Consider the following 243,793-nt stretch of genomic DNA (forward strand, 5'->3'; position numbering starts at 1 on the left):
TGACCAACATGGAGAAACCCCGTCTCTACTAAAAATACAAAATTAGCCAGCTGTGGTGGCGCATGCCTGTAATCCCAGCTATTCGGGAGACTGAGGCAGGAGAATCGCTTGAACCCGGGAGACGGAGGTTGTGGTGAGCCGAGATTGCACCAATGCACTGCAGCCTGGGCAACAAGAGCAAAACTCCGTCTCAAAAAAAAAAAAAAAATACAAAAATTAGCTGGGTGTGGTGGCACACACCTGTAATCCCAACTACTTGGGAGGCTGAGGCATGACAATCACTTGAACCCGGGAGGCTGAGGTTGCAGTGAGCCAAGATTACGCCACCGCACTCCAGCCTAGCCACAGAGCGAGGCTCCGTCTCAAAAAAAAAAAAAAAAAAAACAGAGAAATGTTAATTAAAACAACATGATATCATCGGGGCAAGTAGAATTATCAAGAATTTTTAAATATAGTAATATTTATTACTGGCAAGCTGTGGAAGAATCATTACTCTTTCTTATTGTTGAGCAGAAAATAAATTGGTGGGCCTTTGGAAGGGCAATTTGGCAAGTTATGTCCAGAATTGAAATGCATATACCTTGGGCCCATAACTTCTACTTCTCTAAATTGATCCTGAAGAAACACACATGTATACAGGGAAGTACATGCAATAATTTTGAATACAGAATAGACTGTAATTACAAAAGATTGGGAATGACCTCTATATTCATGAATAAGAAATTTAATCAAATTGTAATACATTCATGCTATAAAAGACTAAGCAGCAATTTAAAAGAATGAGCTATTGAATGTCAGGAAAATAGTGAAAAAAAGAATGAGGCCAGGTGCGGTGGCTCACACTTGTAATCCCTGCATGTTGGGAGGCCAAAGTGGGCAGACAGCTTGAGGCCACGAGTTCGAGAAAAGTCTGGCCAACATGGTGAAATCCCTTCTTAACTAAAAATACAAAAATTAGTCAGGTGTAATGGCCAGGCACAATGGCTCACACCTGTAATCCCAGCACTTTGGGAGGCCGAGGTGGGTGGATCACAAGGTCAGGAGTTCGAGCCCAGCCTGGCCAATATGGTGAAAGCTTATCTCTATTAAAAATACAAAAATTAGCTGGGTATGCTGGCGCTCACCTGTAGTCCCAGCTGCTCAGGAGGCTGAGGCAGGAGAATCGCTTGAACCCGGAGGCGGAGGTTGCACTGAGCCGAGATCATACCACTGCACTCTAGCCTGGGCGACAGAGCCAGCCTCTGTCTCAAAAACAACAACAACAAAATTGGCCAGATGTGGTGGCACAAACCTGTAATCCCAGCTACTTGGGAGGCTGAGGGGAGAGAATCACTTGAGTCCAGGAGGAGGAGGTTGCAGTGAGCTGAGATCACACCACTGCACTCCAGCATGGGCAACAGTATATGACTCTGTCTCAAAAAACAAAATAATGAGGCTGGGTGCAGTGGCTCACGCCTGTAATCCCAGCACTCTGGGAGGCCAAGGCAGGCGGATCACAAGGTCAAGACATCAAGACCACCCTGGCCAATATGGTAAAACCCCATGTCTACTGAAAATACAAAAACTGGCTGGGTGTGGTGGCTCACACCTGTAATCCCAGCACTTTGGGAGTCTGAGGCAGGCGGATCACAAGGACAGGAGATCAAGACCATCCTGGCTAACACAGCGAAACCCCGTTTCTACTAAAAATACAAAAAATTAGCCAGATGTGGTGGCGCGCACCTGTAGTCCCAGCTACTCGGGAGGCTGACGTAGAAGAATCTCTTGAACTTGGGAGGCGGAGGTTGCAGTGAGCCAAGATCGTGCCACTGCACTCCAGCCTGGGTGACAGAGCAAGACTCCAACTCAAAAATAAAATAAAATAAAATACAAATACAAAAATTAGCCGGGTATGGCGGCACGCGCCTGTAGTCCCAGCTACTCGGAAAGCTGAGGCAGGAGAATCAATTGAACCTGGGAGGCGGAGGTTGCGGTGAATCAAGATCCCACCATTGCACTCCAGCCTGGGCAATAGAGTGCAAGCCTGGGCAAGACTCTGTCTCAAAATATAATAATACTAATAAAATAAATTTTAAAAAGAATGAGATAGAGCTGACATTGATAGATCTTCAATACATAGTGCTAGGAGAAAAAAATTGATAATGTTTAAATATACTTAACCTTATTTAAATGTACACATGCATGTATACACACAATGAGTTTTTTGTTTTTTTTGAGACAGGATCTGGCTCTGTTGCCCAGGCTGGAGAGCTGACATTAATAGATGTTTAATACATAATGCTAGGAGGAAAAAAAATGATGTTTAAATATAATTATCCTTATTTAAATGTACACATGCATGTATACACACAATGAGTTTTTTGTTTTTTTGAGACAGGATCTGGCTCTGTTGCCCAGACTGGAGAGCAGTGGCACAATCTCGGCTCACTGCAATCTCTGCCTCTTGAGCTCAAGCTGCCCTTCCACCTCAGCCTCCTAAGTAGTTGGGACTACAGGTGCACACCACCACACCCAGCTAATTTTTGTAGAGACTGGGTTTTGCCACATTGCCCAGGCTGTTCTCCAATTCCTGAGAGCTCAAGTGATCTGCCTGAATCAGTTCTTATAAATCCTGGGATTAAGGGCATGTGCCACCTCACCCAGGCACAATAAATTTTTATCAGTGGTTATACCTTGGTATTGACTGGCATTGAATGGTATTGACTCTTGGGTGAAGTGACACTTTCACTTTCTTTCTTTCTTTTTTTTTTTTTTTTTTGAGATGGAGTCTCACTCTGTGGCCCAGGCTGGAGTGCAGTGGCACAATCTTGGCTCTCTGCAACCTCCACTTCCTGGGTTTAAGTGATTCACCTGCCTCAGCCTCCCGAGTAGCTGGGATTACAGGCATGTGCCACCATGCCTGGCTAATTTTTGTATTTTTAGTAGAGACAGGGTTTCACCATGTTGACCAGGCTGATCTCAAACTCCTGACCTCAAGTGATCCACCCAACTTGGCCTCCCAAAGTGCTGGGATTACAGGCGTGAGCCACCGCACCTAGCCTTACTTTCTATATGTATTTTTCTGTGTGATTTGAAAATTTTACAGTAAGCCTATATTATAATATTTTTGTAATTTGTAAAACAATTTCAAACAGGGAAAGGTAATAGAGAGTAGTAAGATAATACAAAGAATATAAAGACAAATCAATACAATAGAATATAATACAAAAGAATATAAAGACAAATCAGTTGTAATCTCATCATTAGGGAGAAAACCTCTGTCGAGATTTTTAAATGAAATATTTTCAGCTCCTTTTCTTTGTATAACTACTTTTTAACCTAGTTGAGATACAGACAGAGTAGTATTAAAATTGTGTTTATCCTTCTTTCTGCACTTTGGTTTTCTACCCAAATAAGTTATCTAGTCTGGAATTCTCCCTCCTCCATTGAAGTCACTATCTTTTTTTTTTTTTTTTGAGACACAGTCTCGCTCTGTCACCCAGGCTAGAGTGCAGTGGCGTGATCTTGGCTCACTGCAACCTCCGCCTCTCAGGTTCATGCCACTCTCCTGCCTCAGCCTCCCGAGTTGCTGGGACTACAGGCGCCCGCCACCACGCCCGGCTAATTTTTTGTATTTTTTAGTAGAGACGGAGTTTCACCGTGTTAGCCAGGATGGTCTCGATCTCCTGACCTCGTGATCCACCCGCCTCGGCCTCCCAGAGTGCTGGGATTACAGGCATGAGCCACCGCGCCCGGCCTGAAGTCACTATCTTCATTCAGGCTCTGCCTCTGGGTAAAAGTCAATGCCTTGTTGCTCTGGGACTCTCCTTTGCTGAGGGCAAGCTTGAAACTCAAGATCCTAACCAGTAAGGCAGGGGAATGGCCCAGCAGGAGCCACTACCACCTGGTGCTGTGAGCGTCAGACGCTTTTCAGCATGTGAGAAGTTCAATGCGGGCTACTGCTGACTTTAATTGTCGAAACAACTACTCAAAACACAATCACAAATTAGTTCAGTCACACAGACTGAACTTTGATCCCTCTGTCTGGGTGGCAAGGCAGTCTGAGCTGGAAAGGGGGAGTTCTCCTGTCACTGAAACCTAGTCAGGAATATCTTGAGCCTAGTCCAATAGGGAGGGTGTTGACTTAGACACCAAGGCGAAATCCACACTGCTGGTTTAGAAGGGAGTTTAAACAATGCTCCTTTAAACTTAAACAATGAGCAATAGGAGCAGGTCAAGCTTTAGCATGGGTCTCAACCTGAAATCTACTTGCAGCATCCTCCCAGGTCCCAGACACACCTGCACAGAACAGCACCAGCACAACTGATGAGCAGAGCCCTATGCATAGGAGACAGGGCTCTGGCATGTAGGGCAAGAGCCACCAGTTGGATTAGTATCTGAATTTAATCCAATCGGGATCCTGCATAGAATGGGATAAGAATCCATTGATAGGCCAGGTGCAGTGGCTCACACCTGTAATCTCAGCACTTTGAGAAGACAAGGCAGGAGGATAGCTTAGGGCCAGGAGTTTGAGACCAGCCTGCACAAATTAGTGTGATTCCATCTCTTCCTACAAAAAATAAAAATAAAAATCCATTGATAAATTATAGATATTGAGTGTAAACTAGGCACAATGGCATATGCCTATAATCCCAGCTACTTGGGAGGCCAAGGGAGGAGGATTGCTTGAGACCAGGAGTTTGAGATTAGCCTAGGCAACAAGCTAATAGCAAGACCACATCTCAAAACAAAACAAATAAACAAAATATTTGGTGTCTAAGAGTCAAGAAGGAGGCTGGGTGTGGTGGCTCACGCCTATAATCCTAGCACTTTGGAAGGCCAAGGTGAAAGTACTGCTTGACCCCAGGAATTTGAGACCAGGCTGGGCAACATAAGGAAACCCTGTCTCTACAAAAACATTTAAAAATAATAATAATAAAGCATGGTGGCCTGTACCTGTAGTCCCAGCTACTCAAGGGGCTGAGGCGGGAGGATTGCTAGAGCCCCAGAAAGCTCCTTTAGCAAACAAATGCTGACTTAGAAATAAAAAACTATGGCAATAAGATTCATCTTTGAGGCCGGGCATGGTGGCTCATGCCTGTAATCACAGCACTTTTGGAGGCCAAGGCAGGTGGATCACTTGAGGTCAGGAGTTCGAGACCAGCCTAGCCAACATGGTGAAACCCCGTTTCTACTAAAAATACAAAAATTAGCCGTGTGTGGTGGATTGTGCCTGTAATCCCAGATATTTGGGAGGCTGAGGCAGGAGAATCACTTGAACCCAGGAGACGGAGATTGCAGTGAGCCAAGATTATACCACTGCACTCCAGCCTGGCGGCAGAGCGAGACATAGTCTCAAAAAATAAAAAAAGATTCATCTTTGGAATGGCCAAGGTCTCTATGAGGCCAGGAACCTGCCACCTCTTTACACCTTCAGTTCTCCTACTATACTAAGGAGTGCCACCAATGTTTGTGGTTGGTGACAAAGGTATTGAGTTTCTGTAGTCAAATCTGATCATTCCCACCAAGGAAGTGGAGAAAAGGCACAAATAATCTAAAATAATGACTCCATTAATATATTTGATTTTGAAGTGCATTGTGTGATAATTTTATGGTAAATTACCTTTATATTCACCTTTTAGTGAAAAAAAAAGTTCCTGAGCATGAATTAATTAATTAATACAGGTATCTGTCCTCACATTAAAGAAACTGCAGATGTCCTTGGAGGATCCTTCCAACAGAAACACACTCTCCCTGGCCAGACACAGTGGCTCACGACTCTAATCCCAGCACTTTGGGAGGCTGAGGTGGGAGGATCACTTGAGGTCAGGAGTTTGAGACAAGCCTGGACAACGTGATGACAGCCCCATCTCCACAAAAAAATGAAATTAAAAAATTAGCCAGGTGTGGCCAGGCACAGTGGCTCATGCCTGTAATCCCAGCACTTTGGGAGGCCGAGACGGGTGGATCACGAGGTCAGAAGATCGAGACCATCCTGGCTAACACAGTGAAACCCCGTCTCTACTAAAAATACAAAAAGTTAGTGGCGGGCGCCTGTAGTCCCAGCTACTCGGGAGGCTGCGGCAGGAGAATGGCATGAACCCAGGAGGCGGAGCTTGCAGTGAGCCGAGATCGCGCCACTGCACTCCAGCCTGGGCGACAGAGCGAGACACTATCTCAAAAAAAAAAAAAAGAAAAGAAAAGAAAAAATTAGCCAGGTGTAGTGGCGTGCTCCTGTAGTCCCAACTACTGGGGAGGCTGAAGTGGGAGGATCACTTGATCCTAGGAGGATGAGGCTGCAGTGAGCAGCGATCACTCTACTACACTCCAGCCCAAGCAACAGAGTAAGACCTTGTCTCAAAAAAAAAAAAAAAGTGAGGTCAACTTAAAATGTAGAATTAACCTTATTACAGCCAAGTAAGTATTAAAACTTATAGTTTCCAAGAACACATTGCTGATAGGGAAGGAAACTGGCAAGGAGGGAGACTCCAAGAAAGAATGAGTAGAGACTCACACACCAACATCAACACACACAGAGTAGACAGATCAAGGGGGTGAGCCAGAAACAGCCCATAGAAGGCCAGTGGCTGCAAGTGAAAGAAATCCAACTCAACTAGCTTAGACAAACCACAGAAAGAGCCTCTAGATATCAACTCTGCTCTCCCGCAGACAAGTTCCTACAAGTGAATGGAAGAACAACTGTTGGCAGTTTTCAGACAACATCTCCCAGCTACCCCACCCAAGAAGAACTGCACTCTTTCCTTTAGTATCAGTTCAAACATCCTGGTGCAGAAGTGCGCGTTTAGGGAGGAACAGGAGGGAATGTCCACAAGAAATTAGAAGATATGAGGCTGCAATTAAAATATTAAATGTCTTCCACGTGCAATCATAATTCTAATTGGCTTCTGTTCTTTCTGGTTATAAATGCATCATTGTTTCCATAAATTCAGGAAAGATGTAGATAAAACAGGAGGTTAATGAGCACAACTGTATCCCTCATCTACATCAACAGCATCATTATTTTCATTTATGGGTATATTCTATTGATTAGCTTTTATGCTTATTAGCTTTTGATGGAAAATGACACATGAAAATTTGAACATGCTGATCATCTTTGATAACCATCCTACATTTTTTTCTGTAGTTCTGCGTTGACTCTTCCCTTTTACTTCTTTTTTTTTTTTTTTCGAGACGGAGTCTCGCTCTTGTTGCCCAGGCTGGAGTGCAATGGTGCTATCTTGGCTCACTGCAACCTTGGCCTCCCAAGTAGCTGGGATTACAGGCATGCGCCACCATGCCTGACTAATTTTGTATTTTTAGTAGAGACAGGGTTTCTCCATGTTGGTCAGGCTGGTCTCGAACTCCTGACCTCAGGTGATCTGCCCGCCTTGGCCTCCCAGAGTGCTGGGATTACAGGCGTGAGCCACTGCACCCGACCCCCTTCTATTTCTGTTATGTGGTCCATTAACAAGAATAATTCCAAAGACTTAAATATAATATTTCAGAATTGATCACACATTGTATACCCCAGTAGATAGATTCAAACCAATGTCTACTTGGAAAGGAATTCATTAAAGCTCTAGATTTGCACTCTGTGACCTTGGGCAGATCCTTTAGTAATTTAAACTTCAGTGTCATTCTTTGTGAAATGGATACTATTACCCATTTAGCGGGGGTACTGGGAGGACTAGAATAACAAATGTTTAGCACAGGGCATGAAAGGCCCAATATATGGCGCTAATTGATTTTAGTCAAAGCTATTCTCCTATAGATGCCCTGAGAGATCTGTATCTAGGTTGGGAGGACTCAGAAGTCCTCCACTATGCACTCACCTGCCCAAGGTACACACAAAGCAAACAATCATCAGTTTACAGGGGTCTTCCCTCTTTCAGCCCAAATTACCATGCACAGCTCACAGCCCATTTGATCTTCTTATTGCACCTCCTTGCAACATGACTTGCATTAACTCAAACTACCACTAACTCCTACATTGTTCAATGTTTCACTATCAGTTGCCAAACTGACCTCATTTCCTGCCAAGCCAAACTCATTTCCGTTTTTGATAGGGTTACTAAACTGGATGGTTTCCGAGAATACTGGAGACACAGTGTATCTGAAATTCTGCAAGAGGGTAGATAAGGTCCTGTGGTGTCTCTGTGGCCAGGAGGGAAAGTGGGAGACAGGGCAGTTAGCAGGAGTCATAACTGGCCAAACAACAGCTCCTGAATCCCTTTGATTGGACTCAGAAGAAGTCTGGTTGTGAGATATGCATAAGTGAAGATTCGTTATCTTGGAACATGAGAACTGAGGTCATAAAAAAATGTTCTGTAAGATCTAGAGTAGGGAGCCCATTCACTTATTCATTTAACAAATATTTATTGAGTGCCTACCTGTAATATGCAGGGAACTGTATAAAGGATCTGGGAATAGAAGAGAATGAAAAAAAAAAAAAAAGAAGAGAATGAAACAGGCTGGGCACAGTGGCTCACGCCTGTGATCCCAACACTTTGGGAGGCCAAGGTAGGCAGATCATTTGAGCCCAGGAGTTTGAGACCAGCCTGGACAACATAGTGAGAACTTGCCTCTACAAAAAAAAAAAAAAAAAAAAAAAAAAGTTGTTTAATTTAAAAATAAAAATAATTTTTTTAAAAAACAAGCTGGGCTGGGCGCAGTGACTCATTCCTGGAATCCCAGCACTTTTTGGGAGGCCAAAGCGGGAGGATCACTGGAAACTGGGAGTTCAAGAATAACCTGGGCAACAAAGTGAGACCTCGCCTCAACAAAAATTTAAAAAATTAGCTGGGTGTGGTGGCACATGCCTGTGGTCCCAGCTACATAGGAGGCTGAGGCAGGAGAATCACCTGAGCCCAGGAGGTCAAGGCTGCAGTGAGTTGTGATAGTGTCACTGCACTCCAGCCTGGAAAACAGAGCAAAATCCTGTAAAAAAAAAAAAAAAATTGGTAGAAGGAGGAAAATATGCATATTGGCTGAGAAGACTCAATATTATAAAGATGTCAATTCACAAGAAATTTATATATTTAATATAGTCAATATTAAGATATATTTTTTTTTAATTTTAAGTTTTGCTGTAGACTAGGCTGGAATCTCCTATAAGCCATTATCCTATAGATGTCCTGAGTGCAGTGGTGCAATCATAGCTCTCTGTGGCCTCAAATTCCTGGGCTCCAGCGACCCTCCTACCTCAGCCTCCCAAGTAGCTGAAACTACAGGCTCACACCACCATGCCCAGCTAACTTTATAAAATTTTTTTTTTTTTTTTTTTTTTTGAGACGGGAGTCTTGCTCTGTCCCCCAGGCTGGAGTGCAGTGGTGCAATCTCGGCTCACTGCAACCTCCACCTCCCGGGTTCACGCCATTCTCCTGCCTCAGCCTCCCGAGTAGCTGGGACTACAGGCGCCCGCCAACTCACCCAGCTACTTTTTTTTTTTTGTATTTTTAGTAGAGACGGGGTTTCACCGTGTTAGCCAGGATGGTCTCGATCTCCTGACCTTGTGATCCGCCCGCCTCGGCCTCCCAAAGTGCTGGGATTACAGGCTTGAGCCACCGCGCCCGGCTATAAAATTTTTTTGTAGAGACAGGGTCTCACTATGTTGCCCAGGCTTGTCTAGAACTACTGGCCTCAAGCAATTCTCCTGCCTATGAAAATACTAGGGTACAGGCTGGGCACAGTGGCTTATACCTATAATCCCAGCACTTTGGGAGGCCAAGGTGGGCAGATCACCTGAGGTCAGCAGTTGAAGCAAGACCAGCATGGCCAACATGGCAAAACCCAGTCTCTACTAAAAATATAATAAATAGCTGGGCATGGTGGCTCACGCCTGTAATCCCAGCTAGTCCAGAGGCTGAGGCAGGAGAATTGCTTGAACCCAGGAAGCGGAGGTTGCAGTGAGCCGAGATTGCACCACTGCACACCAGCCTGGGCAACAGAGCAAGACTCCAACTCAAAAATACATAAATTAATTAATTAATTAAATATATTATGAAGGTGATATTTTATTTCAGCAGAAAAACATGGATTATTCAATAAAAGGTGTTGGGGAATCTGGAGAGCCATCTAGAAAAAAAGTAAATTGGATCAACACTTCATGCTTTGTATCAAAATAAACTACTTACGGAGTGTTATATGTAAATGATTGTTCCCTGGTGCCACAAAGAAATAGCACTTGAACATAAATTTAATCCTCTTAGCAAGGCAGTCTTTACTTTCTGCAGAAAGGGTGCTCATTGCAGATGGAATAATGGCGAAAGCATACCTGAACAAAGAAGGGAAGCAATTTTTATTCCTTACGCAGTTTGTCCCTGCTACTATGTCCTGTCTCCGTTGGCTGGAGCCAGACCACACAATCTAAACTAAAACCTGATTGGCTAACAGTTTAAAACTTTTCTAAATAGGTGAAAGGAATGGAAAGACAAAGGAAAAGAGGAAATTGCTTATGCCAAATAAGGAAGGGGCATAGGCTGCGAGCTGGAACGTGCCTGTGAGCATGTCCAGCAAAAATATTTTGCTTAAGGTACAAGGACATAGCATGTACTACGTGCCTGTGAGCATGTTTAACAGCTACATAGGATAGAGCCTAACAAAAAGTTATTAGCATAAAATAAAGAGGCTTAAAGGAAGTTAGTCTTTAAAAAAAAAAAACACTATTATTTCTAACCCTTATGATTTATTCCTTAACAAGAAGGGAAAGTTTAAAGAGGAACTTTTTACTTTCTACATGGAGGAAAGATTGAAATATGAAAAGTGAAAGCACAAAAGTACTAGATGAAAACATGGGAGAATTTTATTTATTTATTTTTTTTGAGACAGAGTTTTGCTTTTGTTGCCCAGGATGGAGTGCAATGGCGCAATCTCGGCTCACTGCAACTTCTGCCTCCTGAGTTCAAGCAATTCTCCTGCCTTAGCCTCCCAGAGTAGCTGGGATTACAGGCATGCGCCATCACACCTGGCTAATTTTGTATTTTTAGTAGAGACGAGGTTTCTCCATGTTGGTCAGGCTGGTCTTGAACTCCTGACCGAGGCGGGTGATCCACCCATCTCGGCCTCCCAAAGTGCTGGGATTGCAGGCGTGAGCCACCACGCCCAGCCAAGAATGTTTATATATATACAATCTTGCTATGGACAAGCTTTCCTCAGGATGGTAAAGCAAACACACAAATAAATAAATAAAATAAGAAGCCGTAAAAGAAAATGTTAATAGGCCAGGCGCAGTGCCTCACACCTGTAATACTAGCACTTTGGGAGGACTGAGGCAGGCAGATTGCCTGAGCTCAGGAGTTCGAGACCAGCCTGGCCAACATGGTGAAACCCTGTCTCTACAAAAAATACAAAAACTTAGCCAGGCTTGGTGGCACGCCTGTAGTTGCAGCTACTCGGGAGGCTGAGGCACAAGATTGCTTGTACCTGGGAGGTGGAGGTTGCAGTGAGCTGAGATGGTGCCACTGCACTCCAGCCTAGGCAACAGAGCGAGAGTCTGTCAAAAAAAAAAAAAAAAAGAAAGAAATAAATAAAAGAAAGAAAGAGAAAGAGAGAAAGAAAAGAAAGAGAGAGAGAAAGAAAGGAAAGAAAGAGAGAAAGAAAAGAGAGAGAGAGAAAGAAAAAAGAAGAAAGAAGAAAGAAAGAAGAAAGAAAGAAAGAAAGAAAGAAAGAAAGAAAGAAAGAAAGAAAGAAAGAAGAAAGAAAAAGAAAGAAAGAAAGAAAGAGATTGATTCAAGTGGTGGCTCACGCCTATAATCCTAGCAAAGGGGGTGGATCACCTGATGTCAGGAGTTCGAGACCAGCATGGTGAAACCCCATCTGTACTAAAAATACAAAAATTAGGCCAGGCATGATGGCTCACGCCTGTAATCCCAACACTTTGGGAGGCTGAGGCAGGTGGATCACCCGAGGTCGGGAGTTCAAGATCAGCCTGACCAACATGGAGAAACCCCATCTCTACTAAAAATACAAAATTAGCTGGGTATAGTGGTGCAGGCCTGTAATCCCAGCTACTTGGGAGGATGAGGCAGGAGAATCCCTTGAACCCGGGATGCAGAGGTTGCAGTGAGCCGAGATCGAGCCATTGCACTCCAGCCTGGGCAATGAGAGTGAAACTCCGTCTCAAAAAAAAAAAATATATATATATATATATTTGGGCCGGGCGTGGTGGCTCATGCCTGTAATCCCAACACTTTGGGAGGCCGAGACAGGTGGATTACCTGAGGTCAGGAGTTTGAGATCAGCCTGGCCAACATGGTAAAACCCTGCCTCTACTAAAAATACAAAAAATCAGCCTGGCATGGTGGCAGGTACCTGTAATCCCAGCTACTATGGAGGCTGAAGCAGGAGAACTGCTTGAACATGGGAGGTGGAGGTTGCAATGAACTGAGATCGTGCCATTGCACTCCAGCCTGGGCGACAGAGCGAGACTGTCTCAAAAAATAAAAGAAAAATATTAATTCCAACGTGGAGAAAAATATTATAGACAAAGCCATAAGAAAAGTAACAAACTGGGGGAAATTTTTAAAATTTATTTATTTATTTAAGAAACAGTCTCTCTGTGTCACCCAGGCTGGAGTTGCACTGGCGTGATCTTGGCTCACTGCAACCTCCGTCTCCCATCCTGGGTTCAAGCTATTCTCCTGCCTCAGCCTCCCAAGTAGCTGGGATTACAGGCTTGCGCCAGCATGCCTCACTAATTTTTTTATTTTTAGTAGAGACGGGGTTTCACCATGTTGGCCAGGCTGGTCTCAAACACCTCATCTCAGGTGATCCAACTGCCTAGCCCTCCCAAAGTGCTGGGATTACAGGCACCCACCACCACATCCAGCTAATTTTTGTATTTTTAGTAGAGATGGGGTTTCACCATGTTGGCCAGGCTGGTCTCAAGTGACTACCGTGACTGACCTCAAATGATCCGGCAGCCTCAGCCTCCCAAAGTGCTGGGATTACAGGTGTGAGCCACTCCGCCTGGCCTTAAATTTAAATTAAGTGAAATACAACAAATATATTGAAATGAAAAATAGCAAATAGAAAAACAGGTAAAGGATATGAACAGATAATATACAGAAAAATTAACATGAGCAGGTCGGGCGTGGTGGCTCATGCCTGTAATCCCAGCACTTTGGGAGGCCGAAGTGGATGGATCACGAGGTCAGGAGATCAAGACCATCCTGGCTAACACAGTGAAACACTGTCTCTACTAAAAATACAAAAAATTAGCCGGGCGTGGTGGCGGGCGCCTGTAGTCGCAGCTACTCGGGAGGCTGAGGCAGGAGAATGGCATGAACCCGGGAGGCGGAGCTTGCAGTGAGCCAAGATAGTGCCACTGCACTCCAGCCTGGACGACAGAGCGAGACTCTGTCTCAAAAAAAAAAAAAAAAAAGAAAAGAAAAATTAAAATGAGCAATCCTTATGTCTATGAAAGAATATTCAGCTTCATTCAAAATAAAAGAAGTGCAGATTAAAACAGCTAGGTGTAACAATTTTTGCCTTACCAAACTGGCAAAGGCTAAAAACAAATGTAATTAATAATCTGATAGAAATAGGGGAAAAGTGGCCAGGCGCGGTGGCTCACGCTTGTAATCCCAGCACTTTGGGAGGCCGAGGCGGGCGGATCACGAGGTCAGGAGATTGAGACCACGGTGAAACCCCGTCTCTACTAAAAATACAAAAAATTATCCGGGCGTGGTGGCGGGCGCCTGTAGTCCCAGCTACTCGGAGAGGCTGAGGCAGGAGAATGGCGTGAACCCGGGAGGCGGAGCTTGCAGTGAGCCGAGATTGCGCCACTGCACTCCAGCCTGGGCGACAGAGCGAGACTCCGTTTCGAAAAAAAAAAAAAAAAAAAAGAAAGAAATAGGGGAAAAGTATCTCATCATTGAGGGAAGGAGTTTAAATTGGTACAACCTCTACTGAGTGCAAATGGCAATGTCTATCAAAATAACAAATGAATATGCCCCTTGATCCAGCAATTCTGCCTTTAGGTATTTATCCTGCAAGTTTGCATACACTCATGGAAAACAAAAGATGTACAGCCAGTTATTCATTGCAGCCTTGTTTGTAATAGCAAAAAATTGGAAACATCAATATTCATATACAGGATATTGATTTAATAAATTATGATATATCTATACAATGAAATACTATACACTTATTAAAATGAATAAAACAACTGTATATAATGGTTTGATGTCTAAGATATATTTTTTCTCTCTTTCTTTTCTTTCCTTTTCCTTTTTTTTTTTTTTGAGACAGAGTCTTGCTCTGTCACCCAGGCTGGAGTGCAGTGGCACAATCTTGGCTCACTGAAACTTCACCTCCCAGGTTCAAGGAATTTTCCTGCCTCAGCCTCAAGTAGCTGGGACTACAGGCTCAGGCCATCAGGCCTGACTAATTTTTGTATTTTTAGTAGAGACAGGGTTTTTCCATATTGGCCAGACTGATCTCAAACTCATGACCTCAAGTGATCCACCTTCCTCAGCCTTCCAAAATGCAGGATTACAGGCTTGAGCCACTGCACCCGGCCTTTTTTTTCTTATTTTATTTTATTTTATTTATTTATTTTTGAGACAGAATCTCACTCTGTCACCCAGGCTGGAGTGCAGTGGCCCGATCACAGCTCACCGAAGTCTCAACCTCACGGGCTCAGGTGATCCTCCCACGTCAGCCTCCTGAGTAACTAGGACTACAGGCATCAGCCACCACACCCAGCTAATTTTCAGTTCTGTAGAGATGGGGATTCGCCACGTTGCCCGGGCTGGTCTCAAATTCCTGGGCTCAACCGATCTTCCTGCCTTGGCCTCCCAAAGTGCTGGGATTACACGCATTGGCCACTGCACTGGGCCCTAAGATATATTATTATTTATTTATTTATTTATTTATTTATTTATTTATTTATTTGAGACAGAGTCTCGCTCTGTCGCCCAGGCTGGAGTGCAGTGGCCCAATCTCGGCTCACTGCAAGCTCCGCCTCCCGGGTTCACGCCATTCTCCTGCCTCAGCCTCTCCGAGTAGCTGGGACTACAGGCGCCCGCCACCACGCCCGGCTAATTTTTTTGTATTTTTAGTAGAGCTGGGGTTTCACCATGGTCTCGATCTCCTGATCTCGTGATCCGCCTGCTTCGGCCTCCCAAAGTGCTGGGATTACAAGCATGAGCCACAGCGCCCAGCCAGATATATTATTAAGGGAAAAATATTATATATTGTATGCTAATACTTGCATTTAAAAAATAGGCTCGGCGTGGGCTGGGCAGAGTGGCTCATGCCTATAATCCCAACACTTTGGGAGGCCAAGGCAGGCAGATCACGAGGTCAGGAGATCGAGACCATCCTGGCCAACACGGTGAAACCCTGTCTCTACTAAAAACACAAAAATTAGCCAGGCATGGTGGCACGAGGCCTATAATCCCAGCTACTAGGGAGCCTGAGGCAGGAGAATCGCTTGAACCCAGGAGGCGAAGGTTGCAGTGAGCCAAGAGTGCACCACTGCACTCCAGCCAGGGTGACAGAGTGACCGAGTGAGACTCTGTCTGGAAAAAAAAAAAATATATGTATATATATATATATATATATATAAACTTATAAGCATTGTAAATGCATAGACTATTTCCAGAAGGATACACATGGAAGTAGTAACAGGGATTGCTGCTGGGGAGGAGAACCAAGGCGCAGAAGGGAAAGGAAGGAGACGAAAGAGACTTTCTCTTCATTGTATATTCTCTATTTTTTTTTTTTTTTGAGAGGGGGGTCTCCCTTTTTTTGTGTGTGTGTGAGAGGGAGTCTCGGCCATATTCTCTTATTCTATTTGACTTTTATATTACACCACATGTTATTAAGTTTAAAAATAGATTACCACTGGGCCAGGCGCAGTGGCTCACGCCTGTAATCCCAGCACTTTGGGAGGCTGAGGCAGGCAGATCACGAGGTCAGGAGATCAAGACCATCCGTCTCAAAAAAAAAAAAAAGATTAAAATTTAAAGTATGGGGTGTCGGGAGACAGAGGTTGCAATGAGCCAAGATCGAGCCACTTCACTCCAGCTTGGGTGACAGACCGAGACTCTGTCTCAAAACATAAATAAATAAATAAAAAACAAAAATAAAGTGTGGGGTGTAAATGTTCATGTATGTGTTTGCACAGTATAGAAAATAGTCATCCTCACCAATCTGTGATTGTCCTTCACAGATAGTGGAGAAGCAGAAGTGAGCGTTCCAAGGTGAAGTTTGACTTTTATACTCATTCTGCCACATTGTTTAAATGTGTCACATTAAGTATATATTACTTTTCTAAATTAAAAACAAATTAAATTGATGGTGGCTTCTTCCCCAGAGAAACGTTGGTATAAAGTTGAAAAGACTATTTTCAGAGTACCTTGTAGGGGGAGTTCCACTGTGGTAGGGAATTTCAGACCAGGTTGGTCTCTAGGCAACCTTCAAAATAAAACATTCCTTAGTTCTAAGATCCATAACTCTAGTTGGACTGGCATTATTTCTCCAACTAGATTATAAACTCCTTAAGGACAGGAAGTCTGGATTTTGGTTTTTAAAAAAATCCCCTTCATCTTTTTACACAAAGATACATAAATTTGACAAATAAAACGTGTCACTTGAATGCAGGGACATCTGTTTTTTCATATCCAATATAGTGTAGTCTTAGTGCCCAGAGCTGTAAGGTCACATATTGTTATTCTAGCCTTTGTATCACAGAGAGAAACGTAATACAGTTTTCCTGGTATAGAAGGCTCAGTCAGCCGGGCGTGGTGGCTCACACCGGTAATCCCAATACTTTGGGAGGCCAAGACAGGTGGATTACCTGAGGTCAGGGGCTCGAGACCAACCTGGCCAACATGGTGAAACCCTGTCTCTACTAAAAATACAAAAATTAGCTGGGCGTGGTGGCGGGTGCCTTTAATCCCAGCTACTTGGGAGGCTGAGGCAGGAGAATCACTTGAACCTAGGAGGCGAAGGTTGCAGCGAGCTGAGATCACACCACTGTACTCCAGCCTGGGCACCAAGAGTGAGACTCCGTCTCAAGTGAAAAAGAAGGCTCAGTCAGCACATTCTGTCTTTGGTTGGTAAAACAAGAGTTTTTTTGTTCAATGTCAGTAGACCCAGAAGTTTGGCCAGCACACTGCCATGATCCCAATTTATACCACACCAACAACAAGGCTACAGGTCTGCAGCCTTGATTTTTCCCTGGTCATGCACTTGGCTTTCTAAATATCATTGATCCCTCTGCCAAAAGTAACAGCTACAACTACAGAAATAGAGAATGGTCTTGTGAGTTGGGTGCAATGGCTCATGCCTGTAATCCCCGTACTTTGGAAAGCCAAGGGAAGAGGACTGCTTCAAGCCAGGAGTTCGAGACCATCCTGGGCATAAAAGCAAGACCCTGTCTCTATTAAAGAAATTTTAGCCCGGGCGTGGTGGCTCATGCCTGTAATCCCAGCACTTTGGGAGGCCGAGGCGGGTGGATCACTTGAGGTCAGGAGTTCGAGACCAGTCTGGCCAACATGGTGAAACCCCGTCTCTACCCAAACTACAAAAATTAGCCAGACGTGGTGGCGGGCGCCTATAATCCCAGCTACTCAGGAGGCTGAGGCAGGAGAATTGCTTGAATCCGGGAGGCAGAGGTTGCAATGAGCCCACATTGCTCCACTGCACTCCAGCCTGAGTGACAAGAGTGACACTCCTTCTCAAAAAAAGAAAGAAATTTTAAAGATTAGCTGGGCATGGTGGCACACACCGGTAGTCGCAGCTACTCTGGGGGCTGAGGTGGGAGGATAGCTTGAGCCCAGGAGTTCAAGGCTACAGTGAGCTATGATGGTGGCACTGCACTCTAGCACACAAAGTGAGACCCCTGTCTAAAAAAAACAAAAAGAAACGAAAATGGTCCTGTGAGATTAAGCTGGTCAAAGAGACGTTTGCTTAATTAATTTATTTGTTTTTATTTTTTGTTTTTATTATTTTTTTTTTGAGACAGAGTCTCCCACTGTCACCTGGGCTGATGTGCAGTGGTGCGATCTCGGCTCACTGCAACCTCCACCTCCTGGGTTCAAGTGATTCTCCTGCCTCAGCCTCTTTTTTTTTTTTTTTGAGACGGAGTCTCACTCTGTGGCCCAGGCTGGAGTGCAGTGGCGCAATCTCGGCTCACTGCAAGCTCCGCCTCCCGGGTTCACGCCTTTCTCCTGCCTCAGCCTCTCCGAGTAGCTGGGACTACAGGCGCCCACCACCACGCCCAGCTAATTTTTTTTTTTTTGTATTTTTAGTAGAGACGGGGTTTCACCGTGGTCTCGATCTCCTGACCTCGTCATCCGCCCACCTCGGCCTCCCAAAGTGCTGGGATTACAAGCATGAGCCACCGCGCCTGGCTGCCTCAGCCTATTGAGTAGCTAGAATTACAGGCACCCGCCACCATGCCAGGCTAATTTTTTGTATTTTTAGTAGAGATGGAATTTCACTATGTTGGCCAGGCTGGTCTCAAACTCCTGACCTCGTGATCTGCCCGCCTCGGCCTCCCAAAGTGTTGGGATTACAGGCATGAGCCACCATGCCTGGCCGCTTTATTTTATTTTTATTTTATCATTATTATTTTTTAGACAGAGTCTTGCTCTGTCACCCAGGCTGGATTGTAGTGGCACTATCTCAGCTCACTGTAAGCTCCACCTCCGGGGTTCACACCATTCTCCTGCCTCAGCCTCCCGAGTAGCTGGGACTACTCGGCGCCCGCCACCACGCCTGGCTAGTTTTTGTATTTTTAGTAGAGATGGGGTTTCACTGTGTTATCCAGGATGGTCTCGATCTCCTGACCTCGTGATCTGCCTACCTCGGCCTCCTAAAGTGCTGGGATTACAGGCGTGAGCCACCACACCCGGCCCGCTTTATTTTATTTTTTAATTTTTCTTTTTTTTTGTTGTTTTTTTGAGACAGAGTCTTGTTCTGTCACCCAGGCTGGAGTGCAGTGGCATGATCTAGGCTCACTGCAACCTCTGCCTCCAGGGTTCAAGCAATTCTCGTGCCTCAGCCTCCCAGGTAGCTGGGATTATAGGCATGCACCACCATGCTCAGGTAATTATTTTGTATTTTTAGTAGAGACATGTTTCAACAAGTTTCACCATGTTGGCCAGGCTGGTCTCAAATTCCTGACCTCAAGTGACCTCCCACCTCGGCCTCCCAAAGTGCTGGGATTATACTTGTGAGCTACTCTACCTGGCCTATTTTTTAAATTTTTCGAGATAGGGTCTTGTTCTATTGCCCAGGCTGCAATGCAGTGGTAGGATCACAGCTCACTGCAGCCTCAAACTCCTGGCCTCAAGCAATCTTCCTGCCTCAGCTTCCTGAGTAGCGGGGACTACAGGCACATGCCACCATGCCCAGCTAATTTTTTTCATTTCATTTCTTTTCTCTTTTTTTTTGGTGGGAATGGGGTTTCACCATGTTGCCTAGGCTGGTCTCCAACTCCTGGGCTCAAGCAATCCTCCTGCTCAGCCTCCCAAAGTGCTTGGATTACAGGTCTAAGCCACTGTGCCCAGCCCTCTTCCTGTTTCTGGTACTCAGCTGCCCAGACAGTATGCTAAACACCACCTACCCCATATCCAGCACCAGAAGACAGCAGAATGACCTTAGTTTATAATGGCAAAAGAAATGCCCAGTTGAGCCCAGCCCAAATTGATGCCGACACAGAATGGCAAGTTAAATAGTTGTAGTTTACAGCACTGCATTTGGGGCTAGCTTGATGTTGCTTCTATTTTGTTAAAATAGGTGTGCACAATCCCAGCACTTTGGGAAGCCAAGGCAGGCGGATCACCTGATGTCAGGAGTTCAAGACCAGCCTGGCCAACATGGTGAAACTCTGTCTCTACTAAAATACAAAAATTAGCCAGGCATGGTGGTGGGCACCTGTAACCCAGCTACTCAGGAGGCTGAGGCAGCAGAATTGCTTGAACTCAGGAGGTGGAGGTTGCGGTGAGCCGAGATCACGCCACTGCACTCCAGTCTGGGTGACAGAGCCAGACTCTGTCTCAAAAAAAAAAATTGGTGTGCACATATAGAAGGAAAGTAGCATTGCTGTTTATACAGCAGAGAACTCACAGCCGTCTCTTTGCCTGTGATGAAATTCAGGCAAAGAGACCTCTTGGCTAGGCAAGACTTACCATGGTCCTATCTACCAGCACAGGAAAAAATATATTGCAGAGAAAGGCTGTGTTTAAACAGTAAGGAAAATAAAGCCAGGCACAGTGGCTCATTCCTGTAATTCCAGCACTTTGGGAGCCTGAAGTGGGAGGACTGCTTGAGCCCAGGAGTTGGGGACCAGCCTGGAGAACACAGGGAGATCCCATCTCTACAAAAACCTTTAAAAATTAGCCAGGCTGGGGCGCTGTGGCTATTGCTTGTAATCCCAGTACTTTGGGAGGCTGAGGAGAGCAGATCACTTGAGGTCAGGAGTTCAAGACCAGCCTGACCAACATGGTGAAAACCCATCTCTACTAAAAATATGCAAATTAGCCGAACTAGGCCAGGCGCAGTGGCTCATGCCTGTAATCTCAGCACTTTGGGAGGCCGAGGCGGGCAGATCACCTGAGGTCAGGAGTTTGAGATCAGCCTGACCAACATGGAGAAACCCCGTCTCTACTAAAAATACAAAAAATTAGCTGGGCATGGTGGCAGATGCCTGTAATCCCAGCTACTCGGGAGGCTGAGGCAGGAGAATTGCTTGAACCCCAGAAGCAGACTTGCGGTGAGCTGAGCTCGTGCCATTGCACTCCAGCCTGGGCAACAAGAGTGAAACTTCATCTCAGAAAAAAAAAAAGAAAGAAAATTAGCTGAGCCAGGGGTGGTGGCAGGGCCCTGTAATCCCAGCTGCTCAGGAGGCAGAGGTTGCAGTGAACCGAGATAGCGCCATTGCACTCCAGCCTGGGTGACAGAGCGAGACTCCATCTCAAAAAAAAAAAAAAAAAATTTAGCTGGGCTGGGTGATGCATGCCTGTAGTCCCATGCAGGAGGCTGAAGTGGGAGGATCGCTTGAGGCAGGAAGGTGGAGGTTGCAGTGAGCTAAGATGGTGCCACCACACTCCAGCCTGTGTGACAGTGAGGCCCTGTCTCAAACATCAAAACAAAACCAAAAAACACAAAATTATATGATCAAAATCACCTGACACAAATTTCATCCCAAAGATGGAGCTGTTTCCTCTAAGAAGTCCTAAACATGGCTGTTCAGCAACCATGAACTAATAAGGTTACACAGTGCTTGAGACCTGCTCTGGGTCATTTTCTTTGTTTCCAAGAAGAGTTAGGCTGGCTGATGCAACCCAATCCTGCCATCTCTTCACTAGCCATGAGTATCAGGTTGGCATGTGGAGTATACCTTCCTCAAAGGAATCAGTCCCCGGTTGATCAGATCCCCACACTGTTTCTCACTGTCTCCCATGAGTCACCAGGGCACACTCTGCATTTACAGCCCCGCCCATAACCAAGAAAGCTCTTCAGTTTCCTAGCTCCCTTCCTTGGCTTCTGCAGTAATGTGTGACATTGACAATTATAATCTGGTACTTAGCCCTGTGGCTTCTGCTCTGTGCCAACCCTGGCTTTAGACAACCCTATGAAATCCTACAAAGGATGGCATATCTGGCTGCAACCTCCCAGTGGGGGAAGGAAGGAGGGTGTAAAACAGCATTTTACTCAGTCTCCATGTAAATGAGCCCTTCTTGAAGGGGCCGGGGCCTCCTCACTTTTCTGGGTCGGCATTGGACTTTGGACATTGGAACTGTCGGCAAGCCCTCTCACAGGAAAGGTGTTTGCCTTCCCAGTGGCAAACACTCTTTTATTCTAAACTTGGACATGCTAGGACTGACTCATCCCTCCCTTGCGGCATCGATACTCGGTATCAGGCCACAGCCTAGCAGCAAAATCTCAGGCTGGCTGGTAGTTTTCCCTCCTTCTCTGCCCACCCTGCTTCAACACGGTCCTTGATGCCAATCTCAAATTTCCCCAGTGGCTCAGCGCCCCAATTCAGCACTGAAGTTTTTACTTTTTTGCTTTCCCACACAAGCAAATATTTGCTAGTAATTTCCCAGCTCTTCATACTTCCGTGATTTCTTTAACCCACCTTTTGTGACCCGCTTTCCCTCTGCTCCAGGGTCTTGGTCATTACCTCTTCTAACTCAATTACATGACCTTATTTTTTCCCACTTCCTCTTTCCTTCCATTGTTATGCAGACGGAGGGGAGGGTGCTAAATGCACAAAAAGGAGAATTGGATTAGGTAGCAGGATATCTCACTGCTCTCTTCCTGATTCTGCCTCTGCCCCTGAGTTCTCACTTTAATAAGCCCCACACCCACTCCACATGCTGTCTTCCCACCTGCAATGAGCCAGCAGTGTGGGAGAAATCAGTAAGAGTACCTTGGCAGTGGCTCTGACGGAGGGTGGGGTGGGTTCTGGGAGAACTCAAAGGTGGTGGCACCTTCTTACCATTTACTCAGGTGAGCTGAAGATTCTGACATTACAAAACAACAAACTCGACAGAAAGGAAGAAAACAGTAATGTTAGGAAGAAAAATAGTTTGGTTCAGGGATATCAATGCTGGGAAAATTTGTATAAAATACCTGTCTGGAACTAGTCTTTTAAATAATGACAATCATTCTTTTGAGCGGACAGACACCCCTTGGAAAATCTGATGAAGGATATAGACTCCAGAAAATCACCGGAAAAATGTATATAAATGAAGTCAGGCACAGTGGGGTGCCTCTGTAGTCCCAGCTGCTGGGGAGGCTGAGGTGGGAGCCTCCTTGAGTCCTAGAGGCACACGAAGGCCTTTAGGAAGCGGGTATAAGGAGCAGAGAACTGTAAGCAGGGCTTCCCTTCTTTGTAAATCTCATCTAGAGTTCAGGGCAGTTCAGAGAAAGCATTCATTTGTTCATTCATTCAAGTAACTCTTTGAGAAACTTCCAAGTGTCAAGCCCCATGCTGGGCCACATTGTGAGGCAGAAGGAGGTGAATCAGACACAGTGCCTGCTCCCGGGACACTCACGGTCTGGTGGGGGATACCAAGATAGAACAGACAATGAGTGTACAGTGATGGCAGAGGTAGCAGAGAGAACTGTGGGAGCCTGGGGGTGGGGGTAGCAGCAGAACTACTTCCCACAGTTCCCTCTTCCCACAGCAATCTGGTCCTATACCTCTCTGACTATAAAGCAAAACGGTTTAAAAAAAAAAAAGATCCAAGTATTCCCTGAGGTGCTACTCTGAGCTGTCCATGTCAGAGCTCTCACCCACACTGTGGCCCCATCCAGCTTTCACCTCTTAACTGGGATGGCGCCTGTGAACCCTCTTTCTCCCCACAGGCTCTCCAGGGTGCTGCCAAAGGCCTCACAGCCACCATACCCCCTACACCATCAGGGGCAGCTCCCCCTCCCCAGACCAGCTTTTGAATAAATTACCAACCCCCTTTGCACTTCCTTCTTTCTGTGCTTAAACCTTATTCATTTTATTTATTTATTATTATTATTTTAGACACACAGTCTCACTCTGCTACCAGGCTGGAGTGCAGTGGCGTGATCATAGCTCATCACAGCCTTGAACTCCTGGGCTCAAGCGATCCTCCCACCTCAGACTCTGGAGTAACTGAGATTACAGGTGTGAGCCACCATGTACAGCTCCTATTCCTTTTAATAGTTGAGCTGCAGGGAAATAAGGAGTAATGAAAATAGCTAACTTTAAGGAAGTTAGAGATTTGCAAGAAACCTGAAGGGTCCTGGTATGAGCTGGTCTTTTTATTCACAGCATCCAAAGGCTGGGGCTGGGCTGGGCTTCCTTATACCTCTTCCCTGACTTCTCCCTTCTTAGGGGTTTTAGGGGAAAGCATCCAGCTCCAAGTTTGGGCATCAGCAATCCTGCCTGTTGGCTGCTAGCAATGTTGGATGCTAGGCTGCATCTGCTTATCCTAGCTGCTTCCCTATCATTGGCTTCTGCCAATGGCCCCTAAGTATCCCTTTCATGGCTCCAGCTCTTCCTCTTACCTTCCTGGGTTCAGCTCTATCACTCTGGGAGGGAGAAAAGTTCCCTTCCTCTTTGTTCTTTGAAGAGTGCTACCCAGGGCTTCAGATCCTCTTCCCCTGGTTGACATTCACCAATCCCAAAAGTTTCTCTGGCCAGGAGTGGTGGCTCATACTTGTAATCTCAACATTTGGGGAGCCCAAAGCAGGAGGATGGCTTGAGCCCAGGAGTTCAAGGCTAGCCTCAGCAAAATAGAGAGACCTTGTCTCATTTTATTCACAGGGTTTAAAAAAATTTTTTTTTAATTTAAAAAGTAGCCAGGCATGGTGGTGCACACCTGTGGTCCAGCTACTCGGGAGTCTGAGATGAGAGGATCGCTTGAACCCAGGAGGCTGAGGCTGCAGTAAGCCATGATTGCACCACTGCACTCCAGCACATCAGCCTGGGTGACAGAATGACCGAGCAAGACCCTGTCTCAAAAAAAAAAAAAAACTGTCTCTGACATGGATACTTGGTAGCCCTACTGTAACATGCAGTTGCTTTTTAGAATATTTAATTCTATTTTAGAAAATGAATAAATTTACAGTTTGTAAGATAAAGGCAAAATCTTTTAAAATGTGTTAAGATAATAAGTACAAGATGTGTGTGACAAACATAGAAAAGATAGAGATACCTACTATTCTTGAGGTACTAAATATACATGAGGCACTAGAACTCTGTAACAACCTAAATATACAAGAAACCCTAAATATTCATTCATGAAGTCTCAATGTGGAGGATGACAACCATTCTGGCCCCATCTTCTGTCCAAAACATACAAATAAACCCATAACTGCTCAGCTGGCTAATTGGAAAGCTACAGTGGTGACAAGGTGTACCGTAGCTGTGCGTACCTTTGGAATTAGTGTGTCTGATCCAGGGAAGGGTCCATCTGTGGGCATGCCTTTGCTCAAACCTCAATTCTTTTTTTTTTTTTGTTTTGAGACAGAGTCTCACTATTTTGTCCAGGCTGGCGTGCAGTGGCATGATCCTGGCTCACCGCAACCTTTACCTTCTGGGTTCAAGTGATTCTTCTGCCTCAGCCTCCCAAGTAGCTAGGATTACAGGTGCCTGCCACCATGCCAGGCTAATTTTTGTATTTTTAGTAGAGATGGGGTTTCAAGATGTTGGCCAGGCTGGTCTTGAACTCTTGACCTCAAAAGTGATCCACCCGCCTCAGCCTCACAAAGTGCTGGGATTACAGACGTGAGCCATCGCACCCGGCCTCAAACCTCAATTCTATTCTTTTTTTTTTTTTTTTTTTTTTTTATTTTATTTATTTTATTTTTTTTTATTTTTATTTTTTTGAGACGGAGTCTCGCTCTGTCGCCCGGGGTGGAGTGCAGTGGCGCAATCTTGGCTCACTGCAAGCTCCGCCTGCCGGGTTCACGCCATTCTCCTGCCTCAGCCTCTCCGAGTAGCTGGGACTACAGGCGCCCGCCACCACGCCCGGCTAATTTTTTGTATTTTTTAGTAGAGACGGGGTTTCACCGTGGTCTCGATCTCCTGACCTTGTGATCCACCCGCCTCGGCCTCCCAAAGTGCTGGGATTACAAGCGTGAGCCACCGCGCCTGGCCTTCAATTCTATTCTTTATAGGTGCACTGTCAGCAGGGAAGGCTAATGCAGCCAAGAGACTGAACATATGAACAATTGTGACCCCCAGGATTCAGATACTGTGACACTTCCACCCTGCTGCATGCATCCTATCCCAAGTGTGTTAACCTACCGCATCTCTTACCTCTTGCTTTTCCCTATGTGTTTTTAGCTTCACTTAATAAAGCATGTGATTTGAGCATTTAACTTGGCTTTTTTGGTTTTTTTTTGACACAGGGTCTCTGTCACCCAGGCTGGAGTGCAGTGGCACAAACATGGCTCACAACCTTGACCTTTTGGGCTCCAGTGATCCTCCTGTCTCAGCCACCCAAGTAGCTAGAATTACGGGTGCACACCACCATGCCTAGCTAACTTTTAAAATTTTTGTAGACATGGGGTCTCCCCATGTTGCCCGGGCTCTTCCCAAACTCCTGGGCTCAGGTGATCCTCCAGCTTTGGCCTCCCAAAATGCTGGGATTACAGGCATGAGCCACCACTCCTCACCTGAAAGCCTTTTTGTTCTTTGATTTCTGGGATAGCTGGCCTGATAGCGCACTTGGGAGCTACTACTGCTTCACCATACACACTTACTTTCATAGCCTTTATTTCTTCAAATCCTATTTGGCTGGTTATGACAAACTAGCTCAGCATGGGTTCTCATCCAGCATACATTTTATGTCTATCTTTTTTTTTTTTTTGGTAGAGATAGGGTCTCACTATGTCACCCAGGCTAGAGTGCAGTGGCGCAATCTTGGCTCATTGCAACCTCCACCTCCTGGGCTCAAGCCACCATTCCATCTCAGCCTCCCAAGTAGCTGGGACTACAGGCATATGCCAGCACACCTGGCTAATTTTTTGGTATTTTTTGTAGAGACGCGGTTTGGCCATGTTGCCCAGGTAGGTCTCGAACTCCCGGGCTCAAGCGATCTGCCTGTTCAGCCTCCCAAAGTGCTGGGATTACAGGCATGAGCCACCGCGCCCGGTTGCCTCTATCTTTTTTCTTTACCCTTATTCCCCTGCCTTCTTGACCTGAGTCCTTCCCCTGATCCCCACCATAGGCAGAGGTCCTGGAGGCTAAGTAACCAAAGTTAACACAAGTCCTATCTTTTTTTTTTTTTTTTTGACACGGAGTTTTGCTCATGTTTCCCAGGCTGGAGTGCAATGGCGCGATCTCAGCTCACCGCATCCTCAGCCTCCCCGGTTCAAATGATTCTCCTGCCTCAGCCTTCCGAGTAGCTGAGATTACAGGCATGCACCACCACGCCCAGCTAATTTTTGTACTTTTAGTAGAGACGAAGTTTCACCATGTTGGTCAGGCTGGTCTCGAATTCCTGATCTCAGGTGATCCGCCTGCCTTGGCCTCCCAAAGTGCTGGGATTACAGGCATGAGCCACTGCGCCCGGCCCACAAGTCCTATTTTACAAAGGCATTTTGTGAGACATTTCTAGAGGAAGACAAAGTTCATCTCCCCACTCCAGGTGAACTTTTCACTATTCCTAGGTGCGGGGAGCTGGAGAGAGTTCTGGATTTTTTGGGTTTTGTTTTACTTTCCTAAATATTGGGGATCCTCTGCTGAAAGTTCATTGAAGGCAGGGACTGTTTATCATCTCTGCTCTCCTAGCTCCCACCACAGGGTGTAACACAAACAAATTGCTCTAGCACCATTGAACTGTCTGTTCTTGAATTCTTTCATCTTGGCAGTTTAGTCTCTCACATCTAATCCATGACAAGTTCTAGCAGCTCTAGTAAAGTTGTTCTTAAATTTTCTTCCTTCATCTCTATTGCCACCACCACTATCCTGGTCCAAGCCATTCTAGCTAGACAATTTTCTTTTTCTTTTTTTTTTGAGTCGGAGCCTCGCTCTGTCGCCCAGGCTGCAGTGCAATGGCGCGATCTCGGCTCACTGCAACCTCCACCTCCCGGGTTCAAGCAATTCTACTGCCTCAGCCTACCTAGTAGCTGGGATTACAGGCACCCGCCACCACGCCTGGCTAATTTTTGTATTTTCAGTAGAGAAGGGGTTTCACCATGTTGGCCAGGCTAGTCTCTTTGGCCAGGCTGGTTTCAAACTGCTGACCTCATGATCCGCCCGCCTCGGCCTCCCAAAGTGCTGGGATTACAGGCATGAGCACCCAGCATAGCTAGATATTTTTCTAGCTAGGAACATATCATAGCTTCCCTACTTTCCCTATAAACTTCCCTAACCTACTTTCACAAAGCTGATATATTGATCTGAGAGAGAAAGAGACAGAAAGAGAGACAGAGAGAGAGAGAGAGAGAGAAACTGAGAAATTGACTAACCTCAAAAATCTAGAATCCTTGAAATCTGGCATATTTCAGGCAAAATTCCCATTCATGGAAGAGGTGAGGCGGGTCTGTGAGCCCACGGTTATATATATATATTTTTTTTTTTTTTTGACTGCCACAAACATATTTCTGTTCTTCGTTTTTTAAAGAAATTGAGGCCAAGTGCAGTGGCTCACACCGGTAATCCCAACACTTTAGGATAACGAGGTGGGAGGATTTTGCTTGAGCCCAGGAGTTCCAGGCTGCAGTGAGCTACAGTCTGCACTTCAGCCTGGACCACAGCAAAACTCTGTCTCAAAATTAAATAAATAAATAAATAAATAAATTGGCTGTCTATCTTTCCTTTCATGCCTTTCACACTTACAGTCAGTTGCAGATAATGGAGAACCAACTAAAACCAGCAAAAGGGAAGAGTGGAGTTATTAGTTTGAATAGTTATAGTGTTGCATGTCTGGACCCAAACTTTCAAATGATATGCTCTTGGCCGGGCGCGGTGGCTCACGCTTGTAATCCCAGCACTTTGGGAGGCCGAGGCGGGCGGATCACGAGGTCAGGAGATCGGGACCACGGTGAAACCCCGTCTCTACTAAAAATACAAAAAATTAGCCGGGTGTGGTGGCGGGCGCCTGTAGTCCCAGCTACTCGGAGAGGCTGAGGCAGGAGAATGGCGTGAACCCGGGAGGCGGAGCTTGCAGTGAGCCGAGATTGCGCCACTGCACTCCAGCCTGGGCGACAGAGCAAGACTCCGTCTCAAGAAAAAAAACAAACAAACAAATGATATGCTCTTGCTCTCTTCCTCTCTTGGTCCTGCTCTTAGCTCTCCTTTTCCCTGTATTTTGGTTTCATTTTTTGACCTGCTCTCTCCACACAATGAAAGAAAGCTCTAGCTTTACTTGATCTTATATCTGCATTCCCAGTGACAGAGAAAAGACATCCCTTCCATGTATCACTTATAAAGATGACTTTGATAGGTCTGGTTGAGGTTACCTCCTCAATTCTTGAGCCAATTATTACTGTGGCCAGGGAGATGGAGGTCTCTGATTGACCAGTCTGTGTCTCCCTTCACCAACCCTATGTAAAGTAGGGAATGGGGGTTTCCAAAGAAAAAGTGGGGACAGAAACAATGGAAGTCCAGACCTTTTTTGCAAGGCAGTGGGGCATATAAGATTTGTTTGTTTATTTGTTTTTGTGACAGAGTCTCACTCTTGTCACCCAGGCTGGAGTGCAGTGGCATGATGTTGGCTCGCTGCAACCTCCACCTCCCAGGTGCAAGTGACTCTCCTGCCTCAGCCTCCCGAGTAGCTGGGATTACAGGCTCACACCACCACGTCTGGCTAATTTTTTTTTTTTAATGTATTTTTAGTAGAGATGGGGTTTTACCACATTGGCCAGGCTGGTCTCAAACTCCTGACCTCAGATGATTCACTTGCCTCAGCCTCCCAAAGTGTTAGAATTACAGGCGTAAGCCACCACACCTGGCCATAACGTGGTTTCTTATATGCACCCAACTCTTTCTTTTTTTTTTTCTTTATTTTTGAGGTAGGGGCTCATCAGTCATCAGGCTGGAGTGCAGTGGTGTGCTCACAGCTTACTGCAGCCTGGACCTCCCTAGGCTCAAATGATCCTCCCACCTCAGCCTCTGGAGTAGCTGGGACTACAGGTGTGCGCCACCACACCCAGCTATTTTATCTTTTTATTTTGTGTAAAGATGGGGTCCTGCTATGTTGCTCAGGCTGGTATCGAACTCCTGGGCTCAAGTGATCCTCCTACCTTGGCCTCCTAAAGTGTTGGGACTATAGGCGTTAGTCACCATGCTGGCCCCTGACTCTTTCTTTTTTTTTTTTTTTTTTGAGACAGGGTCTCACTCAGTTGCCCAGGCTGGAGTGCAGTTGTACTCACTGCAGCCTTGACCTCCTGGGTTCAAATGATCCTCCCACTTCAGCCTCCTGAGTAGCTGAGACTACAGGCATGAGCCACCACACCTGGCCACCCCCGACTCTTTCTTACCTCTGTTTATGGACAGTGTTCTTTCCTCTGCCTAGAATTCTCTCCCTACTCCCTCACCTCTCAAATCTTATGTGACTAACTCCTATTTGGCCTTTAGGTCTCAGCTTAAATGTTAGCTACTCCAAGATGCTTCCCCGACCCTGCATATTAAATTATACCTATCTGACTGACACTTGTATAGCAATTTTATAACATAAAAGATAAAATAGAAATGTCAGCCAGGTGCAGCGGCTCAAGACTGTAATCCCAGCACCTTAGGAGGCTGTGGAGGGCAAATTGCTTGAGCGTAGGAGTTGGAGACCAGTTTCTGCAACATGGCAAAAACCTGTTAGCCATGGAAATGAGCCAGGCGTGGCGGCATGCACCTGTAGTCCCAGCTACTGGGAAGGTTGAGATGGGAGGATCACTGGAACTCAGGAGGTCAAGGCTGCAGTGAGCTGTGATCTCATCACTGCACTCCAGCCTGGGCAGCAGAGCCAGACCCTGTCTCAAAAAATAAAAATAAAAAATTGTTGGCCAAGCATGGTGGCTCATGCCTGTAATTTCAACACTTTCAGAGGCCAAGGCTGGAGGATCGCTTGAGCCAAGGAGTTGAAGACCAGCCTGGGCGACATAGTGAGATCCTGAATCTACAAAACAAAACAAGAAAATAAGTTAGACAGGCATGATGGCAAGTGCCTGTGGTCCCAGCTACTGAGGAGGCTGAGGTGGGAGGATCTCTTGAGCCCAGGAGGTCAAAGCTGCAGTGAGCTATGATTGTGTCACTATACTCCAGCCTGGGTGACAGAGTGAGACCCTGTCTCAAAACAAAAACAAGGCAAAACAAAACAGAAATCTCACCATCAGAGGAAAAATAAAAAAAGAAAGAAAACAGAAATGGACTAGCTGATATCAGAGTGCACCACACAGAATAAAGGTCTTATTAAATTTTTATTTCAGCACATATTATCAATACACATACAGACACACACCCTTATGTATTGGGTTGCAATGCAAAATGCATTCTTACTGGGAATTGGATCAAAAAAAGTTTAAGAAAGCTTGCATTAAGTTTTGTCTGGCAAAAGTATGCTAAGATTGTATCTGTCCAGTTCAGAGCTCCCCAGAGATCCAGATATTGAGTCACGTCATCACTAGAAAATAACACCTGGGAAGCTCATTCAAAGAACCAGAGTGGAAGTGCAGACACAATATCAGGATGCTGTTGCAGGGTGAACTCTGGATTTCTGTACTTTGGTTGGCTTATATTACATCCTCAGGGCCATTTAATCATATGCACAGTCAGGTGTGTTTTCTCTATATATATTTTTTCCTTCAAATAACAGATGACTTAACGGTTTCCAAAGTTGAATACAAATTTTTTTTACTTTTTTTTTTTTTTTGCTGCCATGTACAATCAGGCCATGAATTGCATATTCCTAGAAAACACCAAATTAACTAAAATCTTAGAGGGAGGGTGGGAGACAGTATGATGTGAAAGCAACAGGGGCTATTGCCCTAATCCCTGTTTCAGCATTTGCTGGCTATGTGAATTCAGGTGAAGAGTCCTAACACACATTAGCTGAGGACTTACTTAGAGCAAGGCCCTGTGTCAACTGTGGGAGGTATAAAAATAAACACTCTGTCTACACCTTGTCCTGAAAGTGTAGACAAAGTTTACAACCCGGTAGGAGATATAAGTAAATAAATAAATAGCCAAAATATGGCTGGGCGCAGTGGCTCACATCTGTAACCCTAGCACTTTGGGAGGCCAAAGCGGGTGGATTGCCTGAGCTCAGGAGTTCGAGACCAGCCTGGGCAACACAGTGAGACCCTGTCTCTACTAAAATGCAAAAAATTAGCCAGGGGTGGCGGCATGCAACTGTAGTCCCAGCTACTCGGGAGACTGAAGCAGGAGAATTGCTTGAACCCTGGAGGTGGAGATTGCAGTGAGCCAAGATTGCACCACTGCCCTCTAGGCTGGGTGACAGAGCGAGACTCCGTTTCCAAAAAAAAAATTGCCAAAATATAATCCCTAGTGGCTAATGTAGCTTATCAGTCATAAATTCATACATACATATATATATATATATATTTTTTGAGATAGAGTCTTGCTCTTTCGCTCAGGTGGAAGTGAAGTAGCGCAATCTTGGCTCACTGCAACCTCTGCCTCCCAGGTTCAAGTGATTCTCCTGCCTCAGCCAACCAAGTAACTGGGATTACAGATGCCCACCATCACACGCGGCTAATTTTTGTATTTTCAGTAGAGACGGGGTTTCACCATCTTGGCCAGGCTAGTCATGAACATCTGATCTCAGGTGATCCGCCCGCCTCGGTCTCCCAAAGTGCTAGGATTACAGGCGTGAGCCACCGTGTCCCGCCCACTTATATATTTTTTAATCAGCTATTTATTACTTCCAAAAATATGCATTGAGGATTATCTAGGTGGCTGACCTTGTGCTGAGCATGCAGAGACAAATAAGACATCATTCTTGCCTTGAAGGCATTCAGTCTGATGGAGTTTTCAGTCTCAGAGATAAGAACAGAGTTCTGGTAAGAATTAGGCCCAGGCCGGGCGTGGTGGCTCTCGCCTGTAATCTCAGCCCTGTGGGACGCTGAAGCTGGTGGATCACCTGAGGTCAGGAGTTCAAGACCAGTCTGGCCAACATGCAAAACCCTGTCTTTACTAAAACTACAAAAATTAGCTGGGCATGGTGGCTCATGCCTGTAGTCCTGGCTACTCAGGAGGCTGAGCCAGAATAATCACTTGAACCCAGGAGGCGGAGGTTGCAGTGAGTCGAGAGTGCGCCATTGCACTCCAGCCTGGGCAACAGAGCAAGACTCCATCTCAAAAAAAAAAAAAAATACAAATACAAAAATTAGCCAGGCATAGTGGCGGGCACCTGTAACCCCAGCTACTCAGGAAGCTGAGGTAGGAGAATCTTTTTTTTTTTTTTTTGAGACGGAATCTTGATCTGTTGTCCAGGCTGGCGTGCAGTGGCACAACCTCTGCCTCCTGGATTCAAGCAATTCTCCTGCCTCAGCCTCCTGAGTAGCTGGGATTAAAGGCGCCTGCCACCACACCGGCTAATTTTTTTGTATTTTTAGTAGAGACGGGGTTTCACCATGTTGGTCAGGCTGGTTTTGAACTCTTGACCTCAAGTGATCCACCTGCCTCGGCCTCCCAAAGTGTTAAGATTATAGGCATGAGCCACCGTGCCAGGCCGAGAATCACTTGAACCTGAGAGGCGGAGGTTGTAGTGAGCCGAGATGGTGCCATTGCACTCTAGTCTGAGCAACAAGAGTGAAACGCCATCTCAAAAATAAATAAATAAATAAATAGGCCCATTTATGAAGGAATCAGACAATTTGATTTTAATTTCAGGTACACTCCTTCCCAGCTGTATGACCTTGGGCAAGTTGTTAACCACTCTAAGCCTCAGTTTCCCCATCTGGAAAATACATGTAATAATAATGCTATTAGGAGGATTAAATAAACAAATTCAGGTAATTACCCTTGTGCTAATAGATAGTAGAGAAGCACTCAATGGGCTGGGCACAGTGGCTCACACCTGTAATGCCAGCACTTTGGGAGCTAAGGCAGGCAGATTACCTGAGATCAGGAGTTCAAGACTAGCCTGGCCAACTTGGAGAAATCCTGTCTTTACTAAAAATACAAAAATCAGCTGGGCGTGGTGGCAGGTGCCTGTAGTCCCAGTTACTGGGGAGGCCTGAGGCAGGAGAATAGCTTGCACCTGGGAGGCGGAGGTTGTAGTGAGCTGAGATCGCGCCACTGCGCTCCAGCCTGGACGACAGAGTAAGACTCTGTCTCAAAAAAAAAAAAAAAAAAGAAGCACTCAATGGATGTTTTCTATTTAACTTAAAAAGAAATCCCTTCCCCCACCATATCTATTCAATTTTATAAGATGAAAAACATTTTTTTTCTTCAGTGTTGAAGATGTTCGGATAGAAAATCAGATGCTGTGGTGGCTTATGCTTGTAGTCTGAGGCAGCAGGATCACGTGAGGCTGGAGGATCACTTGAGGCCAGGAGTTCAAAAAAATCAGATGCTGCAAACTAGATGCAGTTTTAAAAAACTAGATGTTGAAATTTATATGAATAAATGTCAGTGAATGCAGTTAAGATGTAGATATAGATTAAAGAAATTCTGGCCAGATGTGGCATCTGACTCCTGTAATCTCAGCACTTTGGGAGGCCAAGGCTGGAGGATCACTTGAAGCCAGAATTTCGAGATCAGCCTGGGCAACAAAGCAAGATTCCATCTCTACAAAAGATAAAATAGTCTCGGCACGGTGGCTCATGCCTGTAATCCCAGCACTTTGGGAGTCTGAGGTGGGCAGATCACGAGGTCAGGAGATCAAGACCATCCTGGCTAACATGGTGAAATCCTCCCTCTACTAAAGATACAAAAAATTAGCTGGGTGTGGTGGCAGGCACCTGTAGTCCTAGCTACTCCAGAGACTGAAGCAGGAGAATGACGTGAACCTGGGAGGCGGAGCTTGCAGTGAGCCGAGATCATGCTACTGCACTCCAGCCTGGGCGACAAAACGAGTCTCCGTCTCCAAAAAAAAAAAAAAAGATGAAATAATTAACCAGGCATGGTGGAGTGAGCCTGTAGTCCCATCTATTCAGGAGGCTAAGGCAGGAGGATTGCTTGAGCCCAGGAGGTTGAGGTTGTGGTGAGCCATGATCACACCACTGCACTCCAGCCTGAGTGACAGAGTGAGACTCTGACTCTTAAAAAAAAATTTAGCCGGGCGCAGTGGCTCACGCCTGTAATCCCAGCACTTTGGGAAGCCGAGGCAGGTGAATCACCTGAGGTCAGGAGTTCGAGACCAGCCTGGGCAACATGGTGAAACCCCATCTCTCCTAAAAATACAAACCTTAGCCGGGCATGGTGGTGCACACCTGTAGCCCCAGCTACTTGTGAGGCTGAGGCAGGAGAATCACTTGAACCCGGGAGGCGGAGGTTGCAGTGAGCCAAGATCGAGCCTCTGCACTCCGGCCTAGGCAACAAGAGCAAAATTCCATCTCAAAACAACAACAACAAAAAAATTAAAAACAGAAATTCTATTTAAGTTCTGAAGTATTTTTGCTTTATCCCCCTTAATTTACATGTTTACTCAAACTTAGGGCTATATAAGTAGGGTAGGCTACCTTTGCGGCAGTTACAAACAGCTCCAGAATCTTAGTAGTTTAAGATGGCAATGTTTATTTCTAGTTCATGCAGTCAGCCACCCTCCTGGCAGCTCTCCAAGGTAGCTGTGCTTCTTGTATTGGCTCAGTTATTCTGACTCCCTCTTTCAGTGGCAAGATCTTGGCTCACTGCAACCTCTGCCTCCCAGGTTCAAGCAATTCTCCTCCCCAGCCTCCCAAGTAGCTAGTATTACAGGTAGGGGCCACAATGCCTGGCTAATTTTTGTATTTTTAGTAAAGATGGGGTTTTGCCATTTTGGCCAGGCTGGTCTCAAACTCCTGACCTCAGGTGATCCGCCTGCCTTGGCCTCCCACAGTGCTGGGATTACAGGCGTGAACCACGGCACCGGGGCCTGGAGCCCCTCTTTCTTGTGGCACCTTTGTATCAGCATAGGGGAAAGAGAGGACCTGGAGAAACACACTGCACCTCTTGAATGCTTCCACTGAGAGGTAGCAGCTGCCACTTGCGCTTACCAAAGCAAGTGATTTGCATTAGCCAAAGCAAGTCTCATGACTTCACCCAACTTCAAGGATTCCACCTAACCAAGGCAGCAGTCCTCTGGAGGGGAAATGAGCTGGAAATATTAGTTAATGGTGATTATGTCTACCCCAGGATTTCATACCATGCTTTCTACATGCCAGTCACACTGGCCTTTTTTGGTCTTTAAACTGGCACGTTCCTTACTGCCACAGGACAGTTATCTAGGCTGTTCTCTCTGATTGCAACATTTTTCATTCCACTCTTTGCTTGGTTAAAGTCTATTCTTCCCTCGGACTGAGCCTAGTGTCCCTTATTAAGGGAAACCTTTGCTTTCGCCTCTATGTCAATTTCTCATATTATTTTTTTCATTTAAAAATTATTTTAATCATTTCTTGTCCTGACATTACCTTCAGCCAACTCACACCAGAATTCCCCCTATTATTATTGCTGTCACAACATCAGGAACTCCCACTTTATAGCACTTAGCTGTAATTTGCAGTTCATCATGTGATGACTTCATTAATGACTATTTCTTCCTCTGCAGCATCAGCTGCCAGCATCATGTTGTTTTGTTCACGCCTATATCTCCACCACCTTTCCCAGTAAACAGGTTTTGTTTTTGTTTTTGTTTTTGTTTTGAGACGGAGTCTCGCTCTTTCACCCAGGCTGGAGTGCAGTGGCGCGACCTCGGCTCACTGCAAGCTCCGCCTCGCGGGTTCACGCCATTCTCCTGCCTCAGCCTCCCGAGTAGCTGGGACTACAGGCGCCCGCCACTGCGCCCGGCTAATTTTTTGTATTTTTAGGAGAGACGGGGTTTCACTGTGTTAGCCAGGATGGTCTCGATCTCCTGACCTCGTGATCCGCCCCTCTCAGCCTCCCATAGTGCTGGGATTACAGGCGTGAGCCACCGTGCCCGGCCTGTTATTGTTTTTCTTTCAGACAGAGTCTCACTCCATCACCCAGGCTGGAGTGCAGTGACGTGATCTTGGCTCACTGCAACCTCTGCTTCCTGGGCTCAAGTGATTCTCATGCCTCAGCCTCCCAAGTAGCTGGAATTACAAAATTATAAAATACAAAAATTAGCCAGACATACACCACCACGTCCAGGTAATTTTTCTATTTTTTAGTAGAGACAGGGTTTTGCCATGCTGGCCAGGCTGGTCTCAAACTCCTTACCTCAAGTGATCTGCCTGCCTCAGCCTCCCAAAGTGCTGGGATTACAGGTACGAGCCACTGCATTCAGCCCAGTTTTTTTTGTTTTTGTTTTCGTTTTTTTATTTATTTTTTATTTTTTAGAGACAGAGTCTCACTCTGTCACCCAGCCTGGAAGGCAGTGGCAAAATCATAGCTCACTGCAGACTGGAACTCCTGGGCGCAAGAGATCCTCTTGCCTTAGTCTCTCCAAGTAGCTGACACTACAAGCACGCATCACCACACTCAGCTAAATTTTGAAATTTTTTAATAGAAAGAGTGTCTATCTTGCCTGGGCTGGTCTGAAACTCCTGGGCTCAAGTGATACTCCCACCTTGGCCTCTCAAAGTGCTAGGATTATAGCTGTGAGCCATCGTGCCCAGCCTTTTCAATTTTTTAAATTAAGGCTGGGCGCGGTGGCTCACGCCTGTAATTTTTTTTTTTTTAATTAAAAAAAAACTTTTTTAACTAGGTGGCCCATGGTCAAGAAAAAAAATTTTTTTTTAAGAGTTAGTGTCTTGCTGGGCACAGTGGATCACACCTGTAATTCCAGAACTTTGAGACACCTAGACAGGCAGATCACTTGAGGTCAGGAGTTCGAGACCAGCCTGACCAACATGGTGAAACCCCATCTCCACTAAAAATACAAAAATTAGCCAGGTGTGGTGGCGTGCGCCTGTAATCCCAGCTACTCAGGAGGCTGAGGCAGGTGAATCACTAGAATCCGGGAGGCGGAGGTTGCAGTGAGCCGAGATCGCACCACTGCACTCCAGCCTGGGCAGCAGAGCAAGACTCCATGTCAAAAAAAAAAAAAAAAAAAAGAGTTAGTGTCTTGTTCTGTTGTCCAGGCTGGAGTGCAGTGGTGTATTCATAGCTTGCTGCAGCCTCCAAGTCCTGGGCTTGGGATCTTCAGGGAACATTTTTTTTTTTTTGGTGAGACAGTGATTTACTCTTGTTGCCCAAGCTGGAGTGTAATGGTGCGATCTCGACTCACCGCATCCTCCACCTCCCAGGTTCAAGCGATTCTCCTGCCTCAGCCTCCCGAGTAGCTGGGATTACAGGCATGTGCCACCACGCCCAGCTAATTTTGTATTTTTAGTAGAGACGGGGTTTCACCGTGTTGCCCAGGCTGATCTCAAACTCCTAACCTCAGGTGATGTGCCCGCCTGGCCTCCCAAAGTGCTGGGATTACAGGCGTGAGCCACTGCACCTGGCCCAGGAAACATTTTCTTACCCTTCAAAGAATCTGTATATATTGAAATTTGAGAAACACTGACTTGTATAAATTTCTCTTGGTAGCTTTGGAGGAAATAATTGGCTAATACTTTCTGATTTCATTCTGCAAGTTTAGTCTAGAAGGATAGATGGAACACTCTTGAATCCTTTGAATACGTCTTTTTTTTTTTTTTTTTTTGAGACGGAGTCTAGCTCTGTCGCCCAGGCTGGATTGCAGTGGTGCGATCTCGGCTCACTGCAAGCTCCTCCTCTCTGATTCATGCCATTCTCCTGCCTCAGCCTCCCGAGTAGCTGGGACCACAGGGGCCCACCACCACGCCCGGCTAATTTTTTTGTATTTTTAGTAGAGACGGGGTTTCACCGTGTTAGCCAGGATGGTCTTGATCTCCTGATCTCGTGATCTGCCCACCTCGGTCTCCCAAAGTGCTGGGATTACAGGCATGAGCCACCACGCCTGGTTCTTTTTTGTTTTTTTTGAGACAGAGTCTTCCTCTGTTGCCAAGGCTGGAGTGCAGTGCTGTTACCAGAAAGGGGTTGGATCCAGACCCCAAGAGAGGGTTCTTGGATTTCCTGCAAGAAAGAATTCGAGGCCGGGCACGGTGGCTCACACCTGTAATCCCAGCACTTTGGGAGGCCGAGGCGGGTGGATCACAAGGTCAGGAGATCGAGACCATCCTGGCTAGCACGGTGAAACCCCGTCTCTAATAAAAATACAAAAAATTAGCTGGGCGTGGTGGCACGCACCTGTAGTCCCAGCTACTCTGGAAGCTGAGGCAGGAGAATGGCGTGAACCCGGGAGGCAGAGCTTGCGGTAAGCCGAGATCGCACCACTGCACTCCAGCCTGGGCGATAGAGCGAGACTCAGTCTCAAGACCATCCTGGCTAACACAGTGAAACCCTGTCTCTACTAAAAATACAAAAAAAAAAAAAAAAAAAAAAAAAAAATTAGCGGGGCAGGTGGCGGGTGCCTGTAGTTCCAGCTACTCCAGACACTGAGCCAGGAGAATGGCGTGAACGCGGGAAGCAGAGCTTGCAGTGAGCGGAGATGGCGCCACTGCACTCCAGCCTGGGCAACAAAGCAAGACTCCGACTCAAAAGAAAAGAAAAAAAAAAAAGCCGCCGGGCGCGGTGGCTCACGCCTGTAATCCCGACACTTTGGGAGGCCGAGGCAGGTGGATATCGAGGTCAGGAGATCAAGACCATCCTGGCTAACACTGTGAAACCCTGTCTCTACTAAAAATACAAAAAAAAAAAAAAAAAAAAAAAATTAGCAGGGCAGGTGGCGGGTGCCTGTAGTTCCAGCTACTCCAGACACTGAGCCAGGAGAATGGCGTGAACGCGGGAAGCAGAGCTTGCAGTGAGCGGAGATGGCGCCACTGCACTCCAGCCTGGGCAACAAAGCGAGACTCCGACTCAAAAGAAAAGAAAAAAAAAAAAGCCGCCGGGGGCGGTGGCTCACGCCTGTAATCCCGACACTTTGGGAGGCCGAGGCGGGTGGATATCGAGGTCAGGAGATCAAGACCATCCTGGCTAACACTGTGAAACCCTGTCTCTACTAAAAATGCGAAAAATTAGCCGGGGTGGTGGCGGGCGCCTGTAGTCCCAGCTACTCTGGAGGCTGAGGCAGGAGAATGGCGTCAGCATCAACCAGGGAAGCGGAGCTTGCAGTGAGCCAAAATCGTGCTACTGCACTCCAGCCTAGGTGACAGAGCAAGACTCTGACTCGGAAAAAAAAAAATTCTAGGCGAGTGCGTAAAGTGAAGGTGTGTTCACTAACAGAGAAGGGAATAAAAGAATGCCTACTCCATAGGCAGAACAGCCCCACGGGCTGGTGGTTGCCCATTTTTATGGTTATTGCTTGATTATATGCTAAACGAGTGGTGGATTATTCATACCTCCCCTTTTTAGACCATACAGATTACCATAGGGTAACTTCCTGACGTTGCCATGGCATTTGTAAACTGTCATGGCACTGGTGGGAGTGTAGCAGTGAGGACTACCAGAGGTCACTCTCATCGCCATCTTGGTTTTGGTAGGATTTGGCTGGCTTCTTTACTGTAACCTGTTTTATCACCAAGGTCTTCATGACCTATATCTTGTGCTGACCTCCTATCTCATCCTGTCTGTGACTTAGAATGCCTAATTGTCTGGGAATGCAGCCCTGTAGGTCTCAGCCTTATTTTACCCAGCCACTATTCAAAATGGAGTTGCTGTGGTTCAAATGCCTCTGACTCTGGTGGGATCTCAGTTCACTGCAACCTCCACCTCCTAAGCCGCAAGTGATCCTCCTACCTCAGCTCCTCGAGTAACTGGGACTACAGGCGCACACGACCACACCCAAATTATTTTTGTATTTTTTGAGGAGATGATGTTTCACCATGTTGCCCAGGCTCACCTCCTGGGCTCAAGCGATCCACCCACCTTGGCCTCCTAAAGTGCTGGCATTACAGGCGTGAGCCATCTTACCCGGCCAACGTGTAAGTCTTGATTGCGTAAGAGGAAAAAAATTTATCCACCTCTTGATCAGTCTAGGGGACTGAAGTCTAAGGAAGTCATTTCACATTTTGCTCATGTCCCCACCCTTTCAGATTGCACAATCCAGGTTTTTGTTTTTGAGACCCATCCTGTACGTGCAAGCTCCCCCATTCATTTGCATAGGTATTTCAAGACTGCTGTAGACCTGTGAGCTCCGCTTGATTTAACTGTCACAACCTGGTGAAAAAAAACCACCAAACTCCCTTAAGTAAGTCAGCTCTTTGGTTTGCTGTTTTCTTAAAGGAAAAAGGCTGAGACAGAGCACTTTTTTCAAAGCTAAAGTCATCCCTTTGAACTTAGGGTTTGTTTTGCCAGTATAAGGCCTTGTGAGCTCCCTAAGGCGCTGTACATAGGCTCTCCACCAAAAATGCAGTTTTGAATGAATCAGGGTGAAAGTGCAGATGGGCCACTGGCATTTGAATTTAGGTATTTCTGCCTTTGACTCCTTAATTGGGCAGAAAATTCTTGATTCATGGTGTTCAAGGTAGCAGATTATGTAAATGTTAATTTAATTATATTATCTTCCTTAAACATAAAAACAGGTTAAATTGTAGCCTAGGGTGGCTTGTCCACAAAAACAAACAGGGCAGCACATTTGCTGATGAATAGCTCACATTCCACAAACCCCTTGGGAACCTGGGATACAATCTTTGATCTAGCTAACTTCACATACCAATGCTAATTGGTTTTCAAAGTGTCTGATTTATTATTTCTCAACACCAACTTATATTTCTTTAGTGAATGACATTATTCTAGAGTCACAAGTTAATAGGATTGAAGGCTAATTGCACTTAACATACAGTATGAAGGAGGCTGGGGTCAGTGGCTCACGCCTGTAATCCCAGCGCTTTGGGAGGCTGAGGCCAGCCAATCACTTGAGCTCAGGTGTTTGAGACCATTCTGGGCAACATGATGAAACCCCGTTTCTACAAAAACATACAAAAATTAGTGGAGATTGCGCCACTGCACTCCAGCCTGGGTGACAGAGTGAGACCCTGTCTCAAAGAAAAAAAAATAAAAATAAAAAATAAACAAGGCTGGCCGTGGTGGTTTATGCCTGTAATCCTAGCACTTCGGGAGGCCGAGACTGGTGGATCGCTTGAGCTCAGGAGTTCCAGACCAGCCTGTCAGCATGATGAAACCTCTGTCTCTACAAAGAAAATAACAAAAATTAGCCGGGCTTGGTGGCTTGCGCCTGTAGTCCCGGCTACTTCAGTGGCTGAGGCAGGAAGATTGCTTCAGCCCAGGAGGTAGAGGTTGCAGTGAGCCATGATCACACCACTGCACTCCAACCAGGGTGACAGAGTTTTGTTTTGTCTCAAAAAAACAAAAACAGAACGAAAAAACATACAATGTGATGGCATTCTTGATTTGTAAGGCTAGTCCCTGAGCCTACTTCCTGCCCTTCAAGTACCTTCACTGCCGTACTGACTCCCTCCTCACCAGGTTCCACCTCTTCCTCCCTTCCTCTCCTGCTCTTTGCCTTTTCTTTTCTTTTTTCTTTTTTCTTTTTTTTTTTTGAGACGGAGGCCTGTTGCCCAGGCTGGATTTTTTTTTTTTTTTTTTTTTTTTTGATACGGAGTCTCGCTCTGCCGCCCAGGCTGGAGTGCAATGGCACCATCTCGGCTCACTGCAACCTCCACATCCCAGGTTCAAGCTATTCTCCTTCCTCAGCCTCTCACATAGTTGGGATTACAGGCATGCGCCCCTATACCCAGCTAATTTTTGTATTTTTAGTGGAGACGGGGTTTCAATATGTTGGTCAGGCTGGTCTCAAACTCCTTACCTTGTGATTTGACTGCCTCAGCCGCCCAAAGTGCTGGGATTACAAGCATGAGCCACAGCGCCCAGCCTGCCTCTCCTTTTTCAATGATGATCATAGCTCGCTAAATTACAGCCCTTTTTTTTTGAGATGGAGTCTCATTCTGTTGCCAGGTTGCAGTGCAGTGGCTCGATCTCAGCTCACCACAACCTCCACCTCCCGGGTTCAAGCGATTCTCCTGCCTCAGCCTCTCGAGTAGCTGGGACTACAGACGTGCACTACCATGCCTGGCTAATTTTTGTATTTTTTGTAGAGATGGGGTTTCACTATGTTGTCCATGCTGGTCTCAAACTCCTGACCTCGTGATCCACCCACCTTGGCTTCCCAAAGTGCTGGGATTACAGGCATGCGCCACCGCGCCCGGCCTAATTACAGCCTTTTTATGTGTTTTCCTTACTGTGTGTATATATATGTACATATACATACTATATATATAATAAGTGGACATGATAAAATTTCAAATAGCATAAAAGAAAATAACCATAAAAATTAAATCTCCCTTCCACCTTTTTTTCCCAGCCTCTAGTTTTCCTTCTTCCAGACAACTGTTAGTTTCTTGTGTTTTTCTTTTTTTTTTCTTTAAGAATTAAATTTATTTTCCAAAATAAACATGTATTTCTCACCAATAAATCCACATAATCTCATAACCTTTCTGTATACTCAAGATTTCTATGACAATAGAATCTCATTAGTACAGACATCACCAATTTACAATTTGTAGTGGTTCAAACAATGGCTGAGTTGAAATGCTTGCTTCAATTTTTGTGAAATTAAAGGTAAAATGAGATCACAAAGCAACAGGAGTATCTACTGAAGAAAATAAACTTCAGAGACTCAAGAAACATTTGCTAAACAAAACTAATAACCTCTTAACTTCATCACTTAATTAGTGTCCTCTTCAACAAATTCCCTTTTGGAAATACTTTCATCAGTGGATGTGTGTGTTTATGTATGTGTTTCTGTATTTATAAAACATTGAATATATTTAACAACCTAAAGTATGTTCTACTGCTTTCTCTATTTGTAACCCTAGTAGTTTCTTTTTCAAAATTCGAATACATGTTTTTCCTTATGATCTCATTTGCAGAGTATATAACTTAGACCTACAAGTAGAGGCGTATTTCTGAGACAGGTGCTAGTCCTAGAAAATTTAGTTAAGAATAAAAAACTTACTTTTTCATAGGAGTTTTAAAAAACACAAAAATACTATGGAAAATATAAAATGCTTATATAAATATCTAGTAACTGAAAGATTAGTGACAACTGTTAACCATCTGACTTTCCTGAGTGGTACATCAATCATGACTACAAACTGCTGACAGATAAGGCTATAACAACTCTAGCTGTACTTCTCCATCACTGCATAGTAAGAAATAATTTAAGAATCACATTAGTTTTTATGGTATTATTGCTGCTGATGCTCTACTTGCCAATGCTTTTTTTTTTTTCTCTCCCCAAAGAAAAGTATTCTGATAAGATAGAGGAGACCTTGACATCAAACCATACCTTGTTCGCTAGGTTCTGACTGAGACTTTCTGACAGTAAGGTCCAGAGGTGGGTCTTGGTCAGCCATGAGAAGTTTGCTGAGCACAGGGTTCTGAGTAGTTGCAGCCGTGGGAGAGGTGGTGACTGGAGATGCTTTCGGCAGGCTTTGGTTCTTTGTGCTATTGGGCTGGCTGGGGTCCTGAGTAGAGCTATTTTTTGAGGTATATTCAGCAGCAAATTGTTGGATCATTCGCTGCATGATCTCACGGGCCACTAGGGGAATATTGGGGTCGGAGACCCAGGGACTGTCTTTTCTATAAAAGACTGCTTTGAGGAATTCTTCTGCTTGTCTCTCGAATCGAATGATTTTTGCTTGCTCTTGTTTAAGCAGAGCTTCTTGCCCAGCTCCCGAAGCTGGTTCATCCAGACCGACTAAGTGTCCCTTTACTTTATCTCTTCTGAAGCAACAGAATAAACAGTTTTCATCAAAAGTCCAGTCAGAAATGCTTTCAGGTTCACAGTCTTTAAATAAACTGAGATCTTTTAATAATGCAGGTCCAAACAGCCCTTCAAGAATACTTTCAAACCTTTTTGGAGGGGGGTTAAATATATGAGTTAAGCCCTTATGGTCCCGCCGGCCGCCGCGCAGAGAGAAACGGGACCTACACAGTCAATGAGCTTGTGGCGCCACGAATCCAGTTCTTGCCGAAAGCCGCGTCTCTCAACGGAGCATTGCTGCCGCCTACACACCCTCGCCATCTTCTGCCGCCCGCCCGGCCCCTTTCTTGTGTTTTTCTGATGATAATCTACGGCAGCTTTCTTTACTGTTCTGCATCTTACCGATTTCACTAAACAATATTTTAGAGATTGTTTCAGATCAGTGCCTTCTTTTTTTTTTTTTGAGACGGAGTCTTGCCCTGTTGCCCAGGCTGGAGTGCGGTGGCGCGGTCTCGGCTCACCGCAACCTTCCGCCTCCCGGGTTCAAGCTGTTCCCCTGCCTCAGCCTCTCAAGTAGTTGAGATTACAGGCATGCGCCACCACGCCCAGCTAATTTTTGAATTTGTAGTAGAGATGGGGTTTCACTATGTTGGTCAGGCTGGTCTTGAACTGCTGACCTCGTGATTCGCCCTCCTCAGCCACCCGAAGTACTGGGATTACAAGCGTGAGCCACCGTGCCCAGCCGCCTTATTCTTTTTAAAGTTGCATAATATCACATAATTCAGCTATAATCTCTCTCCTCTTTATGTGTGTGGTGTATATAAATGTAATACACATATATATATATTTGTGTGTGTGTGTATGTGTGTTTTATCAAATTTTCCTTCAAAACATTATATATCTCTTAGTTTGCATTCCAGGAGAATATGTCGAGTCCCCCTGAGTCCCAATGCCTGGCTTTTTCCTCCTTTTCTTTTTTTTATATTTTAAAATATTTTATAGAGACGAGGTCTTACTATGTTGCCTAGGCTGATATGGAACTCCTGAGCTCAAGTGATCCTCCTGCCTTGGCCTCCTCCTTTAGTTCTAGGATTACAGGCTTGAGCCACCACACCTGGGGTCTTCCCTGTTTTCAGAATGTCCTTCTTATTTCCTACAGCTTCTAGCCCTGCAAATTGTACACTGGTGTAGCTGAACACCGAACTCTTTCCTAAAAATCATGGATAAAAATGCACATAGAGGCCTGTAATCCCAGCACTTTGGGAGGCTGAGGTGGGTGGAGTGCTTGAGCTCAGGAGTTTGAGACCAGCCTGGCCAACATGGAGAAACCTCATCTCTACTGAAAATACAAAAATTAGCCAGGCATGGTGGCAGGTGCCTGTAATCCTAGCTACTCGTGAGGCTGAGACAGGAGAATCGCTTGAACCCGAAAGGCGGAGTTTGCACTGAGTTGAGATTGGGCCACTGCACTTCAACCTGGTGAAAAAGCAAGACTCTGTTTCATCCGTTTCAAAAAAAAAAAGAAAGAAAGAAAAAATTAGCTGGGGGCGTGTTGGCATGTGACTGTGGTCCTAGCTATTCAGGAGGCTAGGCTGGGAGGATCAGTTGAGCCTGGGAGGTTGAGGCTGCAGTGAGCCTGGATGACAGAGCAAGACCCTTTCTCTCTCTCTAAACAAACAAACAAAAAAAAGTACATAGAGGAGAGTAATTTGTTTTTCAAAAGAAAGCCTTACTGGGCACATTAGCATGCACCTGTAGTTCCAACTACTTTGGAAGCTAGGACAGGAGATTTGCTTGAGCCCAGGAGTTCAAATCCATCCAGCCAGGCGACATAGCAAGTGAGACCATTCGTGCTTGGACCTGGCCATATATAGGGGAGCATTCCAGCCCTCAAGTTGCTTGAAACCCACTGAGAGACAGGCAGGAAAACCAGTCATTTCTCAACAGTGAAGTGAGAGTCTCATAGTGGATTACTGGTCCCTAAAGAAGCATGGGGAGGCCAGCGATCAGGAGGAAGTGAAATTGAAGCTGAGGCCTTGAAGATGGGTTGGCTAAGATAATAAGGCAGATGTGGCTTGGATCATGGAGGGTTGGTAGGGAAGATTTCACAAGCTGAGCCCAAATCCTCCCAGGCCTTCAGCCACAGAGTCAATATTCCGGAGGGAAGAAGTCAGGAAGGATGTCACCAGGCAGGATAAATCTTCCCTCCAGCTCCTATAAAAGTGCTCTTTGATTCTTCTCACAAACCTACCAAGATTCTATCCATCCCAGCAGCCCAGGAATGGTTCCTCAGTATTCCTAGAGAATATTCCTCTTGTTTGAGAATGTTGATATAATCAGTACTTGGGAACCCAAGGTGCATGGCAAGGCTATTTTGGCCAGTCATGAGGAGCAACTGGCAGGCATTTCAGCAAAGTTAGGAGCCTGAAACATTTGTGTACCAGCTGGCTCTGTGACCTTGAGTGAGCCTGTTAACTCCTGTGGGCCTCAGTTTTCCTCAGCTATAAAAAATTCATTCAGGGGCATGGTGGCTTACACCTGTAATCCTAGCACTTTGGGAGGCCGAGGCGGGCGGATCACGAGGTCAGGAGATCGAGACCATGGTGAAACCTTGCCTCTACTAAGAATAGAAAAAAATTAGCCGGGTGTGGTGGCGGGTACCTGTAGTCCCAGCTACTCGGGAGGCTGAGGCAAGAGAATGGTGTGAATCCGGGAGGCGGAGCTTGCAGTGAGCCGAGATTGCACCACTGCACTCCAGCCTGGGCAACAGAGCGAGACTCTGTCTCAAAAAAAAAAAAAAAAAAATTTCATTCGGCCAGGTATGATGGCTAATGCCTGTAATCCCAGCCCTTTGGGAGGCCAAGGTGGGAGGATCACTTGAGCCCAGGAGTTTGAGACTAGCCTGGTCAACATGGTGAGACCCTGTCTCTACAAAAAATAAACATAATTAGACAGACGTTGTGGCATGTACCTGTGGTCCCAGCTACTCGAGAGGTTCAGGTGGGAGGATTGCTTGAGCCCCAGAAGTTGAAGCTCCAGTGAGCCATGATCACGCCACTGCACTCCAGCCTGGGCATCAGAGCAAGACTCTGTATCTAAAAATACTTATTCATTCAAGAATATTTGCTGCCACGCACGGTAGCTCACGCCTGTAATCCCAACACTTTGGGAAGCCAAGGTGGGAGGTTCACTTGAGCCCAGGAGCTCAAGACCATCCTGGGCAACATAGGGAGACTTTGTCTCTACAAAAAAAAAAAAAAATTTTTTTGCCAAGTGTGGTGGTGTGTGCCTGTGGTCCCAGCTACTTTGGAGGCTGAGGTGGAAGGCTTGAGCCCAAAAGGTTGAGGCTGCAGTGAGATGTGATCATTCCACTGGATTCCTGCCTGGGCGACAGAATGAAACACTATCTCAAAAAAAAAATATTAGCTGGGCGCGGTGGCTCACGCCTGTAATCCCAGCACTTTGGGAAGCTGAGGCAGGTGAATCACAATGTCAGGAGTTCGAGACCAGCCTGGCCAACATGGTGAAACCCCGTCTCTACTAAAAATACAAAAAATTAGCCAGGCATAGTGGCAGACGCCTGTAATCTCAGCCACTCGGGAGGCTGAGGCAGGAGAATAGCTAGAATCTGGGATGTGGAGGTTGCGGTGAGCCGAGGTCACTCCACTGCACTCCAGCCTAGGCAACAGAACAAGACTCTGTTTCAAAAAAAAAAAAAAAAAAAGGAATATTTACTAAGCATCTACTATTTGTCAGGCACTAATCTCGTTCCTGGGGAGGCAGTAGATAAAAGACAAATATGAGGAGACTGGATAGTTTGATCCCAGATAGCCCCCCCTTTTTTTTGACGCAAAGTCTCAATCTGTCACCCAGGCATGCAGTGGCAGGATCTTGGCTTACTCCAACCACTGCTCCTGGGTTCAATCAATTCTCGTGCCTCAGCCTCCCAAGTAGCTGGGACTACAGATACCCACAAACGCGCCCAGCTAATTTTTTGTATTTTTTTGATAGAAAAGGGGTTTCACCATGTTGGCCAGGCTGGTCTCAAACTCCTGGCCTCAAGTGATCCACCTGCCTTGGCCCTGCAAAGTTCTGGGATTACGGGCACGGGCCACCACACCCGGCCCAGATAGCCCTTTTTTTTGTTGTTGTTGTTTGTTTGTTTGTTTGTAACAGGTCTTGCTCTGTCATCCAGGCTAGAATGCAGTGGCGTGATCATAGCTCACTGCAGCGTCAAACTCCCGGGCTCAAGCTATCCATCCCTAGTAGCTGGGACTACAGGCATATGTCACTACACTCAGCTAATTAAAAACGTTTTTTTTTTTTTTGTAAACAGAGGGTCGGCCAGGCATAGTGGCTCATGCCTGTAATCCCAGCACTTTGGGAGGCTGGAGTGGACGGACCACTTGAAGTCAGGAGTTCGAGACCAACCTGGCCAACATAGTGAAACCCTGTCTCTACTAAAAATACAAAAATTAGCCAGGTGTGGTGGCACGTGGCTGTAATCCCAGCTACTCTACTCAGGAGGCTGAGGTAGGAGAATTGCTTGAACCTGGGAGGTGGAGGTTACAGTGAGCCAAGATGGCGCCACTGCACTGCAGCCTGGGTGACAGAGCAAGACTCCGTCTCAAAAAAAAAAAGGCTGGGGTTTGCAGCTTGTGTCTGTAATTTCAGCACTTTGGGAGGTTGATCACCTGAGGTCAGGAGTTCAAGACCAGCCTGGGCAACATGGTGAAACCCCGCCCCTACTAAAAATACAGAAAAAATTAGCCGGACGTGGTCTGTACTCCCAGCTACTCAGGTGGCTGAGGCAGGACAATGGCTTGAACCTGGGAGGCAGAGGTTGCAGTGAGCCCAGATCATGGCACTGCACTCCAGCCTGGGTGACACAGTGAGAGACTCTGTCTCCGAAAAAAAAAAAAAAAAAAGACAGGTTCTAGTTCTGTTTCAAGTTCAAGGTCAGGCTGGTCTTGAAATCCTGGCCTCGAAAGATCATCCTGCCTGTGGCTCCCAAAGTGTTGAGATTACAGGTGTGAGCCATTGTGCCCTGTCCCCAGATAGCCCTTTTAAAGCCGCATAAACATTCTATATTTATAAGTGATATTAGTAATCACGCATTTGTGAAATTACTTTGCCTGAAGAAAAGACAGAAATTCAAAAGTGGTTTTTGCTTCACCCTCCCCCTCCAATGTCACTGCCCTCTCATCTGGTCCTTAAGTTTAATTTTCTATTGCAGAATTTGTCTTTTAAGTGGCTACTGCTCACCCTTCCCTCTTCCCCTCTGTTCTCCATCTGCTTTTTACTTTCTGTCCTTTCCCTCCCAAGATTGATGGCCTTGGCACATGTGACTGGGTCATTTTTTTTTTTTTTTTAAAGATGGAGCCTCACTCTGTCATCCAGGCTGGAGTGCATCAGCCCGATCTCAGGTCACTTCAACCACTGCCTCCTGGGTTCAAACGATTCTCCTGCCTCAGCTTCCTGAGTAGCTGGGATTACAGGCGTGCGCCACCATGCCCGCCTAATTTTTGTATTTTTGGTAGAGATGGGGTTTCGCTATGTTGGCCAGGCTGGTGTCGAACTTCTGACCTCAGGTGATCTGCCCGCCTCAGCCTCACAAAGTGCTGGGATTACAGGCATGAGCCACTGCGCCCAGCCTTGTGCTAATTTTTTTTTTTTTTTTTAAAAAGAGTCTTGCTGTGTTGCTCAAGCTGGAGTGCAGTGGCGTGATCTCGGCTCACTACAACCTCCACCTCCCAGGGTCAAGCGATTCTCCCACCTCAGCCTCCCAAGTAGCTGGGATTACAGGCACCTGCCATCATGCCCGGCTAATTTTTGTATTCTTGTAGAGATGGGGTTTCTCCATGTTGACCAGGCTGATCTTGAACTCCTGACCTCAGGTGATCTGCCCACCTTGGCCTCCCAAAGTGCTGGGATTACAGGCATGAGCCACTGCGCCCAGCCCTTTGTGCTGATTTTTGAAGGCAGTTGAGGAAGCGGAGAAACAGAGGCAGCAATCTTTGGTGTTCTCCAACTTTTGCCTCGTTCTTCACATTACCCTCTTCTCTATGTTTCTCTGTGTCATATCTCTCTTTGCCCTTCTCTTATAAGGACACTTGCCATTGGGTTTGGACCCATCCTACATCCAGGATGATCTCATCTCTCAAGTTTCTTATTGTTGGCTGGGTGCGGTGGCTCACACCCGTAATCCCACTACTTTGGGAGGCCGAGGCAGGCAGATCACCTGAGGTCAGGAGTTTAAGACCAGCCTGGCCAACATGATGAAACCCCCGAATCTAAAAAAATATAAAAATTAGCCGGGCATGGTGTCAGGTGACTGTAATCTCAGCTACTCGGGGGGCTGAGGCGGGAGAATCGCTTGAACTCAGGAGGTGGAGGTTGCAGTGAGCAGCAGAGATTGCACCATTGCACTTCTGGGCAACAGAGCAAGACTGTCCCTCAGGAAAAAAAAAATAAGCAGCTGGGCACGGGGGCTCACACCTGTAATTGCAGCACTTTGGGAGGCTGAGGCAGGTGATCACGAGGTCAGGAGTTCCAGACCAGCCTGGCTAATATGGTGAAACCCCGTCTCTACTAAAAATACGAAAATTAGCCGGATGTGGTGGCGTGCGCCTGTAGTCCCAGCTACTCGGGAGGCTGAGTCAGGATATCACTTGAACCCAGGAGGCGGAGGTTGCAGTAATCTGAGATCACGCCACTGCACTCCAGCCTGGTGACAGAGCAAGACCCCGTATCAAAAAAAAAAAAAAAAGGAAAAAAAGAGATTCTTATTTCTGGCCATGGTGACTCATGCCTATAATCCCAGCATTTTGGGAAGCTGAGGTGGGTGGATTGCTTGAGCCCAGGCGTTCAAGATCAGCCTGGCCAACATAGTGAGACGCTATCTGTACAAAATATAAAAACAAAATTAGCTGGGTGTGGTGGTGTGGGCCTGTAGTCCCAGGTACTCTGGAGGCTGAGGCATGAGAATCGATTGAACTCAGGAGGAGGAGGTTGCAGTGAGCCAAGATCATGCCACTGCACTCCAGCCTGGTTGACAGAGTGAGACTCTATCTCAAAAGAAAAGAAAACAAAAGAAAAGAGAAAAAAGAAAAGAAAAGAAAAAGAAACATAAGGCCTGGTGCAGTGGCTCATGCCTGTAATCCCAGCACTTCGGGAGGCCGAGGCGGGCAGATCACGAGGTCAAGAGATTGAGACCATCCTGGCCAACATGGTGAAACCCTGTCTCTACTAAAAAAAAAAAAAAAAAAAAAAAAAAAAAAGTAGCTGGGCATGGTGGTGCGCCCCTTTAGTCCTAGCTACTCGGGAGGCTGAGGCAGGAGAATCGCTTGAACTCGGCAGGTGGAGGTTGCAGAGAGCCGAGATCACGCCACTGCACTCCAGCCTGGCAACAGAGTGAGACTCTAACTCAAAAAAAAAAAAAAAAAAAAAAAGAAAAAGAAAAAACACAATAGATGGAATAGAACTGCAGAAAAATATGGCAAACACATTATATCTTTTTTCAAAAATAAAAATAAAAAAAATTGCTCAAGGGATCCACCTGCTTTGGCCCCCAAAGTGCTAGGATTGCAGATGTGAGCCACCACACCTGACCAACACATTATATCTCTAACATAAAAGAGGTTCTATAAATGGATTTTAATTTAATTAGTTAATTAATTAATGTTTTCTGTTTTTGAGATGGAGTCTAGCTCTGTCACCCAGGCTGGAGTGCAGTGGCACTATCTCGGCTCACTGCAACCTTCGTCTCCCAGGTTCAAACAATTCTGTCTCAGCCTCCCGAGTAGTTGGCGCTACAAGTGCCTGCCACCATGGCCAGATAATTTTTGTATTTTTAGTAGTGACGGGGTTTCACCATATTGGTCAGGCTGGTCTCGAACTCCTGACCTCAGGTGATCTGCCCGCTTTGGCCTCCCAAAGTGCTGGGATTACAGGAGTGAGCCACAGCACCTGGCCATGCATTTCTGTTATTTATTTATTTATTTTTGGGACAGAGTCTTGCTCTGTTGTCCAGGCTGGAGTACAATGGCATAATCTCAGCTCACTGCAACCTCTGCCTCCTGGGTTCAAGTGATTCTCCCACCTCAGCCTCTAGAGTAGCTGGGATCACAGGCCTGCACCACCACGCCCGGCTAATTTTTGTATTTTTAGTAGAGATGAGGTTTCACCATATTGGCCAGGCTGGTCTCAAACTCTCGGCCTCAGATGATGCACCTGCCTCGGCCTCCCAAAGTGTTGGGATTACAGGCGTGAGCCATCATGCCCAACCTATTGTGTTTTTTCTTTTTCAAAACTTGTCACTGTGAGGTCATGCAAAACCTTCAAAATATTTATATAGGCAAATATTTTTCTTTTTTCTATAATGGTTCTGGGCTTCCTGTCTTGCTTAAAATTTCTGCCTCACTGGCCAGTAATCACAGCACTTTTGGGAGGCTGAGGCGAGCAGATCACGAAGTCAAGAGATGCAGACCATCCTGGCCAACACAGTGAAATCCTGTCTCTACTAAAAAACAAAAAATTAGCCGGGCGTGGTGGTGCGCACCTGTAGTCTCAGCTACTTGGGAGGCTGAGGCAGGGGAATCCCTTGAACTCAGGAGGCAGAGGTTGCAGTGAGCCGAGATCGTGCCACTGTACTACAGCCTGGCGACAGAGCAAGACTCCGTCTCAAAAAAAGAAAAAAAAAATTAGGCGTGTGTGGTGGCGGGTGCCTGTAATCTCAGCTACTCTGGAGGCTGAGGCAAGAGAATTGCTTGAACTAGGGAGGTGGAGGTTGCCATGAGCTGAGATGGTGCCACTGCACTCCAGCCTGGGCAACAGAATGAGACTCTGTCTCAAAAAAAATTTTTTTGTTTCCTCTTAAATTTCTGTTTCGTAAATTTTTATATTTTTTAATTCTTCTGGTTTTTTTTTTTTTTTTTTTCCTAGACAGGGTCTTGCTCTATTTCCTCGGCTGGAGTGCAGTGGTGCTACCGTGCTATCTCGAGTCACACCAGCCTCGACTTCCCGGGTTCATATGATCCTCCCACCTCAGTCTCCCAAGTAGCTGGGACAACAGATGCACATCACCACACTCACATCATTTTTGTCAGTCTCGCTATATTGCCCAGGCTGGGTTTGAACTCCTGGGCTCAAGTGATCTGCCCACCTCGGCCTCCCAAAGTGTTGATATTACAGCCTCTTCTGGAATTTATTTTTAAATGTTCTTGCTTTAAATCGAAAGTCAATTAAAACCAGGATCAGGCCGGGCGCGGTGGCTCACGCTTGTAATCCCAGCACTTTGGGAGGCCGAGGCGGGTGGATCACGAGGTCAGGAGATCGAGACCACAGTGAAACCCCGTCTCTACCAAAAATACAAAAAATTAGCCGGGCGTGGTGGCGGGCGCCTGTAGTCCCAGCTACTCAGAGAGGCTGAGGCAGGAGAATGGCGTGAACCCGGGAGGTGGAGCTTGCAGTGAGCCGAGATTGCGCCACTGCACTCCAGCCTGGGCGACAGAGCAAGACTCCGTCTCAAAAAAAAAAAAAAAATAAAAATAAATAAAACCAGGATCATTGGCCGGGCACGGTGGCTCATGTCTGTAATCCCAGCACTTTAGGAGACCGAGGCGGGCGGATCACCTGAGGTCAGGAGTTCGAGACCAGCCTGACCAACGTGGAGAAACCCCATCTCTACTAAAAATACAAAATTAGCCAGCCGTGGTGGCGCATGCCTGTAGTCCTCAGGAAGGCTGAGGCAGGAGAATCGCTTGACCCAGGGAGGCGGAGTTGCAGTGAGCCAAGATCGCGCCATTGCACACCAGCCTGGGCAACAGTAGCGTAACTCTGATTCAAAATAAATAAATAAATAAAAAATAAAAAAACTAGGATCATTTCACAAATAAACTATTGGTTTGTCACTTAACTGATTTGTCACGTTTGCTTTTTATTATGTTGTATTTCTAGATTTTATCCCTGACTACTCAACTATTTGTCCAGGGCAATATAGGAGCATTACGTTAGAATATACTAGCTTTGGAGTGAGTTAAAATGTTGGTTTTCAGTAAGTAAAATTCAAGTGTCCCACTAGAAAGAGGACTGTGATATTTCGTGGTTGGGGTCAAAGGTAACAGGAGACAAGGTAGGCAAAAAGGGGTAAAGTTTAAGTCTCTGCAGACAAATGTTAGGTGTTGTTATTGCAAAATTGAAGAACAAGAATCTTGGGCTTGAAAGGGTGGACGTTTCCCTTGAAACAACCATTCACAGTGTAGGGACTGAAGGGCCAGCTGTGAGGCAGCCGAGCTAGCGCCCTATCCTCACAAAGGGAGTGAAAGACGGAGACGGGTAGCGGGAAAAAAATAAGTGCTGCGTCCAAGAATTCAGGAGTCAGTCCATGTCGCAGAACAGGGAGAAGGGCTGGGAAGAAAAGGCCAGCAAGGCACCTAGGAACAGCGGAATCTCTCGGGAGGAGGTTATGGAGGCCGCAGCGGGTGATGGGTCTCTCTTGAAGGCGGCTTGCCAGGGATTCCCTATTCCGCAGTCCTCTGGGAGACGCAAAGAGAGTTAGGAAAGGCCGTGCAGCAGCGTCGCAGCCGGGCTGGCAACGGGAGAGGAATCCGCAGTGAGGCCTCTCCCCACGTCCTGCCAGCCCAGCTGCCGCCGCCGCCGCCGCCGCCACCGCGGGGCCCGGGATTGGCCCGAGGGCGGCGCAGGGCGGGGCGGGGGCTGCTGGGATGCCGGCCTGAGAGACTCGCGCGCGCGCACACGGGCGCGGGTACGGCGGCGGCGCGCGCGTGCTCTGTCGGCCTGTGCGGCTGCTGCGGTGGAGCGGGCCATGGCAGTGGGGAGCGGGCGAGTGTAGTGCTACGCGGGGCAGGCGGAAGGTGATCGAGAGAGGCAGGGATGGGGGCACCGGAACGGAGCGGTTGCGGCGGCCTGGGTTGCTGACTGCGCACTTGGAATAGTAGCAGGCGGCGGCGGCGGAGCGCCAGGCAGGTGAGTGCGGCGGCCTCGACCCGGATGCGGCGCGGCTGAGGGGCGGCTGGGTCGTGGCGCTGGCTGCGGTGCCCCCGGGCGGGCTGGCGGTGCGCTCTAGCTTGCCGCTACCTGCGGCGCTGGCGACCCTTGTGGTCGCACCGCGCTTCCTGCCAGCTTGGAGGATAACCGCCTACCGGCCGGTGGGGGCATCTGGCTTGGTTGCGGCCCGCCCGGGGCTCTCCAAGGTGAGTGGCGCCCCGGGGCCCCCGGGCGGCAGAGACGCTGCCGGGCGTCCCGGGCTACTGTCGCTTTGGGTCCCGTTCCTGAGGGGCGTCTCTGTGGAGAGACGGCGTCCTCGCGTCCCGCGTCTATGCGGACACCTGCGGAACTTCCCGACCCTCAGGTGCCTTTTTGCGCAGAAGTATATTTCAGAGGCGTGGACCCAGGGTTATTAGGTTACGGACATGTTTTCGAATCCCAGCGCCGCTGCTGACCAGTCCTGGGGCCTTGGGCCAAAATTTCCTGATGTGTTAAATGGAAATAATAATACATACACCATAGGGTTGTTGTGAGGTTAGGCATAACTGAACAAGTGCTAAGTAAATGATACCCCTGCTGCAGCATCTCGTGTTAGCTATTGCTAATTCCCGGCTGCTGGCGTGCGTTTGGGGGCACATTTATTTCCGATCTGCTCTGGTGTTGCAATAACCGATACTGGAGTTGCTTAATATTGGAGCCTGTTACCTCGCAGTGGCCAAAATAGAATCCTATAGTCTCTTAATAGAATCCTGCAGTCTCTTTTCCCGCGGGGGCTGAATTGGAAACCGGTCTCAGGTACTGAGTGGGAATTACTGCTGAAATGAAACCGAGCAAATTCGGGATTCGCTTAGGATGAAAGATGGTGGGACATAAACTTGAAGTGCTTTGCTGTTTCATCTCAAGTGACACTTGAACTCTGCCACTTGTTACAGAGTATAAACACACGAAGAGTATGGAAACAGACTCTTTTTTCTGCATTGCTACATCCAAAGGGAGTGACAAGTGCTTTTGTAAACATCATTGTGGGCAGTGTGACTGTCTGGTGAAGTCATGATAATTAAATAAGATGAGTACTTATTTTGAAGTACTGAATGGAAGTTTGGAGATATGATTCGTAATAAAATTATCTCCAACGAGTCAGAGGTCTCAGCAGTTCATTAATCATTTGGTGATTTTTATGCACATTGTAAGATTTTATGGTAAAAGCAGAACTGTTTAAGTCATAATAATGTAGCACAGGAAAGGGTGGTCAGATAAGGATCTTAACCCAGTTTCAGAATGCAGGTATGGGAGAAAGCAAAGTCTTTTTTCTGACCGGGTGCGTTGGCTCACGCCTATAATCCCAGCACTTTGGGAGGCTGAGGCGGGCGGATCACTTGATTCCAGGAGTTTGACACCAGCCCGAGCAACATGATGAAACCCCGCCTCTACCAAAAACACAAAAATTAGCAGGGCGTGGTGGCGGGCGCTTGTAATCCCAGCTACTTGGGAGGCTGAGGCAGGAGAATCCCTTGAACCCGGGAGGCAGAGGTTGCAGTGAGCCGAGATGGCACCACTGGACTCAAGCCTGGGCGACAGAGCGATACCCTGTCTCAAAAATAAAAATCTTTTTGAGACCGAATCTTGCTTCTTTTTTTTTTTTTTTTTTTTTAATTATTGTTGTTTTTTGAGACAGGGTCTGGGTCTGTCGCCCAGGCTGGAGTGCAATGTCGCCATCTTGGCTCACGGCAACCTCTGCCTCCTGGGTTCAAGCGATCCTCCTGCCTCAGCCTCCCTAGTAGCTGAGACTACAGGGGCGTGCCACCACGCCTGGCCAATCTTTCTTTCTTTTTTTTTTTTTTTTCTGAGACGGAGTTTCGCTTTTGTTGTCCAGGCTGCAGTGCAATGACGCGATCTCCGGCTCACCGCAACCTCCGCCTCCCGGGTTCAAGCGATTCTCCTGCCATAGCCTCCCGAGTAGTTGGGATTACAGGCATGTGCCACCACACGCGGCTAATTTTGTATTTTTTTTGGTAGAGACGGGGTTTCTCCATGTTGGTCAGGGTGGTCTCGAACTCCCAACCTCAGCCTGCCTCGGCCCCCCAAACTGCTGGGATTACAGGCGGAAGCCACCGCGCCCAGCCCAATCTTTGTATTTTTGGTAGAGAGGGGGTTTCGCCATGTTGGCCAGGCTGGTCTTGATCTCCTGGGCTCAAATGATCCACCAGCCTGAGCCTCCCAAAATGCTGGGATTACAGGCATGAACCACCACGACCGGCCGAAAGTAAAAATCTTAAAGGTTTAAACTGGAATCGTATTCACTAAAGCCAAAATGACTCAAGAAACAAAAATCTAATTTACACCCCTGATTCACACCTTGAGTCCACCACCTTCGGAGTGTTTTTTAGAAGTGTTGAAAATCAAGTTGGGTTTTGATTTGTCATTTTGCACCTCTTGCCTGTCTTTCTTGGTGTTCTTAGAGACTCATCCATAAAGGCTTTTGCTTCAACTTGCTTTGTGAATGTCAGCCAACTATATGGAAAAAAGTGAAAAATGAACACTGTAGTCTAAATTACATTCTTTCTTGAGGTTTTCCTGGTTGTCTAGCTTAGACTGTTGAACTCAACAGTAGAACTACTGCTAGCCACTGTGAAAAGGCTGGGAGTCAGAAGTCACCTCTTGGTTTTAGGCCTTAACCTGGGTAAAAACAGCTGGGGCTATGGGAATGTTACCCAGTCTTATGGGCCTCTGTTTTATGTGTTTGTTTGTTTTGAGGTGGAGTCTCACTCTGTCGCCAGGCTGGAGTGCAATGGCACGATCTCCGCTCACTGTGACCTCCAGGGTTCAAGCGATTCTCCTGCCTCAGCCTCCAAATTAGCTGGGACTACAGGTGCACACCACCATGCCCCACTAATTTTTGTATTTTTAGTAAACTGGGGTTTCACCATGTTAGCCAGGATGTTCTCAATCTTTTGACCTCGTGATCCTCCCGCCTTGCCTCCCAAAGTGCTGGGATTACAGGCGTCAGCCACCGTGCCTGGCCCCAATAAATAAATTATTTATTTATTTTTATTTTTTATTTTATTTTTATTTATTTATTTATAGACTGAGTTTTGCTCTTGTTGCCCAGGCTGGAGTGCAATGCGTGATCTCGGCTCACTGCAACCTCCGCCTCCCGGGTTCAAGCAATTCTCTTGCCGCAGCCTCCCAAGTAGCTGGGATTACAGGCGCCCACCACCACGCCCAGCTAGTTTTTTGTATTTTTAGGGGTTTCTCCATGTTGGCCAGCCTGGTCTTGAACCCCTGACCTCAGGTGATCCAGACGCCTCAGCCTCCCAAAGTGCTGGGATTACAGGCGTGAGCCACTGCGCCCAGCACTATTTTTTATGTTATGTTATGTTATGTTATGTTTTTTATTTGAGACGGAGTCTCGCTCTGTCGCCCAGGCTGGAGTGCAGTGGCGTGATCTCAGCTCACTGCAAGCTCCGCCTCCCGGGTTCACGCCATTCTCCTGCCTCAGCCTCCCCAGTAGCTGGGACCACAGGCGCCCGCCACCACGCCCGGCTAATTTTTTGTATTTTTTTTTTTTAGTAGAGACGGGGTTTCACCATGTTAATCAGGGTAGTCTTGATATCCTGACCTCGTGATCCGCCCGTCTCGGCCTCCTAAAGTGCTGGGATTACAGGCGTCATCCACCGTGCCCGACTCCTGCTTTATTATTTGTGTATTCTCTTGGACTTGTTCCTTTTGATTTTTTGTTTTGTTTTGTTTTTTTGAGATGGAGTCGTGCTCTGCCCTTCAGGCTGGAGTGCGGTGGCGCCATCTTGGCTGGCTGCAACCCCCACCTCCCGGGTTCAAGGAATTATCCTGCCTCAGCCTCCGAGTAGCTGGGATTACAAGGCGTGCGCCACCACGCCTGGCTAATTTTTTTGTATTTTTAGTAGAGACAGGGTTTCACCATATTGGCCATACTGGTCTAAAACTCCTAACCTCAGGTGATCCGCCCACCTTGTCCTCCCAAAGTGCTAGGATTACAGGGGCGAGCCACCGCGCCTGGGAGCCGTTTTTTTATTTATAGAATTTGGATGACTGTGGTGGGCAGGGGGTGGTTGTGGTGGTGTACTAGAAAATCACATTATGTAAAGGAACCTTCTAGGATACTCGAGTTTTATGGCTTTCCTCCTCTTCACTCTCTTTGACTTTTCCTTCTCTTGTTGAGTTCAAAACATTCTAATGCCCCAGGGCTTCCGGCCTGTCCCTATTCCTTTCTCTACCTGTATATACTCTTTCTGAATGATCTCATGTTGTCCTGTTCTGTGGTTTATTTATTTTTAGTAGAGAAACTAAAAATAAGTAAATTGTTGTCAACTGCTGTTGCCTCTCAGATTTTTATCTCCAGTCCTGAACTTCAGTCTTCTGCCTGCCTACATGACATCTTCATTTTGTCTGTTTTTAGGCGTCTTTCAATGTAATGGGTTCGCATGGAGCTCTTAATTCCCGTTCCTCTTCCTTCCCTAGCAGTTTTCTTTCTTTCTTTCTTTCTTTCTTTCTTTCTTTCTTTCTTTCTTTCTTTCTTTCTTTCTTTCTTTCTTTCCTTCTTTCTTTTTCTTTCTTTCTTTCTTTCTTTCTTTCTCTTTCTTTCTTTTTCTTTCTCTTTCTCTTTTTTCTTTCTTTTTTTCTTTCTCCTTTCTCTTTCTCTTTTCTTTCTTTCTTTTCCTTCCTTCCTTCTTTCCTTTCTTTCTCTTTCTTTTCTTTCTTTCTGTCTTTCTTTTTCTTTCTTTCTTCTTTCTTTTCTTTCTTTCGCTCTTGTTGCCCAGGCTGGAGTGCAGTGGCGCAATCTCGGCTCACTGCAACCTCTGCCTTCCGGTTTCAAGCGATTCTCCTGTTTCAGCCTCCCGAGTAGCTGTAATTACAGGCACCCACCACCATGTCCCTCTAATTTTTGTATTTTTAGTAGAGACGGGGTTTCACTATGTTGGCCAGGCTGGTGTCGAACTCCTGGGCTCAAGTGATCCGCCCGCTTTGGCCTCCCAAAGTGCTGGGGATTACAGGCGGGAGCCACCGAGCCTGGCCAGCAGTTTTCTTTTCTCCCCGCCCTCCCGCCGTGCCCCCCCCCACCCCCCGCTGCCGCGCCCCGCTCCCTGCTCCCCGCCCGGTCCCCCCAAGCCAGACGGAGTCTTGCTCAGTCATCCAGGCTGGAGTGCAGTGGTGCGATCTCGGCTCACTGCAACCTCTGCCTCCTGGGTTCAAGAGATTCTCCTGTCTTAGCCTCCCAAGTAGCTGGGATTATAGGCACATGCCACCACGCCCGGCTAACCCTAGCAGTTTTCATGTCGTAGCACCCCTCTGCCCCACTCCCCATCCTGTTTGAGTGTAAAATCTAGTGGTTATATATAATTTATCCCTTTCCCTCATCCTCCCTCACTGTACGCACAGCTAATCCTTGAGCACACTCTAAATTTTACCTCCAAAATATATCCCACATATGTTTATTTTCATTTTATTTTTATTCCCACTACCCCAGTTCTTCCTGGGTAGTACCTTCCTAACTGGTCTCCTTGCCTCTGTTCTTACTCTATTTTTCACACAGCAGTCAGAGTGATTTTTACTTATTCTCCTGTTCCAGTGGATTCTCATTACACTAAGAAGTAAATCCAAACTTTATCTGCATGTCAGCTAATTATTGTTTATTTTTATTTTATTTTATTTTTAAAATAGAGATGGGATCTTGCTATGTTGCTCAGGGGTCTTGAATTCCTAGGCTGAAGCAATCCACCCATCTCAGCCTTTATTTATTTTTATTAAATTTTCCTTTATCTGTCATAATCTGAGTGCTAAAAAAAAAATAAATAAAAAAATTTGGCTGGACACAGAGGCTCACACTTGTAATCCCAGAACTTTGGGAGGCCGAGGTGGGCGGATCACCTGAGGTCAGGAGTTTGAGACCAGCCTGGCCAACATGGCAAAACCCCATCTCTACTAAACATACAAAAAAAAAAAAAAAAAAAAATTAGCCTGGTGTGGTGGCATGCGCCTGTAATCCCAGCTATTCTGGAGGCTGAAGCAGGAGAATCACTTGAACCTGGGAGGTGGAGGTTGCAGTGAGCCAAGTTGCACCATTGCACTCCAGCTTGGGCAACAAGAGTGAAACTCCATCTCAGAAAAAAAAAAAATAAAAGATAAAAATTTTTTTAGAGGCGGGGTCTCCTTATGTTGCCCAAGCTGGAGTTCAGTGGCCATTCACAGGTAGTATCATAGGGCACTACAGCCTTGAACTCCTGGTCTCAAGTGATCCTCCTGCCTCAGCCTCCCCAGTAGCTTTAGGCACATTTCACCTCTCCCAGCTTGCTTATTTTATTGTTCATTTATTTATGGTCTTTTTCCTCCAATATAATGTAAGCTCCATGATGGCAGGGACCTTGTCTTCCCTGGAGTATTTTCAGGAACCAGAAAAATGCCTGGAAAATTTAATTAATGGGCCGGGCGCTGTGGCTCACGCCTGTAATCCCAGCATTTTGGGAGACAGAGACGGGCGGATCACAAGGTCAGGAGATCGAGACCATCCTGGCGAACACTGTGAAACCCCGTCTCTACTAAAAATACAAAAAATTAGCCGGGCGTGGTGGCGGGCACCTGTAATCCCAGCTACTCGGAAGGCTGAGGCAAGAGAATGGCGTGAACCCGGGAGGCGGAGCTTACAGTGAGCCGAGATCGTGCCACCGCACTCCAGCCTGGGCGATAGAGCGAGACTCCGTCTCAAAAAAAAAAAAAGAGAAAAGAAAATTTAATTAATGTTGAATGAATAAATGTAGGAATGAAATTAGTTCTAAAATCTTTTGATTGAATGTACAACGTATATCCTGAACACACTTCCCCTTTTTTTTGGTTCCAGTTTTGGGCAAATTAGACAGTAACCAGAGACCCTAGGGTTATTATTCTATCAGGTACCTTTTTTTGTTTTGTTTTGTTTTGTTTTGTTTTTGAGACGGAGTCTCGCTCTGTCGCCCAGGCTGAGTGCAGTGGCGCGATCTCAGCTTACTGCAAGCTCCGCCTCCCAGGTTCACGCCATGTTCCTGCTTCAGCCTCCTGAGTAGCTGGGATTACAGGCGCCCCCACCACGCCCGGCTAATTTTTTTTGGTATTTTTTTTAGTAGAGATGGGGTTTCACGGTGTTAGCCAGGATGGTCTCGATCTCCTGACCTTGTGATCCGCCTGCCTCGGCCGCCCAAAGTGCTGGGATTACAGGTGTGAGCCCCCGGGCCCGGCCTTTTTGTTTTGTTTTTGAAGAGACCAGGTCTGGCTCTGTCACCCAGGCTGGAGTGCAGGGGCACAATCGTAGCTCACCATAACCTTGAACTGCTGTGCTCAAGTGATCCTCCTGCACCGACACCGGCCTCCTAAGTGGTTATTAATAGTTCTATAGGCATATATCACCATGCCTGCCTGGCTAACTGAAAAAACAAAAAAAAATTTCTTAGGTAGACACAGGCTCTTCCTATGTTGCCCAGGCTGGGTCTCACGCTCTTGGCCTCAAGCCGTCCTCCTGCCTTGGCCTCCCAAAGTGCTCTGATTACAGGCTAGAGCCACTGAACCCAGCCTCCTATTAGGCATTCTTAACTCTCTCAATCTTCATTAAGGTGCTCTACCCCTGAAAAGACCAAGGCTTTAGACATTAAGCAATTAATGACAAAAACGAGTGTGAATTTTGTTCACTGTGTCCTGGATCATTAGTCTTTTTGAAAATAAGGAACCAAACAAAACCACCTTGTTTTGCCCTTTTGAGGCTTTGAATTTTGGTCTTGACTGAAGGGGATTGGTTTTAGGATGTGGTAGTTTGATCCTGTATTCAATCGTATTTAGTATTTTTAGAGATCAGGAATATTTATTTATTTATTTATTTATTTATTGCCCGAGTTTTGCTTTTGTTGTCCAGGCTGGAGTGCAATGGTGTAGTCTGGCTTCATTGCAACCTCTGCCTGTTGGGTTCAAGCGATTCTCCTGCCTCAGCCTCCCGAGTAGCTGGGATTACAGGTGCCCACCACCACGGCCAGCTAATTTTGTATTTTTAGTAGAGATGGGGTTTTACCGTGTCAGTCAGGCTGGTCCCGAACTCCTGACCTCAGGTGATCCGCCTGCGTTGGCCTCCCGAAGTGCTGGGATCACAGGCGTAAGCCACTGCACCTGCCCAGGAATTTTTAGTTTAATTAGATAACTTAGTTTTTGAATCTGAGACCCTCCCATTGCACATGTGTGTGAGAGAGTGTGTGTGTTGTAAGAATGTATGTGTATGTACGCTCTGAAATATTTGGTTTAGAGTTACTGTATCTTTTTTTTTTCTCATTAAACTTTGTTTTGATGGGTTTCAAAATTCTGTGACCGATTTTTGGTTCAGTTGTTTCCATTAAAAACTACTGATTTTAAAAGTTAATAATTTAAAACTGCCACATGCCAAAAAAAAAAAAAAAAAAAAGAAAACCCAAATGGTCCGTAACACATTCTCCTTTTCTTCTGAAGGGTTTACAGTGCATTGTTATCATTAACCAGTCATCTACTATTAAACCTAAATGGCTGATTGAAACAAACATTTCTGAGGCTGTTCTTCCACCACTGATTAAGACTCGGGTGGCAGGTATTAGGGATAACATTCATTTAGCCTTCTGAGTTTTCTGGGCAGACTTGGTGACCTTGCCAGCTCCAGCAGTCTTCTTGTCCACTGCTTTGATGACACCCACGGCACGGCAACTCTGTTTCATATCATAAGCAGCAAAATGACCCATAGGAGGATAGTTCTAGAAGCTCTCAACATACATTGGCTTGCCAGGAACCATATCAACTATGGCAGCATCACCAGACTTCAAGAATTTAGGGCCATCTTCCAGCTTCTTGTTAGAATGGTGATCAATCTTTTTCCTTCAGGTCAGCAAACTTTCAAGCAATGTGAGCTGTGTGACAATCCAGTACAGTGGCATAGCCAGCACTGATTTGGCCTGAATGGTTCAGGATAATCATTTGAGCAGTGAAGCCAGCTGCTTCCATTGGTGGGTCATTTTTGCTGTCACCAGCAACGTTGCCATGATGAACATCTTTGACAGACATATTCTTGACATTGAAGTCCACATTGTCTGCAGGAAGAGCTTCACCCAAAGCTTCATGGTGCATTTCAACAGACTGCTTCAGTTCTAACATTGACTGGAGCAAAGGTGACCGCCATTCCGGGTTTGAGAACACCAGTCTCCACTTGGCCTATAGGCACAGTACCAATATCACCAGTTTTGTAGACATACTGGAGAGACAGATGCAAGGGTTTGTCAGTTGGATGAGTTGGTGGTAGGATGCAGTCCAGAGCTTCGAGCAGCATGGTTCCCCTGGCATTACCATCTTTATGGGTGAGTTTCTATCCCATGAACCGAGGCATGTTATCAGTTGGCTTCAGCATGTTGTCACTGTTCCCACCAGAAGTTGGCACAAATGCTACTGTGTCGGGGTTGTAGCCAATTTTCTTAATGTAAGTGCTGACTTCCTTAATGATTTCGTCGTATCTCTATTGGCTGTAGGGTGGCTCAGTGGAATCCATTTTGTTAACACCAATTAGTTGCTTCACACTCAGCCTATAAGCCAGAAGGGCATGCTGACAGGTCTGCCCATTTTTGGAGATACCAGCTTTAAATTCTCCAACACCAGCAGCAACAATCAGAACAGCACAGTCAGCCTGAGATGTCCCTATAATCATGTTATTGATAAAGTCTCTGTCTTCTGGAACATCAATGATAGTCACGTAATACTTGCAATTCTCATATTTTCATAGGGAGATATCAATGGTGATACTATGTTCATGCTCAGCTTTCATTTTATCCAAGACCCAGGCATACTTGAAGAAGTCCTTTCCCATCTCTGCAGCTACCTTCTCAAATCTTTTTTTGACAGGGTCTCACTCTGTCACCCAGATTGGAGTGCAGTGGTGCAATTGTGGCCTACTGCAGCCTTGACCTCCCCAGGTTCAAGTGATCCTTCCAGCCCCCCAAGTAGCTGGGAGTACAGGCATGCACCGTTATGCCCAGCTAACTTTTTTTTTTTTTTGGTATTTTGTAGAGGCAGTGTTTCACCATGTTGCCCAGGCTGGTCTCAAACTCCTGAGCTCAAATGATTTGCCTGCCTTGGCCTCCCAAAGAGCTAGGATTACAGGTGTGGGTCATGCCACCCAGCCTAGGATCTTTCTTTTTGTGACCCCCCTTCTCCCCGAGAATGTATATCTCTTTCATTTCTTTTCTTTTTTTTTTTTTTTTTCGAGGTGGAGTTTCGCTCTTGTTGCCCAGGCTGGAGTGCAATGGCATGATCTTGGCTCACTGCAACCTCTGCCTCCCGGGTTCAAGTGATTCTCCTGGTCTCAAACTCCCAGCGTCAGGTGGGTCCTCCTGCCTGGGCCTCCCAAAGTGTTGGGATTATGGGGATGAGCCACCGCGCCTGGCCATATCTCCTTATTTTCTTTTAATAGCTCCTCAGATATTTAGCAGATCACCTGAGGTTGACCCTTTAACTGGGAGTAGCTAGCTTACTGCTGGAATCAAGAATGTGAATCTCAACAGTCATCTCCTATATTATAGTGTTGCTAGAGATAGGTCTGCAGCTCAGAATTCTGTCCAGTGCAAACCCAAGGACAACAGCATCCCTGGTCCTGTAGTTTGTCTTCTGGTGCTTCAGGCATTCAGGAGACCACCAGGCAAATGCTGATTTGCCCTCAAGGGAAATACGATCCTGATTATCCATGCCTGCAGGGGGAGGATTATATGGATTAAACTAAATCCATGGGTAATCCAAAGGCTTTATTTTAAACTACAGTTTAACCACATTCCTGACCACAGTTTTTTCTTGTATTTCTAATAACTAATTTATAATATTTACTGATTTCACATTTATCTTCTCCTGCCACTTAGAAGTAATGGCAGTTGTGACGCTGAGAAAAGATGGAAGAAGGAGTTAGATAATCAACCAGCAGATGATTTGGTATTAACTGGGTGGTTTAGCTACAATGCTTTCTAGACCATGAAGACCTGAATTCCATGAATTCCTTACCTGCTGAGTAACTGTCAACAAGAGGTCGAACTCCATTTTGATACATTTGTACTTTACTTGCTTTAATGATTGAGCTTTTGTGATTTAAGTAATCAGTATTTCAGATTATCAGAATTATAACCCAATTTGAAGTTTTCCTTTACTGTTTAATAAGTTAGCCTACTGATAGTTTTTTAATTTTTTAAAAATTTTTTCATTATTATTATTATTATTATTACTTATTTATTTTTTTTGAGACGGAGTCTCGCTCTGTCGCCCAGGCTGGAGTGCAGTGGCGCAATCTCGGCTCACTGCAAGCTCCGCCTCCGGGGTTCACGCCATTCTCCTGCCTCAGCCTCTCCGGGTAGCTGGGACTACAGGCGCCTGCCACCACGCCTGGCTAATTTTTTGTATTTTTAGTAGAGACAGGGTTTCATCGTGGTCTCGATCTCCTGACCTCGTGATCCGCCCGCGTCGGCCTCCCAAAGTGCTGGGATTACAAGCGTGAGCCACCGCGCCCGGCAAATTTTTTCATTATTATTTTTTGAGATGGAGCCTCGCACTGTTGCCAGGCTGGAGTGCAGTGACGCCATCTCGGCTCACTGCAACCTCTGACTCCCTGGTTCAAGTGATTCTTCTGCCTCAGCATCCCGAGTAGCTGGCATTACAGGCATGCGCCACCACGCCCAGCTAATTTTTGTATTTTTAGTAGAGACGGGGTTTCACCATGTTGCCCAGGATGGTCTCGATCTCCTGACCTCGTGATCTGCCCACCTCGGCCTCTCAAAGTGCTGGGATTTCAGGCGTGAGCCACCTTGCCCAGCCGTTGCTTTTTTTTTTTTCTGTAGCCAGTCCACTACTACATCTGACAAGTTACGTGTTCATAGTTACACAATAACTATTCATATTTCATTAAATAGTTGAAATATGATCACTTAAAATTGTTTATTCTTGATTTAGTATAGGCCTTGTATTTATTTTTATTTTTTTTTTTAGGCATGGGGACTTGCTGTGTTGCCCAGCTGGCCTGTAACTCCTGGGCTCAAGCGATCCTCCCACCTCAGCCTCCAGAGTAGCTGGGACCACGGGCAGGTTTTGTATTTAGATTCTATTAAAGTCAGTGTTTTCTTGTAGCTTCATAAACCATTACAAATTGCTGCCATTGTGTTATCTGAAAAAAAATGTAGTTTGTTAACTGAAATGTTTTTCTGCAGTGATATATGTCAGCTTGAACCCAGGAGGCTGAGGCTGCAGTGAGCCAAGATCACGCCACTGCAAAAAAAAAAATATATATATATATATATATTATATATATATATTTATATATATTATATATATATAAATTTTTTTTTTTTTTGCAGGCCGATTTTCCTGCCTCAGCCTCCCAAGTAGCTGGGATTACAGGCGTGTGCTACACACCTGGCTGATTTTTGTATTTGTAGTAGAGATGGGGTTTCACTGTGTTGGCCAGGCTGGTCTCGAACTGCTGACCTCAGGTGATCCACCCACCTCAGCCTCCCAAAGTGTTGAGGCACCGTAACTGGCTGCAGTTATATATTTTCTTTTTCTTTTATTTTTGAGACGGAGTCTCACTCTGTTGCCCAGGCTGGAGTACAGTGGCGTGAACTTGGCGCACTGCAACCTCTGCCTCCCGGGTTCCAGCTGTTCTCCTGCCTCAGCCTCCCGAGAAGCTGGAACTACAGGTGCGTGCCACCATGCCCGGCTAATTTTTGTATTTTTTAGTAGAGACAGGGTTTCACCATATTGGCCAGGCTGGTCCCGAACTCCTGACCTCATGATCTGCCCTTCTTGACCTTGTGATCTGCCTGCCTCGGCCTCCCAAAGTGCTGGGATTATAGGCGTGAGCCACCATACCCGGCCTAGTTATATATTTTCAAAAGTCAAGTTCCATATTTATGAGCTAATTATCATTCCTCTTAAATTTTGAGCGAGAGTTCCTGGGGATAGCCAACTGGAATTTTTTTTTTTTTTTCTGGAGACCTGTCTTGCTCTGTCACCCAGGCTGGAGTGCAGTGGAACCATCTTGGCTCTCTGCAGTGTGGACCTCCTGAGCTCAAGCAAGCCTCCCCAGTATCTGGGATTATAAGTGTGTGCTACCCATGTCTGACTACTTTTTGTATTTTTCATGGAGAAAGATTTTGCCGTGTTGCTCACGCTAGTCTCAAACTTCTGGGCTTGAGTGATCTGCCAGCCTCAGCCTCCCAAAGTGCTGGGATTACAGGTGTGAACCAAAGCACCCGGCCAAGCTGTCTTAACTCTTGATGTGCACCTTCACCCACCATTCCATTATTAATATTTTTCCTTTTTTAATTTTTATTTTATTTTTATTTTTTAAGACAGGGTCTCACTCTATTGCCCAAGCTGGAGTGCAGTGACACCATCTCGGCTCACTGCAACCTCTGCCTCCCAGGTTCAAGCGATTCTTCTGTGTCAGCCTCCCAAGTAGCTGGAATTACAGATGCCTGCCACCACTCCCAGCTAATTTTTGTGTTTTTAGTAGAGGTGGGATTTCACCATGTTGGTCTGGCTGGTCTTGACCTCCTGACCTCAGGTGATCCGCCCACCTCGGCCTCCCAGAGTGCTGGGATTACAGACATGAGCCGCCATGCCCAGGCTATTAATATTTTTCCTAACTGAGGAGCTTCTGGGTTTTAGGTCTTCATTTTGCTCACAAGTATTGTCTAATATCTCTGTAATTTGTACATGATGGTCCAGTGGCTCCTGACCTTAGGTGAGCCACCCACCGCAGCCTCCCAGAGTGCTGGGATTACAGGCGTGAGCCACCCTGCTCAGCCCTGAGCATTAATTTGTTTTTGTTGTTGTTATTGTTGTTGTTGTTGTTTTTTTGAGACGGAGTCTTGTTCTGTCGCCAAGCTCGAGTGCAGTGGCACAATCTCGGCTCACTGCAACCTCCGACTCCCGAGTTCAAAGGATCTCCTGCCTCAGCCTCCTGAGTAGCTGGGATTACAGGCACGTACCACCATGCCCAGCTAATTTTTGTATTTTTAGTAGAGACAGGGTTTCACCATGTTGGCCAAGATGGTCTCGATTTCCTGACCTCGTTGTCTGCCTGCGTCAGCCTCCCAAAGTGCTGGGATTACAGGCATGAGCCACCACGTCCGGCCACCATTAATTCTTTTTGTAGGCATTATCCTATTGGTATACTCACATGTGTCGAAAATGATGTATGGTGAAGGCTCTTTGTTGCATTATTGTTTATAATGGCAAAATTCCTGAAGTAACTTAAATGTTTTTCACTAGGGGAATTGTTTTTTAAAAAATTGGACATTCCTGTGATTGAATGCTCTGTAGCCATTTAACAGAGTGAAGAAAGTGGGCCAGGCACGGTGGCTCATGCCTATAATCGCAGCACTCTGAGAGGCCGAGCTGGGTGGATCATCTGAAGTCAGTAGTTCTAGACTAGCCTGGCCGACATGGTGAAACCCCGTCTCTAATAAAAGTACAAAAATTAGCCAGGTGTGGTGGTGCGCACCTGTAATCTGAACTACTTGGGAGGCTGAGGCAGGAGAATTGCTTAAGCTCCGGAGGCAGTGGTTGCAGTGAGCTGAAATTGCACTACTGCACTCCAGCCTGGGCAACAGAGCAAGACTCCGTCTCAAAATAAACAAACAAACAGAATGAAGAAAGTGTTTATGTACTGATGTGGAATCATTTTACCACATAAATGAGTTAGGTTAAAAAAACCACAAAGGTGTGGTTACAATATGTGGGGAATACTATCACTGTTACAGTTATTCCTATTAATGAGTAATGTAATAATATTGTAACAGGAAATTCTGAGGTGATGTTTGAATTGAGATGTGAAAGGTGAATTATGTAGGTCAGTGTTTCTCATCTGGGGTTGGGACTGATGTTTAGGGACTGTTTCAGGAATGAGAGCAGGGGACGATTTTAGCTTGTACAATTATTGGGGAATGTATTAGTATTTAGTGTGCAAAGGCCAGTCATGTTAGCCTTAGTAATGTAAAGTGTGCAACAGTCTTACAAAGCAAAGATTTGTTTTGTGTCTTGTAACATCATCAATTTTCACTTCACATAGGTGAAAACCTATTTGTTTTAGTCCGTAACAGTGGATCTCAACTCTGGCTGCACATCAAAATCACTTGAGAAGGCTTGATTGATTGATTGAGACAGTCTCGCTCTTGCTCAGGCTGGAGTGCAGTGGCGCAATCTCAGCTTACTGCAGCTTCTGCTTCAGGTTCAAGCGATTCTCCTGCCTCAGCCACCCAAGTAGCCCGAGACTACAGACACTTGTGACCATGCCCAGCTAATTTTTGTATTTTTAGTGAAAATGGGGTTTCGCCATGTTTTCCAGGTTGGTCTCAAACTCCTGGCCTCAAGTGATCTGCCCGCCTTGGCCTCCTAAAGTGTTGGGATTACAGGCGTGAGCCACACCATGCCTGGCCTACTAGGGAAGTTTTTAAAAGATGATGAGGCTGTACCTCATATGAATTACATAAAAATCTTTGAGATGATACCTCAGCATCAGTAGTGTTTAAAAATTTCCTTCTTATTCTAATGTATAGCCCAGGTTGAAACCATTGCCTAAATCCTAACTTCATTTTACACATAAAATATAAAAATGGCATAGTTTTAATATTCAGTTTTCCCAGAATTCACCTCCTTTGGAAATCTAGAGGAGATTTTGCTTTGGTTTGTTCAGAACTTTACCAAGAGTTATCTTTCTAAAATGTATGTCACCAGTGGCATATGTTGGTAGTGATTTTTTTTTTTTTTTTTGGAGACGGAATCTCATTCTGTCGCCCAGGCTGGAGGGCAATGGCGCAATCTCGGCTCACTGCCACCTCCGCCTCCAGGGTTTAAGTGATTCTTCTGCCTCAGCCTCCTGAGTAGCTGGGACTATAGGCACGTGCCACCACGCCTGGCTAATTTTTGTACTTTTAGTAGAGACGGGGTTTCACCATGTTAGCCAGGATGGTCTCGATCTCCAGACCTTGTGATCCACCCACCTTGGACTCCCAAAGTGCTGGGATTACAGGTGTGAGCCACCACGCCTGGCCTGGTAGTGATGTTTAATCACCAAGACAATATGTGCACATCAGTCTGCCTTTGTAGCTGTGATATTCAGTAATTTTAAGTTTAGGTTCAAGCTTTGACTACCTTTTTATGACTTATAATGTAGTCGTACCAGAGCATTTACCATTAGCATATATATAATTTTGTACTAAGTTATATTCATTTCTCTTTATATTACAGTTAAGACTCTATATAACATATACATATATGTAACTAAAGTTTTGTTTAGTTTGTATTATGTATACATCTTGTTTCCAATGGTAAAGGGATGTTATGAAATATTTATTATTTAAAAAAAGGAAGCATTGAGTCCAGCACATGGGAAGGCTCTTTAGCAGGAGGGAGCCTGGCATTTCGGAGGAACTAAAAGGAGGCCATTCTAGCCTGAGAGAGTGAGGTCGAGAGGTGTGTAGTATAAGGGTGTAAGATGAGCCAAAAAGAGAGGTAGAGTCCATGCAGCGCCTTGGAGGCTGTGGGGAGGATCTTGGAGAGTTGTTTGACTGGAACAAAAGCTGAGGCATCGTGAGCTGTGGAGTTGCTTGACCAAGTGGAATTTATAGCTGAAATGGACATTAAAGAGCATTTAGTTAAACCATCTTGTTTTACAAATAAGAAAAAGGAAGTTAAGGGAACTTTCCCAAGGTCACACAGTGAATAAATGAGCTAGAGCCAGAACTTGATGACACAGTTCTTTGTTTCTGCCTGACTGCCAGGCAGAGGAGTTAGATTTTAGACATTTAGGAGCATATTGGGTTTTGAACGAGAGAATTCCAGGATGGAGATGGCTGCATGGCTGTGTGCAGGCTGGAGGCAGTGAATAATAGAGAGTCATAAGGTCAGGACCTCCATGATTTTATTCTCTGTTCAAACTGAATCACTAAATATGAGTTTCCATCTTGACTATTATTTTAAATAGAGACAGGGTCTTACTATGTTACCCAGGCTGGACTTGAACTCCTAGGCTCAAGCTATCGATAGCTCCCACCTCAGCCTCCTGAGTAGCTGGGACTACAGGCATGTACTACCACGCCCAGCCCCATCTTGACTTAAGCTCAGTTATTTAATAGCTTTTGTTTTCCTTTTTAGAGATGGGATCTCATTCTGTTGCCAAGGCTGGAGTGCATTGGTGCAGTCATAGCTCACTGCAGCCTCAAACTCCAGGGCTCAAGTACTTGATCCTCCCACTTCAGCCTCTGGTGACTCAGGAGGCACAAGCCACTGTGCCTAGCTAATAGTTTTTTGTGTTAGTGTAACTGTCTCCCCTTCTAGATCGTACACCTTTTACTTCCTATACATTCTGGCCCAGTGCTTTATTTATATAAAGTATTGAGTTTTACTTGTGAGTTCCCCTAGCATCAAGGTTTGAATTGGGCCATCAGCCTACTAGCATCTACATTTTACGTTGCCGCATTGACTCTTTACCTGCTTGTGTATTTTGGCTCAGTAGTTTTAGGGGTGCCTGCAAGGATTAATTAATGCTCTTCTCTACCAGCATATTTTAATTATTCTACTTTTTTTTTGAGATGGAGTTTCACTTTTGTTGCCCAGGCCGGAGTGCAATGGCGTGATCTCAGCTCACCGCATCCTCTGCCTCCTGTGTTGCAGTGATTCTCCTGCCTCAGCCTCCCAAGTAGCTGGGATTACAGGCATGCGCCACCAGGCCCGGCTAATTTTTTTTGTATTTTTAGTAGAGACGAGGTTTCTCCATGTTGGTCAGGCTGGTCTTGAACTCCCGACCTCCAGTGATCCACCTGCCTCAGCCTCCCAAAGTGCTGGGATTACAGGCATGAGCCATGGCGCCCGGCCAATTATTATACTTTTAAGTTGTGCTGAAAATAGGGAAATAAATAGGACCTCTAAGGTCTAGATCTTTTTCAGAATGATTTTTTGTGTACTTAATTCTCTGTAATATTAGCCATGGATTGGTCCTATTGTGGTACATCACCCAAATGATGTGAATAAACTCTCAGAATTCTTGATACCATTTGGTGACTCACAGTGAGGGTAGCCTCATTGTTACTAGCAATTAACTGACAATCTCCAGTGAAACTGTCACCTTGTGGTTTTTATTTTTTATTTTTTAAATTTATATTTATTTATTTATTTATTTTGAGACAAAGCCTCACTCTTGTTCCCAGGCTAGAGTACAATGGCGTGATCTTAGCTCACTGCAACCTCTGGCCTCCTGGGTTCAAGCGATTCTCCTGCCTCAGCCTCCTGAGTAGCTGGGATTACAGGCGCTTGCCACCATGCCCAGTTAATTTTTGTATTTTTAGTAGAGATGGGGTTTCACCATGTTGGCCAGGCTGGTCTCGAACTCCTGACCTCAAGTGATCCGCCCACCTCGGTCTCCCAAAGTGCTGGAATTATAGGCGTGAGCCACCATGCCCGGCCAGTTTTTATTTTATTTTAATTTATTTGCTTTTTAGAGACAGGGTTTCACTCTGTTGCCCAGGCTCACTACAGCTTCAACCTCCTGGGCTCAAACAATCCTCCCACCTCAGCCTCCCATATAGCTGGTACCACAGGTATGCACCACTATGCCTGGCTAATATTTGTATTTTTTGTAGAGACAGAGGTTTCGCCACATTGCCCAGGCTGGTCTCAAGCTACTGAGCTCAAGTGATCCACCTGCCTCGGTCTCCCAAAGTGCTGGGATTACAGGCATGAGCCATTGCACCCAACCCGCCTTATGATTTTTAACTATCTTATTCAAATATATAAAAAGATTACCACTGAGTGTGTGTGTGTGAGTGAAAAATACCTAAAAAGAGGAGAAGTTACTGCCATGTATTGAGGATTTCTTTGTGCAGGCACCAGGCTAAGTGCATAATTATTTATTTGAATGCAGTTTATCCGTCGGTATCTGTGAAGGATTGGTTCCAGGATTCCTTGTGGATGTCAAAATCCATGGGTGCTCAAGTCTGTTAGATAAAATGGTGTAGTATTTGCATGTAACCTGCACACATCCTCCTGTATACTGTGTACTACTGTATGTTGTTCTAGAGATAACCTGTGCATTTATGAATAATTTATGAATATATACATGTAAACCCACACTCTCACAAATGGCAGCATAGCATGCTCATTATTCTGTGTCTTCTCTTATCTCTTAATATATTTGATGCCATGTATCTGTAGGTGTAGAACTGCTTTATTCTTTTTTCAGGACTGCTTTGTATTGTGTCAATGTAACATATTTTTTCTGTATTTATATATGGATGGATGTTTAAATTGTTTCTAATCTTTTTTTAATTCTTTTTCTTCTTTTTTCTTTCTTTTGTAACACCAGGCATTAAGAATTTGTAATCTTTTGTTATGGTTTTGACTAGTTTTTTTTTTTTTTTTTTGAGACAGGATGTGGCTCTGTCACCCAGGCTGGAGTGTAGTGGCACAATCTTGGCTCACTGCAACCTCTGCCTCCTGAGCTCAAGGCATCCTCCCACCTGAGCCTCCAGAGTAGCTAGGACTGCAGGAATACACCAACACACCAGACTAGTTTTTGTATTTTTTTTTTTTTGAGATGGAGTCTCGCTCTGTTGCTCCAGCCTCGTTGCCCAGGCTGGAGTACAGTGGCATGATCTCGGCTCACTGCAAGCTCCGCCTCCTGGGTTCATGCCATTCTCCTGCCTCAGCCTCCTGAGTAGCTGGGACTGTAGGCGCCTGCCACCACGCCCGGCTAATTTCTTTTTGTATTTTTAGTAGAGACGGGGTTTCACCGTGTTAGCCAGGATGGTCTCGATCTCCTGACCTCATGATCCACCTGCCTCGGCCTCTCAAAAGTGCTGGGATTACAGGTGTGAGCCACCGTGCCTGGCCAAATTTTTGTATTTTTTGTAGAGATGGGGTTTTGCCATGTTGCCCAGGCTGGTCTAGAATTCCTGAGTTCAAGTGATCTGCCCACCTTGGCCTCCCAAAGTGCTGGGATTACAGGTGTCAGCTATGCCTAGGTGGTTTTGACTAGTTTAATATGGCCAAATTTGAGATCAACCTTTGGAACATACGTGTGGAGACAGAGACAAAGGATAACGGTTGAGTGGAGGAAGGAAGGTGGAGGGTTGGGGAAATCTAGAGAGAGCTAGAAAAAGTAAAGGGAAGAGATATTTAAGGAGAGAGGAATAAAGGAGTGAAATAGCCCTGGTCTTCCCAAGGCTGATACTGAAACCCAAGACTCAATTTTTTTTTTTTTTTTTTTTTTTTTTTTGAGATAGTCTCACTCTGTCACCTAGGCTGGAGTGCAGTGGTGTGACCTCAGCTAACTGCAACCTCCACCTTCTGGCTTCAAGTGATTCTTCTGCCTCAACCTCCCTAGTAGCTGGGATTATAGGCGCCCACCACCACACCTGGCTAATTTTTGTATTTTCAGTAGAGTCGTGGTTTCACCATTTTGGTCAGGGTGGTCTCGAACTCCTGATTTCTTTTTTTTTTCTTTTTGCACACAAAACAATAAACATTTTCTAAAAATACATACAAACAAAAAGATGCATATCAAACATGTTAGGAAGGTTGCACATGGGAAGACAGGGAATAGAAATGGGGGGTGGGAATTAAAGAAAATAAATGAGAGAGGGACTTTGTATGGATCAATGATAATAACTCAATCCTCTATTTGACAAAGAAGAAGGAGAAGGAAGAGGAAGAAAAAGCAAGTGGGATAAAGGATCAGAAAGGGAGGAAAATAGAAAAAATTAGAGTATGACTCCAGGGTAGACCTGTTTTGTTGTCGCTAGGTTGGTTGGTTGGTTTGTCTGTTGTATTTTTCATATGTTTCACCATGTTGGCCAGGCTGGTCTCGAACTCCTAGCCTGAAGTGATCAACCCGCCTCGGCCTCCCAGAGTGCTGGGACTACAGGCGTGAGCCACCACGTCCAGCCCCCACATTGCGTCTGGCCTCCGTGGTAGACCTCCCAGACAAACTCCTGATTTCAAGTGATCCTCCCGCCTCGGCCTCCCAAAGCGCTGGGATTACAGACATGAGCCACTGCACCCACCCGACTCAATCTTTCTATGACTGTCTTGGAACCAGACTGTTTGAGTTTATAGTTATTAGTCATGTAATCTTGGGCAAGTTGTCGTTTCTTTCTGTCCCTCCATGTCCTCTTAAAAATGGGAGAAATGGGATTATACTTCATCATGTCATCATGTGTTGATTTATGTAGAACTGTTAGTATAGTATCCACACTGAGAAAGCTTTCTACTTCTTTCCCTATCCCCAACTTGGCTCTTAATTCAGCCTTTTTCAGCCCAGGTGTATTTCTCCTCCAAACCATTTAGGTTGTGGTAAGGGCCCCACTTGTGTATCTTACACCTTTGTTAGCTTTTACCCCATTTCTTTGGAATGCTCATATCTAATTGTTTACCCCACCTGAGGGTGAGGAATCATCTCTTGTAATGTCTTGTATAATTTAATTTCTGCCACCACCACCACTAAAATACTTGACATAATGCCTGGTATAGAGTAGGCCCTTAATCGGCCGGGTGTGGTGGCTCACGCCTGTAATCCCAGCACTTTGGGAGGCCAAGGCAGGCAGATCACAAGGTCAGGAGATCAGGACCGTCCTGGCTAACATGGTGAAAGCCCGTCTCTACTAAAAATACAAAAAATTTGCTGGGTGTGGTGGTGGGCGCCTGTAGTCCCAGCTACTCGGGAGGCTGAGGCAGGAGAATGGCGTGAACCCGGGAGGTGGAGAGATCGTGCCACTGCACTCCAGCCTGGGCGACAGAGCGAGACTCCGTCTCAAAAAAAAAAAAAAAAAAAAAAAATAGAGTAGGCCCTTAATCATGTGTGAATTAAACTGAAGAAAGACTTTGGCCTTAGAAACATTTAGCTTGCACAAGCTAACTTTTTTAGTGTTGACTCTGAGGTGGTTTAGATCTTCGGGAACTGTATCACTTAAGTGTGTCTTAACTCTCTGGGTGAACCATAGTCTGAGTACAAAATGCTGGGGTAGAGCAGAGGGATTCTCTTGACAGAAAAGCTGATGTGGTCCTAAATAGCATTGGTAGAATTGTAGCCAGTCCTAAAAAGGAATGATGTTCAGTTCTAGACACCACTAAAAAAATTTTCTTTTCTTATTTTGAGATAATTGCAGATTCACATGCAGTTGTAAAAAATAATACAGAGGAATCCATTATCCTTTACCCATAATACTCCAATGGTAACATCTTGCATAACTGTGGAAAGATACCACAGCCACGACATTGACTTGGCTATAGTTTATATATCTTACTCACATTTCACCAGTTTTACATTCACTTATTTCAGTGTGTATTTAGGTCATTCAGTTTTATTATATCTATAGATTTGAGTGACCACCACCACCGTAAAGTCACAATAGTTCCATTACAAGAGTCTCTCATTCTGGCTGGGCGTGGTGGCTCACACCTGTAATCCCAGCACTTTGGGAGGCTGAGGTGGGTGGATCACCTGATGTAAGGAGTTCGAGACCAGCCCAGCCAACATGGTGAAACCCCATCTCTTCTAAAAATACAAAAAATTAGCCGGGCATGGTGGCGCATGACTATAATCCCAGCTACTTGGGAGGCTGAGGCAAGAGAATCACTTGAACTCAGGAGTTGGGGGTTGCAGTCAGCCGAGATCACACCATTGCACTCCAGGCTGGGTGACAGAGTGAGACTTTGTCTCAAAAAAAAAAAAAAAAGCCAGGCACGGTGGCTCACACCTGTAATCCCAACACTTTGGAAGGCTGAGGTGGGCAGATCACGAGATCAGGAGCAAGACCAGCTTGACCAATATGGTGAAACCCCATCTCTACTGAAAATACAAAAATTAGCCAGGAGTGGTAGTGTGTGCCTGTAGTCCCAGCTACTTGGGAGGCTGAGGCAGGAGAATCGCTTGAACACAGGAGGTGGAGGTTGCAGTGAGCCAAGATCGCACCACTTGCACTCCAGCCTGGGTGACAGCGAGACTCTGTCTCAAAAAAAAAAAAAAAAAAAAAATCTCTCATTCTACCTTTTTATAGCCCCAGTCACCTCCCTCCCACCCTTTCTAACCTCTGGCAACCACTAATCTGTTTTTTTATGATTTTGTCGTTTCAAGAATGTTATATAAATGAAATCATCTAGGAGCTTGGCTTTTTTCTTTTTTAGAGATACGGTCTTGCCCTGTTGCCCAGGCTTTAGTGTAGTAGTACGATAATAACTCACTGCAGCCTCAAACTCTTGGGCTCAAGCAGTCCTCTGGCCTCAGCTTCCCAAGTAGCCAAGAATTACAGGCATGTGCCACTACACCCAGCTAATTTTTAAAAATTTTTGTAGAGACAAGGTTTTGCTACGGTGCCTGGGCTGGTCTTGAACTCCTGGGCTCCAGTGATCTTCCTGCCTTGGCCTCCCAAAGTGCTGGGATTACAGGCGTGAGCCACCATGCCTAGCCTGTTTTTTTTTTCAGTCAGCATAATTCTCTGAAGATCCATCTAAATTGTTATGTTTATCTGTAGAAATTTTCTTGCATATCAGGGCTGGGCCCAGTGGCTCACGCCTGTAATCCCAGCACTTTGGGAGGCCGAGGCGGGCGGATCACGAGGTCAGGAGATCAAGACCATCCTGGCTAACACGGTGAAACCCCGTCTCTACTAAAAATACGAAAATTAGCCAGGCGTGGTCGCAGGCGCCTGTAATCTCAGCTACTCGGGAGGCTGAGGCAGGAGAATTGCTTGAACCTGGGAGGCGGAGGTTGCAGTGAGCCGAGATTGCACCATTGCACTCCAGCCTGGGCATCAAAGTGAGACTCTGCCAAAAAAAAAAAAGGGAAATTTTCTTGCATATCAATAGTATAGTTACCACATTTAGAAAACTTAACATTGGTACCGTATTGTTACCTAATATATAGTTTATATTCCAATTTTACCAATTATGTATTTTTTTCCCCACAATGTTTTTTAGTTGTCCTTAGTGGTGCCATGACAGTTTCTTAGACTTTTTTTTTTTTTTGGCAGAATCTTGCTCTGTCACCCAGGCTGGAGTGTAGTGGCGCAATCTCGGCTCACTGCAATCTCTGCTCACTGCAACCCTCGCCTCCCGGGTTCAAGCGATTCTCCTGCCTCAGCCTCCTGAGTAACTGGGATTACAGGCACGCACCACCATGCCCATCTAATTTTTGTATTTTTAGTAGGAACAGAATTTCGCTACGTTGACCAGGCTGGTCTCAAACACCTGACCTTGTGATCTGCCCATCTCAGCCTCCCAGAGTACTGGGATTATAGGCGTGAGTCACGGCGCCCGGCCGACATTTATTTATTTATTTATTTATTTTTTGAGACGGAGTCTTGCTCTGTCGCCTAGGCTGGAGTGCAGTGGCGCGATCTGGGCTCACTGCAAGCTCCGCCTCCCGGGTTCACGCCATTCTCCTGCCTCAGCCTCCGGAGTAGCTGGGACTACAGGCGCCCGCCACCACGCCCGGCTAATTTTTTTCTGTGTTTTTAGTAGAGACGGGGTTTCACGGTGTTAGCCAGGATGGTCTCAATCTCCTGACCTCGTGATCCATCCACCTCGACCTCTCAAAGTGCTGGGATTACAGGTGTGAGCCACCATGCCGGCCCAACATTTCTTGTTTTTGATGACCTTGACAGTTCTGAGGAATACTAGTCAGTTATTTTGCATAATGTCTTTCAATTGAATTTTTCTGATTTGTTTTTTTAATGATTAGACTGGAATTACGGGTTTTTGCGGGGAAGACCACAGAAGTAAAGTGCCATTTTTCTGACATGATATCAAAAGTATATACTAAAAAATGAATTATCATTGTTGATGTTGTCCTTGATTGGCAGGCTGAGGTAGCTTGTTAGGTTTCCCTGCTATAAAGTTACTCTTTCCCTCTCCTTTTCATATTATACTTTTTGGAAGGAAGGCACTATGTGCAGCTCACACTTAAAGAGTGGGGCGTTATAGTTCCTTTCCTTGATGGGGGTGTATCTACACAAATTATTTGGAATTCTGTGTGGGAGATTTATTCTGCCCTCCCATTTATTTGTTTAATCATTTACTTATATCAGTGTAGACTTGTAGATATATTTATTTTGTACTTTGGTTTATAATCCAATACTTCATTACTTTATTGCTCAAAATATTCTAGCTTTGGCCATTGGGAGCTCTTTCAGTTTGCCCTAGTCCCTTTCATGATTTCCTATCATTGTGTGTGTGTGTGTTCGTGTGTGTGTGTGTGTTTGAGCACTTTTTTAGTTTACATTACTACAAGATATTCAAGGCTTACTTTGTGTATTTCTTACCTCATCCTAGGATCAGTCATTTCTCCAAGGAAACTGGTCCCTTTTATTGGAGAACAGTGTTAGAAACTAAGAGTTGAACATAATGTGCACTCTTTACTACTGGGGTATCTGCTTCTAAGCTCTCTCAGCTGATAGAACAAGGAAATATATGTGAATACTATATACATATGTCTATACATTTATCCATATTTAACTATGTCTGTGTTAAGCTAAACATTAGTTTATACTGATGTTTCTAACTCCAGTCCATTCTCGCTTCCTCTTCTTGTTTAACTGCTGTAAACTCCTACTCCAATAGTGAAAAATCTGGCTTTTAATTTTCTTTTTTTTTTTTTTTTGAGACGAAGTCTCACTCTTGTCCCCCAGGCTGGAGTGCAATGGTGCAATCTTGGCTCAGTGCAACCTCTGCCTCCCGGGTTCAAGCGATTCTCCTGCCTCAGCCTCCCGAGTAGCTGGGATTACAGGCGCCTGCCACCATGCCCGGCTAATTTTTTTATTTTTAGTAGTGACGGGGTTTCACCATGTTGGCCAGGCTGGTCTTGAACTCCTGACCTCAGGTCATCCACCCGCCTCAGCCTCCCAAAGTGCTGGGATTACAGGCATGAGCCACCGCACCCGGCTTAATTTTCTTAATCGTATCTTTCACAGAAGTTGTAAGTTTTTTTTTGAGACAGAATCTCACTCTGTCTCCCAGGCTGGAGTGCAGTGGCACAGTCTCGGCTCACTGCAGTCTCCGCCTCCCAGGTTCAAACGATTCTCTTGCCTCAGCTTCCTGAGTAGCTGGGATTACAGGTGCATGCCACCACGCCTGGCTAATTTTTTTTTGCATTTTTAGTAGAGATGGGGTTTCACCATGTTGGCCAGGATAATCTTGAACTCCTGACCCCAGATGATCCACTCACCTCGGCTGAGATTACAGGCATGAGCCACCGTGCCTGGCCAGAAGTTGTAAGTTTTAATAAAGACCAGCTTACCCATTTTTTTTTCATAGATCTTGTTTTTTGGTGTTATATAAAAACTCATAGCCAAACTCAAGATCAACTAGGTTTTCCCTTTAAACAGCAGAAATAAATACTTTTAAATATATAAAATGTATTAATATATATAATATAGTCTAATATATTCACATGTAAAACTTATATTTTATATTCATATATAAAACATTATATATAGTGTGTGTACATATATATATAGGGAGAGAGAGAGAGAGAGAGCGAGAGAGATGGAGAGAGAAGGAGAGAGAGAGAGAGGGCCTAGATTTTCTCCTAATTTTTTTTTGTTTTGAGACAGAGTCTTGCTTGTTGTCCAGGCTAGAGCGCAGTGGCATGATCTCATCTTACTGTTACCTCTGCCTCCCAGGCTCAAGCGACCCCCACCCCACCTCAGCCTCTTGAGTAGCTGGGACTACAGGTGTGCATTCCCACACCTGGCTCTGTATTTTTCTTTGTAGAGACAGGGTCTCGCCTTGTTGCCCAGGCTGGTCTTGAACTTCTGGGCTCAAATGATCTTCCTGCCTTGGCCTCCCAAAGTGCTGAGGTTACAGGTGTATGCCACTGCACCCGGCCTTCTAAATGTTTTATAGGTTTACACACTACATGAGAGGTTGTTTTTTGAACTTCTTTTAACTGAGATTTTGACTGTTGTCAATAAGTAATATATTTCCCCCTTTAATTTCTTGGATGGGACATGGGGTTCCGTCATAAGTTTTATAGTTAGGAAAAGAAATGGTAAAATGAAATTTTGGAACTTGCTGAGCAGTGGATAAAAAGCTCTGTTAATTTTGGAATTCAAATACCCTATGTCATAAGGAAATGTATCTTTTCCTAGCCCTCAATCTGATTGAGGGAACATGACATATATAGTAAAAATAATCAGCACTAAAGGCAGCATGTGGTGTAGTGCTTAATTGTGTTTTTTAAAAAAAAAACCCTCGAATTTATGAGGAGATCAAGGTCATTGTGAGCTGGACTAGTAAGAGAAGACATCTTGGAAGCCAGACCTTTTTTTTTTTTGAGACAGGATCTTGCTGTCTTCCCCAGGCTGGAGTGCAATGACATGATCATAGCTCACTGCAGCCTCAACCTCCTGAGCTCAAAAGCGATCCTTCCACCTTAGCATCTCAAGTAGCTGGGACTGTAAGTGCCACCACCATGCCTGGCTAATTTAAAAAATTTTTAGTGTAGATGAGATCTTGTCATGATGCCCAGGTTGGTCTTGAACTACTGGACTCAAGTGATCCTCCCACCTTGGCCTTCCGAAATGCTGGGATTATAGGTGTGAGCTACTGTTCCCCACCACACCTGGACTTTAATTTCTTTTTATAGCTGCATAATATTCCATTATGTGGATGTACCATAGTGCATCTAACCAGTCCTCTGTTGACAAACTTTAAGAAAGTTTATAGTGTGTTGGCATTACAAGCAGTGCTGTAATGGATAAATAAGGTTTATTTTATTATTATTTATTTTATTTTTTTGAGACAGAGTTTCACTCTGTTGCCCATGCTGGAGTGCAGTGGCGCAATCTCGGCTCACTGTAACCTCTACCTCCCATGTTCAAGTGATTCTTCTGCCTCAGCCTCCTGAGTAGCTGGGATTACAGGTGTGTGCCACTACACCAGGCTAATTTTCCTATGTTTTGTAGAGATAGGGTTTCACCACGTTGCCCAGGCTGGTCTCGAACTCCTGAGTTCAAGTAATTCTCCTGCCTGGGCCTCCCAAAGTGCTAGGGTTATAGGCATGAGCCACCACACCTAGCCTGGATAAATAAGATATAGATTTGACTTTGAAACATTTGGTTCATATCCTGTATTATCCCAAGATACAGATTGTGACCAGAAACAATGAAGGCAAATTGACATATTTTCTGTAATAAGTGGCTCATATTTATAACAGTAGTTAACACATCTGTATGTATGCATATAATTTATGTATTTGAGGGCACTACTGCAAAAAGCTATAGGAGCTGTGGAATGCTTGCACATATTATAAAGTTTAAAAATACAAGTTTATTATGGAGAGTAAGCCTCTTATCCCCTGCCTAGAATCTGCAATATTCCAGTTTCTTGTATTTTAAGAGTGGTATTCTTCAACGTCCAGCTGTATACAGTATCACCATTGGCAAGTTGACTTATTTCCCAGGGTGATTCCCATCCAAGAAATCTCTATTTTCTCACCATTCGCCTAATACAAGCTTATTTTGCTGCTGGCCATTCTAGCTGTTTACATTCCGTTGGTCTCTTTTCAAGTCTAATTTTTCTAGAGCAATCCTGAGTAAGCAGGCCTCAATTTCTTTGAGGTTCAGAGCTTCCTCTCTTCAGTTCTAGTGTTGTCCATACAACTGTGTCACTCTTGGAACTCTCTGTTCTGCTGAGCATGTTTAGTTATCATGTGGGTGAATAATATAACAGTGATCTTTTTTTTTTTTTTTGAGATGGAGTCTTACTGTGTCTCCCAGGCTGGAATGCGGTGGTAGGATCTCAGCTCACTACAACCTCTGCCTCCTGGGTTCGAGCAATTCTCCTGCCTCAGACTACAGAGTAGCTGGGACTACAGGCGTGCATCACCACACCTGGCTAATTTTTGTGTTTTTAGTTGAGACGAGGTTTTGCCATGTTGGCCAGGCTGGTCTCGAACTTTTGACCTCAAGTGATCTGCCTGCCTTGGCCTCCCAAAGTGCTGGGTTACAGGTGTGAGCTACCTCACCCGGCCTACTTCTCTTAGAGTCTGAGAAAATCACTGAAGATTTAATAAATAAACCACTGATATGTGTATAATTATATTAGCACAGCTTTCTCAATCTTGTAGAAACTATTGCTCTGCTGATCTAATTAAAAAAGTTCTGATTCTTTTTGTAAGGGGAAGAATCCTTTAAAAATGGGAAGATGGGGCCGGGCGCGGTGGCTCATGCCTGTAATCCTAGCACTTTGGGAGGCCAAGGTAGGAGGATCACGAAGTCAAGAGATTGAGACCATCCTGGCCAACGTGGTGAAACCCCATCTCTACTAAAAATACAAAAATTAGCCCGGCATGGTGGGGCATGCCTGTAATCCCAGCTACTCAGGAAGCTGAGGCAGTAGAATCGCTTGGACCGGGGATGCTGAGGTTGCAGTGAGCCAAGATTGTGCCACTGCACTCCAGCCTGGCGACAGAGGGACACTGTCTCAAAAAACAAAACAAAACAAAACAAAACAAAAACAACAACAACAACAAAAGAGAAGATGTACATCCTAAATCTGTTTTTTTTTTTTTTTGTTTGTTTGTTTTTTTTTTTTTGAGACAGCCTCTGTTGCCCAGGCTGGAGTGCAGTTGCGCGATCTTGGCTCACTGCAAGCTCCGCCTCCCGGGTTCATGCCATTCTCCCGCCTCATCCTCCCCAGTAGCTGGGACTACAGGCGCCCACCACCACGCCCAGCTAATTTTTTTTGTATTTTTAGTGGAGACGGTGGTTTCACCGTGTTAGCCAGGATGGTCTCAATCTCCTGACCTTGTGATCTGCCGACCTCGGCCTCCTGAAGTGCTTGGATTACAGGCATGAGCCACTGTGCCCGGCCCCTAATTCTGTTTTTAATAAATACTGATTTTGTTGTTGTTGTTTGTTTGTTTTTGAGATGGAGTCTCGCTCTGTCACCCAGGCTGGAGTGCAGTGTCACGATCTCGGCTCTCTGCAACCTCCGCCTCCCGGGTTCAAGGAATTCTCCTGCCTCAGCCTCCCAAGTAGCTGAGATTACGGGCATGCGCCACCATGCCCGGCTAATTTTTTATTTTAAGCAGAGATGGTTTTGTCATGTTGGCCAGGCGGTCTCTAACTCCTGACCTCAGGTGATCCGCCTGCCTCTGCCTCCCAAAGTGTTGGGTTTATAGGCATGAGCCACCACGCCCGGCCAAATACTGAGTTTTTTTTTCTTTTTTTTTTTCTTGAGACGGAGTCTCGCTCTGTCACCCAGGCTGGAGTGCAGTGGCACGATCTCAGCTCACTGCAAGCTCCGCCTCCTGGGTTCACGCCATTCTCCTGCCTCAGCCTTCCGAGTAGCTGGGACTAGAGGCACCTGCCACCACGTCCGGCTAATTTTTTTTGTATTTTTAGTAGAGACGGGGTTTCACGGTGTTAGCCAGGATGGTCTCAATCTCCTGACCTCGTGATCCGCCCACCTTGGCCTCCCAAAGTGCTGGGATTACAGGCATGAGCCACCGTTCCTGGCCATACTGAGTTTTCTAAAGGCTGCTTACAGTATACTTTGGAAAGAAATTGTAAAATTAAGAACTCTTAAGCAGTTGCGTCTTGCATTTAGTGATTCAGATTTACATTTTAGCTTATTTTACAGTGATTTTCTTCTTAAGAGTTGATAAGGATATCAAATCAGAATAAAAACGTCATTGTGTCCTCTTAATTTAAAAGTCATAGTTTCCAAGCTTTTTGTTCGTTTGTTTTTTTTGAGACAAGGTCTCTGTTATTCAGGCTGAGTGCAGTGGCATGATCATGGCTCACTGCAGCCTCAACCTTCTTGGGCACAAGCGATGCTTCCACCTCAGCCTCCTGAGTTGCTGGGACTACAGGCGTGTGCCACCTCGCCTGGCTGATTTGTAATTTTTTCAGAGAGAGGGGCTCTTGCTCTGTTGCCCAGGCTGGTCGTGAACTCCTGGGCTCAAGCCATTCTCTTGCCTTGGCCTCCCAAAATGCTAGGATTATAGATGTGAACTACCATGCCTGGCCTGTTTTTTTCTAAAATATTCATGTATTTTTTCTCTGTAAGAGGCCAAGTGATTTGTGAGGTTACTTCTCCTCCTCCTCCTCCTCCGCCTCCTCCTCCTTCTTCTTCTTCTTCTTTCTTCTTCTTTCTCCTTCTTCTTCTTCTTCTTCTTCTTCTTCTTCTTCTTCTTCTTCTTCTTCTTCTTCTTCTTCTTCTTCTTCTTCTTCTTCCTCTTCCTCTTCTTCTTCTTCTCCTTCTTCTTCTTCCTTTTTAAATTTTTTGTAGAGGTGGAGTCTTGCTATGTTGTCCTGGGCTCAAGCAATCCTTCTGCCTCAGCCTCCCAGAGTGTTGGGATTATAAGTGTGAGCCACTGCACCTGGCCTGTCAGGTTGCTTCTATACCTATTTTCTTATCTAGAATATGTGGTAACAGTATTAACCTGTTTGTAAATTATCTAACAATAATTGAATGCTTTGTGTATTGATGTGGGCCTCCAGTGAATTGATTCTGGTCAAAATTCACACCTTTGGAATGTCAAATTCATTCTGCTGAGAGGCTGGAGCTTTCCTAGATAGACAAGCCACAGAGACTTTCTGAAAATCAAGGTAGAGAGCCTAAGCATTTTAGAGCTTCATGTTGTGTTTGAGAATGGAGGCCCAGAGAAGGAGGCCATCAGCTCCAGTGACTTCCTTAGTGCCTTTGTGGTAAAACTCAGCATAGAATTTTCCCTCCACACCTGAACCTCTTCCAAGAGCTTCTTTCATGTCTTGGCTTGTGTGACACCTTGCCCCAGCCTCATCCCAGGACTTCTCTGCAAAAGGAATTCTTTTCCCTTGGCCCACGTGTTGCTACAGATATCCAATTAATGAACAATCTAGATATATTTGTTAAGCAACAAGGTACTGGCCACGTGTAATAATAAGCAAGAGAGGCAAATGTGTGTCCTGTGTTCAATAATGCTATTATGTTGGTGTTTACTTGGTTTGGGAGGATAGGGGTCATTCATAGAAATGGAAAGAGGCATTGATTTAAAAACTAATGCAAATAAAGACAGGAAAATATGTTTTCTTGTGTTCTTATTTGACAAAATTTAAAATATACGTAAGTTTCATAAGGTGAGGATACTTGTTTATGTTCTTTCTTAGCCATCCAATCTCTGGAACTCTCCCTGACCTTGACACCACCTCCCTTCCCAACCTTTTTAAAAACAGTGGTTTAATTGTCTGCTTGCAGAGGTGGATACTTTTTATTCTGGTGGAAGATTGGAGCAGTGGGTGTTTGTTTACAGTTTAAGATGCCCTTTAGGATCTGCTTTCCTTGTTCCCTCAGGGCTGAACTTTCTGAAAAGTTCTGATCTAATGTGGTCATACCAGGTTTGACTGTATCTTTTATTCCACTTCTGTCATTGCTGTCAATTTATCATAAGATTTTTCTTTTGTACATTTCTTTTAGCTAAAGAGTTGGCCATGGGAAACTCCACTTTATTCACATACACCTTTATATTAATATATTAGAGTGTGAATATTTTCCTATATCCATCATTTATTCATGGAACATTTATTGAGAGGATATGTATTGTGTGCTGTATGAGGCACTGGGGGTGCAAAGTTGAAGAAGGTTCATGGCTCATGGTTTTAGTTTTAAGAAACTTCAAGAGAGACTGACAAATGAACAGATAATTCTGATATGTTGGGGTAAATACAAATGATAGATATAGATCCTATCTAGGGTATTGTGGACCACAGAATAGAGCAGGATTGGTACTCAAAATACAGTATGGGGACCCTGAGAGGTCCCTGAGCTCTGGAAGGTCAAAACTTTTAAAAAAAATAACACTACTAACATTATTTGCCCTTTCTTCTCTCTTTTTTTTTTCTCACAAATTAACAATGGAGTTTTCCACAGGCAAGGGAACTTGTAATATCTCAATAGAGATGAGCATCCCTCCCTCTTGCCCTCTTTCCCTCCTTTCCCCCACTCTTTCCTTTCCCCTTTCTACTTTCCCCTTCCCTTTCCCCCTTCCCCTTCCCCCTTCCCCCCTTCGCCCCTTCCCTTTTCTTTCTTTACTTTCTTTCTCTCTCTCTCTCTCTTTCTTTCTCTTTTCTTTCTTTCCTTTCTTTTTTTTTTTTTTTTTTGAGACGGAGTCTCGCTCTGTCACCCAGGCTGGAGTGCAGTGTTGCGATCTTGACTCGCTGCAAGCTCCGCCTCCCAGGCTCACATCATTCTCCTGCCTCAGCCTCCGGAGTAGCTGGGACTACAGGCGCCCGCCACCACGCCTGGAGAATTTTTTGTATTTTTAGTAGAGACGGGGTTTCACCGTGTTAGCCAGGATGGTCTCGATCTCCTGACCTCGATATCTGCCCGCCTCGGCCTTCCAAAGTGCTGGGATTACAGGCGTGAGCCACCGCGCCCGGCCTCTTTTTTTTTGAGATGGAGTCTCTGTCACACAGGGTGGAGTGCAGTGGCGCGACCTCGGCCCACTGCAACCTCCACCTCCTGGGTTCAAGCAGTTCTTCTGCCTCAGCCTCCCGAGTAACTGGGATTATAGGCGCCCGCCACCATGCCTGGATTTTTTTTGTATTTTTAGTAGAGACGGGGTTTCACTATGTTGGTCAGGCTGGTCTTGAACTCCTGACCTCGAGTGATCCACCTGCCTCGACCTCCCAAAGTTCTGAGATTACAGGCGTGAGCCACTGTGCCTGGTTCCCCTTTTCTTTCCTTCTTTCTTTTTCTTCTTTTTTGATTTTGTTTTTAGAAACAGGATCTTGCTGCTTGGCCCAGGCTGGAGTTCAGTGGCACCATCATAGTTCACTGCAGCCTTGAACTATGCTCAGGTGATCCATCCGCCTCAGCCTCCCAAGTGGCTAGGATTACAGGTGTGCACCAACATGCTCAGCTAATTTTTTTCTTTTTCTTTTTCTTTTTTTTTTTTTGAGACAGAGTCTTGCTCTGCCGCCAGACTGGAGTGCAGTGGCCCAATCTCTGCTCACTGCAACCTCTGCCTCCCGGATTCAAGCAGTTCTCCTGCCTCAGCCTCCCTAGTAGCTGGGACTACAGGCACGCGCCACCATGCCCAGCTAATTTTTATATTTTTAGTAGAGACAGGATTTCACCGTGTTGGCCAGGATGATCTCTTGACCTCCTGATCCACCTGCCTTGGCCTCCCAAAGTGCTGGGATTACAGGTGTGAGCCACCGCGCCTGGCTAATTTTTTATTTTTATTTTTTTTAGAGATGAGATCTGCTACATTGTCCAGGCTGTCCTCCAACTCCTGCGCTCAAGCAGTCCTCCTTCCTTAGCCTCTCAAAGCTTTAGTATTACAGGCATGAGCGACTGCACCTGGCCTGTGACTGTTTTCAACTATAAATATACCTATTCTGTCATTCTTACAACTTTGAATATAGGTAATTTTATCCATTTAATGCATTGATAATGGCTGTGGCATGATCCAGAAGCACACAATGAACGTAAAATGGGGAGGCTCTGATATTTGGTACAAATTGCTATGGTACAACTGCTCATTCCTGTGTAGATTATTGTTATTTAAAAAATAATACTCTTGCTATATCACCTCATTTCATTATAATGGGTACCTGTTCTACTTGCTTTTTTGACTTCTCATCTCATTTTTACTGTGCCTAGAGAATTTTGTTAGAAGTCTTACCCCTAATTACCTGTTTGAGAATAGGTAAACTTTTATCGAACTTACTGTAATAAGTAGGCTACATCCTACATAATAAATTGAGTAAGAAGAAAGAGGACGTGGGGGATTTTTAAAAATGTTTCCTGAATCTATTCTATTTTAGTGTGAAATTTATATGTATGTGATTTTGAAATAATTCAGAATTAATAGAAAAGTTAAAAAATAGGCCGGGCACAGTGGCTCACGCCTATAATCCCAGCACTTTGGGATGCCTAGATGGGCAGATTACCTGAGGTCAGGAGGTCCGAGACCAGCCTGGCCAACATGTCGAATCCCCATCTCTACTAAAACTATAAAAATTAGCTGTGCGTGGTGGCGCACACCTGTAATCCCAGGTACTCAGGAGACTGAGGCAGTAGAATCACGTGAACCCGGAAGATAGAGGTTGCAGTGGGTGAGCCAAGATCGCACCACTGCACTCCAGCGTGGGTGACAGAGTGAGACTCCATCTCAAAAATAATAATAATAGAGTTGTAGCTGGGTGCAGTGGCTCAAGCCTGTAATCCCAGTACTTTCAGAGCCTGAGGTGGGAGGATTGCTTGAGCCCTGGAGTTTGAGACCAGCCTGGACCACATAGTAGACCCTATCCCTACAAAAAAAAAAAAAGCTGGGTGTGGTGGTACACGCCTGTAGTCGCAGCTACTCAAGAGGCTGAAGTGGGAGGATCCCTAGAGCCCAGGAGGTCAAGGCTGCAGTGAGCCATGATTGCACCACTGCAATCTTTGGGTGACAAAGACTCTGTTTAAAAAAAAAAAAAGTGTCGTGGGTTAAAAGTTATCTTCAAGACTTTTCTATTCTCCAGTAGAAGAAACATTTATATTAATAAATGAGAATTGTGAGTATTAATAAATATTATAAAGATGATAAAGTAATGTGGTAGATAATGACCTAGGTTGCTATCTTAACTGTGAGACTGTATAGAATGCCTCTTAGAAGAGGTAACTTTGAGTTAAAACATAAATGTTATGAAGTGGCAGACCTGGAGGCAGCACATTGCAAGCTGAAAGAACAGCATGTACAAGAGCCCTAATTAGGAAAAAAGTGTGAGGAAGAGAAAATATACCAGTAAGGCTAGAGAGTAGTTGAATGAAGAGGAAAGCAAATGAGGTCAGAGCCTGGTATGGTGGCTTATGCCTGTAATCCCAGCACTTCTAGAGGCCGAAGTGGGTGGATCGCTTGAGCACAGGAGTTTGAGAACAGCCTGGGCAACATGGCAAAACCCTGTCTCTGCAAAAAATAACAAATTAGGCAGGCGTGGTGGCACACACCTGTAGTCTCAGCTACTAGGGAGGCTGAGTTGGGAGGATCCCTAGAGCCTAGGAGGTTGAGGCTGCAGTGAACCGTGATCATGCCACTGCACAACAGGCTGGGTGACAGAGCAAGACCCTGTGTCAAAAACAGACAAACAAAAAAACAAGAAAAGAAAAAAGATGAGGTTAGTTGTAGACAGATACCAGATCATATAGGGTAGGTCATTTTTAATATCATGTAGGGTCTTAGTAGTTCATAGTTGTAATGCGGGTAGGGTTAACAGCAGGAAGCCTTTGGAAGGTTTTAAGCAGATCACTCCAGTGATATGATTTATGCTGTACAAGGTACATTCTGGTTGATCTGGTGTGGATTAATTGTAGAGAGGTAAGATTTGACTTTGGGAAGCTGAGGCGGGCAGATCACAAGGTCAGGAGTTCAAGAGCAGCCTGGCCAATATGGTGAAACCCCATCTCTACTAAATATACAAAAAAAATTAGCCAGATGTGGTAGCAGGCACCTGTAATCCCAGCCTCTTGGGAGGCTGAGGCAGGAGAATTGGTTGAACCCGGGAGGTGGAGGTTGTAGTGAGTCAAGATTGCGCCACTGCACTCCAGCCTGGGCGACAGAGTGAGACTCTGTCTCAAAAAAAAAAGAAGTAAGATTTGAAGCAGAGAGACAGATTTGGAGGGTGTTGGAACAGCATAGCCTCAGCCTCCCGAGTAGCTGGGATTATAGGCATATGCCACCACGCCCGGCTAATTTTTGTATTTTTAGTAGAGATTGGGTTTCGCCATGTTGTCCAGGCTGGTCTTGAACTTATGGGCTCAAGTGATCCTCTGGCCTCCCAAGTAACTGGATTACAGGCTTACATCTCTGTGCCTGGCTTGGTGAGGCTTTTGTTCAGAAGAGACATGAGGCTTTGTATAGCTAGGGGAGAAAAAGTTGACCCAGACGCTGAGAGAAGCAACATGGAATTATGGAGAAAATATCCTTTTCCAAGGGGACTAGTGTTAGAGATCTTGGGTTGATGACTTCAGTGAGGTGGGCAGTGCTAAGGTCTTAGTTCCAGAGATGGTAAAAGAATAGGTCCTGTTATTGGGTGTTTGTGTTGATAGTATTTAGGCCCTATTTTGGTGCATTCATTTACTAATCTATGTATTGTAGTAATGGATTATCCTGGAGTTAGAAATACTTTTAAATACAAAAACAAGTGGACAGTCTTTCCCGCCTATATCCCTCAACTACCTTGTTTCTATTCACACCATTCCTCCAACACTCCACCCCACCCAGGAAACTATTGTTCAGTTTCTCATGTAACCTTCTAGAGTTTCTTTATATAAACAAAGACAATAAAAATACAGATTCTGGGCCAGGCACAGTGGCTCACACCTGTAATCCTAGCACTTTGGGAGGCCGATGTGGGTAGATCACGAGGTCAGGAGTTTGAGACCAGCCTGACCAACATGGTGAAACCCCATCTCTACTAAAAATACAAAAATTAGCTGGGCCTGGTAGCGTATGCCTGTAATCCCAGCTACTCGGGAGGCTGAGACAGGAGAATTGCTTGAACCCGGGAGGTGGAGGTTGCAGGAGCCGAGATCATGCCATTGCACAGATTCTGGCCAGGTACAGTGGCTTGGGCATGTAATCTCAGAACTTTGGGAGGCCGAGGCAGGCGGATCACTTGATCCCAGGAGTTCAGGACCAGCCTGGGCAACGTGATGAAACCTGTCTCTACAAAAAATACAAAAATTAGCCGGGCGTGGTGGTGCATGTCTGTAGTCCCAGCCACCTGTGAGGCTGAGGTGGAGGATCACCTGAGGCCGGGGAGGTCTAGGGTGCAGTGAGCCGCTATTGTACCACCACACTCCAGCCTGGGCAACAGGGTAAGACTGTCTCAAAAACAAAAAGAAAAAAAGATAAATAAATAAATAACTGCAGATTCTTCTTTCTATCTTTACCCTAAAATCCACCAATCTCAAAGGTAGCATATTATAACTGTTATTTTGCAAATTGGTCTTCCCACCTTCCCCCTTGCACAATGTGTTTTTCACTTAAGAATAGAGATTTACACAGAAAATCTTTCCATAGAGTATATAGGATTTTTTTTCTTTTTCTTTTTTTTGAGACAGGGTCTATTTCTGTTGCCCAGGCTGGAGTGCAGTGGTGCGATCTTGGTTCACTGCAGCCTGAGCCTCCTGGATTCAAGTGATGTTTCCACCTCGGCCTCTGAGTAACTGGATCACAGGCACATGTCTCCACTCCTGGCCCTGGATTTTATTTTTAGGAGTAGTTTTAGGTTCACAGCAAAATTGAGCAGGGGTACAGAGAGTTTTCACATACACCCACTACCCTACACAGTCATAACCATACCCACACGTGCATAGCCTCCCCCACTATCAACATCCTGAATAAACAAGTTTGTTATTTTTGAGTTCACCAATTTTCTTACTTTTGGAAAAACAATCAGCTTTATGTACTTTGAAATTGTTCTGAAATTTGTTTTATAATGTTCCTCTCATTTAAAAAATTCATCTTCATCAAAAGACACCTTAAAGAAAGTGAAAACATGCCACATGTTTTGGGAAAAATAATTGTAATATACATAATAGGGAATTAGTGTCCTGACCAGGGCCGGCTTCATGGGTGCGCAATCTGTGCAGTCAACGCAGGACCCCTCGTTTAGATGGTCCCCGTGCTTAGTTTATTGGTAAGCTGTCACCGTCTTGAAATTCTTAATTTTTGAAAAAGTAGCCCAACATTTTTATTTACTTATTTTAAAATGTTTTTATGGTGAAAAATTTATATTTGGAATTTGCCAGCTGAACTCAGTTTAGGTTATTCCAGTTTTGTTGGCAACATTCAAAGCATCATAGTCAGGAATCTGTTGAACATATATGCCTTCTCTCTGTCAGACTCAATCCGGGTGTTGACCTTGGCCATGTCAGTGTCCTAGAGCTTCTTCACAGCTTGTTTGATCTGGCACTTGTTGGCTTTGACATACACAACTAATGCAAGTGTGGTGTGGTCTTCCGTCTTCTCATTGGTCAGGATTAAGCCTGTTTTTCTTGGGAGTGCTCTTCTTAGGATATTTTGGCTGCAGTGTCTTGGGGCAGTCTGAAGGTGGGTAGCATGCAGATATCTTTCAGCAGTGTGTTTTTGGCTTTTAAAGCCTTTGTTTTGGCTTCAGCTTTGGGAGAGGCAGGGGCTTCCTTTTTCTCTTTGGTGCCATCTTGGTGAAAAGGCCTCACATTTTTATTTTGCACTGTGCTCTGCAAATTATTTTGTCTGTCCTGGTCCTGAATATATAAAGCCTACTAATTAATTAGAAAAAGCCAATCCAATAAGAAAATGGCCAAAATCTGAGAGCAAAGATCTTCAGCCTCATTAGATCTTCAACCTACATATTTTAAAATGTGTAGCATTAACAAGTGATTACATATATAGGTAATAAAATTTACCTGACTTAATTTAGCTCGTTTAGATTAATACTTTTGTCTTCAACCTTTTTTGTAGTGTATGTTTTAACTGGAAAAAGGCTTCCATTAAAATGTCACTTTTAAAAAATAAGTAATGCCGGCCGGGCGCGGTGGCTCAAGCCTGTAATCCCAGCACTTTGGGAGGCCGAGGTGGGCGGATCACAAGGTCAGGAGATCGAGACCATCCTGGCTAACACGGTGAAACCCCATCTCTACTAAAAATTCAAAAAAAAAAAATTAGCCGGGCGTGTTGGCAGGCGCCTGTAGTCCCAGCTACTTGGGAGGCTGAGGCAGGAGAATGGCGTGAACCCGGGAGGTGGAGCTTGCAGTGAGCCGAGATCGCGCCACTGCACTCCAGCCAGGGGGACAGAGAAAGACTCCGTCTCAAAAAAAAAAAAAAAAAAAAAAAAAAAAAAAAATAAGTAATGCCATCTGTTTTCCTAAAAGACTGAAATGGGGGTGATCATTCTTAGGTAAGTATCCAATTTTGTATTTTTAATTACTTATATATTGGTTAGAGTATAAATTTTTTTTTTTTGAGGTAGAGTCTTGCTGTGTTGCCCAGGCTGGAGTGCAGTGGTGCAATCTCGGCTCACTGCAACCTCTGCCACCTGGGTTCAAGTAATTCTCCTGCCTCCTGAGTAGCTGGGATTACAGGCACATGCCACAATGCCCGGCTAATTTTTTTGTATTTTTAGTAGAGACGGGGTTTCACCATGTTGGCCAGGCTGGTCTTGAACTCCTGACCTCAAGTGATCTGCCCATCTCGGCCTCCCAAAGTGCTGGGATTACAGGCATGAGCCACCGCTCCCAGCAGATTATGAATCTTTTAGTTAACCTATGAGGTAGGGAGTGGGAGTGGGGGGGATGCTAGGTCTTGTTTGAAGATAGTCTGTTATTGAGGATTATGTTTCCTACAGAGTTAAGAACAGAACTTCATGAAGCAGAGAGGAGGGTCAGTAGTGTCGAAAGCTCTTTAGACAGGTTAGTTGAAAACTGAAGAAACTTTTTTGGATTTGACAGTTAGGAATTCATTGATGATCCCAGCAGGGGCCATTTTAGGAGGCTGTTTATGGCTGAAAATCAGCTTGCAATGGAGTGAAGAGTAAAGAGGAGGTGATAAAATCTAAATATTTCAGCTATTTCATTTATTAAACCCATATGTAATATAGCTGCAGCCATCACTTCCTTAAGCACTGGAGTTATAGTTAGGGTAACCATATATCCTGGTTCAAATCTCCTATAGATCAATTAATGCCCAATTATTTTTATTTTTATTTTTTTGAAACAGAGTCTCGCTCTGTCACACAGGCTGGACTGCAGTGGCGTCATCTTGGCTCACTGCAACCTCTGCCTTCCATGTTCAAGCGATTTGCCTGCCTCAGCCTCTCGAGTAGCTGGGACTACAGGCTTGTGCCACCTCGCCCAGCTAATTTTTTTATTTTTAATAGAGACGGGATTTCACCATGTTGACCAGGCTGGTCTTGAACTGCTGACCTCAGGTGATCTGCCTGCCTCAGCCTCCCAAAGTGCTGGGATTACAGGCATGGGTCACCATTCTGGGCCTTTTTTTTTTTTTTTTTTTTAAAGACAGAGTCTCATGCTCTGTCACCCAGGCTGGAGTGCTGTGGCGTTATCTCGGCTCACTGCAACCACCGCCTCCCGGTTTCAAGTGATTCTCCTGCCTCAGTCTCCCAAGTAGCTGGGATTACAGGCACCCACCACTATGTTCGGCTAATTTTTGTATTTTTAGTAAAGACGGGGTTTTACCATGTTGGCCAGGCTGGTCTCGAACTCCTGACAAGTGATCTGCCTGCCTCGGCCTCCCAAACTGCTGGGATTACAGGTGTGAGCCACTGTGCCCGGCTGAGATAATTTTTTTTTTTTTAAGAAAATGGGGTCTCAGTCTGTCACTCAGGCTGGAGTCCAGTGATGCAATCACTTCTGGGCTCAAGTGATCCTCCTGCCTCAGTTTCCTGATGGGATTACAGGTGTGAGCCACCATGCTCACCCAGCAAGAGGTGATTTAAAGTATACAAGAAGGTATGCATAGGTTGTATGCAAAGACCATACAGTTTTATATCAGGAACTTGAGCATTTCTGGATTTTGGTATCCGCAAGGGTTCTGGAAGCAGTTCCCCCCAGATACCACAGATGACTATATATTTATTGTTTATCTTCTCTGTCCTCATTAGAATATCAACTCCATGAGAAATGGACCTCTGTTTTTGTTCACTGTTGTAACCCTAGCAGCTAGCAGAGTTCTTGGTATATTAGTAGATGCTCGGTAAATATGTATTCAATATATAATGGCCTCCAGTGCCTTGATCCATCCCCTTTATCAATCCTGCATCTCATAGACAGTTATTTCAATTACCAGTGTCAAATTTCTCATGTTCACCTAAAAGGTTATGCTAGCTAAATTCATACTGCCTGCCATGTCATGCTACCTTATCTCAAACTAGGCCTTTACTATTGCTCAGCAATCATATTAAATTTCTCCACCATCGTCTCTGGTCTGGTTAGTTGCAACAGCCTCTTAATTGACCTTTGTGCTTCCACGCTCCACCTGTAATTTATCTTCAATAAAACAGAGGACTCTAAGGCATATATCATATCATACCACTTTTATGCTTAATAACTCACAAGATGCCAAGTGCCATGGCTCACGCCTGTAATCCCAGCACTTTGGGAGGCCAAGGCAGGTGGATCACCTGAGGTCTGGAGTTGGAGACCAGCTGGCCAACATGGTGAAACCTGATCTCTACTAATAATACAAAAAATTAGCTGGGCATGGTGGTGGGCACCTGTAATCCCAGCTACTTGAGAGGCTGAGGCAGAAGAATCACTTGAACCTGCGGGGTGGAAGTTGCAGTAAGCTGAGATCGTGGCATTGCATTCCAGCCTGGGCAACAAGAGCGAAACTCCATCTCAAAAAAAAAAAAAAAAAAACAAACAAATAAAAAAAAACTCACAAGACTTTGAGTCTAAACTCCTTACCACAGCTACAGAACACTACGTGGCCTGGCTCTGCCTACTTCTTCAATCTGAAATATTTTTAAGAGATGGTGCCTCACTATGTTGCTCAGGCTTTTCAAACTCCTAGCCTCAAGCGATCCTCCTGCCTTGGCCCCCCAAAGTGCTGGGATTACAGATGGGAGCCACTGTGCCCGGTCAACTTCTTTAATCTCATCTCATGACACCATGGTCGTCATCCACCTTATTGTAGAAACACTGGAATTCTTTCCATTCCTCAAACACAATCAGCTCATTTCCACCTTGAGGTTTAAACTTTTTTTTTTTTTTGGAGACAGAGTCTCGCGGCAACGCCCAGGCTGGAGTGCAATGGTGTGATCTCAGCTGATTGCAACCTCCGCCTCCCAGATTCAAGCGATTCTCCTGCCTCAGCTTCCCGAGTAGCTGGGATTATAGGCATGTGCCATCATGCTCGGCCGATTTTTGTATTTTTAGTAGAGATAGGGTTTCACCATGTTGGTGGGGCTGGTCTCAAACTCCTGACCTCGCGGGATCTGCCCGCCTCGGCCTCCCAAAGTGCTGGGATTACAGGCGTTAGGCACCATGCCCAGCGAGGTTTAAACTTACATAGCTTGATTTTCTTTTAGCTTGGCTAAATTCTTGTCTTTCAGATCTTAATGTCACCTCCTCAGAAGAAGATAACCAGTGACTATCAACTGCCATATTTTAATTCTTTTCATATCACATTACAATTTGGTATTGTTCTTGTTCACTCCAGTGATTAGCTCCACGAGAACACTAATCTTGTCTACAAGAGTGCCTGGCACAATGCAGGCGGTCAGTAAATATTTGGTGAATTTGGTAGCTGCCCTACAGTGTTTTTCCTAAATGCTTTCTTCTCCCAGGATCCCAGCCTCACCACTAATTAACTATATGCCGAATAGATAACCTCAATCCCTACATTATTAAAAAAAGTAAGATAAGAAATCCTACACTTAGCTGGGTGTGGTGGCACACACCTGTAATACTGGCTACTCAGGAAGCTGAGGCGGGAAGATTTCATGAGCCCAGGAGTTCAAGGTTGCAGTGAGCTATAATTGGACCACTGCACTTCAGTCTGGGCAACAGAGTATGACCCTGTTGGAGGGGAGGGGGAGAGAAAGAGAAGGAGAAAAGAAATCCTGCAGCTTCTTCCTCTTTGTCTAAAAATTCCTTGATATATCCTCTCTTCCAGTCCTCTAGTTTCTAAGCAGAAAGATTGCTACTCTTGTAAGAGCTAAACCCTTTACCTATGTCTTTGATCTCAATCAAACTTTTTACCTCTTCTGAGTAAAAACTTAATCACTCTTTTTAATATTTAAACTATATGCAAGCTGAGTACAGTGGCTCACACCTGTAATTAGCCAGGCATGGTGGCGAATGCCTGCAGTTCCACCTACTTGGGAGGCTGAAGTGGGAGGATTGCTTGAGCCCAGGAGGTCGAGGCTGCAGTGAGCCCAGATCCTACCACTGCACTTCAGCCTGGGCAACAGAGTGAGACTGTGTCTCAAAAAACAAAAATTATCTCAATGGTAACCTGGAAAATGAAAAAAAATTATAATACCTAATACAATGTAAATGCCTTGTGAATAGGTGTTATTGTATTATTTAGGGAATAATGACAATAGAAAAAAGTCTGTACATGTTTAGTACAGGCACAACAGAACCATTACCTAATCCAATATTTCTTTTTTTTCTTTAATTTTTTGAAATGGAGTGTCACTTTGTTGCCCAGGCTGGAGTGCAATGGCGCGATCTCAGCGCACTGCAACTTCCACTTCCCTGGTTCAAGCGATTTTCCTGCCTCAGCCTTCAGAGTAGCTGGAATTTCAGGCATGCACCACCACGCCTGGCCCTGCATCCAATATTTTCGATTCATAGTTGGTTGAATTCACGGGTGTGGAACCCACCGATATGGAACACACAGATATGGAGGGCCTACTATATAATATGTTGGGTGGTGATTAAGTGTTATTTTGAAGATTTATACCTTGTTTGCCGTTGTCATTAAGGTATGGAAATATATTAGGGAAAAGTAGACATTGATGAAGGAGGGGTATGTTTACTAAGGTATAAAGTTAGGGAAGACCTCTCTGATTAGGTGGCATTTGAGTTGGCACCTCTAAATGAAGTGAGGGAGCAGGCCCTCTGGGTATTTTGGATAGGGTGGGGAGGGCATTTTAGACTGAAGGAACTTAAATACAAAGTGTTTGAAGCTGGATGTGCTTGATGTGTTCTATGAGCTGCAAGAGGGCCAGCGTGGCTGCATTGAAGTAAGTGAGGGTGGAGGTAGTAGGAGCTGACACCATCATTGTGAATGTGGTAGAGGCTTGAGTCAAGTTGTAGACCAGAGTCAGGCCTTTTCTTCTGTGTGATGGTGGAGCTGCAGATCCAGGAGTGAGGATGTGGTGGGAAGTGAAAGGTCAAGCTATGGCTGAGAGGTGTAACTTCAGGCTGAAGAATTGTGAGGCCGCCAGGTGCAGTGGCTCTCGCCTGTAATCCCAACAGCTGGGGAGGCTGAAACCGGCAGATCGCTTGAGTTAGAGACCAGTCTGGGCAACATGGTAAAACCTCATCTCTACAAAAAATGTAAAAATTAGTCGGGCGTGGCGGCGCATGCCTGTAGTCCCAGCTACTCGAGAGACTGAGGCTAGAGGATTGCTTGAGCCTGAGAGGTGGAGGTTGCAGTGAGCCGAGATTGCACCACTGCACTCCAGCCTGGGTGACAGAGCAAGACGTCTCACAAAAAAAGAAAACCAACCATGAGGTCAGATGTTTGAAGTATTTGAAAGTGAAGATGAGAGAAGAGGGTGTACAATAAAACAGATTTTTGAACACCACAGGGAAGTAGGAAGCATAGAAAAAGATGAGTTGGAGGCACAGAGGGCCTGTAAGTTCATAATGGACAAGTTTATTTGGCTTCAGGTTTTTCGTTTTGTTTTGTTTTTGAGGTGGAGTCTCACGCTGTTGCCCAGGCTGGAGTGCAGTGGTGTGATCTCGGCTTGCTGCAACCTCCACCTCCCAGGTTCAAGTGATTCTCCTGCCTCAGCCTCCTGAGTAGCTGGGACTCAGGGTTTGTTTTGTTTTTTTTTTTTTTTTGAGACGGAGTCTCACTTCGTCACCCAGGCTGGAGTGCAGTGGCACAATCTTGGCTCACTGCAAGCTCTGCCTCCTGGGCTCACGCCATTCTCCTGCCTCAGCCTCCTGAGTAGCTGGGACTACAGGCACCAGCCACCACGCCTGGTTATTTTTTATTTTTTATTTTTTTGTATTTTTAGTAGAGATGGGGTTTCACTGTGTTAGCCAGAATGGTCTCAATCTCCTGACCTCATGATCCGCCCGCTTTGGCCTCCCAAAATGCTGGGCTTACAGGCATGAGCCACCGTGCCTGGCCTCAGGGTTTAAAAAAAAAAAAAATTGGTGAAATACACACAATATAAAATTTATCTTTTTGCTTTTTTTTTTTTTTTTTAAATGAGCACAGGCTAGCCTTGAACTCCTGAGCTCAAGTGATCTGCCCACCTTGGCCTCACAAAATGCTAGGATTATAGGTGTGAGCCACTGCACCTGGGGAAAATTTAACCACTTTTAAGTGTATAATTCAGTGGCATTAAGTACATTCATAAAAGTACATCATCACTGTCCATCTCCAGAACTTTTTCATCATCCCTAACCGAAACTCCATACCTATTAAATAATAACTTCTCATTGCCCCCTCTTCTTTAGTCCCTGAGAAACCACTGTTCTATTTTCTGTCTCTATGAATTTGACTGTTCTGCTTCAGGTGCCTTGTATAAGTGGAATCATACAATATTTGTCTTTTTGTTTCTGACTTATTACACTTGGCATTATATTTTTAAGGTTCATTCATATTGTAGCATGTAGTAGAATTTCATTCCTTTAAAGGCTGAATAGGCTGGGCCCAGTGGCTCATGCCTGTAATCCTAGCACTTTGGGAGGCCAAGATGGGCGGATCACGAGGTCAGGAGTTCGAGACCAGCCTGGCCAACATGGTGAAACCCTGTCTCTACTAAAAATATGAAAATTAGCTGGGTGTGGTGGCCCGCACCTGCAGTCCCACCTACCTGGGAGGCTAAGTCAGGATAATCACCCCTGACCCCAGGAGGTGGAGCTTGTGCCAAGATCACACCACTGAACTCCAGCCTGGCAACAGAGAGAGACTCCGTCTCCAAAAAAAAAAAAAAAAAAAAAAAAAGCTGAATAATATTCCATTGTATGTACACACCACATTTCCAAATTTTTTTTGTCTATGTATCTGTTGATGGTGACACTGGTGCTGTTTCTACCTTTTGGCTATTGTGACCAGTGCTGCTGTGAGTGAGCACTGGTGTACAAATCTGAGTAAATCCCTGCTTTCATTTCTTTTGCATACATCACCAGAAGTGGGATTATTAGATCATATTCGATCATATGCTTTAATTTTTTTGAGATAGGGTCTCACTCTGTCAACCAGGCTAGAGTATAGTAGTGTAGTAATGGCTCACTGCAACCTCCATCTCCTGTGCTCAAGTGATCCTCCCACCTCAGCCTCCTGAGTAGCTGGGACTACAGGTGCCCACCACCACACCTGGCTAATTTTTTGTATTTTTAGTAGAGACAGTGTTTTACCACATTGCCCAGGCTAGTCTTGAACACCTGGCTCAAGCTATCTGCCTGCCTTGGCCTCCAAGGACCAGAAACAGTAGGCACTCAACAATATCATGCTGGGATTACAGGCGTGAGCCATCACGCCCCGCCATACGCTTTAATTTTTTGAGGAACAATCCTACTGTCTTCCATACTGGCTATACCATTTTATATTTCCACCAGCAATACACAAGATTTCCAGTTTCTCCACAGCCTTGCCTGGGTTTGGTTTTATAAAAAAAAACCCTGTGGTGTTTTTTTTGTTTTTTTTTTTTGAGACGAAGTCTCACTCTTTTCCCCCAGTCTGGAGTGCCATGGCACGATCTGGGCTCTGCCCAGCCAGTAGTATAGTTGTGGTTTTTGAATAATGGAATGTTTTAAGTTTATTTCCTTAAAACAATGTTTATCATACACTGTTTTCTGGTAGTTTTAGAAGTAGCACAAATCCTTATGCTCTGCTACAAGGTCAGAACTGGTAAAGAAAGTTGTCTTCAGCCAGGTGTGGTGGCTCATGCCTGCAATCCCAGTACTTTGGGAGGCTGAGGCGGGCGGACCACCTGAAGTCAGGAGTTAGAGACTGGCCTGGCCAACATGGCAAAACCCCATCTCCACCAAAAATACAAAAATTATCCAGGTGTGGTGGTGCATGCCTGTAGATCCAGCTACTTGGGAGGCTGAGGCAGGAGAATCGTTTGAACCTGGGAGGCGGAAGTTGTACTGAGCCGAGGTCATACCACTGTACTCCAGCCTGGGTGACAGAGCAAGATCGTGTCTCAAAAAAAAAAAAAAGTTGTCTTCCAGTTAAATTTTAGTGAGAGATTTTTCAGAGGAATTAAAATTCTGGGGCCTTAAAAAATCTTAAGTGTGCTTTGCCATAAGCTTCAGGGACTGTGTCTATGTTACTTGGCTGTGTGTAGTCATGAATTTGATCTTTTAGGATAGGACAGTGATTAAACACACTAGATTTTTTTTTTCTTTTCTTTTTTTTTCTTTCTTTAAAAAAAAAAAGAATACATTTGTTAACCTCCTGTTTGGAAATTTTACAAGGAGCTGGAGAAATTTTCACTTTTGTGTTTACTGATTGATTGTGTACTACCTTAACTGTTGGAAAAATATATTCCCTATTCAGATGAATGATAAACCAGTAAAAGCTATTAAAGGGAAAAAATGTGATGGGATTACAGCTGCCACAGAGAGGTTTTTGAAGTTTTGCACCTTGTTTGCAATTGTCATTAAGATAATGGAAATTTTGAAAGATGATCTTAATGTCTTCAATATTGTTATAATTAGGCTTTTTTCTTGGTAAATGATGTGTCTTAATTTGAAAAGTTTTCCTTTAGGAGCTTCCTTTTTTTTTTTTTTTGAGCAGAGTCTTGCTCTGTCGCCCAGGCTGGAGTGCAGTGGTGCGATCTTGGCTGACTGCAGCATCCGCCTCCTAGGTTCAAGCAATTCTCTTGCCTCAGCTTCCTGAGTAGCTGGGATTACAGGCACCCGCCACCACGCCTGGCTATAGGAGCTTCTTATGTTATGTGAACACTATGAGTAAACAGAGTGGTATAGTTTAAACTTGCCTTCCAGTTTTTCCAAGTTCCTCTTTCTCCAATTCATTGTCTTTGCCTTGGGGTTCTTTTTCGTTAATATGTATAGATGTTTACGCAGTTAGAAAAAATGTTCATAAAGATGATATTGTTGAGTGCTTACTGTTTCTGGTCCTTTGATAATGTGGTGTGCTTTTTACTTTTACACAGAAAATAACTGTGGTCAGATTGTCGTGCAGTCTGCCATAGACAGTAAGGATATTGTGAAAGAAATTCTGGCTGTCTGCATAGCATGACCTTTCAAAACTGTTTTCTTTGCTACAAGCATTTCACTTAGCCTTTTGACTGCCACATGATAGAGGAAGTAGTACATAAAGGGCACTATAAATGGCTGCCTTGTTGATCTCAGTACTGTTTTTTAAACCATGTTAAATAGTCACATATGTTATTAAATACAGCTTTATGTGGAGGATTTCCAGTTTTATGCATAGTAGAGTACATTTTAAGTATAATTTTATAAAACTTACAATATTTAAAATTTAAATACAGGCCGGGCACGGTGGCTCACGCCTGTAATCCCAGCATTTTGGGAGGCCGAGGTGGGTGGATCACCTGAGGTGAGGAGTTCGAGACCAGCCTGGCCAACATGGTGAAACCCCATCTCTACTAAAAATCCAAAAAATTAGCTGAGCATGGTGGTGCGTGCCTGTAATCCCAGCTACTCAGGAGGCTGAGGCTTGAACCTGGGAGGCGGAGATTGCAGCGAGCCAAGATGGCGTCATTACACTCCAGCCTGGGTGACAAGAACAAGACTCCATCTTAAAAAAAAAAAAATTAAATAGAAAATCACATTATTTTCAAAAAGGAGCTAAATTTTTTCAAAGTTTTAAGGATTATTAGTGAATGGAGATTATTATATATAGCTGATGACTACAAATCTGTAATTTTTATGAGGAGAGATTTTTAAAGCAACCTTTGGAGCTCTCTTTCTGCTGCTTCTGAGCACCCGGGAGAGACTATTTTCTTTAACGCTGTGAAGAGACCTGGGGAAAATAAGGAAGCACCAGCCTGATTTTATTTTACTTTTATTTTATTTTATTTTATTTATTTTATTTTATTTGAGATGGAGTCTTGCTTCATATACTCCAGTAAATGTGGTCATGCTATATATATTCTTTTGTTTCTTTTAACATTGTTGGTGAGGTTCATTAATGGTGATGTGTGTAGCTATGTATTTTATTCATTTTTCCTATCGTAAACTATTTTTTTTTTTTTTTTTTTTTTTTGAGACGGAGTCTCGCTCTGTCGCCCAGGCTGGAGTGCAGTGGCGCGATCTCGGCTCACTGCAAGCTCCGCCTCCCGGGTTCACGCCATTCTCCTGCCTTAGCCTCTCCAAGTAGCTGGGACTACAGGCGCCCGCCACCACGCCCGGCTAATTTTTTGTATTTTTAGTAGAGACGGGGTTTCACTGTGGTCTCGATCTCCTGACCTCATGATCCACCCGCCTCGGCCTCCCAAAGTGCTGGGATTACAAGCGTGAGCCACCGCGCCCGGCCTATCGTAAACTATTTAATGTTATTTATTGATCTATTAATGTACATTAGGATTATGCCTAGTTTTTTGTTACTATGAAAACTTTCACCTTAAACATTCATGTGAGTGTCATATCCTCAGATAAGCATTTTCTTTTTTTGTTTCTTGATACAGAGTCTCTGTTGCCCAGGCTGGAGTGCAGTGGCGTGATCTTAGCTCATTGCAACCTCTGCTTCCCGAGTTCAAGTGATTCCACTCGGCTTCCCAAGTAGCTGGAATTAAAGGCTCATGCCATTGCACCCAGCTAATTTTTGCAGTTTTAGTAGAGATGGGGTTTCACCATGTTGGTCAGGCTGGTCTCAAACTCCTGACCTCAGGTGATCCACCTGCCTCCCAAAGTGTTGGGATTACAGGCGTGAGCCACTGTGCCTGGCCCGGATATGCATTTTCCTGGAATATTATACCTAGTAATGCAATTTTTGATGCTAAACTCTCTTTGGAAGAGGTTAAATCAGTTTATTCTCCCATTAGCAACGATCTATGAAATGGCATCTCAGTGTGGTTTTAATTTACATTTTCTTGGTGACCAATGAGGTTGAACATTTTCCCCCATATGTTTATGGGTTATTTGGGCTTTTGGGAAACTAATTATTGTCCCCATTTTTTTTGTTAGATTCATATTCTTTATATGTTCATTTTCACACTGTGGTAACTTTCAAAAATTGTTTATTTGATCATTTTTTATTCACCTGTTTAACATTCTTCATTGGATCTCTTGTTCTTTTGCACAAAGAACAACACCTTAATTTGACCTACCGGGATCTGCATATAGCCAGCCCTCCCAGTACCATTCTGCCCCTGTACTCTGCTTGTTGAATTCCATAAATGCTTAAGGTTTCTCAGGTCTTTGCATATAGTCTTTCTTTCCTTGCCTAGCTAATTTCCTGTCTTACATTGTCTCTGTTAAAATATCACCCTCATGGGCCATGGTGGCTCATGCCTCTATTCCCAGCACTTTGGGAGACCAAGGCCGGGGGGTGGGGATCACCTGAGCTCAGGAGTTTGAGACCAGCCTGGGCAACATAGTGAGATCTTGTCTCTACAAAAAATGAAAAAATTAGCTGGGTGCCATGCACCTGGAATCCCAGCTACTTGGGAGGCTGAGATAGGGGGATCATTTGAGCTCCAGAGGTCAACGATGCAGTGAACTATGATTACACTACTGCATTCCAGCCTGGGTGGCAGAGTGGGACCCTGTCTCAAAAAAATTTAAAAAAAAAATCACCCTCTTTATCTGCCTCAAATTAACATGTTTTAATCTTTACATTTGTTTATGAAAATAAAATAATTCTCATCAGAAGATTACAGAGGAAGAGGAGAGCTGTCGATATGTTCATTTCTGCCAGGGGATTTTAAAATGCATTGTGCAGAGTAATGAACAAGGATAAAAGTTGTTGAGCTTCAGCAGGAGTGAATGATTTACTGGTGTCATAATGGTAGCCTCATTAATGATATCCCCCACTGCTCTTCATATTTCTGTTTTCTGTTTGGATGAAGGGTGATAAGGAAAACAGAGACATTGGACTGACTGAGGGAGGATATGTGGGTTTTAATCATGGCCTTTCAGCTACCTAGACTGTGTGTTTGACTAAATTAGTGAAGGCCAGATTGCTGTAACAGACCAAAAATGAATAATGGTCCAAACTTAATAGACATTTATTTGTCACTCATGGAACAGTTAAGTTGGATGGCCCTCTTTGGTAGGTGGTTCTCTTTCAAATGGTTTCTTCCATCTTGTGACTCTGTCATCCTCTATGCCACTATGACCAGTGGAAGAGGAAAGAGAAGGTGTAAGTGTCACACCAACTTTCTTAAATTAAGCCCTGACCTGAAGTGACACAGGTCATTTCCACTCAACATTCCACTGGAAAGAACTTAGTACATGGCCACTTCTAATTGCACAGGAAGTTGGAATGTGTATCCAGCCACAATCCTGTAACTGTGGAGGAAAAAAATTAGTCTCTGCCATAGTGACCTTGGTATAGTTGTCATATTTCTGTAGGTCTCAATTTCTAAGGTATAAGAAAAGGGATCTATACTCAGGAGATGTATCACACACACACACCCTTCTTCCTTAGTGATTAAATTTAGAAGGCACAAGCAAAGTGTTTCCATCGTTTCTTCATTCACCTTGTTCCAATTCAATTTTGAAGGATTATGAGATGCTAAAGGTAGTATTAATCATTGTCTTCTCCATTTTATCACACCCAAGGTCTTCACAGCTCTGTGGCTTTATCCAGGCCTGAGTACAAACTGGATGATGGCCTTATAGCAAATGGAAGCTTATAATGTGAGATGAAATAATTCTGAAGTTTTAGTTGTAGGCAAATGTATTGGTATGGTACTGGTTGCTTTTGAAATATAACTTGTTTAAATATTCTACATTTTCTCTAGAAAATAAGAATTTTAAATATATTTTAAAACATCTAATTAACAAAGTTGGCTAGAGCTTGCATCAATTGATTCATAAATTTGGATTGTAAGTGTTAGCAGTTTAGTGCAAGGAAATTATCTTGATAGTTTTGTAACCAAAGTTGGGTAATAGGAATTGTTTTTTAAAACTTTAATTTTTTTGAGACAGTGTCTCGCGCTTTCACCCAGGCTAGAGTGCAGTGGCATTAACATGGCCCTCTGTAGCCTCGACTGCCTGGCGTCAAGTGATCCTCTTTTACTTCAGCCTCCCAAGTAGCTGGGACCCTAAGTGTGCACCTCCTCACCTGGCTAATTAAAAAATTTTGGGGGGCCGGGCACGGTGGCGCATGCCTGTAATCCCAGCACTTGCAAGGCCGAGGCGGGCAGATCACCTGAGGTCAGGAGTTTGAGACCAGCCTGGCCGATGTAGAAAAACCCAGTCTCTACTAAAAATACAAAAAAATTAGCCAGGCGTGGTGGCGGGCACCTGTGATCCCAGCTGCTCAGGAGGCTGAGGCAAGAGAATCACTTGAACCCGGGAGTCGGAGTTTGCAGTGAGCCGAGATTGCACAACTGCACTCCAGCCTGGGTGACAGAGTGGGACTCCATCTCAAAAGAAAAAAAAAAAAATTTCTGTAGGGATGGGGGTCTCGCTATGTTGCCCAGGCTGGCTTCAAACTCCTGGGCTCAAGCCGCCCTCCTACCTCCATCTCCCAAAGTGCTAATATTACAGCTGTGAGCCACCATGCCCAGCCAGAAGTTTCATTTTCATTTTTTGTTGTTTTTTTTTTTGAGATCTCAGTCTGTCACCCAGGCTGGAGTGCAGTGCCAAGATCTTGGCTTACTACGGCCTCGACCTACTGGGCTCGAGCAATTCTCTCACCTCAACATCCTGAGTAGCTGGGACTGCAGGTGAGCACCACCATGCCTGGCTAATTGTTTATTTTTTTGTAGAGATGAGGTCTCACTGTGTTGCCTAGGTTGGCCTTGAGCTCCTGGGCTGAAGCGATTCTCCTGCCCTGGCCTCCCAGAGTGCTGGGATTACAGGCATGAGCCCAGAAGTTTCATTTTTTTGTAAAGACATAATTTTTAGCTGGAGCATTGTGGGTCATGCTTGTAATAGAGCACTTTGGGAAGCTGAGGCGGGAGGACTGCTTGAGGCCAGGAGTTTTAGACCAGCCTGGGCAACATAGTGAGACACTGTCTCTACAAAAAAAAAAAAAAAAACCCACAAAATTAGTCGGGTGAAGTGGTGTATGCTTGTAGTCTCGGCTACTTAGGAGGCTGAGATGGGAGGATGGCTTGATCCCAGGAGGTAGAGGCTATAGTGAGCTATGATGGCGCCACTGTATTCCAGCCTGCACGACAGTGAGAGACACTCAAAAAAAAAAAGAAAAAAGTCTCAGAAAAAAAAAGAAAAAAGACATAATTTTAAAAACTTATTTAACCCACACTGTTTTCTTTTTGGAAACGATAGTAACATTCACAAATAAAGTAAGTTAATTTTAGTTTAAGGGCTGGGTGCAGGGCTCACACCTGTAATCCTAGCACTTTGGGAGGCCGAGGTGGGCAGATCACGAGGTCAAGAGATCGAAACCATCCTGGCCAAAATGGTGAAACCCCGTCTCTACTAAAAATACAAAAATTAGCTGGGCATGGTGGTGCGCACCTGTAATCCCAGCTACTTGGGAGGCTGAGGCAGGAGAATCACTTGAATCCTGGAGGCGGAGGTTGCGGTGAGCTGAGATTACACCACTGCACTCCAGCCTGGCAACAGAGCAAGACTCCGTCTCAAAAAAAAAAAAAAAACAAAAAACCAGAAAACAAAAGTTAGTTTTCTGCTGGGCTCACACATGTAATCCTAACACTTTGGAAGCCAAGGTGGGTGGATCACTTGAGGTCAGGAGTTTGAGACGAGTCTGGCCAACATTAGCAAAACCCTGTCTCTACTAAAAACACCAAAAATTAGCTGGGTGTGGTGATGTGTGCCTGTAATCTCAGCTACTTGGAAGGCTGAGGCAGGAGAATTGTTTGAACCCGGGAGGTAGAAGTTGCAGTGAGCTGAGATCTCGCCACTGCACTCCAGCCTGGGCAACAGAGCGAGACTCTGTCTCAAAAGAAAAAAAAAAAGTTCTCAGTGCCATTTAAATTTCAGTAGAACTTGGACCTGCATAATTCTAATTTTAGAGGTTAACTTGTTTGCTGATATACTAAAGTTATCTGTATATTAGAAGAAAATATTTCTTGTAAGAAATGCCCTTGGGCCAGGCATGGTGGCTCACACCTGTAATCCTAGCACTTTGGGAGGCCGAAGCAGGAGGATTGCTTGAGCTAGGGTTTCAAGACAGCCTGTGCAACAAAGCAAGATGCTGTCTCTATTTAAAAAAAAAAAAATTTGGCCAGGTGCAGCGATTTCATGCTTGTAATCCCAGCCCTTTGGGAGGCTGAGGCAGATGGATCATTTGAGTTCAGGAGTGTGAGACCAGCCTGGGCAACATGGCAAAACCCCACATCTACCAAAAATATAAAAAACTAGCCAGGCATGGTGGCATGCACCTGTGGTCCCAACTACTTGGGAGGCCTGATGCGGGAGGATTGCTTGAGCCCAGAAGGTAGATGTTGCAGTGAGCCAAAATCGTGCCACTGTACTCCATTCTGGGTGACAGTGACATCCTGTCTCAAAAAAAAAAAAAAAGGCCGGGCGTGGTGGCTCATGCCTGTAGTCCCAGCACTTTGGGAGGCCGAGGTGGGCAGATCACAAAGTCAGGAGATCAAGACCATCCTGGCTAACATGGTGAAACCCCATCTCTACTAAAAATACAAAAAAATTAGCCGGGCATGGTGGCAGGCACCTGTAGTCTCAGCTTCTCGGGAAGCTGAGGCAGGAGAATGGCATGCACCCAGGACGCAGAGCTTGCAGTGAGCCGAGATCATGCCACCGCACTTCAGCCTGGGCGACAGAGCGAGACTCCGTCTCAAAAAAAAAAAAAAAAAAAAAAAAAAAAAGAAATGACATAGAGTAAGATATATATTTAGGAAGATGTGTATGTTGGTATTTTTTTTTTTGGCAGTAGAGGGGTGCTGAGTACAGAGGACTTTATTGATGACGCACTACAAAGTGGAGCTTTCTAGGCCTATCCCATTTTTCAGGGGGTCTGGCATGGAAACCGTGTCTAGGAAGGGAGATTCTCAGTGTGATGGTGGGGGACTGAGTGGGGCAGGACTGCACAGCAGCTGAGGGCCTCTCTCTTACTCTCATGTTCTCACTGGGGCTGGTGGTCCAGGAGGCCATGTGTACCATAAGGTCTACCACCCTGTTGCTGTAGCCAAATTCATTGTCATACCAGGAAATGAGCTTGACAAAGTAGTCATTGAGAACAATAGCAGCTCCAACACTGAAGGTGGAAAAGTTGTTATCACTGTTAGTTGGCGGAGACAACCTGGTACTCAGTGTAGCCCAGGATGCCTTTGAGGGGGCCCTCCCACACCTGCTTCACCTCCTTCATGATATCATTGTATTTGGCAGGTCTCTCCAGATGGCAGGTCAGGTCCATGATGGACATATTGGCATTGGGGACATAGAAGGCTATGCAAGTGATTTCCCTGCTCAGCTTGGAGATGACTTTGCCCACAGCTTTGGCACCACCAGTAGGTACAGGAGTGATCTTCTGGAAAGCCCTGTGGCCACTGCGCCACAGTTTCTCAGATGGGCCATCAGTGGTCTTCTGGATGTCAGTGATAGTAGCATGGACGTGGTCATGATTCCTCCCACGATGCCAAAGTTGTCATGGGTGATCTTGGCCAGTGGTGCTAAGCAGTTAGTGGTATAGAAGGTTTGCTGGGAATTGCGAGGTGTTTTTGTACTTTTCATGGTTCATGCCCATCACAAACATGGGGGCATCAGCAGAGGGTGCAGAGATGATGACCCTTTCGGTTTCTCCTTTTAAATGAGCCCCCGCATTCTACGAGGTAGTGAAGATGCCAGTGGTCTCCACAGTGTAATCGTGGTGGCATCATCCAATTTGATTTTGGTGGGAATTTGCTCCTAGAAAATGGTTATGGTATTTTCGTTGATGACAAGCTTGCCATTCTCAGCCTTGACTGTGCCACGGAACTTGCTATGGGTAGAATCATCATGGAACATATAGACCATGTAGTTGATGGCAATGAGGGGGTCCTTGATGTAGACAATATCCACTTCGCCAGAGTTAAAAGCAGCCTTGGTGACCAGGTGTCTAATAAGACCAAATCAGTTTACCCGGCTTTCACTTTCATTGTGATGTCTCAGGGATGTGATGGGTGTTACATGAGAAGATGTGGCTGTTGAATGGGAGGAAAAGAAAGTGTAATTTTTTTTTAAAGAAAAAAATGAATTATTGAGTGTAGTAATTGCATGATTTCATTCTAATAGATCATGCTGCAATGATATATTGCTGTAACAAACCATCCCAAAACTTAGTGGTGTAAAAAATTCATTTTATTATGCTCTGGTTCTGCAGTCAGGAATTGGATGGGGCACACCAGAGTCAGGTTGTCTTTGGCCCATGTTGTCTGGGCATCAGGTGGAAAAACATGATGTCTGAGGGTTGGAGTCATTGAAGGCTTCTTCACTCAGAAGTTTGGCTATTGGTACTAGCAGTCAGCTGGAGTTTGTCAAAACACTTATCCTTGGCCTCTCCCATGTGTCTGTCCTGAGCTGTTCACTGCTTGGTGGCTACCTTCTAAGAGTGAGCATCTCACAAGCAGGTGTCTTAAGTGAGCAAATGGAAGCTGCAGCTTCTTAAACTTGGGAATTAGTAGAGCATTACCCCTGCTGTATTCTATTAGAGGTCAAGCCATCACTGAAGTCATATTCAAGGAGAGGGATCCTGCACCTCACCTCTCATCACATTTGGCAGGTCTCTCCAGATGGCAGGTCAGGTCCATGATGGACACATTGGCGGTGGGGACATAGAAGGCTATGCCAGTGAGCTTCCTGCTCAGCTTGGAGATGACTTTGCCCACAGACTTGGCAGCACCAGTAGGTGCAGGAGTGATGTAAAAGAATTTTGTGGCCATGTTTTAAAATCATCCCAGGTCATGACAGCAGTGCTGTTGATCATGTAATCACAATTTTTTTTTAGCTAGTTTTCAATACTCTGTTAGATTATTTAGATTTATTTATTTTTTTTTTTTTTGAGGTGGGGTCTCACTCTGTCACCAAGGTTGGAGTGCAGTAGCATGATCTCGGCTCACTGCAATGTCTGCTTGCCAGGCTCAAGTGATCCTCCTACCTCAGCCTCCCAAGTAGCTGGGACCACAAGTGCACACCACCATGCCTGGTGTGTTTTTGGTAAAGACAGGGTTTTACCATGTTGCCCAGGCTGGGTTTTTTTTTGTTTGTTTTTTGTTTGTTTGTTTGTTTTTTGAGGCAGGGTCTCACTCTGTCGCCCAGGCTGGAATGCAGTACCACAATCACAGCTCACAGCAATGTCTGCCTCCCAGGCTCAGGCAGTCCTCCCTCCTCAGCTTCCTGAGTAGCTGGGACTACAGGTGTGTGCTACCATGCCCAGCTAATTTTTGTATTTTTTGTATTTTTTCGTAGAGGCAGGGCTTTGCCAAGTTGCCCAGGCTGGTTTTGAACTTCTGGCCTCAAGGGATCCTCCGCCTCGCCCTCTCACAGTACTAGAATTACAGACATAAGCCACCACTCCCGGCCTTAGATTCTTAAAGCTTTCTTTCCTTGCTAATGTTTTCTCCAAAACATTTTTAATCCCTTGAGAGTATTCCCATAGTTTCCAGAAGAAAAAGATACGGGTTGGTTTTAATAGCTACATTCAGTCAGGAAACATTTTAAATTATTAACTGTTGTACTAGTGGTATGAAATGGATACTAATGTCATTTTTATTTCTTTCCTTTTTTTTTTGAGATGGAGTTTTGCTCTTGTCGCCCAGGCTGGAGTGCAATGGTGTAATCTCCGCTCAGTGCAACCTTTGCCTCCGGGGTTCAGGTGATCCTCCTGCCTCAGCCTCCCGAGTCGCTGGGATTATAGGCACACGCCACCACACCCGGCTAATTTTTGTATTTTTAGTAGAGACTGGGTTTCACCATGTTGGCCAGGCTGGTCTTGAACTCCTGACCTCAGGTGATCCACCCACCTCAGCCTCCCAAAATTCCGGTATTACAGGCGTGAGACACCGCGCCTGGCCAATGTATGCTTTTTAATTTAAAAGAATGCTATATTTGAGGGTTTTGAAATGAAATATAATTTATTAGCTGATAGGGTAATGTTATAAGTTAAATACAGGACAGTATCCAAAAGCTGTCCTGTTAATGCATAACAGATAAAGATTTCAGATCTTTTGGGATCTTAGACATAGTAACATGTGATTAATTATTATATTCCAAACCATGCAACTCCCAGTACTCATCCCATTATGCACAGGCCATAGGCTGGGGCAGTGAGGCAATGAGGGGGTTTCATGACAGCAACATTGTGGTGCTGCCTCAACTTTTTAGATGACATAGCCTGATCCCCACACACTGCAGTCCCACACCTTAAGAAGTTCAGGCGGGTACTCTGTATGTCCCTTTTCCAGTATTCCATCCTCATCCCTTCTGGTTGAGGCTCTGGGAGGTCGAGGTAAAAAACACTGCAACCATTCAGAGAACAGACATGCCTCCGCTAGTCTCTCACTAGACCTAACTGCCCTGGTACAGGCTGGATTGCAAATTGCTTCATTTTATTTTGTAATTACCTCATCTCCCAATCAAGTGTGTGATATGGTATCTTAAACAGAATAAATACTTATTAAATATTCATTTCCTTGAAATTCAATTGTTTTCCCACTTTGTCCCTCTGCAGTTTTCTTCTCTTCCTCTTTTTGATCAAGGCCTAGCACTGAGATGACATTATCAGCCTGCTTCTCTGGACTCTCTGTGTCCTTTAGGGAGAATAACCAGTGAAAGAAGACTTGGCACCAAGAACAGATACTTCTTCGATTTTTCTTAGTTTTTTTCCCCCTCAATTTACACTCAGTAGTGAGGGAGAAATGAAAGCTACACACAGAAGCATTTTGTCATTCATGGGCGGATAGCTTAGGAAGAAAATTGGTCTCCAAGGAAAAGGTTTAAAACAGACAAACAAATGATAAGTACTTGCCAGACCAAACTTAAACCATCATGCAAAGGAGTAATCCTGAAATGACTTGGGATAAATGCCAACCTTTATTGGATGCTCTTTTAATTTTTACATATTATGACTTATTTTCAAAATGACAGCAGACAGAAATAACTAAAAGAATTCAGAGCCTGGAATAGTGCATTTTCTACAGCTGTAAGCTATTTAAAATTCTTCTCATGTTACTGTTTGCTATCCAGATGGCTTTCTGGCACCGGTTCAGTTCCTAGATGTGAGAGCTGTTGGTTAGTTACTCACCAGCACCACCACACACTTGTACAATTTGGCTCATGACTCACTCTCATTGCAGTTACATGTGGGTACTTTGCTACACAAACAGTCATTCCTGATTGTCACGATGGTACTTGTAAACAAGAACCAGAATTGATTGGATACCATTTCTAGAAGGAAGATTTGTTGACATTCAAAAGCACCCACCCCAGTTAGTCTATTGGACCCATCGCCACTCATTGGAGTGAGAAACAGAAGCAGTCATCTAGACAATGAAACTTTTGTCTAAAATATATACTTGAATGATAGGTGCAAAAGTGTATCCAGTGAGCCACAATTATTTGGATATTTGCTTTACTCCCATACTGTTACCTAAAGTGATTGAAAAACAAAACAACCCCCACCTCTTACGAAAGAAGTCAGATGGTGGTAGGAGGTTTGGGAGAGGGTTGCTATCTGAAAGAGACAAACAAGGAGTCTCCTGAGATGCTGGCAGTGTTCTGTTTCTTAACCTGGATAGTGGTTTGCTTTGCAGTAGGTATTTGCTTTCCAAAAATTCATTGAACTGTACAATTACATGTTGGGTATTTTTGTTTATGCGTTATTAGCAAAAGTGTTTAAAAACAGAAATTGCTCTCCTATAATGTAGGACAATTCCCTTAGTTGTATCTTCAAAGGCTAGAGAAGGTCTCTATATTAATGTAGTAGATATTGGTCTTTGGTAGTCTTTGTCCTATTAATTTTATCTATTTAGGGAAAGAATCATTTTTACCTTAAAATGTGGTTATTGTCAAACAGTGATTGGAATAGCTTAACAATTAGTAATAGTCCCCGTGTCCCAAATACTGTTCACTTGAATGGGTTTCAGCAAGGGGTGGAGAGGGTGAGGAGAGAAGACTGTGGGGATGAAATATTTCATGGAAATATATATATCCATTTGGAATAACTTATCTTGTTGATGTTAGGGGTAAACATGGTCAAACATTTAGATTAGAAAAGAGGAAGGTAGACTAAAAACTAGAAATCTGAAGAGTTTTATTAGCATTGCTTAATAAAAAATTATGTGTTTGGAGGAAGACCGTTTAATTTTTTTATTTTTTTTCCATTTCGAGGACTGTATTAAGTAACTTAAAATGGCATATTTTAAAGAGGCTAGCTGTATATTTTGGAATAATAGAGTGATATGACTTTTATTAAATTTTTTTCATCGGCCCTTTTAGTTTGATGAAATAATACCAATAATGTCCTCCCTCTCCACTGAAGTACCAGTGTTATGGATTATATGTCTAAATTTATCTTTATACTTTTTTTTTTTTCTTGGACAGTATCTCACTCTGTTGCCCAGGCTGGAGTGTAGTGGCGTGATCTCAACTCACTGCAACCTCTGCCTCCCGGGTTGAAGTGATTCTCCTGCCTCAGCCTCCCAAGTAGGTGGGCGCCTGACAACACACCTAACTAATTTTTGTATTTTTAGTAGAGGGGTTTCACCATGTTGGCCAGGCTGGTCTTGAAGTCCTGACCTCAAGTGATTCACCCACTTCAGCCTCCCAAAGTGCTGGGATTATAGGCGTGAGCCACCGTGCCTGGGCTGTGGTTTAGAAATACTAATGAACACATACATATTAAGAATAAATAGCTGGGCCTGTAATCCTAGCACTTTGGGAGGCCGAGGCAGGTGGATCTCTTGAGGTTAGGAGTTCGAGACCAGCCTTACCAACATGGCAAAAACTCATCTCTACTAAAAATACAAAAAAAGTAGCCAGGCATGGTGGCAGGCATCTGTAGTCTCAGCTACTTGGGAGGTTGAGGCAGGAGAATCACTTGAACCTGGGAGGCTGAGGTTGCAGTAAGCCGAGATCACACCACTGCATTCTAGCCTGGGCAACAGAGCAAGACTCCATCTCAAAAAAAAAAAAAAAAGAGAGAGAATAAATAGCCGGGTGCTTTGGCTAATGCTTGTGATCGCAACACTTTGAGAGGCCGAGGTAGGAGGATTGCTTGAGCTCAGGAGTTCAAGCTCAGCCTGGGGAATATGTAGCGAAACCTCGTCTCTAGTAAAAAAAAAAAAAAAAAATCAAAAGAATGATCTGGGTGTGGTGGTGTGTGCTTGGAGTCCTAGCTACTCAGGAGGCTGAGGTGGGAGAATTGCTGGAGCCTGGGAGGTCAAGGCTGCAGGGAACCATGATTGTGCCACTGCATTCCAGCCTGGGCAACAGAGTAAGACCTTGTCTCAAAAAAATAAATAAAATAAAATAATTTTAAAAAATACAGAATAAATTGCCAAGTTCTAACCTAAGTCCTTCCTTTGGACCCACTCAAAGTGTCTGGAACAATAGAACTTTAAAAGAGTGTATAAACTGTATGCCATCATTAAAGGCACATTGAATAAAAGAAACATTTATTTTATAGTTACTTTTGAACTGTATGAGTGTCTTTCCTTCCACCCTTAATTGCTGTGCATTAGGTTGTACTTGCAGTTTTTTCTTTTAACTTTAAACACAATTCTAATTATAATGTGTATATTAGTTTATATTTGGATTTTTTTCATGTTATTTCTAAACATTGCCACATATTCTTGATAAACATTTTAAATGAGCGCACCAAGTGGATGCCATCAGGTGGGTCAGTTATTTTTTTAAATTTTTTCATATTTATATATTTTGCTTTATACATGAAACTTTTTCTGTATTCAGGTTTGTAAATAGGTGCATTCTAGAACTGGAATTACCAAGTTAGCAGGAATAAACTTTTTCAAGGCTCAGTGCCTATTTGCAATTTTTTTTTTTTTTTTTTTTTTTTTTTGAGACTGAGTCTTGCTCTGTTGCCTATGCTGGAGTGCAGTGCTGCACACAGGGTTTACTGTAGCCTCCACCTTCTGTGATCAAGAGAAAGCGATTCTCCTGCCTCAGCCTCTTGAGTAGCTGGGAACACAGGCATGTGCCACCACACCCAGCTAATTTTTAAATTTTTGTAGAGATGAGGTCTCACTATGTTGCCCAGGCTGGTGCAGATGTTTTGTAAAAGCCGTTTAGAGTGCCATCTTTGATTTGAGAGGATAAGTTTAAATGTCATTTTACTATGAATGGTATGATATATAATGTTATAGCAATTCTTTAATAATTTGTGGAATTACTTTAGAAATAGCTCTTACATATAATTATAGCAATTCAGATTAAATAATCACCTTTAGAAAATGAAGTTCTAGGGCCAGGCGCGGGTGGCTCACACCTGTAATCCCAGCACTTTGGGAGGCCGAGGCGGGCAGATCACGAGGTCAGGAGATTGACACCATCCTGGCTAACAGGTGAAATCCCGTATCTACTAAATACAAAAAATTAGCTGGCTGTGGTGGCGGGCGACTGTGGTCCCAGCTACACGGGAGGCTGAGGCAGGAGAATGGCATGAACCCGGGAGGCAGAGCTTGCAGTGAGCCAAGATCGCGCCACTGCACTCCAGCCTGGGTGACAGAGCGAGACTCCGTCTCAAAAAAAAAAAAAAAAAATAGAAAATGAAGTTCTATACTGTTCAGTTTTTAAGTGCCCAGTATAATGCATACTTCACCATAAACACATCAACAACTGGGGCTGATTTGTTGTCTTTGAGCAATGTGGGGGGTAGGGACCAAAGCCCAGATGAATCAAGATCCCATACCTTAAGTTGCCTCTGAGTGAAACCTAAAGGTGTGATAGCAAATGTAGTATTTAAAGAAGTAATGTGGACAGGTGCAGTGGCTCATGCCTGTAATCCCAGAACTTTGGGAGGCTGAGGCGGGTGGATCACGAGGTCAGGAGTTCAAGATTAGCCTGGCCAACATGGTGAAACCCCGTCTCTACTAAAAATACAAAAATTAGCCGGGCATGGTTTCAGGTGCCTGTAATGTCAGCTTCTCGGGAGACTGAGGCAGGAGAACTGCTTGAACCTGGGAGCCGGAGGTTGTAGTGAGCCGAGATTGCTCCACTGCATTCTAGACTGGGTGACCAGAGCAAGACTCAGTCTCAAAACAAAAACAAAAACAAAAAAGAAGTAATGTTTTTTCTTTTATATTAAAAAAAAAAATTCTTTTTTTTTTTGACTCACTGTAAGCTCCGCCTCCCGGGTTCACACCATTCTCCTGCCTCACCCTCCCAAGTAGCTGGGACTACAGGCACCTGCCACCACGCCTGGCTAGTTTTTTGTATTTTTTAGTAGAGATGGGGTTTCACTGTGTTAGCCAGGGTGGTCTTGATCTCCTGACCTCGTGATCTGCGCTCGGCCCCCCAGAGTGCTGGGATTACAGGCATGAGCCACCGTGCCTGGCCAAAAAAAATCTCTTTTTAAATATTTCCTATGATTTTGGTTGAATTTGTTCACCTATAGAACAAATTTATGTTGTTTTCTGCTTATCGTTAGATTTAAAGGAGTAAAGTACAGTGGGTTCTGCTGGCACATTGGTGGGGAAGCTGAGAACTTTTAAACTCTTTCCTCTTTCTTCCAGTGAACAATCGACAGGATACGGCTTATAGTTACAGTTAAAGGGTTTATTGAACTAATTGTCACTGCTGAAGTTCCTGTGCCCTCTGATAGCTTCCTTGAAAAGTTTTCATAGTTTAAAAACTCTGCTTGTCCTTAGCCTTTGATCTCTTGCTTTGATGCTCAAACAGAAGAATGATACAAGACTGAGGATCTTGCCAGGCGAGGTAGGCCTGTGAAAAGACATTTCCTTTAAACACAAAAAGAAAAAAGAAAAGGGGGAAAATTATGCTAATTGCTTTGGGAAAAAAAATCTGACTTTTGGGTCTGACTCTGTCTCTGTGTATTCCTGGATAATTTACTTAAGCTCTCTTAGCTTTAGTTTTCTTATCTTTCAAATGGGTAGGGTCTGTAACTCCTAAGATACCTCCAACTTGAAACTCTGAGTCATTTCTCTCAGGCTGAACTGTTTGTGTGGTCCTATAAAATAAGAGTGACTAAGGGAAATAGCAGAATATATTTTATTTTCAACTTAGTGGCAATAATTTAATTTCCTTCAAAATATACCTACAAAAGATTTATTGGTTACCAATTGGTTTGTTACCTCATTTTTTAAAAGTAGCATGTTACAGTTTTAACTCTGACTAAACACATGCTATTTTAATTGCAGAACAGCACATTTTGTGAGTATGTCCTCTCCCTCAACAATTTTCTTAAAGGGTTGTGCATGAAGCGCTGAAGAGTTACATGTCATCTTGTGGTTTTAGTTTGAATATCTCATTGGTAAATTTGTTACTAAAGGTCTTCAAAACTAAGAGCTAGTTATACTGGGTTTACATTCCTCTGATTAGTTAAGGGTCTAGTTTTCTTGACTTAGAGCTTCTTTACCCTTCAAGAATTAGCCAAAAACAACATAGCCAAATATAGGAAACATCATTCATTGGCAGATAGAAATGTATACTGTTATGTTCATTACTTTGAAAAATATAGGCTACAATTATATCTGGATAAATTATGGAGACTCTGTTGCTACTTTGAGAAATAGTAGTGATGGCAGCCGTGGACCATCTAGAACAGCTGCTGCCATCATGCCAGCTGCAGCAAGGAGGTGTGGCCGGGGCTGCATGCTCTGTGGAGCTGGCGGGAGCTGGGGAACAAATGGGGACCCCACCCCTTCCAGGTTGGTGGGTGGGAGCTTCCCAGGAGCAGCTGCAGCTACCCAAACTGTGGGTACAGACCCGGGCCTCCTGCTCCACGGAGCAGGCAGGAGCACACTCCTTGCCATTGCCCCCCCAGCCCCTTCTCTCTCATGCCAATGCAGCTGCCCAACCATGCATCCCCACACTCCTTAGGGGCCCAAGAAGGCCCACTCTGCCCTCTCAGGCTTAGAAATGCCTGCTCCCACTGTCTGGCTTTTCCCTATTGTCGGCACCCAGTCCGACCTTGGAGCAGAGTCAGGGCCAAGCCCAAGTGTTGTCACATCCCAGCCAGGTGTGCACGTGCTCGGGGTAGTGCTGACATGCCAGCCCCCAGCCACCTTGGCCCCCTCCAGATTTTGGGCACCAATGACCATAGGAGGGAATCTGAGGGGAGGCTGAGGGCAGCTTGGCGCTGACCTGTAGGCGGTACCTACAGCTTGGGTGCCATGATCAGCAGCAGGAGGCAGACAGGTTTCTGGGTGGAAGTGGGTTGGGTCCTCAGTGAAGCTCCATCTTCAGGCCAGGGAGGGTCTGAAGGCTAGGGACCAGGCTGCCAGTTCCATGGACTAGAGTGGGAACTTGTGGTGCCTTTTCTGGGCCTGCCCATTGCTGCCTGTGGACCAGTTGGCACACACTTCCTTCTCTCTGAGGCCCATAAAAGCCCCAGGCTCAGCAGAGCTGAGCAGACATTGGGATGACCAGCTGCAAAGAAGAGCTACCCATTCCAGGGCCTCCTCTTGGTTGAAAGCAGCAGACATCAGGACAACAGGCTGCAGACAGGAGCTACCCACCCCAGGGCCTCCTCTCTGCTGAGAGCAGCAGACATCAGCACAACAGGGTGCAGAGAGGAGCTAACCATTCCAGGGCCTCCTCTCTGCTGAGAGCAGCAGATGTCAGGACAACCAGCTGCAGAGAGGAGCTACCCATTTCAGGGCCTCCTGTCTGCTGAAGAGCTGCAGAGATGACAGGATGACCTGCCTTCAGAGAGGAGCTACCCACTCCAGGTTCTCCTCTTAGCTGTTGTCACTCAATAAAGCTCCTCTTTGTCTTGCTCACCCTCCACTTGCCTGCATACTTCATTCTTGGGACCTGCCAATTGAGGCTAAAAGAGCTGTAACACAAACAGGGCTGAAACATGACCTTTGTTCATCGCACTGCAGGCAAAGAGAAGGAGAGAAGAGCTGTGGCCCTTTGGGGAGCCCAGACCTGGGAACTCCCCAAGCCAGGACTGTGACTTCCTTTTTGGGGCCCTGGGGTTCCTGGCATCTCCAAGCTTCCGGGTGCCACCATGTCCCCCAATGCCAGCCATGGAAGCTGCCTGTGGTACACCTGGTCCAGCCGTAGCCTCAGAGAGAGCTGGTGCCCCTACTGGCACCTGGAGCTGCCCGCCCTGCTGTAGCAGCTGGCAAGTCTGACTGTGCAGGGGCTGGACCCCACACTTGCTCACACACCCATTGCTGCTCCACACAGTCTCCCTTGGCAGTTATGGGATCCAGTCACATAGTGTGAATTGAGTGCAGCCTGCTAGGCTGAGTGGGCAGAATGAGCCTAGTGGGCCCTGTCAAAACTAAGGCAAAGGTGCCACTGGCCACAGATGTTTCTGGCTAGAAAAACAACACCCCAAAGATCCTGTAACAGTAGGAATTATTTTAGGGCAGTGATTCTGAAAGTGAACTGTGTGAAGCCCCCAAAAGATGGTTTTGAAATTTGTTGGGTTATGATTTTGTTCTTGTTGGCACAGTGATTGAGGGAAGTGCTACTGTTAGGTAATGGATAATCAAACATCCTGCAGTACACTGGACAGTTTTGTACAATAAAAAAACATGTCTTATATAAACATGATTTTTGAATTTTCTACAGATATCTAGGTATTTGAAAAGCCTGTTTTTTTTTGTTTTTGTTTTGTTTTGTTTGTTTGTTTGTTTGTTTTTTCTTTGATACTGAGTCTCTGTCACCCAGGTTGGAGTGCAGTGGCGCGATCTTGGCTCACTGCAACTTTTGCCTCCCAGGTTCAAGCAATTCTCCTGCCTCAGTCCCCCAAGTATCTAGGATTACAGGTGTGCGCCACCATGCCTGGATACTTTTTTTTTGTCTCAAAAAAAAAGGGGGAATACTGAATATGATGAAATTGAAAACCATTCTTCTGGAGAATATTTAGCTTAATACTATATATCTCCTTAGAGTGTTTACAAAGTTTGACAGGCAGTCTAACTCAGTTATTAGTAAATTGCTAATGACAATATCAAGGTAGATATATTTAACCTTGCAGTATTCCCTCTGATGATTTACTCCTAGTTGGGAAAAACATTTCTAGGTCTTTAAATACAATAATTCTGCTTTACAGACATCTTCAGTATGTTGCTGAATCATTAGAATATTTCTGAATCAATTGATACTTTGAATGTGGGGGTTTGTCCTTGAAATTGTAGATAGGGGAATTGACTTTGGAGATTGGTGTGATGTTTCTTTGTAAGTGAGGATTTTTCTATTTTTAAGCATGGGCAACTGTTAAAGTAAGGGATAAAATTTTTCTTTGTAAGCGAGGAAGGATTTTTCTATTTTTAAGCACGGGCAACTGTTAAAGGACAAAATTTTTCTTTATGATGCACCTAAAGATGGCACAAGAAAGGTACTTAGCCTTTGCAGTGTATTTTGCCATTAAAAAAATTTAAGACATTTAAAATGTGAAATATAGCACAGATATAGAAAAGTACATAAAACATAAAAACTTAGTGAGTTATTCTGAAATGAGTTTTTTATTTTCTTTATACTAGCAACAATTTTCATTCTGTTGGAGCTTGAGAAATAAATAATGGTTATCCCTTTGACATCAAGGGAGTTCCTTGTCAGCCTATTTATTTAGGAGAGGATGCCATATCCTGAAAATAGCAGTTTTATAGTCAAACGTTAATTAAAAGTATACATCATTTTCAGAAACACCTATAACATTACTGGGATTACAACACAGTGAGGGTGCCATCTTTAAGTTATAGGTGAGATCCATTTTATGTTCTTCACATGACAGGAGTTTATGTATTTGAGACACGGCAGCATTAGGCAAAGCCTGATCTATGCAAAAGAATTTTATATGTTTGTTAATATTTTTTACTTTATTCTTTTAAGGAAAGATACATGGGCTACCTGAAATGTAGGTTGAGATTTTGTAAAACCACATGCAAATAGACTTGAATATCTGAGTTAAGTAATTTCAACTTTTTTTCTTTCGTCCCGCTTCGTCTCGCTCTTCCTTCTGTCTCACTCTGTTGCCCAGGCTGGAGTGCAGTGGCATGATCACAGCTCATAGCAGCCTCAACCTCCTGGGCTCAGGTGATTCTCCCATCTTAGCCTTCCAGGTAGATGGGACTACACGTGTGTGCCATGTAGTCCCATGTGCAGCTAATTTTTTTTTTTTTTTGAAGAGGGTTTTGCCATGTTGTCCAGGATGGTCTTGAACTCATGTGCTCAAGTGATCCCCCCACCTCAGCCTCCCAAAGTGCTGGGATTATAAGCATGAGCCACTACACCTGGCCAGTTTTCTTATTTTAAAGAGTTGTAGGATATGTAGATATATATGGCATTTTATCTATGTATTGGTAAAATATTTTTATTTCATATAAAGGTATCACTTGTGGAGGCTGTTTATGGTATTTCTTAGAGTAAGTGCTGAAAGACTATATTGAAGATTGCAAGGTTCAAGTTTTCCTGTCAAGCATGATTTAAATCACATTTTTAATATCCAATATAATTGTCCTACTAGCAAATTCTTTTTTTTTTTTTTTTTGGAGATGGAGTCTTGCTCTGTCGTCCAAGCTGGAGTGCAGTGGCATCATCTTGGCTCACTGCAACTTCCATCTCTCAGTTTCAAGCAATTCTCCTGCCTCAGCCTCCTCAGTAGCTGGGACCACAAGTGCCCACCACCATGCCTGGCTAATTTTTGTATTTTTAGTAGAGACAGGGTTTCGCCATGTGGGCCAGGCTGGTCTCGAACTCCTGACCTCAAGGGATTCGCCTCCCAAAGTGCTAGTGGGATTATAGGTGTGAGCCACTGTGCCCGGCCTCCTTCTCACAAATTCTATGGGATTTGATACTCATTTCTTCATTTAACCATAAGTGATTATTTATTGAGAGGCTAATATGTGCCAGGAGCTAAAGAGCTAGAAATAATATGAGACTAGGGAGAGATGAGTACACAGTGAGCTTTAACACAGTGTGCTCCAGTGTTGTCACAGGTATGTCCTGGGTGCTTGAGACACACAGAGGAGTATCAGGGAAGGTTTCCAGGAATCTAGAATAATAAGACTTGGTCAGGCAATATGGAGCTGAGGACAGCTTAGGGAGAGGGAATAATCTGTTTAAAGTAGGAGGCAGGAGAGAATGTGAGATATGCTGGCAAGTACCTGTGGTTCAGCATGACTGGACTAAGGATCCTGTGTGTTGAATGACAGATTTAGAGAGGAAGGAAAGTAGGGGCCCAATCATGAATTCATTCTCATAATTCAATTTATTTTAAATTAGTCTTGCTTTGTTGCCTGTGCTGGTCTCGAACTCCTGACCTTGAGTAGTTCTTCTACCTTGGCCTCCCAAAGTGCTAGGATTATAGGTGTGAGCCGCCATGCCCTGTCTCATAATTCATTTTATTTTTTATTTTATTTTTTGAGACACAGTCTCACTCTTGCCCAGGCTGGAGTGCAGTGGTGCAATTAACAGCACACTGCAGCCTCAACCTCCTGGGCTCAAGTGATCCTCCTGCCTTAGACTCCCTAGTAGCTAGGACCACAGGTGCATGCCAGAACTCTTGGCTAATTTTTTTTTTCTTGATAGATGAGGTCTCACTATGTAGCCCAGGCTGGTCTCGGGCTCCTGGGCTCAAGCAGTCCTCCTGCCTTGGCCTCCCAAAGTGCTGGGATTACAGACATGAGCCACCACTCTTAGCCTTGTAATTCATTTTAGATATAATCATTTCATCAAGAATTTTTTTTTGGAGACAGAGCCTTGCCCTGTCGCCCAGGCTGGAGTGCAGTGGCGCGATCTCGGCTCACTGCAACCTCTGCCTCCCGGGTTCAAGCGATTCTCCTGCCGCAGCCTCCCGAGTAGCTGGGATTACAGGGGCGTGCCTCCATGCCCAGCTCATGTTTGCATTTTTAATAGAGACGGGTTTTCACCATGTTGGTCAGGCTGGTCTCGAACTTCTGACCCCGTGATCTGCCTGCCTCGGCCTCCCAAAGTGCTGGGATTACAGGCATGAGCCACCGCGCCTGGCCCTCATCAAGAAATTTTTGTATCTATCTTAATGCATTTTCTCTAATGGCTTAGAAATTTAGAATTTTGTATCTTGGCAGTTGATGCTATAGGATGGGAGTGCTGGTGAGATGCAGTCAGTCTCCTTGAAAAGTTTGCTGCTCTGGGCATTATGCCTCAGATGCCTTACCATTTCCAGCTTTCCGGTAAGGGTGAGATCCCAGAGTTTTATTTTTCTAGTTTCATGCTCTTTTATTAGTATTGTATTAATTGGGTGATTTGGTTTCAGTTCTGAGAGTCTTGACAAAAATCTGTGTTGAAGAAACTAGGGACATGTACAGGTTTATGATGTTTCTAATTCTGTGACAGAGGGCTGATGTTTCATAAACCCTCCTCAATTTTAAATGCTAACTTTTGGGCTGGGCGCGGTGGCTCATGCCTGTAATCCCAGCACTTTGGGAGGCCGAGGCGGGCGGATCATGAGGTCAGGAGTTTGAGACTAGCCTGACCAACATGGTGAAACCCCATCTCTACTAAAAATACAAAAATTAGCCGGGCATGGTGGTGTGCACCTGTAATCCCAGCTACTCAGGAGGCTGAAGCAGGAGAATCGCTGAAACCTGGGAGGCGGAAGTTGCAGTGAGCTGAGATCACGCCACTACACTCCAGCCTGGGCGACAGAATGAGACTCCATCTCTAAACAAATACATACATACATACATACATACATACTAACTTTCGTTTTTCCTCCCAGCTTTTGTTGGCAACTCTTGGTTAGACATAGTACTTGAGTTACTTGTTCAGTAGCTGGCTTCCACCTCTGTCTTTGCATGGTGGTATTTGAATATAAGCAAAGTATATATATATATATTTTTATTGTTGTTTTTTTTTTTTTTGAGGCAGAGTCTCACTCTGTTGCCCAGGCTGGAGTGCAGTGGTGCAATCTCGGCTCACTGCAACCTCTACCCTCTGGGGTCAAGCAATTCTCCTGCCTCAGCCTCCCTGGTAGCTGGGATTACAGGTGCCCGCCACCATGCCTGGCTAATTTTTTTGTATTTTTAGTAGAGACAAGGTTTCACCATGTTGCCCAGGCTGGTCTCAAACTCCTGGGCTCAAGCAGTCCACTTGCTTCGGCTTCCCAAAGTGCTGAGATTATAGGCTGAGCCACCCTACCTGGCCCTGCAAAGTATGGTCTTTATAAGTTAATACAGCATGTTTTCATTCAGCAAATACTTATTGAATGCTTATTACTTGCAGGATTGAGAAGCTCCTACACCAAATCTTCAAAGACTGCTCTGAAGTGATTTGCTTAATTTTAGGACTAGTGCCTTAATAACATGTGTATTGACTGTGTAGTTTTGTTCATGTTTATGGAAGTTTATTGGTTAAGAGTTCCTGAGTATAGAGACCTTTCCATATACTGTGGTGAGAAACAGTACTTTAAAAAGCATGTTGACAATACCTAAATTCTCTGATCAATCTTAGCATGGCTAAAAGTAAGACCACTAGACATTATATCTCCTCAAGGAGCTTATAATGAATCCATATTTAAATTTCCCAGATTATTTCAAAGCTAGTTTTTTTTTTGTTTTTTTTTTTTTGGTTTTTTTTTTGAGATGGAGCCTGGAGCTTGTTACCCAGGCTGGAGTGCAGTGGCGCAATCTCTGCTCACTGCAACCTCCACCTCTTGGGTTCAGGCGATTCTCCTGCCTCAGCCTCCTGAGTAGCTGGGATTACAGGCTTGAACCACCATGCCTAGCTAATTTTTTTGTATTTTTAGTAGAGACAGAGTTTCACCATGTCAGTCAGGCTGGTCTCAAACTCCTGACCTCAGGTGATCCACCCTCCTTGGCCTCCCAAAGTGCTGGGATTACAGGCATAAGCCACCGTGCCCGGCCCAAAGATAGTTGTTTTTTTTTTTTTTTTGAGACAGAGTCTCACTCTGTCGCCCAGGCTACAGTGCGGTGGCGTGATCTCAGCTAATTGCAACCTCCGCCTTCCTGGTTCAAGTGATTCTTCTGCCTCAGCCTCCCGAGTAGCTGGGACTACAGGTGCGCGCCACCACCCCCGACTAGTTTTTGTATTTTTATTTTTTTAAGACAAAGTCTCATTCTGTTGCCCAGGCTGGAGTGCAATGGTGCTGTCTAGGCTCACTGCAACCTCTGCCTCCCAGGTTCAAGCAATTCTCCTGCCTCAGCCTTCTGAGTAGCTGGGATTACAGGCACCCGCCACCACACCTGGCTAATTTTTGTATTTTTAGTAGACATAGGGTTTCACCATATTGGCCAGTCTGGCCTTGAACTCCTGACCTTGTGATCCACCTGCCTTGGCCTCCCAAAGTGCTGAGATTACAGGCGTGGGCCACAGTGCTTGGCTAAGATAGTTTTTTATAGTTGATTTGTTCCAGCTAACATTGGATTTGGCTGTGTCTCCTAAGTGTTTTCTAAATTCTTTAACAGTCCTTCCACCATCTTCTTCCTCCTCTTCTTGATATTGATTAGCTGGAGAAACCATATAATTTGTTTTACTGAAGACACCACATTCTCTACTTGGCTGATTGCTTCTTTGAAGTATTTAACTTTTTTCTCTATTTCCTGTAAACTGGCACATAGATCAGATCTAAAGACTTGATTAGATTCAAGTTCAGTTTTGTTTTGTGTGAATGGTAAGTACTGACTATTGCATTTCATGAGGAGACACATAATGTCTGATAGTCCCACTTTTAGTAATGCTAAGATAGATCAGGGGATTCCTGTAGTGTCAACAAGACAGACACAGACAGATTGTAAAGTTTCTTCTCCTTTCACCTTATTATTATTTATGTCTTTAGCATCCATTAATGATCATTGCCTAGATCTGTTAGTTCATTAGCGCTTGCAAAATTGTGATTTTCTAATTTATTATTCATTTTCCATTTATTAGCGAAAGAAGTTCTAAAAATTGTTTTTTAATTTTTATTTTTTTAAGACGGGGTCTCACTTTGTTGTCCAGGCTGGAGTGCAGTGGTACTATTTCAGCTCACTGCAGCCTTAGATTCTTGGGCTCAAGCAATCCTCGTGCCTCAGTCTCCCAAGTAGCTGGGACTACAGGTACACACCACTACGCCTGGCCAATTTTTTGTATTTTTTTTTGTAGAGACAGGGTCTTGTTTGTTGCCCAGGCTGGTCTCAAACTCCTGGACTCAAGCAATCCACCCATCTGAGCCTCCCCAAGTAATAGTATGACAGGCATGGGCCACTGTGCCCGGCCTCCTGTCTCTTTTGATATGACACTTTGATTAATTGCATAATTGTTAAATGAACCTTGGTTCATTTAACTTCAGCGCTCATATTCTTCCAATTATTATTGTTGTATCTTCTTGAAGGAGGTCCTTAAGGAATAGGTAAGACTTAAATGGCACTATTAAAGGGTGCATTTGTTGGGATAGTGTGTTTGTTTTGATATGAGGAGTTTATTCCTCATGTGAACATAGGTCTAGCAGCAGGAAGGCAGAAGGCACTGTGATACCAGTCTCGCGCTGTAGAGTGATGGGAGAGCAAGAAAAATAGGCCAGAGAAATGGCACAAGGGGCCTTGCTATCTGTATTGAGCGATTTGGTGTTTTTAATACTTAGGGGATGGGCCGTGAGGTTGATAGAAAATTGTCCTTGTTGGCTGGGCGCTGTGGGTCACGCCTGTGATCCCAGCACTTTGGGAGGCCAAGGCAGGCGGATCACGAGGTCAGGAGATCAAGACCATCCTGGCTAACACGGTTGAAACCCCGTCTCTACTAAAAATACAAAAAAATTAGCCGGGCATGGTGGCAGGCGCCTGTAGTCTCAGCTACTCGGGAGGCTGAGGCAGGAGAATGGCGTGAACCCGGGAGGCGGAGCTTGCAGTGAGCTGAGATGTCACTACTGCATTCCAGCCTGGGCAACAGAGCGAGCCTCCGTCTCAAAAAAACAACAACAAAAAATTGTCCTTATAGAGAGAGGGCCCTCTTGATTGCAAATTGTCCTTGTTGAGAGAGGGCCCTCTTGATTGTCATTTTCATTGGAATTTGCAGAGAAAAACTCAGCCTAAGAAGCTAATATTTTCTAAATAAAGTTTGGAGAAAATCACCTGTTGAGTGGTGGTTAACTAAATTTCTTTGGACCGTGTGATCCTTAAGCATGCAGTTTATTCAGATGTCATATATTTATGTTGAATTTGAATCAATGTGGTGTGTGTGTGTGTACATATATGTGTATGTGTATATATTTTTATATATATATATAAGAATAATTTTTTTCCTTTAGTTGGTGGTATGGATTGGATGATGTACATATATATAATTTGTGAAGTGATAAAAGTGTATTTAAATAATTTATTTCTGCTGACTTAACTCTTGGTTTTTAAAATATCACATTATTTAATTGGCCTCCTGTTACATTATTGGCTATATCGAAATCAAAGGACTAATTGTAGATTAGTGGTTTTTATCATATCTTGGTATAAAATCTGGCTGATGGTTGTTTTGCTATGTTTTAATTACTGATTTCTAGGGCCCCGTGGTTATGAATGTGCTTCAGTTTCATAATGCCTCCTGCTATGGCAGACATCCTTGACATCTGGGCGGTGGATTCACAGATAGCATCTGATGGCTCCATACCTGTGGATTTCCTTTTGCCCACTGGGATTTATATCCAGTTGGAGGTACCTCGGGAAGCTACCATTTCTTATATTAAGCAGGTATGTTAATAGGTATAATTTCTATGTGTTTAGCGTACTGTGTCACTTGGGGGAAATATCATTCTATAATAGAAAATGTTAATGTAAATTATATGTGATAATGATAGTAATGAAGTGATAGTAATTAAGAAAAATTAGCTTATGTTAGCTAGTTTGAAATGTTTGGGTTATTAAAACTGTCAAGAAGATTTTCTTTTGAGTTCGTCTTTGAAATTACTGTCTTTGAGCTTGTCACACTTTTAAAAATGTGATTTTTGGTTCATTTTCTCTTCTCTCCTTTTTCTTCTCTTCCCCTTTTCCTTGACTTTTGGGGGAAGAAAGACTTTCTGCTGTTCACCAGATATTTTTCCCTCAGCAGGCTTGCCTTTTCTGTTGCATTAGTTTTTAAAGTAAATTGATGAGCACCGTTGATTTGTAAAAACCAGCATATACATGAACTTGTTTTTCTAAACTTTCTTTCTAATGTTTTTCAAAAAGCTGAACCCAATGTGAATATCAGGAGTTATGGTATTTTTAAGAAAACATATTTATGATATACCTCTGAAAACTCTTGGCTTTGGACAAGCCTTTTAACTCCTTTCTGAGCTTCTTCATTAGAGAGACTGGAATTCTAAAATGGCATGATCCTTAAAGTAAAAAGAAAATACAGAATTGACTTAAGCATCTCATACGCTCATGCATGGTGCACCTATTTTTATAGTCACCAGTGACAAGTATGGATTCCTGTGGCTATACTTCACATTAGATTAACCATTTGTCTCTTTTTAATTGTAAAATATACATAACCTAAAATTTACTATTTAGACATTTTTAGGTGTGCATTCACAGTGCTGTGCAACCATCACCAGTATCCATTTCCGGCACTTTCCCATCATCCCAAACAGAAACTTCATACCCGTAACTGCCCTTTCCCTCAATTCCTTTTTATTTCTATTCTGTTTATCGTCTCTACCAGTTTGCATATTCTTGGTACTTTATATAAGTGGAAACATATAATAAATAGCTATCCTTTTGTAGTTGACTTACATAGCATAATGTTTTTAAAGTTCATCCATGTTGTAGCACATATCCTAGTTTCATTCCCTTTTATGGCTGAATAATATTCCATTGTATGTATATGCCACATTTTGTATATTTATCTGTTGATGAACATTTGGGTTGCTTCCAGCTTTTGGCTATTGTGAATATTATGCTACTCTGAACATTGGTGTATAAATGTCTGTTTGAATTCCTGCTTTCAGTTCTTTTGGGTATATACCTAGAAGTGTGATTGTTGGTTCACAGTGGTAATTCTGTTTTAACTTTTGAGGAACTGCCACACTGTTTTCCACAGTGGCTGCACCATATAATATTGGGACCAGCAGTGTACAAGGGTTCCAGTTTGTCTACATACTGGCCAACACATGCTATTTTCTCCTCGCTCCCTCCCTCCCTCCCTCCCTCCATCCCTCTCTTCCTCCTTCCCTCTCTTTTTTCCTCCCTCCCTCTCTTCCTCCCTCCCTCTCTTCCTCCCTCCCTCCCTCTTTTCCTACCTCCCCCTCCTTCCTCTCCCTTCCCTTCCCCTCCCTTCCCTCCCTCCCTTCTTCCTTCCTTCCTTCCTCCCTCCCTCTTTTCTTATATTATTTTTCCTTTTTTTGTTTGTCTAAGAGATACGATCTTGTTTGCCATATTTTCTCTCTCTCTGTGTGTGTGTGTGTGTGTGTGTGTGTTTAATAGTATCCATCCTAATGAATGTGAAGTGGTATCTCATTGTGTTTTTTTTTTTGTTTTGTTTTTTTGAGACGGAGTCTCGCTCTGTCACCAGGCTGGAGTGCAGTGTCATGATCCCGGCTCACTGCAACCTCCGCCTCCCGGGTTCAAGTGATTCTCCTGCTTCAGCATCCTGAGTAGCTGGGACTATAGGTGCCTACCACCATGCCCAGCTAATTTTTGTATTTTTAGTAGAGACGGGATTTCACCATGTTGGCCAGGATGGTCTTGATCTCTTGACCTCATGATCTGCCCACCATGGCCTCCCAAAGTGCTGGGATTACAGGCGTGAGCCACTGCACCTAGCCTCATTGTGGTTTTTATGTGCATTTCCCTCATGACTAATGATGCTGAGCATCTTTTTATGTGCTTATTGGTCATTTGTATGTTTTTTGGAGAATTATCTTTTCTAGACCTGTACTGATTTTTAAACTTTTTTGTTATTGAGTTGTAGGAATTCTTTATATATTCTGGATATGAATATCTTGTCAGATATATATGATTTGCAAATATTACCTCCCATTTCGTTGGTTGCCTTTTCATTCTCTTGATAATGTCTTTTGCTGTACAGAAGTTTTAAGTTTTGGTGAAGTTCAGTTTACCTTTTTTTCTTAATTTTACTATTTTGAGCCTTTAGAATGAAAAGTTTACCTATCATTATTATTATTATTGTTGCTTGTACTTTCTCCTGTATGTTTTATGTAACTGAATCTGAGCTGAGGATTGGCCACAATTTTTACTTCAGGTCTGTTAGTTTCAGCTCTTCGCTTTTGTACTGGCTGTTGACAAAATATGCAATCCCTCTTTGTTTTCGTGTGGTGAACTTCTTTTATATTATCTCATCCAGGAGACATGGAAAGAGATGTTGAGAGATTGATTATGATCATTCTGACAGGACAGTGTTAGTAAGGATACCCCGATAAAAGAATGCAGGACAAAAATAATTTAAATATTGTATGGAGGTGGTGGTGCATACTTTAAATTAAAAGTTTTTTTTTTTTATCACTCCTGATCAGTGGTTTCTGCTTACAGGAAAGTGAAATATGAAAGTTTTCACTGAGTCTTACTTGTCATAGATAATTTGCTTTTAGTAATTTCATTTGTAATGCATTTTTTGTGCACTATGCCATTATATTACCCTACAAACATGGGATAATACCATATGTACTCTCTTATAATTTGCTGTTTTAAGAAAACTTGAATATTTTGTATGGTTTTCTATTTCAGAATGAATTTATATTTTTTTCTATTTTTCTGAATATATTTCTATTATTTTCACAGTTCTGTAATATTCTATAGTTCATTTAACCAATCTTTTATTGCTAAACATTTGATTTGTTCATAGTTTTTTATTTTTACAAACAGTGCTGCAGTGAGCATCCTTATATCTTTGTACACTTGAGCAAGTGTTTCCATTCCAGAAAATGTCTTATTATTTTTTCTCATAGATGTTATGGAAGCAAGTTCACAATTACCCAATGTTCAACCTCCTTATGGATATCGACTCCTATATGTTTGCATGTGTGAACCAGACTGCTGTATATGAGGAGCTTGAAGATGAAACACGAAGACTCTGTGATGTCAGACCTTTTCTTCCAGTTCTCAAATTAGTGACAAGAAGTTGTGACCCAGGGGAAAAATTAGACTCAAAAATTGGAGTCCTTATAGGAAAAGGTAATATTAAAAATTCTTAGTACAAATTCTTAATATATCTATTTATATAAACATGTAGTAAGTATATTTAAGACATTGCTTTTCAAAGTGTGGTCCATGGACCACTGCTGATCTGTAAATTGTTGCCAGTTTGAGATAAGGTAAGTATAGAAATTGAGAATAAATGTTTAGAAACCCCTTTAGCAATATGATATTGCCATAGCATCCAAGGGCTTGTGTTTAGTATATGTTTTTGTTGTCTAATGATTTATTATTTATTTAATTTTTAAAAATAGAGACAGGGTCTCGCTATGTTGTCCAGGCTGGTCTCAAACTCCTGGGCTCAAGTGATCCTCCTACCTTGGCCTCCCAAAGTGCTGGGATTACAGGCATGAGCCACTGTGCATGGCTGATTTATTTTTATTTTACAAAAATATTGGTCTTTGATGGATTGGAAAGAAAAAAGTTGTTGCTTTACCTCAGATTGTTTGAGAAGTCCTTGACTAAGGGAGACATTATCCTTTGTTTCTTATGAACTGCTCCTATAGAATGAACACATTTTATACACAACTCTCTATGCCAACCAAGACTTCAAGCTGTTTGATGTTTCCATAAATAAATTATTGACAAATTTTACTTCTTAACTGAAATTATCTTTAAGTAGAAGTTATTTTGGTAGAGAGTCAGGAAATATCATGTCCACATTATCCCTTGCAAATTTATTTCATGGAAAATTGTGAGTAACACAATCAAGAACATGGAGGAGTCTCTCTTGCTATATAATATTAGGAGTCTCAGGGGCTAATGGTATATCAATATCTTGCTTTAGAGAAGGTACTGACTTGAATTAGGAACTACAAAGAGTTACTGAGGAGGGGACTTTATAGATTAAATACAAAACCAGAAAACCCACTGGAGGTTTATGTATCTGGATTGGGTACCTGTATTGATCGGATTCACTGTTACAGGATATTATAGTACTGAGAGGTAACAGCATGCTGGCAGTCCTCACAGCCCTGGCTCACTCTTCGGCGCCTCCTCTGCCTGGGCTCCCACTTTGGTGGCACTTGAGGAGCCCTTCAGCCCACCGCTGCACTGTGGGAGCGCCTTTCTTGGCTGGCCAAGGCGGGAGCCGGCTCCCTCAGCTTGCAGGGAGTGTGGAGGGAGAGGCGCGACCGGGAACCGGGGCTGCGTGCGGCGCTTGCGAGCCAGCTGGAGTTCCGGGTGGGCGTGGGCTTGGCGGGCCCCTCACTCAGAGCAGCCGGCCGGCCCTGCCGGCCCGGGCAATGAGGGGCTTAGCACCCAGGCCAGCGGCTGCAGAGGGTGTACTGGGTCCCCAGCAGTGCCACCCCACCGGCGCTGCGCTCGATTTCTCACCAGGCCTTAGCTGCCTTCCCATGAGGCAGGGCTCGGGACCTGCAGCCTGCCATGCCTGAGCCTCCCACCCCCTCCATGGGCTCCTGTGTGACCCGAGCCTCCCAGATGAGCCTCACCCCCTGCTCCACGGCGCCCAGTCCCATCGACCACCCAAGGGCTGAGGAGTGCGAGCGCACGGCGCGGGACTGGCAGGCAGCTCCACCTGCAGCCCCGGTGCAGGATCCACTGGGTGAAGCCAGCTGGGCTCCTGAGTCTGGTGGAGATGTGGAGAACCTTTATGTCTAGCTCAGGGATTGTAAATACACCAATCAGCACCCTGTGTCTAGCTCAGGGTCTGTGAATGCACCAATCGACACTGTATCTAGCTGCTCTGGTGGGGCCTTGGAGAACCTTTATGTCTAGCTCAAGGATTGTAAATACACCAATCGGCACTTTGTATCTAGCTCAAGGTTTGCAAACACACCAATCAGCACCCTGTGTCTAGCTCAAGATTTGTGAGTGCACCAATGGACACTCTGTATCTAGCTGCTCTGGTGGGGCCTTGGAGAACCTTTATGTCTAGCTCAAGGATTGTAAATACACCAATCGGCACTCTGTATCTAGCTCAAGGTTTGTAAACACACCATTCAGCACCGTGTCTAGCTCAGGGTTTGTGAGTGCACCAATCGACACTCTGTATCTAGCTGCTCTGGTGGGGCCTTGGAGAACCTTTGTGTCCATACTCTGTATCTAACTGATCTGATGGGGACGTGGAGAACCTTTATGTCTAGCTCAGGGATTGAAAACGCACCAATCAGCGCCCTGTCAAAACAGACCACTGGGCTCTACCAATCAGCAGGACATGGATGGGGCCAGATAAGAGAATAAAAGCAGGCTCCCCGAGCCAGCAGTGGCAACCCGCTGGGGTCCCCTTCCACACTGTGGAAGCTTTGTTCTTTCGCTGTTTGCAATAAATCTTGCTACTGCTCACTCTTGGGGTCCATGCTGCTTTTGTTTTTTGAGACAGAGTCTCGCTCTGTTGCCCAGGCTGGAGTGCAGTGGCGCAATCTCGGCTCACTGCAAGCTCCGCCTCCCGGGTTCACGCCATTCTCCTGCCTCAGCCTCTCCGAGTAGCTGGGACTACAGGCGCCCGCTACCACGCCCAGCTAATTTTTTGTATTTTTAGTAGAGACGGGGTTTCACCGTAGTCTCGATCTCCTGACCTCGTGATCTGCCCGCCTCGGCCTCCCAAAGTGCTGGGATTACAAGCGTGAGCCACCACGCCCGGCCTCATGCTGCTTTTATGAGCTGTAACACTCACCGCGAAGGTCTGCAGCTTCACTTCTGAAGCCAGCGAGACCACAAGCCCACCAGGAGGAACGAACAACCCCAGATGCGCTGCCTTAAGAGCTGTAACACTCACCGCGAAGGTCTGCAGCTTCACTCCTGAGCCAGCGAGACCACGAACCCACCAGAAGGAAGAAACTCCGAACACATCCGAACATCAGAAGGAACGAACAACTCCAGACACGCCACCTTAAGAGCTGTTAACACTCACCGCGAGGGTCCGCGGCTTCACCCTTGAAGTCAGTGAGACCAAGAACCCACCAATTCCGGACACAGTACCATCCCCTTTAAAATACTATTCTTTGATCTTAACCTATAATAATTCAGGCTAGCTAATGATTATACTGTGGGACTACTCCCTCTGAGTGCATTAGAATAGAACCTTGTTAGTTTACTAAGTGATACTCTGATATTTAAAAATATTTGATTACTTCAGAGGATGGCTAGTTTATTTTTGGCAATAAATTTTTCCCAGTTAACAAGTTTATAGTTAAGTATCATACAAAATTTTTTCTTATATATTAGTGACATCTAATTAGAAGGCATTATTAGAAAGCATTCCTTTCTATTTTCTAGAGTTGCAAAGGTGTGTTTTGTTTTGTTTGCTTTTTGTTTCTGTTTTTGTTTTTTGGTGACAAGGTCTCGCCCTGTTGCCCAGGCTAGAGTGCAGTGGTGCGATCATGGCTCACTTCAGCCTTGACTCGACCCTCAGTCTCAAGGGATCCTCCCACCTCAGCGTCCTAAGTAGCTGGGACTACATACAAATGCAAGCCACCATGCCTGGCTAATTTTTGTATTTTTATTATAGTAGAGATAGGATGTTGCCCAGGCTGGTCTCAAACTCCTGGACTCGAGCTGTCTGCCTGCTCAGCCTTCAGAGCCACAGCACCTGGCCCAAAGATTTTTATAGAATTCAAATTTTTATCCATTATAAAAAATTTTCCCTTTGTTCTCATGCCCATAAAAAGTTGAAGAATATATGGAATAGGAGAAAGAAAGAAAAAAATCACTTATAGTCTTATCCAGGACAAGTATATCGACCGACAATATTTTGATATATTTCTTTTAAATAAATTATATGTATTTCAAGGCTGTTATTTGTTTTTGTTTCTGTGGATTAAAATACTTGGCTTTTCTGTATTTTCATGCTAATGTAAGAAAGCAAACCAGAACCACATTGATTTTTAGGGAAGCTAAAATATTTGTTAATCCAAAAAGTACCACAGTTCTTTTTGATTTTTTTTTTTTTTTTTTTTTTTTTTTTTAAATAGGGTCTCTCTCTGTCACCTAGGCTGGAGTGCGGTGGTGCGATCTCAGCTCACTGCAGCCTCAACCTTCCAGGCTTAAGTGATCCTCCTACCTCAGCCTCCCAAGTAGCTGAGACCACAGGCATATGCCACCATGCCCATGTAGATTTTAGCATGTTGCCCAGGCTGATATCAAACTCCTAAGCTCAAGTGATCCACCTGCCTTTGCCTCCCAAAGTACTAGGATTATAGGTGTGAGCCATTGTGCTGGCCTTTTTATTTTTATTTATTTATTTATTTATTTGATACAGAGTCTCACTCAGTTGCCCAGGCTGGAGTGCAGTGGTGCAATCTTGATTCACTGCAACCTCTGCCTCCCAGGTTCAAGAGATTGTCCTGCCTCAGCCTTCTGAGTAGCTGGGATTACAGGCACCTGCCACCATGCCCGGCTAATTTATATTTTTACTAGAGACAGGGTTTCACCATATTGGACAGGCTGGTCTCAAACTCCTGACCCCAGGTGATCCTCCCACCTTGACCTCCCAAAGTGCTGGGATTACAGGTGTGTTTTTGTTTTTATTTTTAAATTGACACAGGGTCTTGCTCTGTCACCCAGGCTGGAGTGCAGTGGTGCAACCACTGGTCACTGCAGCCTCAGCCTCCCAGGGTCAAGCGATCCTCCCACCTCCGCTTCCTGAGTAGCTGAGTGCAAGCCACCAAGTCTGGCTAATTTTTTCTTTTTTTTTTGTAGAGATGGAATCTTACCGTGTTACCCAAGATGTGGGCCAAGTTTCTTCAAGGCATTGATATCTGTCTGAAATTTATCTCCTTCCCAACACTTACCAAAACATGGATTCATTGGCCGCCATTACCTCTTCCTATGCCTGCCAGATGTGGCAAATAAAAATATTGAAGATTGAAATATTACATATGCTGTGCTTATGCTAAAAATATATTCATTGTTTATCTAAAATTCAAATTGAATTGCGTATACTGTTTTTTTTTAACCTGGCAACCTTACCTTTTATCCTACCATAGCATAGGGCTATGATCTATATTATATTAGACTTTAATGCATTTAATTTTTTTTTTTTTTTTTTTGAGGCAGGGTCTCACTCTGTCACCCAGGCTGGAGTGTAGTGGTGCCTTCTTGGCTCACTGCAACCTCCGCCTCCCAGGTTCAAACAATTCTCCCACCTTGGCTTCCCAAGTAGCTGAGACTACAGGCATGCACCACCACGCCCGCCTAATTTTTGTATTCTTTGGTATTTTGATTATATACACAAATTTAAATGTTAACATTTATTTAAGAAATTGAGTAAGTTGAGTATTTAAGAATGAATTTTCACTTTTAATACTTGAGAAGTCAAGTCAATTTTTGCAGTTGCTGATTTGTCTGTGATGACCAGGGCTTGATGAGGCCATGCCTCCTGGGAAAACAATAAACAATTATTTCAGTTTAACTTTAGGAACAAGGTTGCCACCTCCTCTCTCCAAAGAAAACAATAGAACCTTTAGAGACCTAATTGCCCTGACTAGGCTAAAAATACCTTTTCCTGAAAGATGATGTGGCTAATCTTTTTTTTTCTGTGTTTATTCCAAATAATTATTTACAGAGCTGTTGTTTGAGTTCTGTTTGTTCTCTGTAGTAAGGTGTGTGCCACCCCTATATTAATTTCTCCGAACACTCAGTAAAATAATTGTAATCAGAGGATTTTGTTAGCATTCTGGAAAACATATTTGTAAACTCCCTTATTTCTCTTGACCTATCTAAACCTGTGGTATACCTTAAGTGAGGGAAATAGCTAGTCTGTAGGATTTTTTTTTCTTCTTTTTTATACACTGAGTCTCACTTTGTTGCCCAGGCTGGAGTGCAGTGGCATGATCTTGGCTCACTGCATCCTCTGCCTCCTGGGTTCAAGTGATTCTCGTGCCTGAGCCTCCTAAGTAGCTGGGATTACAGGATTGCACCACTACACCCAGCTAATTTTTATATTTTTTGTAGAGATGGGGTTTTGCCACGTTGGCTAGGCTGGTCTCGAACTCCTGACCTCAAGCAATCTGCCTGCCTTAAGCCTTCCAAAGTGCTGGGATTACAGGTGTGAGCCACCATGCCTGCCCTAGTCTGTAGGATTTTAACACCCTCTTTAGTATGAATAAATTGTTCACTCTACTTTTTTAATATAAAAATTATATTTGACTGTAAATTTTACAGTAGTCAAGGAAAATTTAAGCTTTGCTGTTAGATTCTCTTACGAGAAGGTATGTAGGGTATTGACCAGGTTTAAAATTAAATTACTTAGCTTAAAGTGTTTGTATTTTTGGTAAAATTTCTTTTTTTTTTTTTTTTTTTTTTTTGAGACGGAGTCTCACTCTGTCGCCCAGGCTGGAGTGCAGTGGCGCCATCTCGGCTCACTGCAAGCTTCGCCTCCTGGGTTCACACCATTCTCCTGCCTCAGCCTCCCGAGTAGCTGGGACTACAGGCACCTGCCACCATGCCTGGCTAATTTTTTATATTTCAAGTAGAGATGGGGTTTCACTGTGTTAGCCAGGATGGTCTCAATCTCCTGACCTCGTGATCCGCCCGCCTCGGCCTCCCAAAGTGCTAGGATTACAGGTGTGAGCCACCGCGCCCAGCCTAAAATTTCTATATTTAAGAGATATTTATGGTGGTTCCCAAATTTAGGTTGTATCAGTTTCTTAAAATGAATATGCTCAGAGATTGGGATTCACTGCGTCTGGAACAAATGAAAGCTGTATTTTTTTTATGTGATTCTAACAGTTACATGAACAGAGTCCCTTATTCATAATATATTGAAAAACATTACCAAAACATTAGTGATTGCAGTTCAGTAGTATTGAGTGTTTATACTTGAAATTTTACCAGTGACCGTGGGTGATGTGGTCTTTGCTTAGACCTCACAATCCAGTGGGAAGTGAGGATCAGTAAACACAGTTTTATTGCAATATATTAACTGCTATACTATGTCAGAAAGGATCACCTTCAAATACTGTGTGATCTCACTTAAATGTGGAATCTGAAAAAGTTGAACTCAAAGTAAACAGAATGGTAGTTACCAGAGCCAGCTGAGGGCAGATAAAGGGGTGTATTCGGCTGGGAAAGGGGAGACATTGGTCACTGGATACAAAGTTTCAGTTAGCAGGAATAAGTTCTGGTGTTCTATTGCAGGAGTTCTCCTCTGCTCCCTGTTCCTGATTAGGAACCAGGCCGCACAGCAGGAGGTGAGCAGCGGGTTGGGTGAGCATTACCACCTGAACTTCGCCTCCTGTCAGATCAGTGGTAGCATTAGATTCTCATAGGAGCTTGAATGCGAAGAATCCTATTGTGAACTGCACGTGCGAGGGATCTAGGTTGTGTGATCCTGATGAGAGAGAATCTAATGCCTGATGATCTGAGATGGAACAGTTTCATCCCAAAACCACCCCCACCCCCATTCTATTGCATAGCACCGTGACTATAGTTAGTAATAATGTATTGTATATTTCAAAATATTTATGAATTTTTAAATATTCTCTTCACAAAGAAATAATAAATATTTGAGGTGATAGATATGCTAATTAGCCAGATTTGATCATTCCACAATGTATACATGTATCAAAACATCACATTGGCCGAGCATGGGGGCTTATTCCTATAATCCCAGTACTTTGGGAGGATGAGGTGGGTGGATCACTTGAGCCCAGGATTTGGAGACCGGTCTGGGCAACATAGCAAAACCCCATCTCTACAAAAAATACAAAAAATTACCCAGGCATGGTGGTGTGTGCCTGTAGTCCCAGCTACTTGAGAGGCTGAGGTGGGAGGACCACTTGGCTTGAGCCCAGAGGCTGAGGTTCCAGTGAGCCCTGATCATGCCACTGCACTCCAGCCTGGGCGACAGAGTGAGACCCTGTCTCAAACAAACCAAAAAACTCTATCACATTGTACCTCATAAATACATGCAATTATTATTTGCCAGTTAATGAAAAAACAAAACTTATGAAAAGGAAAGTCACCTTAAATCAATTAGGTGAATCAGGGCTGACCTCTTAGAAGATGTATACCTAAACTGAGCCATCAATGCTGATCAGGAATTTGGCAGGTAAAGAGAGGTGGAGAAAGGAAAAAACAAAAAGAAATGGCACATGTGAAGAATGGCCTATTCAAGGAAAAGAAATTGATTGTGGGTGGTGTAGGGGGACAGATAGGACAACTAGGAAAGACTAGAGAGGCAGCCATCTGCAGAGCATACAGTGCCATCCAGGCCATGTAAAAAGTAGAGCTTTACTACTAAGAACACTTGGGAAGCTATTGAAGAAATATAGGTAGGGGAGTAACGTGATGAATTTGCATTTTAGAAAGATTATTTAGGTTGTAGAATGAAGAGTGGATTGGAGGGATTAAGAATTTGAGTAGAGAAATTAGTGAAAAAATGTTGTAACCCAAAGGAAGGGTGATGATGGCCAGGATTAGGTTAATGGTTACAGGAATTGAGAGAAGTGGACAGAGTTGAGAGACATTTAGAAGGTGGGTTAAACATGATTTGTAGCAGATTAAGGGAAATAAAGCATTTGATTTTTGTTAGATGTATATATTATTGGGTACTTATTTCCCTTTCCTCACCTGTAATACCTATTGTCTGTGAATAGAATGAATATTAACTGCACTAAAATGCTTCAGCCATTCCACCCAAATTACAGTTCATTCATAGCTAATTTAGAGTAATGTATTTTATTCCAGATCTAAAACTATCCGGGAAATCATTTTACCTTTGCTGTGTTATACCTTTGCTGTGTTTTATTTTTCTATATTTAATACCACAAAATTGATTCTAGGATATATTTTTGAAATAACTATTGTTTTCAGTGCATAAAAGTAAAAAGACAATGCAACCCTTACTGACATGCATATGTTCAAATAGTATAGTATAGATTAATTTTATGGAATAAAAAGTAACTTTCTTCACTGTGCATTCCTCCCTAATACTACAAAATACCACTAGCAATAGAGTCATCTCAAGTATCCAAAACAAAAACTTATGCATATTCTGTATTCTTTCTTTTGAATTTGCAGAAAAGGGATTTTACCTGACCCATTCTCTACCTACTTTAAAAAAAATCTGGTGCCCTTAAAAACACAAAGATTGATTGTGTTTTTATCTCCTGCACCACTGTATAATGATATATGGATGTATCTTTATTTAACCAGTCTTGAATGATGGCCTTTAGATTACATTTTAATTATTATAAACAAAACTGCAGCAAATATTCATATATTGATAGTATATCCATAGGTTTGTAGAAATAAACAAAGACCACTCAGATGAGAACAGAGACTATTTATGCACAGGTTGCTATAGTAAAAGAACTTGAGTTTGGCAGAGACTCAGAGGCAGGCAGAGGAGTGGGAAAGCTTTGCAGTGAAAAAAAGGGAAGGTTTCAGAGATGCCTGATGGGAAATTATTGACAGCAGGGAGCTGGAGGTAGGCTAACTAGAAGCAAGGCATCTTATATGATTGGTGTTGGGTTAGTATACTTGGCTTTCTTTGTTGGTCCTGAATCTTTCAGGTTGAGATTACGATTGATAAAATTGTGAGGTCTAAGGATGTGTGTGTGTGTGTGTGTGTTTGTGTGTGTGTGTGTGTGTGTGTGTGTATGATTTCTAATAAATATTGCAAAATTGCCCTCCAAAAAGTTCATATCAATGTAGTTTCTCACCAAAACTATACTAGAATGCCTTTTTCTCTCTACCCCTTCCAGCACAGGGTATTATCAAATTTTAAAATATGTGCCAACCTGATAGGTAAAAATAAATGCACACATAAACATTTATGTATGTTGATTCATTCCTTTAGATTTCTAAAATTATTTACTGGAATAATCATAAGTTTTTGAAAAAGTTGTCATATATAATTGTCTTAATGGCAGAAGTGACTAAAAATTAAATACAACCCATCCTTCAACAATAGGTTTGAACTGTGCAGGGCCACTTATACGTGGATATTTTTTAATACATATATTGAAACTTTTTTTGAGATTTGTGACAATTTGAAAAAACTTGCAGACGAATCACAGCCTAGAAATAGTGAAAAAATTAAAAAGTTAAGTATGTCATTAATGCATGATATGTATGTATCATTTACTACCATAAAATACACATAAATCTATTATAAAAAGTTAAAATTTCAAAACTTACATACATAGACATTTAGACAACCATACGTGGTGCCATTTGCAGTTGAAAGAAGTGCACACAAATGTAAAGATACAGTATTAAATCATAACTGCATAAAATTAACTGTATTATACTACTGTAATAATTTTGTAGCCACCTCCTGTTGCTATTGTGGTGAGGTTAAGTGTTGTGAGCATATGCTCAGAAATGCCATGTGACTCTAATCATCTCCACTTGAGCAGTTCCTCTGTCTAGTAAATTGCATATTGCAGTAAAAAGGGATCTCTCCCAGTTCTCATGTATTTTTAAAATTGTGTTTACTGGAATACTGCAAACCTTGAATAACACTGTGGGACCCATACAAAATGCCACTTGTGATCCTGGAAGTACTTCTAAGAACAGAGAAAAGTCATGATATTATAAGAAAAAGTTGAATGCAGCTGGGTACATAGGCTGAGGCAAGAGGATTGCTTAAGCCCAGGAGTTCTAGGTACTAGTGTGCTGTGATTGTGCCTGCAAATGCCTTATATATATATATAAAAAAAAGGCTGAATAGCTTGATATGTACTGTAGATGGAGGTCTACAGCTGTGATTGCCTGCCATTTGGAGATAAATCAATCCAGTGTAAGTACCATTGTGAAAAAACAAATTCATGAAACTGTCGCTGCAGCTATGTCAGCAGGTGCTAAACCTTGTACTTTTTGTGAATCACCTTTTTATCTCAGATTAAAAATGCAGCTTGTATGTGGGTGCAGGATTGCTATAAGAAAGGCATACCAATAGACTCTAACCTGATTCAAGAAAAGGCAAAGTTATGTGACAAAGCAATAAGAAAGTGAAGGATCTAGTACAGGAGAATTTTAATGCTAGCAAAGGATGGTTTGAAAATTTTAATCTTTTTATTTTTAATTAATTAATTTATTTATTTTTGAGATGGAGTCTCGCTCTGTTGCCCAGGCGGGAGTGCAGTGGTGCGATCTTGGCTCACTGCAGGCTCCGCCTCCCAGGTTCATGCCATTCTCCTGCCTTAGCCTCCCAAGTAGCTGGGACTACAGGCCCCCGCCACCACGCTCGGCTAATTTTTTTGTATTTTTAGTAGAGACGGGGTTTCACCATGTTAGTCAGGATGGTCTCAATCTCCTGACCTCGTGATCCGCCCTCCTCGGCCTCCCAAAGTGCTGGGTTTACAGGCGTGAGCCACCGTGCCCGGCCGATTTGACAATTTTAGAAAGGTTTGGCATAAAAAAAGTCAAGGTAACAGAAGTTATTTTTCCTGACCTAGAAATAGCAGATGAGTTCCCAGATGCCATTAAGAAAAATCACTGAGGAGAAAGGATACCTGCCTGAACAGATTTTTGGTGTTTTGTTTTTGAGACAGGATCTCACTCTGTTGCCCAGGCTGTATCCTTGCCCTCCTGGGCTCAAGTGATCCTCCCACCTCAGCCTCCTGAGTAGCTGGGACTACAGGCATGCACCACCGTGCCCAGCTAAGTTTTAATTTTTTGTAGAGATGAAGTCTCACTATGTTGCCCAGGCTGGTCTCGAACCCCTGACCTCAAGGAGTCCTCCCACCTTGGCCTCCCAAAATGTTGGGATTATAGGTGTGAGCTGCCTTGTCTGGCCCTGAACAAGTTTTTAATGCAGACCAAAGTGCCCAATTCTGGAGAAAAAAAAAATGCCACAAGTTCATTTATTAGTAAGGAAGAGAAGTCACCACCAGGATTTAAGACAGGAAGGCTAACTACTGTTTTGTGCAAATGCAGACTAGTTTGTGATACACTTTATTTATAAAGCTGCTAACCCCCAAACCTCGAAGGGAAAAAGAAACACCAGCTGCCAGTCTTTTGGTTGTACAACAAGAAGACCTGGACAATGAGAACCCTTTTTCTGGATTGGTTCCATCACTGCTTTGTTCTGAAGTCAGGAACTACTTTGCCAGTAGGGGGCTGCCTTTTTTTTTGACATGGAGTCTTACTTTATCGCCCAGGCTGCAGTGCAGTGGTGCGATCTCGGCTTACTGCAACCTCCGCCTCCTGGGTTCAAGTGATTCTCCTGCCTCAGCCTCCCAAGTAGCTGAGATTACAGGCACACACCACCATGTCTGGCTAATTTTTGTGTTTTTAATAGAGATGGGGTTTCCCCATGTTGGCTAGGCTGGTCTTGAACTCCTGACCTCAAGTGATCCCCCCACCTTGGCCTCCCAAAGTGCTAGGATGACAGGAGGACTATAGGCGTGAGCCACTGTGCCCAGCCTAGGGACTGCCTTTTAATATTGGATGATGCCCGTGGCCACCCAGAACCCCCTGAGTTCAACACTGAAAGCATCAAAGTGATCTACTTACCCCCAAACACAATATCTCTAATTTAGCCTATCAGGAGGTCATAAGGACCTTTAAGCCTCATTACTCATGGTACTCTGTGGAAGAGAACCTGGATAGAACATCATGAAAGTCTGGGAGTATTACACCACTGAAGATGCCATCGTTCATATAGAAAAAGTTGTGAAAGCTATCAAACCCAAAACAGTAAATTCCTGTTGGAGAAAACTCTGTCCCGATACTGTACATCAGTTCACAGGATTGACAACAGAACCCATCAAGGAAATTATGAAATAGATTGTGATATGGCATAAAAGGCAGCAGTGGTGGTGAAGGGTTTCAAGATACAGATCGTGGAGAAATCCAAGAGCTAATAATCACCACACGAGAGGAATTAACAGAAAACAACTTCATGGAGATGAGCGCTTCTGAAGCAGTGCCAGATGATGAGGAAGAAGATGTAGAAGAAACAGTGCCCGAAAACAAATTCACATGCAACAGTCTGACAGAAGGCTTCTGATTATTCAAGAATGCTTTTGACTTCTTCTATAATATGGCCCCTTCTATGATACCAGCACTGAAACTAAAGCAAACAGTGGTAGGATTGGTACTATACAGATAAACATTTTTACAGAAATGAAAAAGCAAAGAAGTCAGAAATTATGAGGTATACCTGTGAAGTTACATACAGTATGCCTGTGTCTGCTGCCTCCCCTTGTACCTCCTTCACTCTTCTGTGTCTGCCACCCCTGAGACAGCAAGACTAACCTCTCGCCCTCCTCCTCAGCCTACTCAATGTGAAGATGATGAGTTATGAAGACATTTATGGTGATCCACTTCCTTTTTTTTTTTTTTTTTTAATGGAGTCCCGCTCTGTCACCCAGGCTGGAGTGCAGTGACACAATCTCGGCTTACTGCGAGCTCCGTCTCCCGGGTTCACGCCATTCTTCTGCCTCAGCCTCCCGAGTAGCTGGGACTACAGGCACCCGCCACCACGCCTGGCTAATGTTTTTTGTATTTTTAGTAGAGATGGGGTTTCTCCATGTTGGTCAGGCTGGTCTCGAACACCTGACCTCAGGTGATCCGCCCACCTCAGCCTCCCAAAGTGCTGGGATTACAGGCGTGAGCCACTGCGCCTGGCCAATCCACTTCCTCTTAATAAATAGTAAATATTGGGAGGCCGAGGCGGGCGGATCACGAGGTCAGGAGATCGAGACCACGGTGAAACCCCGTCTCTACTAAAAATACAAAAAAAAAAAAAATTAGCCGGGCGTGGTGGTGGGCGCCTGTAGTCCCAGCTACTCGGAGAGGCCGAGGCAGGAGAATGGCGTGAACCCGGGAGGCGGAGCTTGCAGTGAGCCGAGATTGCACCACTGCACTCCAGCCTGGGCCTGGGCGACAGAGCGAGACTCCGTCTCAAAAAAAAAAAAAAAAAAAAAATAGTAAATATATTTTCTGTTCTTTGTGATTTATTTAATAACATTTTCTTTTTTTTTAATCAGAAGAGAGCTGGAGTAATTAACATTTTCTTTAGCTTACTTTAGGAATACAGTATATAACATATATAACATACAAAATAAGTGTTAACTGAATTTATGTTGTTGGTAAGGCTTCTGGTCATAAGTAGGCTATTAGTAGTTAAGTTGTTCAGGAGTCAAAAGTGACATGTGGGCCGGGCATGGTGACTCACACTTGTAATCCCAGCACTTTGTCAGACTGAGGTGGGAGGATTGCTTGAGCCCAGGAGTTCAAGACAACTTGGACCATGTAGCAAGACCTCATGTCTACTAAAAATTTATGCAGACATATTGGCATGTGCTTGTGACTGTAATTTCAGCTACTTGGGAGGCTGAGGTGGGAGGATTGCTTGAGCCCAGGAGATGAAGGCTACAGTGAGGCGTAATCACACCACTGCACTCCAGCCTGCGTAACAGAGCAAGATTCTGTCTCACTGAATGAATGAATGAATGTTATATGTGAATTTTCTCCTCTCTGGGGGGTTGGTGCCCCAGCCACCATGTTGTTTGAGAGTCAACCAAACAATAAAGAACAATTTTATGTGTATGGGATTTTTGACTAATTAATACAATATATAATAACCATTTAAAAATCACAATGAACTGAAAATTCAGTCTATAAAATTTAAGTATACTAGATTTTCTTTGGTTTGTTTTTGTTTTTTTAAAGACTACGAACAGTTTTAGGTTCACAGCAAAATTGAGAGGAAGATACAGAGATTTTCCATATTCCCTCTTCGTGTCATAGCCATTCCTATAGTATACCAAGTTTTGGTGAAATAATAACTTGATTCTTAGTTTTCTTCTAATATAGTATTGAAACTGTTTTTCAGATTCTTAGTCTTTCTCACATATTTTAAATGTTCATTATTAATACTTGGTTTGTAAATAAAAACTGAATCTTTTATATGTGGCTTTAAAATATGTATTGTGAATTACTTTGTAAATCTGGTAAGCAAACTACATTTCTTTATGAGGTTTTGAGTTGTATTTTTTAAAAAATATAATTGTATGTTTGTCTTCTGTACATGAGATTTAGTGTTTTATCTGGGTTTTTTGATCTTTCATGGTATTTTCCTCCCTAGTTTCATCTGCTTGATAAAAGCCAAGCATCCAACATCCAAGTTAGTTTTTGTTGAATATATTTTGTATTCTTTCTATATTCTTTTTTATTATTGTTAGCTACTGAAAATGACACCTTTAAAAAATGTGTTTAGGTCTGCATGAATTTGATTCCTTGAAGGATCCTGAAGTAAATGAATTTCGAAGAAAAATGCGCAAATTCAGCGAGGAAAAAATCCTGTCACTTGTGGGATTGTCTTGGATGGACTGGCTAAAACAAACATATCCACCAGAGCATGAACCATCCATCCCTGAAAACTTGGAAGATAAACTTTATGGGGGAAAGCTCATTGTAGCTGTTCATTTTGAAAACTGCCAGGTAGGATTATATTTTCTTAAGAAATATTTTGTAATAAATTTCTCATTTTTACCTGAATACAACTCCATTTTTAGAAGTGTCTGTCGCTTGCCTAGCAAACACTATTAGAAAGAACAATTTTAGATTTCAGATAGAAATGTATTTAGGATTATGTATAATAGTCTAAAGTGATATTCTTTGCACGTATCTTTTTTGATGCAGTGGAATGGTGATTTAGAATGGGATTGGCAAACTGGACTGTTTAGTTGGTTTTTACAGTTTTAAAGGGATGTTAAAAAAAAGAAAGAAACCTCAAAGATTTGTAAAGGGATGTTTAAAAGAAGAAGAAGAAAAAAGAATATGCAACAGAGACCACTGTGTTGTATGTTGTTTGCTAAACCTGGTCCTTTACAGAGAAAGTTTGCCAACTGCTGGTCTAGATAGTGTTCCTTATTGGAAATATTTTTTTCTCATGTGATTTTCCCCCCATCGGTAGAAATGAAAGCCTAATCAAAATGGTCTCTTTGTTTCCATATTAAATTTGCATTCTGTGACTATGTGAATTAATTAGTGATATGGAAGTAGGCATTATAATAGAGTTGATATACAGCCCATCCATTTCTGAATGTTCATAGCAATTATACAGACTAGATGATTGTCGTATCAAGTATAGTCGTTCTAGCATCTAGGGTCTGGCATTAGATTAAGGTAGAAACTCAAGGATTTTTTTTTTTTTTTTTTTTTTAGACGGAGTCTTGCTCTGTTGCCCAGGCTGGAGTGCAATGGCACTCTCTTGACTCCCTGCAACCTCAGCCCCCCAGGCTCAAGCAATTCTCTTGCTGAAGCCTCCTGAGTAGCTGGGATTACAGGTGCCTGACACCACACCTGGCTAATTTTTGTATTTTTAGTAGAGGTGGGGTTTCACCATGTTGGCCAGGCTAGTCTCAAACTTCTGACCTCAGATGATCCACCCACCTCGGCCTCCCAAAGTGCTGGGATTACAAGCATGAGCTACTGCGCACGGCCAGATGTTTTGTTTTGTTCTTGAATTAACTGTGATAACCATAGCAATGACAACAACCAATTATGCAGGGTAAGTGCTCAATGACTTAACAGTCGTTATTCTGTGTTGAGCCCTTATTCTGCATAATTCCTGGTATGGTTTATTTTTCATGTATTCTCCAGTTCCCACACCAACCTTACAAAGTGTTGTCTTTCCCCCATCTTACAATGAAGAGACTGAAAGGAAGACAAGTTTAGTGTTTTGTGCCAGTCCTCATAGCTGGTCAGTGGTAGGGCCAGGATTTCATCCAGGTGTCTCTGGTTTTACCCAGCTTTGCCTCCTTTTAGACAACATGTTAATAAGTATTTGTTAGGACAGATGTGAAAAAAAGATTCTACCTTCAGGCATTTTCTCTAAACAAGTAAGTTTATCTAGGGAAAAACACCATTCGTCATTCTGTCCTGAGATACATTGAGTCTAAAGTTCAATTTAAGTCAAGATTTGAATATCATTAAAATGTCAAGGTCAAATTTACAATACTGTTTAAGGAATTCTCCGTGGTCAAGAGAGGTAGAATAGGGGAATTTACTGTTGAAAGGTGATGAGAATTCAACTTGAGAACACTGGCTTCACCAGGTGAGGTGGCACACAGCCACTTTGGGAGGCTGAACAGGGAGGATCTCTGGAACCCAGGAGTTCAAGACCAGGTTGGGCAACATGGTGAAACCCCATCTGTACAAAAATTACCTGGGCATGGTGGTGCACATCTGTAGTCCCAGCTACCCAGGAGGATGAGGTGGGAGGATTGCTTGATCCCAGAAGGCGAGGTTTCCAGTGAGCCCAGATTGCGCCACTGCACTTCAGCTTGGGCGACAGAGGGATACCCTGTCTCAAAAAAAAAAAAAAAAAAAGGTACAATATTTCATGAAGTCATTGAAAGTGATATTGAACAACTGCTTGAAATATGGGAAAACTATTAGGATATAAGATCATTGGTGTCTTACTGGGAGGTGAGGTCGAGGAGGAAAGAGGAGGCATGTGACTTCTCAAAATGATTCCTAGCATCCTAGCCTGTGTTCTTTGATGTATGTGGCACTGTCTTAGTCTGTTTGGGCTGCTGTAACAGAATACCATAGACTGGGTGGCTTATAAACAACAGAAACTTATTTCTCACAATTCTAGGGTTTTTTGTTTGTTTGTTTTGTTCTGATTTGTTTTGAGACGGAGTTTCACTTTGTCGTCCAGGCTGCAGTGCAGTAGCATGAGCTAGGCTCACTGCAACTGCCTCTTTTCGGGTTCAAGGGATTCCCCGACTCAGCTTCCTGAGTAGCAGGGACTATAGACAGGCGCCACGACGCCCTGCTAAGTTTTTGTATTTTTAGTAGAGGCGGGGTTTCACTGTGTTCACCAGGCTGGTCTTGAACTCCTGAGCTCAAGTGATCCACCCGCTTTGGCCTCCCAAGGTGCTGGAATTACAGGTGTGAGCCACTACACCTGGCCTGTTTCTCACAATTCTGGAAGCTGGGAAGTCCAAGATCAAGGCACCAGTTCATTCCGTGTCTTATGAGGATTGCTTCCTGGTGCATACATAACTGTCTTCTTGCTATGTCCTTATGTAGCAGAAGAGGAGAGGAAGCTCTCTGGGGTCTCTTTTATTTTATTTTATTTTATTTTTTGAGATGGAGTCTCGCTCTGACACCAGGCTGGAGTGCAGTGGCACGATCTCAGCTCACTGCAACCTCCAACTCCCCAGTTCAGGGATTCTCCTGCCTCAGCCTCCCGAGTAGCTGGGACTACAGGCAGGGGCCACCATGCCCGGCGAATTTTTTATATTTTTAGTAGAGGCAGGGTTTCACCATGTTTGCCAGGCTGGTCTTGAGCTCCTGAGCTTAAGTGATCCGCCCGCCTTGGTCTCCCAAGGTGCTGGGATTATAGGTGTGATCCACCGCACCTGGCCTGTTTCTCAGAATTCTGAAAGCTGGGAAGTCCAAGATCAAGGCACCAGTTCATTATGAGGGATTGCTTCCTGGTCCATACGTACCTGTCTTCTTGCTATGTCCTTACATGGCAGAAGAGGAGATGAAGCTCTCTGGGGTCTTTTTTATTTATTTTATTTTATTTATTTTTTTGAGTCGGAGTCTCGCTCCGTCGCCAGGCTGGAGTGCAGTGACGCAATCTCAGCTCACTACAACCTCCGACTCCCTGGTTCAAGTGATTCTCCTGCCTCAGCCTCCCAAGTAGCTGGGACTACAGGCATGCACCACCATGCCCAGCTAATTTTTGTATTTTTAGTAGAGACAGGGTTTCACCATGTTGGCCAGGCTGGTCATGATCTCCTGACCTCGTGATCTGCCTGCCTCAGCCTCCCAAAGTGCTGGGATTACAGGTGTAAGCCACCGTGCACGGCCTCTGGGGTCTCTTTTATAAGGACACTAATCCCATTCATGAGGGCCTTGCCCTCATGACCTAATCACATCCCAAAGTTTTCACTTCCAAATATCATCACATTAGAGATTAGGTTTCTACATATGAATTGGCCAGGGGAGACACAAACATTCAGTCTGTGGCAGGCACCAACTCATAGAAAACACAGAAGAACAAGTAAAATACTGGAAAAAATAGATGTGAAATACTTAGTAAGTTTAGTTTTTAAAAGTTTGAATCTAAGACATCTTAAATTTGGGGGTGATTTATTTAAATTAAATTAGTGGAAAATATTATGGAATTGATGTCAGGTCAGTATAGAGAATAGCAGTAAGTTAGTTGTTCAGAGTAGCAGTTGGTTGCTTTGGGAGATAGCTTCTTATATCTTTAATATATAATCATATAATGGAAAATTACCTTGCTAGATTATGAGAGGATTCAGGTGTTAACTGTATCACTCAGTCTTATGATGAACAGATTTAGTAATACTATATCGATTCCAAACTATGTCTTCATTTTTAATTGATTAGAATTTCTATATGTTTCTTTTTACATGTTTCTAAAATTGGACATAATTGCTAATTTATGGTTTAATTAGTATAAAGTATGGCTGTCTTCTTACCAGTGAGAAATGTGGAAGTTTTTAAAAATATATATACAAAATATATTATAGCTGCAGTATGTGGCCGGGTGTGGTGGCTCATGCCTGTAATCCCAGCACTTTGGGAGGCTGAGGCGGGCGGATCACGAGGTCAGGAGTTTGAGACCAGCCTGGCCAACATGGTGAAACCCTGTCTCTACTAAAGATACAAAAAATTAGCCGGGCGTGGTGGTGCACGCCTGTAATCCTAGCTCCTCAGGAGGCTGAGACAGGAGAATTGCTTGAACCCGGGAGATGGAGGTTGCAGTGAGCCAAGATCACGCCATTGTGCTCCAGCCTGGGGGACAGTGCGAGACTCCGTCTCAAAAAAAAAAAAGATAAGATGTTCATTGGAAAATGCCTAATGGTAACCTTTAGTTAAATATTAATCTTACCTGTGGAAGCTGTGCACTATGAATACAGTAAGATGACTTTTCAAATTATCAGAAATCTTTATCTTTCAGTGAACTTGTCTACATTCTAAATATGCGTCCATATAAAATGTGTTAAGGATGTACCTATATAAATATTATGTACATTTGTACATATTATTACATAATGATTGTAATAGTGATTTTTCAGCATAAATATAACATTTACTGCTTCTTCCCTCATCTCCCTCGTGCTTTAGGATGTGTTTAGCTTTCAAGTGTCTCCTAATATGAATCCTATCAAAGTAAATGAATTGGCAATCCAAAAACGTTTGACTATTCATGGGAAGGAAGATGAAGTTAGCCCCTGTGATTATGTGTTGCAAGTCAGCGGGAGAGTAGAATATGTTTTTGGTGATCATCCGCTAATTCAGTTCCAGGTATGTATATTAACTATCAATTTACCAGAAAAGTCTATGAGTATATATATATATATATATATATATATATATATATATATATTATTTCTGACTTTAAAAATATGTTCCCACAGTGGAACATTTGGAATATACAGAAAATTATACAGTATTAAATAGTAAATATTCATAATAGTACTTACCTCTGAGATAATCATTGTTACCCTTTTGGCATGTTTTTGTCGCTTTTCTTTGCAGTTATGTATTTTAGCATAATGATTGTACACACAAATATGCGTATGTATATGTTTGTATTCTGCTTTGCTTTTTTTTTGAGACAGAGTGTTGCTCTGTCGCCTAGGCTGGAGTGCAGTGGCATGCAGTCTTGGCTCACTGCAACCTTCATCTCCCAGGTTCAAGCAATTCTTGTGCCTCAGCCACCCGAGTAGCTGGGATTACAGGTGTGTGCCACCATGCCCAGCTTCTTTTTGTATTTTTAGTAGAGACAGCGTTTCACCATCTTGGCCAAGCTGGTCTCAAATTCCTGGCCTCAAGTGATCCGCCCACCTTACTTGGCCTTTCCAAGTGCTGAGATTATAGGCATGAGCCACCATGTCCGGCTCATTCAGCTGTTTTGATTGTTTTAGTTAGCCTTATAATTATTGTCTTATATCATGAATTTTTTTAAGACTGTTATAGCTGCTTTCTATTTCATCATATAGTATAAATGTGAAATACTCTGGGGGAGGTAAAGTATTTAAAAATCGATTAAATGGCCATCCATTGAATTGTATAAAAACTTATTTGTGATTATCCATTAGCTAAGTAAAGGAAAACTTTTCAATTCCAATCTGAAATGTTTATGCGTGGAATTTCTCTTGCCCCTTTTTTGTTACTTCCATGTATGGCAAGAATTTTGCAAGCATTAGGTTTGACCATTCTCAAAAGCCTTTCTTAATCATTCAGGTATTTATTTATTTTCATTTAATTAAGAATTCTTTGAGAATATGCTTCTGAACGGCACTGAATTGCCTCAGATTATTTTTGGAGTAAAGTGGAGTTTAAATATGCTATGTGTGGTGCGGCACCCCTCTCGCTATAAGGTATACTGTTTAAGGACTAGGTCCTTGGCTTTGCCTTCAAGTAACTTGAAGACGTTTTTGTTGAAATATCTTGGAGACTAAAAAATAGTCATTATGTAAGGAATATTATTATAAGTGCCCAGTTAGAGGTTAGTAGTTACCGAATTTTAGGAAAGTCTTGTTATTTTGTGATATTATTGTTGTTGTTGTTTAAACAAGAGGGATATAGGCTTGCCAATTATAAAGTAATATGTGTTTGAGAATATGGAGCTGCAATTTATTAGCAGATAACATGATGTTACACCTCTTCTCAGGTTTCTGGTGTGGCCCTTAATTTTTGTGGTTTAGTACATATAAGATCCAGGAGCAGTTATAACTTATGTGCACAGCTTTGGGAGTTGTGGTATTCTGATAGTAAGCTGTTGAACTCTAGTCCATAAGAAGAAACAAGATGAAAAGTGCTTGGTGGGCAACATAGAAGTACTGACTTTTCTTCATGTTCTGCCATCATTCAAGTAGATTACTGTTTCTTTAATTTAACGTTTCTTTTTACCTTAAGAGATGTAAAAGAGAATGTATATTTTACCGCATTATCCTCTATTATTATAAAGAAAAACAGAAGCATGTATGTGTTTTTGTGCAGGGTTAGACAGGAGAGACCCTGTACAAAAGAGAGAAAGAGAGAGAGAGAGAATACACAGTGTAGGCAAAGGAATGTGAGAGAAATGGATCTTTCATAGTGAAGAGTTTTTGGATGAATATATTTATTATAATATCATATATAACTTCTGAGAGACATTCTGGAAGTTTTTTTCTCTGACAAAAATGTATTTTTAATGGTTCTGAATTGAATTATGATACATTGAATCACACTCTGGATCTGTATAGGAAATTCATTCTTCTGAGGAATACATTGGATTCCTATTCACTTTGTTAGGAATCTTTGGTAATATGAATTATCACCCCTTTTCTTATATGCCTCTGGAGAGTCATTCTGGTTTTGTGGAAATAGAATATCAAACTGGGATGATCGGTAGGTTTTTGATGGGAAGACAGCTGGTAATATTTGCCTAGAGCTCTGTGATGGAAAGGGGCCATCTCAGGGATCCATAGAAAGTGTGAATCTGCCACATGCGAACCACATATTCAGCTTTTCTCGCCAAGCTGAAAGTATGGCTGAAGTATGACTTTAGTATTAGACAAGTGGGTTTAAATCTCAGTTTTACAGATACTAGGTGTGTAACTTAACCCTTCTGAGTTTCATTTCTTTAATATGTTAAATGAGTGTAATGAGATTAGCTGTAACATACAATAATTGTCTAACTCAGTTATTTAGGTACTTAGGTGTTCAGTTAATGATAGCTATTTTTTATATTGTAATTTAAAATTCTCATATTCTTAGGCTGGGCTTGGTGGCTCACACCTGTAATCCCAGCACTTTGGGAGGCCAGGGTAGGCAGATCACTTCAGCTTAGGAGTTCAAGACCAGCCCGGGTAACATGGCAAAACCCCATCTCTACAAAAAATATAAAAATTATCTGGGCATGGTGGTGCCTGCCTGTAGTCCCAGGTACTCCGGAGGCTGAGGTGGGAGGATCGCTTTAGCCCAGGAGTTTGAGGCTGCAGTGAGCTGTGATCGTGTCACTGCACTCCAGCCTGGGTAACATAGACCCTGTTTCAAAAAAAAAAATTTTTTTTTAATATTCTTGATATTCAGCTGTGGTTTAAGACATACTTTCATAGTGCATTTGATGTAGTGTTGTTCAGCTTCATTTTATTCTATTGATTTAGGTGTTGGCTTGAAAATCAATACCTTCCCCTTTCTTGCCTCTGTAGTATATCCGGAACTGTGTGATGAACAGGACCCTGCCCCATTTTATACTTGTGGAATGCTGCAAGATCAAGAAAATGTATGAACAGGAAATGATTGCCATAGAGGCTGCCATAAATCGAAATTCATCTAACCTTCCCCTTCCATTACCACCAAAGAAAACACGAATTATTTCTGTAAGTTTTATTTCTGAACCTTTAGTAACCTCAAAAGGCATGTGATTGTGTTAGTTTACATAAGTTTCACACATATTTCCTTTGCTCACTTCTCCTTCTGTGAAAACAATGCATATTTGCCAAAAATCAATCACCATTTATTTAAAAATTATCTTTCTAGATAATATTATTTTTACTCAAGCTACAATTAAATGTAAATATGCCATTTATATTTTTGGTGTATTTTTCTGCCGAAGAAAAATGCCATCAAATTAGAGATTTTGATTTAAATATAGGGCTTCAGTGAGTAACTGGAGACATTCTAGTAGAAAAGTTAGATGTGCAGAAATAATTGAATTAACCAGTATATTTCATTTCTATCAGCTTAACTATGGTAGTGTTTTTGGTATAATTTGCCTGCCTTCTTAATACTGAATTCTTTTAGTACTAAACATATATGAAGGGCACTATTGTTTTTCAGAATGTAATATATTTGTATAAAGCAAATTTTAAGTTTGTCTTTATTTAAACAGTTAATACTTTTTAGTCAGTTACTCAGTCGTCACAAATTGTATATTGAACTACTCCTTGATGACGTTATTTCTGTATTAATATAAATGGTCAACTCTTAATTTATACAAAGCTTTTATTACTATTTGTTAATGCTTTTTAATTTAGTGATATCTCTTAGCATTAGTGGAATGCTGCCTATGTTTTGCCATGAAAGCCAAATGCTAGGGGTTATAATGCTTAATTAATTAATTAATTAATTATTTTTTGAGACAGTCTTTCTCTGTCGCCCAGGCTGGAGTGCAGTGGTGTAATCTTGGCTCACTGCAAGCTCCGCCTCCCGGGTTCACGCCATTCTCCTGCCTCAGCCTCCCGAGTAGCTGGGACTACAGGCGCCCGCCACAACGCCCAGCTAATTTTTTGTATTTTTAGCAGAGACGGGGTTTCACCGTGTTAGCCAGGATGGTCTCGATCTCCTGACCTCGTGATCCGCCCGCCTCGGCCTCCCAAAGTGCTGGAATTACAGGCGTGGGCCACCATGCCCGGCCAATGCTTAATTTAGTATATGTGACTTCCAGTTGTTACTTTAGAGCGCTATTTTCATATTTTTGCCAATAGACATTAGAACTGATGACAATTGCGTTGCTAGCATAAAATATTCATTTCTTTCATTAAAATAATTTGTATTTATTTTATTCTTTTACAGCATGTTTGGGAAAATAACAACCCTTTCCAAATTGTCTTGGTTAAAGGAAATAAACTTAACACAGAGGAAACTGTAAAAGTGAGTACCCACTAAGATTTGAATTTGCCATCTGCTCCAATGTTTGAATAACTCACTGATATGCTCAATAATGTCACCATGGAGATTGAATTTTACCCATATTGATCAATTACATGATATAGAATATGGTAATTTATTATAAGACTACTGAGAATTTTTGTTTTAAAATTTTAAAATTTTGTTTTAAAACTCAAAGACTTTTGAATCATTAGAGATCTACTGGAAAGATTGACATTATTTTTCCAGTTTATATTACATATTTCTTCTGTATATTATATAGAAGAAATATATAATATAGATGGGTGAGACTGTGAAGAAAGTTGAGAGAAATAATTCAAAGGTACAAAGATAGAGTTATCTTGGTTGAATAATTCTAGAGATCTAATGTACAACCCGAAGACTATCGTTAATAATATTTTACACAGGAATTTGCTAGGAGAGTAGATTTTAGGTACTCTTACCACTCCTCACTAAAAAAAAAAAAAACAAAGGTAACTATATGTGATGATGGATGTTGAATTTCAGCAAGTGAAATTTAAGCCAAAACTGTGAATCTCATGTTTTTATGCAAGCCTACTCTCCTCTCTCAGCCTTGCCTAGAGCTGCACTGAACCCCTCCTTCAGTCTTTTTTTTTTCTTTTCTTTCCTTTTAAACTTGCTGAGCACAGAGAACATGTAATACCATTTCCTGGAAGAAAATAGATTACTACCTTACGGACCACAAGTTGTTAACACATGGGAGTTTATTGCTCAATCTCATGCATTTAAATAAAGACTTAACAAAGCATTTTGTCTCAGAGTATAAAGCATTTATTTTCCCTAATTTGCTGGGTAGGAAATTAAGTGAGTAATTTTTATGATCCAAGAAAGAGATTTGGTTTGTTTGAAATGTTTGTTGCTGTGAAGATATATCCAGGAGCCCCTTGCCAAAAATTAACCAATGTCTTGCTTTTGTACATGGGTATTAAAGATTTTGGGGGAGAGTAGAAGGGTGGTTACCACCTTTGGTGTTAGACAAGTGGGTGAGGCTGTGGAAAAAGTTGAGAGAAATAATTCGAAGGTACAAAGAGTTATCTTGGTTGAATAATTGTGGAGATATAATATACAACATGAAGACTATAGTTAATAATATTGTATACAGGAAATTTGCTAGGAAAGTAGATTTTAGGTATCTTACCACTCCTCAGAAAAGAAAAGTAACTGTGTGTGATAATGGATATGTTGATTTACTTGACTGTGTAGCAAGCACTTCATTGTATATTAAGACATCAATGTTGTACACCTTAAATATATGCAATTTTAGAAGAAGATTCTTTGAGTAGCTATCATTAAAATAAAGGCTTTGCTTTTATATCCTCAGCTAGATTTTTCTTTTTTTTTTTTTTTTTTTTGAGATAGAGTCTCACTCTGTCGCCCAGGCTAGAACGCAGTGGCACGATCTCGGCTCACTGCAACCTCTGCCTCCCGGGTTCAAGCGATTCTTCTACCTTAGCCTCCCCAGTAGCTGGGACTACAGGCACACGCCACCACACCTGGCTAATTTTTGTATTTTTAGTAGGACGGGGTTTCACCATATTGGCCAGGCTGGTCTCGAACTCCTGACCTCGTGATCCACCCGCCATGGCCTCCCAAAGTGCTGGGATTACAAGTGTGAGCCACTGCGCCCAGCTTAGATTTTTCTTTTTAATGAGTGTGTTTATGGCCAGTTAACCTCTGTTTTCTATTTTAGTGGTAATCCTGTTTTTATCTTTTAATTTAAATTTTTTAATTGCAAAAGTATAACAAGACTAATTGTTGCAACAAATGAAAAAGTGCAAACAGACTGGGCATGGTAGCTCACACCTGTAATCCTAGCACTTTGGGAGGCCAAGGCGGGCAGATCACTTGAGTCCAGGAGCTCAAGACCAGCCTAGGCAACATGGCGAAATCCCATCTCTACAAAAAATACAAAGCTTAGCTGGGTATGGTGGCCTATGTCTGTAGTCCCAGCTATGAGGAAGGCTGAGGTGGAGGATTGCTGGAGCCTGGGAGGTCGAGGCTGCCCCTGAGCTGAGATTGTGCCACTGCATTCCACCCTGGTGACAGAGTGAGACCCAATCTCCCCACCTCAAAAAAAAAAGGAAAAGAAAAAGTACAAACATGATTAAGAAAAAAGGTACTGGTCTCTCCTTACCATCATAAGGGATTCAAAGTTAACAAGCTTTGTGAATGTCTTCCAGGTTTATAACAATATATATAAACATATGATATGGGAATTAAAGAGGTTTTGGTTGTGTTTATTTCTGTGATTTGTCAAATGGTTTGTTAACAAAGGGATGATACTATATACATTGTTCTATAACTTGATTTATTCACTTTATGATACGTGTTGGACAGTCCTCTGGATTAGTAAATAGTAGACTTCCTTGAGGATTTTATTCTTTTTTTAAAAAAAAATTATTTATTTAGAGATAGGGTATTACTTTGTCACCCTCACTAGTTGAGTGGCATGATCGTAGCTCACTGTAACCTTGAACTCCTGGTCTCAAGCGATCCTCCTACCTCAGCCTCCCAAGTAGCTAGGACTACAGGTATACACCATCACTTCCAGCTAATTTTTATTTTTATTTCTATTTTTATAGAGATAGGGTCTTGCTATGTTGCCAATGCTGGTCTTAAACTCCTAGCCTCAAGCAGTCCTCCTGCTTTGGCCTCTGAAAGCACTGGGATTACAGGCACAAGTCAGCATGCCAGACCAGGATTTCATTTTTAAAGGCAAAAATCACATGGAGTCAAATCTACCCACAAGTCATATGGAATATTATATATATATGGTTTTGTTTAGTAATTTATAGGTATAGATATAGAATCTATGTAGTAACAAATGGGAATTTCTGCTTGTTCTTCTCATTTGCAGGTTATCATATTTGTCTTCTGTAGATGATTTATCAGTTCTTTAATTTGTTTATGGTTGGTATTTCTCTGCAGCCCTTTATTTAATTTCTTCCTAAAGAATATCCAAGAAGCCTTCATTCGTGTTTTATTTTTTCTCAAGCATTATGCGTTATTCCTTTGTCAGTGGTCAGAAACCCAATAAAATCATGACATTTTATGTCCATATGTTTTGCCACTTCTATCAGGTATCAAGCTTGATTGATTCTATTGTTTGAAGTTGTTTTATGTTCATGGAGAGGATTAATGGGCTTAATGACAGGTAGTATTTAATGTATGTACCTCACCCCACCATACCTAGCACTGTAGTTCTCTTTTTCTTTCGTCTCCCCAGCAGGATTATATAGTTGAATTTGAGTACATTAAATGTAATTATGACATGATTTTCCTGTAGATATACCTTGCTACACAGGTGAGGAGCTCCAGTAGAATGTTAAAGCAAAATCTGAAAAAAGGTGGCAGCTTTACATCTTTCTTTCCAAACTTTTTTCTTTCCAGTATGCACTGGCTAAGAATCCCAGTACAATTTTAAATAGAAGTGATAAGGGTAAATGGATTACTCAGGGTTCTCCAGAGAAACAGAGCCAATAGGATACAATATGTATATCTATATCTATATTATCACATATAAATAAATAAGCAAAAAATATAGAAGATTTATTATAAGAAATTGACTTAAATGATTATGGAGGTGGGCAGCTGGAGACCCAAGAGAGCCAGTGGTTGAGTTCCAGTCTGAATCTGAAAGCCTGAGAACCAGGAGTGCCAGTGGGTGTAGTTCCTATCTGAAGGCTGGTAGGCTTGACACCCAGGAAGAGCCAATGTTTCAGTTAGAGTCCCAAGGCAGGAAGAAAAGCCAATGTCCCAGTTACAAGGCAGTCAAGCAGGAAGAATTCTGTCTTACTTGGGGAGGGTCAGTCTTTGTTCTCTTCAGGTATTCAGCCAATTGGATGAGGCTAGCCTACATCAGGGAGGGCAGTCTGCTTTACCCAGTCTACTGATCACAATGTTAATCACATCCAAAATCACCCAGAATAATGTTTGACCAAATATCTCATTAGTAACACCCAGAAAAATGTTTGACCAAATACCAGGGTAGCCTGTGACCTAATCAAGTTGACACATAAAATTAACCATTATAGTAGACCTTTTTTTTTTTTTTTTTTTTTTTTTTTCTGAGACAGAGTCTCACTCTGTCACCCAGGCTGGAGTGCAGTGGTGCAGTCTCGGCTCACTGCAACCTCCACCTCCCAGGTTCAAGTGATTCTCATGCCTCAGTGTCCGGTGTAGCTGGGATTATAGGTGCCTGCCACCACACCCAGCTAATTTTTGTATTTTTACTAGAGACAGGGTTTCGCCATGTTGGCCAGGCTGGTCTCAAACTTCTGACCTCAGGTGATCCACTCACCTCAGCCTTCCAAAACGCTGGGATTATAGGTGTGAGCTACCACGCCCAGCCTGCCATCTTGATTTTGTTCTTTATCTTAAAGGACAGCGTTCATTCAGTCTTTCAACTTTAAATATAATGTAGTTTTTTTCATAGATGCCCCTTATTCAAGAAATTCTCTTCCTAGTTTGCTGAGAATTTTTATCCTTTAAGAAAAAGTTGATCACTTTTTCTGCATTTTTTGAGATGATTTGTATATTTTAATTCATTGGTTTTCTCTTTTTTTTTTTTTTTTTTTTTGAGATGGAGTCTCACTCTGTCACCCAGGCTGGAGTGCAGTGGCTCAATCTCGGCTCACTGCAAGCTCCCCCTCCCAGGTTCATGCCATTCTCCTGCCTCAGCCTCCTGAGTAGCAGGGACTATGGGCACCCGCCACCATGCCTGGCTAATGTTTTGTATTTTTTTTAGTAGAGACAGGGTTTCACCATGTTAGCCAGGATGGTCTTGATCTCCTGACCTCATGATCCGCCTGCCTCGGCCTCCTAAAGTGCTGCGATTACAGGCGTGAGCCACCGCGCCCAGCATCCATTGGTTTTCAAAAGTTGAAACCAACCTTACTTTTCTGAAATAATGTTCACTCGGTCAAGATGTGTTAGCATTTTTATACATTGTTAAATTTGACTTATTAATATTTTGTTATGGATTTTATTGTCTATGCTCATAAGGAAAATTGAGGAATATTGGTGTGTTCTTGACTTGTAATGTCTTTCTTTGATTTTGGTATTAGAATAATGTTGGTCATATAATGAGGTGAGAAGCCTTCTCTATTTTCTGAACAAGTTTACGTGGGACTGGTATTATTTATTCCTTAAATATTTGATAGAACTTAACTCCATGCCAGCTGAGCCTTAAGTTTTCTTTATGGGAAGGTTTTTAATTAGAAACTTAATTTATAGCCAGGCGTCATGGCTCATGCCTGTACTCCCAGAACTTTGGGAGGCCGAGGTGGGTGGATCACCTGAGGTCAGGAGTTCAAGACCAGCCTGACCAACATGGTGAAACTCTGTCTCTACTAAAAATACAAAACTTAGCTGGGTGTGGTGGTGCATGCCTGTAATCCCAGCTACTTGGGAGGCTGAGGCAAGAGAATCGCTTGAACCTGGGAGGCGGAGGTTGCAGTGAGCTGAGGTCACACCATTGCACTCCAGCCTGGGCAGCAAGAGCGAAACTCCATCCAAAAAAAAAAAAAAACAGAAAGACAGAAATTCAAAATTTATTTAATGGGTATGGTAGACAGATTTTCTGTTTCTTTTGTGTGAATTTTGGTAATTTTTGTCTTCAGGAGAATTTGTTTCATTGTTGTGTATTTGCATAAAGTTCATAGTAGTTCCTTATGTTAGTTTTCTGTTGCTGGATAACAAAATACCATAAACTTAAAACAACATTTACTTACTAGCTCAGCAATCTAGGTATACTTTGGCTGCACTCCTTTTTGAAAGCTCTGAAAGAGTCTGCTTCTGAACTGATTCAAGTTGTTGGCCCAGTTCTGTTCCATGTGATTGTAGGCCTGAAGTCTCCAACTCCCTGCTGGCTGTTGGCTGAGGTCTTCTCTCTGTAACTAGAGACAGCTCTCAGATCCTTGCCCTGCGGCCCTGTCTAACTTTTAAGTCTGGAAAATTTCTCATGCATCAAATTTTCTCATTCTTTGACTCTTTTGCTAGGAAGAGCTGAGTGTCTTTTAAGGGTTCAACAAATAAGTCAGGCTCACCGAGGATTATCTGCCCTCCTTAAAGCTGACAGTATCATATAGTATAACCTAATCACAGGCGTCTAGTCTATCGTATTTGCAGTCTGAGAGATCATACAGGACACATGACTCTGTATGAGGTCTATAACAGAAATCTCAAATGTTCAGTGTTGACTCACCACTCTGCCTCCCTGGCACTTGAACATCTTCCATCTCCATGGGAGTGCTTGGAATTCTGTAGCATATAGCTTCCTGATCATTCTTTCCTTCACCTTGTAGGGCTTTTTGTTTGTTTGTTTGTTTGTTTTTTTAAAGACAGTCTTGCTCCGTCACCCAGGTTGGAGTGCAGTGGATAAACACGGCTCACTGCAGCCTTGACTTCCTGGGTTCAAGAGACCCTCCTGCCTCGGACTCCTGTATATCTGGGACTACAGGCATGCACCACCACACCCAGCTAATTTTTTTTTTTTTTTTGTCTTTTTATAGAGACAAGATTTCACTGTGTTGTCCAGGTTGGCCTCAAACTCCTCCGCTCAAGTTATCCTTCTGCCTCAGCCTCCCAAAGTGCTGGGATTTCAGGCATGAGCCACCGAGCCTGGCTAGCCTGTAGTGTTTTCGTCTTTCATGTATACATCTTAATTAATATTCAGCAGAAGCCTGAACTCAGTGTTGCCTAAAATCTAGATGATGACATTATTTATAGCTTTTTATAGCTCTAGTGGGAAAGGGGTCTTCTAACTCTCAGAGAATGTATGAATTGTACCTCTTTTTCTCCTCTTTTTGTTTCTTTTTTCTCTTCTGCATTGCCCCAGTCTCTGAACAGTATTGTGGCAATAGTAACAGTGGTAGCAATGGCATTGGCAGGAGCAGTGGGGACAGGCAGAGCCTAAGACTCAGAGTTGAATGTCCGTTTCAATTATAGGAGTTGTAGACACAAGAGAATGGAGTAAGTCTCCCCTTCCCTCACCCCCCTAGTGTTTAGCATAGTCGCAGGAAGTGTGGGTGAATAAAGCCGCAGCTTTCTGGTTGGGTAACAAGTAAAGGGGAACTCCAGCCTACTAAAAAATACTTGGAACATTGTAGAGTGAGATAAGCTCAGGAAAGAAACCTCTTAGTTATTTGTGTTTATAAGCTTATTCCTGAGCTGTGCATATGAGGATCTGCTCTTAACAGTCTACGTACTTTGAGAACTGAACAGTGGCATATTCCATTACCCAAGTCTCAAACTGGTTAATGTGTAGTGCACACATGGGACAGATGCAAATAGCCCTGCAAGAAGACTTGAAAACTGAACTGGTATCGGAACTGCAGCTCACAGAAGGCTCATGGAAACTTCCAACTGTTGAGTCTAACTAACTATGGTCCCCTAAAACAAAAATATCAACATTCTCCATAGGATATAAACAAGACCCAGTGTCTCATAACATAAAAGACAAAATATCTGGAATACAATTCAAAATTAGTTGACACATAAAGAATGAGGAAAATCTGAAGTTGTGTGGACAATGATAGTTCAATAGACGTCAGTGACGAGATGACACAGATGTTGGAATTATCTCACAAAGACATTAAAGCAGTTATGAAAATGCTATAACAACTAAGGGCAAATGCAACAGGAGGGACTGGAAGGGGAGAAAGTTTCAGCCATTAAATAGAAGATATAAGGAGGAATCAAATGGAAAATTCAGAACTAAAAAATATAATAACTGAAATTTAAAAATACACTGAATGGACCCAATAGCAGAATAGTAATGAAAAAAGAAAGGGTCGGTGAACTTAAAGATTAATCAATACAAATTTTCCAGTTTGAACAACAGAGAGAAAAATGGGAGAAAAATTCGATAGAGCCCCAGGAACCTGTGAGAAAATACTAGAAAGTCTAACATTTGTGCAATCTGACTTTGAGAAAAATAAGAGAAAGAGTACAGTTCAGGAAGACTACTTAAGGAAATAATCACAGGAAACTAGATTATTGGCAAAGTCAGCAAAAGACAGAAACACAAATTCAAGAAGCCCAAGAGAAATACAAGTGCAGACGTATCCTGTATCACACGTATTAGTTATACATCATAATTCCCCATAGCCTAGTTATATAGGTCTCAGGACTCCTTATCTATTAAAGTATATAACCCAAGGAACTTGTATCTTTAATCTTAAACATTAAACAAATATATATTTAGGGAGTATAAATGCATATTTCTTACATGCATATATTGCATAGAAGTGAAGTCTGGGCTTTTAGTGTATTCATCACCCAAATACTGAACACTATGCCCAACAGGTAAATTTTCAGCCCTCACACCCACACCCCCTACCCCCACACCTTCCCCATATCTTCCTCTTTTTATCTTCTTCTTTCAGTGCCTGGAACACCAAATAAATATTTGTGCAATGAATGAATACATTTTAACGTAACTGTCTCTAACATTTTATCCTTAGTTTAAGGTCACGTAGTATTCTTCTCATAAGTCAGAACAAAGCTACCTTTTTACAAATTGCGACATAATAAAGAATATATATTTGGTCTCCGCCGTGGCTTTTGGCACAGAGCTCCTTAAGTCCCTTGTCATTTCCTGAGTGATAGGAGCATCTATTATTCTAATGGTTTGATCTAGTCTCAGTGTCCCGACAAAAGAGCTTTCAAGACCCATGGAATCTGGGTAATGATAGGAGTGTCTTTTTGTATGCTGACAAGATGAATGGAAACTTAAAGCCCCTAGATAGCTCCAGGGTGGAGCCGGTTGCCAGAGAAACCAACCACGGGAATAGAGGATTGGAACTTTCAGCTCCACACCAGGACTTCTGGAGTGGGGAGGGAGGACGGAGACCGACTTAACAGTGGCCAGTGACTTAATAACCATACCTGCTTAATGGAGCCTCCATAAAAACCCTAAATAATGAGATTTGCAGGGCTTATGGGTTAGTGAATATATCCACATGCTGAGAGGATAGTGCAGCCAAATTCCATGGGGACAAGCTTCTGCACTTGGGACCCTTCTGGACCTTGAAGAACATATATATACCTTTTCATTTGGCTATTCATTTCTATCCTTTATAATATCCTTTATAATAAATGGATAAATGTGTTTCCCTGAGTTTTGTGAGCCATTGAACCTGAGGAGGGCATTTGTGGGAACCCTCGATTGATCAGAAGTACAAATAATAACTTGGGATTTGCAATTGTCACCTGAATTGGAAGTCAGTCTTATGGAACTAATGCCATAACCTGGTAGCATCTGCCCTAAGTCCAGGTACCATCAAAATTGAATTGTATGATACCCAATTGGTGTCCAGAGAGTTGGAGAATTGATTGGTGTAGGAAAACCCTCACATTTGGTGTCTGAAGTGATGAAGGTAGAAGAGACAGTTTTTCACTTTTACAAATGGTCAAGGCTAGGAAATTCCCAAAACATGGGAATTTCCACCTATTCATGCTACTGATCTTTTTTTGTGTCTAATATCTAAGGGCAAAAATGTAGTGGATTTTGGCCATATTGTGGAACAAGAAGGAAATTAAAATGTTGATGTGAAAAAAATTCATATCTTATTCAACACAGAACATTTTTAATTGGTGAGTATAGGAATGCAGTCTGTGTGTTGGCTTGGCACCTCCCTGCTATAGCACAGTGGCAAGTCCTTTGCATGTCAAAGCCTGACTTCTTTTGCTCTCCTAATGTTCTGGGGCTTGTGAAGAAGTGTTTCCATGAAAATTTATTAAAGTTGGATAATAAAACATGTAACTGTATAAAGCATGGTTATTATTATTATTATTATTTTTATTTTTGAGACAGGGTCTCACTCTGTCACCCAGGCTGGAGTGCAGTGACGCATCTTGGCTCACCACAGGCTCTGGCCCCAAGGCTCAAGGGATCCTTCCACCTCAGCCTCCTGAGTAGCTGGGATCATAGGCGCACACCACCACGCCTGGCTATTTTTTTGTATTTTGAGTGGAGAGGAGATTTCGCCATGTTGCCCAGGCTGGTCTCGAACTCCTGAGCTCAAGCGATCTGCCTACCTCGACCTCCCAAAGTGTTGCGATTACAGGCGTGAGCCACAGTGCCAGGCTTTAAAGCATGATTAATTATACTTTAAAATGCTTTACTTCTCAAGATTGAAGATGACCCAGATCAAACTTCAGGAAATGGGACAATTTTTATAAAATTTCATGTGATACAAATTTAGAGGATGGATTTTGTTACTGCTTTTTCTGAAAACAAAAACTTCTTTTTTTATGCTTCTTTTTTTTTAATGGGAGATTCTAAATTCAGAGAACAAAATTTTTAAATTCAGAGAACAAAATTTTTAGCATCATTGTAAAGTTGGGTCTTTTTTCCTACTCTTGTTTCTTTTTGGTGATTTGTCAACTTTAATAATTTTGGTAAATTACACAGAGATTTCTCAAGCAGAACTAATCTTAATGACTTGGCCTGAAATAAATCATACTTTGACTATTAAATAATGATACTTATTTTCAACAAATTTTTTCAGAATGCGCAGGGTCTTTTTTTTTTTTTTAATTGTCACCATGCTCAAGTTAGATTAGTTCTTTATTGTTATTCTTTCCCAGATCACATTCTTTGTTGTGGCTGTTCACACAGGTGGTATGGGACTTTTTTTAGCCCATTATAATTTAGGGTTTTTGTTTTTTTTTTTTTTTTTTGAGCTTTTATAGCAGCTCATCCCTAATTCTACTTCATTTCCTATACCTGAGTTTTGCCAGAAGTTTTTGGATGCAGTTATAACTAGCATTCTGTTTTGTTTTGTTTTTAAATACTAGCGAACATTTATTGAGCCTTTATTATATGGTGGGGACTTATTTGTCTTTATTTCTCAATGTCTTTATCACCAGAACACTGAAAAATAATCATTTGTAAAATTCATAATTTTCTGCATAAACTATATTTAAATGCCATATTAAAAAGGTGACAAATTCAGGTAAGATTATCGAGAGTAAGAATTGAATACCATTTTCATCCTGATGTACCTATCTTATAACCTCCCATACAACAGATGCAAAATATATTTTATGTATGTTTTGTTTTATTTATGATTTACCAAATCTCATTTTACAGATTATTTGAGGTGAACCTACACACGCAGTCTCTGTGTGTGTGTGTGTGTGTGTGTGTGTGTCTCTTACATAGCACATACAATATACACAGTTTTGACTTTAAAAAAAATAGGGGATAGTTAATTGACAGGAAATTAAAAAAAAAAAACACCCAGTGGCAAGATTCCTAGTAGGTATGTGTATAATATTAGATCCTGTGTAATTAATTGCTTGATGTGGGCTACATATTTGGCTGTCTGCTTGCCCTACACCTAGTGGACAAGGCAAAGAGAAAACATGATCAGTTATAATATTCAGAATCTCATAAGATAAAACAAACTAGTTATTTATGAGTTTGTAGCATATTTCAATACTGTAAATTGAGAGAGATATGCTTAGGGAATCCTTATGAATGAGACACAGTGAGTAATGTAGTGAGCACCAGCACCTCTGACAACATCATATTATAGTAGGCAAAATAATGCTTCTCATCTCCTTATAATGTCTTTCACTAGGTAGACATAAAATATAATATTGACAGTGTAATCTGGAAAAAGTCATTCTAGAAGAGAGACCAAATTTATTCAGTCTCAATACTGTATTCAGCCATTTGATGGTTTATCTTTAATTGAATAATATTTGGACTCCCTAAATAAATATTGTGTGTTTTTCAGGAAATTCTGTATGCATATTTTTATTCAAAACTGGATTTGGGAAAGATTAGGCAGTGGAGACTTTGTTGTGTTCATTTAAAGTCAAATAAGATCAAAGTGTGTGTATATATATATATATATATATATATATATGTATATATGTATGCACACATGGATCATCAACTGAGCCTAGAGTGACATTAAATCATCATGGCCGTGCCCAGTGGCTCATGCCTGTAATCCCAGCACTTTGGGAGGCCGAGACAAATGGAACACCTGAGGTCAGGAGTTGGGGACCAGCATGACCAACATGGTGAAACCCCATCTCTACTAAAAATACAAAAAAATTAGCCAGGTATGGTGGTGGGAGCTTATAATCCCAGCTACTCGGGAGGCTGAGGCAGGAGAATTGCTTGAACCCAGAAGGCGGATGTTGCAGTGGGCCGAGATCATGCCATTGCACTCCAGCGTGGGCAACGAGAGCAAAACTCTGTCTCAAAAAAAAAAAAAAAAATTAAGGATATGAAGTTTCTAAGCAGAAATCATGTGTGAATAGATGGCACTGCCCTCTCCCCCACTCACCTTTCATGAAGATGTGTGGAATGTTAGTTGCCTATGAAATCACTTTCATTTTCCCAAAAAGTAGCTTAAACAGGGCTTTAAAATTTTTTTGTAGTTTGCAGGCTTATTATCTCTCTGGAGAGTAAATGGTAATAGAAATTTTGAGCAGTAAAAGGTAAGAAATCTTATAGTAACAAAATAGTTTTTTCTTTATTTTCTTTCTTTCCTTTCTTTTCTTTCTTTTTCTGAATGAGGCAGGGTCTTGCTCTGTCACCCAGGCTGGCGTGCAGTGGCACAATCTCTGCTCACTGCAACCTATGCCTCTAGGGCTCAGGCAATCCTCCCACGTCAGCCTCCTGAGTAGCTGTGACTACAGGTGCACACCACCACACCTGACTAATTTTTGTATTTTTTTGTAGAGATGGGCTTTTGCTATGTTGCCCAGGCTGGTCTTGAACTCCTGTGCTCAAGGGATCTGCCTGCCTTGGCTTCCCAAAGTGCTGGGATTACAGGTGTAAGCCACCTCACCCAGCCTGAAATAGTAATTTTACATTTGAAAACAGTCAGTCATGGTGCTGGTTTGCCTGAAAACATTTGGAATGGAGAGGAGGCAGGTGATTAGGTTTATCCAAGATACAGACTTCCAGATGAGTGTGATGGGAGAGAGGCACTTGAAGATAATTTTGGTGAGAGTGAAGGCAGACAAAACTATTAGAGAAGCGGGGAGAAAGAGGTGTTGGTTGTTGAAATAGAGGTTTTAGTGATGGCTACAAAGCTTTCCTTTGGGAATGTATTAACAGTAAGTTGGAATTGGGGTGGGAAGTGGTTGGAAACTGAGATTTAATAATTAGTGATTTGGAGGTGCTAGGGTGTGGTGAAGTCAAATTCAGCGTGGCATCGTGGGATTGTGTGGTTGAAGGGAAGGAGAGAAGTACCTAGTTGGAGATTTTTAGGTCAAGGAACTCAGAAGTCAGATGGGTTGTTTGCCTCAGGCGTGCGGACCCTGCATCAACACCTCTTAGTGATTTTCTTTTCACTTAGTCGTCTTCAGATCTTGGAAAGCAATTACTGGCATCTTCTTTGTCAGAAACTTGAAAAAGTGCACCACTTTTGCTTGATTCCCAAGCTTTTTTTTCTAGCCTAGATATTTCTTCAGGTCTCATTTTCTATTTTCACACTGTGCATACACATTTCTTCCCCTACCCCCCCCTTTTTTTGGTCTGTGTTTGCAGAGCAGATTGGGAGTTTATATGAATTTAGTTTAAATGAATGGATTTAGGCTAAATGTTGAGTATATAATGTCATACAGAATTTTTGGTAATGTGTTTAAAGCTGTGAAATTGATTATTTCTTCAGCCTTGAAAGACTTCTCTGGAGATGATACAGATATTGATGATGGGGCTGTTTCTTAATTGCTCAGTAGAAAATAATTGTTGTATGGTTCTTATAGGCAACTAAACTTTTATTTAGAGAAACAAAGTAATTGGGAATATGAGAAGTGAAGTGTGTCTTAATATGCCTTCACTTATTCCTGTTCTTTCTAGTGTTCTATTTTAGCTGTTTAAAATACCACGCTAGACCGGTATTAAAGGCTCATACCTTTACTCCCATCACTTTTGGAGCCAAGTTGGGCAGATCACTTGAGCTCAGGAGTTTGAGACCAGCCTGGCCAACATGGCAAAACGCTGTCTTTACTAAAAATACAAAAATTAGCCAGGCATGGTGGTACGCACCTGTAATCCCAGCTACTTGGGAGGCTGAGGTGGGAGGATCACTTGAACCTGGGAGATGGATGTTGCAGTTAGTTGAGATCATGCCACTGCACTGCAGCCTGGGTGACAGAGTGAGACCTCATCTCAAAAAAAAAAAAAATACTGAGCTAATGTAAGTTTCTCATAAGTTAAATACTTTGCATATAGCATATAAGGTAGATATAAAGATTTTCTAAAAGTGCTGTTGTGTAAATCTTTCTTCATAATTTTCTTTAGTTCATAGTCTTTAGAAACTAAAAATGAAAGTGCCCAGGCTTTTTGACTAGTTTCTGGGAACACAGGGAAATACCATTTAAAGTAGTTCAGAGACATGGACTTAAAGAAAGATTGCTTAAGGGTATAACTACTTAATCCTGAAACTGCCTGCTTAAAGAGAGGGAGAAAAACCCAAATGGTTGTTTTAAAAAAAATATCTAATACAAAAATAGGCATATAGACCAATGGAGCAGAATAAAGACCCCAGAAATAAGGCTGCACACCTACGACCATCTGATCTTCAACAAAGTTGACAAAAACAAGTAGTGGGGAAAAGACTCCCTATTCAATAAATGGTGCTGGAATAACTGGCAAGCCATATGTAGACGATTGAAGCTGGACCCCTTCCTTACACCATAAACAAAAGTCAACTCAAGGTGGATTAAAGACTTAATGTAAATGTACACTTACATTTACTTTAAATGTAAAACCTCAAACTATAAAAACCCTGGAAGACAACCTAGGCAGTACCATCCTGCACTTAGGAATGGGCAAACATTTTATGACAAAGACACCAAAAGCAATCGCAACAAAAGCAAAAATTGACAAGTGGGATCTAACTAAACTTAAGAGCTTCTGCAGAACCAAAGAACCTATCAACAGAGTAAACAGCCTACAGAATGGGAGAAAATATTTGCAAACTATGCATCAGACAAAGGTCTATTAGCCAATATCTATAAGGAATTTAAGCAAATTTATAAGAAAAAAACATTAAAAGTGGGCAAAGGACATGAACAGACACTTTTCAAAAGAAGACATACATGCGGCCAACAAGCATATGAAAAAAAGCTCAATGTCACTGATCGTTAGAGAAATGCAAATCAAAACCACAGTGAGATGCCTTCTCACACCAGTCAGAATGGCTATTAAAAAGTCAAAAAATAAGAGATGCTGGTGAGGTTGTGGAGAACACTTACACACTGCTGGTGGGAGTGTAAATTAATTCAACCATTGTAAAAAGCAGTATGGCAATTCCTTAAAAAACTAAAAGCAGAACTACCGTTTGACCCATCAATCCTATTACTGGGTGTATACCCAGAGGAATAGAAATCATTCTACCATAAAGACACATGCATGCGAATGTTCATTGCAGCACTAATCACAATTGCAAAGATGTGGAATTAACCTAAATGCCCATCAGTGACAGATTGGATAAAGAAAATGTGGTACATACTCACCATGGAGTACTGTGCAGCCATAAAAAAGAATGAGATCATGTCTTTAGGGAACATGGGTGGAGCTGGAGGCTATTATCCTTAGCAAACTTATGCAGAAATAGAAAAACAAATGCCGCATGTTCTCACTTATAAGGAAGCTAAATGATGAGAACTTATGAACACAAAGAAGGAAGCAACAGACACTGGAGTCTACTTGAGGGTGAAGAGCGGAGGAGGGAGAAGAGCAGAAAAGATAACTATTGGGTACTAGGCTTAATACCTAGATGATGAAATAATCTATACAACAAATCCCTGTGACACCAGCTTACCTATGTAACGAACCTTCACATGCACCCCCAAACCTAAAATGAAAGTTTAAAAAAAATACCAAAAAAATTTCTATTTTCATTCATGGTTTCATTTAATGAGTTTTGGATTGACTGTGGCCATTTTGCTGTTATGTCTGTATATAAGGTCTTACATTTGGACATTCAGCCATTTTATAATACTTTCTGGGCTATTTAAAAATATTTAAAGGTAACATTATATAAAATAAAATCAAAGATCATTGATTTTTAATATTTGTCCCCCTTTAATCAGAGGGGACAACAATCACCAATGTTCCAGCTATCTACTATAAACTACTTCTTTTTCTTTTTTTTTTGAGACAGCATCTCACTCTGTCGCCCAGGCTGGAGTGCAGTGGCGCAGTCTCGGCTCACTGCAACCTCTGCCTCCCGGGTTCAAGCAATTCTCCTGCCTCAGCCTCCTGAGTAGCTGGGACTACAGGCATGTGCCACCATGCCCAGCTAATTTTTGTATTTTTAGTAGAGACCGAGTTTTACCGTGTTGGCCAGGATGGTCTCGATCTCTTGACCTCGTGATCCACCTGCCTCGGCCTCCCAAAGTGCTGGGATTACAGGCATGAGCCACCGTGCCCAGCCTGTAAACTACTTTTATTTGTATTCTTCACACAGTTTACAAGGTGAACATGCTTTTTTTTTTTTTTTTTTTTTGAGACACAATCTTTCTCTGTCGCCCAGGCTAGAGTGTAGTGGTGCAGTTTTGGCTCACTGCAACCCGCCTCCTGGGTTCAAGTGATTCTCCTGCCTCAGCCTCCTGAGTAGCTGGGATTACAGGTGCTCTCCACCACACCCAGCTAATTTTTGTATTTTTAGTAGAGATAGTGTTCCACCATGTTGGCCAGCTGGTCTTGAACTCTTGACCTCAAGTGATCCACCCGCCCCAGCCTCCCAAAATGCTGGGATTACAGGCGTGAGCCACTGCACCTGGCCATGCTTTTGACAGTATTTTGCTATAGTATAGTATTTTGATGGTATTTTGTGTTATACTGTTTTTCATTTAAGGTTACATCATAAATCAACTTTTTCTTTGTATACAGCATAGACTTCATGATGAATTGAAAGTAGGAGACAGAGGTGACTGAGTAGCTGCTGGTACCATTGTCACTGTGGTAGAAAGAACATGAGTGATTATGGTTAGTTAGCTTCTAAGGTAGATTTTTGTTTGAGTTTGATTTGAGAGAGACTTGCACAGGTTTATAGCCTGCTGGAGGAAGATTTTTCCAATGCAGAGGAGCAAAGGAGTAACATCTCGGTACTTGGGGAGCTGGAGCAATATGGGACGAGGAGACTTGAAGGATTACGCCTTTTTCTGGAGTTGAAGGGAATTAGGTCATGTGTTCAGATGTAAATTCCTAGTGACCTGAGGATTTACTGCAACTACTTTTAGTATCCTTTGTAACCCGTTACTTGAATATTTATCATTTATAATAATCCATCTGCGTTTAGAATAACCAATTTTTTTCTTTTAGCTTAATTTTTTTTCAAAAGAAAAGTTTCAAATATACACAAAAGTAGAATAGTATAATGAACCTCCGTGAACCCATCATCCAGATTCAAGTTATTCTGATAGCTTTTTAATAATATTTCTTTAGCTCTTAATCATTTAAAAGTATTTAACTCTCTAATCCATCTGTGCTTATTTTGCTGGAATTAGATAAAAGAATATTATTTATTAAGTCAGTCATCTTTTTTTACTATATTATGATATGTCTGGCCTACTAACCTACAGTTTTATTTATGCCAGCATAACATAGTTTTAATTATTTTAATAGGTTTTAAACCCATAATTATATTATAAATATTTATAATTAAATTTGCTGATTACATCAGTATTAAAATTTTAGATTACTGTTTGAATATATTTTAATATCTATAGATGAAGTATGTGGATATTCTTGGGTATTTATCTTCCTTTTCAAATATTGGCGTGGTAACTCTTAACTAGCCAGAAAAGCTTTTGTTGATAAGCTTTTGAAAAATGAAAAATAAGCCTAAGCAATTCCACATATGTATTCATTTGTTTAGTAAATATTTATTGAGTAATATTGTGTGCTAGTATCACATCTGAATGAACTGGTATAAAAACTTTGACCTTAAAAGTGTATCACTGGGTCAATCTCTGTGTTTTACTACTGTTTTTAGCTCTACTTTCTCCCTGACTTTTAAAGTGGTGATAATTAGGTCATATCTTTTAAAAAACTGCAAATGAGTAGAATTGTCTGGGACATCTTACACATGCCCTGCATCACTCTGGCCCCAGGCCTTTAGGGAAAAACAAAGGACAGTGATATATAGGATAATCATAGATATGGATGGAATATCTTTTGTTAGCTCTTGACTTAGTATGACAAATTCATAAATTATTTAGATGTAGAAAGAAACTTTGGAGCCATCTCATCCATTCATTCTTTCCTACACATAGAGAAGGGTAAGACAAGACCTCAAGTAAATGAAGTCAGTGAGTAAGCATATGATAGTATGCTTATACTTACTGTCATGGTTTCTTTAGACTTGTTTAAACTATTGAGCACCCTGGCATTTGGACCAATATGTGATTTTATAGCTGGTTTACTTAGCAAGTGAAAAACAGATTAGACTAACTGTAGTTAGTCTATACAGTTAGAACAATATACTGGTTAATTACAGTCTAGTGGTTCTGTAGACGAGTAGGCTTTCTAAAACTTGGCATGTTTCTTCTTCCAGTATGTTCCTTCCTTCTCCAAAATAAAGATGTTTTTAGTTTAGAAACAAACAAACAAACAAAAAGAGATGTTTTTCATGGTACAGTATTCATGACTTTGTTTTTGTTTTTGTCTGCTTCATTACAGGTTCATGTCAGGGCTGGTCTTTTTCATGGTACTGAGCTCCTGTGTAAAACCATCGTAAGCTCAGAAGTATCAGGGAAAAATGATCATATTTGGAATGAACCACTGGAATTTGATATTAATATTTGTGACTTACCACGAATGGCTCGATTATGTTTTGCTGTTTATGCAGTTTTGGATAAAGTAAAAACGAAGAAATCAACGAAAACTATTAATCCCTCTAAATATCAGACCATCAGGAAAGCTGGAAAAGTGGTAATGATACACCAACTTCTGAGGATTGTTTTATATAACGGAATAATTTTAAGACTGTTTGAAATAATTGAGTAATATAAGTTAAATTATATTAGGTAACTTTGATCCTTAAAAACTGATTTTAAGAAGATAAGAAATTTCCATGTTTATATCTTTAGATTTATGTTCATGCATTTATTTATGTTTATGTTCGTGCATTTTTTTTTGTAATCTTGCTCCTTCTACCATGGATTTTCTTTTGGCAGATTTATTTTATAAGTGTTTTATTACATATGTAATACTTTTAAGAAGATATGAAGAATGATGATGTTTGAAAAATTTACAGTTCTGCAGTCTTTCAACTGAAATTTCATGTGACAGATATGTTTAAGAATTCAGAATTTTGTGCATTTTAGAAAGATCATTGGTCGTAACTGACTCAACATATCTTGTGGGGTCTGGGGCATAAAATGTGTCATCAAACATGTTAATATTTGGACTGAAATATATGAATATTCACACTAAATGTGACTATCATTAGCTTTTTGTTATCTCTGGCCACTTTTTGCTGTCACATGAGCTATGAACAAACCTTCAGTTTTTAGAGCTTCTTGGATTTTGAAATTATGAATATAAGAGGATGGACCTGTTGTCATACTTTCATCTTCCATGTTATGTTTTCAGTCAAATGTTTCACTTTCTTCTTGCTTTTTGAAAGCTTTTTGGTGGGGACAGGGACATTAATTTTATATGTTTTTAAAATCTTGTTACTATATTTATCTATATATTAATTTGTGTTATTTTATTCTTTTTTTCTTTTGAGACAGAGTCTCACACTGTCGCCTGGGCTAGAGTGCAATGGCATGATCTCGGCTCACTGCAACGTCCGCCTCCTGGGATCAAGCGATTCTCCTGCCTCAGCTTCCTGAGTAAATGGGTTACAGGCACCGGTTACCACACTCAGCTAATTTTTTGTATTTTTTGTAGAAACAGGGTTTCACCATGTTGGCCAGGCTGGTCTTGAACTCCTGACCTCATGATTCACCCACCTCGGCCTCCCAAAGTGCTGGGATTACAGGCGTGGCCACCGCGCCTGGCCGTGTTCTTTTATTCTTAACATGGGAATATAAGCATCTCCTCTGGTTATCATCATATAATCTTCTAAAAATAATTTTTAGGCTAAGCACAGTGGCTCATGCCTGTAATCCCAACACTTTGGGAGGCTGAGGTGAGAGAATTGCTTGAGGACAGGAGTTGGAGACCAATCTTGGCAACATGGTGAGATCCTGTCTCAAAAAAAAAAAAATACCCTAAAAGTAAAATAACTTCTAATGACTAAAAAGTCACAGAAGCGTTAGTTCCTTAGTATTTTTTTCTTCCCTGATATAGAATTATCCTCAAAGTGTTTGATTATAAGATTTTTGATACACTATGGCAAAATTAATCTATTTAAATGTTTGTATAAAAGTCCTATCAGCTCAATGCCTCCTTTTTAGAGATATATTTATATGCCTAGAGACATTATCTCCTTCCATACTGAGATTTTTATAGGTTGAAAGCCCTTAAAACACGTATTCTGATATTATACATAGTTTCTTGGATTATTAAGAATTTCTCACTTTGGCTGGGCGTGATGGCTCACACCTGTAATTCAAACACTTTAAGAGGCTTAGGTGGGTGGATCACCTGAGGTCAACAGTTTGAGACCAGTCTGGCCTACATGGCAAAACCCCGTCTCCACTAAAAGACAAAAATTAGCTGGGTGTGGTGGCGGGTGCCTGTAATTCCAGCTACTCAGGAGGCTGAGGCAGGAGAATCTCTTGAACTTGGGAGGCGGAGGTTGCAGTGAGCCGAGATCATACCACCACTCCAGCCTGGGTGACAGAGTGGGACTCCGTCTCAAAAAAAAAAAAAATCATCTTCACAAGGCTTTTTAGTCCATATTCTATTTCGTTCATATACTATTTATTATGAAATGTTAATTGGGTTTTAAGGTTCTTCTTAAACATAATAAAGATAGTGCGCATTTTTCTATGTATATCTTGTTCTCATTTTAGAAGATTATTTTGGAAATCATCCAGAACTTTCTAGAACTAACATTATTGAAACAAAGGACATGTGCATGTTTACACCTTATTCTTAGCATATTTATGCAATGGTATCTTTTTCAACAGCATTATCCTGTAGCATGGGTAAATACGATGGTTTTTGACTTTAAAGGACAATTGAGAACTGGAGACATAATATTACATAGCTGGTCTTCATTTCCTGGTAAGATTTACATTCTTATCCTTAATGTTAAACCATAACTGACTTTTGGCATGTGGACTAGTTAATATTTATGAATCACCATTCTTTCAATTTAATAAATAAAATTATCATTTTGTATTATTTATTCTAAAACAGATTTACACAAATTACTTTAATATCATCATAAAATTACTTGTTTCTGAGTAGATTTCTTTACAAATTTTGTTTTGGTTTAAAATCGACCTATATTTTATTTTATTATTTATTTTTTATTTTTTATTTTGTAGAGACAAGGTCTTGCTATACTGCCAAGGCTGGTCTCAAAACTCCTGGCCTCAAATGATCCTCCCAAAGTGCTAGGATTACAGGCATGAGCCACTGTTATTGGCCTGTATTTTAAATGGTTATTTTAACAAGTCAGTATTTTAAACATACTTCCAACAAATAATATACCATTATTTTGCTAGTAACAAGTTAACTCTAGTATTAACAGATTATTCATTTAGCTCATTACAGATTGTCTAGTCTCGCCATGGGACATAACTTTTAAGTTTTGTGATGGGTAGCTTTGTCTTTAAATCTTATGCATCTCCATATTTAGGAATGAAATACACTAAACTTTTTTTTTTTTGCGACGGAGTTTCTCTCTTGTTGCCCAGGCTGGAGTGCCATGGTGTGATCTTGGCTCACCGCAACCTCTGCCTCCCAGGTTCAAGCGATTCTCCTGCCTCAGCCTCCCTAGTAGCTGGGATTACAGGCATGTGCCACCACATCCAGCTAATTTTGTATTTTTAGTAGAGACGGGGTTTCTCCATGTTAGTCAGGCTGGTCTGGAACTCCCGACCTCCGGTGATCCGCCCACCTCAGCCATCCCAAAGTGCTGGGATTACAGGCGTGAGCCACCGCGCCTGGCCGTATTTCTGAATATATTTCTTATTTTAATGAATGTGTGTTGCTTTCAGCATTTTTTGTAGGTTTTTTTTTTTTTTTTTTTGAGAAATTCTCCTAAGGAACAGTGTCTTCTTTATAATAACCTTTGTTGCTCCTAATTGTGCTTTCTTCATGAGTAGAAGGAACATCTCTAATTAGGGAGAAATAGTAAAAACACTTTTTTTTTGAGACGGAGTCTCGCTCTGTCACCTTGGCTGGAGTGCAGTGGTGCAATATCCGCTCACTGCAAGCTCCACCTCCTGGGTTCACACCATTCTCCTGCCTCAGCCTCCCCAGTAGCTGGGACTACAGGCGCCCGCCACCACACCTGGCTAATTTTTTATATTTTTAGTGGAGACGGGGTTTCACCGTGTTAGCCAGGATGATCTCGATCTCCTGACCTCGTGATCCACCCACCTCAGCCTCCCAAAGTGCTGGGATTACAGGCGTGAGCCACTGCACCCGGCCTAAAACACTTTTTCTTTAGTTGGCTTTAGCCTGAAATTTGAAGTAAATGGAGCACCTTCCACACGCTTTTATTTCTCAAATACTACTCAAAATACCCTCATCAAATGAGGTAGATGGTTTTATTTCCATTTTTACAGATAAGTGAAGCTCAGAGAAAATAAGTTAGTCTTACATAGCTGTTTCAAACCTAGGATTTGAATGAAAGACTATTCAGATCTTCCCATTGTTCTATACTGCTTTCCCAAATGTTGGAATTTTTAGTGTAAATCTTGCATTATAATAGTGGTTTTCTTTTTCTTTTTTCCTGTCTTTATAGTTTGTTGATAAATCTAGTGAAGTTGTGAACTAATTTGAATTTGAATTTTTTAATTCATGGCTTTGTAAGTGACATTTCAAAATGTTCATGTACTAGCAGTTGTCACCTGAAAAATTACTTTTGGATAATCATTTACTGACATATCTATAAACTCTTTGCAATCTAATAGTGTGTGTGTGTGTGTGTGTGTGTGTGTGTGTCCTTCTATTCCTATCCTCTCCAGCATGTACCTCTAACAATTTTCACTAATTATGTTATTCCCCAAATGTAGGAGAGCTGTGTATGTTTGACGTATTTCTTTTTGTTTGTTTGTTTTTTTGACTCAGGGCCTCACCCTGTCACCCATGCTGGAGTGTAGTGACTTGAACACAGCTCACTGTAGCCTTGCCCTCCCGGGCTCAAGCGAGCCTCCCATCTCAGCCCCCCGAGTAGCTGGTACTACAGGCATATGCCACCACACCGGGCTTTTTTTTTTTTTGTATTTTTTGTAGAGACAGGGTTTCGCCATGTTGCCCAGGCTGGTCTCGAACTCCTGAGCTCAAGTGATTTTCACCTCCTCAGCCCCCCAAAGTGCTAGGATTATAGGCATGAGCCACTGCTCCCAGCCTATTTGACATATTTCTTAGGAGGAACTAAACTTTCACAATACAATAAAATATAGCAGCAAAATACTGTACTTTCTTGAGAATCTTAATTTAGACTCACACATGTTCTCCAGAATCACCAACCAACTTCACTAGTATTTTTAGTAAAAATTACAATTTTTGGTGGTGTTAACTTGGCATAATACTATGAACCTGACTTCCTCTCTGAGAAAATGTATGATAAAAAATAATAAATGAACACAATTAGTTCTGTATATGTCAGCTCTAGAATTGTTACATTTAACCCAGTAGGGGCAAGCAAGAAGCAAACAAACTACAAATAATGTACCATCCAGAGTCCCTAGGTCATCATTACAAGGTATATAATCACATTTATTTATTTTTTTCCTAACTTTCCATAATTTTTTTATGTGGACTAGGAAATACAAATGTCGATTCCTGTTTTTCTCCGTATACTTACACAAAATGACACATTCTATATAATGTTCTGCTCCTTGCTTTATTCACCATATCTACATATCTACATATCACCATATCTTCTCTACGTATGTAGAGAACTGTTTTTTCCCCCATGCCTGGACTGTTAGATTTTTTTGTTTTTTTAAGCAGAATTGTGTTCTGATAGTTCAAACGGTGCTATTGTAATGAACAACCTTGCTTATGTACAGGTGTATATCTGAGATAAATTCCTTAGAGGTGGGTTTATTGATTCAAAGAATAGATAAATTTATAATTCTTATAATTACAAATTGTTCCTCAATTTGTAATTCTTATAATTACAAATTGTTCCTCAATTTTACTCTCCATGTGTAGTATATATGAATGCCTTTTTTTGGCCAGATATGGTGGCTCACATGTATAATCCCAATGCTTTGGGAGACTGAGGCGGGAGGATCAGTTGAGTCCAGGAGATTGAGACCAGCCTGGACAACATAGTGAGACTCTGTCTCCCTATACACACAGAAAAAGAGTGCCTTTTTTTCTGACCACTTTTGAACAAGGCTAAAGGATTACCTCTATATTTGGGGCTAATAAGTGCTAAAATACTAAATTTGATTTCAGTTAGGTTGCATTTGATAGGACAAAACTATAATAGTACTAGAGAGCAGAAGTATGAAACTGTAAATTGCTGAGAAATCAGCTCTAGAGTTGTATAAATTATTAGAATTGAGCCAGGTGCAGTGGTGTGTGTGCTTGTAGTCCCAGTTACTCAGGTGCTTGAGGCAGGAGGATCGTTTGGGGCTAGGAGTTTGTATCCAGCCTGGGCAATGTGGCAAGACCCTGTCTCTAAAAAACAGTAAGATAAAAAAAAAAAGAGTTGCCTCTATCCAGGTGAAAATTGAGTTTGGGCTGGGTGTGATTGCTCACACCTGTAATTCCAGCACTTTTGGAGGCTGAGTTGGGTGGATCTCTTGAGCTCAGGAGTTCAAGACCAGCCTGGGCAACATGGTGAAACCCTGTCTCTACCAAAAATTAAAAAATTAGCCGGGCATGGTGGCATGTGCCTGTGGTCCCAGCTACTCAGGAAGCTAAGGCTAAGGTGGGAGGATCACTTGAGCCTGGGAGGTGGAGGTTGCAGTGAGCCAAGATCATGCCACTGCACCCCAACCTGGGTGACAGAAACCCTGTCTCAAAAAAAAAAGGAAAAAAAGAAAATTGAGTTCGTGAGGTGAGAAAATATTTAAAAAGATGAACGAAGAATTAAGGAATGAAAACTTGTAAAGATTTTCCATCTTTAGGAGATAATTCTGAGTGTGCATACTTTATGAACATTAGACCTAAGTAGAGTAGAGCTGATATTTTTTTTCCTTAGGAGATACAGAGAGAACAACTATACTACAGTCAGTATAAGAAAAGAAAAATTACTTTGGAGAGGGGAGATCTTAGATTGTACACCTAACTCTATTTTCTCATCATGAATTTCTTATCTGTGAAATAAAAAATTTATATAATGCAAACTCCAGAGTTTTCTAACTACACTGAAATTCTAAAATCACACACACAGTTCTGTGAATTGACCATATTTAGGGTGTTGGAAAAGGAAGGAGTACCTTGAAGAAAGAAGCAGTTGGTGAGGTAAAAGGAGTGCCACTTAATGGAGTATTCCAGAGGCTACCAGAGAAGATATTTTCTGTCAGCAGTTACAGGATAATAAAGAGCATCATCATTAGATTTGATAAGAAGAATGTCATTGATGACTTAAAATACTAATTTGGTTATTGAGACAACCATGAAAACCAGATTACATGTCATTAAGAAGTCCATATATAGTGATGAGATTATAGTTTCTATGGGCCACCTAATTTTGATGGAGGGAGAGCAGTTCCAATTAAAGTCTTTTCAAGATTGAGAACTAAATTTGAATTAAGAGATAAAGGAGCCATTCAGTTTTGTTAACTTTCTCATTTTTAAAAGATGTATGCAAACTCACACTGAAATTTTGTTCCAAGCATTAACAGAAAATTAGAGGATTACTGATAGAATTATCTGTCACACTTATGTAGTTGACATACTTCTAAGGTGATTTTCATGGGAGGAGATCCATTACGGCTTTTTTAAAGCTTAGTTTTAAAGACATTTTTTAAGAACCAAAATTATTTCCATGTTTTAGATGAACTCGAAGAGATGTTGAATCCAATGGGAACTGTTCAAACAAATCCATATACTGAAAATGCAACCGCTTTGCATGTTAAATTTCCAGAGAATAAAAAACAACCTTATTATTACCCCCCCTTCGATAAGGTAAGCTAATTATTTAAAGGACCACTATGCATGAAATAATTGAATGATTAGTTCCTCTATATATAGTTTAAGCTCTATCTGTCTCTTTCAAAACTTCCCATACAGTGACAGCTTTGTTGAGTGGGAAGACCATGGATCAGGGAGCCTTCTTAACTCTGTTAGTTTTGGTTTTATCACTAAGTAAGAGAAGGTACCTCCAGGCCGGGCGCAGTGGCTCACGCCTATAATCCCAGCAATTTGGGAGGCTGAGGCGGGCAGATCACCTGAGGTCGGGAGTTTGAGACCAGCCTGACAAACACGGAGAAGCCCTGTTTCTACTAAAAATACAAAATTAGCTGGGCATGGTGGCACGTGCCTGTAATCCCAGCTACTCGGGAGGCTGAGCAGGAGAATCGCTTGAACCCGGGAGGCGGAGGTTGCGGTGAGCCAAGATCGTGCCATTGCATCCAGCCTGGGCAACAAAAGCAAAACTCCGTCTCAAAAAAAAAAAAAAAAAAAAGAGAGAAAAGGCACCTCTGGAGTTCACTTTTCTTATTTATAAAATGAAGAAATCATAATTGTTCTATTTTTTAATATCTCAGGCCCTTAAAGGGCTATAAATATATTCATATGTAACTCTGAATATATAAAATGTTGTTTCAAATGTTAAAGGTATAATCACTGCTGTATTAGAATTGATACTCAAAGAACAATTGGTTTTTGTTGAATATGTCTGTTAGTGGTGCTTCCTAATGTAGTTATTTTATAGAATCTATAGTAAGGACTTCATTTCTAAATATATTTCTTTAATATACATACTGCATGTCTTGGGGATAAGGAGATTATTTAATGGGGGCTAAATATAAGGCTATGGTAATTTACATGCTAAGAGAGCTGAGCTGTCATATATTTTATCTTTAGGTTTGGCATGGTGTTTTTTGTTGTAAAAAATGGAGTGTCTCTCTGTCATCCAGGCTGGAGTGCAGTGGCACGATTATTGAGCCTCTAATTCCTTGCCTCAAGCAACTGTCCTGCCTCAGCATCCCAGGTGCTGGGATTACAAGTGAGAGCCACTGCACCTGGTAGTGTTGATTTTTATAAGGAGATCTTTGAACAAATTCTCAGAAATTAGGAGCCAGGCACCATGGCTCAGCCTGTGATCCCATCAACTTGGGAGTCTGAACCAGGAGGATAACTTGAGGCTAGGAGTTCAAGATAGCCTGGACAACTTAGAGAGACTCTTGTCTGTACAAAAATTTAAAAGTTAGCTGGGTGTGGTGGCATGTGCCTATAGTCCTAGCTACTCTGGAGACTGAGGTAGGAGGACTACTTTAGCCCAGGAATTTGAGACTGCAGTGACCTATGGTCATGTCACTGTGCTCCAGCCTGGGCAACAGAGAGAGACCCTGTCTCTGGAGAAAAAAAATGTTCAGAAAATTAGCTGGAAGTTTATTTAATTTTCTCAATCCGCTTGAGTACAAACTACCTTTGAAGATTGATATTATACTTTATAAATACTTAAATTAATCTACCTGTACATTTAAAGTATTAGCAAATTAAATTTATGTAATTCACTCTTCATTTTCATTATAATTGGATTTTATCCATCTAAGAAGTAATTTTTTATTTCAAGTTTTTTAAACATGTTTTTCTGAACAATAATTTACAACCAAATTAAATTTTGTGCTTATAATAGAAATTTCAAATATGGCAAGAATCATATACCTTAGTCTACACTGAGTAGAAAAAGCTACATTTTGACTCATCCAATACATTTATGTAGTGTCTTTAGTTATTCCTTTGATAGAAATTTATCCATAAGCTGTAGCTACTCGTGATGCATTTAATAGTCTTAGCTGTGACTATTATCATGTTTGGTTATGATGTGTATTCAACAGTTATAGGCTCTTTTGGCTCAAATGAAATGCTTTTTGAAGTACTTTTACAAATATAGCCTCCTGTATTTGCAAATATAAGTATTTTTAAAGAATATTTCAAGAGAAGTTTTATTTCACCATTGCTCCAGTCATCTGCAAATGGTCATTAAACTTTTTTTTTTTTTTGCCTTTCTAATCCCTTGGAGAGTCTTTCTTGAAGAAGATCAGTTTGGGATAGAGATTTTAGTCTTTAAATACATATAAGCCAGGAACAGCAGCCTTTAGTCCCATCTGCTTGAGGCTGAGGTGGGATAATTGCTTGAGCCCAGGAGTTCAAGGCGAGCTTGGGCAACATAGACCCCATCTCAAAAACAAACAAAAAATGTGTAAAAAAGTATATGCTTATTGATCTCCTTCAATTGTACAAGTTAGATGTTGTCATTACTTCTACTTTTGGTGTCTGTTAATTGAAGAAAAAAACATAATGACAAAAGCTTATTCTACAATTTAGTAACTCTTACATGTTTTTGTGTTTTCTTAACTAGAATACATTTACTTATATTTAAAAGAAAATTTTTGACATATATATGCTAGCTGGTACTTATTTTATCTCCAGACAATTTTAGTGCTTCCTAGGAGTCATAATCCCTTATAGCAATACCATCATTTCCCTGTTGTCAAGAGTTTAAAGCACTTGAGAAGCATGATTTTGCTTTTAAAATTCATGTTTCTGTTACAAAGCATAGCATTGCCAGATCTTATGTAGTCTAAGTACAAATGTAGTCATTTACACTTAAAATTCTACAAATATGAGAGCCAAAATTCATTTTCTTTAATTTTTTTAAACAGATTATTGAAAAGGCAGCTGAGATTGCAAGCAGTGATAGTGCTAATGTGTCAGTAAGTATCAAGAGTTTTAAATGGCCCTTTCTTATGGAGTTGTGTGCATTATTAGGTACCTTTGCTTCATAGTAATGAACTCACAGAAGACCATAACTCATATGCAAGAACAGTCTGTGAGTGTGGGTAAGTATGCACATAATAGTGTTTTGTTAAATGGCAGCCCAATTTGTGGGTGATCTGGGTTCAGTGGGCAAGCCCTTTTCTGATACAAGTACAGGTTTAGCAGGTAATCTATAAGGGATTCTGCAGCACCTCATAGATTAACAATGCTGTCATAGCGAATATTATTTAGTTTAATGAGGAGGTTGTATTTCTCTCAGGTAACAAAGCAGTTTTAGTAATAGGCACACACATCATCATGCAAGTGACCTAAATTTCTTCCATCTTAGTGCTCTGCCATATTTAACATGTATTTTCTATTTCATGGTTTAATATTACTGCTTCAGCTTCCTACTTTACTATATTCCAGCCAGCAGGAACAGGAAAAACAATAGTAGTGGTCACACCCCGTTCTTATTCAGGATATCATTAGTATGTATCATTTCTGCTTACATGTCACTGGCCAGATCTTACTGTCCGTGCCTAAGTACACGCACATCTGAGAGGTGCAGTCTTTAGCCAGGCCGTCAGTCATGGGCTTGGCTAAGAGTAAGAGATTCTAGTACTGAAGGAAGAAGTGGAGAATGGATATTAAGGGTCAAATAGTAGTCTCTGCCACATATACTATTCCCATTTGTTTCTATGCAGATACTACAATTAGGTTACTTTGTTGACTTTGGTTGCTATATTTATATCTAAATCTACATCTATATATCTATATCTACATATATATATAAATATGTATACCATCTGTGCTTTTTTATTTAATTTTTTGGCTCTTTCTAGTTTGACTTTGTTGAGCTGTAATCCAATATTCTCATCATCAGTTTACAACTTTTAAGTCTATTTAGCAAAGCCATTCTACCTGTAGCATGGCAGTGTTATAGAGACTAGGAGGCAAACTGGAGACAATGTGTATGTTTTTCCCATTCTCACAGAATCAAAGCTCTATTTAATTTTGGCCAGTTGGTGAAATGTCTGGCCTAGGCTGTCTTCTCCTTTGCCATTAGAGCTCTCACAATCTTTCCCTAGTTTCTCAGCGTGAGTCATCTGCTACTGCTTTCTTATTAGTGTTTTTGGCTTAAATTTTGTCTTTTGAATTTGAATGCTTGACCTTAGGAAAGAGAGCAGTAGTGCCAGGCTCCTAGTCTTTATAGTTTACGAAAGGCGCTGGGCCAGTTTGGGACCATAGTAGCCAAATTCTTCCTCTTTGTCTTTTTTCCCAAAGTTTTGTGTTATTCAGGTTTCTGGAGACAGTTTCAGATAATAATTTAATTTGTAAACATTGTACAAATTTTAATAGCTTAAATTACATATATGGCCTGATAAAAATTTGCATGATCAATTGATGAGGCTGGTGTGATAGGATCATTGTGTTTGACTGCTTTTTCTTGCTAAGCATGTAGACTTGAGAATGGCCTGGAATCTCTAAGAAGTAAGAGTTTATTAAAAAAGTAAAATAGTAAAATAAAAGTGGAAGCAATCTCAGAGACTAGTTTAAAAAAATGTGTGTTTGTGTATCAATTTAAAAAATAAAAGAAAAACTTTAAAAAGAGACAAATGCAAGAGCAGTTACCTTTAATGATAGAAAACAAATTTCTTACAGGTGTTAATTTATCAGCTTATTAGGCAATTACTGAAACAGACAATTACAGTTTAAGCTTAGGAGATATAATTGCACAGGCAGGTCTTGGTTCAAGTGCCTGTCTCATTACCCTTTATAAGACTATATTGCTCCTTGAACCTCAGATAAATTAATTAGTTTTTACTATTTCCACCATAAACTTGTACCTGACCTAAATCAGAGAGTTTGCTACACACTGAGCATGCAGTAATCTTGCCCAGGTCTGATATACTTTTACAATTTGTTTGTTTTTTATTAGGCACAAAGTAGAATTAATAAATGGTAAGGATGGGTGTGATGGCTCACCCCTATAATCCCAGCACTTTGAGAGGCCAAGGTAGGATGATTGCTTGAACCCAGGAATTTGTGAGCAGCCTGGGCCATATAGTGAGACCCCATCTCTACAAAAAAAAAAAAAAGTATTAACTGGGCATGGTGGCATGGACCTTAGTCCCAGCTACTTGGGAGGCTGAGGTGGGAGGATAGCTTGAGCCTGGGAAGTTGAGGCTGTTATGACAGAGTAAGACCCTGTATCTTTAAAAAAAAAAAAAAAATTGTAAACCAAAAATGAAAGTTTCTGTCTGTGACTCCCACCTACCTTCCTCTCCAGAGCTAACTGTAAACAGTTTAATTTGTAGCTATCAATCCTAACTTTATATGTAAATATCTCCTCCTTTAAAAATTAACTATCTGTATCTATATATATAGTTTCTATTTTTTTCATTGAATATACTTTGTGGATATTGTCATGTGAGTATGAATAGGTCTGCTTTTTAAAAAATACCTCTCTAACATTCCATAGCATTAATTATTAGTATCTATTAGATTTTTCTTTTTCTTTTCTTTTCTTTTCTTTTTTTTTTTTTTTGAGACAGAGTCTCACTCTGTTGTCAGGCTGGAGTGCAGTGGCATGATCTCAGCTCACTGCAGTCTCTGCCTCCTGGATTCAAGCGATTCCCCTGCCTCAGCCTCCCAAGTAGCTGGGACTACAGGCGTGCACCACCACGCCCAGCTAATTTTTTGTATTTGGTAGAGATGGGGTTTCACCATGTTGGCCATGATGGTCTGGATCTCTTGACCTCGTGATCTGCCCGTCTCGGCCTCCCAAAGTGCTGGGATTACAGGCATGAGCCACCGCGCCCGGCCACATCATGTCCTTTTACCCCTTAATTCTTCAGTATTTCCTTTAAAAAATGACATTTTTATACATAACCTGAGTACGTTCATGAAAGTCAGGAAAATAATACTGATTCAGTTCTATCAAATCTACAGATTTTATTCAAATTTAGCCAGTTTTCTCAGTCATGTGCTTTATAAGTCTTGGATCCAACCTCTGGTTACTTGTTGCATTTCATTGTCAGGTATATTTAGTTTCCTTCAGTCTGAAACAGTTCTTCAGTGTTTTTTTGTTTGTTTGTTTTTTGTTTTTTTTAATCTTTAATGACTGACATTTCTGAAGACTATAGGCCAATTATTTTATAGAATGTCCCTCAGTTTGGATTTGCCTGATGTTTTGTCATGTTTAGGATCCCAGTTACGCATTTTTAGTGTGAATATCAAAGAAGTAAAGGTGTAGTTTTCTTACTGCATTTTATCAGGAGGCAATATCGATTTTTACCACTACTCTGGAAGTTAACTGTTATCCTTGGTTAGTACGGTGTCTGCTAGGTTTTTCTAGTGTAAAGTTAATAAATAAAGGTTTTGTGGGGGTGTATTTTGACACTAAGTAAACATTCTATTTCAAATCAAGCTGTCACCCACTTCTTTTTGCATTCACTAATACATCTTGCTTGAATCAGTGTTACTGCAGTGGGTTGCCAATTTTAAATCTTGCTTTTCCTTTTGGATTTATTAGTTGGCTTATAACATAGGATAGAGGCTTTTCTTCTACTCTATCTCTATCTATCTATCTATCTATCTATCTATCTATCTATCTATCTATCTCTATCTATCTATGTATCTATCTTTTTTAGAGTCAGGGTCTTGCTCTGTTGCTCGGGCTGGAGTGCAGTGGTACAGTCATAGCTCACTGCAGCCTCGAACTCCTCTTCTCCCCCATTCATCTCTTTTTTCTTTCTTCTTTTTTTAACTTATAGGAGATGGATTTGTGATTTCCATTTATTCAATGATTTGTAATTAGTTGCTGTCATTTATCTTAATGTTTAATTTATCCCATATCTGGCTTATGGGAGCCCATTTAAGCTGTCTGTTGTCTCTTTTTGCTTTGTCCCTATCATTCTTTGAGCATTTCCTTCTTTCTGATACAACAGCATATTCCACACTCATCTAGTACTTTCCCTACCCCAGCCTTGGAATTAGGCATTTCTCCGGGGAGTTTCACTTTTTATATTCAGTTTATTCCTTTTATTTGTGAAAAGTATGTAGGGATGGATGGATGGATGGATGGATGGACGGATGGACAAACAAACAGATGGAAGGAATGGATTGACAGAGTCTTGCTTTGTTGCCCACACTGGAGTGCAATGACACGATCATGGCTCACTGCAGCCTCGACCTCCTGAGCTCAAGTGATCCTCCCACCTCAGCCTCCTGAGTAGCTAGAACTGCAAGCACATGCCACTATACCTGGCTATTTTTAATTTTTTTTAATTTCTATTTTTTTTAGTAGAGATAGGGGTCTCACTTTGTTGCCCAGGCTGTTCTTGAACTCCTGGGCTCAAGCAGTCTTCCTGCCTTAACCTCACAAAGTGCTGGGATTACAGGTCTGAGCCACTGTACCTGGCCTATGTAAGATCTAGGCCCTGGATATGCTCATTACCCCTGGGTATAAAGTAAATAAGTGCTCTTTGAAGAATGCAGGGGTGCAGTTGCTTCCAGGCCCTTTTGTGAAACAGAGCTAGACAATATGTATTTGTTTACCTCCATATGTTTGGGAAAATAAACATACACAGAGATATATTTATTTATCTATCTATCTGTTAAAGACCATGAGTTCTCATCAATACCTCTAATATGGATCCATTCCCACTGTATATTTTCTAGTCTTTGTCTTTTCATATTTGTAATTCCCTTTTCTAATGGTGAGAAATCTGGATCTCTATTAACTTTGTTGTATTTACTTATTTGCTCAATCCCCTGTTTGTAATCAGTCTTCTAGTCTTATAACTGTCTTTGTAGTCTCCACCTCATTATCCCTGACTGCTTTGTGTTGGTCAAGTCTGTATGTCTGGGCAACACTTCATTAACTCAACTGTCTGTCCCCAGCAAGCACACTGTTAACATGCCATCTGAATCTCCAGCCCTTGTGAAGATGACAGATGAGTTTATGGCCTTCCATAGGGAAGGGAAAGGAATCATAGGTTTTTGTTTTTGTTTGTGTTTTCCCATGTGCTTATAGCAAGATGTTTGTTTTATTTTGGTCAGTAATCATTATTATAATATGTGTGTTTGTGATTTTTAAAATACAGTAGAAAATAGGGTTGTGATTTTTCATTGCTTTCTACCACTTTTATTTTGGTACAAGCATTTGAACATGTATTTAAGTTCTTCAGTTACACTGTACAGTATAATTTTTCATTACTGATATTTTTGTTGTTTTATAAAATAATCTAATATTTTGAGTTTTTTTAGGCTTTTTGGTAGTTTTTACCTTGGCATTATTCAACGTTGTGCTTTTCATACCTCAATAATACAAACAGTACAATTATGCAGCTCCACTGCTCTCCCTACTTAGCTTATTCCTAGGTCTTCAGGGTATTTACTTACAGTAGTCTGTAGAGGTCTAATTTGGATCCACCAAATTATACTCAGCCTGCTAGCTTTTTGCTAGCTTTTTGAACATAACAGCTGTCTGCCTTTCTCTGACATAAACAATTTACATTCTGTGTTGTTTGCAGTAACAGGTTTGGCTAGGAGTTTCATTTTCAAATTCTGATGACATCTTTTTTTTTTTCTGAGACAGAGTCTCACTCTGTTGCTGGAGTACAGTGGTGCGATCTTGGCTCACTGCAACCTCCACCTCCCAGGTTCAAGTGATTCTCCTGCCTCAGCCTCCCAAGTAGTTGGGATTACAGGTGTGCACCACCGCGCCCAGCTAATTTTTGTATTTTTGGTAGAGATGGGGGTTTCACCATGTTGGCCAGGATGGTCTCAATCTCTTGACCTCATGATCTGCCTGCCTCATCCTCCTAAAGTGCTGGGATTACAGGCATGAGCCAACATGCCTGGCTAATGACATCATTTTTTAGTGAAACCCAGTTATGCACCCTTTGTAGGTTGAATCTGTAAATATAAAACCACTATAATTAGGTCTTTTTGTGTTTATTAGTCTTTTTATGTTTATTTTCTTTAGTACAGTGAACCTATCTGCCTACTTACAAGATCCCAAGAATTTGGAGTTTACTTATTTGATTCATCTTTAGCTATCTTAAAGAAGATATGGTAGAATGCATCCTCTTTAATTTATTAAAACTTGGAATTCTTCAGCTTGTTAGAACAGAAGCTTTTCGTGTTTTTTATATTTTTTCAATGTTGATATTTGAAAGGGAGTACAGAACATTTGGAAAAATTATTATCTTATAGGAATAAAGTTATAAAAAATTTATAAAACTTTTTATGGCCGGACACAGTGGCTCATGCCTGTAATCCCAACACTTTGGAAGGCTGAGGCAAGTGAATTGCTTGAGCTCAAGAGTTCGAGACCAACCTGGGCAGCATGGAGAAACCCCATCTCTACAAAAAATTTAAAAATGAGCTTGATGTGGTGGTGCTCGTCTGTGGTCCCAGCTACACAAAAGGCTGAGGTGGGAGGATCGCTTAAGTCCAGGAGGTTGAAGCTGCAGTGAGCCAGATTGTGCGACTGCACTGCAGCCTGGGTGACAGAGAGAGACCCTGTCTCAAAATACAAACAAACAAAACCCTTTTCTAACATAATGGAAGATGAATCTATAATGAAATCCTAAGGGAAACAAGAGTGTTTGACTCATAACCCTAACCTGTAAAGTTGATGTTTGAGAAGATAATATTTCTTTGTGTCTTTGTCAGTGGCGGATACTATGCAAGAGATTCCTTGGGTTTGACACAGCGTGTTAATTTCTACTTAAAGAAAATGAAATGGAGTGTATTTCACTCTCCATTTCATTTCAATGACCATGAGGGCATGTAGCATACTTCCTTTGACTTAGTTTTCCAGGGTCTGGTAATTTTCCTATCTTACCAACTTTTATGTCAATTATTCCCAGGTAGCTAATATTTTTAGATACTGGAGAGAAGTCATATATTGATATCCTCAGTAACTAGAATAAATAAGAGATTTAGGCAAAACACCTAGAATACATATGTATGTGTGCCTGCTTGCCTGTCTCTCTGCCTGCCTGCCTTTTTCTGTCTACTTAACCTGAGTGATATGCTAATCAGAAAATTGGTCTCCTAATGATTAGCTTATTTGTGTTTTTCGGGAACCTTTATTCTAGATGTAACTTTTAAATGCTTCCCAAAGATACCTATTGTAGAGAATTTGTGAATTATCTTCTAGTCTGTTTTGTTTAGTTATTTAAGCCTATTTGAGTTATTTATTGTAATAGGATATAGCTTGATTCAGAATTTTAATGTAAATATGTTAATGAGAAATTTGTTTTAAATTTTAAAATTATTATTATTATTATTATTATTTTTTGAGACGAAGTCTTGCTCTTGTCCCCCAGGCTGGAGTGCAATGGCACGATCTCGGCTCACTGCAACCTCTGCTCCCAGGTTCAAGTGATTGTCCTGCCTCAGCCTCCCAAGTAGCTGGGATTACAGGCGCCTGCCACCACGCCCGGCTAATTTTTGTATTTTTAGTAGAGACAGGGTTTTACCATGTTGGCCAGGCTGGTTTCGAACTCCTGACCTTAGGTGATCCACCCGCCTCGGCCTCCCAAAGTGCTGGGATTACAGGCGTGAGCCACTGCGCCTGGCCTTGTTTTCATTTTTTATATTCAGTTTATATATTGTCTGCTCTGTACTAGGGATATACATGGGAAGAAGATATCATTTCCATTTTGAGATGAGTTTATCTTTTGAGAGCATGAAAAGTAGAATGAACAATATATTTTTAAAAAATGCTAATAAGAATCATTGCAGTATGCAGTAGAGGATACAGTAAAATCGTGTGGAACTATTAATATTAGAGTATAATTTGTGAGATTTAGAGCAACTGGAAAAGTATGAGGCCATGTTTTCGAGGTCCTTATATCCTTTGAGACTATCTTGAATTTTATTCTATAGACAATGGCAGAGCCAGGGAAAGGTTTTAAATATAAAACATTACAGTTATGTCAGGAAGGCTGTAGACAGAAGATCAGAACTGTTTATTGGCCAATTGGTACTTGTTCATCAGCTTAGTTTCTCTCCACCCAGTCTACAAGATAGTGGCAAACGATCCTTTTTCCAGTTCTTAGATACAATTTCCAGCCATTCTACCCTACACTTTGGTTACATTGGGAGGAATGCGCTAGAAAGACTCATAGAGTTTTCAGTTTCTCACGCATTTTCATGCATGTGTTTATTGCCATTGTGATGACAAGAAAGTAAGTAAATATTTAAATCTCCACTAACAACTGGACAAACTGAAGAGAATACAAGTATTAACTTAATCTTTCTTTGTATTATAACAAAATATTTAACTCTTAAACTTTCAACTTAGGAAAGCTTAAACTTTCAACTTAATTTAACAAAGTTAAACAACTTTGGTTATGATCTGTCTTTGGTCTGTCTTCTTCTCAGTAATGTGTCTCCCTGAAGGACAATGTCCAAAAGTCACTTCTCTTACTTAATAAAATTATATTTAGTATTTCCATTCTTTTTTATTCTAGCTGTATGCTATTTTGAATTGTATTACTTTTGAAACTAGTAATACAATAATTCTATTTATTTTCAAGTTCATATGAAATCCCAGTTAAAATACTGTCAGGTATAAAATAATATTAGAGTATAAATCCTTACAGGATCTTCTCAGATAATTTTGGAAAGAGATTTTTAGGGAAAATCTGTTTTAATTAAGGTGGTATAATTTTAATGTAAGGATGGGGAAGCACACCTCTTTCTTTTAATGTTAGTGGAATTCAGAGAGTCTGGATCCAAAATAACATGGGCTATATTCTTTTTGTAGTATATTTTCTTGTAGGCATTGGGAAGGAAAATGAGAGAACTGTATTTTTTCCATGTTTAGTTTTAGCCAACATTTGATTCGTAATCTGAGGAGATTTTAGACCTTTGAGTCAAGGCACAAGCCAAGAAGGCCTTACTTTTGTTTTTAACCTCGTATGTTTAGGTCATCTTTGGTTTTTTGTTTATAGAATTGGAAAATTAAAGAAACTCAGTTCAAATAGTAAATGACTTGGTTGTGGGTTTTTGTTTGTTTGTTCGTTTGTTTGTTTGTTTTTGAGGCAGGGTCTTGCTCTGTCACCCAGGCTGGAATGCAGTGGTACAGTCTCGGCTCACTGCAGCCTCTGCCTCCCAGGCTCAAGTGATTCTCCTGCCTCAGCCTCCTGAGTACCTGGGACTACAGGCATGCACCACTACACCCGGCTAATTTTTTGTTGTTGTTGTTTTTTGTATTTTGTATTTTTTGTAAAGACAGATTTTCGCCATGTTTCCCAGGCTAGTCTCAAACTCCTGAGCAAAGGCAGTCCACCCACATTGGCCTCCCAAAGTGTTGGGATTATAGGCGTGAGCCACCTTGCCTGGCCTGACTTGGATTTTTATCCAAAAAGCAATACTGCCACCCAGTGTTTACACAGTTTACATTTTTAGATTTTTAGAAACTGTTTTGAGAATCCCTTCATCCTTAGCTTAGAAGTTATTAAAGGATCTGCCTTTTTTTAATGGAATTATATTTTTGTGTCTCACATACTTAGGTTCATTTATTATATATAAATGTATATAAATTTACTGAATGTTTGCCGTGGTGTTTGCACAATTAAATTCTATAATGAGCATTTTACTTTTTTAGAGTCGAGGTGGAAAAAAGTTTCTTCCTGTATTGAAAGAAATCTTGGACAGGGATCCCTTGTCTCAACTGTGTGAAAATGAAATGGATCTTATTTGGACTTTGCGACAAGACTGCCGAGAGATTTTCCCACAATCGCTGCCAAAATTACTGCTGTCAATCAAGTGGAATAAACTTGAGGATGTTGCTCAGGTAACAAAAGATCGTTTCTGTAACTTTTTTTGGGTGTATGGTACTTGGTTGGATTCACATAAAGTATCCTTTTCTCATAGGTATATTTTCATAGATAGGATAATTTAAGCAGGAGAAATTTTGAGGTTTTAAACTCTTATACTACAAGTAATGGACCAGAACATTTCTAGAATTTAAAAATCTCAGATTTTGGGTAGGATTGCCATACCTTTCACCAAATACAATTGAAACATTGATCTTGGGACAATTATCTAGCAAAACCACTTTCTAAGACGTGGGTACCTTCTACCAGCTTCATCAGTGAACTCCAGAGTTTTAAATCTTTTAGATTCTTTGCAATGCCTGTTCTAGAATGAATGTCCATTGTTTGAAAATTACATCTATTACAGAGAATAATATTTTGATAATATATCATTCAGGTCAATTTTAACATTCATTTCAGTTGTCCAGTATTGCTGAATGTATGCGTTTTAGCAGAATAGAAAAAAGACCATTTTGCTTCAAAAAACCACCAAATTTTAGTTCCCTGATTTAATTTTCAAGACCCTGCCAAAAGGCACTGGCATTCAGTTCAAACAACCCACCAGTGCTCAACAGAAAGACCTTTGAAATGGTTTTTTTAATCAGAACAAATAAATTTGGTCTACTAAAATAACCAAATTTTTTCATGTTACTTATTTAAGTTCAATGAATCTCTCTAGTATGTAGTCTTAGTAAATCTATAGTGACTAAAAATTTAGTGAAGAAATACAGATTTATCTTAATTATATGCATTTTAAAAATCTTTGGTTTTATTGTTTCACTTCTCAATTTAAGTGTAGAAAGGATTTCTTTTGTGTTTACTTTTAGTGTCTAAAGATCTTTGGAGCCAGGCATGGTAGCACACACCTCTAATCCCAGCACTTTGGGAGGCCAAGGCAGGTGGATTGCTTGAGCTCAAGAGTTCCAGACCAGCCTGGGCAACATGGTGAAACCCCATCTCTACAAAAAATACAAACATTAGCTGGACATGCTGGCATGTGCCTGTAGTCCTAGCTACTTGAGAGGCTGAAATGGGAGGATTGTTTGAATCTGGGAGGTTGAGGCTGCAGTGAACCAAATGCCATTGCACTCTACCCTGGGCAATAGAGTGAGACCTTGTCTCAAAAAAATAAAATGGCCAGGGTCTGTGGCTCATGTCTGTAATCCCAGCACTTTGGGAGGCTGAGGTGGGCAGATCAGGAGGTTGAGACCAGTTCAGCAATTTAAGACCAGCCTGGGCAACATGGCAAAACCTTGTCTCTACAACAAATACAAAAATTAACCAGACATGGTGGCCCACGCCTGTTCCAGCTACTCGGGAGGTTGGGACAGGAGGATCATTTGAGCCCAGGAGGCTGAGGTTGCAGTGAGCCAAGATTGTGCCATTGTATTCTAGCCTGGGTGACAGAGGGAGACCCTGTCTCAAATAATTAAATAAATAAATAAATCTTTGGAGACATGTTATATAATTATATTATTGTGTGTGCCTCGATTAAACTTGTTTCCACCTTAGACCAAATCAGACTGAAGAGGAACTATTTTATTTTAATTGCCGTAGAATAGTTGTCTTCTAGCCACTGATGTATTATCTAAATTCAGGATTCGTTTTCCATGAACCTTCAGTAATGGAAAACAAGATCTAAGCATTTTTTTACTTGACACATTTGCCTGTTTCTTTTGGATAGTGTCTAGTGCTGAGTGCATATCTAAGAAATGCATCATATTATTATTTCATTAGAATCACAATGGAAAGAATTTCTTGCTGTACTCTTAAAAGCTGTCTTATAGAGAGATTTGGTGAGTTTTGGCAATTTATTTAATTTTACACTGACGTGATTTAATTGTTAATAATTATAAATAACCTTACCAAAGTCATTACTTTCCAATGGTAGAGTTGTTTGTAACCACAACATTGCTGAACCTCTAGAATTACATAATCTTATCTCTCCTTTTCAGTGTTATTTATGGGCAGTGTATTCCAAGTATTAGCTGGAGATATGAGGAGTTTTTTTTATTACTGCTATTTCAAAACCTTAGGAAATGGTCTCTTCCGAACTCTTCTGCCCATAAAGAAGACTGCCGGTCCATTAGGACCTTCGGCAAAGCAAGGAGGGGGGCTCTATTAGTGAGAAAAAGTGGGGATGAGGTTGGTGCTTTATGTCTTTATATCAGTATTTCTCAACCTGTTTTCATCACTATACCCTTAGGAGCTTTTATAGACCCTTTTCTCCCCAGTAACCCATGAGAGTTTGATTCTGTAGATACCTGGTACATCTGTTCATGTACGTATGTGTATCTGTGCTTTATACATAAAAAAGGAGCTAGCTTTATTCAATATAGGGTTAAGAATAGCTAAATAAAACTTAAGTTTAAAGTTAAAATTTAGGCTGGGTATGATGGCTCAAGCCTGTAATCCCAGCACTTTGGGAAGCAGAGGCAGGAAGATCACTTGAGTCTAGGAATTTGAGACCAGCAACATAGTGAGACCCTATCTCTACAAAAATAAATAAATGAGGCCGGGCGCGGTGGCTCACGCTTGTAATCCCAGCACTTTGGGAGGCCGAAGCGGGCGGATCACGAGGTCAGGAGATCGAGACCACGGTGAAACCCCGTCTCTACCAAAAATACAAAAAATTAGCCGGGCGTGGTGGCGGGCGCCTGTAGTCCCAGCTACTCGGAGAGGCTGAGGCAGGAGAATGGCGTGAACCCGGGAGGCGGAGCTTGCAGTGAGCCGAGATCGCGCCACTGCACTCCAGCCTGGGTGACAGAGCAAGACTCCGTCTCAAAAAAAAAAATAAATAAATAAATAAATAAATAAATGAAATAAAATTAGCTGGGCATGGTGGCGTGTTCCTGTAGTCCTAGCTACTCAGGAGGCTGAGTTGGGAGGATCGCTTGTACCCAGGAGTTCAAGGCTGCAGTGAGCTATGATGGTGCCACTGCACTCCAGGCTGGACAACAGAATGAGACCCTGTCTCTTACAAAAAAAAAAAAAAAGTTAAAATTTAAAAATTACTAGGCATTTCACTGTATTTGCTAAGTAACTATGTAATTTATTCACATAGGTGAATTCTAATATATCAAATTACATATATAAGTTAACAATTTATGCTGAGTGCAGTGGCTCACGCCTGTAATCCCAGAACTCTGGGAGGCCAATGTGGGTGGATCACCTGAGGTCAGGAGTTCGAGACCAGCTTGGCCAACATGGTGAAACCCCATCTCAAAAAAAAAAAAAAAAAAAAAAATACAAAAAATTAGCTGGGAGTGGTGGCAGGAGCCTGTAATCCCAGCTACTCGGGAGGCTGAGGCAGGAGAATCCGGGAGGAGGCTTGAATCCAGGAAGGAGAGGTTGTAGTGAGCCAAGATTGCACTATTGTACTCCATCCTGAGCAACAAGAGTGAAACTGTCTCAAAAAAAAGTTAACAATTTATATAAATATATGCTAATAATAGAGTAATTAAATTTTAAAAAATCATTCAAAAGTATTTTTTCCCAAAAATATTTTTCAAATGTAAAACAACTGAAAAAATTAAGCTAATTTTTTAAACATTAGTTAACTTTTATTTACTTTTGCTTGATATGAGAAAATGCCTTTTAACTTAGCTGGTAGATACTCATTTAGATATTGTTGACTTTTGGGGGAGGGCTTGCCATAATTAATGATAGATTGAATAACTTGTAGAATTAAATAATAAAATATAAACGGTTTTTTTTGAATTCTTAAAGCTTAATTGGTCTCAAACTTAACATCCACAAGATAGCCAACGAGCTTGCAGGCCACCTCTCCCAGTATGACTTTGAGCAATCAACTGAAAGAAAATCGTCTAATCACTGCCATCTATTTGCCATAGTTTTATAGCACTGATTTTGCATACATATCATATACCTTCCATGACATTGATGTCAGTGGTACTTACGTGATACCCAGGAAAATCCAATGAGAGAAATTAAATACTAAGGAATAAGATTTTATCAGATGGAGTTGAGCTTTAGGAAAGCTACAAATTCAACATTTTTTTCTCTCTCACCCATAAAATTTATTTGGGGGTAAGTACTTCATAGCTTTTCAAACTTAATCTATAGAATGTTTAAACAACAAAGACAATCTTTATTAGTCTCTATTAACAGGAATGGAGGCTTTCCTGTTAATTTGAGACATCGATAATTAAAAGTGTGCTTTGCCTTCTTTTGGCCTATCTCGGTGCTTCTGTGTGTCAAGGAAAATTAGGTTACTTTTGTCCCCCATTATTTCTGAACCAGTTTCATTTTTTAAACAGCTTCAGGCGCTGCTTCAGATTTGGCCTAAACTGCCCCCGCGGGAGGCCCTAGAGCTTCTGGATTTCAACTATCCAGACCAGTACGTTCGAGAATATGCTGTAGGCTGCCTGCGACAGATGAGGTATCTTCTGCAGGTGGTTTTCTTTGGGGCAAGGAATAACTTGGGTGGGTTTGGGATGAGGGTGTTTCCTTGATGTCTCATAAGAAAGAAAAGGGCTCAGAATTATTCACAGTTCAAAGCATTTGTTCATGTACTCCTGCCGCCTCCCCAACTGAATGTTTATACTAGAAAAAAAAAAAAACAAAAGCATACTGGGTCAGAAGGTCTTCAAGATCACCCTCAGGTTTGATGACTCACTAGGAGGACTCAGAACTCAGCACATAGTCACTTACAGATATAATTTGTTGCAGCGAAAGGATACAGAGCAAAATTTAAAGAGGGAAAAAGATTCATGGGGTGAAGTCATGAGGAAAACAGGCATACATAAGCTTGTAAGAGTTCTTTTCCAGTGAAGTCACCCCGAACACTTTTAATTCTATCAGGAGTGAGTTGTGATAATATAAGTCTGCAAGGGAAGCTTGTTAGAGACTTGGTGGCCACGGTTTTTACTGGCAGCTATCACATAAGCACCCTCTGCCTAGTATGTACCAGATTTCTATACTCCCAGCAGTAAAGTGGATATACAACATAAACCATTGTTTACACAAATAGTTTAGGTGCAGTGAGCCACTCTTATCAATTAGGAGGGTGGTGGGAATCCTTCTGAAATCTTAATTCCCAGATGCTAGCCATGGGCCAATCCTATAAGCAGGCTTGTTAGAGGATAGCAGCCAAGCCTGCTGTGTTACCTCTTTTCTTCACACAGTCTGTCCACCCTCCAGAATTAAGAAATGTTAATTTTTGTCATGGGTTAAAAAATATATACATATTTTAAGCAAATACATTACAGTTAAAGTTGAAGTCCTCATAGTTTCCTTATCCAGTCTTGATTACTTCTCTTCCTTCCCAGAGGCAAACATTATCATGAATTTGGTGTGTATGCTTCTATATCACATTTTTCTGTTTCATATATATCTGTGAAAATACAGACATGGAATTGTTATTACACAAATGTGTCTTGCCATATGCATTAGTTTATATCATGCTTTTTAAAAATTCGGCCAGACAGCTGGGTGTAATGGCTTATGCCTGTAATCCCTGCACTTTGGGAGGCTGAGGCAGGCAGATCAGTTGAGGTCAGGAGTTTGAGACCAGCCTGGCCAACATGGTGAAACCCCATCTCTACTAAAAATACAAAAAATTAGCCAGGCGTGGTGGCCAGTGCCTGTAGTCCCAGCTACTCAGGAGGCTGAGGCAGAAGAATCACTTGAACCCAGGAGGCAGAGGTTCCAGTGGGCCGAGATCGTACCACTGCACTCCAGCCTGGTCGACAGAGCGAGACTCCGTCTCCAAAAAAAAAAAAAAAATTCAGCCAGGCGTGGTGGCTCACACCTATAATCCCATCACTTTGGGAGACAAACGCAGGCAGATTGATAAGCCCAGGAGTTTGAGACCAGCCTTGGCAACACGGTTAAGCCCCATCTCTACCAAAAATACAGAGACACTAGCTGGGCGTGGAGGTGCGCACCTGTGGTCCCAGCTACTTGGGCGGCTGAGGTAGGAGGATCACTTGAGCCCTGGAGGCGGAAGTTGCAGGAGCTGAGATGGTGCCACTACACTCCAGCCTGGGTGACAGAGTGAGACCCTGTCTCAAAAAATAAAATACAAATACATAAATAAATAAAAATAAAAATCCAACATCAGGTTTTTGAGGTTAGTCTCTCCCATTATGTTTAAATGTCATTTATTCCTTTCACTACTGTGTAATATTCTGTCATAGGGATATATCTTATTTAATTCATTCCCTATTAAGGAACATTTAAGTTTCTCCACATTTCCCTATTATAAATAATGCTTCAGTGAACAGTTTGTACAGTCTCCCTTGGGTGGTGCATTTGTGAGAATCTATGAGATTCACTGAAGAAATGACTGTCTCAGACAATGAAGTTTATCCCTTTTCTTTCTAGGTTCAAAAATGAGGCTTATGTACTTTATGGTTTTTGAAAAATAAAAGCCCACAAAATAGTGTGGATACTATGATCCTTTTTTCTTTTTAAAATCGTGTATGTTTTAAGCTGTGTAATAGCCAAAAGAAATTACACAGACTCACCAATAGTGCTTACTTCTGGGGAGTGAAATTAGAAGTGTGAGAGAAGAGGAAACAACTTCCTATACTTTCTATTTTTTACACTATTTATAGGTTATATAATGGGCATGAATTTTACAATAAACCTAATCAAAATTGTGTTATAGGTAGTTTTAAAAAATGAATTCCCAGTTGCTTCACCATCTCCTTAAGTTTGCATTGGAGATCTCTTGTGGAGGGGCCACCTGGTTCTCCTTGGGCTGAGCCAAGTGTTTTTCTTAAACACATTGATCCCTCTGAGGAGATTGCAGTGATCCGTGTATTCCGTGTAGCTAATTCTGGTGGTTTTTCTATTGCGAAATTTTCTGGTTATGAGTTTTTGGTTTTAGTATATAGTGCCCTGGGTTTCAGTCCCAGTTATCTGCCTTAGACTACTAATTCCTTAACCATTTATTACCCAAGACTATGGAGAGTAAGTGGAGCACTTGGGGCACTTGGGCTTCATACCTTATACTGCTGGAATTGCCTCTGATGAGAGTGTGTTTACAGGTGAATGGTTTGAAGATTGACACAAAATAGAGAACCACTAATCTTAATTAATTGAACTCAGTTAATTACAATGTTATCTGTTATATTATTTCAATGATCAATTTGCACTTATAAATATATTCACTTTCTCATCCTTCAAACTATTTGAAGTTAAGATTTTAATTGTACATTGGTTATCTGGGATGACTTACTTAACCCTAATGACAGCAAAGGAAAATAAATTGTGAAAGTACTGATGGAATTTTTATTTTAAAAATGATTGTTTTACTAAGCACAAATTTTTTAGCATGATCAGAAATCAGTATTAAAGTACCTAATATTTTTGGTAACTCAGCTGACTGAAAATACAGTCATGAATTTTAACAATCTGTAGTAGTCCATTTTCACACCATTATAAAAAAATACCTGAGACTGGGTAATTTATGAAGGAAAGATGTTTAATTGACTCACAGTTCCACATGGCTAGGGAGGCCTCACAAAACTTAAAATTATGGTAGAAGGCGAAGGAGAAGCAAGTACCATCTTCACAAGGTCGCAGGAAAAGGGAAAGAGCAGGGGAAACCACCTCTTATTAAGCCATCAGATCTTATGAGAACTCACTCACTGTCATGAGAATAGCATGGAGGGCCACATTGATTCAGTCACCTCCCACCAGGATGCTCCTTTGACACGTGGGAATTACAGGGATTATAATTCGAGGTGAGAATTGGGTAGGGACAAAAGCCACACCATATCACAATCTAATTCATTTGATTAAAGTATCTCTAGTATCTGTTCTTTGACCCTCTTCACTCCCCTTTCCTCATCTGAAATCTTCAGCTTTTTTTGTGATATTGTAACAGTGGTACAGTGAAGGCAAGCATGTAACAAGCTTGGCCCAAAAGAACCATTGTGTTTCAACAAGTTCACATTTGATAGTTTGATAGGAAGGGATCTTTTTCTGGCACAGGTTGTTTGGTTACTCACTGTGTCTTTTGTTTCTTTCAGTGATGAAGAACTTTCTCAGTATCTTTTACAACTGGTGCAAGTTTTAAAATATGAGCCTTTTCTTGATTGTGCCCTCTCTAGATTCCTATTAGAAAGAGCACTTGGTAATCGGAGGATAGGGCAGTTTCTATTTTGGCATCTTAGGTAAGTCTTTTCTATTTTAATTTGAGCCCACCATGTGCTTTAGTAACTATAAACCAGCATAATATATTTAATAGAAAAATAGCTGCTTAAGTTTTTTTCTAAACCATTTATAACATTTATATGGTTTTGGTGCCTTCTCCTATTTCTTGATACCAGCACTCTTGATTTTCATGATTTGACAAAGTAATTCAGTTATCCAAGACCCTTATGTGTCCCTCCATGCCTGCTTGATTTCTTCTTTATTTCTTCCTTTTTTTGTGTGTGTGTGTGTGTGTTGTCTACCTGCTTGATTTTTAACTGAAATTAATAATGTATTGCTATTTTCCAGTAAGATGTACTTATTGTCTTAATATATTTGGGCTCAATGCAGACCTATTTATTTCTTCTAGAAAGTTGTGGGTGGTACTGTCATTACTAGTGTTATTGAGTGAAGGTAAATGTTTACTATAATGACAGCAATTTTATTCAATTTCTTTATTAAGTAGGTAATTTCCAGAAATACACGAACCTTACTTCACCAAGTTCATATAAGAGTAAAATCAGGAATGAGAACTAAAGTTATTCCTTTGTTTTCTAAGGAAATTGTATTAATAGATTTCTCATTTCTGACTCTGTACTCAGACATTTTTTTCCCTCCCAATCTGGACTTCATAGTACTGAAACTAATGCTTGTCAGAAAAAAAAACTACCTTTTTTCTTTCTTTCTCTCTTTCTCCATCCTTCCTTCCTTCAAGCTTCCTTCCTTCCTTTTCTTTTCTTTTATTCTTTTTTTCTTTTTTTTTTTTTTTTTTTTTTTTTTTTGAGACGGAGTCTCGCTCTGTCACCCAGGCTAGAGTGCAGTGGCGCAATCTTGGCTCACTGCAAGCTCCGCCTCCCGGGTTCATGCCATTCTCCTGCCTCAGCCTCTCTGAGTAGCTGGGACTACAGGTGCCCACCACCACGCCCGGCTAATTTTTTTTTGTATTTTTAGTAGAGACGGGGTTTCACCATGGTCTCGATCTCCTGACCTCGTGATCCGCCCGCCTCGGCCTCCCAAAGTGCTGGGATTACAAGCGTGAGCCACCGCGCCCGGCCTCTTTTTATTCTTTTCTTCTTTTTTCTTTTCTTTGCTGAGCTTCTCAAAGGCAATAAGCTCCATAATGTTGTGCTCTTAATTTTAGTTTTATTTCTGAATATGGTTTTCTTATTCATATATATTCTTCCACTCTTTTTTTACTTCCTTGTGTTGTTCTAGAACCTTTTCTTATTTTTAACTTGTCTTTTCTCATTCATTCAGTCTTAGTTTTTAAACCCCTCAGGGAATAACAAAATAAGTGTTCCTTCCTTTTTCAAATATGTACATCACTTTTTAAGTAAGAAAAAAATTGGAATAGATGCTAATCAGGGCATTAGTCAATTGTTTAATACCAGTCAGATTTCATAGATACCTGTTTCAGCCTATTGTCTTTAAATTGGTAAGATTGCCTTACCCCTACAAAAGCAAATCAGGTAAGATGTACACATTTTAGATTTCTTGGAATAAAGAATTAACTAATTATAGAATATCATAGCTTTTGAACTTTGAAGTATTAACTAATTATAGAATATCATAGCTTTTGAACTTTGAAGTATTAACTAATTATAGAGCATCATAGCTTTTGAACTTTGAAGTTTAACAAATTGGAAAGTTGACCCATGTCACTAATAATTATGCACAAAATAGCCAGGCGTGGTGGCTCACGCCTGTTCCAAGCACTTTGGGAGGCCAAGGCAGGTGGATCACTTGAGGCCAGGAGTTTAGACCAGCCTGGCCACATGGCAAAACCCTGTCTCTACTAAAAATGCAAAATTAGCCAGGCATGGTGGCGCATGCCTGTAATCCCAGCTACTCGGGAGGCTGAGGCAGGAGAATCACAAGTATGAAGGGGCTGGCCACCCCATCCACATTCGAGCCAGAAATGGGGAGGGGAGGGAAGGGGAGGGACCAGCATTTCCTTCTAAGTCCAGGACTCATTTTTTGTGCACATCACTTCATCTTGCATCCCGTTGGCTAGAACCTAGTCACCTAGTGACATCTAGCTACACGTTTTTATTTTTGGCAAGCTTGAACCCGGTGGGTGGAGGTTGCAGTGAGCCGAGATCACACCAGTGCACACCAGCCTGGCCAACAGAGTGAGACTATCTCAAAAAAGGAAGGAAGGGAGGAAGGAAATAATAATAATAATGCACACAATGACTTTGCTGTCATAAGTTTATTTTTTATAGAATAAAGAAGTCAGTATTTATTCGGTGATCTGAAGTGTTTGATAAACAAACTGTTCGGATATCATTAACTTTCTGCAGGTCAGAAGTGCACATTCCTGCTGTCTCAGTACAATTTGGTGTCATCCTTGAAGCATACTGCCGGGGAAGTGTGGGGCACATGAAAGTGCTTTCTAAGCAGGTATCAGCTTGTTTTATTTATTCATTTTTTCTTTTTTTGACAGACAACGTTTAAAGCATGAACATCAGCTTGTTTTAATCTTCATGTTCAATTTGGTACATGGTGTTTGATCAGTTTCATCAAATGCCATTTCTTCCACCACATTATTTCATAGAAGTCTCAGTAACAGACAACCTGATGAATACATTCTTTTATCAAAATTTAGGTCAAAAAATGAAGTTTCAGTGAACTTAGCACAAAAATATTAACTGAATGCTACCTGAAAAATAATTACTCGGAATTCCTAATATATTCTATATTAATCCCAAAGTGCTAAGAAATGCAGATGTGAACCGCCGCACCCAGCCCCACTCTTTTTTTTTCTTTTTTTTGAGACGGAGTCTTGCTCTGTTGCCCAGGCTGGAGTGCAATGGCACTATCTTGGCTCACTGCAACCTCTGCCTGCCTCCCGGGTTCAAGCGATTCTCCTGCCTCAGCCTCCCGAGTAGCTGGGACTACAGGCATGTACCACCATGCCCAGCTAATATTTTGTATTTTTAGTAGAGACAGGGTTTCACTATGTTGGCCAGGCTGGTCTCGAACTCCTGACCTCGTGATCCTCCCGCCTCGGCCTCCCAAAGTGCTGGGATTACATATGTGAGCCACCATACCCGGCTGCCCACCCTATTTTTATATCAGATTCCTAATTTCCAGTTAAACTACTCTTTTCTAATTCATTTGCATTGCCAGAAGAACTCTCATAGGCTTCCATTAGGTGTTTTTAATATTTAGGATTTTTCATGATGTTAAAAACTTTTTCTGATCCCTTCCTTTTGAAAAGCCCATTAATGATGGTAATAATAGCTAATGTTTATTCATCACTTATTATGGGTCATTTATTCTTCACAACAACATGGAATCAATATTATTAATCCTCTGAATTTCATAGAACCCTGAAATATATCTCACATCTCTGCCTATTTCCCTTGTGTTCATGGCTACCATCCTAGTCCAAGCTACTGTTCTTTTTCCACTGGACTTCTTCATTAACTTCCTAAATTGTACCCCTGGTTTTCCTTCCTAGATCTCCCCCCACATTCTGTACACAGAAGATAAAGTGACATTTTAAAAATGTAGACTGTGGCCAGCTGCAGTGGCTCACACCTGAAAACCTGGCACTTTGAAAGGCTAAGGTGGGAGGATCACTTGAGCCCAGAAGTTTGAGACTAACCTGCACAACATAGTGAGACCCATCTCTAGAAAAAATTAGAAGGTGGCTTGCAACTGTAGTCCCAGCTACTTGAGAGGTGGAGGTGGGAGGATTGCTTGAGCCCAGGAATTTGAGGTTGCAGTGAGCTATGATTTGATTGTACCACCACACCCTAGTCTGGGCAACAGAGCAAGACCCTGTCTCAAAAAAAGAAAAAAAAGAAGTAGATTGTATTACATCATTTCCCTTTTAAAATCCCTTCAATAATTTTTCATTGCACTCTGAGTAAAATTCAAATTTTCTGCCAAAGCCTGTTAGGCCATACTTAGTCATAACTTGCTTAATGTCGTCATATAACCATTTTTCACACTGCATATTTTCTTGGAGCCTCAGCTTGATGTTAAAGACAATAAAAGGATGATATATGTATGAACAAATTATTCTAACTCCTTTTTTTTTTTTTTTGATTGATGAATTGTGAGAGGAAGACTTTACCCTGTACATAGCTGTTCTTGTTATTACTATAAACTTACAAAAGGACAAGGTGTTGAAACACTTAAAGTATTAGACTTATGTCCGTGGGGTATCCAGGACACTGCTCCAGGAAGTGTGGATATCAACACAATTAGAGATGGAGCATGAAAACTTTCAACTGTACAGACATGGAAGAAGTTTCAAATTTCACATACTTCTAAAAAGTTCCTGTTTGCTTAGCCCAGTTTTTATCTGGTTGCCTTGTCACCAGTGTTTGTACAGCTCCTGAAACTGTTGAGAAGTAGAGTGATCTGTGGTTTTAACAGATGGCTAACTTGGCAAGTTTCAGCCGTCTCAATTTTATCATCAAGCTGCATAGGTCCTTCCTAGTTTCCTGTGAGCAAGGTCTCAGCCTCTGTGGAAACTGCATGCTTGAATTCATCTCCCTACATAGTCTTAGTGGTTTCCTTGCATAGAAGCAGAATTCAAAAATGAAAACATGTTATTAATTAAATCTCTTGTTCATGGAATTTCAAGCCACATTGTTTATATTTGTGATATACATATTTTATATGCTTGTTACATACAGTATACTTTTTAATTCTATTTTTAACATTTGTTTTTTCCAGTTTTAATGATATAAAATAAGATGCTCCTTCTTTATGCGTGGCTGAAGTTGTTATGAATTTTATGTACTATGACATAAAAGACCCTCAGTTATTAAATGAAAGTTGAATTTTATTTATTCTTATTTATTTATTTATTTTATTTTTTGATGGAGTCTCACTCTGTCACCCAGGCTGGAGTACAGTGGCATGATCTTGGCTCACTACAACCTCTGCCTTCCAGATTCAAGCGATTCTCCTGCCTCAGCCTCCCTAGTAGCTGGGATTACAGGTGTGCGCCACCACGCTCGGCTAATTTTTGTATTTTTAGTAGAGAAGAGGTTTCACCATATTGGCCAGGCTGGTCTTGAACTCCTGACCTCAAGTGATCCGCCCACTTCAGCTTCCCAAAGTACTGGGATTACAGGCGTGAGCCACTGCACCTGACCCTGATTTATTTATTTTTTGAGACATAGTCTCACTCTGTTGCCCAGGCTAGAGAGTGCAGTGGTGTGATCTTGGCTCACTACAGCCTCCAGCTCCCAGGTTCCAGTGATTCTCCTGCCTCAGCCTCCTGAGTCGCTGGGATTACAGGTGCACACCACCGTGTCTGGCTAATTTTTGTATTTTTTTGTATAGGGGGTTTCTACATGTTGGCCAGGCTGATCTTGAACTCCTGGCCTCAACTGATCCACTTGCCTCAGCTTCCCAAAGTGCTGGCATTACAGACATGAGCCATCGCACCCAGCCTAAAGTTGAATTTTAAACATAATGGTTTTGATTTAGTTGGCCATTGTTGATACACCTTGTACTACTTGCATAAGTTTTTTTTTTTTACTTGCATAAGTTTTGATGGCCATAGTTATTATAAAAACAAGTGATTTAGATTTAAATAACAAATAGTATGTCTATATTCACACTTTATTATAAAATAATTCATTCTAGCTATGCTGTTAATGGAAATAGAATATATTGAGATATCATACAAGAGTGATGACAAGAAGTAGATATTATGGTTGAATAGCAAGAACCTCAGTTACTTCTACATAGGTTTTTCTCTAATACTATGAAGTTGGCCAAATGGACTGGTTTAGGTTAGTGATGTCTCAAATTCTACTATATAATGAATTGCAGAATTTTGAGTAGTTTAAGTTTCATATTTATCTTCTTCTTTCTTTTTTTTTTTTTTGAGACAGTTTCTCACTCTCTTACCCAGGCTGGAGTGCTGCAGTGGCTTAATCTTGGCTCACTGCAACCTCCACCTCCAAGATTAAAGCGACTCTTATGCCTCAGCCTCCTGAGTAGCTGGGATTACAGGCAAGTGCCACCATGCCCGGCAAATTTTTGTATTTTTTTTTTTGTAGAGATGGGGTTTCACCATGTTGCCCAGGCTAGTCTCAAACTCCTGACCTCAAGTGATCCAGCTGCCTCAGCCTCCCAAAGTGCTGGGCCACGTTTATCTTCTTAAGTACCCATAGTGCGCACCTGGCCCACATTTATCTTAAGTACCCATAATCTAAGTCTGCTTTTCTCGAATTTGTAAGATTTTGTTTAAGAAAAGGTTTAAAGAAAGTTTGAAAATGATGCTATAACAACTGTTAAAAATAAGTTTATTGTATGTAAAATGCTTTTCATAAGTCAGACACTATTTTTTTTTTTTTTTTTTTTTTTTTTTTTTTTTTTTTTTTTGGGACGGAGTCTCGCTCTTTCACCCAGGCTGGAGTGCAGTGGCGCGATCTCTGCTCACTGCAGGCTCCGCCCCCCAGGGTTCACGCCATTCTCCTGCCTCAGCCTCCCTTGTAGCTGGGACTACAGGCGCCTGCCACCTCGCCCGGCTAATTTTTTGTATTTTTAGTAGAGACGGGGTTTCACCGTGTTAGCCAGGATGGTCTCGATCTCCTGACCTTGTGATCCGCCCGCCTCGGCCTCCCAAAGTGCTGGGATTACAGGCGTGAGCCACTGCGCCTGGCCCTAGTCAGACACTATTTTTACTTCAGCTGGTTATGTGTGTGTATGTTTGTGGGTCTATGTTGGGAGCAGGTGTTATTGATTGATATGATCACATGATATTGTATTACTTTTAGTCAAATGAATTTTTGGTGTGGGGAACTTATTTTTCAGGTTGAAGCACTCAATAAGTTAAAAACTTTAAATAGTTTAATAAAACTGAATGCCGTGAAGTTAAACAGAGCCAAAGGGAAGGAGGCCATGCATACCTGTTTAAAACAGAGTGCTTACCGGGAAGCCCTGTCTGACCTGCAGTCACCCCTGAACCCATGTGTTATCCTCTCGGAACTCTAGTAAGTGACTGTGCTTTGCGCAGTGAATCTCCTATGAATAGCAAGCAGAAAGTCACTGCCTTATGGGAGTAGTAGGGCCAGCTGTCAGCCTCAGGAAGTAGAATATAATTAAGGAAGGAAAATCTTAAAAGTTCTCCAAGGCTATGCTTATATTCAATAGGATGTATGCTTATCAGCTAAACTTACCTGTGGATTTAGTGAAAGTTATTACAAATGAATTTATATTTCAATTATATGTAATTAAATTTATTTTCTATATTATTGATTTTTAAGAGTTGACAATCCTAATAAGCAAAATGTTGCAAACTATAGTAAATTATTTACTGATTGATTTTCCTATTTTAAAATGAAATCTTGTCTTGAGTGAATTTGGCAACTTATTTCTCACTTTCTCATTCCCTACAGAAGTAATAATGGAAAATAATAGTCTGTATTCAGTATACTATCAGTATTCAAATGAATCCCTTGTTAAGAAATCAAGAATGGTCTCAAAATAGTTCTAATTTTAATCCAATGATTTGTACTAATTTTTTATTCACTAAATGTAATAATGTAAAGTTAAGCAAATAAAAGGGAACGAGAGGAGGAATGTTAAGTGGAGAAGGTGAGAAGGGCCAATCTTAGGTTTTGAATCCAGCCTATCTGGCATTAGTATATGCCACCCAAGGCTGTCCTCATGGTTGCTTTTCTACCAAGTGGGACTCCTCTAAGTCTGACTCTTCTGCAGACCTGACAGGAATAGGTGAGGAGTTTTCCCAAGCCTAGTATATAGTGGTAAAATTATAATCATCTGTATCATTACACTGAAGTTGACTAATTTTCCCCACTTGATTTCAGTGTTGAAAAGTGCAAATACATGGATTCCAAAATGAAGCCTTTGTGGCTGGTATACAATAACAAGGTATTTGGTGAGGATTCAGTTGGAGTGATTTTTAAAAATGGTGATGGTAAGTACTGAGATTTTTAACATCAGATTTCTTAGAACTTTTCATTTGTTGCCATTTTGCTTTATCTGAAAGGTGATGTATAGTGTAAGTGTGTAACAGTTTGCAGCCAGGAAGGTAGCTATTAATGGTCATAAAGTCAAATTGAACATGTCCTAAATGCCTTTTTTTCCCTCTTATAAAATTATTTATACCATTCACTTAAATACACTGTCCTAATGAACCTTCTTTTATTTCCCCTTACAAAATACAGAATGTGCCTACTCCTTTGATTAAAAAGCTTATGAAATACAAGTTATTATTTTTACTTTTTTTTTTTTTTGAGACAGAGTCTCACTGTCACCCAGCCTGGAGTGCAATAGCACGATCTTGGCTCACTGCAACCTCCACCTCCCAGGCCCAAGTGATCATCCCACCTCAGCCCTCAGAGTAGCTGTAACTACAGGCACACGCCACCACACCTGGTTCACTGTTTGTATTTTTTGTAAAGATGGGGTTTCACCATGTTGACCAGGCTGGTGTCAAACTCCTGAGCTCAAGTGATTCACCCTCCCAAAGTGCTGGGATTACAGGCATGAGCCACCGTGCCCAGGCAAGGATATTTTCAGTAATATATTCATACATCGTGTTTCAGTGATAGCAGTATTGATTTTGCTGCCATAGTTTTGTATTTTGATGGATGTACGTAACAGACCCAAAATGTGTAAAGGAAATGCCTCTGAAGTAATCACACCAGCCAATAGGCAGTGGTGACTTGTTAGTTATGTGACCACAAACAAGTCACAGAAAACTGATTGGGCTTCAGGTTTTTCATATCCATGAGGATTATAGCATCTGTATGTCAGGGTTATTAAAAGGAATTGAGATAACATAAGCAAATGTGCTTATCAGAATATGTGCTTACAACTTAAAAAGAACTCATAGGGTTTTGCTAAACATTTAATGTCACTTGACCATACAAATGTCATTATGTGGATGTCACTAGTTTCATGTGCTCTCTTCCCTGAAAATACCCTTAGACATGATAATAAATTCAACCATTACAGTTTTGTGACCTCATGATGCAGTTACTTATGTGATTCTTAAGAACTCTCCGTGTAGTGGTAAAAGCAAGCAAGAAGGAAAAAATTAGCCATGTAATTAATGTAATACACATACAGTGTAATACAAACAGTATTACAGCATACAATTAGTATCCCTGAACCCATGTGTTATCCTCTCGGAACTCTAGTAAGTGACTGTGCTTTGCACAGTGAATCTCCTATGAATAGCAAGCAGAAAGTCACTGCCTCATGGGAGAAGTAGGGCCAGCTGTCAGCCTCAGGAAGTAGAATATAATTAAGGAAGGAAAATCTTAAAAGTTCTCTGAGGCTATGCTTATATTCAATAGGATGTAACTTACACATGGTAAACAATTTAAAAAAATCTTTTAATGTCTGAAATAATGTCACAGGGACATGCTATCCAAAGAGTGTAATATTTGTTATAAAATTAGTGAAAATATTATCACAGCATTTGTTAATGTTTTTAGTTAATTCTGAGTTAGTCTTGAATTGATGAGTTACAAGGCATAAAAGGAAAAGCACTTGTAATGAAGCAGTTTGTTTTCCCTTAGATTTACGACAGGATATGTTGACACTCCAAATGTTGCGCTTGATGGATTTACTTTGGAAAGAAGCTGGTTTGGATCTTCGGTGAGATCTAGTCTTTTTTTTTTTTTTTTTTTTGGTCTCATGTTGTAGTCTTCCGACAGCAAAATATCTAGAATTTCTTGTTAATTCCTTCCCTGTTGTTCTTAATTTTAGTTGTTCATAATAATATTTATATAGCACTTTACAATGTACTTTCAAATATGTTGTCTTGCCTAAACTTTTTCAGTTTAAAACTACACATGTGACTGAAATTCCAGAAAGAAGGAATAGGTTTGAACTTTAATAAGGCTTGGACAGACAGCCAGAGTTACATTCCAACCTATGCTTTTGAAAGATGGACTGTGGATCATGGCAATGACAAGGCCAGAGAAAGTCCTGTGCCTTTTTTTACTTAGTCCGGGGACATTCATTTCTCTACCTACCAAGGGAAAAGAGAGGAAAATGTTTAGATGCATTCTCAGGTTTTTAGCTTGCCACCATCAATAGGGGTAGATAGTGAGCAGAAGAGGTTTGTGGTGTGGTGACAGAAAAAAGGAAACATAAAATCAAGCCTCAGACTGGGAATTGTATTCACAATGAAGAGAACAAGGGGTAAATATTTAAAGAGCCCATAGAAGTGAACATAAGGAAAAGATGTGAAAAGGCATTTTATAAAAGGTATAAAAACAAACTAATAGGCATGGTGGCACACATCTGTAATCCCAGCACTTTGGGAGACCAAAGCAGGCAGATCACTTGAGGTCAGGAATTTGAGACCAGCCTGGCCCACATGGTGAAACCCTGTCTCTAAAAATACAAAAGTTAGCCAGGCATGGAGCACATGCCCATACTCCCAGCTACTCTGGTGGCTGAGGCATGAGAATCGCTTAAACCCAGAAAGTGGAGGTTGCAGGGAGCAGAGATTGCACCACTACACTCCAGCCTGGATGACAAAGTAAGACTCTGTCTCAAAAAAAAAAACAAAAACAAAAACAAAAAACTAATATGAAAATTGTCAGTTCCAATTAAGAAGTAGAGATTATAAGAACAACTGGGCCGTGCACGGTGGCTCACTCCTATAATCCTAGCACTTTGGGAGGCCGAGGCAGGTGGATTGCCTGAGGTCAGGAGTTCACGACCAGCCTGGCCAGCATGGTGAAATCCAGCTCTACTAAACATACAAAAAATTAGCAGGATGTGGTGGCAGGAGCCTGTAATCCCAGCTACTCGGGAGGCTGAGGCAGGAGAATCAATCACTTGAACCTGAGAGGTGGAGGTTGTGGTGAGCGAGATCCTGCCACTGCATTCTAGCCTGGGCAACAAGAGTGAAACTTTGTCTCAAAAAATTAAAAAAAAAAAAAAAAAAAAAAAAAAAAAAAAAAAAAAGAACAACTGGATATCCTAGCAAAGATTTTCTTAAATGATAATCCAGTCTAGGGTGCTATTGAAGCAACAAAAATATAGGTATTTTTATATACTATTATAAATTAATATGAACCTTAATGTATGAAGTTTATTTATATTCTTTATATCCAGTATTTCCACAATTTACCTTAAAATTGGAAATGTAGACAGAGATTTATACACAAAGATATAGTCCAGTTCATCAATGTTTTCAAATTTATTACCACATATTTTTTATAACATCCTCTTGTAATTTTAAAATCTGTACTATGCTGTGTCTAATATTTTTCTTCTTCCTTTTTTTTTTTTTTTTTTTTTTTTTTTGAGACAGTCTCGCTCTGTCACCCAGGCTGGAGTGCAGTGGTGCGATCTCGGCTCACTGCAACCTCCGCCTCCTGAGTTCAAGAGATTCTCCTGCCTCAGCCTCGTGAGTAGCCAGGATTACAGGCGCCCACCACCACGCCCGGTTAATTTTTGTATTTTTAGTAGAGATGGGGTTTCGCCATGTTTGTCAGGCTGGTCTCAAACTCCTGACCTTGTGATCTGCCTACCTCGGGCTCCCAAAGTGCTGGAATTACAGGCGTGAGTCACCACCCCTGGTCTTTTCTTCTTTTTATATGCAGTTATTGTTAGTATTATTAGAGATTTGCTTCCTTATTAGTATGGTTTCAACTGGGCTTCTAATTTTGTTGATTTTTTTGTTTGTTTCCTACTTTATCAGTTATTACTTTTTTTTTTTTTACTTTTGTGTTTATTCTGTTCTCATTTTTTAAAATGAACTCTTGGCTGGGGGCAGTGGCTTATGCCTGTAATCCCAGCACTTTGGGAAGCCAAGGCGGATCATTTTTGCTTAGGAGTTTGAGACCAGCCTGGGCAACATGGTGAAACCCTGTCTCTACAAAAATAATAATAATAATAATAATAATAATAAGCCAGGCATGTTGGCATGTGCCTATAGTCCCAGCTACTTGGGAGCTGAGGAGGGAGGATTTCTTGAGCCCAGGAGGTCAAGGCTGCAGTGAGCCAAGATCACGCTACTGCATTTCAGCTTGTGTGACAAAGTGAGACCCTAATCTCAAAAAAGGAAAAAAAAAAAAAGAACTCAACTTTTAAAATGGAAATATTTATGTACTTTCATAATATATCAAACAGTATATAAATTCTAAATATTTCATAATTTCTATTTTTATCTTATTGACTCCTGAACTATTTAAAATTATAGCTGGATACAGTGGCTCTTGCTTGTAATCCTAATATTTTGGAAGGCCAAGGTGAGAGGATCGCTTGAACCTGGGAGTTCAAGACTATCCTGGGCAGCAGAGCAAGACCCTATCTCAGTAAATAAATAGATAAATAAATAAATAAAATTTAATTTCCAAAGGCATACTTCTTTGTTCTTTCTATGATTTCTAATTTTATTGTGTTGTTATTGTATCAAGTATATGTTCAGATCTATATTCTCATTAAACTTCAGTTTTGATTTGTCACTTCGTAGGTATGTTATAACCTCCTATTATAATTGACATTTGTCATTGCCTGCCTGCAATCTTGTCAGTTTTTGTTTATCTTGATCTTATATTTGTTTTTTCTTTTTTTGTTTGTTTGTTTGTTTTTTGAGTCAGAGTCTTACTCTGTCACCCAGGCTAGAGTGCAGTGGCAGGATCTCAGCTCACTGCAATCTCTGCCTCCTGGGTTCAAGCAATTCTTGTACCTCAGCCTCCCGAGTAGCTGGGATTACAGGCACGGGTCACCAGGCTTGGTTAATTTTTATACTTTTAGTAGAGACGAGATTTCACCATGTTGGCCAGGCTGGTCTCGAACTACTGGCCTCAAGCATTGATCTTATATTTGTAAATCTGTACAAGGTTTGGTTTCTTTGAGCCTCTGTGCCCTCCTTTATCATTAAGAAATATGCCTCTTAATCCCTTGTAATTTTGTTTTAGTCTGTTTTGTCCAAAATTGACATTTGTATACCAGCTTTATTTTGGTTAGTATTTACCTTTGTATCTTTTATTTTTAACTTTTATTTCATTTTATATTATATTTGTCTCCTGTAAATAGCATATAGTTGAATTTTTTTGTGAGGATGGATTTACTCCAATATGAATGTATTTTATTAGGAAATTTTAATTGTTTATTGTGATTACTATATACTTATTTATTTCTACTATCTTATTGTATGTTTTATATTCACATCCTTGTTTTTGTCTTTTTTCTCATTTATTTCCTTTTATTGGATTGATAGGGGTTTTAAATTTTCATTTTCCCTTTCTATAAAACACTTTTTAAATTCTTACTTATTAAAAAAATTTTTTTTAGAGATGGAGTCTCACTCTCACCCAGGCTTGAGTGCACTCGCATGATCATAGCTCACTGCTGCCACAAACTCCTGGGTACCAGCAATCCTCTCACCTCAGCCTCTTGAGTAGCTAGGACTACAGGCACATGCCACCATGCCTGGTTCATTTAAAAATTTTTTTGAGAGACAGAGTCTCACTATGTTGCTCTCTCTGGTCTCAAACTCCTGGCCTCAAGCGATCCTCCCACCTCAGTCTCCCAAGTATCTGGGATTACAGACATGTGCCACCATACCCAGCTCTTATATAGAATCTTTATATACTACATTATTTATTTTAGGGAATATTCTTAAGTTTTTAAACTGCATATTTGATTTAACAAATTTTTTTTTTTTTTTTTGAGACGAGAGTTTCCCTCTTGCTGCCCAGGCCAGAGTGCAATGGCACGATCTCGGCTCACTGCAACCTCCACCTCCCCGGTTCAAGCGATTCTCCTGCCTCAGCCTCCCGAGTAGCTGGGATTATAGGCATGTGCCACCATGCCTGGCTAATTTTGTATTTTTAGTAAGATGGGGTTTCTCCATGTTGGTCTGGCTGGTCTTGAACTCCCGACTTCAGGTGATCCGCCCGCCTCGGCCTCCCAAAGTATTGGGATTACAGGCGTGAGCCACCATGCCCAGCCAGATTTAACAAATTCCAAAATTAATCCATAACTTAGCCCTCTTCTTGATCATTATAGGTACTTTAGGATAAATTCTACCACTTATATTTTAACTAATATTTAACAACTCCTTGTATTAGTTGTTACAGTGAACATTTTTACTAGAATTTCTTGTATACAATTTTAAATATTTCTTTATTCACCATTGCTTTTTGTACCATACTCCCTCACTCTGGGTTTTGTCTGAAAATGAATTTATATTACCCTCAATCTTGAGTAAGGCTGGGCATGGTGGCTCACGCCTGTAACCCAGCACTTTGAGAGGCCAAGGTGGGTGGATCACCTGAGATCAGAAGTTCAACACCAGCCTGACCAACATGGTGATACCCCGTCTCTACTAAAAATACAAAATTAGCGAGGCATGGTGGCACATCCCTGTAATCCTAGCTACTCAGGAGGCTGAGGCAGGAGAATCTCTTGAACCCAGGAAGGGGAGGTTGCAGTGAGTGGAGATGGCACCATTGCACACTCCAGCCTGGGCAACAAGAGCGAAACTCCATCTCAAAAAAAAAAAAAAAAAAAAAAATCTTGCATAATAGTTTAGCTGGGTATGGAGTTTTTGTTTATTATTTTTGGGATACAGTATAATTGTCATATCACAATTCACTGGTTTAGAGTGTACATTTCAGTGGTTATGTGCATTTTCTGAGTTGTGCAACCATCACCACAATTAATTTTACATTTTTATCAACCCTTCAAAAACCCTGCACTCTTTAGCTGTTACCCCAACCCCCTCCCTGAAACCACTCCAATTCTAGGCAACCACTAATTAATTGTCTATAGATGTACCTTTTTTGGACATTTTATATAAATGGAAACACAATATGGGGCCTTTGTCACTGGCTTCTTTCTCTAAGCGTAATGGCTTCAAAGTGTATTCATGTTTTAACAGTAACCAGTATTTCATTTCATTGTCAAACAATATTCTTTTGCAAGGATGTGCCATATTTTATTTATCCATACATCAGTTAATGAATATTTTGATTGGTTTCACTATTTTGCTATTACAATAACTGCTATAAAACTCTACATAGATAAATGTACACAGTTAATGCTATAAACATTTGTGTACAACTTTTGAGTAAATCTGTGTTTTAAATTCTTTTGGTAAATACCTAGGATTAAAATTACTGGAACTGATGTTAACTTTATATTCAACTTTTTGAGAAACTATCAAACTGTTTCCCACACAGCTGCATCATTTTACATTCCAACCAGCAATGTACAAAGGTTCCAATTTCTCTTCATTCTCACCAACGCTTGTTATTGTCCATCTTTTTTTATTATAGCCACCCTAGTAGGTTTGAGTTGTTATCTCATTGTGGATTTAATTTGCATTTTCCCAATGACTAATGTTGTTGAGCAGCTTTTCATGTGCTTGTTGGTTATTTGTATACCTTCTTTGGTGAAATGTCTATTTAGATCCTCTGCTCATTTGTAAATTGGGTTATTTGTCTTTTTATTGCTAAGTTATAAGAATTCTTTATATATTTTATATACTAGACCCTTCTTAAATTATTTGCAAATATGTTCTTCTGGTTGTTTGTTCACTTTAATTTTTAAATAGTGTGTGTGGTAGGAATCCAACTTTATTCTTTTCCATTTAGATGTATAGTTGTCTCAGCACCATTTGTTGAAAAGATTATTCTTTCTTCATTGAATTATCTTGGCATCTATGTCAAAAATCAATTGATTGTACATGTGAAGATTTTTTCCTGAACTCTAAGTTCAATTCTATATGTCTGTCCCTATGTATAGTTTTGATTACTGTGACTTAATAATAAGTTTTGAAATCAGGGAGAATGGATCCTCCAACCTTTGTTCTTTCTCTCTTTTCATTTATCTGGGATTGTGTTAATTTTTCCTTTGTTTCTGAATAAGAATTTTGCTACTTGATAGGTTTTCTTTCAGCATGTCTAATATGTCATCCCACTTTCTTCTGGCTTCCCTGGTTTCTAATGAGAAATCAGCTGTTAATCTTATTTAAGATCCTTGTAAGTGATGAGTCAGATCTCTCTTGTTCCTTTCAAGATTCTCTTTATTTTTGGCTCTTGACAGTTCGATTATAATATGCCTACTTCTATTAGAGTTTATTCTACTTTGAATTAATTGAGCATCCTGGACATATATATTATTGTTTTTCATAAAATTTGGGGAGTTTCCAGCCATAATTTTTTCATATGTTTTTTCTGCCTCTCTCTCTCATCTCCTTCTTAAACGCCATTATGCATTTATTGCTATGCTTGATGGTGTTCTACAGGTCTCTAAGGCTCTGTTCTTTTTTCTTCATTATTTTTCTTTTGTTTCTCTGATTAGATAGTTGACCTATCCTCAAGTTTGCCAATTTTTTATTATGCTCAAATCTGCTGTTGTGCCTACCTGGTGAATTTTAAAATTTCAGTTATTGCCCTTTTCAACTCTGGAATTTCTGTTTGATTCATTTAAATAATTTCTATCTATTGATAGTCTTCCTTTGTTGATAAATCATTCTCACAGTTTGTTTTGTTTTGTTTTGTTTTGAGATAGGGTCTTGCTCTGTTGCCCAGGCTAGAGTGCAGTGGCACGGTCTCGGCTCACTGAAACCTCTACCTCCCAGGTTCAAGTGATTCTCCACCTCAGCCTCCCAAGTAGCTGGGACAATGACAAGCGGCCACTACAACTCCTGGCTAATTTTTGTACTTTCAGTAGAGACAGGGTTTCATCATGTTGGCCAGGCTGGTCTCGAACTCCTGACCTCAGGTGATCCACCTGCCTCAGCCTCCCAAAGTGCTGGGATTACAGGTGTGAGCCACCGCCCCCAACCTTATAGTTCTTTAGACATGGTTTCCTTTAGTTCTTTGAACATGTTTAAAATAGGGATTTTTAAATCTTTGTGTAATAAGTTCAAATTTTGAGTTTCCCGAAGGACAGTTTCATTGTATGCATTTTTCCTGTATATGTGCCATGCTTTTTTGTTTCTTTGTATGTCACATACTTTTTGCCAAAAACTGTTCACTTTAAATAATTTTACAACTCTGAAACTCAGATTCCTTCTCCCTTCAGGATTTGTTGTTGTGGCTGTTTGTTTATTTTAGTGGCTTTTTTGAACTAATTATGTAAAGTTTATATTTTTTGTCATATGTGGTCACTGATGTCTTTACTTAGTTTATTGGTCAGCTAATGGTTGACCTGATTTTCTTAAATGCCTGGAATCCACCCCTCTTCCAGTCTGCTGAGGCACTTAATGTGCATGGTGGGTCATGCCTTCAACAGTCAGCCTGGTAGTTCAGAACTGTGCCTTAGCCCTAACTTTCTGCTTTCACCAAGCCCCAAAGTTAGCCATAGTTGAGAGCCAGGACCTTGTAAACTCTTTCCTCTGCATGTACACAGACCTGGGAATCCACAATAGTATCCATGCACATGGCCTTCTAGATTCCTACCAGTAATTTTGGAGCTTTTCAATGCACCATATGGACATATAATTACCTATCTTTTCCTTTTAAGCTTTCAGTTAGCTTGTTGGTTCCCCCAACTGTTATTTACCCCCAGGACAGCTACAATGTTAAACAGATGCCTCTGAGTATTTTTGAGAAACTCCCCAGGAAAAAGGCAGTTCATGCTAGGTGAGGTCTGAGTCAGGTCAAATAAACATAGTATTATAAATGGGATCTTCCTGGAAACTACCAAAGAGGCCAAAGAATGACATTTCTGTGGGAATCAGCCTGTGAAGGAGCTCCAACTTCATTTTTCTTTCCTCTAGTGGCTGTCAGACATGCATTCACCATGATTGTGGGCTGTTTGTTGTCAAGGCTACCACATAACTGGGAAGGGGGTTGGGACTAGGCCATGATAAAACAAAACAGATTCAAGTTGGGGTGTGTGTGTGTGTGTGTGTGTGTGTGTGTATGTGTTTTAAATAAACACTTACTGGATTGCTGCAAGCCTTTGTTTTATTTTCAGAACTCTAAAATAGTTGATTTCGACAATTTTTGTCAGTATTCTTGTTGCTTTTATGGAAAAGTAGATATTCAGAGTTTGATATCATTTGGCTGTAGAAGTTTGAAATCCAAATTGACTGCTTCCTCAGAAGGCTTGAGGATATTATTCATTTATCTTCTAGTCTAGGTTTTTAAAAAGTCTGTTCTCAGTCTAGTTATTGGTTCTTTGTAAGTAATGTCTTTTTTACACCTTAGTGCATCAAAAAGTTTCTGTTTGCCGTTAGTGTCTGCAGTACAATCTGTGCGTGTGTATTTCTTTTTATTTCTTTTTTTATCACCATTTTCATTGTGCCTTTTCAAAGAAGTCACATCTTTTAGTTTCTAAAAACTTTGAACGCTCCCTTCAGTATTGCAGTTCTCCCACTGTCATTGTCTTTTTCTGCAGCTCTAGTAGATTTATGTTAAACTTTCCTGTTCTCTCCTTTATGTCTCTTAACCTTCCATATTTTCTATCTTTTCATATCTTATTGTTATAACAGTTTTACTCAAGTCTCTGTGTGCTCTGGCGTTGAGACTAGGCTGAGTCTTTTCATATCTTTATGTGACTTTTCTTAGTAATTTCTTATTCTTTTCCAGTTCATTAATTATCTCTGCAACAATGTTTGCTCTCCTGTATTGTATTTTTTTTCTGCTTAGACTTCTGTTCTTTTTCATCTCTTTCTCTCTGTCTTTTTTTTTTTTTAACGGAGTCTCGTTCTGTCACCCAGGCTGGAGTGCAGTGGCACGATCTTGGCTAATTGCAATCTCTACTTCCCGGATTCAAGCGATTCTCCTGCCTCAGCCTCCCCAGTAGCTGAGATTACAGGAACCCGCCACCACGCCCGGCTAATTTTGTATTTTTAGTAGAGGCAGGGTTTCACCATGTTGGCCAGGCTGGTCTCTTAACTGTTGACCTCAGGTGATCCACCTGGCTCCGTCTCCCAGGTCAAAGTGCTGGGATTATAGGCATGAGCCACCACGCCCAGCCTAAAGTCTCTTTCAGATTGTTCTTTTTTAGTTCTTGGGATATTACTTTTTCATTTATCTGCGTGACTTTATTCATTTCCTTATATAGTTAATAATACTCAGTTTTGAATTCATTATTGATGGATATCATGTTTTCTATAAAGGTCCTTTGCTCCCTGGGTTGTGAATAGATCTCTAAAAATGAGTTTGTATTTTGTTTGAGCTGTTGCCAAAGGCCTGTACACACGATCAACCAGTTTTTATGTTAACTCCCTGCCTTCAGACCATCACACCTCATAGATAGTTTATATTTAGATCTCATAAGAGAGTGTGGGAAGGCTTGAATTTTTGCACTTACGTGAAACTTTTTTTTCTTGCCCACCCAGTTTCTGGGGTAGATGGGAAACTTAAATGCCACATCATCTGATCAATGAACAGATATTTCGAGTTCCAGTCCTCCCAGACCTCAGCTTTGTGTAGTGTGGGATATGATGAGGTTCCTCTTCAAATAATCTGATCAATCTTTTATTCGTTAATTTATAGAACCCCCCCACTTTTTTTCTCCTTTTTTTCCTTTTTTCCTTTTTGCCTTTGTTAGATGCCCAGGTGCACCACAGTACCAAGCGTTATCAGTACCAGCTCACATTCCTTTCCTTATTTAGAAAGAGGACTAACTTTCTTAGCTCATTACAGACACCCCTTACCCTTCCTCTCCACTTTTTCTTAACATGCCCACCCTATCTAGAAAATTCAAATGTTTAGCCAACCGGGAGTAGTTTAGATTGTACGACCCGACCCCAGCCAATGGGGAAAGAATGCAGGGGCAGGACTTGCGTCAGGAATAAAGGCTCTTGTGCCCCTTTGTTCAGGTGTGCTTTCATGGCAACTGGCCAAGGAGGCACCCCTCTGCGCAGAAGTAAAATTGCTTTGCTAAGAATCCTTTGTTCGAATGTTCAGTTTCCTTAGGATTTTGAGTGTTATTCTTAACAGTTCTTTGTCGGGTCCAGATCCTACCTCATGGGCCTAAGTCCGTGACTGTTTTTGGTGGGCATTGAAATGTCAGCCAAGTCTAACTTCCTGAGCCACTGCTGTGAGAAATCTCTATTTTTGGAACCTAGAGGTCTCTTTTTCTTTCTTTTTTAACCACACCTATTTATAAAACCTTTGGACTTTATCATTTTTTTAATGTGATTTAGTATCTACAACTACTTAGTCTACAAGGTTGCTGGAATGGTTAGACTTGTGATCGACTTTGTTCCTGCGAGATTATAATATCTCCTGATTAATTTCTTAAGTTTCAGTTATATTCTGTTGATTATGAAACATATGTGTATATATATTTTTAAAACTTGCAACCCTTGCTGTTTATTAACTGAACCAGGCATTGTATTAAGTTCTTCTCTTAAGTAATATATAGGCTTACAACTCTATGGGGCTATGTTATTTCTTTTTAACACATTAAAAATTAAAGTGCTAGAGATTTTAAACAAACGTTACAGAAATATTAAATGGCAGAGCTAAATTCAAATCCAGGACTGTCAGACTCTAAATTAATGTCTGCTTATTATTTTACCAGTCTGGCTAAGTGAGAAAACAATTGTGGTAAGACATGTTTAGTACTACTCTTTGTTTATCAAAGTATAATGGTGCCTAAAATACCTAAATTTCCTTTTTTTTTTAAAGAAATAATTTTTTATTTTTAGGTTTTTCCAAGTTACACTTTCCAGTAGTGTAAAGGTAGAAAAAGCAATTTGGGATTGTAGATGTGATTAGAATAAAGAAAAGAGATCATAATTCATCTAAAAAGGACACTGTGGCTACCACAGATGACAGATTTTTTCTTTTAAATTAGGAGGAATTTCTAATGCAGCTGTGTAAAAATAGAATTAGTAGCTTTGAACTGATAGCAAGTTTTTCAAACACTCATAAGGTATACTGCATAGATAAGGGGAATAGGTCATTAGAATAAACTGTCTGCTTGAGGACCATAAACCCAGTTGGACCTGGGCTACCTATTTTTGTAAATGAAATTTTATTGGCACACAGCCATTTGGTTACATGTTATGTATGGCTGCTTTTATGCTGCAACTGCAGAGTTGAGTGTTTAGTCTGTGGTGCCTAAAATATTTATTATCTGGCTCATTCTGGGAAGAGTTTACCAACTCCTCCTATATAAAGTAAACCCCCAGGAATATGTTTTTACTTGACTGATCCCACAAAAAAGGAGGGAAACTTTAAGCTGAAGTTTAGTAACTCATTTGTTCTTTCCAAGGTTAGCACAGAAGCCTCACAGTGGTCTCCTTTGCTAATAGTAGATTCAGGCCATATGATGAGCCTCATTTAGTTATGAAAAGCTAAGCTAAAGACTGTTTCCTGGCATTCTTAGTTCCATCAGCCTAATTGAAAACCCCAACCAAGTTATTCTCTCTTAGTTTTGATTTTATATATCTAAATGTAAAGCATATTTAGCATCAAATGAAGTTCATTGTGACCTCAGACAATGGGAGGCAACCACATGTGGGAGTGCTGGAAATAAACTAGTGTCTAGCTGATGGGAAGCATTGTGTGAAGAAAAAGGAACTTGTCTGTCCAGTGGGATCTTTGCTGACTTTTTGTACTTTGACCCCATGTTTTTAAAAAATGAAGGACTTTAATTTTTTTTAAGTTAATTTCCAAACTGATACCTTTTTCTCACCAAACCTTTTTTACTGTTTCTATAAATATATGTGCTCCAATGTTTCTATTTTGTTTGTTTTTTCTTTCGGCCAGCTGTTTAGGTTAAAGTGGGTCATGTAGCACACACTCTTTTAAGGTCAATCCCAAGTCTTGAGGTACCTTCTATACATTACCGTTTTAGTACTTGTAACAGTGCCATGTTTGCATGAATGAAAATGCATATTGCTCGTTTTCATTTTTCTATGATGTTCCAAAATACTCTTTTGATATCTTTCATGTCAACGTAGATCATTTGTAAGACACTGATGTGTTAGGACTCCCTGACCTCCTTTGGTGAACAAGTAATAAGCAAATCTTATTGGCTGGCTACATGTAAACCTATCTGGCCGTGGGTAGATTTGCCAGTCCTCTGCACACCCCTACTCTACCCCAACAAATACATGTGAAATCAATTTTTTGACAGTTGCCTCCATTAAGACTTCATATCTGAATTACACTAATGAAGTTTACATTTTACATCCCCCCCACTTTTTTTTTTTTTTTTGAGACAGGGTCTCACTGTATCACCCCAGCTGGAGTGCAGTGGCACAATCACGGTTCACAGCAACCTCAACTCCTTGGGCTCAGGTGATCTTCCACCTCAGCCTCCTGAGTAGCTGCCACAGGCACCTGCCACCACGCCTGGCTAACTTTTTTACTTTTTGTAGAGACAAAGTTTCACCACGTTGCCCAGGCTGGTCTTGAACTCCTTAACTCAAGGAATCCACCCACCTTGGCCTCCCAAAGTGCTAGGATTATAGGTGTGAGCCACCACATCTGGCCTACTTCCCTTTTAGGAGACCTATACAAAAGTTATTTAATGATAGTGGTGTTAGCATCTCAGAGGGTTGGAGGAAGAAGGTGGAAATAATGCAAGCATTAGGTAAAAGATTTAAACTTTTCTCCTTTGGAAGCCATGGGCTAAAGTACTACTCAGACTTTGGTCACTGTGTCAGAGTCAAAATCAGAGATAAGAAAGATAAATACCACATATTCTCACTCATAAGTAGGAGCTAAATAATATATACACATAGAAGCGGGGTGTGGGTTGATGAGCAGTGGGGACTTAGAGGGATGGCATGGGTGGTTGATGGCAGGTTGCTTGGTGGGTACAGTGTGTGTTGCTACAGTGATGGATGCACTGAAGGCCCTGACTTCACCACAGTGCAATATATCAATGTAGCAAAATTGCACTTCTACCCCATGAATATATACAAGTTGTAAAACAAATTTTTAAAGCCAGATAACTTGCTATATACCTGTTTAGACTAAGGATATGGAGCTGCCATCCCCGTGTTGTAGAATTTATTTCATTTTTAAATGTTTGATTTAGTAGAAACGGGGTATGCTTTTTTAAAAGCACTTTTCATCCGGGCACGGTGGCTCATGCCTGTAATCCCAGCACTTTGGGTGGCCGAGGCAGGTAGATCACTTGAGATCAGGGGTTCGAGACCAGCCTGGCCAACAAGCTGAAACCCTGTCTCTACTAAAAATACAAAAAGTTAGCCAGGCATGGTGGCAGGCGCCTATAATCCCAGCTACTCGGGAGGCTGAGGCAGGAGAATTGCTACTTGAGTCAGAAAGTCTGAGAAAGGAGGGTAAACATTACTGAAATTGTAGTCTTGGCCTTTATAAGAAGTATAGAAGTTGAGTGCAGAGGGTACCTAGGTGAGATGATTAGGGCTCCAAGAGTTTGTCCCCAGCTTGACTTCTGTCAAACTCTCTGAGTAGGATGTTTTTTCCTTCTCATTGTGAACATTCTACCCTTGAGGCACTGAAAGCTTTCATCGTTGCCTGCTTTTGAAAAGGAAGTTATTGGACTTCTGCCTACCTTGGCTGCAACTGGAGTGAGAGGAGATGCAGGAAAGTGAGAAAGTGCACTTTAACCTGGCAGTGTTTGCTTTACATGTGTTATGTCATGATAAGAATAAGGGGTCTCATTAAAAACATTAATGCTGCATTAGGAGAATGCTTCATTCTCTTATTTTGTATTTTGACAGTTCTGCTCCCAACCTCATTTTGCTAGAACTAGAAAAGTGCTTTTATTATTATTTTTTTTCTGAGATGGAGTTTTGCTCTTGTTGCCCAGGCTGGAGTGCAATGGTGCAATCTCAGCTCACTGCAACCTCCACCTCCTGGGTTCAAGCAATTCTCCTGCCTCAGCCTCCCGAGTAGCTGGGATTACAGGCGCCTGCCACCATGCCTGGCTAACTTTTTGTATTTTTAGTAGAGACAGGGTTTCAGCTTGTTGGCCAGGCTGGTCTCGAACCCCTGATCTCAAGTGATCCACCTGCCTTGGCCACCCAAAGTGCTGGGATTACAGGCACGAGCCACCGTGCCCGGATGAAAAGTGCTTTTAAAAAAGCATACCCCGTCTCTACTAAAAATACAAAAAAAAAATTAGCCAGGCGTGGTGGCAGGCGCCTGTAGTCCCAGCTACTCGGGAGGCTGAGGCAGGATAATGACGTGAACCTGGGAGGCGGAGCTTTCAGCGAGCCGAGATTGCGCCACTGCATTCCAGCCTGGGCGACAGAGTGAAACTCTGTCTCAAAAAATAAATAGATAAAATAAAATAAAAATAAATAAAAAAGCATAAAATAATTCAGTTTTTTTGAAGGAGTTTTAGAAACTGTTTAATTTTAGAAACTATCTGATTGTGATACATGCTAACACACTCATATACTCCCCCCTCCCCACAACACACATACAGCCTCTCTTTGTCGCTCATAAAGTCCTTCGGAATCTTTCTCAGTGCTTTTAGGAGTATGACAGAAGTCCTTACATGGCTAACAGGGACCTGCATGGTCTTTTCAATGCTTACTGTGTCTTCCTCATCTTTCTGTTGTGCTCCCCCTTGTGCTCTCCTCCAGCCCTGCTGTCGTTCCTCCACATGGAAGTCTTTTTTTTTTTTTTGAGACAGAGTCTCGCTCTGTCACCAGGCTGGAGTGCAGTGGCGCAGTCTTGGCTTACTACAACCTCTGCCTCCTGGGTTCAAGTGATTCTCCTGCCTCAGCCTCCCAAGTAGCTGGGACTACAGGAGCACACCACTACGTCCAGCTAATTTTTGTATTTTTAGTAGAGACAAGATTTCACCATGTTGGCCAGGCTGGTCATGATCTCCTGACCTCGTGATCCGCCCACCTCAGTCTCCCAAAGTGCTGGGATTACAGGTGTGAGCCACCGCACCCGGCCAGGAAGTCTTTTTTAACTCCTGCCATGTTCTCCTGGCACTGCTTCCTTATACAGGGATCACACATGCACATTGTACATTTGCTCTATAGTGTAGGGACTGGTGCTCTGGTTTTCTTGTTTGTTTGTTTGTTGCTTATTTCTGTATCACCAGGATCTAACACAATGCTTGGTTAGCTGTACCCGAGTATTTATTGAGTGCATGAATTCCATCCGTTGTATTTTCTGTAGCCACCTGATCTTTATTTGAACCTTTCAAGATATCTCATTCCATTTTGGTGTTATAATAGAAATTAGAGAAAATATTTGCAACCAAAATGAGAAAAAGGTAATATTAATATACAAAGAGCTCATATAAGTTACTGAAGAAAATGTCTAAAGCCCTAATAAATAGGCAAAGAATGTAAATAGCTAAGTCACAGAAGAACTCTTAGGATGCTTAAAAGATCCAGGTGCAATGGTTCATGCCTGTAATCCCAACACTTTAGGAGGCCAAGGCAGTAGGATCACTTGAAGCCAGGAGTTACAAGCTTTAGCAACAAAGCAAGACCTCATCTCTACAAAAAATAAAAAAATAAAAAAACTAGCCAGGCGTAGTGGCACTCACCTGTAGTCCCAGCTACTCCGGAGCCAAAGGAGAGAAGATTGCCTTGAGCCCAGGGATTTGACGCTATGGTGAGCTATGATCATGTCACTGCACTCAGCCTGGGCAATAAAGAGACACACTGACTCTTAAAAAAAAATGGCCAAAAGAGATCTGAGAATAATTATCTTTACTAGGCATCAAATAAGTGCAAATCAAAGCAAACTGCCACCTATTAATTGAGCAAAAAATTAATTGATAATCTATTTTTCAGAATGTATTGGTCTAGTTAGAATATCAATTCTTATCCTTCTGACAGACGACTAGTCCTTTGTAAATACCCAGTCACCTCTTTTCAGTTAAAGCTGCTGTCTCCAAGGAGTTTGCAATCCAACTGGGGAGGTAAAATCTCAACTCAAGAAATGAGAAGTCAGCATGAAAACTCAACTGATGTCGTATTGCTTTTGCTGCTGTGGTGTGATGGCTCACGCCTGTAATCCCAGCACTTTGGGAGGCTGGGGTGAGAGGATCACTTGAACCCAGGAGTTCAAGAGCAGCCTGGGTAACATGGCCAAACCCTATGTCAAAAAAAGTTTTTAAAAATTAGCCTGGCGTGGTGGCACATGCCTGTAGTCCCAGCTACTCAGGAGGCTGAGGTGAGAGGATGACTGGAGGCTGGCAAGTTGAGGCTGTAATGAACTGAGATCGTGCCACCAGAAGAACGGAGTTTCCCTTAACCAAGATAATATGTATAGTGCCTAGTCTGGCAGATGGCACTTACTGGGTATTCCATAAAGAGTAGTTTATTTCTCCAAAATGTAGAGTAAGAGAGTGAAAGACTTTGATCCAATGTACTTCTGTCTACCTATACAAGCAAATAGAATGTTTCACCAGAATAATTAGACAAAAAATTTTATATGTAATTGGCACATTGGAATCCTTGTAAATTACTCCTTCTGTAGGCCAAGGGATTTACTCCTTTGGTAGAACTTGTGTTTTTCCATATGACAATAATATAGTAATGGCAAGTATATCAATAATAATAAAACTTTTTTTAAAAAGTAAAGGGAAAATCTTACCAAATTAATGTTTCATTTTAAGGAAAATATGACTCTTTATGCCAATTTTTTTCCTTCCAGGATGTTGCCTTATGGCTGTTTAGCAACAGGAGATCGCTCTGGCCTCATTGAAGTTGTGAGCACCTCTGAAACAATTGCTGACATTCAGCTGAACAGTAGCAATGTGGCTGCTGCAGCAGCCTTCAACAAAGATGCCCTTCTGAACTGGCTTAAAGAATACAATTCTGGGTTAGTTTATTCTGTTTAATTATCATTTTTCTGTACAAACAGCCAAACAAATACTATATGCTCCCAATAGAAGTCAGCAGTGTGTTAGAGGAAATATTAATGTTTTTTATCTATTGCTTCATTTCTTGTTAGAACAAAATGACACATAGCCCTTCGTAAAGTCTTGTAGATGGTGAATGTTGAACTCTACTTTATCTAAATCAAATTTTGGATCCCTGCAGTAAGGTTACAATCTATGAATTTAGGTATTTAAAGATAACATATTGAAGCCTTTGTTCAAGTGCATCAACTTCTCTAATTATGTGAATATATGAACTTAAGTGAGTTTTTAATGAGTTTGTAGATTGTTATTTCTCCAAACTAAAAGATGCAATGCTTGGAATTATGGCTATGGTGTTAGAAAAGCACTAATATATAGGAAATAAAAGAACTTCACAGTGTGAGGGGGAAATGGTCTGCAAGTATTTTTGGCTAAAGACTTCAGAGTCGGCCGGGCGCGGTGGCTCACGCTTGTAATCCCAGCACTTTGGGAGGCCGAGGCGGGCAGATCACGAGGTCAGGAGATCGAGACCACGGTGAAACCCCGTCTCTACTAAAAATACAAAAAATTAGCCGGGCGCGGTGGCAGGCGCCTGTAGTCCCAGCTACTCGAAGAGGCTGAGGCAGGAGAATGGCGTGAACCCGGGAGGCGGAGCTTGCAGTGAGCCGAGATTGCGCCACTGCACTCTAGCCTGGGCGACAGAGCGAGACTCCGTCTCAAAAAAAAAAAAAAAAAAAAAAGACTTCAGAGTCAGACACATTTTATCGAGAACTTGTAATATGCAAATCAGTTTCCAAATTTTGATCTTAAGGCCTTGTCTCCAGGGAATCTCTATTACTTACTTCTAATTGAAATCAGTGACTTAAATGGTTGAAACTGCAGTGCTTAACTCTTAAACCTGAAATTGTAGTCAGTCTTTGGTCAAAATTAACAAAAATGCTTCCAACCCCCAGCATGATCTAGCAAAGCCATGGTCTCTTCTAAGTACTGTGAACATGAGCCTATTCACAGCCCCACGGAAACACAGCTCCCAGGACGTTTGAATGTCTAAGGCCCGGTTATTTAATGTCTTTGAAGGCAGCTCTCTTAGCCCAGCCCCTGTGAAGACCACCCACACTCCCCTTGGCTGATCCACATGTTCTCTCACATGGTTTTGGCAGCTCTGTGTTCTCCTCACAATTAAAAAGGAACCAGAGGTATGGTTTGGGTCTCACTCTACACGCTTGGAGGCTGAAAACCTTTTTTGCTTCTATTCTTTTCTCTTATTCAGGGATGACCTGGACCGAGCCATTGAGGAATTTACACTGTCCTGTGCTGGCTACTGTGTAGCTTCTTATGTCCTTGGGATTGGTGACAGACATAGTGACAACATCATGGTCAAAAAAACTGGCCAGGTGAGCTGCTCCTCAGGATCTGCCAAGGGCCTTAGTAATGCTATTACTTATGTATAGCATAATCTCTTGTGCAACTCAGCCAGATTCTTTTGTGATTCTCAGTGTCATATCTTTGTCTTTACTTCAATTTCTCACCACCTCTTGTTTCATATATAGTCTACATGTATTCATTTGTTTGCTTGCTTGATGGTAAGCATTTATTTGTTTAAAAAATTACTGAAGGCTGGGCGTGGTGGCTCATGCCTGTAATCCCAGCACTTTGGGATCCCGAGCCGGCCGGATTACCTGAGGTCAGGAGTTTGAGACCAGCCTGGGCAACATGGCGAAACCCCGTCTCTACTAAAAATATAAAAATTAGCCAGGCATGGTGGCAGGCGCCTATAATCCCAGCTACTTGGGAGGCCGAGGCAGGAGAATCACTTGAACCCAGGAGGCGGAGGTTGCAGTGAGCCGAGATCCTCCCACTGCACTCCAGCCTGGGCAATAAGAGTGAAACTCCATCTCAGAAAAAATTATTGAAAAAATTTTTGTAGTTGAAGTGGCCTGTTCTTTCAATATAAGAAATAGTATTTGGGATACATTTGTACCTAACAGAAGGAGTGGATAATGTACTGGATGTATTAAATTTAAAGATTACCAATGCTTAAAAAAAAGAGTGTGGATGAACCCCACTTGAGTTATTTTCTCTTTTAGATTGTACCTAATCATATATGGGAGAAGGGAGAATAGTCATGTGAGTAATAGCATTCTGGGGTACCTAGGGAATCTAGACCGTGTTGTTTATAAAGTACTTAAGTTTTCAAATGAAAATTTCATTTTTCAGAGTGACATGTTTGTAAACCCTTTTTATATTAAGCAAGAACAGATGAGATATCTTAGATAATTTTTCAGTTTAGCCCCCCTAGGAATTCCCACACTAGAGGCATACTAGAATGAAAATCTCTCTGGGTCACTGTGTGAACTTTGGTTCTATGAGGGACCCAGAGTTTTGTATCTCCTGGGAAATCTTGATTAGTTCTGGCTTGGGCTTTGAGAGTTGATGTAGAATGAATTTGTAATGCACTATGATACATGAATGCACCATGTACGATTGAGGAATCTTGTGTCCATACTTAAAAGGATTCCCTTGGACTTCTGGCCAATCACATTAAACACTTAGATTTATCTCCATTTTCTTCTGATACACCTTTAAAACAATAATAAGGAATTAAGAAATATATAAACTCAAGAAGTCAAAGATAATAGGAAAATAGGCCACAGTGGGTGAAATGTATTACCAGACTTGGGGGTGATAGAAAGTGAGATAGAGAAGTGGCAGTGACTTAGCAGAACTGAGAAAATAGAAAGTCAGTACTTGTAAAGGGGTACGCAAGTCTCATAAAAGCTCTGGAATCAGAGGCACCATGTATACTGTTCAAGGAGGGATATAGAAAGAGGCTGAAATAGAACTAGTTGGCAGTTTATATATGGAACAGTTAGGTACTCAAGTCCCCTTCCCTGTGCCAAGAAGGAGATAGATTTATTCTCTGAAGAAACTGGTTCTGACTCAAGCACTCTTATTTCTACAGAGACTACAAGAAAGGGTCCCATATTAAAAATGGAAATGGAGTGAAAGTTGGCATAGTAAATGGTACAATCTACAGCCACTTCCACTTGCTTTATTCTAAGAACAGTGGCAGCCAGATGTATAGTTGACCCTCAGCAAGAGACTAGGTGATTCTATTCTAGAAATCTGATTGGTTCCATTGAAAAGTCCTGCAGATCTGACAGTTGAGATTTCTCCCTAGTTTCTCTACAAGGAAGTCCACCAATCAACAAGCAAGCCTACCATGTACATAGAATTTTCATTCAGCTTTTTAGTGATTCATTGTTAAATATGAATGGTCAGCTAAGGATTAATATACTTTTAAAAAATGACAAAAATTATGTATGTTTATCATTTACAACATATTGTTTTGAAATATGTCTTCATTGTGGACTTGATAAATTGAGCTGACCTGTGTATTACCTCACATACTTATCTTTTTTTGTGATGATAACATTTAAAACCTAGTCTTTCAGCAGTTTTCAGGAATGCAATATATTGTTGTTAACTATAGTTGCCATGTTGTAAGACAGATCTGTTGAACTTATTCCTCCTAAATGAAATTTTGTATTATTTGACCAGTATCTCCCCAGCCCCTGCAGCCACCATTCTACTCTCTACTGGATTAGCAGACATTTAACGGAAACCTCTACCATGAAAGATAGAAACCAAACAAGCAAAATAGGGAAGAAAAGAAAAGAACTCTGGGAAAACAGGGTAACTGCAGTAAACAGAGGGTGATTTTAAAAATCAAAGCAAAAAAATACATTGTATCTTTAAAGTAATAATAAGATTCTGTTTTTTACAATCAGCACATAGAGGTCCTAGAAATAGGAACAAACAAAAAGTTAAAATAGAAATAGTGTAAATATTTTGTGGCAGGCATAGTTGTAAGTGCTTTATATATAATCTAATGCCTTCAGGCCTGATGACAACCTTATAGAGTGGTGGCATTAGCCCCATTTTACAAGTGAGGATATTAAGGCAACAGAGAGTAGACATATCAGGATTTTAACCCTGGCAGTTTGGCTCATATTCTTTTTTTTAATCCATCATGCCTTAATATCTCCAAAAAAATATGATAAATAGAGAAAAGATCCAGAAACAATAGAGACTGAGTCCAGGGAGGTATACTCTCAGCCTAATGGGAATTCCAGAAAGGAGAATGGCGTGAACCCGGGAGGCGGAGCTTGCAGTGAGCCGAGATCACGCCACTGCACTCCAGCCTGGACGACAGAACGAGACTCCGTCTCAAAAAAAAAAAGAAGAGGAAAGAAGGGCACTTACTAAGCAAATAATACTAAGACATTTCCCAGAGCCAATGTTCATGAATATCCAGTCAAAATAGCACAAAAATTCTCTGAGAACGGAAGAAAAACACCCTTACTAAGGACCTACACTGTGAAATTTCAGTGCATCAGACATAAAGAGAAAGTCTTAAAACTTTCCCAGAGACACAGCAGGCCACATACCAGAGTTTAGAAGTCAAAATGACTTGGCTCCTCAATAGCTACATTGGCAGTTATGAGACAGTGCACATTAGACTTCATAATTTTGAGGGAAAATGATTTCTAACCTAAAATTCGATAACCAAACTTTTTTTTTTTTTTCTGAGACGGAGACTTGCTCTGTCGCCCAGGCTGGAGTGCAGCGGTGTGATCCCGGCTCACTGCAGCCTCTGCCTCCTGGGTTCAGGTGATTCTCCTGCCTCAGCCTCCCCAGGCAGCTGGGACCACAGGCATGTGCCACCACGCCCAGTCAAGTATAAAGGGGAGAATGAAGACATTTTTCCAACTTGCAGCATCACAAAACTTGTCATTCCTCTGCATCTTTTCTCAGAGGCTGCCAGAATAAGGACATCTACCAAAACAAGTGCCTAAAGCAATAATTATCAAGTGGGGTGATTTTTCCCTCAGGGGACATTTGTTAATATGTGAAAACAGTTCTAGTTGTCATAATTGGGGGGTGGGGTAGTCTAGTGGATAGAGGCCAGGGATGCTGCTAAACACCCATACAGGACAGAACCCCATATCAAAGAATTATATGGCCTAAAATGTCAGTAGTGCCAGTATTGAGAAACCCTGGTCTCAACCAAAAGAGAATGTGATGTGGGACACAGAAAACGGGCTCCAAATGGGAGAAGGGGAAAGGGAAGGCCCAGGATGATGGCTCTGCAGCAGCACCAGAGAACAATCAGCCCAGCTAGAAACCAGTAGATTACCTGACTGTCTGGAAAACAGTTTTGAAAATGATTTGTAGATTTGTTGTTGTTGTTTGATTTGGAGATTTTTAAGGAGAGTTTGGGAAGAATTAATGCTAAGGTCATAGAACACTAAGCTAAATGAATGAATGAATACATGCATACAGTTTTCTCAAGGAAAAAAGGTGAACAACATGTGAAAAATAAAAACACTGAATATTGATGTAACCAGAAATTATGACATAATGTGCCACAATGTGTAGCATTATGTTAGCATAAAAGTACTAAATCTTTATCTTCCATAATAAGAATAGTAATATACAATTAGGGAGAAAAAATGAATATAAACATATTATTTAGAAAAATTGAGGCAGACACCAGGAAAATCACCTAGTGAGAAGAGTAAGAAGTTACCTCTAAAGATTAGCACTCAATGTGGGGAGCTAGTAGGGCAAGGATGTACTTTTTTTTTTTTTGAGACAGGGGCTTACTCTGTCACCCAGACAAGAGTGTAGTGGCATGATCATGGCCCATTGCAGCCTCGACCTCCTAGGCTCAAGCAATTCCCCCACCTCACCCTCCTGAGTAGCTGGGACCACAGGTTTGTGCCACTATGCTTGGCTAATTTTTTCCTTCATTTGTAGAGATGGGGTCTCGCTATGTTACCTAGGCTGGCCTTGAACTCCTGGGCTCAAGTTATCCTCCTGCCTCAGCTTCCCAAAGTGCTGGGATTGCAGACATGAGCCACCACACCCAACCTGTACTCTTTCCTTGTTATGTTTTATAGAACTATTTGACTTTTTAAAAATCAGACATTTTAATTCTTTGGATGTATTTTTCTTACTAAAGAGTCTCCTTTTCCACTAGATATCTACAGTTTAATATCAGGGTTATTTATTATTGATTGTAAAAGTCTTAAGAGTGTTAGACATGGTCTCTCCTCACCTGGCTCAGTGGGCTATAAATAGAGGGAAAAGGGCTCAGATGAGGATGGGTATAGTTCCTGGGGGTCCAGGACTATGGAGGTTTTGCCTTTATATTTGGAACTCACCAGAAAAATGAAGGAAATTAAATCCCATTTGTTTTCCAGCTCTTCCACATTGACTTTGGACATATTCTTGGAAATTTCAAATCTAAGTTTGGCATTAAAAGGGAGCGAGTGCCTTTTATTCTTACCTATGATTTCATCCATGTCATTCAACAAGGAAAAACAGGAAATACAGAAAAGTTTGGCCGGTGAGTACTGCCCTTGTGCCAAGGCTGAACACTTCTAACATTTTCTTATCTGACCAGGTGGACCAGCATTTCTTAGCTGAGATATATTTGGATCTGGGAGATATTCAGTCTGATTATAGGAAGCTTTTGGGGGAATTTGCCTGTCAGATTATTGTGCTGGTTCAGAAATTCTCAGATAGGAGAAACAGAATGCTAGAAATTTAAAATAGTTACTGTATTTTATTCCAATAATATACTACCTTTTACCTGTTTCAGAACATTCTCTGAAACTATTAAGACAGTTGATAGGAAGATGCTGAAAAGACATGTGCTGTCGTGTGTGGAGTACCGTAAAGGAACCAGAATTCAGGGCAAATTTTTTAATCTCTGATCTATTACTGACTACCTACATGTTCCCAAGCATAATACTTGTCTTTTTGCCTTTGTTTCATCTTAAAATGGGGACAAAAATATGAAATTAAGGGCTACTATGATGGTTAGAGACATATCATGGAACCAACACATACTTAACAAATGATTGTCACTATCCTTTATAGTTTTGTTTGGGTTTCTGCAGAGTATACCTCAGTGGGTCTAGTTTTCTCTTTGGCAAAATAAGGGGATACGATTGGATGGTCCTCAGCCTGGCGCGGTAGGTCACGCCTGTAATCTCAGCACTTTGGGAGGCCAAGGCACACAGATCACTGGAGGTCGGAGTTTGAGACCAGCCTGACCAACATGGTGAAACCCCATCTCTGCTAAAAATACAAAAAGTAGCTAGGTGTGGTGGTGCACGCCTGTAATCTCAGCTACTCAGGAGGCTGAGGCAGGAGAATTGCTTGAACCTGGGAGGCAGAAGTTGCAGTGAGCCAAGATCACGCCACTGCACTCCAGCCTGGGAGACAGAGCAAGGTTCCCTCTCAAAAAAAGAAAAAACAATGGATGATCCTCTTGAAGGACCATCTTGAAGAGGAGAGAGAGGGAAGGCAGGATGACAGGAAGGAGCAAAAGCACTGACACTGATTGAGGGGACATTAAAAAAATTAGTTTCTGGAATCAGACCACAAATACAGAACCCAGAAGTATGTTCAGAAATCCTTGTGGATTATAATTATAACTGATTTAATAATCAGTTCTTGTGTCTCATAGAATTAAAAAGTCTCTACTACTAATAAAAATGTAATAGCCTTTCGTCATAGAATTTCTGTTTAGTTTTGTTTTTGAAAAATATATTTGTGATATTAGAGAGATTGATTGTTTTATGTAGATTTTAGTCCTGGGACAATTTTCACAGAAGTAAAAATCAGAAATGAACCTTTAGTTCAGTAGGAATTTTCTTATTCTAATAGAAAGTCTAGCTATGTTTTCTTAATTTCCTGTATGAAATGTGCTCTCTCCCCTCTAACACTGTGCTCATGTGGTTTGCTGTATCACCCAAAGGTTCCGCCAGTGTTGTGAGGATGCATATCTGATTTTACGACGGCATGGGAATCTCTTCATTACTCTCTTTGCGCTGATGTTGACTGCAGGGCTTCCTGAACTCACATCAGTCAAAGATATACAGTATCTTAAGGTATAAAACCGCTTCTCCTTCTCTCTTGGACTTTGTGGGCATTGAGCTCAGTTTTAGCTGCCTGTTTTATTCAAGTGGCTGAAGGGAGTAGAACAAAGTCATGTCCTCTAAGATGGTTCTTAGCCAGGAGGGAAAGAATCTGGGAAGTACATAAAGGAGGAATTTTGAAGAGTAGCTTGTAACCCAGAAGATTTTTCCATCAGTAGAAGGGGCATAAAGAAGACTGGTATTGGGCTGTAGCCTTCTTACTCACATTCCTGAAAGACCGCAGATCAGGAGCCGGTTGGCACCTTGGTTTTACACAGTCTGCCTTTTTCTTGCCAGGGTCTTAGTAGGTCTTGAGTCATCTTACTGGATTTGGGTGGTAGTGGCAAGCAGCTATGTGTCCTGCAGTAATTATAAATTATTTTCATCTTCAAAAACCTTTTGGAAGAAGTCATATTATCTCCCTCTGCCTCCTGCAGATGATATTTAAATAAGAACATGAAGCATGCTGCCTGATGGTGGCTGGGGAGGCACAACCAATCCAGCCTCCTGCAGACTTTGATATTTGCACATCTCTACTAAAGTTATATAAAATCATATTTTCCCCCTTCCATTTTAGGACTCTCTTGCATTAGGGAAGAGTGAAGAAGAAGCACTCAAACAGTTTAAGCAAAAATTTGATGAGGCGCTCAGGGAAAGCTGGACTACTAAAGTTAACTGGATGGCCCACACAGTTCGGAAAGACTACAGATCTTAATGATCAGCCTTCGCTCCTAATGTATTTGTTGGTTTCATTTCATTTTCATTTTGCACTTGCACTAAATTGAACATGACCCTGTTAGAGATGTTATAAAGGGAATGAAATCCTGGAACTCAGAGTTAAATTAAGAACAAGGCATCCCACAGAACCTAATCTGAGCAATCCCCAATGATTCCCCCTGCTTTTTGAATGCTTCCAAGACTTATCGTGAAAACTGTCAATGGATAATCATTTCCTGCTGACTTTGCACGCCAAGGAATGCTACTAGGGATTGTTTCTGTTTTTGTTTTTTCTAATATTTGGTACTTTCCCAGAATGGTGTAAATACTTCTTTTCAATGTTGTGACCAAGTATTGTCACTCAGCCAACAACTTTTCCACACCTGGGGGTTGGTGGCTGTTCTTACTTTCCAAATGAGGCTAAAAAGAAAGACCTCTTTCTTCCCTTTTAAAATTGTGTAAACTGCAAATTATAATATAATTTGAATTTATGATTATTTTCCAGAAGAAATCTTGTAAACCTGTGGATACTCATTAATTCTTTTGTTAATATTTATTTCCATGATAGCATCATTCCAGCCAGACTTGCTGAAAATCTACTGGTGAGGCAAATATAATATATATAAATATGCTACATATATATTTATAAAATTTCTAGTGGGAGTTCTATATAAATGTTTCTTTGGTATTCTTCAGCCTGTGATTTAAAGTTTTACAAAAAGCAGAGCTTTTTCCTAAGTTACTTTTCAGTTAGGTAACTGTGTGATCCAGTTCTTCCAGCTGCTTCTATAATGAGGCACATATTAATACAGTTTTTATATGGTATCTATGAAAGAGTTCACTTCATAGAGAATAATACTTGAGCAAATGTATCCAAGAAAGCAAGCAAATGAAAAGAAACCTATTTATGGAATAAACTCCAGATCTGAAATTCAGTATTTTAGAAAAATGCCAGCTCTTCTTACTGTATTTATTAAAACTTGTAATAATGTGGTTTTTTCCAAGGATATTAGTTCATATTGAAATGGTTTCATGCCACATGGAAATCTTTAAGTTATTTGTTGAGGTACCATATATTTAGGGTGCTAGGGGCAAGTAATGTTAATATGTGCAATAGGAACTACTGGTTTGAATGTGTAAATGGATGATCTCTCTGAGTCCTGGCAACATCCAGCAAAACTACTGCTTATTCTCCAAAGAATATTGGGAGCTCTCAATCCTCAGTGATATGGGAAAGAGAACTGAGTATTTGCCCTATGACTGAGTTTTCTATAGGAATTTTATTAAAGAATTTTTAATTTTGTTGTCCTCCGTAATGTTCTCAGTCAAATAAATGAGTGAGCTGGTTTCGGCTGTTCTTGGAACGGGTGAGCCTCTTCTTTATGGGTAGAATGGGCCTTTGGAACTTGGCACTGGAACTCCAAGAAATGGTCAAGTCAGTAGACAAACCAACCTCAGGAATAGGCTAAGGCTTATTATGGCCTCTTCCCTGACTTCTCCCCTTGTTTCCCAGCCTCATCAGGCATGGTATAGGAGGTCCCCTGGACTTTGGTGGGAGCCTGAGGTAAGGAGTCATGCATATGGGAGGTGCCCTGAGGTCTGGGTAGTTACTTGGCACCTGAGCCAAGGCCAGACTGTGCTGCTTCGGAGCTCGTGTTCACAGGGCAGATGCCGGAGCAGTCCAGTTCCTTGGAAATAACTCAGCTGAGGATGGGAGTTGGCCCCTGAATTCCTCATTTCCAGGGCTGGTGTAGACTCACTGAGACTTCCAGGAATAGGACTATGGAAGGACAGGTTTGTTCAGAGATCTTTGTCTAGTAGCCACCCACCATTTCATGAACCAGGCCGCAGGTCAGTGGTTTGGAGAATGGTGAACACTGCCAGGAAGAAATGGATACCATTCTTTCCAGAGGGGTCTCCTCAGCCGAAAGGAAGGCCTTGATAAATACATGCCAAATCAGTGAATGTGGATGTCTTTAAGAGCAAGAAAGGGACATGAACTTCTATGTGTGTCCCCAAACAGTCCTGGGCCTGAACCCAGGATAACTCTTGACTCTCTCCCCCCACCGACCTCTGCTACAGACCCCCACTCCAACATAGCCAGGACAGTGTTGCTTAGTAGCTACTGAGCGTTCCTAGCAAGCACTCCCTACAGACTTGTTGAATTGCACGTCTGTGATCTTCAGGAGCTCTGGTTGGGCCAGAGAGGAAAAGGTAGAAGGCAGAAGGATAGCTATGCTCCAGGACATTAGGACTCCGGGCTGCGCGAACAGCTTCCCACGTAGGATTGGTTACACCACGTCTTGACTCTTGAGCACTCTGACCAACAATGGAT

At 42.0% G+C, this 243,793-nt stretch overlaps 2 protein-coding genes and 1 pseudogene across 4 annotated transcripts; 1 reads left to right on the forward strand and 2 right to left on the reverse strand.

Moving 5' to 3' along the window:
* Window positions 1-43,662: 43,662 nt before the first annotated feature.
* On the reverse strand, window positions 43,663-44,620 carry LOC134731595 (ligand-dependent nuclear receptor corepressor-like protein). The gene is made up of 2 exons (XM_063611034.1): window positions 44,519-44,620; window positions 43,663-44,378 (listed from the first exon to the last, which is right to left on the reverse strand). Exons 1-2 carry the CDS (start codon window positions 44,613-44,615, stop codon window positions 43,867-43,869), a joined length of 609 nt encoding a protein of 202 aa, XP_063467104.1. The 5' UTR covers window positions 44,616-44,620; the 3' UTR covers window positions 43,663-43,866.
* A 10,385-nt stretch (window positions 44,621-55,005) lies between these two features.
* Window positions 55,006-242,822, forward strand: PIK3CB (phosphatidylinositol-4,5-bisphosphate 3-kinase catalytic subunit beta). 3 transcript variants are annotated; one of them, XM_055295261.2, is made up of 23 exons: window positions 55,006-55,280; window positions 130,780-130,966; window positions 134,164-134,389; window positions 149,547-149,770; window positions 154,448-154,627; window positions 157,522-157,692; window positions 158,888-158,965; window positions 177,672-177,923; window positions 180,077-180,173; window positions 185,083-185,213; window positions 187,919-187,969; window positions 197,647-197,835; window positions 202,138-202,259; window positions 205,861-206,004; window positions 208,327-208,426; window positions 212,816-212,994; window positions 213,832-213,941; window positions 215,554-215,632; window positions 232,540-232,707; window positions 234,018-234,141; window positions 239,017-239,162; window positions 240,582-240,714; window positions 241,319-242,822. In XM_055295261.2, the coding sequence occupies exons 2-23, from the start codon at window positions 130,796-130,798 to the stop codon at window positions 241,454-241,456; spliced, it is 3,213 nt and encodes a 1,070-aa protein (XP_055151236.1). In that variant the 5' UTR covers window positions 55,006-55,280; window positions 130,780-130,795; the 3' UTR covers window positions 241,457-242,822. The 3 variants fall into 3 exon arrangements, with proteins under 3 accessions (XP_055151236.1, XP_063466772.1, XP_055151237.1); XM_055295262.2 differs by lacking the exon at window positions 55,006-55,280 and adding an exon at window positions 94,880-95,248; XM_063610702.1 differs by lacking the exon at window positions 187,919-187,969 and having other exon boundaries at window positions 55,021-55,280.
* On the reverse strand, window positions 62,323-65,196 carry LOC129491250 (elongation factor 1-alpha 1-like; annotated as a pseudogene).
* Window positions 242,823-243,793: the final 971 nt, after the last annotated feature.

The sequence above is a fragment of the Symphalangus syndactylus genome, chromosome 10 (genome assembly GCF_028878055.3).
Source record: "Symphalangus syndactylus isolate Jambi chromosome 10, NHGRI_mSymSyn1-v2.1_pri, whole genome shotgun sequence".
Classification (NCBI taxonomy): Eukaryota; Metazoa; Chordata; class Mammalia; order Primates; family Hylobatidae; genus Symphalangus; species Symphalangus syndactylus.

Bases quoted from the DNA above. Each gene is read 5' to 3' on its own strand.
- LOC134731595 (XM_063611034.1), bottom strand. From the start codon at position 44,615: ATGGCGAGGGTGTGTAGGCGGCAGCAATGCTCCGTTGAGAGACGCGGC. The intron at 44,379-44,518 runs GTCCCGTTTCTC...GTTTATTTAAAG, and splicing joins CAAGCTCATTGACTGTGTAG to ACTGTGAACCTGAAAGCATT.
- PIK3CB (XM_055295261.2), top strand. From the start codon at position 130,796: ATGTGCTTCAGTTTCATAATGCCTCCTGCTATGGCAGACATCCTTGAC. The intron at 215,633-232,539 runs GTGAGATCTAGT...TTTTCCTTCCAG, and splicing joins GAAGCTGGTTTGGATCTTCG to GATGTTGCCTTATGGCTGTT. The intron at 232,708-234,017 runs GTTAGTTTATTC...TCTCTTATTCAG, and splicing joins CTTAAAGAATACAATTCTGG to GGATGACCTGGACCGAGCCA.